The sequence below is a fragment of the Lagopus leucura genome, unplaced genomic scaffold, assembly GCF_019238085.1.
Source record: "Lagopus leucura isolate 7727_CA_CO unplaced genomic scaffold, USGS_WTPT01 Super-Scaffold_100001, whole genome shotgun sequence".
Taxonomy (NCBI): domain Eukaryota; kingdom Metazoa; phylum Chordata; class Aves; order Galliformes; family Phasianidae; genus Lagopus; species Lagopus leucura.
Genome location: NW_024962262.1, coordinates 22,892,444 through 23,180,801, shown reverse-complemented (window position 1 = coordinate 23,180,801; position 288,358 = coordinate 22,892,444). Strand labels below are relative to the sequence as shown.

The 288,358-nt window shown below is 38.4% G+C and overlaps 1 protein-coding gene across 2 annotated transcripts; it reads left to right on the top strand.

Annotated features, from left to right (window-relative positions):
* The first annotated feature begins 47,288 nt into the window (after positions 1 to 47,288).
* On the top strand, positions 47,289 to 281,239 carry KLHL1 (kelch like family member 1). 2 transcript variants are annotated; one of them, XM_042867519.1, is made up of 11 exons: positions 47,289 to 47,782; positions 112,320 to 112,502; positions 127,130 to 127,266; positions 141,931 to 142,127; positions 190,227 to 190,439; positions 230,884 to 231,070; positions 248,402 to 248,626; positions 266,024 to 266,186; positions 276,312 to 276,524; positions 280,163 to 280,334; positions 281,149 to 281,239. In XM_042867519.1, the coding sequence occupies exons 1-11, from the start codon at positions 47,289 to 47,291 to the stop codon at positions 281,206 to 281,208; spliced, it is 2,244 nt and encodes a 747-aa protein (XP_042723453.1). In that variant the 3' UTR covers positions 281,209 to 281,239. The 2 variants fall into 2 exon arrangements, with proteins under 2 accessions (XP_042723453.1, XP_042723454.1); XM_042867520.1 differs by lacking the exon at positions 112,320 to 112,502.
* Positions 281,240 to 288,358: the final 7,119 nt, after the last annotated feature.

The window sequence follows — 288,358 nt, the reverse complement described above, 5'->3', positions numbered from 1 at the left end:
TTCACCTCTCCGTCTCTTCGCTAAGAAGAACAAATAAATACACCTTTTTAGACCTTTCACTGTCTCTGTTGCTCTCCTTTGGGCAATCTCTTTTATAACATGGAACCCAAAAGTTCACACAGTACTCACAGTGAAGCCACACCAGTGGAGAGGGCACAGAGAAGGGCAACAATCACTTCCCTCAGTGAGCAAGAAAACTGGGCTTAATGCACCCTCAGGGTATAATTGGCCCTTTTGGCTATTATGGCTCACTATTGGCTCATATGCAATTTATCATCGACCAGAACTCCCCGGATCTAGATTGTTTATTGACTGCTCTCTGTAGTTAAAGAAGTCCAACTAGAGAAAAATAACTCCCCGTATTTCTGTGTTAGTGAAGTCTGAGGAATGGAAAATAAATAAATAAATAAATAAATAAAAATCAAGCAGAAAATACTGTTGCAAACCAATGATTCTAGTCCTTGCAAAAAGCAATAAGTAAAACAATTTCCAAAATCTTCAGTGTTTCATAGTGCTGCATTAAATGCACTTAAAGTTCTGGATATCAGAAATCACAGTTTAACTGCTTTCATTTCATGTATGTCTAAGTCAAGACTACAACACTGTAATTAGTATAAACTAGAAATGCTTCTGGTACTTTAAGTTCAGATCTATCAACATCTTCATAGTTTCTTTAGTGTTCTTTTGTTTGGGATTTTGTTGTTGTTGTCTGTTTATCTCTAATTTGGCTTTAATTAGCAAAGTGTGAAATAGTGATTGTCTTGAAAATTTTTTAAATAAAATTATCTTTTAAAAATTTGTTAATTAAAGCTCATGCATCTCCACACATATTTTCTGCCATAAATCGATCATTATATTTGTTCTGCAGGTAGCAGATGTTAATGTTAATACATACATTTTAATGTATGTATTTATTTACTGTTCTGGCATATAGCTCTTTGTTTTTGTGTCTCAAAGAACAGACCTTCATTTTTCTGTTTAATACATCTGAGTCCTCAAAGTTAAGTAGTTCTTATTTCTCATGTCAATGAAATTCATAAAATATTTGGTAAAGACAATTCAAATTATACTTCCATATGAACTGCTCTTCTAAATTGGGAGACTCACACAGAATTCTGTTAGGAATATGAAACAGCAGCTAAAGAATATTGATATCAATGGCAGGTGACCTTTGCAGAAGCACATATATGGTGCATTTACCACATGTAAATGGTATTGCATGGTATGCAATTTTTACTATAGTGATTTTTTCAAGAAATCTTTCTTAAGAATTAAGAACATAGAAATATTAGGTTTTACATTTTTGCATATATATCTTTACATAAATATCTTTTTGAAAATAGTAAGTTAAACTGATTGCAAAAAAAAAAGTTTGATGCTTCAAATGGATTTCATATTCCATCTCCAAGTTGATTGCATACATTTTGACTGCTAATTAGATAAGAAAGCTATTATAGAAATGTACTCAAGCTAATTTCCTTTAGGAGAGTCTTCTGAGAGATGGAATTCAGCCAACAACCTCATGAGAAACCCATTGTGAAAGTATCTACTGATTGGCTTAACAGGTCTTGATCTGACAAACTTATATAGTTCTTAAGTGGTGTCAGTAAAAACATCGCTTGATCAAAGAGTGCTTTTTTAACACAAGAAAGAACATGCTCATACTTTGAATTTCAGGAGGTTAATATCAGAAGCATAATCACTACAAGTACATTGAAATATATTTGTATTGATTCCTCAGGCCCGTAAAAATGTCCAGTAGAAGCCTTGGTTGTAAGAGAAATATGATAAATACACATTTAATTAAATTACAGACTTATGGACAAATTGTAATTCAACCCTCTTGATAATCAGTACATAATTCATAATAAAAATTATATAACTAATTGATGGAGTTTCAAGATGGCTTTAATTAAAAATTAATAGTTCAAATGAGTGATGTATATTTTTCTGTTCATATTGCACTGTTTCATCCAACTAGAACTACCATCAGAAAATATGAAATAACTTCCTTTAAATCCACTTAGCTTGACTATAGCAGTGTTCACAGGAAGCATTTAAATAATAATCTGTATATCAAAATTCATATCAAGTCTTCTACTTATAAATTAAAAGAGTTTATGAACTATAGTCCCATTTAAAACAATCTGGCATGAAAATATGCTGAGCACATATGGTACTTGGCTAATAATTTATAGTCTGCAAAATAAGAAAATAGGAATTATTATAATTATGTGAATTACAACATATGAAATTTCTATGAAAAATGTGCACCATAAACTGTATGAGAATACAAATGAAAAAGCTGACAGTAAAGAGAACGGATCAAATTCTGATACTTCATTGCAATTCCTTTGTGTTCATCCACCAGAACAACAATAACTAGAGAGATGGAAGGTCCAATTTTGACTACAGTAGATACAAACATATATGTATACATACATAAAGACTTTTTATTTCTGTAACCAAACCACACTACACTGATTAATCTGATTTTAACTCTATGAAAGTTAATAACTTCTAGAAGAAAGCAGTACCACTTACCTGTTAAGAATGATTTTCAAACAAAAATACTTTCAGAACAGCTTATTTTTCAAACAGGTGTTAGTACTATCTCCTCCTTAAAATGGAAAGGGCAACTTTGACATTATGGAAGGTGAGAGCGAAAGTTGCAAACACATAAATTGTAGGTGCTTTTTTGTTTGTTTGCATTAACAGAAAAATATTTCATTTTTATAACATTTAAGAAAATGGCCATCAGAAAAAATTTAGAATTGGATTTAGAAAATATATAAAAATTAAAATAGTTATCATACCATGTAACATGCAACAATTTTTGAAATCACTTGGGTTGTAAGGGAACCTTAAAGGTCAACTATTCCAGCTCCCCTGAAATGAACAGAGAAACCAACAGCTAGATCAGGTTGCTCAGAGCCTGGTCCTGCTTGACCTTGAATGTCTTCAAGGACAGGGCATCCACCACCTCTCTGGGCAACTTGTTTCAGTGCCTCAAAATCTTTATTGTAAGAAACTTATTTTTTTTATATCCAATCTAATCTCCCCTCTTAGTTTGAAACCATTTCCTCTTGTCAAAGTAGACTCTGATGCTCTCATACTTTCAAATTCCAGATGACGGAGGTGACAGGCACTTCCAGGTTCTGGAAGAGCAGCAAGCAGCACAGCTTTTCCTCTCTCTCCCATTTTACTTGATTTATTGTTATTATTATCTTACATTCTTTTACAATTTGTAGTAAATTTATTATCTTACCTTAACTGTTGTTTTTTTTTTTTCCTGCCCAGAAGGGGAACAGGAGGATGAAAGGGACCTTCTTTCCTCTTTTCTTGTTGTGCTTGAAACCTCAACACGATCTTAAGAATAAATGTGACACTGACTTTTCTCAAGTTACTGGGGACTTCACCTGACCACCACGGCTTTTCAAGTATCATCAAAAGTGGCTTGGCAACTACATCCCCATTCCCTCAAGAGTCTGGGATGCACCTCATTGGGACCCACAGACTTACGGATGTTCAGCTTCCTCAGGCAGTTGTGTACCTGATTTCTGCTTACCGTAAGAGAATCAGTGCTCCTGCTGTTCCCACCTTTTGAACCATCTGCTTGAGGTCTGCATGAGGAACAGTTACTAGTAAAGACTGAGGCAAAAAAAAGTTGTTGATACATTATATAACTGTATTTGTGTTGATATATTATATATCTAATGCCTGATTTTAAAAAGTAAATGATTTCACAGAAGAACGTCTTTATCTTTTCCTGGAATATTGTGTATTTTTGTTTCCATATTTTGAAATTGTTTTGAGTAAGAGAGAATCTTAGTAAGGAGAATGATGTTTTGGAACCCTTTGTATAAGTAGAAATAAAATAACTCTAGTGATAAGGATCAGTAGGGAAAAAACTAATTGAAGCTATTTCACCTCTTGCAGTTATCATTAATGGTTTTAATGGTTTTAATAGTCATTAATGATTTGATCCTTTTTTTTCTAGATATTTGGGACTAAGTATTTATTCACAGCAGAATTCTTTACAATGCTTTGGGAATGTGACACATTTATGCTGACTGTACTTCGTAAATAGTTCGTCTTTTTCTGAAGACTTATGGAAGCTGCAAAGTCGTATGATCTTTGTCAGAGTGTTAATAATGAATTCTGTTGGAGAAAAAAACAGTAGTAGACAGGAGCTACATTCAAAGTCTATGTTTTAATGTTTGTGGGAATTGCCTTTTTGCCTTTTGAGCAAAATTGTGGAAATCAATGTATTACCATGTTGGTCTTAAAATTCTGAATGAGAAGATTTGCCTTGATGAAATGCGAATGTGTTATAAAATGCTGGAAACAATTCAAAATGCTTTTTGATTGATAGTTGTAGAAATAGTGTAAGCATAATGGAAGAACTATCAACTTTATGTTTTTGCTTCTACGCACAATAAAAATGATTTATAATGATCCACAAACAATTGGATCAAGCAGTTGAACCATTTCTGGAAATCTAATAATTTATTTTCTGTAAAAACAAGCAAACAAACAAACAAACAAACAAAAAAACAAAAACAAAAAACAGTTCAATACTGTAAAAAAAAATATTTCAGAATCATTACATTATAGATTTTAAATGCAAGTAAAAGAGCAAAATTTCCCAATGGGAAATTAATAGGTAACTTGACTTGCATCCGCACGACACCTGCCTCTAAAGAAATCTTCTATGATTAAATGCCATTCATTTTTTTATATAGTCTCTCATTTAAAATCTGAATGATAAATATAATTAAGCACTCTGTACTAATATATGTATACATCTATGTAAAATATACATCACAGACTTTTCTCACATATAAAGTAAGTATTCATTCAGTGATCTTTTCTCAGCTCTTCTTCCTGCACAACACATATTCATTTGCATACTTTTTTGGTTCTTCCTGTAGTCAATTAAGCATACTTCATGACATCTACAAAAAACATGATTCTCTCCACTAACTTAATGTATTTAATCATTATGGACACTTTATACTGTACTGAAAGAGAAAATAAGAAGATTCACTCTATTCAACATTTATTCCTTAAGTAGAAAAAATCTATTTTTTATAAAATTCAACTCTGTCCAGACAATTAGTAGGCATGCTAAAAAAGCCTTTCAGCCTTTATGGGTATTTATTCGTAAGATGATCAACTCCTTAAAATCCACTGGCTTTACTAAATAGGATATCTCTAACTAATCCAGAGATTACTTCATATGTAGATACCTAGAAGGACACATTCTAAAGACAAATTCTACCTCCTCTTTGCAGATGCTTGTATTTCTACTGACCATTTAAGAAACTTAGATGATTTTCAGAGGTGTAGATTATCTGAGATGAAGACCATCCTTACAACAAGAAAATTCTACCCATAAAAACCAAAAATTTAAATGGAACACCTCTGGAGAATTTGCCAAAGCAATGGCTAATATACCTTGTTCCAACTCCTTCTTCATGCAGAAAAATTTGAAGATGTGTCTTTAATCTCTTAATGAATAACAAAACACAACACATTACATTTAAGCTTACTTCTCACTCTTTTATGTTTCAACTATTTAACTTTGCATGGCTTGCTTAATTGTAGATCAGACCAGAGAAAGACAGTACGAAGATAGAGAAGTCTAGCAGACATCACAGAAAGACAGAAAAGGTATATCTAGAGAGCGTGGAAGAAGGCAGGAAATGAATTAGATGATAAAAGAACTTACTGAAAGCGGTGACAATGAAAGACATCTTGTGAGTTTTTCTACTGTAATTATGTATTATTTAATCAATGACAAAATTACACGAGCTTCTACCTTTGATGTCTCATCACAGAAATTTTGCATATTCACAACTGCCAGAGCAATATTGCAAATAAAAAGAAATACACAGAGTAACAGAACTGACTAGTAAGACCTTTTAAATAATTGAAATGCTTCTGGTGAATTATTCAGGGAACCACTTTTACATTATAGAGAAGCAGATATAAACAGTCTGGTAAAATGCACATATATTTCGCTTAGAAAAAGGTGTGCAGAAAATTATGGAATTCAGTTGTGATCAAAAGTTTCTAGATATCTTAAAGAAGTAAACTAAAAATGCAAATCACAATGTTTGGATAGAGTAACAGTATCTAGGAATCAAGAAAATTGCCTGTGCTGAAAATGCACAAAATCTCAAAAGCAATGTGTATGATATCAAATGAACTATGACAAATTTCCTTCCATCACTGAGACCAACTCTGTGAAAGAACCTGCTATTAACTGCCTCGTGCTCCAAAGCATAGAGAATAGGTCCACAGTGCCTTCTGGGGGTCATCAGTGTTCAGTGCTAAGTCCGTCTGTCCCAATAAATGCTCTGGGAGACATTACAGGCACAAGCTGAAACATTTTCAGGGACCATTCCAACAGTCTGATAGAATTTGCAGTAGAATCTAGGAGCATTTAGAGAAAGTGTTTTATTTATTAATAAAGATAAAAGTAAGGTCTCCTTTACTGATATTTGGTTTTCTCCTTGTGTTTTAACTGTATACTTCAGGCTTAGAAAGAGATGATTTGTTACATCATATGGCATAATTGTGCTTTCTGAGTCCTGTGCCAATTATTGTTAATTGTGTTTGTGTATTCATTAACATTCATTTTGGTGTGATACCTATGTGTATATTGGAGGAGCATGTAGCTCTTACTAATCAGAGACCACTGCCTACATTATCAGCACATAATCCCAGACTTATTTGTGAAGTGTGGAGAATAAGGTGTGGTTTAAGAAGCCTTCATTCTAAAAGCCTGCTAGTCCACAATATGATTTCCATTTTATGTTGCCTAGCAACCTATCTCTGGTATCAATCCCAGCATACAGATTGGCAAAAAGTTAAACAAAGGGAAAACAGATAATGAAGGCAAGAATGGGATATCTGAAAATAAAACATGCACGTAAAGGAGTCCATATTATAAACTTGTGCATGCGTATCCTTTTGGACATCATGAGTAAAAAAACAAGGATGTCATTGAAATCTGTGTACATTTGCACTACAAGGTGATATCGGCCCAGGGCAATCCCAGGTATTTATACAGACTGGGGGAAGATCATGTGGAGAGTACCTCTGCAGAGAAGGACTTGGGGGTCCTGATAGACGAGAAGTTGGACATCAGCCAGCAGTGTGAGCTTGCAGCCCGGAAGGCCAACTGTGTTCTGGGCAGCATTAAAAAAGGGGTGGCCAGCAGGGAGAGGGAGGTTTTTGTCCCCTCTACTTGGTTCTTGTGAGGCCCCATCTGTAGTACTATGTCCAGGCCTGGGGCCCCCACTACAGGAAAGATGTGGAGCTCTTGGAGTGGATCCAGAGGAGGACAACTGACACGATTAGAGCGCTGGAGCACTTCTCCTATGAAGAAAGGTTAAGGGAACTAGGTTTGTTTAACTTGGAGAAGAGAAGACTCTGAGGAGATTTCATTGTGGCCTTCCAATATTTGAAGGGAGCATATAAACAGGAGGTAGTACGACTGTTTACATGGATGGATAGTGATAAGAAAAGGGAGAATGGTTTTAAACTGAGATGGAGATTTAGGTTAGATATTAAGAGGAAGTTTTTCACACAGAGGGTGGTGACACACTGTAACAGGTTGTCCACAGAGGTTGTGGATGCCCCAAACCTGAAGGCGTTCAAGGCCAGGCTGGATGTGGCTCTGGGCAGCCTGGTCTAGCGGTTGGTGACCCTGCACACAGCAGGGGGGGTTGAAACTAGATGATCTTTGTGGCCCTTTTCAACCCAGTCCATTCTATGATATGATTCCATGAGGAAATAATAGATTAAAAGAAATAATAAATAAATAAATAAATAAAAACTCCTTCCTTCCTTCATGAAAAGGCTGTAGACTGAAGGATCTAAATGGACAAATCCATAACTTTTCCCTAAAATATAGTTATGATAGAGTTAATATATCATGCTTATAAGAAGGAATATTTCTAACATTTAATGATGGGCCCATTTGTAAAGCTGTACAGCTCTCCTGACAATGGTACAAGTTCCATAAATTAGATATGAGTAGATTAGTGTCTGGGAACAACAGACACTGGAACTGCTTTGCAGCATGGACTCAAGCATATACTGGACTCTTGTCATTTAAAATATTTTTAACATATTCTGATTTATTTTAATTATTTCCAAGATTATTTATTGTGTTGCATCTTGATCATATAAAGATAATGTAGCATATATATCTTCTTGCAGTGTTCTACAGCTTGCATTTTGTCCTAGAATACTGAAATTATTGTGACCTCTATTTGCATTTGGAGTCTAGCAGCAGTACCAACAGAAGTACCATTTGACTGTCAGCTGCTTCCAAACAAAAGCTGAATGTGATACTTCTTTTCAACTACCTTTTATTAACAGGCCATGTGTAGCTCCTTTCTGTGTTCAGCTAGGGCCTTAACAATTTTAAATAAAATTTGCACAGATACAGGAATAGATCTAATCTGAATTAACAATTCCAAGACAGAGACCTGCCATATGGCTTCAAACACTTCCTACTCAGTACATGATTCCTCTAGCTCTTCATCTGAGTTCCATTCAATGTATTCAGTAAGTGTGCGAGGAATTTTAATCTGATTCTTTTCTCTCTACTTTTGTACAAGATTGCACTTGATAGCTGAAGACAATGGTCAGAACAAAGCACTATGCTTTTCAACAACACTCCAAAATTCAGATCAAATATGGAAAGAATTGTGAGGGGGAGGAGAAAATGTACAGAAGTATTAAGCCTCTCAGAAACCTTTTTCCTCTTTATTCCTTAGGTATTCCACATGCCATTTTTGTATATATTCAGTTGCTAATACTGCTGACAGAAAGAGTATAAATTATGATGTACTCAGAACCACTTGTCTTTCCAAGCTTTGCACATTTACTTCTCTATCTTGATAAATAAACTTATTCCTTGTATTAGTCTAAATTCTGACTTCTTTTTTTGCCACAACACTAAATGAATTCTTGTAATCTTACAATCATGGTAATGGGTTCATCCTGTTGATCACATTAAGCAAACACTTCATGCTAATAATAGAATATTTCAGCACTGGTTTCTGTGGCTCATGGGAGTCCAAATCTGGGAGCTTGCTCCGTATTTCTTGTTAGCCATGGAACTTGAGAAGTTTACTTAGTCTGAAGGATTCTGGAACTGACTACAAGAAAGGTCAACCATTGCTGCCAGATTTGCAAAAGAATTGTGTCACTGCAGCAATCTGTCAGTACTGACCTCTTGCAATAAATGTCTTGCATGAAGCATTTATTGCAAGCAGTATTCCTGGCTCCTCTATCTTAATCCTGTATAGACTTCGAAGACAAATGAAGAAAGTGGGGAACTGAGTCTATAGAACTTCCTAGATACACTCAGAATGCCCTCTACATGTCCTTTGACTACTATGCTCCTATTTAATCCTTCCTGACTCTTGTGGTTTATTCCAGCAGGTGGCTGTGCACCACACAGTCAGTTGCTCATTCCTCATCTTCCTGGTGATGGGGGAGAGAATCATAAAAAATGTAGAACTCATGGGTTGAGATATAACTATAAGACAGAAAAGGAAAAGGATAATAGATGTGACTATATATATGTATAAGAATGTATGAATGTATATAAGAAGTAATGGACAAGCAATTGCCCATCACTCCCCAATCAATGCCCAGCTAGTCCCTTGAGCTGCAGAAGAGAGAGATGAACTCCTACCCCTTTCAAAACTCCTTCTGAATGATATCATATGCTATAGAATATCCCTTTGGCCAGTTTAAGTCAGATGTCCTAATTCTGTTCCCTCCCAGTTCCTTGGGTCTTTCACTGAGAATGGTCTCGGCTCTGTACTTACGTGATAGTGCTTAGCTGCAACTACAAACATCGGTGTTGTCAACATTGCTTCTTTCCTAGAGTTAAAACACAGAATCATATCAGATGCTCTTAAGAATACAGTGTCATCTCAGATGAAACTAAGACAATATCCACTTTTCCCATATCATTTACATCATATTCAAGTCCCACAATTTGTATACATCCTAACTAATTACTATCATTTATCTTTTTTTTTTTTTTAATACATATACACACATATTATTTCCATAGTTTATGGGCCATTCATTTAAACTGTCCACCATATTAATTTAGTTAATAACTTTAAGTTCTTTCCATCATAACAGTCTTTCAATGCAGGAGGGATGATTCACAGCTTCTGCATGCAAAAGCTAGTTTTGGTTCCTTCAGATTTCATTCTTCTTTAACCTGGTAGTTCTTTCTGTAGTACTGTTAACAAGACATACAAAAACCATAATAATGAGATACAGTATTATGTAGCTATCTAATGTGCACAATTTAAATTACTGGCTGTTCTCATCCAGCTGAAACTAAGACACCTACCCATCCATTATGTCTTATCCTATATTCTTTCACCTTACAGGGTAAAATGGAAGAATACTACCGTCTGTTCCATTCAGAGAGAGGGAACATTCAAGCAACCTTCTGGAAAAAAAAAAGAAAAAAAAAAAAAAAAAAAAAAAGGAAGCATGTAAATCATAAAATACACTGTACTACAGACAGCAACTGCAATGTTTAATGACTGAATATATGTGATGATAATTAACAAGCTTTGGCTGTGAAATAGGGAAACCATGGTGCCCATGTGTGCTGGCATTTGAAAACTTTGTGTTTCTGTGAGACTAGAAGTTGTGACTTTCCCTTCAGAATAGTCTAACAGAGGCTACTTCATTTTGTCCATGAAGACGACCAAAATGGTTCATCTGAGGTAAATGGGAAAGAGGTTTTAACAGATAAGAGAAAATAAATCTTCAAGGTCTTGTTTTGCTTTTCTCTGAAAAACAGACTAATGATAGATCTGAAGAAGGAGTAAAACTGTGCAGAAATATGGAGAGAAAGAGCATGAGGAAATAATGGAGAAAATAATCATTCTGACTTACAATTAGCAACTGATGAGAAACCGATGGAAAAAGCCTCAGTGTTCTATCTAGATATTTCATATAAGAAATGTTGGAAGGCAATGCTTATTAATGCATTATAGATGCAGTACGGCCGTCACATCTCTTATTATCACAGTTCCATGTGCTCAATTTGACTAGAGTCTGGAACATTGACATTTAAAACTAATCTGTTGGGAGAGGTGTCTCCAAGACTAAAACTAAAATTGCGTGCATATTCTTCAGGAGTGATTTTGGAAGGAAGATGTTTTCTAGCACCTAAATATGTGATTAAACAAAATTTCCTTAATTATACTATACTCATTAACTCATACCTATTATAAATGGCCATTTTTAAAATTATTTGTCTGATTGAATTCATGTTGCTGAATAATGTACCTCAAATTATTCTTTTTAAAACAAAACCATTACATGCATATTGCTTTTACAAATTTAGTTCTGTGGCTATAATTCAATGGATCATAGGACTGAATTTTTAAGAAGGATCACAACAAATTATATTACTATGAAGCCAGAAGCCTTGGAAATGTAATTTCACATACATTTTTTTTTTCTTTTTAGTTGGAACAATGTATTTGTATATAAGGATTTTAATTGGATAAATAAATAAATAGAGAACTGAATACATGTATAAATACATACTGAACACATACATACATACATACATACATACATACATACATACTGACCAGCACTTGCACAAATAATGATTTTTCAAGGTCCCTTCCAATTCCTGATATTCTGTGATTCTGTGAAGTAGGATTCTTGCAGTCAGTAGAAAGTGCTAATGCAGATGAAGAAATGGTGACGTGATGGTCTTCTACAAATAGTGTTGATAGAAAGGAGATGCTTTGCATGCAGTTTATGATGATCATACATGTGCAGGAGTGATCATGTATGTCAGGGAGCAGCTTGAGCAGTGCTACTCTTTGAAGCAAGTTTAGTTGAGAGCTGAGGACAACCCCAGCATAATCACTAGGCTACACATTCATCAGCAAGGAACAGTCCCACAGCTCTTGTGCTAGGCAAGCAAAACCTCTGCCACCAACGGGTGGCAGAGTGAGTGCATTGCAGAGAGATGCAGGTAAAGCTGTTAGGACAATTAATGCATTAGCACAGTCAGGACCCAAAAAACATAGGAATACAAGCCAACCAGATTATAAAAATTTATCAGAACAGCCTGGGGAATCCTATCTCAAAACCCTGCTACAAGCACCCCTAATAATCTGAACACTGAATGATTAGCCTGGTTGAGATATTTAATTCCCCATGTCACAGTCACTCTATGTTACTTTTTCAGATCTACTTGTAGGCAAAATATATTCTTTTCTAAATATTTTAATGCAATTTTCTTCTTTTTTTTTTCCCTAGGTGTTTTTGTTTTTAATTATCATACAAATTCCCTTATCTTTATATTTGCTGATTGCTTTTTACTGTATGATATTAATACTAAGGGATACTTTTCTTACTTTGTTTCCTTCTTTCTGAGAACTAGAGATTCTTTACTTCGTCTAGACTTCAGACTTCCTTTTATCATTTTCCTAGACAATTTTTTTTTTTTTTAATTTTGGATAAAAAAGTATTATTTATCTAAATTCTTATGAAGCGCTATGTCAACAAATAAAGGATTTGTCAAGCACCACAAAAAGTTATTTCAACTTCCAAAACATAAATTTCTAGCTAATGACATTTATCATTCATATTCTGAAATAGATACACCAAGATGAGCTTGTTAAAGTTAATATTATAGGGTAGGATTTCAATTATGTCCAAATTATATAATGCTTCTTGTATGCTGTATTACTAAGTTAGTTATAAATTTATGCAAATAGAGCCCACACAAAGTAGAAAACTGAATAGTAATCACTTAGCACAACTGAATTTTCTTTCAAATACATTCTCTAAGGTTACATACTGAATTAGAATGTATACTGATTTAAAAGTCTATTAAAGTCTTCTTATTTTATCTTATGTCCGTTAGGTGCAATGTGTCCACAACTGCTTTCATTATCTCTCTTTTAATAGCAATTGTGTCTCACCATTTAGACATAGATATAAGAAAATACAGAGCAAAAATACACTGTCTGTTTTGTTTATTTGTTTACCGCCAGTGAAACAAAATATAGTGCTCTTGCTGGCAACAAATTGTTAACTGTATTTGGAGTTAGGCTTCAAAATACAGGCTAATAACATGAAGAAAAAGGAATGCATCCAAAAGTAATATAATAAAAAAAAAAACTTATAAGTAATGATAACAAAATAGCTAACATTCCAAGAAGAACAGTGCTATACCATAATTACTGTACAAGACTGAGAGGAATCTTTTCAGCCTCGAGTCCCTTCTCCTGAAAATATGGGAAAATGGGCAGTTTTCCCAAACATGGGAAATTAAATTTCATCCTGTATAATTTCATTATTCCCCTGTGATATTCAAGTCCAATTCTGTGTTAATAATGCTTTCTAATTCCATATTATGAGAAATCTTACTTAGAATATTCCCTTTTTTATATTAGAATCAAACATAAAAATGGGAAATAAGCTTGTTCTTAACAGAAATTCTTAAGAAAATCAAACAAAATTTATTTAAAAGCTTTTTCTCCTTGAATTTAATTTTCTCATTTTTTAGCAAGTACTTTATTTGCCTAGTAATTTGCAATTGCAATTGTTCAACTAACATCTTCTTAAGCTTCAACAGAAACTTAAGCAGAACAGATCTACTAAAAAGCATTTTTTATATTTTCAAGCTAACTTGACATCATCAACTTTTTTAACTGCATACTGTAGCCAAATGTGCAACATTTGCTGGTTTTCCATATAACAGAATCACAGAATCACAGAATGGCTCAATCCTCATGTGCCTTAAAATGTCTTCTAGGAGATGGATCATGGATTTGCTCCATGATCTTCGCAGACACTGAGGTGAAGCTCACCGGCCTGTAGTTCCCCAGGTCCTCTTTCATCCCTTTCTTGTAAATGCGAGTGATATTTCCTTTTTTTCAGTTCCCAGGGACTTTGCCCAACAGCCAGGACTTTTCAAATATGATGACTTGTATCAAATATATAAGATATGAGCAGTCGTGCCAGAATAAACTTCACAGAGGACTAAATTATCCATAGCTTCTAGGATTCTGAACTACGGAAGATGTTAAGAATTCACCATGAGGCTACAAAGGAGATGAAACCAACTTAGTGATACATGGTGGAGGAACTATAGAGCACGGGAATCTTGAAAGAAGAAAAGTTCAGATTCTTTTTCATTTTTCACCAATAGAAAATTAAGTAGTTTTTCTAACAACCTTTTTCACCATCAAGACAGCCAGCCAGTAGAACAGGTTACCCTAAGGGGTTATAAAACCTCCATCCTCTGAAGTTTTCAATGACCATGACTTATAGGCAGGGTAACCAAAAGAAATACTGCATCGACCTTGATTAGGAAACTGCATGTAGTCTGTTAAGTATCTACTGTTGTAAATTCCGTTTTGTGTCACTGGACCAGATTGCAGGAAAATGATGATAACCAATATTTATCAGAATCTCTCTCTGTCTCACATATTCATGCACACAGTTACACAGAGCAAAAGCTATGAGGTCAATCTCAGCTTAGGTTGCAGGTAATCAAACTGATGCTCCATTGGCTTGTAGGTAGGTGTTCTGATGATAGCTCAAGTAGTTCCCTTGTTTCGTCAGCTGTATGTAAGCAATTCTTGTTTTTCTGCAGACAGTAGCTACCAGCCTCTTAAATGCGCATAACAGCTTGCTGTTATGCTAGTGGTCTTGCATAGTATGAATTGAAACATATTTCTATAATATGCATAATATGTATGACATATTATCATATGATAATATGATTAACAATATTAGTGTTTAGTAAATGCAAAATACAAAGTCTGATGTTATTAGAAAGAGTGCATTTCATTAATATATTCTTATATCTATTTTTAACTTTCTCTTTCCATTTCTCTTCCTTTTCTCTCTAATAGAATTAGGACTGTCATAGAGCACTTCTAAGAATCATGTACCTTCCAATCACTCCATTCTGTGCTCTGTCAGAGGATATAGGATGATAATCCTTACCTGTTTCCTTCACTCCTTTTAAAATGATAAGTCACAGAGCCCAAGTTGAAAATTCACATCTGAAATAATTTCTGTTCTTACAAAGGTAGACTTGGGAGCCTCTCCAGGATATATTCTGTGTAATCCTTTACAGTGAATGTGATAAATACAACATAGAGTGTCTTAAAGGAATAACTGCTAGATAAGCAGACTACAATTTGTTTATAGCACACTGCATCTTCATTGTTGCTTAGACATCTATCTTCCTTTCCTTATGGGACAAAGTAGTCCATAATAGAGTATGGAATACGAAAGAGCAAAGAGCTAGCAAATAAATTCTGTTTTGCTAGCAGACTGCTTTAGCACACACCTGATGAATTATAGCATCCATATACATTGTTATTCAACAATGGCCTGTGTTCAACAAATATTTACAAAAGGTCAAGATTTGAAGGCTTAGAAAATATCGAAGTGGGCATATATTTACTAGCTTTCAGAATTTTTCTCCTTAAAATTCAACACTGTTAATGTTTTGTAAAGCCATGTCCCTAAAAACAGCTAAAATATTCATATGAGCTCTAAATGAATGTGAATTCTCTTTAAATAAGCTTTTCAGTAAAATCCAAGGTGGTATACATCTGATATTTTCTTTGAACAAAAACTGACAAAAATATTTATGTAGATTACTCCAAAAGGAATGCTTTCTATTTACTTCCAAGGAAACTGCAACAGATACAAACAGCACACCTTTGCTTCATACATACTTTCATGTCAGATGATATTCTGCTGCCATCTGTAACACAGCAACAACATGTAATGGAATATTGGTGAGAAGGTTCAGCCTCTACTGACATACCACCAACATCTGCCTCTGACACTATGGGCCAACATAATAAAATGGGAGGCACTTTTGGAGCAGCCCTTTGGAAATTATTTCCACTTTTACAACATGGAAAATGAGTATTTCTATAATATATGACTAATTAATTTCATTATTATTTAAAAAGAATGCTATTATTATGCGTTAATGTAAAGAAAATGAAAATGTTTCCATTTCAAGTGTTTTTGTTTCTTGTTTTTTTTTTTTTTAATTATGAAATAGAGCATACCAGTTTTACGTCCTGTCCTGTTTCTAGTAAATGCAGAGAGTAATATAAAGGTTTTGTAAAATATGTGAAATAAAAGGCTCCATAAAATCAAGTATTTAAGATACATAGGAACACCAGTAAATTAAAAAGGATATGTAACTTTTCCTTTTTTGTGGGTTTATGGTATGTTCATACTGTTTTTGTCTTTGTTATTCTAAATGTAATTTTTTGTTCAATATATATTGCATAGTAAAATAAATTTACATATTGTTATGGTTTATCAAACTTTATTTTCCCAGAGTACTTGTTATTCACTGGAACAGGCTGCCCAGGGAGTTGTGGAGTCTCCTATTCTGGAGATATTCAAGACCTGCCTGGATGCCTACCTGTGCGACCTGGTGTAGGGAACCTGCTTTGGCAGGAGGGCTGGACTCGATGATCTCTGGAGGTCCCTTCCAACCCCTACAATTCTATGATTTTGTGATATTCAACTAACATTTGACATACCACCAACATCTGCTTGTGAACATGATAAAATGGGACACATTACTTTTGGAGCAGCACACATATAAATCTGTCTTCCCAAGATGCAGTTTTAGTTTTGTTTTTATTTATTTGTAAACAGATCTGATCCTGATGTGAAAGGGAAGGACTGTGTTTTTTTTTTCCTTTTTTATCAAACAAATAACATGCCTTCACAGGACTAAATTTTCACTTTCTCAAACATTTTTAAAAAGTGCTTAAGAGCAGAGTTAAGCAGCTAGAACTGAACCAGAACAGAAGATTGTGGACTGCAAAGGCAATTAGCAGTGCTAACCATGTTGGAAATAATTGAGCCGGATGTTTGAGCACTTTTTCAGAGCTAGGAGTGACTTGGACACATGTAGTGCTAAACAACATTTTTGAATTTTCTAAGTACATAAAATACATGTACATAAGATGCTTTTTCTGGGATTTGATTGCAGCATGCTATAATTGCTCTATACATTTTTAATATAAGTGTGTCTATCTTAATCACCATGTTTATGCATTTCTTGCTTATCATTTTATGAACAAATCAAAGAAAGTAAAAATAAACCCAGCAGAATAGTATGTGAGTTTCTCAAAAAGTCCTTTCTTGGACTTGATGGGCCATGAGAAGCATGAGAAGCAGAAAAGTCCTTGACTCTGTCTATTCACTGCTCAGCCAAAAAAACAATGTATTACTAACATTATTTCATCAAAAAATCCAATACAGTATCATATGAGTTTCTGTGAGGAAAATTAACTTTATCCCATCCTAAAATCACGACAAATATAAAATGTTTTCTTAGCATTATATGCTTCCTTCTACAAAGGTTATAGACAAAGCCAATTGAATAGTGAGGAAGCTTTCTGTAGATGTGATGAATTTTAAGAAACAGTGTTAATGTCAGATGCAGTTCCACATGCAGTGCATACAGTATCTCTCTTAAAGAAGGTCTGTACTGCTCTATGTGAAGTGGTTTTGCTATCGTTATCTCTCTGTTTCCTGTCTTTCTGATGCAAAGGCAGGCTTAACAGAAGTGATAACATGGACTTTGCTTCGACTTTGTGTAAAACTTATTTATATCATGAGGATTTGAGCTGTGAATTGAAGATGTTAATTTTACACATCTAGAAGCTCACCGACCCTAAAGAAAAGAGATTTGACAAATCCTTCCTAAAGAATGACTGTGACATTCTAGTTCTGAGGTTTCATTATAAGTGAAAAAGTCAGGAAAACATTTAATTTTTAATTAGTTCTCCCCTTTTGGGAGATCATTTGATTTGACTGGCAGAATTAGCAAGTGAAATCATTTAAGAACTGCCATGTAAATGTCCCTTACCCCTAGAGCCCCAGTGTATTTCGATGAGTACAATGCTAACCTGGAAATGTTATTACTGATTTTAAATGAGAGCACTTCTGAAATTTGGAGTAAATGATTACATTAAAATAATTATTTTGATTCCTTTCTTGATCACTACTAATGGAAATTAGACGTAAATCTCTTCTTCTGCATACAAAAGGACAATTTCTGTCTTCTTTCCCATTCTACTAATTATAATAAATAATTTAAAATCATTCTAAACATATTCTATGGTGCTTTCTGACAAACAAGATGAGCAACTTGCAGGGGATATCAAAAGAGAGAACAAACAAGTCTCTAAGACTTTTCATCCTTGATTTTTGTTTTATAACTTCCTTGCTCATGTGTACACAGTAAGTTACTTCATTAAAATAATTTAGAAGAATGTTCTGAGACTGTGTGGTGAATTTTTCAAGTACCATTTAGCTACTAAAATTCAACAACATTTCTGTGGCCTAATTGTGGAACTCAATTTGATTATAAAGAAAGAAGAGCACCGTATTTACTGCAATATTGAGAGTACAGCATTATACCAATTCGATCTTTTGACTTATAATGTTTTTCCAAATTGTGAATGTTCTCTGGAATCGTACAGGGAGCTACCAGATACTTAAACTACAAAAGTTGTCGAAAAAAGGCCCCAGTCATAGAACTGTCCTTACCTGTCCTGGTTTTGGCTGGAATAGAGTTAACTGCCTTCATAGCAGCTAGTAAGGTGCCATGTTTTGTATTTACAGAATCACTGAATCACTGAATTGTAGGGGTTGGGAGGGATCTCTGGAGATCATCTAGTCCAACCCCCAGCTAAAGCACGTTCCCTTACAGTAGGCTATACAGAGAAGCATCCAGGTGGGTTTTGAATATCTCCATAGAAGAAGATTCCACTACCTCTCTGAGCAGCCTGTTCCAGTGCTTTGTCATTGTCAAAGTAAAGAAGTTCTTTCTTATGTCCAGACACAACTTCTTGTGTTCCAGTTTGTGTTCACTGCCCCTTGTCTTGTCACTGGGCACCACCAAAAAAAGCCTGTCCCTGAGGATGAGAATAATATGGATAACAAACTAACATCTTAGTTGTTACTGATCGGTGCTTATGCTAAGTCAAAGACTTTTCAGCTTCTCATAGAAGTGCACAAGAGACTGGGAAGGATCACAACTAGGACAACTCACACAACATGATGGGGATTGAGCAAGGAGCAGTGGTGGGGTCACCCCCTGCAGGAAGGGATACCATCCAGATGAAACTTTATAAACATGAAAGTGGGACTCTTGTGAACCTAATGAGGTTCAACACAACAAAATGCAAGGTTTTGCACTTGGGTCAAGGTACTTCCAGATAAGTATTCAAACAAGGAGAAGATCTCCTTGAGAGTAGCCCTGCAGAGACTAGATGGGGCACTGGGCAATGTGATCTAGTACTTGATCTAGTTTCTGGCAACCCTGCCTGTGGCAGGGGTGTTGGAACTTGATGATCCTCGAGGTCCCTTCCAACCCAAGACATTTTATTATTCTATGATTCTATGATTCTGGAAATCTAGATAGAATAGAAAACTTCATCTGGAAGAAACTCACAGGGTCAAAGATATATTCCTTACTTAGTCATTAATGATATTTAAAACAAATGTATAAGAGCAACATGGTTACAAAAACGATACAATAAAGCAAAATAAAACAAAACAAAAGGATTCAGTTAGATACTTAGCCAGCATAACTGGATATGGTCCCACAAAATTTAAGAAAGCTGCCAAATTTTCATCGCAATACATTCTAACCTACAATTAATAGAAAATTATTAATTCTATTAATATTTATAAAGTAAAACACATGGCGGCTATTCTATTAACTTTTTTTTCTTTTTTTTTTTTTTTTTTTTTTTTTTTTTTTTTTTTACTATTTTCAGTAATGCATCTGCTTGCAATGATCAAAATCAACACTCATTAAATTAAAAACACTATATACAGAAATGGAAATTCCTTTTTAAGAGCAGTCAAGAAGGATGTGAAAATTCACTAAGAGGTGAAAGTTGTTTTTTTAAACAAAAGGAGAGTACTTGACAAATGCTTAGAAATCAGTGCAACTGAATGAAGCCTGGGAAAATATGTGTATTAGATAGAAAGAGATCCAATTCTATAGTGCTCTTAATCATGCAGTTGTGCATCTGTACAGTAAGAATGTAAATGATTATTTCTAAAAACATACTATTTCTAAAAAACATTATGTATGCATACTCAAGAATAAAGTCACTGGAATCCATGAATTTTAGCTTTTGTTCTTTCTATCTTTTTATTTTTATTTTTGGAAAAAAAGAGTATGAAAGTATTCCTTTATTGTGTTGCTAGGGAATCGTGATCTGCAAATAAGGCCCACAGTTTTGCAGTATTTGCATGGCCTATGAGAAATCTATATTTTCCATATATTTCTCTGACCTTTTTGCTGGTTCTATCAGATTTATCTTTACAGTTCTGTCAGATTTGGAGTATAAATAAATAAACTGTTTGGTAAGCTACTTTACCAGTGAGCTTCTGTAAATGATACCATGGAAAAAGGCATAAAGAACTTGTATACATTACATATTCATATTGCCAATCAATCTGCTTTATTTATTGGCCAGTCAACATGGCTTTATACAGGGGTGGGCAATGATTAGATGTCATGACTTTTCCTTTTTTTTTTTTTTTAAATAAATTACTCTATTTTCAAAGTTTGCAGTTATCTTAACAAATGATTTCTACTCAAAACTTGTATTATATGTCCGTAAAATATACAAATAAGGAAGTATTACGTTAGTGTATGGAAACATTTAACCATAAAAGATCTTTTTTAATTTCCAGGCAGTAGAAACTCTCATCAAGGTATAACCACAGAAAAGTCTTGAACTTAAGTTATTTTAAATGCTTCAAATGGATAGTAGAATATGTCACAGTATGTTCTCCATCTTGCTACTTATTGGTTCATTTTCTTTTTTGGGTTGTTCTGATTTAATTATGTCAACTTGCAAGTATGCCTTATGTGTCATATGTAAGTGAACATATCATACTCAATTTAACTACAGACTATCAAATTGATAAAAAGTATGTAGCTGATCTTGCAGGTACAACTCTTATAATTCACAAACACAGCTGAGTAAATAATCTAAAATAACTAAGTGCCTCAGTAGCTCTGAATTTCCCTAGGAGTGCTTTGATGTGAACACCTGAGAACCTATTGGTAGATGCATCCTTCAGATCTTACAAAAGGTATGCTTACTTATTTATTAATTATTTTAAGGAATAATCACTAGAAGACAAACTGGTGTCTTATTTGTATTTTATATAATTTCCTTATGGCTAGAGGACTTTCCTAGGCTGCCAAAGACTTCAATGCACACCTTACACTAACAGGGTAAAATAAGCATTCTGGATTTCCCAGGACAATGCTTTACACAAAGAGATGCTGGGTTGGAGCAGATGATTTAATTTTCTTGGTTCTTCCTTTTGAAGCAGTGCTGCCATACAATATAGAAGAAAAGCAACACTGTGTTAGGGAATGTACCACAACTGCTGTATCTTCTGAAAGCTGGTAGACATGGATTTTGTCCCTCTTGGGGAGAAAGAAAGAAAAAAAAAAAAAAAAAAAAAGGGACTTTTTTCAGTTTCTCTCAGCATTTCAACTACTGCACTATTACTTTGGATTACTTAACTAATGTTTTACTGATAAAGTTTATATGACAATGACAATTATTTATAAGGACTTATATGGTGATAAAGTTTGCTTGTTGTCATTCAAGACTTCTGCACATCCTCTCAGAAGTCATAGGTAGAGGCAGTGTAATCAGAATGTGGCATCTTGGTTCAAGACCCTAGTTATGCAGACAGATCAGAATGAGACTCCCTAGAAGCATGTACATAATCCAAACACAGTGATACCAGTGATTTTTAAACTCAAAGAGGGATGAGCTTTACAGGCTTTATATATTTCCCCAAGAAGGTAACAGATGAAAACACAGCTGAAGTACCTCTTCCAATGCACATAGCATAGGAAATAAGTAGGAGGAGTTTGAAATCATGATGCAATTTGAAAACTACGATCTTGGTGCTATCACAGAAAGATGGTGGGATGTTTCACATAATTAAACACCATGATTGAGGGCCATAAGCTTTTTAGAAGGAAAAGGCAAGGTAGGAGAAATGATGAAGTTGCCCTCTGTTAAGAAGTGGCTAGACTGTAAAGAGCTGCTGCTGAGAAAGAGTGTACAGGTTGAGAGCCTGTTAAAATTAGGGACTGGACCAATAAAAAACATCTGGTGGTGAGGGCCTACTACAGGCTGCCTGATCAAGGGATGTCTGTCGACAAAGCCTTCTTGCTTCAGCTATAAAAGGCATCGTGCTTACAGCCTCTCATCCTGATGAGGGATTTCACCCACCTGGATTTCTGCTGGGAAAACAGCACGGTAAGCTACAAGCAACCCAGGAGACTCCTGGAATCCATTGATAACTTTCTGGTTCATGTATTGGACAGTCTGATCAGAGGTGAAGTGTTGCTGAACCTGGTGCTCACCAACGTTGAGGAGATAATGAAAGAAGTTAAGATTGGAGGCAGCCTGGGCTGAAGTGACTATACCCTGTTCAAGTTCACGATCTTGAGGAATGTGGGCCTGGCAAGAGCAGAGTGAGGACCCTGAACTTCAGGAGAGCAAATTTCAGGTTGTTTAAGGAATTGTTGGATGAGATTCCCTGGGAAACTGTCCTTAAGGTCAAAGGAACAGATTTGGCAGCACTTTCAGGATGCCTTTCAGAGAGCACTGGAGCTCTCCATTTCCCAGAATAAAAAATCAGGCAGACAAAGCAGGAAATCAGAATGGCTAAACAAGGACCTGCTGGTCATAGTGAGGGGAAAAAAAAGAAAAGTATAAGCAGTGAAAGTAGTGGTGGGTAGCCTAAGAAGAATACAGAGATGCTGTCTAGATGTGCAAAGAGGATCAGGAAAGCAAGGCACAGATAGAATTAAACTTGGCAAGGAATGTGAAAAACAAGAGTTTCTTTAGATATATTGGGCAGAAGAGACAGGCAAAGGACATTATACCCCCTCTGATAAATGAAAGGAGCTCGCCTAGTCAGAATGGAGAAGGCTAAGGTACTTAATGAGTTATTTGCATTGATCTTCATTGCCAGTCAGGCTTCCCATCCCTCTTGTGCCCCTGAACTTCTAAGTGGGGGCCAGAGGAGAAAAATCCCTCACAGTGTAAGAGTGGAGCAAGTCCAAGACTTTATAAGACTGAACATATACAAATCTGTGGGGTCAGCAATACACATCTCAGGGTGCTGAAGGAACTGGCTAATGTGGTTGCCAAGCAACTCTCCATTATACTGGAAAAACTGGCTGTTAGGTGAAGTCTTTGATGACTGGAAAAAGGGAAACATTACTCCCATTTTTAAGAAAAGGAAAAAAAGGGAAGACCCAGGGAACTACAGGCCCGTGAGCCCCATGTTTATGCCTGGGAAGAACATGGAACAGATCTGCCTGGGAGAGAAGTTAAGGTTTAAAAAGGATGAGCAGGTGAACCGAGACAGTCAGCACAGCTTCACTAAGGACAAACCGTGCCTGATGCACCTGGTGGCCTTCTACAATGGAGTGATGGCATTGGTAAACAAATAAAGGGAAACTGATGTTGTCTGCCTGGACTTGTCCAAGGCCTTTGATATGGTCCCACACTGTATCCTTATCTCCAAATTGAAGAGATGTGGATTTGAAGGCTGCGCTATTTTGTAGATAAAGAGTTTGTTGCGTGGCTGTAGCCAGTGTGTTGCTGTCAATAGCTCTGTGTCTAGATGGAGGCTGGTAACAAGTGATATACTGCAGGCATCTGTTTTGGGACTGGTGCTCTTCAACATCTTTATCAACAACATGGACAGTGGGACAGAGTATACCTATAGCCAGTTCATTAATGACACCAAACTGAGTAATATTCAACCTAAACCTCCATTGGCTCATCTTGAGGCCATTTCCCCTTGTCCTGTCACCAGTGAGAAAAGACCAATCCAGCTCTCATTGCAATCACTTTTCAGGTATTTGAAGAGGACAATAAGGTCTCCCCTCAGCCTCCTCATCCCCAGACTAAGCAGCCCCAGTTCTCTTATTTGCTCCTCATAGGGCATGTTTTCCAAGCCTTTCACAAGTCTCCCACAGGGGTCGGTGCTGGGTCCGGTCTTGTTCAACATCTTCATCAATGACTTTGATGAGGGAATAGTGGCCATCCTCAGCAAGTCTGCTGATGATACGAAGTTGGGAGGATTGGCTGACACGCCTGAAGGCTGTGCTGCCATTCAGCAAGACCTGGACAGGCTGGAGAGCTGGGCAGTAAGAAACCAGATGAGGTTCAACAAAAGCAAGTGTAGAGTCTTGCATCTGGGGAGGAATAATTGCATCCACCAGTACAGGCTGGGGGATGAGCTGCTGGAGAGGAGCTCTGCGGAGAGGGACCTGGGTGTCCTGGTGGATAACAGGTTGGCCATGAGCCAGCAGTGTGCCCTTGTGGCCAAGAGGGCCAATGGCATTCTGGGTTGCATTAAAAAGAGTGTGTCCAGCAGGTCGAGGGAGGTGATCCTCCCCCTCTACTCTGCCCTGGTAAGGCCTCATCTGGAGTACTGTGTTCAGTTCTGGGCTTCCCAGTAAAAAAAGACAGGGATCTCTTGGAAAGAGTCCAGCAGAGGGCCACAAAAATGGTGAAGGGCCTGGAGCATCTCCCCTATGAAGAAAGGCTAAGTGAACTGGGTCTGTTTAGAAAAGAAAAGAGTCGTCTTTTCCTTGAGAAAAGAAGACTGAGAGGGAACCTGATCCAGGTCTATAAATATCTAAGGTGTGGGGACCATAGTGGTGAGGCCAGTCTCTTTTCAGTGGTACATGGAGACAGGACAAGGGGAAAGAGACATAAGCTGCAGCATAGGTAGTTTCGCACAAATGTGCGTAAGAACAACTTTACAGTGAGGGTGACGGAGCACTGGAACAGGCTGCCCAGGGAGGTTGTGGAGTCTCTTTCTCTGGAGATATTCAAGTCTCGCCCGGACGCCTACCCGTGCAACCTGATTTAGTGAACCTGCTTTGGCAGGGGGGTTGGTCTCGATGATCTCTAGAGGCCCCTTCTAACCCCTACAATTCTGGGATTCTGTGAAGTCTTAGTGCACTTCTTTGGACCTGCTTCAGCACCTTAGTGTACAAAGGGACTTGGACAAGCTTGAAAATTGGGCACGAGAACCTAATGAGGTTCAACAAGGCCAAGTGCAAGGTGTTGCACTTGGCCAAGGCAATCCCACATAGGAGTACAGACTGGAAGAACTTTTTGAGAGCAGTCCTGAAAGGAAAGGAGAAGGACTTGAGGGTCCTGATGGATGAAAAGCTGGATATGAGCCAGCACTGTGCTCTTGTAGCTCAAAAGGCCAACAGTATCCGAGGCCGTATCGAAAGAGAAGCAGGGAGAAGCAGATGATTTTCCCTGTGTGGAATACTGTGTCCAGTTCTAGGGGCCCCCAATACAGGAAGAATCTAGAGCTGTTGGAGAAGATCCAGAGGAGGGCCACAAAGATGATCAGAGGGCTGGAGCACCTCTCTTACGAAGACAGACTGAGGGAACTTGCTTGTTTATCTTGCAGAAGAGAAGGCTCTGGGGAGACCTCATTGTAGTTTTCCAGTACTTGAAGGGAGCTTATAAGCAAGAGTGTGACTGATATTTTATGTGGTCTGATAGAAATAGGGCAAGGGAGAATGGCTTTAAACTAAAAGAGGAGAGATAACGTTAGATGTTAGGAAGAAATTTTTTATTCAGTGTGGAGAGGCATCTAAACAGGCTGCCCAGAGAAGCTGTGGATGCCCCATCCCTGCAGGCAGTCAAGGTCAGGTTGGATGGGGTACTGAGCAGCCTGGTCTAGTGGTTGGTAACCTGTCCATGGGAGCGGTTTGGAGCTAGATTACATTTAAGGTCCCCTCCAACCTAAAGCATTCTATGATTCTATGATTTGCATTGCCATTACATGAAAAACACGAATTTTAGCAAAGTCAGATTTACCAAGTCCAAACTTAGATTCAAAAGTTGTCTATTGCGTCTTGCATGCAGTTACGTTTCAGAAGTAGAGATTGTTTCAGGTTGGATAATTCAGTTATTCGTCCAATTTTTATTGTTTTGAAAAAGCCTCCGTAAAGTAATTTCCAGCTGGGATCCATGGACCTATGTATCAGCTCGGACAAGTTAAATCTATATGTTAGCAGGACATATAGTGCATACTGTAGATAATTCTCATAGAAGATTTAGAGAAGCATAATTAAATTGCATTCAGTATCACAAAATGTGAATGTGCGAGAACATAAGAATCTTACCTCTGCCATTGTAATGCAGAGAAAAGATATTTACTTATGGTGATCTAATTATAATCTGATGTGGAAACTCATTTATTAAAGATTAATTATAATAAACAAATGCTGTTTATAGCTGCAAGTACACCATTAAGCACAACACAGTATAAAATCCAATGAACATATGGCATTTGCAGAACCAGTAATGCCACCAAAAACATAGCAGTTGTCAAATTTTATTAATCTTATGATAAACTACCCATGCACTGTAATTATATGATCAAGATTGTCAGCCAGCTCCATTATCTGAGCTCCTTTTTCAATTTGAGTCCCTTGTATCTTGGAAGGCTTATTATTTATGAATACTGCACTGTTTTACTAAATGTTATTGTAGGGATAGGGAGTTGAGAAATTCTGTAGTAATACTGCAATAGAGCAACAATTTATGATGGGCATTAATTTTGTCCTGTTTCAAATTGTACTGATTTATGTATAGTTCTTAGCAAGAAAAAATAGCCCAATGCTCCTTGGGTAATGAGCTATTAAGCTCAATGTGTGAACTTACAGTGTCCTTAGAAATAAAACATTTACATTTAATTCTCATTCATGTCAGAGGTTAATAATTTCAGAAGTTAGTAGCTTCCATGTAGCACAAGTAATCAATATTATATTGTTTTGCAAGTTGAAATTAACATAAAAGTCATCTTAGAAACAGATACCAGTAGCACTCAAATTAAACAAACATATAAATACACAAGAAAGATCCACAACTTTTAAACAAACATAAAAATAAACAAGAAAGACTCACAACTTTCCAGCAATTGAGGAACAAATAAATTCATAAGAATTAAAATATCACTTAAAAAATTATGAAGTTTTAGAAGACAGTTGTAATTATTTTTATTACATAATTGTGGTCTGGAGACATAATACAAAACCTCCAAGAGAAAAGTTGTAATAGTTGCAAGAGCAATTTGCAGGTAATTCCTGGGAGGTTGAAAACAAGCAGTAATGGTCATGAAATACCGAACATACTACATCCAAGTGGGAGACGAGCACAGTTCTGAGCTTAGAAGATAGTTCTAAATGTCTTCCTTGCACTCTGATGTATCAGCACAGGCCAAAATTATATCTCATAACATTCTCCATTCAAAGTCTCCAGTCTTATGGAAATTAAATTTCTTCAAATTATTGAACTTTAAATATTTGTATCTGTTCAACTGACACAAGAAAACAGTTCTTCACACACTGGAACAGGTTGCCCAAGGAGGTTGTGGATGCCCCATCCCTGGAGGCATTCAAGGCCAGGCTAGATGAGGTTCTTGGCAGCCTGGTCTAGTGGCTGTTGACCCTGCCCATGGCAGGAGGATTGAAACTAGATGATTTTTGAGGTCTTTTTCAAACCAGGCCATTCTATGATTATACAATTCTACAATTCTATGATTCTTATAGCAAAATGCTTTCTAGAAAGGGCTCTGCAGAAGTTCTGCCTGTAATTAAGTGATTGTAGTAGGAGAAGCTATGGCATACATAAATAAACAAGAACAAATCACCTCACAGGAATTTATCAGATGAATTCCCATCAAAAGCAAGCAAACATTTTTCTGAAACTGCATGGAAACTTATACTGCAAAGGAATAAACACAAGTAATTTTTAAAGATGTTTCTGGGTGCATGCAGAAAACTACATCTCCATAACTCTTCAGTTTATACCGAACTGAAACTCTAAGGACCAAAAGAAACTCTAAAAGACTGATGTACTGCATAGGAGAACATAGATATTGATCCAGTAGCTTATGAATGCTTTTCTCTTTGAAGAAAAAACAAATATTTTAAATCCTGCTCTTCCATTGCAGCTTCATTACACAATAATCTATAGCCTGGAGACACATGGGAAAAAAAGAAGAAAATAAGTCAGTTTAAGACTGCAAAGAGATGAAGGAATCTGCATCTGTTATGTTCTAATAAACTACTGTGTGAAATAGAAGCAAAACTCTTCCTGTTCTACTCTACATATTAAGAGTGAGGACAGTTAATCATGAATGGAGAAAGCAGCCTCCCTAGAGATCAGTACTGTCTGAAGTGCAATTGCACTGAATAGATATTTCTCACTAATGCCTATCTAATTGGTTTCTCACTCTACATTCTAATCTTTGTCAATCTCAAATAAATAACCTTGTTTAGGAAGCTAGAAGTCTAACAAAATGACTGGGATTTCAGTTCACAACAAACATATCAGAAAAATAGGCTTAAAAATTAGGTACTGCAGTAAGTACAGAGTCTAAATTCTTTCCTAGATCTAATCCCATACTGATTTCAGACAGCACTTATTCTGGTTTCTTTTACATCTGTTAATGGAGTAAGTAAATCTTACTGAAAGTGTTTATTATAACAATGCTTCTTAAATGTACTCTTTATCATTTCAAAATGAGTTATTCAAAAATAAAAATATACCTGAAGCATTTATGTCATACGATAAATTTTGAAACTACAATAGATTTTACTTTTAACATAATTGCCCTAAGTTATTTCATGAAATTGGATTGGCATCTTTTTGAATACACAGTTTTAATTGCTCCTGTATAACAAGCAAGCAAAGAATAAGAACCTTCAATCTACATTTACTTCCCTTAACAAAGACCTAATAAATATGACTTATACAGATGAATTCATTAACTGTTAATAGTAGATTTTTTTTACTTTTTACTGCCACAACATTTTAAATGATACTGAATCTGGTCAAAAAATTTCTGTAGGTGTGCCCATACTTTCAAAATTTAATTAAAAATAGCATTCCATTAATCTTCATCAGTAAACTCACAATCAGCTCTAGTAAAATAAATTTTATGAAAAGGTTACTTCTCTTCCCTAAAGTCTTTTGCCACCTTTTGTTCTTCCACATTCTTCTATTGCCTTGTCAGGAAATCAGTTTTAAAAGTTCATGAGGACCAATAAAACCCTTTAGAATGACAAAAAGAACAAAACCAATTCTAGCTTCTTCACATTTTTGTATTTGTATTGTTTCTTTGTTTTTAAAGCGTTTTTTTTTTTTTCTTACCTCTTCCCCATCTCCAGAAGTTGAATACTGAGGATAAGTTGAATATTAAGAATAATCTAGAATAATCTAAAACAGTACAAATAGGTAAAATCTAATTAAATACCTCAAATTTTTAGAATAGAGCACTACATTAGACAGATGTCTATTTATATATTTCAAACAGTTGTCACTTCACTAAGACACAGATCCTGTGTCGCGTCTGTTAGATCACTTTCAATGCTGATGCAGCTGAATGGTGCCCAGGAATAGTAGTGACTGTGATTTTAGTATTTATCTTTCAAAACCACATTAAAAAAAAAAGTTAGTGCAAGTAATGTTAAGTGTGGAGGAAATTCACCCCTTGTGCAATACTATGCCTACTTAGTCTTGTGGTCTTACAAAACTAATTCTTCTGTCCACAGCAATGTAGTGAAAGATCTGTCCTCGTCAGGGGGTTATCCTTAGGTATAAGTTCGTAATGGGGGCACAGGCCCAGGGAAAAAGAAAAAAAAAAAAAGAAAAAAAAAAAAAAAAAGGAATGGAACGGATAATAATGGTTTGTCCCTACCCGGCCAGCCCCGGGCCACATGCGCTCCAGGAGAGGGGAAAGGGCAGAGAGCCAGCAGATAGTTTTAACAAAGAGAAAATACAATGGCAACGATCTGAGGAGGAGCGGTAATTTCCTTTATTTAACTAAATCAAACAAAACGAAAGAGACAAGAGTATCCAAAACACGAGTCAAACCACGACGGTGCGAGGGAAAGCACGTGCTTTTCTCCGTGGTGAGCGGTGAGAGGAGACGGCTGAGCCGGGGCCAGAGGGAGAGAGGCAGATGGTTGAGCCCTGTCCGGAGCTCCGCCCCACTTCCTCTTGCCGCCAGATCCTCCCCTTCCCATACTCGAAGTGCCCATAAAAGGCAGTAAACGGAACCAGAACATAAACTCGTTAACTCCCACTAGTTCACATGATGTTCTATTGTGGAATACTGATAACAAAAAATGGCAAAACCACAACAGTCCTGATGTCCAAAATCCAGGGATCTGAAGGACCTGATTGAAGTTCACTACTGCAGAGGAACTAGAGGCCACAGACTATGCTCCATACATGGTCAGCAAGCCCAAAAACTTTCTCTGCAATTAAAACACATTTACAGGAAGATCAAGTTTGGGGCAATGTGTGTATCAGATTCATCAATGTGTTATTTCCACATATTTTTTTAAATAAATCTTTTTTGGAGTTTAGTATAAAATTATGATAACTAAATTCTAAATTGGCAACTATACTTTAGCCATGTTTTGTTTCAGAAATAAAAGAAAAGCATTGTAAGCAGCTAAAATAGAGATATTAATTGTAAGTTCTAAGAGTAAAATTCCAAAAACTTGGTGATAGTTTCCTGTATATATAAAATGGAGAGCAAGGAAGGAACAGTCAATACCTTGGAAACTGGAATTAACTTTGAGTGCGCTTTTTAATTAACTGAATCAGAATGTCCTTTTTGTTAACACTAACAATGAAATTTGTTTTGTTCATAGAATTCAGTTCAAAAACATACTTGCTCTTATTTACCTACAATCTCTCATTCTCCTACCTATGGGAAATATTCACACAAAATATAAATACAATGGACTATAAAATTATTAGACATAGCTTTGTAACTTACTTTCTTTTCTTATGTTATTAAACTTTATAAGATCATTTAAAAAATAAATAACAAAACCTGAAAACAGGCTTGTCTTTCCTTTTTTTCATTTTGTTTTGTAACAAGAGAGATATTAAAGTATGCTTCTGATCAACCTGATCTCCTTCTATGAACGTCTGGTGTAGGAGGGAAAGGCTGTTGATGTAGCCTACCTAGACTTCAGCAAAGCCTTTGACACTGTCTCCCACAGTATTCTGTAGAAGCTGGCAGCCTATGGCTTGGACAGGTGCACTCTTGGGTAAGGAACTGGCTGGAGGGCCAGGCCCAGAGAGTGGTAGTGAATGGAAGTAAACCCAGTTGGCAACTCGTCACGAGTGATGTTCCCCAGGGGTCGGTGCTGCGGCCTATTCTCTTCAAAATCTTTACTGATGAGGGCATTGAGTGCACTCTCAGTAAGTTTGCAAATGACACTGAGTTGGCTGGAAGTGTCAATCTGCCTGGGAGTAGTAAGGCCCTACAGAGGGATCTGGACAGGCTGGATAGCTGGGCTGAAGCCAATGGGATGAGGTTCAACAAGACCAAATGCCGGGTCCTGCGCTTTGGCCAGACCAACCCCAGGCAATGCGACAGGCTTAGGGCAGAGTGGCTGGAAGATTGCATAGAGGAAATGGACCTGGGAGTATTGATTGATGCTCAGCTGAACATGAGCCAGCAGTGTGCCCGGGTGGCCAAGAAGGCCAATGGCATCCTGGCTTGCATCAGAAACAGTGCTGCCAGAACCAACAGAGAAGTGATTGTCCCCCTGTACTCAGCTCTGGTGAGGCCGCACTTCGAGTACTGTGTCCAGTTTTGGGCCCCTCACTGCAAGAAAGACACTGAGGCCCTGGAGCAGGTTCAAAGAAAGGCGGCAATGCTGGTGAGGCATCTGGTGCACAGGCCTTATGAGGAGCAGCTGAAGGAGCTGGGATTGTTCAGTCTGGAGAAGGGGAGGCTCACAAGAAACCTTACTGCTCTCTATAACTACCTGAAGGGAGGCTGTAGTGAGCTGGGGGTCAGCCTCTTCTCTCATGTAAGTGGTGACAGGACTAGAGGGAACGGTTTCACGCTCTGCCAGGGGAGATTCAGGCTGGACATTAGGAAATATTACTTCTCTGAAAGAGTGGTCAGGCACTGGAATGGGCTGCCCAGGGAGATGGTGGAGTCACTGACCCCGGAGGTGTTCAAGGAACATTTGGACATTATGATGTGGGACATGGTTTAGTGAGAACTATTGGTGATAGGTGGATGATTGGACTGGATGATCTTGAAGGTCTTTTCCAATCTTGGTGATTCTATGATACTATGATTCTACGAAGTATGGATATAGTGAAAAGATGATGTCAAACTTCATAAAGAAACAAGCAACAAGCAAAACATGACAGATCATTATACCAGTGCACCAGATACAGCAAAAAAATAGAAGTAATTTTTTTACTTACCGCATTTGATAAAAGAAATAAAAAATAGTGTAATATAATAGTTATCTAAATCTCTCAATATGAAATATTACAAGTGGTGTTACTAGAAAAGTTTGCTGACTACCGATAAAGCAGGAAGAGGTGCACAAAAGTGATGAGCACTTAATCCCTTTTTCTCATACAGTTGTTTTATCATTGACATTTCAGTCTTCCCAGTTATCTGTGTTGAAAATATAATAAAATGTCTGTATTTAAAACAAGTGCTGGTAGAATGAAGGCTGGCTATAAATAGCTCTGAAGTTATGTAAAACTCAGAATCTTAGGACTGCAAGACAATGACAAGTCTGCTGGCTAGACCATTCTCTGAGATTAGGTTAACTGAGCAGGACATGACATGACAAGACATGAGAAATTGTTGGATGTGACAAGTAACAGTGTGATGACATAAATTGAAGACAGCACCATGAGGCATTGCAAGTGTGTACAGGTAGTTAAGGCAGAGTTATCTGAGAAGGGGCTGAGTTTCACAGGTAATTGGAGAGAGTACTGAGGACCTCTGGGATGTCAGTATATAGGCCAGTAGTGAGTAGACAGCCACATCAATAATAACCTGCAAGGTTACACGGGGAATAGTAACACAAATATCCAGTTTGGTTAAAGACAAAGGAAAACTGGGACCAACAGGGAAAAAAATGTAATTAACAGTTGTTTGGAGGCGTTGAGACAGAGAAAGAGAAGTAGAGGAAGGTCAAGAAAAAAACAGTAATAAAGTATGCTAATCTATAGATCACTGCTGCCTGGCAACACCTGCTGGACCGTTTTGCCATAGACAAAGCCTATCACAATGAGGATAACACAAAAGCAGGACGGCCTGGGAAGGGTTCTCCCTGGCTAACAGGAGCATATCTGGACAGACAAATCAATAGGTCTTGCTCCTTACAGCATCTGCTTCTCCTCCCATCATTGCTAAAAACATTTAACAATTTTTTTTTTTTTTTTAAACAATAACATTTTGACACAAATCTTGCTATGTTAATTAATGCAATTCAGATTTCAGCATTTCAGTTGTTGATGTAAGTCAAAATAAGAAAAAGGAACACACTGGAAAAGTGATATGGTTCAGAGATGTCAAATTAATACTTCTCTTAAATTATCTGAAAAAAGTACTACTATTCATGATTCAGAATTCCTCCAAGCACAAGTAAAAATTTGTACATCTAGTATCAAGATACTTCTTTCTTTACTGCCAAACATGGAGATATGAAACAGGCAAAAGGTTATATAAAAAAAATACGGTGCATATATATTAGATGGAATAAAGCACTAGAAAAAAAAATGCCTGAGATCTGAGACACTTCATTTCTGATATTTAAGGAAGAACTAGGATTAGTCCTACTCAATTAATTACAATTTCTTAACTAGAAACAACTAAAAGTAGATTTAAAAAATTAAAGTTCCCATACTTCCCAGCTTCTACAATGTATTTTATGCTTTCAATATTACATTGGTCACTCTGAAAGTAATATCTCCTAATTATTTGCATGAAAAATACATCAGATACAAGGAACACAATAACAATATTGGACAGAGAAAATTCTTAGCTACAAAACACTATTTTTCATCGGTCACAACATTAGCTATGCATTTTCCCCAGAAGTGAACAGGAGCCTGTATGCTATGCTCATAAGAATCAGCACTAGCAGAGGTGACTGACTGTTGGCTGTCAACATTGCTAAAATGCACCACCACCACTACTTCACTGTGTTCACATCCATTGTTTGGTCTCCATAAATGTGAAGAAAACATCAATGAATGTAAATGGATGCTTTTTTTTTTTTTTTTTTTTTTTCCTGTATGGAGGAATTCAATGATACACCTTTGTTTCATATGCACTTCCATGTGAGACGTTTTGTCAGACTGCCCCTCTGCAGCCATCTGTCATATGGCAACAAAATGTAATGGAATATTGTTGGGAAGCCTCACTCTCTACTGTCATAGCATCAGCATTCACCTCTGATATCATGGGCGAACATAATAAAATAGGAGGCACTACTTTCAGAACATCCCTTGTGTAAAGTACTATGAAGAATTCGTTCATGTAACACTTTAACATACTCAAGAAAGAAAGAAAACAAATGAGAATGTGGTATGCAGAAGATTTCAAACTTCGTATACAGTACAGGACATACGGTAAAAGAGGACACTATCTTTAAATTACTACATAATAATTTCTATAAGATATTATAAAGGAAAATATGTAGGCAGATTAAAAAGAAAAAAAAATCCTTAGGATGTATAAACTCTCTTCAAGTGCAAGAAGGATGATATGTGTCATGGTTTTGAGATTTTTCGTTTTCGGTACTCCACATCATAACACCATGTAGTGCACTGGGAGTTAAAGTATTAATGATCCAATTCTGGGTATCTATCCCTGTATATTGTGAAAGTCATGGGGTCTGGCCCTTCCTGGTTGGGCGGTCTTCTTACTGCCTTGAAGTGAGTGCTGGACGGTGCTTTCCTAGACACACCAAACCTTTCAGGTTTGACTCGGTCTTGGGAACTCACTCTCTCTCTCCTATTTCATTTGATTTATTAGTCCGATATCATAATCAGTAAAATAAGTTTTCCTCCATAGATAGTTGCTTTTTTTTTTTTTTTTGTCTTTCTTGAGCCCAGCTCCCATCTCCCTATCCCTTTTCCTTCCCATTTTGTGGGGCCAGGGGGGCCCAGGGGCCTATGGCCACTCTGTCACGGGCATAGATTGATCTACTTAACTCCGTGACAATATGTTACAGATCTGGTATAACGAATATCTGTTTTTAATGTACATATAGAAAGCATTCACCTAGCTAACCATTGCTAGCTTCTGTTTCCTAGTAAGCATGAGTTATATTCATAAAAATTGTCACATTTCATCAATTCTGACATTGAAAAATCATTTCCAAAGGACTTTCTGAATCAATGTTACTTTTTTGCACAATGTCAGGAGATATAAGGCCTCAACAGCACCTCAGTGGTACACTGCTTGAGACATGGAAGAATGTGCAAACGGTGGTGACAACTCCAGAGCTCTTACGCATGCATTACATTTTTTTTGAAACAACAGTAACAGTGAAAAAGGAATTGTTTGAAAAAGACTAAGAGAGAACTGAAATGACCTAGACTTATCTGTAAATTTCTTTGTCTGTTTTTGAATGTATCTTTGAACATATTTTGAACATTAATAGGCTTGCATTTTTGTTTTTATCAACAGAAATACCCAAAACAACATATGATGTTAAAAAAACAACTAAAAAGTCAACACAAACTTCACTGTCATTTGATCACTATTAGATGGGCTTTCAGCTCAGAAGCTGACTTTGTGAAGATGCATAACTCATACCTGTCCTGAGTAATGTTAGCTCATGTAACTGACTCTTTCAGTTTTATCCGAGTTCTTATTTAATATTTTTATTTTATTTAGGTTTTTCAGCTATTAGGATCCTCACTCTCATGCGTGAAAGTATTTATTTTCAAGTACAATAAATTTATTTTTTTCTATAAGTGAAAGTAAGATAATTAAAAATATTGAACCTGGATAACTGTCAATGGTTTAAAAGAGAAAGCGGAATCATTTTTTTTCCTTGTCTTTACTGAAGCAAGTTAGCAGTGCTCAAAGTTTACAAATATCCCAGAATATTGGCAGTCCATCTAGACTTTCAAGGTCAAGTTTTCAGTGAGCACCTGTGAAAGAGATAAACTTTCCCAATGAAGCTCTCCGAGAGCAGAGAGGTTCGTTCTAAAAAGCTAAAAAGCAGCTTCTGCCCACATTCTCCACCAAGAACGTCAATGGTTTACAGGCTGGTTCGGCCCAGTTCTGTGACCAGCGGGGTGGAAGAACTTCGCAAAATCTGCGCCTTCATAAAAAGGGAACAGGGGACCCCAAAATAATTAAAAACAGTAGCAACTATCTGAGGAGAAACAAACTAATTTACTACATATAGTATTGGAATGCAAGATAACACACCATAACACAATATAATAAGAATTGAAGCTAATAATAAATCAAATATAATGAGAGAGAGAGTGTCCGAAAGGTGGATAGGCCTCACCATAATGCTGAGGTGAGATGTGCAATCCGGTTGAGCAGCAGGGAGATGAAAAAGAGACAACAAAGAAGAGTAGGTGAAGAAGAGCACATCAGGTGACCCTGCCAGGAGTTATATCTCCTCTCTGACCGCAAAGTCCCCTGGGGAATGTAGTTCTTCTTCTCTTCCAGGCTTGTACCCAGAACTTGAGCATTAACAGTTCAACTCCCAGTGCACTACATGCTGTTATGATGTGGAATACTGATAACTAAAAATCATAAAACCATGACAATAACTAAAATAGATGTTGCACTATTGAAGTTTGTAAAATATAACGCTTTTGATCTTCACTTCTTTGCTTATCAGTTGTTTCAAAATGGAGAACATGATGCAGATACAACATATTACTGCCCGCGCAATTTATGTGAATAAAAAAGAATTCATATTGGAATATTTTCCAAGAACTCTTTATTGCCAAATGTTAATGAACAGTAATGTACATTTAATCAAGAGAGTGTTTCATACAAATTCCAATTAATTAGAACACATTTTTTCTACTGCCAAGAGATAAGTTGTGTTCAACAAAATGTGAATTATATCTGAAAATCGTATTTGATTTTGATGCACATTTTACTAAGTATGAATAGGTATATAAGCCATTAAAGGTGACATACAGTCATACAGTCTACTTAAGTTGCTTAAACTTATGATTAATTCTTAAGTGCTTTGTGAATGAGAGCACCTGCTATTCCCACATTTGCTGGTAGCCTCTTGGTAATGCCAATGGGTAGATATATTTACAGGTACTAATGTAAATACTCGTGAATCAAAAATTTCTACTGACTACTGAGTAATTCTTTTTCTTTCATCTCTTGTTTAGTGAAACAAGATGTTTCTATCCAAAATCTAGAAATGATATCAATTTAAGAAATTAAGCTTTCAGAAATTATTGGAGATGGATTTAAGATAATACTAAGCAACAAATCCACAACTTTTATTAGCTTTGAAAATATACTAGTACACAGTAGTACACAGTAGTAATTAGAATTAATTAGGACTACTGTCATTGATAATTATTACCATTTGTAATACAGTAAAACTGATACTTCCTATGCAAATGTGTATACAACAAATTACAGTATGTTACTGCAACCCTTGACCTATGGCATCAGCTTTGTTTTCCGCAGCACAACTGTGAGACTTCAGCAGTTTCTATTAAAAAATTGTGTGAAAGTAAATGGTCTAAAGACATGCAAGGTTAAAAAAATAAAATTGGGAGACAAGAAAGAAGAGTTCAGACTGTGACAATCATCAGGTTAGAGATTCTGTATGGAAAAAAAAAAAGCTAAGAAATCTTGAGGAAAAAGAACATCAGAAGATGGTAATTCAGAAACACTAAGGATCATTACTCCAGAGAACACAGAGGCCTTTTTTTTTTGCCTACTATAAGCACAGCTGAGACTTATCAGGGATCGGTCACTAGAGATGGCAAACATACTGATGCTTAGCATGGTAGCTCATCCGTTGTAACAATCTAGCTATGTAGTTAGTCACCTAAATAACAGTTTTCAAAAAAATACCATGAAACTTACTGTAGCTTTCATACATACGAAGGTGAAAAGATGCCGTTATAAGCATTCATTTAATTGTTTAAATTGCTCAGAACACCTACATTATACTCGATACCAGTCAAAAACCTGCTACAACAGGGATATCTGAATGTAGTCTTTTTTTTGTTTGCTTTTCATTTTTACATCAATGAGTGTCAGTTATATACTGACTTCCATATAGTTGAAAAAATACATACTCATAGCATAGGTATAGTCTGCACAGTAACTCCCTCAACATTTTCAACTTCCTCATGCATGACAGGATAAGACAGAATAGAAGAATTGGAATAAATCTTCAAAAATCATCAAGTCCAATTGCATAGAAAATAGGATACATCATCCAGTTGACAGAGCACTTCAAACTGGCATAAGTTTTGGAAACTACATGAAAATTCAAGTCTTTCAAAACCAAAACAATGCAAAATAGCTGACAGTAAGTGGTAGCTAAAATGAATATGAAAGATCACTGCTGTGGTATTATAGTATTACTACTATAATATGGCACTTGGTACAAGAATACAAATTGCAAGTAGAAATTTTTATTTTTGCGCGGCAAAAACTTAACTTCCTAAACTGGAAGTATATAATTTTGCACAGTCTACAATGCCATCTACTGCAAACAGAAAATAAGTGAAGTGTAAGGTAGTACCATCTAATGCTAAATAACATCCCATGCAATGGAAGAGACCTCTGGGAGAACTATTCTTATATGACCTAAAAACAGCCAAAGGCTTCTCTTCTAAGTGCATATATTTATTAAGGACTAAAAGCAGTATGGACAGAAGCTACCTCCAATGGACAATGAGACTGTGATAAAGAGAGAAAGTGAGGAGACATCATGAACATCTCATAACGTTTGTTTTAATATATGTTTTCAAACATACATTTCAAGAGCAATATGATTTATTCCTTAAGTAATTCTGTGTGAATGAAATGTAGACACATTTCTAGATGACTTTTCTTGATACAGCTTAATAACAGAATTTTGCTTATACTTTTCAACTGAAAAGAAAAAAAAATGTAAATGTTATACATTAACAGAAGTTAACTGCTGTTCTGTACTTCAAGATTTTTCATGTTAATTGTAGGCTGTAGAAGGAACACTCAAGAGGACAGAATCTTGTTCTTCACTTTATTTCTGAACTAGTGAAACTTCAATACACTAATATAAGATTACTATATTTGTGACCAAAAGTATTGTTCTGAACAACTGTATTCTATAATCTATTTATTCCTCAAAATGAAACTATCAATATACTTATATTTTCTTCTACCAATATTCATATTTTCTACTTTTCTACTTCTTACATACCTACATTTCTATAGCCATTTAGAAGGCAAATAATATTATCAGACAAGATTCTTAAAACTAAAATAATGCTATGTTTCTTAGATCAAGAACTTTGCTTTTTAATATTATCATATACAAGTACAGTATCTATTCCTATCAAATAAAGAAGGAAATATGAGTCAGATTTATAAAAAGAAACATTCCTTTAAAAATAAAATAGGCATAGAGGAATGTAATAAAATACCTAGTATCAGTTGTGGGTAAATATAAAAAATCATGTTTGTTATTCAACTCAGCCAATCAACTTCTTTCCTTTGTATTCAGTGACTGCTGTATTCACATTACATCCCAGTGTTTTCTGACATTAAGACTGCTGCTTATTCAGATGCCAGCACCCTGAAAGCCATATCAACTTGGAAAGTTGCTCAAAAGATAACTTTCCTGATGATACAGCTTTACAAACCTGCTTTTATTCTTACTGGATTTCCTTCTTAAGAGAACTCTAGAAATCGTTCATTTTCTGTCAAATGCTGAAAGGTTTTCAAGGGTGAAAACCCCTGAAAACATATTTTTCTTCTTTACTTCAAAGAAACCTTTAAGCAGAAATATAGGTATCATAAGGTCATGTCTAAAGCAGTAAATAAAATCTCCCAGTGCCTGTTTTCTGCTCTGCTCAGGCTCTGGGACTCAGGCCAAAAGGCATGGCACAATTTACCTCCATATGGCTAACTGCTCTTATCCTCTAAAACACTGACTATCCAAAGTGCATATTGAGTGTGTTTCCTATGCTAATTCCTGCACTAGTTTCTGAGAATGACAGTCTGTACCAACCAAAACCATTTCATCGTTACAGTGCATGTGATAATGCCGTAACAGTATTGGCCATCTTATGCCACCTCCATTGACTCTGTTTAATTTAACTAATTCTAAATTAATTTACTAATACACATATAGTGGTGAACTCATTATTATTTTTTTTTTATTTCAGTCTATTTTCAAACTTCATTGTTGTTATTTTCTAATGTATAACTTTCCAAAGTTTTTACTTCAGACTGTAAATAAATGTTAAATAAAAGATCAGCAGTAACTGCACATTTTTTGAACAGAACATGAAAGCAAGCCGCTTCTTAGAGTTCAGAGTCAAAGAAAAAAATACAGCCATTTCCTGAATCTAGCAAAGAAAAAGAATCCTATTTTCTTTGCATCACCAGAATTTCAGCTGATAACTTACAGATGCATTGTCAAAGCAGTAGTATTTAAATCAAGACAATGTAATAATTTTACAAAGATACTGAAATGCTATCATATATAATTGACAGTAACAGCTTCCATGTGGATTAGCAAATGGTACAGATGAATGACTTCCAAACAGTGGAGTATGACATATAAGTGCAAAGGTGCGTGCTCTGCCAAACCTGCATTAGGTCTAGAATAGCAATTTCACTTGAACATAATTTTGGAAAGATGGCATTGACAATCTCTTCAAATAAACTTAATCTATAGATATTCTGGAAATTGTCAGAATGAATGCATGAATGAATGAACTAGGCGTCCCTTACTGAAGTGGTAATTACCACAGAGAAACTATGGGAACTGATTTTGGAATAGAAGAACCTCAATATTTTTTATTTCACTTAAAGACAATGTCTTAAAGCCACTAAGAGAAATAGGAGAAGATTAAAAAAAAAATTAAGAAAAAAGAATTCAATCATTACATCCATGATTTTAAACTACTATGTTTTCAAGACAGTTTACTTGTGATTTTTTATCCTTGACAAATCATGTAGCATTTACTCTTCCTAAATGAAATTTTTAAAAACTGCTTTTTAGGGTGTGTTCATACAACTTTAAGAAGCAATTGTTCCTCAATATAAAGTAACTGGCTGTGTTCGTCTAGGCTCATGAGATAAAAAGTAAAAATGTGTCTGTTCAAATCAGCACTTAATTAATCTATCATTCTTTTACATAGCATTACTAAGGGGGCAGTTAGGTAACAACTTCAGAGGAGTAATTCTTAGAATCACAGAATGGCTTAGAATCATAGAACCACAGGCAGACTGATCTAGTTGTTGGCAGCTCTTCCCATGGCAGGGGGGCTGGAAAGGGACCTTAAAGATTGTTTAATTCCAACCCCCCTGCCATGGGCAGAGTTGCCAGACACTAGATCAAACTGTCCAGGAGCCTCATCCAATATGGCTTTGAAAATTCTTGCTACTCTCTGAAATAATTGTGGCTGGTCATGTGACCACAGATACACACCTATCTTGTACTATCCTAACTCTTTGTTGATTTTGTGAAATAACATGATGTAACTCTTTAATTTATCTAAAAACAAACTCATTCTCTACACTGAAATCTCAGTTGAAAACTCAGTATAGATAAAACACATACAAGAGTTTATATGTAAATAAGTTCTGGCTTTACCGGTTTTTCTAGTTTTGTTCTTTCCTTCTTGTCATTAGAAAACAATCATAGTTACTAAGCTCGACTGTCTAGCCTTGGTTTAGTAATTTCTGTTGAAATATTTACAGCATTTTGAGAGAAAAATCAGATCAACACCTTCAAACTCCTGCTATTAACAACTTCAAAGCATTACAGGTATACCTTATGCAGAATTTCTTTGTTATTCATTACTGTCATCTTTATCCAGTTCTGCATCTTTATTATCTATATTGATTCAAAATTTCATAAAGCTTTATGCATGACAGAAGTTTTAAAAATAAGTCTAAGAAATTACATTTTTATCATGCATGATGCTGCCATTTTCTTCACTAAGTTTGGATCTCTCTGTGGACGTCCAATACCATGAGTTTCTTTAGCTTGAGTATTCCTGTAGGCATGTTTTCATAGCACCTTTTTACACTCTCAGATTCTTGCTTCTGAGTGCATGATTAAACACCTACAAAATCAGCATCTTTATATCTGAAGTACATGCTCATTTATTCACATGACAATTCTCACATTCAAATGAGAACTGTTTTAAAACTGCTCATTATCTAAGCACAGTGACCTCCTCTTTATGCTTTTTTTTTCAGCAAAGTTTACTATCTTCTGCATTATAACTACATGTCAAATTAAATTATAGAATTACCATTAATGCTTTTAGTTTGTTGACACATATATCCTCTCTCTTCCTAATCATCCTTTCTCTTACTATGCATGCTACTCCATAAGTAATGCCTCCTAGAGTAATGCCTCTTATTTTCATGGAAACTACAACAGATACAATAACACTGTTTGATAGAGCAAATTCTCAGCTACAAAACACAGTTTTTCAACACAGTCACAGCCATTGGTTATGCATTTTTACCAGAGATGAGCAACAGCCTGCATGTCACACTAATAAAAGTCTGCACAGCAGAGGTGACCCACTGTTGCTGTCACCACTGCAGAAACACACCACCCATGCCCTCATTGTGCCACTGTTTGGTCTCCATAAACATTCAGCAAGCATCGATGAATGTCAGTGGATGCAGTATTTTCTGTATGAAAGAACTCATTTACATGTTTTTGGTTTGTATGCAATTCGGTGTTAGACGCCATTTTGTCAGACTGCCCCTCTGCTGTCTCAGTCACAGGGTAACCAAATCAAAGAATCATAGAATGGCCTGAGTTGAAAGGGATCACAATGATCATCTAGTTTCAACCCCCCTGCTGCTTGCAGGGTCGCCAACCACTAGACCAGGCTGCCCAGAGCCACATCCAGCCTGGCCTTATGAACGCATAGAGAGATGGGGCATCCACAGCATCCTTGGGCAACACGTTCTTCTGAGTCACCACCCTCTGCATGAAAAACATCCTCCTAGCATCTAACCTAGACCTCCTCTGCCTCAGTTTAAAATCATTTTCCCTTGTCCTATCACTATCCACCCTTGCAAACAGCCGCTCCTCCTCCTGTTGATATGCTCCCTTCAGGTACTGGAAAGCCACAATTAGTCTCCCTAGAGCCTTTTCCAAACAAACAAGCCCAGCTCCCTCAACCTTTCCTTATAGGAGAGGTGTTCCAGCTCTCTGATTATCCTAGTGGCCCTCCTCTGGCCCATGAGCAATCAATAAATTAAACTACAATTTACCAGTATTTCCAATCCACCAATTCTTGTTGGGGTACAGGGCACAACATATAAATGGTTTGATGTAAAACATGTGAAAACCAACCAAAGAATTAGGCCACTATCAACAAGGTTCGCAATGGGAAGAAGGAAAAAAGGGGGTTAATCAAATTTGACCAATTTGGGTACCTACTACGAAGTCCTTTTCTCTGAACTGTTTTTTATTACTTGGGAGATTTGTTAAAAGAATATATATCTCTAGGTCATTTTTCCTAAAAAGAATGAGCAGAAATCTTTTTTTTTTTTTTTTTTTTTTTTTTTTTTGCCAAAACATAACTGTGAATTTAATTAGTTTGCAATGCATTTAAATCTTACACAACAGAGATATAAAGACTATCCTCTTTTATTTCTTAACCTAACTAAACAGATGAAGCCATGAGCACTTTCAAGCAAAGCTGCTAAAGTTATTCAAGCTCTGTGCGGTTATTAATCTGGGGAAGTTGAAAGAGGTGAAGAGTTCAGCAATATGTCATTCAATAAACAAAAATAAATGCAATACAGTATGTTCTAGTGTGTAACAGACTTGACAGTTTATCCGTATTTATTATTATCTTGGTTACACTTCATGGGTAAGGAGGGTAACTTAAGATATCAAAATGTTTCTCTTCAGTAACTAAGAGATATTTATTTTCACATATTTGTTCACATGTTCATGTCAACGACCTGTATACATAGTCTAAGACATCGCTGACTAATAAACTAATGTTTTTGTTGTAATTGTTCGTGCTGTGTATATGTGAGCAAGGTGCCTAGACCTACAAAAAAGAATCATTTTTATTTTTCCTGGGAGGAAGAGAAAGTTCACATGGTACAAGTCTACATAACCTATAGAATTAATCACATTATGTAACAGGAATCTAAACTGTAATTTAAAAGATATTTGTGTTCACTTTGTCATGCGGTAGTCTACAATACGTCCTTTACCTCACTGGCATATGTCAAAATTACTTGCAAGGAAACATGAAGATAAGAAACTCTGAAAGACTAAGAAAAACAGTTTCATCTTTTTTTCTAGGAAAAACGATTTATTCATGAAGTATATGTAGTGACAACAGATACTTCTCCAGTATAGCTTTTTTTGGTTTAGCTCTTCTTCACTGTACACTGACAAAATACTTTATAGTTGTGAATGTGCTCTGAATAAGATTAAGAGAGCTTTCTAGATTTCTTTTGATGATAGAGAACTGTTTATACATTTTCATACCCGAAATTAACTGCAAGACGCTAGTGAAAAATCAGGTATATATACTAAATTAATGTATCATTTAGTTGCAAAAAATGCTTATATACTGAAATGTGAAGGAATTAAGTAGTGTTAAAATGCATATAAAACTACACAGAATACACTGAAGAGCTGAGACTTCAACCATTAGGCAAAAATAATGTGAGACTCAGTTACAATCTGTAATAATTTTTACTTTTTTTCTTCATAATTGCTTACTAGTCTGTAGTAGAAAGCTGATAAAGGACTGAATCACTTTGTTGGATGATCTCTATATATTCACTGAGTGACATCTGAAGTACATTTAGAAAAAAAATGTTACAATATAATGACATTTATATTTATCTAAGTAACTGAAGAAAACCTATGCAAAAAAGTTAAGATGAAACCAAATAAAAAGCTATCAACTACTCACATCAAATGATTAACTGAAGTCTTAATACATTAATCAAGGATTAATCCTATCTAAGAATTACAACACGGTAAGGAAAATAGGCAAATAGGCAATTTTCCTCTCTCCTCTCCGCTCCTGTCTCTTCTGCTTTCTTTAAAGTTTTTTTTTTTTTATTATTATTTTATGTTTTTTTAAGCTCTGAATACTGAAGGCAAAACTGAGACCCTAGGGAGTTTGCAGTCCAGTTGTGAAAGAAATCAATATTTAAAATGCACAGTAGAAATTTTTCTTCCCTAGAAAGTAGGAGCTTATGTCCTGAATTTCTTGTTCTGTTCAATACTGAACTTAATCAAAGCTAAAACAGAAAGCCTAATACTGGTTTGCAACTAGAAGTACAGCCGCAGTGACAAACTAAATAAAACAATAACAAAACTGTTAATTACTGTTTGAATTCTCTGTTTCTCTGAAGGGGTTTTAAAGCTGTAGTGCTTTGTGAATGAGGAGTCAGAACATTCCAACTTGATGGAAAGAGTTTCTTCAACTTTTATTCCTGAATTCATAATATGTTAGTATAACAAATTTTTGGTAGCTCACAAGTGCGTCAGCAGTGCATGAAGCAGACTGAAGCGGAGTGCACCTCAAAGAAACTTTTTTCCCAACACTTTCCTAGCAACACATGTTTGTTTTTTTTTAAATACTACTTTCTAAAGTACTGGTGGATTTCAGGCATTCTGTACGTTGTCTTATTTCTGGCAAATTCTCACGCACTGTAATTTATAAGCTTGCAGGTGATGATATGCAGTGTAGTTTTGCAGTGTAGTATCCCTCTCCCACATTTCACCACACAGCTTTTAATTCCAGAATCCAGAATGTCCCAGATGCACAGAATATTTTGTGACATCCATCCCATGTGGGCAGATGTTCCCAAACAGATTTCTCTGTTATGAAGGAACTTCCCTTGGGTTTAGCACTGTCAGACTGCATTAAGAGCCCACATAAAAGGTAAGAAACAGATGTGCAGTACTATTTCAGTTTGACACGCTGTTTGTCTAGCCTATGTTTTCTACTGCTACAGCAACACTGAGCCAAGATGCTAATGAATGGAGCCTGCAGAATAAATCGTTAACCTGTAACCTCATCCAGTCAGCATGCAGTCTATTAAGTTTGTACTCCTGTGATTCATGCTCTTGTGTTCACTGCTACTGCTGCATTTGTTTCCATGTATCTTTCTCCCAGTATTACATAGTGTCATACAAGCCAAAATAGCAAGGCGCTGGAGAGGGAGAAGCAGGGGCTGTGAAAGACAATTAGCGACCTGCCGACTTACTTGCATGAGGATGACTGAAGCATCCCTTTCCCTGTGTCTCTTCACACTGATGGCCCCAGAGCACATCTGCGTCACATAGAAGGGAGGGGGCGGCTTGGCGAGAGGCACTGAGACACACAGAAAATTGCATAGTGAGGACCTTGACAGACTCACAGATTCTCTTCCCCCCCCTCCCCAGTCCCCCCGCCTCCTACATACAGCATATATAAAGGAACCCTGCTTTAACCCTGTGCCAGCTCTCTGGCTTTGCTATCCCAGATAACTGCAGGCATAGGACTCCCCTGAGAAATGGGATGGGAAGGCGGGAGGTGGAGAGAGGCTTCCAGGTGACTTCTCCTCCTCCAGCAACGCCCGGGCACGGAGCTCCAGGAGGCAGAGGAAGAGCCACCTGCCTCCTGCTGTGGCTGCCGCTGCCGGTCCTCTCCGGCCGCCGGCTCCGCTTGCCCCTCCGTTCATCAAATTACCGCTTCTTTACAGCCTCTCACCCGCTCTTCTCTCGCAAGTGCCTGTCTCCCCTGAGAGGTGTCTCTCATTTCTGCCTCTCTCTCCACCCCTTTCCACTGATCACCGTGCAATTCTCGTCAGCTCTGGGCATCTCTTCCTCTCCCTTCCCTGTGCTGGGTGTCTCTACCTCCTCTCGGCTCTGTGCATCGCTCCATCCATCCATCCTCCCTCTCTCTCCGCACTGGTGTGTGCGCGCATCTCCCTCCAGCCGCCGGCTGCCAGCCCTCGCCCTGCAGCGCTGCCTGGAGCAGCCGCCACCGCCGCCCGGCCCTGCCCGGCCGCCGTGAGTCCCGCCTCAGCCCGCGTCCTCCGCCCGCCTCGGCACCATGTCCGGCTCCGGCAGGAAAGACTTCGACGTGAAACATATCCTTCGCCTCCGCTGGAAACTATTCAGCCACCCCTCGCCGGCGGGCGGCCCGGCGGGGGGGGGCTGCTTGCCGCCCGACAGCAGCTTCGAGCACTGGGGGCCCAGCCAGAGCCGCCTGCTGAAGAGCCAGGAGAGAGGAAACGGCGCCTTCTGGAAGAAATCCGCCTCCTCCGCCTCCTCCTCGGCGGCCACCACCGCCAGTCCGCCCAACGGGACGCTGCTGCCCGCCGGCGGCCGGCCCCGCGGGGGGCACGGCCCGGGGCCTCCGCCGCCCCGCACCGTCTTCTACGTGGAGTCCCTGGAGGAAGAAGAGGAGGAGGCGGAGGCGGCGCCCGGCAGGATGGAGGTCGCCCGGGAACCCGAGAAGCCCCTGGCGCCGCCGGAGCAGAAGGAAGCGCCGAGGGGCTGCGCGGACGGCGGGTGTCCTGCAACAGGTGACGGAGGAGGGCACAGGTAGGAAAACCCGTTGGCTCGCCCTGCGCGGGCCGGGAGGATCGGGAGGCCGTGCCCCTGCCGCGCGGCTGGGAGGAGCTACGGGAGCGGGGCTCGGGGAGGAAAGTTTCCTGGGAGCTGGGGTACGGGGCTCATCCGTTGCAGGCGCCACTGTTTGTGGGAGAGGAGCGGGAGGGCGGCCCCGGCTTCCCGGGGGAACGTGGCCTGCTGCGCCGCCAGCTGTGGCCACCCAACTTTAGGAGAAGTTAACCGAAATGCGAGGGTGAGGCGGTGATGTTCTGCGCGCTGAGGTGTCAGGTGACCGCTGAAAAAGCGACGTCTCCTCTCTGGGAACTGCCTCTAAATGGTGTTAGAGAAAAGAATTTAAGAGTCATGAACTGAGTGATACCTAAAAAAACCCATACGAACCGGCAAGTCACAGGCAGGTTCTGATAGCTTCACATGGAATGTCTTTGAATGTTGAACCTTTTCTTTTCTTCTCAGTCCCACTCCCAACACAAACAGACATTAAAGTTATTAGGAGAGGGAAATGTAGCTCTGACAGAGCTTCCAGAAGTACTGTCTTATGAGGATGAGAAACTCTTTGTTGATTTAATTCTGACTGCCCAAACTCCCGATGGTTAAAGTAAATTTATTTCTAGCTCCCTTGTCATTTACTACTTCTTCTGTGGCAAGTAAACATACAGGTCTGTTTCTAAATAGAAAAGAGACATCTAGCATTCTTGTGGCATAACTTAGCATCTTACTGAAAGTAAAATATATCAAATACTTAGTTTAGATAAAGAGATAACTGCATTTTTTAGATTAACATAGCTGCACATATACATCAAATTCTAGCTTTTTTCTCATAGTACAAATTACAGAAGTGGAGAATACATTCTAAAGCATACATTCTCTGCTTTAAGCTCTTAATTGTGTTAGCAGTGGAGTTCTTTTCATAGTAAATGAATGTCGAATAGCTGTTGAATGTTGAATGGCAGTATATGATATTAGGTAAAAGATCAGAGATGCTATGATTTCTATAAACATAGGAAGTTATTCTAAATAAGAAACATAGAATCATAGAATGGCTTACATTGAAAGGGAACTCAAAGATCATTAGAGGATAGGATTTGATAGAAAATATTAAGATAATGGAGGTAAGACAAAAGGTTTACTCTCCAGGGTTTCTGAACACAATAGTTTAAAAACTGCTGCAAATACAATACTGTTGTATAGATGGTATATTTTGTGCACTGCTGAGCATCTTCACAGATCTTACACACTGGCTGATGCTTACAGGGTTTTGATGGCACCACTTAATTTATATGAACTTCCTCATAGAATTGTCAAGGTTGGAAAAGACCCCAAGATCATCCAGTGCAACCGTCCACCTATCACCAATAAATCATCACATCACATAAGTACTCTGTGATACATATCTAATTTACTCCTTTTGGGATTTTATGGCCTATTTCTTTCATGTTTTTCATTTATTGATAGTGAAACAACATCTAGTAATCAGTAGATACTAGGCTTGTTGAAGTCATATGCTAAAGTTTGCCAAAATTCAAAATAATTTAGATATCATTGTGTTATTAATGAAAATGCCCCTTTGAAATATGAAAATGTTTAAGATATTTTACAGTCTGAGACTTCATTTTTGTTTTTCTGTCCAAGACCTTTTGGTTTATCCATATCAATTTTGAATGTTCTGAAAAGAGATGATCAAATACTGCAAAAATGTTGGTGGTGTTATTGACTACCCAGTGCCTGATTCCATGGTCCAAAAATCTTCCTATGCCTCAACATCTGCTCTTTTTTTTTGTAGAAATTATCTCTTTGTAAATGATGCAAACTTTAATACTTCATTATGGAGATACATAGTTGTGCACATATATATAACTGCACTTCAGTCCTGAATGATAGATGCTACCAGATATGTAAACAGCCATACATTCTTAACTCTCAGCAAGCCTTAAGGCTAGTATTTTCTTGGTACAGAGAGTATAAAATTGCTAGCTCATGGCTCCCTTTGGTATTTTGTCCTGAACACAGAATCACAGAACGATATAATTGCAGAGCCACAGAATCATAGAATGACTTGGATTGGAAGGGACATTAAGGATTATCCAGTCCTACCCCACTGCTGTGGGGTAGACCAGGCCACCCAGAGCTTCATCCATCCAAGATTTGAATCCCTCTAGAGATGGGACATCCACAGCTTCTCTGAACTTGTTCCAGTGCCTTATTGCCATCTGAGAAAACAACTTCCTCCCAATATCTTAATCTTGCCTTTTAGTTTCAAACCCTGGTCATATCACTACATATTTTACAGCTATTTTAAAACATTAGAACTGTTGGGAAACATTTTTGTTTTGTGAAATCAATGAGAATTCATCATGAAACATAGCCACAATATTTCAAATGTAGAGAACAGGAGATCTCCAGGAGTGTAGCGTTGGTAGTATGTTATGTGAGAAGCAAGTCAACATGGAAGTTTTGGTTTTATGCTCCGTATTAATATATTTGTTACTACTTTTTTTTTTTTTTCTTCCCATTTTTTTTCCTTGGAACTTGTATCCCCAAACCTTTCTTTCTAGTTGTTTCCTTCCGCTCAATACCCAAATTCTGTTCTGGAATTCTTTTTCCTGATAATAATATATGTATTTACAGAACTTCTCTGTTGGGGCTATTTATGGATTTGTAGTTACAGTATTTTCACATATCTAAGTTAAATACCTTAATTTTAATATTCTGGAGTATATTATGGAATTTATGTCATAGGATAGAGAGGTTGAGTTCTGTTTTATTTATTTGCTTTGGTACATTTCTAAAGAACATCCTGTTGGGTTAATTGTACAGATATTTTTTGTGTGTAAGTAGGGTTACATGGATAATTCCACTGGCCTTAGGAAGACCTTACATCATTATTCATGATATAAAATACTGAAATAAGCGCTCTACATTCCATATTGTTTTGTAAAAATAAAATAAAATAAAATATTTTACAGTGAGTTTAGTGTTAAGACACTGTTTGTTTGAAATCTCTCAAAAGCCTACATATCAAATTGTTTTACAGCTTGCATGTCAAATTTCAAAATGACTGTGTAAGATATCACAGATTCTATTTTGATCTTAATTATATAAGAAAAAGCTGTCAGAAAAATAATCTATACAGTGGATTTGCAATTAAGATTTAAAATCAACTCAAAAAATCTTGGAAAATACCAGTTCTAAGATTTGTCCCGTGTGTTATAATGGAGTTTTTGCATGATCATGTTTGCTTTTTCTACATGACCTATCAACCAACTCACAAGACGAATAGCACTCACTTAATAAGCCATGTTTTATTCTTTCCTTGCTCACTGAATTATAGAATGCTTTACTTGTTTTAAACTATCCAAACCTTTACTTTGATGACATAATTACTCAGGAGCTTTCAGTACTGTTCCATTTATGGGACTTCCTAACTTTGAAGTCTTTGGCTTTGCTTACCTCAATTTCCACCCCACCCCCCCAGTAGATTTGTTTGTTGGTTTGGCTTTAGGAAAGGATGGAAATGGAAGAGAAATTATGTGTTGTTAATTTGTCTTCCCTGGGATGCAGGACTGAAACTTCAGGATTCAGTGTCACTTGAATGGGTAGAATAACTAATGAGAAAAGGAGGTTCACAGCTGTGTGGATAATTATAAGGATGATTATGTGTGGTCTGTGCAAAAGATCTGGAGATATGGCAGCTGAAGTGAAAGCAGTCTGTAGAACCTTCTGCTTTGTTTGAGATTCACATGGCAAGCACACACACACTTTTCTTCTTGTTCCCAAACTTAGTTCCCTTAATTCCATCCTTTCTAAACTCCTTTTGTCTTAGTATTTATTCTTCTGGATCTTATCCTAGCCATGCTCTCCTTTGCAGTCTCAATCTTTTGTGACTATATGATTTAAATCCTGGGCTTTTCACACAGAGAGTCTCACTTGATTTTCCTCACTTTTTGTGATTTCCTCTGCTATAGGACTGTCCGTTCTTTGTTGTATTTTGTCCCAGATGCTTACACAAGTCAAGTCCAGCTGTCCTGTAATTGCTTAAAAACTGTTCATACCTCTCATCTTCTTGCACTTTTTCCTACTCTGTATTTCAGTATCCTTCAGAGCTTCCTCCACCTCAATTCTAATGGAATTTTTACACAGAATTTCCATTCCTGTGTTCCTTCTCTCGTGTCCACTTTTGCCCTGTTCTTCTGATTTCTTTCCTGAATTGCTGCCAAGTTGATGGTACCATTTGCTATATCTAATGGTCAGTAAGACCCCTAAGTGTCAGTAATTCGATGACGCAGTTTTATCTTATCTCTTTCTTAGATACCCATTTTAGAATAAGATAAATTTTCATCCAGACATGCCTATTTTCCTTCACTGAGTGTAACAGTAGTCTAGAGTGACTAATTTATATTAAAGGTTTGATTTAATGTTTAATATTCAGTTAAATTTGGAAGAAAAAAAAAAAGATAATCTGAAGTCTATGTTGCAAATTCAAATTATTCTAAATTAATGATATCTTGGTAGATTTTTATAGTGTGAGTAAAGAGCATATAACTCATCCTAATGCATGCAAAGGTGCTGTTATAAAACATGGGGACAGTAAACACACAAGAAACCAACACTTAAAAGCTTTTCTTGTTATTATCCATGTAATTTAAATATTGGATGAAATGATATTTTCAACAGAGTGGTAGAATGTTCCAAGTTTGAAGGAACCCACAAGTATCACTGACTCTAGCTACTGGCTCCATGCAGGACTACCCAAAAATTAAACCATGCGTCTGAGTGCATTGTCAAAATGCTTCTCGAATGCTGTAAGTCTTTGGTGCCATGACCATTTCCTGGGCAGCCTGTTCCAATGCTCAACCACTGTCTCACTGAAGAATTTTTTCCAAATACCTAACATGAACCTCCCCTGACATAGCTCCACACAGTTTGCATGGCACATACCTCTGATCTCAGAGAGCAGATATAAGAACCTCCACTTCTTTGAGGAAGCTGTAGGCCATCATGAGATCTGTGTCTCCTCTTCTCTGGATTGAACAAACCAAAGGACCTCAGGTACTCCTCAGACATAGGTAAGAAGTGTAAATACTGTTTGCTCTTTCTGTGGTATATAAGAAAGTAGGTATGGAGAAGAGTAGCATTTTAGAATTCGTAAGTATTCGGAAACTGTGGTGGCTGATAAAAACAGTGTTTTCATTTCTAAAAGCATGACATACATGTGTGCATGTAGACATCTAAATTTGTATTATTTACATTGTTTTTAAATCACAATATGTAATAATGTAAAAAGTGGATATGTATACATGTATACATATATATGTGCATATATACATACTTTTTACATTCCTATATAGATATTAATAAATTGGTTATAGGGTTGGGGTTTTTTTAGTGCTATTTTTGTGAGCAGTAAAATTTACTTAAATAGCATAAATGGAAAAAAATTAGAAAATATCATTGGTATCTGTGTTAAATTCATAAAGATGGTGCTGCTGCATATAGGTTAACATACTTTTCACACCTGATCTTTGCTTTCTAAAACCTAGTTTTTATTCCTTTGACATATTTTATTATATATTGTTGCAAACTGCTTAAGAGATTGCTCTTCCCTTTTATATCTCAAATTTGCATTTCCTAGGTGAAAACTTTTTTTCTAAAAATTTTACTATAATCTTTTCACAGAATTTCCTAGTAGATGAATTTCTCCACTCTCAGTTACATACTGGCTGTCTTGTATGCTTTTTTTTTAGCAATTAGGATCCACAGTCCATTCTTTCACTTATGTAGGCATCTCATCTTTACACTTTTTTTTGCTACTTCGTGTGGAATTTTATGTATTCACTTGTCCCAGCTGGATTGATATGTGGGCTCTAAAGTAGAAGGTAAGTAGATTCTGGTCCTCTCATATTCAGGCTCTTAAAGAAATCAGAGAACATCTAGCCTAGCCTAGTGTCTCTACAAAGGTGCTTTTACTTGTATCAGGTACATCAGTTTGTGCTTTAAATATGTATTCTACACAAAACAGAATTTCTTGAGTTGTTGAGTAAAACAGAAAACAAAGCATGAACATGGGTATATCAGAAAATTCAAAATACACTTGGGGAAAGAATTCAGACTTAGTACAATGTTGTATGTATTGGAATACAGTTTGGAATTATTTGCTATCTAGTTTACTACATTAGAATGAACACTAGAAATGAAACATTTACCATTAGATCTCCTTGGAAATAAAGCATTTTCTCCTTCATTCTTTGGCATTGTTTCAGTGCTTGCTATTATCTGAGTTTGAAAGACAGATTTGTCTATTTTCCAAAAGTCCCTTTCAAAATTATTTCCTGAATCTAAAATAATAATCTTTATCACTTTGAATTGATTGTCAATTATGACACTTTCTTATTGCCTATTAGTGACTGGCTTTACTATGTGCAATGCATCATTCGTCATTCTTTTTTTTTTCCTCACTGCATCAGTCAGGCTTTCTGCTTTACTGTGTATAATCAACACTAGAATCATCTACCTTCGGTAATGCTTGGATTTGTCATTTATTTTTATCCTCCTTCCCACTCTAACCACATGGGAAAAACATTGCTATTACCCCATGTTTTTACCCCTTTTTTACTGCTACTGTAGTGGAGCTTAGTGCAGTGTTCAGAAAGGAGGCCAAAACACAAATAGAGGATGACATTCTTTCCAGACAGGTATAACCGAACACTTAAACCATCTTATCTGAATATAGTCCTAGGCTGAATCCGTCTTTGGATTCTAGTTGATACTACTCAGCTTTGTAAACAGGGTATAGAAGTATATAGGGAGAAGAAATGTGAATGCATACATTAAATATATGTTTGTTTTTGTTGAAGCTGTTTCATAGAATATCCTAGAGTTTAGTGATGAAGAAGTTCTTTTAGAGCATAGAAGTTCTCTCTTGGAGGATAGCCAATGTCACTCTGGTCTTCAAAAAGAGCAAGAAGGAAGATCCAGGCAATTATAGGCCAGTCAGCCTCACCTCTGTCCCTGGAAAGGTGATGGAACAGCTTGTGCTGGATGTCATCTACAGACAACTGGAAGAAAAGGAGGTTATCAAGAGTAGTCAGCATGGGTTCACCAGGGGGAGGTCGTGCTTGACCAATCTGGTAGCCTTCTATGATGTTGTCTCTGTCTGGGTGGATGGGGGGAGAGCAGTGGATGTAGTCTACCTTGATTTCAGCAAGGCATTTGATACTGTCCCCCACGACATCCTTATAACAAAGCTGAGGAAGTGTGGGATAGATGAGTGGACAGTGAGGTGGGTTGAAAACTGGCTGACTGGCAGAGCGCAGAGGATCATTGTTGGCAGTGCAGTGTGGTTGGAGGCCTGTAACCAGCGGTGTTCCTCAGGGGTTGGTGCTGGGCCCGGTCTTGTTCAACATCTTCATCAATGACCTTGATGAGGGAGTAGTGGCCACCCTCAGCAAGTTTGCTGATGATACAAAGTTGGGAGGATTGGCTGACACGCCTGAAGGTCGTGCTGCCATTCAGCGAGACCTGGACAGGCTGGAGAGCTGGGCAGTAAGAAACCGGATGAGGTTCAACAAAAGCAAGTGTAGAGTCTTGCATCTGGGGAGGAATAATTGCATGCACCGGTACAGGTTGGGGGATGACCTGCTGGAGAGGAGCTCTGCAGAGAAGGACCTGGGTGTCCTGGTGGACGACAGGTTGGCCATGAGCCAGCAGTGTGCCCTTGTGGCCAAGAGGGCCAATGGCATTCTGGGTTGCATTAAAAAGAGTGTGTCCAGCAGGTCGAGGGAGGTGATCCTCTCCCTCTACTCTGCCCTGGTAAGGCCTCATCTGGAGTACTGCATCCAGTTCTGGGCTCCCCAGTACAAAAAAGACAGGGATCTCTTGGAAAGAGTCCAGCAGAGGGCCACAAAAATGGTGAAGGGCCTGGAGCATGAAGAAAGGCTGAGTGAACTGGGTCTGTTCAGCCTTCAGGAAAGAAGGCTGAGAGGGGACCTGATCCAGGTCTATAAATATCTAAGGTGTGGGGGGCAGAATGGCGAGGCTGGACTGTTTTCAGTGGTGAGTGGAGACAGGAGAAGGGGAAACGGCCGGAAACTGCAGCATAGGAAGTTCCGCACAAATGTGCGCAAGAACTTCTTTACAGTGAGGGTGACGGAGCACTGGAACAGGCTGCCCAGGGAGGTGGTGGAGTCTCCTTCTCTGGAGATGTTCAAGACCTTCCTGGATGCTTACCTGTGCGACCTGGTGTAGGGAACCTGCTTTGGCAGGGGGGTTGGACTCGATGATCTCTGGAGGTCCCTTCCAACACCTACAATTCTGTGATTCTGTGATTAAGCTTCTTGGACAAATGTCGTAAATGTGGAGAAGATATGCAAAAAGTTCATCTGAATATACAAGAATAACTTCAGATTTGCAGCTTTCTGTTTGTAAGCTTCCTACTGAAATATAAGTTAATTTAATCTTGTAGACAAGTTAGGTGTGTCACTATTCTCTGTCTTCAGAATGATCGGGTTCACCACTTTTTCGCAAATTCCTTATTTCTCTGCTTTTAAACAGGAAATAGGAGTGATTTTAGTATACATCCATTCATTATTCATCACCACATATACTTTGGCTTCTATGCATGCAACTGAATTATGATTATTTGTGAATGATCAAAAGGTTCCTTTTACAAAAAGATTTATTACATAACTTAATAGTACTATGCATCAAGTATATCTTCCATACCTGCTCTAGTTACTTATTTGAATTTTTTTTTAATAATTACTAGTCCATTTTTTTTCTTAATCTTTGCTATTAATTAACTTCCAGTGATAGCCTGCTTTTTTTTTTAGCAATTATCTGAAGAGCAGAACAAAAATATCTCAAAAGAAATAAATAATAAAAGATTAGCAATAGCATGCACACCTACAAAATAGGATTTATAACAAGAAAGAAAGAAGGAAAGAAAATGGAATGAACCATCTAATATTTTGATAGAAATACATTTTGGATTTTTTTGTGTTCTAATGACAGATGTAAATGTAGGATGCAAAACTGCTTTTCAGAAGATGCTTTAACTGACGAGGTTTCAATAAACATTTGTTAATCAGCATATTTGTTTATTATTAAGCCTCTCAATTTGAGTTTTGCATATCTTAACTCTTGTTATTTTATCTTAGATTAATGGGTTTTGTTGAAAAATATATTATTTGGGATGATTGAGACATGGATGAAAGTGAATGCTTCATTTGGGGTGGAAATGGAATTTATCAAAACCCCTATAAAAGGGAAGGAAGTGAAACATCTTTTTCACATGCAGAAATAGAAACAATAGTTGCTTTTATGTCAGAATCGTAGGATATATCAGTTGGAATTTTTCAGATTTTTCTTCTGGGCCAAGTACTTTAATTGTAGTCACTAATGATTAAATAATGAAATAAAGCTTATACTTTAAGATATACTTCTCAAAAATGAAAAAAAAAAAAATCTTGGAAGTATTGTCAGTATGTTACTGTGCAGAATTAGAATCTAAAATAACCCTGAAAAAAAGAGACAGTCTCTTAAAAGTGAATATAGAGCAGTTCAACTTAATATTCTGCCAGAAGAATAATCAGGAAAAATACCCAATGGGATCAACTGACCATGCAGCAGTTCTGCAAAAGATTGGCAGTTAGTAAAGAACAAGTAAAATATGAGTAAACAATACCATGCTGCAGCTTAAAAAATAATCAAAGGAATATACAGACAGATGCATAGCCTTTGAAACAAGCTGATTTGGTAGAGTTTCAGCCCCGCTATTGTCAAGGATAGTCTTTGGAAAAATTCCAGATAAAAATCCTAGAATTCTAGGAAACATGGCATACAAAAAAATTGCTATAGGAAGCATATTTTCCCTTCTCATTTGATAGAAGTATTGATCTACTCGTCCTGTGAAGGGAGTATTGGAGAAGACTTAAAGGGCTTAAATTACAATCAGACATTCAGCAGGCAACAGAATGTATAGATAGTGAAGCACAGAAACAGATTTCCTGGGAGCCCTGTGGACTGGTGAATGTAAGTGATTAGAAGAAAAGCTAAACAAACATCAGCCAAACATGATGTGTCTAGGAATGATAGCCCTTTTTCTTTAAAGCCAGAAGTGTATCAAGTAATCTTTCATGAAAAATTAGCCGGTATCTTTCTATGAAAAAGTTTCTTCCAAATGCTGATAGTTTTTAAAAATCCAAACATTTTGTACGGAGAGTAAAAGTTGATCATCTTTTTATGAGCAAGACTCTGAATTCTCTTACACTAAGAGAAAACAGAAACAGCAACTTGGAGAACTGAACATCTCTTCTAATCAAGGAGACTGCTGTCTGAAGTGTCCTATTTTGTTTGTAGTGGTGATTGGGAATTGTGTCAGAAAAAAAGGAAGAGACAGGGAAGGGAGGAATTTGTGTTGCCTTCTCAAAGTCTTCCTCCTGAAAGAGGGAATCATCAGAGGATTTCCTTCCAAATCTCAGTGATTAGGAACTGATACAGATGCTTCTCAAATCTTTTCTCTGCCATTGCATTTAATTTCCTTATGCATTAAGAGGAACATTTTTAAAATATTAATGGAAAAGTTTAAGCTGCAGAAAAACTGAAAAATAACAAGATTATTTAATCACAAGTGTGAATTTTGGGAAGAATTGATTTTTACTTTTTATTTTAATTATTATTATTCACAAAGTAATTTTATATTACAACTGAAGATGGCTAGAAATATGTGAAGTCAAATATCTTCACTATTCAGAGTCTTTTTTCCTCACCTGTTCTAGTATATTAAATAGAGCCTCTTATGATTACTGTGCTGTAGGAAAAGTTCAAATATACTTCAGGGTTTTTCTTTTGGTTTGTTTTGGTTTTCATGTTAGCATATGAAAACATCAGTTGAAAACAAACAAAAAAAACAAACCAACAGATGGTTTGTGCATTCTGTTACAAGCAGATGATAAGCACTTTGACTAGTATTGTGTAGATAATATTGTTTGCTAAAAGTTTTGAAGAAAAGTATGAAAGCGGCTTAAATGAAGCAGAAAAATATTTATGTCTGTTTTTACATATGAAAAGGTGAAGAATCTACATATTTCAACATATGCACTTTTTTATGTTTCTGTCTGTGTAAATATAGATAGGATGAAAAACAAGGAACTACTAATTTTAAAGCCACAACATTGTTCTGTTCTACAGATTTCTAAATCTTTTTGGATGCAATTATTTAGCAGAATGGAATGTTTCAGTTCATTACATTATATATATATATATATATATATATATATATATATATATATATATATTTTTTTTTTCTTTTGGCAATGCCTCTCCCCTTTTGACCATCTTGAATATCAAATAGATAGCTTTTAACTGATGCTTTATTAAATGATTTTTATTTCTTTTTATTTTTGATGTTTGGTCATTACTTCATTTTTTTCATGAAAAAATGCAAATAATATTATTGCCCTTTTCCTTTTTCATAAAAATAGATTGGAGGAGATTGGTGCTTAGAGAAAGTACATTTTTCTTTTGGAGCCTGAAAAACATCAACGTATCATATCTCAGAAACAATGACTTCAGAAATATTCTTTATAGCTATTATTGATAGCTTCTGGTAATTGTATTCATGACAACTGTAAAACTAAAGTAGTTTTCTACAAGTCCTGTATTTACACGTACTTGATATACTATTGACAACAGCCTAGGATCTAATCTGCTTTACAACTTTACCATATTTCTTGTCCTTCCTACAAGTATCCTTAATTATTCTTAAATTAAAGCTTATAGATTACTATCAACATAATATTTCAAGCTTATTACCCCTTATTGCTACAGAATACTCAGTAAGATGTAGTGTCAAAGGGGAATGAGATGTATTATCTTGTACAGAAAATACCATTTTAGTTAAAAGCTTAACAGGGCCAAAAGAGCTGTATTGTTCTTCTGATAAGACTTGAGTTTCAAACTATCTATTGGCCCTGCTGTATTGACCTTTTAAAATGACATTTCTTCTTAAATCTCTACATTTCATTACAAATTAATTTAACTAAACATTGTAAGAAAAGTTTCTGGGAATAGAACAATCTGTAGGTATTATAGATACTATTATTATAACCAGAGCATTTTCGGTAAATGAGATTCATGCTAGAGAAACTACTAAATTGTTAGTTATCCTGTTTCGATCTACAAGGATTTTTCATAGTAGTATTATTGCCTGTTGGATTATGAGAACCAAAACAATTTGTCAACTGTGCCAAATTTTCTTGGATAGAACTGCAGGCAGTTAATGTCTGTGCAGCTATTTTAGGCTTGTTTTTACAATGATGTATTCATTTGTTAATAGAATTTTGACAGTCCAGTGGTGATCTAGCTAATGGATTTATCAATTTATTGACCTAACAATTGTATACAGTTCATCTGGGTAAAGAGAATGTGGGATATTATGCTCAGAAGTAGTTTTCTACCTGTACGATGAAATTATGTGCATTAGTTGAATAAGGAAAAGTAGAAATTTGTTAAGGAACAGTCCAAATAGAGCTTCAAATGGTTTTGCAAATAACAGAGGATCCAAGTAGTAACAGAGGGTTCAAGTATTTGGATGAACTTAATTCAATTTTATTCAAGTAGTACTATTGTTAACCTCCTTTAGATGCACTACAGAATTAAAGTTCACGAGATAGCTTTGTGAAGGAAAAAAAAAAAAGAAAAAAAAAAGGAGCATAATACTTTAATCACAGAACACTTATTCATTTGTTCATATTTCAGTACCATGTCAGAAAAAATTTGTTTTGTACCTCCTGCAACCCAACCTTCACTGAATATCACATTACTGAGATAAGTACACAAATTAATTGTGTTCCTGCAAGTTTTAGAAAATACTTCATTTGCACATGGCAGCTGGCGTGCCGCCACCAAAGTTCTTTTGGAAAGGTTGGTGTGTATCTGTGAACAGATAACAGAAAATCTTGTTATGCTTCAACTAAGAGAACAAAAATGTATTAGGAATCAAGCCGTATTAGTTCTGATGAAGAGTACAAGTTTTAATTGTATTACATTGTGTGTTAAGTACAATATTAACAACCAAGTCTTGGTTTAAAACCAGGGTGCCTCATTGCACTGGGCATTGTTGGAACTCTTTTTAGTATGAAATTGACTGGAAATGAGTAGAATTATTTTTTAACTGAGGAACAATGGAGCTGAGAAAGTATAGAATAAAACAATGCAAAAAATAGCTGTAAGGCAACAGTGAACTGCTGCTGTCTTCATGGCAGTTTAATTCATTTTGCTTCAAAACTACATCAATCGAGGAGCATTTGCAGGGACAGTTATCATATGTCAGTGGAGAGACAGTGATATCTTAAGATAGATCAGCTTGTTTACTTGCTACTATCTGTCCACATCCCAGTACTAAAAACTCTAAATGTTGAATTTCACTTTATTCAATAAAACAGAAAAATAAAAAATGTTAGTTGTCTTGTTTTATCCAATATTTTTGATATACATCTAGCTTAGCATTCACAGACCTGAAACCAGCTTGGAAGGTATTGGATGGTTTAGTTTAGTTTGCTCCAAACTGTGTTGCAAAGGGCTCCATGTTTGTTGCATTTGAAGAAGCCAGTATGGTATATAGGTTTTATATTTATTGTTTTGTTGCTTTGAAGAATGTGAGGTCTGAAGCAGAATATTAATTTTGGTGAGGAACTGAAAGTTCAGTTCTATCTTACAAAGGCATTATTAGGTTTTTGTATTACAAGGAAAACAGGATCACCATTCACTACAGAATACTGCATTTCACTTTGGTGACTTATTCTGTTGTGTCTTCCTACACTCTTTATAGCCAATTGAGAAATACACACTTATAAGTCAGCCACTGTCAAGCTGACATATATCAAATGATTGAATGCCTACAATGAAATGGAATGGATCATGCTTCAGAAGTGCCTGGATGTCTACAGTGCACATCCCAACTTTCCATCAAAGTATAGTGTATATATATATACATGCATACATATACATATATACTATATATGCATATATACAATACATGCATACACACACACACACACACACATATATATATATATATGAATAGACAAGGGCAAAAGAAAATCTGAATATTACCTTTCTGACGTGTTTCATGACAAGGCAGAATAAACGATCAGCTTAAGGAAATGATATTAAAATGATTAAAAATAAAATGATATGAAGAATTAAAAGAGAATACACAGCAGAAGCAAAAATAAACTTTCACAGAGTTACTTGAAATTACAGCCACTACTTCAGAGACATTAGGATGAAAATGTAACTCAGTTTGCAGAAGGATCTAATTAAAAGCTGAAACAAGAATTACACATTGTAGATCTTCATAATGAAAATTCTTATACCTATAAATTTGCAATAAAAAAATGAAAATCTCAAGTGTGAAATTTCAAGCTACTTTTTCAATTGAAAGTGATAGACATTTATTTATGTGGATGAACATTTCTGAATTTATAACAACTGCACTGAAGTTGAAACTTAGTCTTAGAGTGTCCTATAGTTATCGACAATTCAACTACTAATTGTAGCTAAAATCCATTTGACCTTTATTGAGCAGTAGTGTCTTACCAAATTTTTGGTTTGGTCAAGACAAACTAATTGTAGTTCTGAAGACATATCTGTAATAATTTCATTTTATTAAAACTTAAAGGTTATTCTCCTTTTTTCTTTCTCTGCCAAGAATATGCCAGAATTAAATATACCTGACAAAACAAACAAACAAACAAACAAACCACAACCAACTAACCAAAAACAAAACAAAACAACACAAAAGAGAAAAGCATCCCTGTAAAGCCGTAAGGAAAAGAAATGTGCATTTCTCTCCTTTTTGGTAGATACACTTTCCCTCCTTTAAGCAGAACATCTCACAAACTCAACTCTTGTCTTAATATTTTATAACCTTAAACCTTATAAAAGTTTAACTCTGATATAAAAGTTTAATACATAGCAGAAGTCAGATGCTGAATAAGAATGTTTTGGAAGGGATTCTTAAGCACAAAGAAGAAAGCACTGAAGTCATTTGTGTCTTTTTCATGTTTGAAAAACCAGCTTCAGTGTCACCCCCTCAGTTTTTTTTTTTGACAAAAGGACCATCAAAAGATTAGTTATAAGCTTTGGAAAAGGTTACGTTCATAATGTCAAGCATAGAAGTAATGGAAACATTTGCAGACTTTTACATTTTCAGTTTGCATGTTTCTAAAGTCAGTTAAAAATATCATTCAGAGATAAATGCATTTTGAAATAAGCAATGCTGAAGCTTTATCTTCCAGAAAGTATTTTAAAAGAAAATGAGTAAGAGAAAAATGATTAATTTGTATTGCAGACTGAAGTCTTTGTGAGCCCCTTTAAATGTGCATTTAAATAGCATTATTTGAATTAGTTTTCACTTAACTGCAACTGTATATACCATGTTGCTTTGCTGCAATGATTCCACTAAAATTAAGCAACAAGACTTCTAAGAAATCACAGAATCACAGAATGGCCCAGGTTGGAAGGGACCTCATGAATTTCCAACCCCCCTGCCACATGCAGGGCCATCAACCTCCCCATTTGATACTAGACCAGGCTGCCCAGAGCCCCATCCAATCTTGCCTTGAACACCTCTGGGAACAGGTCGTCCACAACCTCTCTGAGCAGCCTGTTCCAGTATCTCCCCACTCTCTCATAGCAAAGAACTTCCCCCTGATATCCAACCAAAATCTTCCCTCCCTCAAATTAAAACCATTTCCTCTTGTCCTGCTGTTATCTACCCTTTCAAAGAGTTCATTTCCGTCCTGTCTGTAGGCTCCCTTTAGGTATTGAAAGGCTGCAATGAGGTCACCCCACAGCCTTTTTTTCTCCAGGCTGAACAAGCCAAGCTCCCTCAGCCTTTCTTCGTAGGGGAGGTGCTCCAGTCCCCTGATCATCTTTGTGGCCCACCTCTGAACCCTCACCAACAGCTCCCTGTCTTCCCTGTACTTTTTTTTTTTTTTTTTTTTTTTTTATTAAGGCAGATGAAGGCTTATCTGTGTGATAAGGAGTCTTTTAGGCATGACTGGTTGGGGCTAGCCACAAGTAAGGTGCTTAAAACTGTGTTAAAACAGTTAAAACAGTTTTATGGTCCTATATTAATAAAAGCTTTCTTAACTATATGATTGATGGTGTTCGATATCTTTGTTTCCAATTCTCATAAATAGCTTCAAAGACTGAAATGAGAGACATTTTATTTTGATCTGTCTTTACTTCCTCTACATGCTTCATTTACTCTGTAGTTTGCAGCAGTGTGAAATACAGGTCACATATCCACTGACTGTGCAAGCCAAGGAGAGCGTTAATGTGAGAAAGAATTTATTCAGAACAAAGAAATCAACTTTGCCAAAGATCATTCTTTCTTTTTCTGTCTTGCTACCTATTTCCTTTTCCTTCTTATTCCACAGTATTGTGCTTTGTTGTTATTGTTTCCTCATGAAAACACTACTTTATAAACTGAAAACATAGTAAAATCTCCAGTCATGACAAATGACTCAAGTCAGTCTTGCCTATTAAGTCCAATTAGTGGTTGCAGTATATACTGATCTGTAATGAAGAACAGAGTGTAGTGTCTGCAGAAAATTATACTATTATTTTTTCCTCAAGTAAGTCAGACAACCACAAACTGTTTAAGTCTTTCAGGTTATTCATAAAGTCTCTACTTTTAGTTTTCTATGGAGGTAAAAGTTGCTTAGATTACTGAAAAGCTGCAGAGCTTTCTTTTATAATAGTCAGGTTCTAATTTGATTGCATACAAATTTTCACAGAGAATTTCAAATTTCAAAAAAATTCAGAAAATCATAAAAAATGGACTCTATTTGGAAGGGTGTAGTTAAAAGATACTACCAGCAACTGACTTCCTAAAGGAATAAGCTATTCATTACAGACAAAACTAGGAATGAGATGCAAGCCAAGGCATCATCTTAAATCTATGGCATGTAATTGAAGAGGTAATTATAAGAAATATTTCTGTTAAATCCAATCAGTGTCATGGCATGCTGTGTATTGCAGAGCACATTTACACAAAGAGATTATTTTTCTATTCTTTGCAGAAAAACAGATGCTGAAAAGCTGTTGGAAACAAACAGACAAAAAAAAAGCAACCCCACAAAACTTTGTGCCTGTATTTTGTGATTAAGTGAAAAAAAAAAAAAAAAAAAGCAAGAAAAAGCCCAACAACTTTATTATGAGAGTAAAATTAGAATGTTGAAACAAAGAATAAAAGAATAGTATTAAGGTTAAATCATTATCACAGCACCTTTTTTTATGAAGTTAAATACATGCTGGCCGTGCTGGCAGATTTTTGTCATGCACTGTAAATGTATTTAAATATAGCTGATTATTGATGTTAATCTTAACAAAATTTTGTGTTTGATTACAGGTTCCTTTCATAATAACACCTAAAACTGAATTCCTTTTTTTTTCTTTTTTTTTTTTCCTTTTGATATTTTACTGATTTTTTTTTTTTTGAGAATTAGACACAATTAATTGAGAGAGTTTTGTAAGTGATAATAGACAGCGTAGAATCTATTGCTTTTTACATGTTTGAGTTTTCCTCCCATCTCTTTGACTGTAAAATTATCTATCAATGCTGAATTTCATTTTCTTTTTTAATATTGGATATATTTTTCAATAATTAAATGATGTTATTCTCATATCTGCGTGGTCAGATAAGACTTATTCTCCTTAATATTTAAAATGAAATTTTGCATTCTTATATTTCTTAGGTAGATACTTAACAACAAACCCAGCAGTGCAGGTTCTTTAGGGGTGTCTCTTTCTGTAAATATCTTTGTTACGAAAAATGACCATTTATTCCAATCCTTTTTCTGTCTTTCAGTTAGTTATTAAGTCACAACAAGTCTTTTTTTCCTCTATAACAAGACAGATTCTTTCAGATACTTCAATGGAAGAAGTCAAAAGATCTATCAGAAAACACAGAATCATAGAATCAGAGAATGTCCTGGGTTGAAAAGGACCAAAGTGATCATCTGGTTTCAACCCCCCTGCTATGTGCAGGGTTGCCAGCCACCAGACCAAACTGCCCAGAGCCACATCCAGCCTGACCTTGAATGCCTCCAGCGATGGGGCATCCACAGCCTCCTTGGGCAACCTGATCCAGTGCATCACAACCCTCTGTGTGAAAAACTTCCTCCTAATATCTAACCTAAATCTCCCCTGTTTCCATTTAAAATCATTCCCCCTTGTCCTATCACTATCCACCCTTGTAAACAGCCATTCCCTCTCCTATTGATACGCTCCCATCAAGTACTGGAAGGCCACAAGGAGGTCTCCCTGGAGCTTCTCTTCTCCAAGTTAAACAGAATAACTATTGCTCATATCATATTCACACACTTGATAATTCCTTTAGGTAAAACTTGTAAAGCCGTTATTGCTTCTACAGAAGCTAGTTTGATACTTCCAAAGATACCTCATGTATACGTGTATATATTAATGATCATTATTTCATTTTTTATCAATTCCCTTGGAACAGAATGCATACAATGGGTAAAGTTGCTTTGAAAGTTGGTGTCACATTAATACCTCCTGTCTATTATTCTAATATCACAGCTGAATTAAATAATAGCTACAGAAAAATGCTACAGAACTAGCATTTTACTAAACAGCAGTTTCTTATGTATTTAATGGAAAATTTGAGGGTGAAATTATCCAGACAGTTTGTTATTTTCTACTGCTTGTAGTTGCTCCAACCTCTTTTTTTTTTTTTTTTAACAAATTCATTTTGTGACTGCTTGTCAAAATTTGCTTCCAGTAAAAAAAGAAGACATCTGGTCAGGGAGCATACATGTGTTCCTCTGTGACTGAAATTTGTTGCAAATAGAAAATGAAGTAGAATACTAAATTAAAAAAAAAAAAAAAAAAAAAGAAAAAAAAAAAAAAACAAACAAAGCCTGAATAATTAGATTTTCCATACTTATAAAACCTTGATAAATGCACTTTTCTGTGTAGTTTCTTTTCAAGCATGACTCATCCATTCTGTCCAACTCCTGGCAACGAGCTGCTGGAGTTCAGGAAGTGTTTGGGCAACATTCTCAGACATGTGGTTTGAATTTTGGGTGGTTCTATATAGCCAGGTGATGCAGGTGATGCATCAAAAAATACATCATAATAAGGAAACGAATGGGAAAAAAGATGCCTGTTTTGTCTATCACAGTCAGTGTACAAGGCAAATTGAGAGAGTATACAAATAAAGACTTGAGTTCTATTAAGTAAATCAAGGATTTAAGTTATTGAAAAAAAAAAGAAATAAATGATTATGGAACCAATTGCATTCTCATTAGACATTTAATAATGATTGCTGAAGTCTCTGCGAATGTCCTTAATGTACAATACTGCCATCTGTCGTACAAGGAGATATGAGTGATATCTCACTGATAAATAATTTTATGCTCAGTGAATTTTATTTGTGCCAACTTCGTAATTTTATCTTAGTCATACATAACAGCACCTTTTGTGAAGGAATAGTGGAAAGGAGGAAAACAGGAGTTATTTAAATGTCCTCAGCACTTGATTATTATTTTTATGAAAGCTGATCTCCTATATGTCAAAGATATAGAGAAGGTCCAAGTCCAGGACATGAAATCAGAAGTGTGCCTACTGCTGACTGATTGGATGTCCAAACTCTGTTTTGGTGTTGGTTTTTGTTTGTTTTTCTTTTGTTTTTTAACACTGGAGAATGTAAAACTACTAGAGCATCCAAAGGAGTGCTATGAAGATGGTGAAGGGTCTGGAGAGATGTGGATGAGGCTGAGGTCACTATGATTGTTCTACCCAGACAAGGCTGAGGGGAGAGAGGCCTCATGATGGCCTACAGCTTCTCACAGGGAGCAGAGAGGTACAGCACTGATCTTTGCTCTCTGTTGACAGCAACAGGACCAATGGGAATGACATGGAACTGCGTCAAGGGAGTGTCAGGTTGTGAATTAGGGAGAAGTTCTTCACTGAGAAGGTGATCAGGCATTAGAGCAGGCTCTCCAGGACAGTGGTAATGGCAACGAGCTGCTGGAGTTCGGGAAGTGTTTGGGCAACATTCTCAGACATGGTTTGAATTTTGGGTGGTTTTATATAGCCAGGAGTTGGACTTGATGATCCCAGTGGGTTCCTTCTAACTTGGGATAGTCTATGTAGGTCATTCCAAAAGTAATGCCTCTGATTTCTTTCTGGAGAAACTACAACAGATACGAACAGCATCATAATGTTATTTGATAGAGCAAAAAGCTACAAAACACTATTTTTCAACATAATCACCACTATTATCTGTGCATTTTAGCCACTGATGAACAAGCCTGCATGTTGCACTCATAAATATCTGCATCAGCAGAGGTGACCCACTGCTGCTGTCACCACTGCTGAAACAAACCATCCACTGCTTACTATGCTCACATCCACCCTTTGGTCTCCATAAATATTCATCAAACATTGAGAAATATCAGTGGGTGCTGTTTTCTTTGCATGGAGGAATTCAGCGACACCCCTTTGCTCTGTATACACTTCCATGTTAGAGGTCATTTTGTCAGATTGCGCCTCTGCTACCATCTGTCACACAGCATCAAAATGTAGTGGAATATAGACAGGAAGATTCATCAACTACTGCCATGACCCCCAGCATCCACCTCTGATGTCATGAGCCGGCATAAACAAATAGGATGCATTACTTTTGGAGCAGCACTTGTATGCATTTGCAATTCTGTGAATATGATGGATTTGGAATGAGCATGTATAGCATTTGTGGACTGCTCTATCAGAATGTATGGCACATGTTGTAAGGATTGTTAAAGCTGAGAATTTACTTTTATTATTTTAGTGTTTGCTATTTGTTCATCCATGGAAGGAGATCAGTTTATTCATTTTAATGTCAGCAGTGTTACTCTATTGACAGAACTGTATGAAGAAAAAATTTTAAGTATAGTCTTCTACTGTGTAGTGCTCATTGATATTCTATACATGTTTTGTTTGAAATGCAGCTGTTTGAAATTAGGAGATTCAACAGGAAATATTTTAGTTTTACTGAACTTTTCTTGGTCAGGTAGAAAATCACTGGTCACGAGCGGTGTCCTCCAGGGCTCAGTACTGGAGCTGCTTCTATTTAACATCTTTATTACTGATCTTGAGGGGATTGAGTATATCCTCCGTAAGTCTGCAAATGACACCAAGTTGGGAGGGAGTGTCGATCTGCCTGAGGGGAGAAAGGCACTACAGAGGGACCTGGATAGACTGGATTGATGGGCCAAGGTTAACTGTGTAAGTTCCAGTAAGGCCAAGTGTCGGGTCCTGCATTTTGGTCACAACAAAAGCAGGCAACCCTACAGGCTTGGGGAGGAGTGGCTGGAGAGCTGCCTGATGGAAAGGAATCTTGGTGTACTGAAGGACATTCAGCTGAATATGAGCCAGCAGTGTGCCCAGGTGGCCAAGAAGGCCGATGGCATCCTGGCTTGTATCAGGAATGGTGTGAAGAGCAGGACTAGGGAAGTCATCCTGCCCCTGTACTTGCCATTGGTGAGGCCTCACATCGAGTATTGTGTTCAGTTTTGGGCACCTCAGTACAGAAAGGACATTGAGGTGCTGGAGAAGATCCAAAGAAGGGCAAGAAGCCTTGTGAAGGCCTTGTGAGAATTTGGCCTACAAGGAGCAACTGAAGGATCTGAGGCTGTTTAGTCTGGGGAAAAGGAGGCTGAGGGGAGACCTTATTCTCTCTTCCAATACCTGAAAGGTGCTTACAGTGAGAGTGGGGTTGGTCTCTTCTCACTGGTGACAGGTGATGAGGGGAAATGGCCTTAAGTTATGCCAGGGTAAGTTCAGGTTGGATATCAGGAAACACTTCTTCACAGAAAGGGTTGTTAAGCACTGGAACAGGCTCCCCAGGGAGGTGGATGAGTCACCATCTGTGGATGTGTTTCAAACTGTTTGGATGTGGTGCTCAGGGACATGATTTAGCAGAGGGTTGTTAGAGTTAGGGTAGTATGGTTAGGTTGTGGTTGGACTCGAAGATCTTTAAGGTCTTTTCCAACCTGAGTGATTCTATGATTCTAAATATCTAGCGTGTAATTGTGTAAGTCATTCAAAAAATGCAATTCAGGTCTGAAGAAAAGCAGGTTTTTTTAGATGTAAATTACATGTTTAATGATAATGTTTTCATCATTGCAGAGGAGGTCTCTGAAGATCTGTATAGTAGTGCCTTTTGGTTATTTTGATGATTCATGGTTTTGTAGATAGGCTGCTAGTTTTTGAGGTTTTATGTCATTGTAGCTTGTGAATTGGTTATGACTTGGGATCAAAGTTATTTAACTTTGCAGGTGTGCTCAGGAAAGCAGCAGCTGCAGGTCTACTGGAAACAGTGGTTTGGCAGGTGTAAATCTCCAGTTTCAAGGACAGATTCATTCTTACCCAGTTATTCACTGATGTTTCATCCTATTGTTTATTAGTTGAAAAGCATGTGGACACTTAATGGCAACTTGAATGATATTAACTTGGGGAAATCTGCACCACACTGTTTTGCACTGCATAAACAAACATATATTGATTTGCTGAAATGGATCTAATCTTATTTTTTTCTTCGGGTTATTTAAAATAAAGGAAACCCTACTCATAATTTTACATTTCTGTAGCCTCTAGATGTTACTGTGTTTCAGGCAAACTCAAAAGCTCTGAATTCAAGTACTCTCCTCCAAGTCAGTGGGTGAGTGAGTGGTAAAAGTAAGAAAATTCATGTGTTGAGATAAAAATAGTTGAATAGGTAAAACAAAAACTGCACTTACTGTCAAAAATAGAACAAGAAATTAATTCACTACTTCCCATCAGCAAGCAGGTGTTTAGCTATTTCCAGGAAAGCAACGCTCTGTCATATGTAGTAGTTTCTTAGAAAGACAAACACCATCACTCTGAAAATCTCTCATCCCTCCAGCCCCTCATCTTTCCTCTTTCTATTGCTTTTATTGCTGTGCATGACATGATGGTATAGAATATATAGGAAGTATATATATATTCTATAATATATAAGAAAATATAATAATATATATATAGGGAACATACAACTCTGTTCATTTGGGGTCAGCTGCCTTGTCTGTGTGTCATCCTAGCTTCTTGTGCATCCCAAGACTCTTTGTTGTCATGGCAGTGTGAGAAACAGAAAAGACCTCAACTGTGTGAAACCAATGCTTAGTAACAACCAAAAAAAAAAAAGGTATATTGTCAACTGTGTTATAGTTGCAAAATCAAATTTCATCATACAAGTGACATTGAAGACAGTGAACTCCATCTTAACCAAAAGCAGTACAGAGGCTGAAAGCGGGGCTTTCTCATTCTGCTAGATGAGGTGAGAGTATGAGTTCTGTGCCTATCTGCCTCCTTCCTATTTATTCACAGTGGGGCCCATGGTGCTACCAACAACTAGTCACATCAAGCTGAGGCATGAAGATGAGGAACACAGGAACTTTCTGTAGTAGCAGTGAAAAAATATGAGTATTTATAGATCATCTTGCTTGTTTAAAATGTATTACAAAACAATAATTCAGTATGATGAGTCAAGCCTTTCCTCTCTAACTCCTTTAGTATTCTATACCCTTCAAAGGGAGATGAATAAAGAGAGAGATAGGGAAATATATGGTAGTACTATTAAAAACTGTACAATCACCATTCATTTGTGGAGAAGTTATTCCCAGCACTTCCTGCAGACATTTCTTCTAAACTCTCTGGTGTAATTTATGTCCCTTTTCTTGTGTTTTATTGCTTGTCACCTGAAAAAAGAGACTGTCAACCACCTCACTGCAATCTCCTTTCAGGCAGCTGCAGAGAGTGATGAGCTCTGTCCTCAGCCTCCCTTAGCCATACCTCTGTTCTGCCCCCAGACTGACAAGAAAATTAAAGGAAAGTGTAAATAGAATTCAATATTAGACAGATTTACTGTAAATGACATTTAGAAACAGATCAATTTTTATTACAGAAGAAAATACAAATAGGTATGGATTTTACTTTACTAGTTTAAATGAGACTGCAACTCATAGGCTTTCAAACACTTTATTTTAAAAGTCTGCAATGTTTTGGATATTCAGAAAAAACATATTTTGCAACTGATTTGACTAAACAAATCTAGTGTGTCAACCACATTTAATTGACAGTATTCTGCATGCATGTAGTTTGAATAATGAAAAGCTATATAACATTATTCTTAGTGCAATAATTGAAAAAACTGACCCTATGTGCCTAATGCCAAAGGAAAAGATATACAAAAGCAAAACAGTATCCTTATGCATGAGTGCATATAAAATATTCCAAAGAGCAGCACGCTAAAAAGGCACTTCCAGAAGTTGGAGTGAAATACAGGGTTATGTAGACTTTGCTGATTGGAAAATGTAAACTAAGTAAATCTAGAGTGCCTCATGCTGGAAATCCTTGAATAAGAGCCGTTCATTAATTTCTTAACATTTCCTGTTTATGGAGTTATGGAGGCAAATTAACTCTACATACTAGCACTACCTTGTTTACCTTAGAGACTCTTGATTGATGAATACTGCAGATACCTTCTTACAATAAAGTTTGTCACTAAGCTGACAAATCCTTGATCGTTAAGTGAGAATGTTGTGCTGTTGTATATAGTTACCTGTATGCTTCATCACAACACGCTTTGGCAGGCAGGCATTGATACATCTAAGTCACTTCAGACATGTCTACTAGGAGGCTTTAAAATCATATTACTGATATTTCATTCAGCAGAATAAAATATTTGAAAGTTTATTTTTGTATTTTGTGTTGGTTTTAAGGAAGATAAACCATTTTGTGATTCTGAGATAGAGGTTAAATTTTTAAAATATGGATTTATTTATCACTCCCACAGATTGATGCTTGGGAAATCATAATATTGTTGCTGCCTGTTACATGAAACAGCTTATGGTTTGTGGGCCACCAACTACCAAAAAAATGCAAATAACTATAGAAGATCACAGTAGTATTACTCCCACTTAGCAGTTTTGGTGGAATCCTTCTGGCTTAGCATAGGTTTAGCCTAAAGAATATTCATGAGATGTGAGCATTTTAGAGAATATTTATCCACTGATTGCACTGTACGCAGTTGTTATAAACCCGATGCTCAGCAGTTTTCATAGCTGAAAGGATAAGCGTGGAATTTGTTTTTGCAGGCAGCACCCAAATTCAAAGCTGTGAGCTTATACTGCATTATATATTATTCATATTGCGCAAATGGGTACATTTTCCAATCCTCCTCAATTGTTTTTGTTTGTTCATTTTATTAAATATATGATTAAGCAGCAACAGTTTTAACTATTAAATTCAAAGAATATACAAGCAAATTTTGCTCTGCTTTTTATTTTGCATTTTGTAGTCAAAATAATACCTACTGCAGCACCTTCTTTATCTTTAAATATTTCTGCAGGCTTTTTAGGGTTCATTGTACCTGACTTCCATGTCTGTAACTTAGCACATACTGCCATCTTAAAAGAAACATCTAAGTTAACGGTATCCAGAGAGCTGGAAATCTCATTGCTGAAGTTCCTGTAAACATCCAGATTAATAGTTCTCCAGACTACAGGAATAGCTTAATTCAGTTCCTCATGCATAGACATCTTGACAGATATTACACTGGATCTGCTTGCGATCGTACTTTCTGTTGCCATCTGAAGACCAAATCAGATGTGTGAGAACAAGTTAAATTGTTTCAGATGCCTGTATGTGGCATCTCTATGTGCAAGGTATAAAAGCATGTCAGTGAGGAGTAATTTTGGACAATAATGTTTGCACAGTGAAGAGTTCACAAATGCTCTGTAAAAAAGTTTGTTTAGTAATTCTGACTGCAGCATTATGTTTTATTTCAGAGAATCACAGAACTGTAGGGGCTGGAAAGGACCTCAGATCATCCAGTCCAGCAAAAACAAAACAAAAGCCTTCCTTTGTTAATAAACACATGCGGCAGCTTCTATTAGTAAAACAAACAAAACCCAAATTTAAAAATATATATATCAAAGAGAAGCTGGAATAAATTGTTATTATTTTTTTTGATACTGTGATTTATTTTGGAAAAAAAAAAAAGAATCGTCATATGCTGATTTTTGCTCATATGGCACAAGAGTAGCAGTAAAATTGATGGATTAGGTATGATTCAAAAGAGAAAGACAAGTTGTTATGGATGATGGTGAGAAGAAACATAATTAAAATATATATATTTTTTTTTCTTTTAACATATTTTCTTACAGTTCTACCTGAATCTTGATGTCTTTTCAGAAGTTTTGTGATGAGAGTAAAACTATTTAAAAATAAATAAGTTTTAAGTTCTTAAAATTGTCTAGTTAAATTTTGAGTTAAGCAATGTTTCAGATTTTGCTAACAGCCAAGGTTAGTAAGAACTATAGAATGGGGACCAAGGGACAGAAGCACAGGGGAAAACAACTTTTTATGTAAAAAAGGAACTGAGATGAGACATTACAATCCAAATTATAAAAATGAAACTTGTTTTCTGAGTAATTGAGAATCTATTCAGCTAAGTGCCCTACTTTGTTTGTAATGAATCTTTCCAACTAATGTTTCCTCTGGCCATGAAATGAGATTGCCTTAAAATATATGCACACTTTATAATAGAATACTTGTGTGATTTTGCTCTATAATAAATTTAATTTCCATATTGATTAAGGCTATACCAATATTTATAGTCAGTGTAGCTTTATTTATTTTGCAGGGTTAAAATACCCATATTTCTCTTCGGAATAGTAAGTAAATAATAATAAAAAAACAAACTGATCTTTTACGCAGCCTATGAATCATAAAATGCACAGATGTTAATACAATGTTTTGACCTGAATGAAAGATTTTACTTTACATTGTTTGACAAAGTGTATTGCTTATTCATTCAAGATATTCACTTCAAATGCCTTGAAATTGTAAACTTAAGAAACAAAGTTTGGTTGAATCCTTTCATGTTCAAGAGTAACTAGACTACTGAACTTTATTTAATGGAACCTTCATTGAATTTGTTTCTTGAAAGCATTTCTGTCTCTTACTATAGGTGTTTGAAAACAGTAAAGAAGTGATTTGGCAAGTAAATCCAGAAGGGATCATTACAGTGACTCAAGTCACGTGGAGCACGTACATAGAATTTCACTGTAATGGATAAATAAACACTAATCTTCTAAGATTGGAATGAAGAGAGAAAAACTTGTCACCGGTCAGTGAAGAACAGATCATGTCTAATCAATCTCTTTGTTAGATTTTACAGTCCTGATGAATTAAATCCTCGATTCTGAAGCACACTTGTAAGTGAACTAATGGAATATAATGGAAGTATAATCAGCCTCTGGTGAGTGCTCAGCTGCTAAAAATCATGCATATAATAGTTGTTATGACATTTAACACAGTCATGTCCTGAAGCCAGTTTCTCTCCCTACCTTAATTCCATGAATAATATAATAAAAAACCATATGCACAGTGCTCACAGGTGAAAACACAAAGAACATCTTCCAGAAATGTTTGAAAATGTGGTCTCACAATAACCTTAGATCATTTGAGGGAAAAAAAAAAAAAAAAAAAAAAAAGGCATCTGAAATCAATCCTTTAAGGCTTAGACACAAATGAAAATTATCCACAGGTGTTTTGTTTTTTTTTTTTTAGCAATCACAAATTAATATATCCCACAGCAAACACAAGGCAATTTGAATTAACTTCTTCCTGTTTCAACAAAGAGTAAGCTATTCTAGATTTGTAATTTCTGTGGTTGAGAATAGAAAGTTAAATAGTTTTGCAGTGCCTTTTTAGGAACAAGTTTAGCTAAATATTTCCATATTACCTGTAAATCTAATTTACTAAGAAGCTTTAAGTTCTGAGAATAGTAAGGCATTTCTGGTAATTGTCTAGGTGCAATTAATTATAACTAGGCAGACATTTAAATAGTTTTTCAAGATTCATTTCAGTTTAATACTTGGATCAATCTCCTGTTAGTTGTTCATCCAGTTCCCTTGAATTTCCCATGAACACAGGGAGTTGGAATCTTGCTGTTTGCATATGTGGCAGGTCCTACAGGTCTTGCACAGGTACATGCACAGGTCTTGAGTTTTTCACCAGGGAACAACCTCAATTTCTGGAATTAGAATAGACTAGTTTGCCTGTGCCAAGCATGGCTGGCTCCTTCTGGAGCAAACAGCTAACTCACACTGTAGAAACTATTATTTATCAGTATTTATCCTGTAAACCTTAATGTGTGCCTACATGTACAGCGTTCTCCTTGTTACCTCACAGAGAAATGTACACCTCCTATTGCATTTACCTTATATTTTATATATGTCACAATGATATTTTTAATTCTGCACTTTCAATTATTTTTAGCAGCTATTTGTTTTCTATCCTCAGGGTTATGTTTGAAACACTATGCAATTGTCCTATCCCGTTCTAACACTTGTCCATTTTTCAGTAGCCAGAAATTGGTCTCCATTTAAGGAAAAATTATGCCATGTTCACACTAGTCTCAGATTAAACATGTAAGCATTTACAGCATCCCCTACTTTTAAATTCTTAACTATAATTTTGTAGGCCTTTAACATGAAATGGAATCTGATTAGGTAAAATTTTCCCCTTCGAGAGAATCTCCTTTTGGAACCATTAAATCCTCTGTAATCCAGCCCTCTAGTTCTGTTCGTAGTTAGAAATCATTGGAACATTGCTAAAGGTGTTTGTGGAGAATCTAGAAAGTCACACCAGACTCATACTTGAATTATTGTTAACTATTTGTGGTAACTTTTAAGTTTTGTTTCTGGCACTTTGCATGTCTCAGGAGAGTAACAAGGCCCAAAGCAATACAGTGGTCAGAAAGTTGTAATAGCACCTTCTTCTGTGTTTTTATATTTGCACCATTTCTGGTACCGAGTATACAAATAATTAAGGGACAGGATGTAAGGAAATTTTTCAGCCTGGAGAAAAGAAGGCTGCGAGGTGACCTCATTGCAGACTTTCAATACTTAAAGGAAGCCTACAGACAGGAGGGAAATCAACTCTTTGAAAGGGTTGGTAACTGCAGGACAAGGGGAAATGGTTTTAAGTTGATGGAGGGAAGATTTAGGTTGAATGTCTGGGATAGTTCTTTACAAGGAAAGCGGCGAGGTGCAGGGACTGGCTGCCCAGAGAGGTTGTTGATGCCCGTATCCCTAGAGGTGTTCAAGGCCAGACTGGACGGGGCCCTGGGCAGCCTGGTCTAGTATCAAATGGGGAGGTTGATGTCCCTGCATGTGGCAGGGGGGTTGGAGATTCATGATCCTTGAGGTCCCTTCCAACACTGGCAATGCTGTGATTCTGTGAAATGGCAGGAGACGTTAGAACAGCATTTTGTTAATATTCAGTTCCGTTATCACTAAGATAGCACTGAACTTGTACTTGGCTTTTCTGTCTTGACAAGATTTTTGTCTTTATTAATAAGAAGGAATGTTCAAACAACCTTTTGATAAGCATTGAGTGTCTCCTATCTGAGTCACAATTAGAAACAGATGTATTTAGACGTAGTTTGTGTAGAAATTTTCTATCTCTCTTCCCACTACAGCTGAGATAGTGAGCATATCTCATGTCCTTTGCTTGACCAAATGCATCCCAATGATTAGCTGTTAGTCTATTCACTAGCACTCTTTTGGGTCACTCCCGAGGAATGTACAATGCTTCCTGTCACTGTCACGTGGCTCATAGTCATTGACTGCACCTGGAGCAACAGTGCTACCTCCAATATCTTGTTTTAAATTTTTTAGACTACTTAGTGTGCAGTTAAACTAATCTGCTGTATGTTCACAAATAACATCAGTGTAAAAATAGTCTGTTGTTTGAAGAATGTAAACTCCTCTACCCTTCTCTAGTAGTCAATGTCAAATCTAAGCAATCTGCAAAGTTTCATATATTTTACTCCAGAGAGATTGTGAATTGTATGCTTCTACAGTGGTACCTTCTGGAGCACAGCAAATATGAGTCTCTGTGTCTTCAACAACCTCAGCTCTAATTTGACCTGTTCTGTTTACTGATAGTGTCACTATTTACACAAAGAAATAGGCTGCAACAACAATATATATGTGTAAGAAAATGAGGGAACAGTGGGTAAAATGAGTTGTTAGCATTTTACTACATCTTGAGATTTAAAAAAAAAAAAAAAAGAAATCAGCCTTCCCTTGCTACATCTTTCCTCATTTCCACATCCCAGCTAGCATTACATGCGAATGCAGGGAGTTGATGCCCTTATATATTTGTTTATACAAAGGAAAACAAACACAGAAACAAGAAACATAACCTGGAATTTGGTTTTCTTTAGGAGTTCAGAATGCGTTGAGTAGAACCACGCTATTTTTCATAAAGTGAAAAAGCGTTTGCTGGGACGTATCTATTGGGAGTGCACTGAACTTCTGTGGTTAGTTATTTTTTTCTTATTTATTGATGTTTTCAGCTTTAGTAACATAAGAGTAAGTTTTGTTGTTTACTTCACATCTCTGAAATCCTAGCATGCAGCTATCTATTAATGAAGATATAGGTTTCTCCTGTTTAAGATAAAGTTAGATAGGTAGTTAAGTAAATAATCAATCTCTGGATCAACTGTTCTCTCAGATCAGTGTATTTTCTCAGGAATCAGCATGATTCCTGCCATAACTTCAGTTAATGAATTGATACTTCAAAGACACTTTTTAAAGCATTATTTTGGCCACTGCTAATTAGGCCGTTGCAACTTAGATTTAACTGTGGCCAAATCTATCAAATGTGAAAATAAAAAGCACCTTAATAGATTATGTAGCCCACAGTGAAGTTTCTAGAAGCTTCTTTTTTTCCTGAAAAAAAAAAAAAAAAAAAAAAAAAAAAAATCAGAGTGTAATAAATCTATAATTTTGCAGTTGTTGCATTGTTAGGTATATGCAAGATATGCATAGATATATGCAGTTGTTAGATATGTTGGTCACTGGTTGAGAACACAGATCTCAGCTGGAATTTCAGATTAATCTAGCATAAATGCAGTTTTGTTTTAAAATAAGTGACCATTTTATAACGAGATCATATTAACAACTGCAGTCATAAGTAATTTATGCTATTACTTGTACTCATCAAACTCATTACTTGCAGTCTTTCATTCTTCTCCCTAACCAGAAATATGGAAAATTCTCCCTAAAGACCATCTTCTCATCTGCTCCCTTCACAACCCCCACTACTGAAATATTCCTATAAAAAGGTATAAAAATCATATTAAAAAAATCATACTATAGCTCCAACACTGAGTACCCATTTTCTCCACACTAATGACTTCCTCACTGTCATAAAAGCATTTAAGTAAATGAAGTCCCCCATAGCACCAAAGAAAAGGGAAGAAAATAAAATTGGCCTGCACATCTTACATCTTTTACAGAAATATCTTTCAACCTGTTATGGTTTTGTGATTTTTGGTATTCCACATCATAACATCATGTAGGGCACTGGGAGTTTAACTGATAATGCTCAAGTCCTGGGTACCTGCCCAGAAGAGAAGAAGAACTACATACCCCAGGGAACTTTGCAGTCACAGAGAGGAGATACAACTCCTGGCAAGGTCACCTGATGCGCTCTTTTTTGTCTGCTCTTCTTCGTCAGCTCTCCTCTCGTCTCCCTGCTGCTTAACTGGACTGTGCATCTCACCTCAGTGTTATGGTGAGGCCTATCCACCTTTCAGACATACTCTCTCTCATTATATTTGATTTATTAGCTTCAGTTCTGATTATACTGTATTATAGTGTGTTATCTTGCATTCCGATAATATATTTCATAAATTAGTTTGTTTCTCCTCAGGTCGTTGCTGCTGTTTTTAATTATTTTGGGGTCCCCTGTTCCCTTTTTCCATAGGTGAGGATTTTGTGAAATCCCACCGCCCCGCTGGTCACAGAACTGGGCCGAACCAGCCTGCAAACTGTTGACACAACCCAAACAGAATACAACAAATGGATTATCTTAAAATTCTCACCTTACTTAACTTCAGGTGTAGATTTTCACAGAGAGTGTTACTGTTATCACATGCAGTGATGGGAAATGGCCCTACATGGTCCAAGCACAGTATGGAAAGCCAAAGGTTAGTAACCAGAGTTGTTTGACATCCACAACATAGCAAGCCATGAACTAGGGACTCAGTCCTTCCAGGTGTGTAGGAGCAAAACACTAGAAAAGTTTATGTAGTATGCACTGTAAGTGAATTAATGCAAAACAAATGTACCATGGAAACCTTATCACATCAATTCATTATCTTTTTTTAAAACAGGATAAAAACACAATTCTGTAACACTGTAATGCATTTAATACTGTAATACATTTGATACCTGTAAGGTTTTATATTAGACTTCCGTAAGATTTTAATTTAAATTTTTTTTTATACCAGATATATGAAACATGACATAGATTAACTTCATTGCTTTAAGCTACTCAAGACTTTATGCTATCAATGTACATAAATATATGACTGATCTTAAAGACCATACATAAATATTTTCTTGAGATTATCTCATTTCTTCAGAAATTATGAAAATTGAAATATTAATAGCCTAGTAATACAGATCAGTTGGGGTATGTGCTAGAAATGAAATAATTCAAAGTGAATCTTTTGAATACATACTTTTGAAATTTATCCATGTATATCTGCTAAAAAATAAAATATTTTTGTAAGACAGGAAAAAAATCCTAGAATGATTGCTTACTATTTTTGAAAGCAAAAAGAAGAAAGGGGCAAGTAGAATCACAGAATCATAAAATCACCAAGGTTGGAAAAGACTTCTAGGGTCATCCAGTCCAACTGCCCACCTATCACCAGTATATCCCACCAAAGCGTTCCTTCAGAACAACAACTAAATGTGTCTTGAACACCGCCAGGGACAGTGACTCCACCACCCACCTGGGCAGCCCATCCCAGCGTCTGATGTTCTTGAAGGAAAAGAATTTGTTAATATCCCACCTGAAAATCCTCTGGCACAACCTGAAGCCTCTGGAATTATAACTAGTTAAATGGCAGAAGAAACAGACTCTCAATTCACCACCACCTCCCTTCAGGTAGTTACAGAGAGCAATAATATACTGATCACCGGGGTTCACTGCTTCGGAGTCCCAGCCAGAACCACGGCAACTGACCGCGAGGGGCGTTTTGAACCGTTCCTTCGTCCAGGGAACCTTGAGATAACAGAGCAGCCCGGCAGCCCTCGCGAGAGCGGCTGACGGGAAGTGGGCGATGCCAGGGCAACGGCTCTGCATCCACGCCCCTCTGCCTAGAAAAAGCCTCAGGGACGGAGGGGAGCCGTCAGGGTGTGTGGAGCACGTGGGCCGTTCAAGCGCAGAGAAATGTTAAACCACCCATTGACGCGACTACGCTCGGAGCAGGGTTGTTATCTCAGTGTGAAACGAGCGATTTTCTGGACAAACCCTGAGCAGATCAGTGAGCAGACAGGGCGGGGCACCTTGCCATATATAGCAGGGGGCTTAGCACTTAGCACTTAGCAGGTCACTTAACCGGTCGTTGTTCTGTGGACACACAGAGGTGCAACCATGGTCACCGCATGCCGGCGAGCTGCTGCTAAAAGGGACGTGGAGACTCAGACTGAAAGCACAAGTGTCCATGCCGCAGTTCAGGTCTCAGGCTGCAGAGAATGCCTGGCCCTGTCACTGCTACAGGAGGGCAGCCGGGATACCAGCTGTGTGCGGTGTGAGCAGGTGGATGATCTGCTCAGCATGGTGGTAGAGCTAAAGGAGGAAGTAGGAAGGCTGAGGAGCATCCAGGATTGTGGGAAGGGGATCGATTGGTGAAGTCACACTCTGCCATTCCTACAGGAAGAGTGCAGGGGAGATGCTCCTCAAGCAGTGGGGGATCATCTGCTGTCTCACAGTCAGGTGGGAAGGGGCAACCTCCAAGACAGGGAGGGATGGAACAAATCCCTGTTTGGGCAACAAGCGGACTGCCCCTCAGCCTGTCCCACCTTCCCAGGTGCTCTTATGTAACAGGTATGAGGCTCTGGAGCTGGATGGACTGGGGGATGTTGGTGAAAGTCCATCCATGCAGGAGAGGTTGCCCAGTGGTTCGGAAAGTATGACCTAATTGCTTTCATGGAAACATGGTAGGATGAATCCCCTGATTGGAATATCCCTGATTGAGGCCTATAGGCTTTTCAGAAGGGATAGACAGGGTAGAATGGGTGGGGGAGTTGCCCTCTATGTTAGGAGGTGAATAGATTGTGAAGTGTTGTGTGTGAGGAACAGCCATGATCAGGTCAAGAGCTGGAGGCTAAAAATCAAGGATCAGTCTAGTAAAGGGCATCTAGTGGTTGGAGTCTGCTACAGATCATCTGATCAGGAGGAGCCTGTTGACAAGGCCTTCTTGCTTCAGCTGCAGGAGGTGTTGCGCTTGCAGGCTCTTGTCCTGATGGGGGATTTTAACCACCTGGATATCGGCTGGGATAGCAGCATGGTGGGTGGCAGGAAATCCGGGAGATTCCTGGAGTCTGTCGAGGACAACTTCCTGGTCCTGATAGCAGATGAACCAGCCTGAGGTGAAGCCTTACTCAGCCTGGTGCTCACCAATGCAAAGGAGAGCATTAAAGAGGTTAAGATTGGAGGCAGCATGGGCTGTAGTGACCATGCCTTGGTGGAGTTTGTGATCTTGAAGAATGTGGGCCTGGCAAAAAAGCAGAGCAAGGACCCTGTGCTTTAGGAGTGCAAACTTTCAGCTGCTCAAGGAACTGCTGGGTAGGATCCTCTGGGAAACTGTCTTGAATGGCCTGGACACAGAACAGAGCTGCCAGCTCTTTAAGGACACCCTTCTGACAGTGCAATGGCTCTCCATCCTCCAGCAGAAGTTGAGCAGGGGAGGCAGGAGACCACCATGGCTGTGCAAGGACCTGCAGCTTAAATTGAGGAAAAAGAAGGAAAGTGGTAGTAGGGTAGTGTAGCCTGGGAGGAATACAGGGCTGTTGTCCATGTATGTAGAGATAGGATTAGGAAAGCCAAGGCATGGATGGAGCTGAACTTGGTGAGAGACATGGAAGATAACAAGAAGGGGTTCTACAGGTACATAGGCAGGAAGAGACAGGCCAAGGAGAGTGTTCCCCCTCTGATGAAAGGTAATGGGGAGCTGGCTTCCTCAGACATAGAAAAAGCTGAGGTACTGGATGATACCCATCCTAAAGCTCTGAAAGAGATGGCTGATGTGGTTGCTGAGCCACTCTCCATCATATTTGAAAAATCATGGCTGTCTGGTGAAGTCCCTGGTGACTGGAAAAAGGGAAATGTGACTCCCATTTTTCAGAAAAGGAGAAAGGAAGACCTCGGGAACTACAGGCCAGTGAGCCTCACCTCTGTGCCTAGGAACTTCATGGAGCAGATCCTCCTAGAAGCTATGTTAAGGCACATACAAGATGACGAGGTGATCCGAGACAGCCAGCATGGCTTCGCCAAGGGCAGACTTTGCCTGACCAATCTGGTGGCCTTCTATGATGGAGTGACAGGTTCAGTGGATGAAGAAGGGCGATGGATGTCATCTACCTGGACTTCTGCAAAGCATTTGACATGGTTCCACACCACATTCTTCTCTAAATTGTTGAGGTGTGGATTTGAAGGATGGACTGTTTGATGGATTAGGAATTGGCTGTCTGGACACAGCCAAAGGGTTGTGATCAGTGATTCTGTATCAGGGTGGAGGCTGGTCACAAGCGATGTCCCTCAGGGGTCGGTCTTGGAACCAGTGCTCTTCAACATCTTCATCAATGACACAGACAGTGGCATTGAGTGCACTCTCAGCAAGTTTGTCGATGGCACCGAGCTGATTGCTGCAGTTGATACATTGGAAGGGAAGCCATTGAGAGGGACCTGCACTGACTGGAGAGGTGGGCCCATGAAAAGCTAATGAGGTTCATAAATGCCAAGTGCAGGGTGCTGCACTTGGGTCGGGGCAATCCCAGGTATTTATACAAACTTGGGGAAGATCTCCTTGAGAGCAGCCCTGCAGAGAAGGACTTGGGGGTCCTGCTAGTTGAGAAGACAGACATGAATCAGCAGTGTGTGCTTGTAGCCCAGAAGGCCATCTGTGTTCTGGGTTGCATCAAAAAAGGGGTGACCAGGAGAGAGAAGGAGGTGACTGTCCCCCTCTATTTGGTTCTTGTGAGGCCCCATCTGGAGTTCTGTATCTAGGCCTGGGGCCCTAGTACAGGAAGGACATGGAGCTCTTGGAGCGGGTCCAGAGGAGTGCTACTAAGATGATCAGAGGTCGGGGGCACCTCTCCTATGAAGAGAGGTTGAGGAAACAGTGTTTGTTTAACTTGGAGAAGAGAAGCTCCGGGGAGACCTCCTTGTGGCCTTCCAGTACTTGATGGGAGCGTATCAATAGGAGAGGGAATGGCTGTTTACAAGGGTGGATAGTGATAGGACAAGGGGGAATGATTTTAAATGGAGACGGGAGGTTTAGGTTAGATATTAGGAGGAAGTTTTTCACTCAGAGGGTGGTGACGCACTGGAACAGGGTGCCCAAGGAGGCTGTGGATGCCCCATCCCTGGAGGCATTCAAGGCCAGGCTGGATGTGGCTCTAGGCATCCTGGTCTAATGGCTGGCGTCCCTGCACATAGCAGGGGGGTTGAAACTAGATATTCGTGTTCCCTTTTGACCCAAAGCCATTGTATGTTTTTATGACATGGTCACTCCTGAGTCTCCTCTTCTCCAGATTGAATAATCCCAGCTCCCTCTGCTGCTTCTCATAAGGCTTCTGCTCTACACCTCGTCAGCTTTGTTGCCCTTCCTCTGTAAGCGTGCCAGGGTCTTCTTGTCTCTCTTGTAGAGAGAGGCCCAAAACTGAACACAGTATTTGAGATGCAGCCTCACCAGGGCTGAATACAGAGGGATGTTCACTTCCCTACTCCTGCTGGCAGCACTAGCCAGGATGCCATTGGTCTTCTTGGCCACCAATGTGTACTGCTGGCTCACATTCAACTGTCAACAAATAACCCCAGGTCTGTTTTTTCTACACAGTCTGCCAGCTAGTCTGCCCCAAGCCTTTAGCGTTTCCTGAGCTCGTTGTGGCTCCTGGTCTTGTTGAAATTCATCCCATTGGCCTGAGCCCAGCTATTTAGCCTGTCCAGATCCCTCTCTAGGGCCTTCCTACCCTGCAGGCAGGTTGACACTTCCTCCCAGCTTGGTATCATCTGCAAAGTAAGGAAATAGACACAAAGTATTGGAATCATCACAAGTCTTTCATATCTTGTTTCTATCCAGAAAAAAATATATCTAAATTTCCTCTCTTTTACTTAAAAACTGTTCCCTCTTGCCTTATCACTGTGTTCCTGTGTTAAAATTTTATCTCCTTCCTGTTTAAAAGCTCCTTTTAAGAACTGGAAGGCTACAATGAGGTTTTCCTGGAGCTTTCTCTTTTACCTTAACCTTTCTTGAAAGGAGAGGTGATCCAGCCTTCTCATCTTCATGACCCTACTCTGGACCTACTCCAATCGCTCTACATCTTTCTCATGCTGTGGAACCTAGACACAGTACTCCAGTTAGAGTCTCATGGGGCTCATGAGTAGAGGAGGACAATCACCTCCCTCACTTTGCTGGTCTCTCCTCAGGACCAGAATGCTGTTGGCCTTCTAAGCTACAAGTGCACACTGTTAGCTTATAACAAGCTTTTAGTCCCCACGAATGCCCAAGTCCTTTTCCACTGGACTGCTCTCACATTCTCCAAGTCTGCACATATACATGAGATTGCTATGATCCCAGTAGCAATGTGCATATAACCGTCTTGAACCTCTTTAGGTTCCAGCAGGCTCACTTCTCAATCTTGTCCGGCTTCCTCTGAATGTTGTCCCTGTCACGGAGTTGACCGGATCAATCTATGTCCGTGACAGGGGCGACAGGCCTCTGCCCTCCCCCCCCACCCCAGTCCCACAAAAATGGGAAGGAAGGAAGGGAGGAAAAGAGCAGCGGCAACAATCTATGGAGGAAAACTTATTTTACTATAATATTGGAATACAAGATAACAAAATATAATACAATTTAATTGAAATTGGGATTAATAAATCAGACAAGATGAGAGAGAGAGTTCCCGGGACCGAGTCAAACCTGAAAAGCTTGGAACGGCTAGGAAAGCACCCTCCAGCACCCACTGCAAGGCAGCAAGAAAACACCCCCACCCCCCACCCGGAAGGGCCAGATCCCGTGACTGTTGTAATGTACAGGGATAGGTACTTGGGAATTGGGCAGTGACACTCTAATGCCCCGTACACTACATGATGTTTTGATGTGGAATACTGAAACCATAAAAAAACAAGACAAAAAACAAAAATATAGAACCATGACAGTCCCTTTCTTCTATTACATCAGCTGTATCGCTCAGCTTGGTGCCTGCAAACTTGGTGAGAGTGCACTCAATTCCACTATCTTTGTCATTGATAAAGATATTGAAGAGCACTGGTATCAGGATGGGCCCCTGGGGGATCATAGAATTGCTCAGATTGGAAGAGACCTTAAAGATCAAGTTCACCTACAACATAATTGTACCACCCTAACTCTAATAATTCTCAGCTAAATCATGTCCTTGAGCACCACATTCAGTCTGCTTTTAAACGCATTCAGGGATGGTGACTCAACCACCTCCCTGGGCATCCTATTCCAGTGCTTAACAACCCTTTCTGTAAATAAGTTTTTCCTGATAGCCAACTAAATTTACCCTGGCACAACTTGTGGCCATTTCCCCTCGTCCTGTTACCAGTGAGAAGAGACCAACCCTGCTGTCACTGTAAGCACCTTTCAGGTATTTAAAGAGAGTAATAACGTCTCCCTGAAGTCTCCTCTTTCCCAGACTAAACAGCTCCAGTTCCTTCAGTCTCTCCTCATAGGGCATATTCTCCGAGTTCTTCACAGGCCTTGCTGCCCTTCTTTGGACCTGCTCCAGCACCTCTAAAACCACTCAGTATTCGTCTCTGCCTGAATGCAGATCAGTTTCTAACAACCCTCTGGCTATGACCATCCAACCAGTTATTTAGCTGCAGAATAGTTCAGCCTTCAAATCCATTTCTACCCATTGTAGAGATAAGTATGTGATGTGGGACCATACCAAAGGTCTTGCAGAAGTACAGTTAGATGATGTTAGTTTCCCTTCCTTTTTCTACCTGTTCTGTCTCCATCGTAGAAGGCCACCAGATCAGTTAGGCACAATTTGCCCTTTGTGAAGCCATACAGTCCGTCTTGGATCAACTGCTCATCCTGATATGCCTTAACCTATCTTCCAGGAGGCTACATAATCTTCCCAGGCACGAAGGTGAGGCTCATTGACCTTTAGTTCTCAAGTCTTCTTTCTCCCTTTCTTGAAAACAGGAGTGATGTTTCCCTTTATCCAGTTACTGGGGACTTCACCTGACAGCCACAACTTTTCAAATATGAGAGCATCTTGGAAACATCAGTCATTCAGGGCGCTGGGATGCATGTCATTGGCCCCATAGTCTTGTATACATTCATTTCCATCAAGTGATCTTGAAGTTTCTCTTTGAACGTGTTAAATAATTAAATAATAAATAGCAGGCTGCTCTATCTTTGAATTAATAAAAACTTTCCTCTAGAGATAAGCCAAGAGAAGTTTGAAGACATGAACACGATTGTAACGAAGGATGTTGGACTTAGCAAACTCAGAAGGTCCTGAGAAACATTCATAACTACAGAAAAGTGTGATTTAAAAATATTTTAGAGATAATAGAATTTTTATTCACTGTTTTATTTTCACAATGTAGCAACAATTGGATCATTTAGTTTTTGTATTCTGTGTTTTACCCATGACTGCTGGAAAATATTTCATGGAAAGGCTTTTTTATTCTTATTTGTCTTTAGTTATATTTGTCAAATAGAAGATACAGATGTATGGTTCTGCATTGAAGCACAGCATTCATTCACAGCTGATCTACTTTCAGATTTTTTGCTTTAGCTTTAGCTTTCAGTGTAATTTGGTGGGCAAGTCACTTAATCTGAAAGCTTTCAAACTGTCTGGAACATAGAGGTACTACTATTTTCTTTGCTTCAAAGAAGGTATTCTAATAGTAATATTTGGCTCTTTGAGAATAGTTTAGAATAGTAAAAATGTAATTCTATATTCTCCTAGTTTTATCATTTTGATAAATTGCACTGTTAAAAAAAGTAAAAAGAGAAAAGGAATAACTAGAAGCAGATAGTTTTTTTTTGTTTGTTTGTTTGTTTTTTTGTTTTGTTTAAGAAGCAAGGGTGTACAGATTGATCCTGTTTTTTATATCAGAGGATTTCCATAGGATGTTGCTATGAATACTGATGTGTATATGCTGTTAGGAATTCTTATTTATTCTCCAACTAATCTGTTAAAACTTCAGAGAGAGAGAAAATTCTATTCCATGGAATGGTGAAATCATGGTTTTTGTTAAGTACTGTTGACAGTGTCAATTATTCTGATAAAAGCCTTCCACTGAGAAAGATTAGGTCATTATGCAGTCAAAAGCAATTTCTCACCTTGAAGTTATCCGTTTAAATTTCATCCTCTACTTGTTTAAATGTGTCATTGCTCTTTATAACAGATAAATCAGCAAAATAGAGTAATTTTCAAATACAAAACAGAATGAAATTCTGGCACCACTGAAACTGTGTAATATAACTGGAGACAACTGTCATATTTTTTTAAGTGCTGTATGTTATCTGCTTTTTGTCTATATATTTTATGAATTTATTTAATTAATGTTTATCGAAATAAAAGCAAGCAAGAAAAAAAGTTAGTGCAATACAAACTGCTGCTTTGCTCGTATTGGAGAAACAAGCCAGAGCAATTCAAGACCCATCAAAAACCTCAGAAGGACATGAAGAAATTGAAAAATAATATTAAAAAAAAAAAAAAAAAAGGAGGAATAAAGCAGTCTACTTGGAAAGAGAAAGATGCTTGCAAGTATTTATAAAACCTCTATTTTTTATATTGTGGAGTTTTGTTCGTTTTCGTTTGTTTTAGTTGTAAAATAGGTTTGGTGATTCAATTTTATTGTTTTGTTTTGCAAAACTATTTTTGGTGTTTGAAAAGGCTAAGGTGGAATACTACTCAAATCCTACCACCTTCAAAGAACAATGTTTGGCTCATCCTCTTTCTTTGAACATAAGTGCATCATAAAAGCATGAAGTCAGACACAATGAGGGATGCACCCAAAAAAAGGTAAAGAGTGTTATAACTTGGAGTTACAATTGATCAAGGTAAACTATAATTGAATTAAGATGCATAGCTAATCTTAAAATTTAGCAGAAATGTATTATTCTATTACATTTCAAGATTCACTATTCCATTATCTGACGGTTAAAACTTATTGTACAAAGGTTACTGTTAATATAGCTATGTATTTATTCAAAACATCGTTAGGGTAATAAGCATCTTTCCAAACAGGACAAATTTTTTATTTTGTTTTTGCTATTGTTCTGTGCTTTAATTGGAACTAGCATAGATTTGACTCAGGTGTCTTCTCTGTTTGTTTGTTTTTCTGGATGAAAAACAACAGATTATACTTCAAAGCATGTTTTTCAGTATAAAACTCATAAACAATTGAATGCACACCAATTTTGTCAACAACTAGGTGTTTTGTGTTTTTTCATGCCAAAATCTTCAGATGTGTTAAGTAACTCCATCATTCTTAAAAAATGAAGTCAAATCCTTTTCCAAGTATAGTAAGTTATTTTTTAAAGTAAGGTGTACTTCACATTAGTACAAAACTGTACATGCCTTACAAATTACCCTGCTGGATTTACAACCCTGACACATTTGAACTGTATTTGTATGCTGGTTATAATTATGCAAAAGTATATTCTAGAGAGGTGTGAACACTGACATATCAAGTCATTTTTACTAGGACAGAATAATCTTTTAATTTGTCATGGAGTTATCTCTGGATCTGTCTGTGTTTGTGACAGGGGGACAGCAGGCCCACACCAACAGAAAAAGGGTGAATGGGGGCATGGTGTTGACAGTTTATGGGGCGATTTGTCCGGATTCTGTGACTAATGGGGCAGGGAGATCCATGGACCCACAACCCGGGAAAGGGGAAAGGGCAAAGGGAAAAAGGGCAGAGAAATGGGCCTAAAAATGGATCAGTGGCAATGATCTGAAGAAGAAAGTTAGTTTACTAAATGAGATATCGGAATGCAAGATAACGCAATTTAACACAATAAATAACTGGAATTGAGTCTGATAAATAGAATGAGAGAGAATGTGTCCAAAACCAATGGCCTTACCCTAAAGCTGAAAGTGAAATGGTTGAGGAACACACGCTCTGAGACAAACAGAAAAAAAAGAGAGAGCAGTCTTGTGACTTGCAAGCCATTTTACCTTTCCCTCTAAACTCGAAGTCCTCTGTGGTATGTAGTTCTTCTCTTCTAAGAACCATGTACCCAGAAAATTGTCAGTCCATGGAACCGAAGCATTAACTCCTAAACTCCCAGTGCTTTATATGATGTTACAATGTGGATTACCGATAACAAAAAGCATAAAACCATGACATGCTTCCAATGAAATATGCTGATTTTTGTAAACGTTATTTTCCGTAAGTTGTTGCTATTTCTCTTTAAATTAGGTCATCAGCTTAATGTAGTTAAACTTTTAAAAGCTTGCTTGTGGCCCTTGCAACGAGTTTGTAACTCAGAATAATCTGCCAGTATGCTTGAACACATGGGCTTCCAAGAATACACAACGTGACAGTAGAAATCCATTTTCTTTCAGTAAAATGCTTTCAAGGAATTTCCAAAATACAACCCATCTTGCTGTCAAAAAAACATGAATTCTACTGCATCTCATGTCAAGCCATACTGAAATATGAAGCAGAAATCTATGTTTTTATTATTGCAAGGCACTGCAAGTCAGAACAAATATGTTGTTCCCAATACAATTAAGGCATATAAAACTTTCATACTACGATCATTAAACTTGTTTATCGAAATTATGGAAAGAAAACAGTAAGATGATATTGTTAAGAAAAATACCACTCAATTATTTTCTTAAAATCTGCTTTCAAATCCATCACATGCTAATTTAATTTCTTCAAGGCTCTTTCACTCAATATGTTATATCAAAATTATTTTAAAAAATAAAGTTCAATAGATGTCTTTTTTTCTTTTTGTATGATCTATTATGAAATTAGAATTCAGTGGGGTGTAATAGCAATCTGGCTAGGTGTATTGGTAAATAAGCTCAAGCAGCCTCTTCTCATGTGTTGTTTTCTGAATAGCAAGTTTTGTGATGTAAATTTGTCCTGGGATCTGAGCATAATAGAAGAAACTGCATAGTCCAGGGATACTTCCTTAAGAGGGAAAAGCACCGTGTTTTGGAGCAAGATTGTTTTACCACATTTTAGCAGGACTAAGAACTGCACAATGAGAATGCTTTGCCAAAAATGGTTGTGACATACCATATTTACTACTACAGATTAAGATATCGTTGTTTGTTATATTTGATTACCTGCATGAGATTGTTTGCAGGGAAAAGTGCACTACCAGCTGGTTGCTTCTGGACTTCATTGTTTCATCTTTTACTGACCAGTCGATTCTTGAATTTATCACTTCATATGCTGATGCCTCAGTTTCTCCACTACTAAAATGTAGTTAATAATGACAGCATCCTTTTAAGAGCAGTGATGCTGAATGCATAAAATATGTTGAAACATTATTTGAGTTTAACGGGAAAATTAGATTGATGAACTCCTTATAAAATTTGGAAAAGTAGGAAGATATAAAATGGAAAAGTGAATTAGTAAAAAGGATTCTATGTGCTCCAGTGGTGTAAGTTTCACTATTTTGGTTTCAAGTTTAAGAAACTCAAACACTTTTATGATTTCTTCTAAATGATTCACATATTAAAATGCATTATTTGAAATTATATGGTCTTTTTATTTTTTTATTTTGAGGTGAGCAAAAATGTCTGGTTGAGAACAGCTTGACTAATGTCAACCCCATCTAGATATTGCTGTGATTAGTTTCTTAGCTGATCTTGGCAGAAATGACATACAGTGTATTACATATATATTGTGAGAACCAACCATACAATCTTTGAGGTTGATAACAACATTTTGGATTGTACCAATATAGGCAGCTAATGCAGTTCACAGAACAATTAGCTCAGAATGTTCTGTGCATCCTTGAAAGTTTTTGCTTTCCTTTCAAAGTATCCTTAGGAATAAATATACAACATAGAGATCACAAAGATAATTATCTTATCTGACAGTTGTGGTCATAATTGTTGGAAATATCCAAATAATTTTGTCAGGATGGTATCTCCGATAAACACAGATTTTATTTGCAATTGCAATGGCGGGCGTCCTGCAAGCAGGAGCACCCCTAAGGACACAATGACAGCTTTTGTACCTTGTTTCCCCCTTTGCCTGTCCCCCTTCCCTGTTTCTCCATTGGCTGGATACTCCAGGTTCACACTCTTATCAAAGTTTACATTTGTTAATTGGTGTGTTATCTGGTGTCAGTCAGTAGCCATCCTGTTGTTTCCAAGATATCTCAGTGCTCTTCTTGTTGTGTTGATATGGTGACTTTCTTCGAAGTCCTTGTTAAACAAAGCGCACCGCAGGGCGGGGTGATGCCAGGCTTTCCCGATGTCTCTTCAGGCACTTCCTTGGGCGTGCCATGATTTGTTCTCTGGTTTGATCAATCTCGTGCAGGATTTTCTTGCAATGTGTATGATAAAATATACATATATACACCTATATACCAAGCGTGCATTCCTGGGGAAGGTTCATCCAGAGGATAAGTGATGCAAACTATCAGAGGTCTTCCCCAAATAAAGTAGAAAGACTCCCAAAAAGAACTATGACAGCGGTGACCATGAAAATAAAAAAAATTATCCAATTCTAATGCAGAAACAACATTTGATTCCCACAATAATTATTTTGTGAAATGCACATAAAACAGGTGAACTTGCCAATTAATCATTGGAAACTTCACAGATAATCACCAGCCTTACAGAATTCCTCCTGAATCTGTAATGCAGCACTACTCCGCAATAGGTCTTTTAACAGCACTAGACAAAATTTTACTTTCTTTCCTTCTTTTTAATTATCTTTCCTTTTGATAATCTTTTTGTCTAAATTTTAAATTTCCATTTAACAGAATTGTGTTCAACATTAATGACAGTGGAAAAAAAAAAAAAAACAAAAATCTGATACATAAAAACTTTGGTTAAGTAAGTTGTACAAATGGTTCATACATCAAAACTTTGGGTAAGTGAACTGTATAAATGACCTAACATCTGAGTGTATCTTTGTGTGTGCGTATATATGCATACGTGCACATATGTACATGTAAATGATGGCACGTATATCAAATATATGATACATGTTATATATACCCACATGATGCTAATGATAAATTGGTAACACTTTTCTTCATTAAGAAGAAACTTAATTGTGAAGAAATCTGTTTTGGCCTAGTGATTAATTCACTTGTTCTTGAGGGAGAAGCATTCTAATTTGGTCCTTTTCCCACTAATAGCTGTTGATATATTTTTGCAGTAATATTTTGATACTTACTACATTTATAGTCTGTGGAATGAGGATAGAAATGAAGTTTGACAATTCACTCTTCCTTTTTTTTTTTTTTTCCTTTTTTTTTTTTCTTTCTCCATCTACAGCAAAGGCAAGCAGCTTTATTAATCAGTAAGCAACATATTTTATTTTACAGGATAGTCAATAACCTGATAATTAAAGCCTCTCTGTGGTGTGTATAATAAGATCTTTATCTCAGCATATAGAGATACTGTGAAGCATATGTGCACATATTTTACTGATTTTTTTCACCATTGAGTAACTAAGTGTTAGGTTATGTGATGAAAACTCATTTTTCCAGCTAGGAAAGAACACAAACAGTGAAGCAGGCAAAGACCAAATAATACTCTACGCTAACAGTTCCCAGGCCCAACAGAGGAGCTGTTCCAAATCAAAATCCCATCTACACAAGCCTCACACTTTGAAGTTATAGTCACCTATTTGTTCAGAGTTAGGATATATTTTTGTTTAATAATTCTCAGATTCTAAATTTTGAAGAGTCTTTAAGGTAAATGATATGGACACAAAGAACTGTGGAATTTTCATGCTGCACTTTTTATTTTGACTTAGATCATATTGCAAAGCTAATGTAATATGCAAACAATAGCAAAATAATCATTCTGCTTTGGTTCACTAATCTAGAAAATTCATGTATAAAATTTACCTATAGATAAACTGAAAATTAATAATAGAGTGAAAAGATACTTATTTAATAGCAGTGATTGAATCCCGAATTAAAAGAATTATTCATAAGTTTTCTTTATCGCAAATTTGACTGTTTTGGTTACAGTTTGTTTTACTTGTTATATATATAATTCCTTGTTATGTTAAAAATTAACACTTTTAGCAGCAGTTTAAAAAATATACTTGTTATTTTTATTAGTTTTCAAGAAATGTAATAATTAAAGTAGAGTACTTCCAAAAATATAGCGTACATTGATAGCTTCCCATCTAATTTTCATGTTGATCCATTTACTAGGCTTGCATTACAACACAGTCAAAACATTTTCCCAATTTTTTTTTTTAAGAGTTTCTTTCAACTAGGTTATCATTATCTTACCTTTAATTAGCTGTCTTTTTGTAGACAGACGACCTTTTACTGATTTTAATTGGTCAGGATTTTTTTTTTCTGTGAAAGCTACATTATTAATTCAAGTCCTTTTAAACACTGGGATTTCTTGTAACACAGCTTGCCAGTTGTTTAATCAAGGCTTGCAGATAAAAATCATGAAATAATACTTCAGTCATGTGTGCAATACCCACATTAATCTTATAGTGAAAAAATAATCTCTTTGCCTTCCTGTCAACAACAAAAGCTCCACTTGTTTTCTATATTTGCTTTCTTTGTGGTAAGAATTATTACCTTTAGTCTAAAATTTTAAACATGATTTAGTACTGTAATGAGACTATTTTCAGATACTGCAATTATATTATAAATGGAACAATATTGAGTTAGAATATGCATATGAAAAGCAGTTAACTAAAAGTGTTTAAAGCTTCAAAATAGATCTGTGGCATGTGATTTGTAACATAAGAATAACAAGAAAGATTTACACAATTGAGTTGACTGTTTAAACTTGATCTGCTTTTCAGCAACATTGCAGTTACAGTAGCATATTTTATTTAATGTTTAAAGTAGAGTTCTTGCTAAATATGCTAATAAATGATCTCCCGAATACTTTTATTGTCTGAAATGCTTCTGAAAATAGGCACTAAATTCACTTAATTTCTATTTTTCATCTGTTTTCTAAATGCCATCAGTAAAGGAGGAAAAGACAAAATAAAACAAAAGGAATATCAAAAAGAATATCTTTTAGTCTTTTTATTTTATACAGTATGATGCTATGCATGCAGTTTTTTGTTAAGTACTTGTGCATAGTCATAACTGTGTATGATGTAATAGTAAAAATACATTAAACACATGATGGTAAAGATATTAGTATTTCTTTAAGCATGTTAACTCAATTGCTGTTGAAAACTAAGGAACATACTAATAAAGTGTTCTTTTAAGAAAATGAAATTTTACATTGCGACAGAATATACCAAGTTCAAGTATAACCATTGGAAGTTAGGATTTTTTTAGATGTCAGGCATCCCAATTGTGTTATAGGGATGAAACTCCTGTAGACAAGTTGACTTACAAACTGGATTGCTATTTATACCTTTGAAATAAACTCTGATGATGTCTTATCAGTGGTATTATTTTAAATAGACAAAATGTTTTGCTAGGGGGACTAAGTAGGATTTTGCAACACATCGCAGTTGAATGTTATGACTGAGAGATTTCGTATCATTGAAAAATGCATAAATCTCTCTGACAGTGAGAATGTGATCACGTCAAGCAGAATGGAGATGATTCAATGAAATATTGAAATCTGTCTGTGGACTGTCAATATTATAATACATATCTGACAAATGTCCAAATAAAACAGCTGAAAACCTGTCTCGCTCCAATTTATAGGAAGGAGATGAGGTTCTGTATACCCAGCGTGAGATGAAGAAACAATGGTTCATGTGTTTATTATTAATAAATTTATGAACCAGTTTATTACAAATCCTAATCAGGGAGACAAGGAAGAGAAGGAGGGCGATAGAAAAGAAATAAATAGATAGAAATAGAAGCAAGAATCACGTAAAACGGGGACAGTCACCACCAGGATCCAGCAGCAGTCCCCTTGCATGATGTTTGAAGGTCCGAGGCAGAAGCAGCGAGGGTGGGGAGCAGCAGCATGGCGGGCCTTGAGCAGCAGGAGGCAGTTGCCAATACGGGAGGAAGCAGCAGCACTCGGGCAGCAGGCCCAGGGAGAGTCCATCAGCACGGAGGTATTCCCTAGTGAGGAATCTGATGGCAGACACTTTTTCTTCTACTTCAGCATGCAGGCATCACTTCGTGAGGAATCTGTTGTCAGAAAACCTATGCTCATGGTTTTCGGTTCCTCTTTTATCCTCCTTTTCTTCTTGCCTACATGACATTCTTTGGAGCTTGTGCAAGAGTCATGTGAGTACCCCCTGAGATGGCCATCATCCTGAGGTAAGTCCACACAAAAGACCACAGCTATTCAGCTGCAGCTCATCTCTCTCTCCTTGCCCCTGGCCTTGTCCATCTGTGTCCCTCAAAGGATTTCACAACCCTTGCCCAGGACTTGTCCATCAAAGTTCTCCAGAGAAAGGATTTCACTATCTTTGCCCAGGACTTGCCTGGACTTGTTCATCTGTGTCCTTCAGACAAAGGATTTCACAACCCTTGCCCAGGACTTGTCCACCGAAGTTCTCCAGGCAAAGGATTTCTCAACCCCTGCCCAGGACTTGCCTGGACTTGAACAAGACCATCTGCGTCCCCAGCAAGCTTTGAGACACTGATGTTAACAAAATAATATCTTACAAAACCTCAGAAATTATCATACGTGCACATGTTAATATCGTTAATTGAATACTCCATCACAACAAAGCTTAACAGAAAGCAGATGTAGTTCATTAATAAAAGTCACATATATGAATAGTAATTTCATGCTATATTAAAATATATATGTATACATATGGTTATCCAACACACACTTATCAGTTATTTTGTTATGGCCACAGATAGTTCTACTGGAAAGACATACAGATTCACTGGATTCACTGATTCGTTTACTAATATTTCCTACTTTAGTTCCTATGTATGAAAATGTGGTAGAAACTAATATAAGGTTTGTCATAATACACTAATCTGGAAATGAATTATAATCTAGGATAAATCAAAAGATATAGGTGTGCTGCCTTAATATTTTATCAATAAAAAGAGTCTCATTAGTGTCAATCAGAGTTTACTGATGTGGAATTAATTAAGATTCTTGAATTTTCTCTGAAAGTGGCAATCTTTTATTAAGAAGCCATAAAGTAAATTCTTAATCAAGCAATTACCCCTAAAGTGGTCTAAAAAAAAAAAAAAAAAAAGACACTTGGTGTAAAGTGGCACAAAATCTATTTGCACTTTGGAATAAGAAGATTGAAGTAAACCTTTGTGTTCATTTTGCAACACACTTAATGAAACCCAAGGCATGCTTGTAGTTATGAGTTTATCTGTTGCATGCAAAAGTTGCTCAGGTTTGGAAAAAAATGCTAATGATAAACCTCTCTCAGCCTGTGTAAGATATTATTCTGTTAACGTCTGTGTCTCAAAGCTTGCTGGGGACACAGATGGACTTGTTCAAGTCCCGAGCAAGGATTGTGAAATCCTTTGCCTGAAGGACACAGATGAACAAGTCCAGGCAAGTCCTGGCCAAAGGTTGTGAGATCCTTTGTCTGGGGGGCGCAGATGGGTAAGGCCAGGGGCAAGGAGAGAGAGATGAGCTGCAGCTGAATAGCTGTGAAGTGCTCCTTTGTGTGGACTTATCTCAGGATGATGGGCCATCTTAGAGGGTGTTCAATGACTCTTGCTCGAGGCCCATCCTTGTCACATAGGCAGGAGAACAAGGAGGATAAAAGAGGAACTGAAAACCATGAGGATAGGTTTCTGACAACAGATTCCTCATGAAGAACGGAGGATTTCTGGCAGCAGATTCCTCCTGAAGAAGAAGAGGGATTCCTGAAGATCAGATTCCTCGTGAGGTGATTCCTTCATGCTGCCGAACTCTCCTGAGCCTGCTGCCTGATCGCTGTTGCTGCTTCAAGAATTGGCTCCTCGACTTCTTCGTCTACCTGCCTGATGCTCAAGGCCGGCCACACTGCTGCTCCCCGTCTTCTGCTGCGTTCTGCCCGGGACCTTCAAATGCCGTGCAACGGGACCGCTGCTGGATCCCGCTGGCGACTATCCCCGCTTTACGCAACTCCTGCTTCTTTTCCACCTTTTCTATCGCCCTCCTTCCCTTCCCCGTCTCCCTGATTAGGGTTAGTAATAAACTGGATGCAACAACATATGAACCGTTGTTTCTTAATCTCACACCGGGTATACAGATATTAAAGAACCTCATCTCCCTCCTATAAATTGGAGCGAGACAGCCTGCCAACATCTAGGGACCAGAGACAAATCTATAATATTGCCTGTTTGTCACACTGCCCTGAAGAATGTGTACAACAGTTTGAAGTATTCAAGTTTTGAAACCTCTTGGTATAAACTGCATTTTTAAGTGGCAAGTAAATGAAATTAATTCCACAATTAAGGTCTCTGAAACTAAGCACTGTATAAACTACTACTCTCAGTCAGCAATTACACTGGTGAAAAATTGTCACATCTGTGTCATTCTGGAAGGTAGGCTATTAATCAAGGCATTAATGCTTTCTCTGTGTCTTAGAGCTGCCAAAAATATGGAAGCATTCAATCATGATGGAAATGTCTTCTCAGCAAGACAATCTCAAACAAATAATTATACAAAATGGCAGATGATGCATGCAGTAGATAAGAACATCAGCTGGTGAGTTGCTGGTAGGCTGTGTAGGGATGGGGACAGGAAGGCCAAGGCCCAACTGAAACTGGATTTCACAGCGGGTGCAAAAGAGAATAACAAAAGCTTTTATAGGTACATCAACTGGAAAAGTAAAGCCTGGGAGGGCATAGTCTCCCTAGTGAGAAACACCGGCAGGGTAGAAACAGTGGAGAAAAAGAAGGCTGAGATATTTAAGAAATTTTTGCATCAGTCTTCACTAACGATTGCTCAACATAGCCCTTGAGCGGATGGTTGGGAAGTGGGAACTAGGGGAGCACTGGCTCTCCTGCTGTAAGCAAAGATCAGGCTCATGACAATGTGAGGAACTTGAACATCCGTAAGTCTATGGGTCCTGATGAGAAGCATCCCAGATTCCTGAGGAAATGGGCTGATGTGGTTCCCAAGCCACCCTCAGTGGTATTTGAAAATCATCGTCCTGCCTGACCAACCCTTTCACTTTTTATGAAGGCATAACTGCATTAGTGGACAAGGGCAGAGACTGATGGCATCTATGTAGACTTCATTAAGGCCTTTGACACAGTCCCCCAAAACATCATTTTTTCCAAACTGGAAAGATGCAGATTTGACATGTAGACTTCTTGACATGTGAATGAGGAGCTGGTTAGAAGAATATACCAAGAGAATGGTGGTCAGTGTCCAGATGGAGATCAGTGATGAGTGTTGTCTCTGAGGGGTCAATACTGGGAAGAGCGATCTTTAACATCTTCATCAGTGTCACAGTGAGTCAGATTGAGTGGACCCTCAGCAAATTTGTGGATGACAGCAAGCTGTGTGGTATGGTCAACATGTCTGAGGGACCGGATACCATCCAGAGAGACCTAGACAGGCTCGAGCAGTGGGTCTAGGTGAACCTCATGAAGTTCAGCAAAACCAAGTGCAACTTCTTGAACCTGGGTCGTGGCAGCCCCTGCTATCAGGAAAAGCTGGGGGATGTAAGGATAGAGAACAGCGCTGCCAAAAAGCACTTAGGGGATCCTAGTGCAGGAGCTAGCAGGGCTTATTGAAAGAGCTTTAAACTAGCTATGACAAAACAGGGCTAACCGGAAATGACCCTAAAGGAACAATGCTGGAGCTGGGGGTGAGGCAGATGACTCAGCTGAAGTGCATCTACACCAACACATGCAGCATAGGCGACAAGCAGGAGGAGCTGGAAGCGATTGTGTGTCACGCTAACTATGACTGAGTTGCTATTACTGAAACATGGTGGGACCACTCCCATGACTGGAGTGCTGTGATGGATGGCTACAAGCTCTTCAGAAGAGATAGACAAGGAAGGAAGGGTGATGGTGTGGCCTTTTATATTCAAGAGTGTTTTGAAGAGCTTGGGCTGGAAATGATAAAATTGAGTGCCTATGGATAAGGGGAAAGCCTGTAGGGGTGACATCTTGGTGGGGGTCTGTTATAGACCGCCTAATCAAGATGAAGAGAAGGACAAGGCATTCTATGAGCAGCTTGTGGAAGTTGCGTGATTGCCAGCACTCGTTCTTATGGGAGACTTCAACTTCTCTGATATTTGTTGGAAATATAATACAGTGCAGAAGAAGCAGTCCAGGAGGTTTCTAGAGTGTGTGGAAGATAGCTTCCTTACACAACTAGTACAAGAGCCTACCAGTGCCCTGTTACACCTGCTCTTCACTAACAGAGAAGGACTGGTGGGAAATGTGATTGTCTTGGGCAGAGTGACCACAAAACTGTAGAATGCTTTATGCTTGGAGATGTCAGAAGGGTGACTAGCAAAACTGCTATCTTGAATTTCGAGAGGACAGACTTTGATCCATTCAGGATGCTTGTTGCAGGGGTCCCTTGGGAGTCACTCCTTCAGGGTAAAGGGGTCCAGGAAGCCTGGACGCTGTTCAAGATGGAAATCTTAAAGGCACAAGAACAGGCTGTTTCTGAATGCTGTAAGGTGAGTTGTAGGGGAAGAAGACCATTATGGATGAGCCGGGAATTACTGTTGAGACTCCAGAAGAAAAAGAGAGTCTATCTCCTCTGGAAGAAGGGACAGGCTACTTGGGGAGATTACAAGGAAGTTGCTAAAGTATGCAGAGAGGAAGTTAGGAATGCAAAAGCCCAACTTGAACTCAGATTGGCCACTGCAGTAAAAGAGAAATCCTTTTACTAATATATCAACGGTAAAAGAAGAACCAGGGAGAATTTCCATCCTTTACTTGACGCAGCAGAAAATGGGACCACTGAGGATAAGGAGAAAGCTGAGGTCCTCAATGCCTTCTTTACGTCTGCCTTCAATAGGCAGATCAGTTATCCACAGGGCACTTTATGCCCTAATCTCGAAGTCTGGAATGCTATGCAGAATACACCCCCAATGATTCAGGTGGAGACAGCTAGAGAGCTCCTCCTCCATCTGGACTGTCACAAGTCCATGGGACTGGATGGGCTACACCCTCAGCATTCCCCCTTTCTCAAGGCTGCATCCCAAACCATAGTACCCAAAGCCCTGAGTAGGACACCATTCATTCAGTGTGTCCACCCTCCTCCTTCTTTTTGTGCAGATCCCAGTCACCAACTGAGAAGACAGAGGAGAACACAGCTTGCACTCCCGATCCCTTCAGCAGTCTTCCCAGAGTCCTGAAGTCCCTTTTGATCACCTGAGAATTTATTTTGCCCACCTCTTCATTTCCAGTATGGAAAGCCAGTAATGGATAATAATCAGAAGGCTAAACCAGTTGAGTGCTGTTCCTAGTAATATCTCTCTCCCCGGCACCAGGCAGGCAACACACCTCCCTGTCAGATGGGTCCGAGCAGGATACTGGGCCCACAGTTCCCCTCAGAAGAGAGTCCCCTACAGTGACAGCCCTTCATTTTTTTTTTTCCTGACTGATGCCGTAGCAAAATGGGGATCAGACTGACTAGCCTTGGGCAACCTCTCCTGCATGGATGGACTTTCACCAACATCCACACCCCCCAGTCCATCCAGCTCCAGAGCCTCATACCTGTTACGTAAGAGCACCTGGGAAGGTGGGACAGGCTGAGGGGCAGTCCGCTTGTTGCCCCAAACAGGGATTTGTTCCATCCCTCCCTGTCTTGGAGGTCGCCCCTTCCCACCTAACTGTGAGACGGCAGATAATCCCCCACTGCTTGAGGAGCATCTCCCCCGCACCCTTCCTGCAGGGATGGCAGTGTATGACTCCACCAATCGATCCCCTTCCCACAATCCCAGATGCTCCTCAGCCTTCCTACTTCCTCCTTTAGCTCTACCACCATGCTGAGCAGATCATCCACCTGCTCACACTGCACACAGCTGGTATCCCGGCTGCCCTCCTGTAGCAGTGACAGGGCCAGGCATTCTCTGCAGCCTGAGACCTGAACTGCGGCATGGACACTCGTGCTTTCAGTCTGAGTCTCCACATCCCTTTTAGCAGCAGCTCGCTGCCGTACGGTGACCATCGCTGCACCTCAGTGTGTCCACAGAGCAACGACTGGTTAAGTGACCTGCTAAGTGCTAAGTGCTAAGCCCCCTGCTATATATGGCAAGGTGCTGTGTTCTGCCCTGCCTGCTCGCTGATCAGGTTTGCCCTGAAAATCACTCGTTTCACACTGAGATAACAACCCTCCTCCCTGTGTCGTCCCGCCAATGAGTGTGCTACGCTTACAGTTTCCCTGGCTTTGAACGGCCCACGTGCTCCACACACCCTGACGGCTCCTCCCCGTCCCTGAGGCTTTTTCTAGGCAGGGGGGCGTGGATGCAGAGCCGTTGCCCTGGCAACGCCCACTTCATGTCAGCCGCTCTCACGAGAGCTGCCGGGCTGCTCTGTTATCTCGGCGTTCCTGGATAAGGGAGCTGACTGAAACCCCCCTGTACATCGTGGTCTGTCGCTTAGTTCTGGGTGGGACAGCTCTGAAACAGCAAACCTCAGCGATCAAGGTATAAGGAGGGTTTTGGCCTCTTCTCCCAGGTAACAAACAGGACCTGAGGAAATTTAGATCAGTCATAAGGAAAAGCTTTCTCTCTCAGAGAGTGGCCAGGCACTGGAATGCCCAGGGAGGTGGTGGTGTTGCCATTCCTGGCAGTGTTCAAGAGGCATCTGGATGAGGAGCTACAAGATGGTTTAGAGGCTTGTGGTAGCAGTAGTGATGGGAGTACGGTTGGACTGGTTGAACTTGTAGGTCCTTTCCAACTTTGTGATTCTATGATTCTGTGAAGTTTAATACATTATGGAGAGTATTGCTTGAGCATGTACAGGGCTATAACTGTTAGTTGTTAAAGAATATGAAATCCTAAACTGCTTGACAGTCCAGTTTCCAAAGTTGAAGTGGTCCCGTAGTGTAGAAGCTGAATTAGTCAAATTAGTTTTGGAGAGACTCCACCAAATTGTCAGTCATGTGTTCAAGACTATCAAATAAATGTATTGAGGCTTCAAAACAGGGTAGCAGAATAGACTTTATTTCAGATAAATCTTTCCCAATGCTTTGCACGTGCAGACATGCATGTTGGAGCCATGAAGTTTGTGAGCATTAGTGAAAGACATGAGACTGTACAGGTCTGTAGTGATTAGCAGGAAGAGAATGCTTGCTTATTTGCTACCTTATGCAGTACAACCTCCCTGCTTTGAAGCAGCATTTGTTCAACTTGCTTAGTAGTGGTGGGCTGGTTGTGTGTATGTGCATGTGAGTGGATTTCTCTTTATACCAAGAGCTGGATTAGAGTTTAGAATTGGGATTTTTTGAGGATTAAGCTTCCCATGGTCTTTGACATGATGACCATGGCAGTAATAGGGTTATTAAATTTTCCAACTGTCCATAATACAGTTGCACTTTGAAATTTTTTCTGAAATATATGCTAAATGCACTAGTAATACAATTCTTGCTTATTCTTTTGTATGCCACTTCCATCATTCACATCTATAATTTCTATTTGCATTGAGCACCTATTTTATTATTATATCTAATTATAAATTAGATACTAGAAGAAAATGTCTTACTAAAATAAAAAGAAATCCACATCCCTGTATTTCTGCATCCTTGTGTGGGTTAATTTATTTAGTTTATTTGATTAGATACAATCATTTGTCATAACAAAGTAAGTAATACATGACACGAACGTAATGTCATAAATTCTATTAAATTTTGCATGATTTAAGTGATCCGTTCAGAAAATATAGCACTTCTGAAAGGAAGGAAGCAAAAGCAATTTTAAAGGAATCAGCTGGAGTGTGCTCTGCACTTCTTTTTATTTCTATCTGTTTATTTATTTATTTATTCCACCTGCTCACCCTAGACTATTTCACTAGGAAACTTGGGGCTGATTTTTTTTAAGAATCTGAAGCTTAATTATTCCTAAAACAGTTATGGGACTAACATAGAAGAGTGATACTCTATTGGTGGTACTGTATCAGTTTTATTAAGTTGCAACTGTTTGAGAATTACACGCCACTAACAAATTTACAGGCTGAGCTGCCTGAAAGATATGGGAGCTTTCTCTGCATAGAGTATTAGAGGAGTCTTGTGGGTATTTTTTGCTTTAGCAGATTCTGAATGTACAGTCTTAAGTGCCTTTATTTGTAAGATTTTAATTTTATGGTGAAATATGTGTATAAATAATGGATGCACATAAAACTACAAGTTGTTTTATGTGCATAGCTTCTGAATTAAAATATTACCTGATACCATTTCCTTGTAATACTTGTCAGAAACTATCTTGTTTATTTGCTGTGGCTTTGACAGCACATAAGTTAAACTCAAAATTCTAATGTTGTATCCTTGTATTTCATGTACATGCATAGTATTAATGAATTATATTACAATATTAACATTTAATATTCATTATTTTAATGACAAAAATTATAAACTCATGTTTATAATTTATACAATACAGTATATAATACAGTACAGTTGCTCTGAATTTTGTTTTGTCCAGACAACAAAAGTTGGTAAGGCTCTGTTATCAGTTTGTCACTTTCAATTACTAGCTTTTCACATTGTTTATATTTTCTGCATTCACTTTCTTGACTGAAAATCATGCTTAGTAAAACTCTGATTATTACTCCTAACTATGTGATTCTGAATAATGACAAAAAAATCCATAAGTGGAATTAATGCATAATGATTATTTTTTTAAGAACTGTTCGGAGAAATGCTAGCAGAATTTCTTATTTATTAAATGAACATTAATTTTAATATAACTGTTTTATCTGTAAACCAACAGTCCATCCATCCAATTTACCATTTATTAAAAAAATGTAATTTCAGTTGCAAACAGCCTTACTGACAGTTTATCTTTTATTCTGAGAAGCAGATCCGGCACCAGGGACATGACCTGAATCTTTTTGTAGACTTGGAAGCAATCTTGTTCAGACTTTTGTCCTCTACAAGGGATACTAAGACTCTGCATTCGTCTTCAGGCTTTGACTGAGTCCATTTTTTAAAAAGCTGAATAATAAAGTGCTAACACATTGGACACTTACTACCATAAAAGGTAGCATTGGAGAATAAGAGACATAATTTAACAGGAGAACTGTTTGGGTATACGTATGAGCAATCTAAGAAAATAAAAAAGATTCACTGCAGATCATCATTGTGATAAGCCATCGTAATTACCTGACTCCAAGGAAAGTGTGTCAGTCTGTTATTGTGTCTTCCTGAGTTTGTGTCTTTGCTGGTGCTGCTCAGCTGATGTGCAGTGATTAAAAAATAAAACGCCATAAATTTGTTGAGCTGTTAAGAAATCACCCGTCTCTCATTTCCATTATTGCATCTGTTTTTTGGTTTTCCTCCTGCACCTGTCTGCTCATTGGTACTTTTAAGCCAGAGGAATGAGTGTTTCATATTTGGAAGAAGACGGGACAATGCATCTCCATCCTGTCATGTTTAACTGCTCAAGGCAGCAGTATTAGGCTCCTTTCCAACATTCTTTACCATTTGTCCCAGATTTCCCAGTTAATAATTTCTACAGCTGAGACAAAATTCTTCCTCAGACAGATTTAAATCTGTCTGATGGCTTCATCTGCCATAAACAGCCACCTCATGAATTCCTATTATTTACTACTTTCATTACTGATTTGGATCAATGAAAGTAGAAAATTTATTTTTAAAGACTTCAAGTAATTTATTATAATGAAACAAACAAACAAAGCAAGAAAATAACATGTGTCTTAAGAACAATAATGTATTATTTTAGAAGTGTGAGAACTTCAACTTTTCAAGTCGTTTAATTTGAAGTTGGAGTTTTGAATTTCTGGGTCCTAATAATCTTTTAAATTAAACTTTCCCTTCATAGAAATGTGGAATCAAATGTTCTAAAAAATATTTAATCAAAGCATTAAAAAAGCTTTATGATGATAATCCTGTAATCACAATGAAAATGGTGTCTCTCTATCATATTACCAGTTGGGTAGTTACAGTATAACTGCACTATGAATGCATTATGAACACTAGATTCATATATTAGGTTTTTTTGTTTTATGTGTTTGTCATAAAAGGATTAGAAGACCATAAATCAACAAATAACAAATCTTTTGTTCTTATTTATTTACTTGCTTGCTTTCTTGCTTACTTATTTGGTGTATTGTGAAGCAAAGAGTCTGGCAAACAGAAGGAATTTCATCTGCACAGTAGTACAGATTTCTTTATCATTCTTCCTTTGAGTCAAAATCTTCCATAACTGAAAAAGTATGGTGAAAGATTGCAATGATTTTTGGTGGGATTGGGAGAATTATATCTGAAGAAGCAGTCGCCCTACTCTTAGTGTGAGGCTGATTCCTTGCAGTAGGAATTCTGTCTGCTTCTCTTATATTAAAAGGAGAAAGAGAAGAGAAGCCTGGGGTGTGCAGGAGGTCTGAAGGAGCTGCTGCCATTGCGCCCTGTCCTGGAACAGTCTGCCTCTGAAGGTTTGCCCCGGTCGTGCTTAGCCTCCCGGTGGTGCTTAGGTGTTGGAGCAGTGCTTGGAGAATTGCAGCCTGTAGGAAGCCCATGTGGGATCAGTTTGGGAAGGACAGTCTCCCATGGCAGGGATGTCATGTGGAGCAGAGGCAGAGAGTGACTGGGAAAGAGTGACAGAGACAAAGCGCAATGAGCTGATCAGAGCCCACATTCCTTGTTTTGCTGCACTACTTGGGGAAAGAAAGTAGAAGAGGGTGGATGGAGAAAAGGTGTTTGGTTTGCTTTAGTCTCTTAGTAATTGACAATAAATTACATTAATATCACTATTTGGAGTCTGTTTGTGCCCATAAAAGTAGTAAGTAAGCAATCTCTCTCTTATTTATTTTATTTTATTTTATTTTATTTTATTTTATTTTATTTTATTTTATTTTATGTCATTTTATGTCATTTTATTTTATGTCATTTTATGTCATTTTATTTTATGTCTTTTATTTTATTTTTTGTCTTCCTTTCTCTTCCTGTTCTTCTGAAGAAGGGGAGTGAGACAGAGATGTGGTGGAATTGAGCTACCTACCAGAGCGGAACTGCCACAACTAGTAACCTGGTAAAATTACAGTCTGAACAAACTCTTATAAGCTTACTTCTAATTTTTTTTTTCTTTTTCTGCCATGTACTAAACAAAAATGCATATATTTTTTCTCAGTAGAAACTGTTTCAGTGTAGCTCTTTATTGTCCTTGTTCTTAAAAAGTGCTGCTCAGACAACTTGTTTGAGATCATAACAACAAACTGGTAACTAGAGGCTTGTAATACTCTTAAGATCAACCCACCAGCAGTAGGTTAATACGTATTTTTGCTATTCACAGATGCCCAGGTGTCTGATTTTTTTTCTTCTGGTGTCCAAAGAATAATTTGCATTACCAATAGTTTGATCTTCAAATTACATTTACAAGGAAACAATGTTATCTCCAGAATGACAAATCTGTCATCTGCAATGACTGTCTAAAAATATTTTTTTGCATAGACAGGGAATGCAGTAATGCATCTCTGAGCTGAAATGGTACAAATAGTCCTATTTGATGTTCTGATTATCTTTTTTAAATTTTATAACATTAATTTTTACTAATCTCCTGAAACTCTAAGTAGAACCCTGTTGCAGATATAATTCCGGTCAGTGGAGTGAAAAGCATGCTTTTTTGATGGGGGGGGGGGGGGAGGGGGAAAGACTTTAAAACTTTCTGTTGCAATAAGAAAATAGTTTAAAAGACTTAAAAAATATAAAACTTTATCTTCTGCATTTTTTCAAGTAATAGCTAATTGGAGTCACGACTTTTGACAGTCCATCTCACTTCGTTAAGTGCAATTCCACAATTTATATGGGGCTGCTCCAAAAGTAATGCCTCCTATTTTATTTTATTGGTCCACAATGTTAGAGGCAGATGGTGGTGGTATGGCAGTAGAGACTGAACTTCAGATTATGGATCATTTACAGTGTTGATAATTTTTTTGGCCCCTTTTTTTTTTTTTTTTTTTCATCCTGTCACACTCAGTAGCATGGTTGTAAATGCATGGAAGGTTTTGTTCTCTTAATTCTGTATCATTCACTAAATTGTTTAAAAATAAAAAGTGCTCTAGGCTAGGCATGTTTTGTGTTCTGAAATTTCAGACTGAAAGTTTGAAATTCCCACAGTAAGTTCAGGTTTTGCTCTTATGTACTAAGAAAGATTACAGGAAAAGGCCATCTGGAGTCTTTCATGTTCTTGTACCACAGAATAGGCCCTCCCATCCATACTGAGGTACAAAAATGCTAAAAAGTGTTTTGAAAAACCAGGGGCTCTTCAGATGAGTTTATGCTGGGTTTCCTGCAGAATAATCAACAAACTTCTCACTAAATTGCTCAGAGTGCCTGAACAAATACAATATAGACAAACAGAAAATGTTACTTTTATATCACTAATTGGTCATGAGTTCATATTTTTCATGAACTGATACAAAACAAGCATTCTTTGATCTCTGAAGGTCTTTAACAATTCTTATATTGACTAACTTCTGATTAAATTTGAAGTCTTGATTATGCAGACAGAGCATTTATAATGAATAAGAGATAGTTTTTCAAAGAGGATCAGTAGCAGATTTTTCATCTAGGCTTTCTTAGAAAATAAAAGATTAACTTACTGCCATCTACTAAGTTTGTTAATTTCCAAGATAGTAATTTAAAATGTGCTGTGTCTTTGGAGCTTGTTTTTGAGTAGCCATTTAATGACTTGTTAAGTGGCATAGACTGATGTGTTTGAGGGTGGAAAATGTTCTTTATAATTAGCAAGCAGAAAAGAGAGCAAAATTTGTGGCAAATTCACTGTAGCTAAACAAACACAAAAAAATTCATTTTAGCCCAATCTAGCATTATAGCACTATCATTATAAACAGAAGGCTGCACCTGTTTTTCTGGCCTTAAAAGTGCAGTGTGTTTTGGAAAGCCAGGAAGAGGCAGGATTAGTATTTTTTCTGTTCAAATGTAAGCTGACTTACACCAAGTTCTGATTTAATAAACAATATGAAACAATTCAGGCCTGCTCATTCCTGTTACTGTCATTTCTCAGAATTGTTGGTGTTGTAATTTCTGTTTTTCCTGGAGAAAGGGTAGAAGCATGTCTATTTAACCCTACCAAACTCATTTATTAGACACTGATTTCTTTCCTGTGAATTACTTGTCATTCTGATTACTCAGCAATAAAACTGAAGAAGTGTACACAGGGCCACAATAAACCTCAGGGAAAATAATTGTTTTTCCACTTCAATTTCTTCTGTACTCTCAGTTTGTATCTAATATAAACCACTCAATCGTCACATATATGGTAACCTTACCAAAATACAAATTGTAATATTGATTAATTAAAAACAGATGATGATTTTTCAGAGTCCAGTTTAATTCTACGTAGGTGACATTAATGTGCGTAGTAATTTCAAAAGGTAACATTCTAGTACATGCATATGGCACAAATCAGAAGATGAGATAGAAATCGGGGTGAATTGGGTCTGTGTAAGATCATATACCGGACACCTTGGCAGGCTTCTAACTATTTTAAAGGAATGTTGTGAAGCGTAGCTATTTCCTATGACAGAAGGATGGACCAATCTTTCCTCATCTCCCCCGTGTTTCCATGTACAGGAGAGTGCACAGGACACCTCTGGACAAAAATAATGCAAAAATAAATCACTTGTATATGTCAAAAGGAAATACTCTATTTCTAAATTATATTATAGTCTATCAAAAGTCAATAATATGTTAAAATACATATTTTTTAAAAATAACTGTGTATCATATTAACAACTATTTTTTTAATTATTGTTTCCAGCACCAGAAGTGTGGGTTGCCTTATATTAAGGTCTGTTAATATTATTCCTTAGAACATGGTACCCAATTAATGCAAAGTTTATGTAACAAAACTTATGTCATTAGTGTAAATTATCAAAATTACTTACTCTTTTGAGTATTTTCCTTTCAATAGAGTATGTAGATAATGAGATTGGTTTGAATTAAAATTGGTAATATAATTTAATTTGATGGACTGAAGTATGTCAATGGTTTATGTGCTAGTTTGGCCCGGTTTCGTGACCAGTGGGGCAGAGGGATCCATGGACCCACTCCCTGGGAAAAGGGGGAAGAGGGGAAAAGAGAAGGGAGATGGGCCTAAAAGCAAAACTGAGAAGGAAAGTTAATAAGATCGGAATGCAAGGTAACACAATACAACTGGAAGTGTGGCTAATAAATCAAATAAAATGAGAGAGAGAGTGCCCCTAACCCAAAGCCTTACTCTAATGCTGAAGGCGAGATGTCTACGGAGCACACACATTGCTGAGACAAGCAGAAAAAGGGGCATCTTGTGATCTGCTAACAGGTTTATCTTTCCCTCTGAATGGAAAACAGAAATGCAAAGTCTACTGGGGTATGTAGTTCTTTTCTGAGAACCAGGTACCTGGAAAATCGACAGTCCATGGAATTGGAACATTAACTCTTTAACTCCCAGTGCTTTTATGTTATGATGTTATGATGTGGAATACTATCATGGTTTTATTATTTTTGGTTATCAGTATTCCACACCATAACATCATGTAATGCACTAGGGATTTGACTTCTGATGCTCAAGTTCCGGGTGCCTGTCCAACAGAGAAGAACTACATTTCCCCAAGAGGCTTTGCAGTCAGTGAGGCGATACAACTCTGTGCAAGGTCACCTGATGCTCTCTTCCTCGCCTGCTCTTCTTTGCCTGCGCTTCTCCGTATGCTCTTCTCCATCTGCTTTTCTTCATCGGCTCAACTGGACTGCACTTCTCACCTCAGCATTGTGGTGAGGCCTATCCACCATTCAGACACACTCTCTCTCATTATATTTTGCTGATACCATATTTAATAAATTAGTTTGTTCCACCTCAGATCATTGCCGCTGTTTTCAATTATTTTGGGGTCCCCTGTTTCCCTTTTCCGGAAGCATGGATCCACAGATCCCTCTGCCCCGCTGACCATGGAACCGGGCCAAACCAGCCTGTAAACTGTTGACAAATACCGATAAAAAAAATCATAAAACAGTGACATTTTCTTTTCAGTGGAATTGTAGGTAATGAGATTGATTTGAATTAAAATGGGTAATATAATTTAATTTCATGGACTGAAGTATGTTCTTTAATACTGATGGTCTTCTATTGAATATGTATCTTGTTTTATATGTACCTGGTTGAAGAAAATGATGTAATCAGCATCATCTGTGAAGCCCTCCATTTTCAGCTCATAATATTTTTTGTAAAGAATGTCTGTTTCATTAATTGTTTTGAAGTGCATATTTCCTCAAAGGCTAGTACTGGTGGACAGATTTTCTTATTTTCAGTAAAGGTCTGAATCAGAAGTCCTGAACTAAATGAAATAAAACTAGTAAAATTGAACTATACCTTGAAGAAAAAAAATGCATTTTTTTTCCTATTTCTATTTTATTTTTCAGTTTACAGATTGTAGACATCATCATCTTTGCAGGCTATATTTACTTTGCATTAGTGAGCCTTTTGGTTAAAAAACATCCCTGCAATTTATCAATGTGGAAATACTCCCAATTTACTATAAAATAAGTAAACTAGAGTTTCAATTTTCTTCCCAAGTTGGTGTAAAATGAATGTGAATTTGAAGAAATGAGTTAGTGCAGGTGCTCTTAGTGTCGGTGGAAAAATAGAGTTGCTTTTTCCATTCTTTTGTTTTGTGAAGTCATGTTAAAAATTAAACAGAAAAACAGGTAATTTGTTTAATTCTGTAGAATAATTTTGTTCTAACGTGCTACAAATAAGAAAGTAATAATATTTTGGCATTGAAGACCTAGCTGTACTGTCATCTTTATCAATAATGTACTGCACTTCTATTTGTTGTCTTTGTTTATGTTTTAATAACTTTATCAGAGGAAAGAAACGCACTATTCCTGTGCCCATGCTTTTTTTTTTTTTTTTGTTTAAAGGCAAAAAAACCTCACATATTTCAGTGTTAGAAGCCTTATACCTTGTCCCTTCTTGTATTTCTGGTGATGAGAGTTTTGAAGGATGCAATAATTGCATTTATTAGCTTCCAGAGGTTTGACATGGTGTCTAGGCAACTGGTCACGCCTTGCCAACATGGAACTTCTTTTGTGATTTACAGGCTGTCAGCAGCCAGCCATCCTTTATCACCTCACTGCGACATAGATTCAAGTACCTCTGAGGAATTCTACCAGGCTGTTCACCACGCTGAACAAACCTTCAGAAAAATGGAGAGCTACCTGAAGCAACAGCAGCTCTGTGATGTTATCCTGATTGCTGGGGATCGCAAGATACCTGCTCACAGGTAGGATGTAAACATTTTACATCAAATGTTTGTGATCTACTTATTTCATAGAACAGGATTTTCTGTGGCTCCTTATGCCTGCTTCCTTCTTGCCTCCCATCACAAGTGTAAATGACTGTAGAAGGTGCTATCTGAAAGTTCAGTCTTCGAAGGTATTATGCAGGATCTCTCTGACACGTACAGTAGAATAATAATACTGAGCAACAACTTCTCATGTTTCCTTTCAATGTACTGAAAAATGGCTTAATAACTTAGAATAAGTATAAAAATTAATTTCAGTAAATATAAAGACTATATGTCATTATCATTTTCAAAATGGCTTAAGAGTATTAAAATAGCTAGTATGTAAGAAACTGTGCTTGATTTTGGAACGTAATTAGAGCTTAAAATGGTTATAGTCATCTAAGATTTTGGTCTTTGCCATATCCTTTGACTTTGTACATGCAAATGAAAATCCACTCCAAGAGTTCATATTGAAATACACAAAATGCTTTTAAATTTCCAGTTAGCGAGTATTTTTGCATTTAAACTCTGTGTAAGGCTACAGTCTAAGGGTGACCTCTTCCTTGCCTGTGCCCTAGTTTATCTCCTGAAATAGTAAACGTTCATTAAAGTATTTAAATAATCCAAATATTTAAAATAAATAAGAAAAATCATCAATAACAGATTGATCTAGGTAGCTTGCAGCACATGTGAAGTAGAGTCCTCGTAGATTCAGATCAGCAGATGTAATAATAAACATAGAAATCTGTCTCCTTTTGGCATTTATCATTCTGGAGAATTTGTTTCTGTTCTCCTGTCTTGCCCTGATATGCTCGGATTTCTAGATGCCAAAAAAGTTCCCAGTAATTTCTACCCACTGAGCTAGCAACTAGCTTTGCTCTTGTGTTCCAGGCTTTTAGCCACTGTTGAACCTATTATGCATCTGATGCTTTATGCACCCCTGACAGTTGTCACCTAATGCTGTTTTTATCTAGAACACTAAGGTCTTTCCCTTAGTAAAGTAGACAGACAATTAAACTAAATTTCAATCTTTCCGTCAATTGGCATTTATGGTGTTCCAAGACGAAGAAAACACAAGCGATGAAGACCTTCTAATCTGTGTCCAATGTTATGAGAGCAGCTCTAAAAGTAATGTATCCTTTTTTATGATGTAGGCCCATAACATCAGACGTGGATGGTGGTGACATGGTAGTGGGGGTTGAACCTTCCCACTAATATTCCATTATGTTTTGTTGGCGTGTGACAGATGGCAGCTGAGGGGCAGTCTGACAAAATGTCACCTGACATGGAAGTGCTATAAATCAAAGATGTGTCACTGAATTCCTCCATGCAGAAAAAAATGGCACCCACTGATGTGCACTGATGCCTGCTGAACACTGAAGAAGACCAAACAGCATATGTGAGCACACTGAGGTGGTAGGAGGCACATTTCAGCATTTGCTAACAGTGACTGTGGGTCACTTTCACTGGTGCAGATATTTATGGGTGTGGCATGCAGGCTCTTGTTCATCACTGGCAAAAATGCATAGTTAATGGTGGTGATTGTGTTGAAAACTAGTGTTTTGTAGCTGAGAACATGCTCTGTCCAATAGTGTTACTGTGTTCTTTGTACCTGTTGTAGTTTCCATGGAAACAAATAGGAATTGCATACATTCCTGAATGAACAAAAATTGGTAGAAATAATGATAAATTGGTTGTTCCTCTCTGACAGCTTCTTGGTCTACTTTTGCATTTCATATTTTCCAGCACAGATGAGAAAAAAAAATGTAAAACAAATGCAATGCCTGAATCTACACTCTTAAACTGTTAAGAAAACATACTCACTAGATACACATAAATATTGTTAATGCTTTGCCTTGTTGAATATAGATTACTTAAAATACTATTTTAAAATAGTATATAGAAATGCTATTTTTAGCAGTATATTTTTTGCCATTTTTATTTATTTTGGTAGAGTGCATAGTTTGTAGAAAAGGATACGGAGGAAACTGCAGTATGTATATTTTTAATTAATCTGGTTCACTCTTCCCACTGTTTTTAAGACAGCTGTGCATGTTTGTATTCCTGACTGTCAGTAGTAAATTTAATTTCACCTTTGTCATTTCAGTTCTACAGCATATCTAAGTCCTTCTGGTGTTGAGCAAATACTTCAATAAGGATAGGACTGATAATGAAATAATAAGCAAAATCATATATATTTTTTTTCTTCTAATAAACCTTCAGACAACTTTCCATTGATCTACTCCTCTCCAGTCAAAAGACTGGCTGTTAAAAAATTGGTCAAATAACTTTTGAATTGTGTATAATTGAAAATACTGTGTTTTGAATAAATTGTAATTTTGTCCAACAAGAAAAAAATGAAGAGAAGGGTTTTCTGAATTTTATTTTTGTTTTCTACTATTTGTTTTGATTTAGATAGTTGTGACTGGACAAGCACAGAAAAATGGCTTTCTGCTTGCTTTTAGCTTGGCTATTACAATCCTATAATATAATTTAATTTGGAAGAGACCTTCTAGAGTCAGATTCAACAGCCTCTGTTGAAAGCAGGCCCAAGTCCAAAGTTAGATTAGCCTGTTGAGGCTCATTAAATATTGGCATTTACAAAGGTTCCTCTCTTGGCAGCCTCTTCCAGTCTATGATTATCCTCACTGCCTTTAGTGATCCAGCATGTATGTAGTTTTTATGAAGATTTGCTTTGTGATTTCTTTGATCAGAAGAACAAAACTGGGATACATCTTGGGAGGGAAGTTACATTCTTTTCCAGTCTCTGGAAACATCTTACAGTTGTCATGGTCTGACAAAGATAAGAGAGAGCGTTTTCTCTGTGACATTGTTGAGCTAACTTAAGCCACTCCTCTTTGAATATATTCTCTCTGGTCCCATGGACTCTTCCGATTTACTTGTACTGCTCCCTAAGTACTTTTTCCTCTGCTGTAAGGGATACTTTGTACCCCATAGATCTTGCCACTAGGCACTGGAACATAGAGGTCCTGAAAGTATGAAGAAAACAGCAGCAACAACAACCACAACAAAAAGACTGAGCCTAAGAAAGTTTTAAGTAGTGCAGCCTTTTCTGAGTCCTTTGCTGCTGCTCTGTTGAGCAGTGGTAAAAAAAAAAATTACCTAGTCTTATTGGCAATAAAATTAAAGAAATTCTTTCTCCCTTCATATCCTTTGTTAACTTTCATCTGCACCTAATCTTTTTTCTTGATTAATTCAATTTCTGCATCCTGGGGCAGTGCCTCTGCATTTCCCCCAGGTTGTGCATCCTTGCTGAGAACTTCTGTGTACTTCTTCCTTTTGAGTTCAACCAGGAATCACGTCTGACAACTGGGGTTGTAATTTCCCATTTTACTGACTGCTATCAGGATTTGTTGTCCTAAACTGTTGTCTTATGGTCACTGCAGCTATGTTTGACACCAGTATCACAGTTCCGGCACTATTTTCCCCCAGATTATTCAGAAATAGAATCAACAAAGTGCCTCCTCTAGTTAATGTTTTACACAAAGCAGGATAGACATTATTGATATTGTATTCTGTAATCCTGCTTGTAGGATAATCAGTATTTGTGGAATTTATATATTCAGCAGTATATATTAAGTGGAACATTTCCTGTGCAAAGTTTATAAAATCTTATCCTGGATAAAACAAAATCTTATCAATAAAAATCCACCTAAAACTATTTTATTTGAGGTAAATAAAAACATATTACAAACCATAGTGCATAATAAAGATTGTGATCTGCAATCTGTAATCTCTGTTATTTCCAGTCTCATTTAGTCTTTTTTTCTCTCTTCTCCAATCACTTACAGAGGAATAATATCAGATAAGCTCTGGCCTTAATGCTGCCAGGTTACTTTTTGTCACTTGTATTTATCTAATTTTCATTATTTTCTATATTTTCATTTCTCATAAGTAAAGGTATAATGTTTCACTGGAAGGCAGATCATAAAACATTATCATGGAGGTCTAGTTTTCCACTTGAAGGCATCACGCCAAACTCTTAGTCTTATAGCTGCTCTTCATTGTTCTGGTGACTCAAACAGCTTTAAAGTGTCCTGAGCTGTTTTGCCGGCTCATGAATTGCAATGATGAGAAGGCAATCACAAGAGATTCTGAGAAAATATGTGAACTTCTGTAACAGAAAGGAGTTGAAATTTAAATAAAGATGGGGAAAAAAAAAAAAAAAAAAAAAAAAAAAAAGTAAAACCTAGTTCCATTGCTGCTTCGCTATAGCATGTAGAGACAATAATCAAATGTAAATACGTAATATATTTTAAAAAAGGGAAATGCTGAAATAATATTTTCACTTTTTTTCAGTTATACTATTGCACTGATAACAGTCCACCTTCATTTTAAAACTTTATTAAGATGGAATTTGTAATTTCTCCATTAATTCTGTAGATACACAGTGTTGTGTGTTTTTTTGTTTTGCTTTTTCTGTATTTGCTATTTGGACTAAAACTTCTTAAAGACAAGAAATTTGTCATAACTTCAGTATGGAATAAAAAGAACTCAGGCACTGCTATTACAAAACAAACAAATTAAAAAAAATCTTTGTAGTTGGCACTTTCTTCCTATACACTGTTTGCAATCAACCAAATGCAATGTAAAAGAAGATTTGTAATCAAGCAATAATTCCATGGGTCAACATGAAAATAAAAATGGAGATTTGCCTAAAATAATTCAGATGTGCTGAGTGAAAACAGCTCACTTGAATTGCAGTGCCCTCCAGTACTCCAGTTTCAATGCTATACAGCTTCTGAATCAAGTTTGAAAAAATACCGCCAAGAAAGCAGGTAAAGTCAATGCAAATAGTAGATAAAACTTTATGATTTGTATTGGAGACTTTCTTAAAAATTCCAGCCATGATTGCCTGATGCTACAGGCAGATATAACTCAGGACAACGTTTAAGCTATTAGTTAGATGTTGTGTAGGAATGGTGCACAAATAATTTACGGAGACTCAAAGGAGGAAAAAGAGTAAGTGCTATAAGCCGGGAATTTATCAATCCCTATTCATTTAAAACAAAAACTTTCACATAACAGGGAGTGAATTACGATATAAACAGAAAATCCAATTAAAAAAAAAAAATTGAAGATTTACATTCTCAACTTGTAATTCTGACTTTGGTCACATGAGGTTAAGCAGATAAAACCAAATTTTGAATGGAATAGACTAAGAAATGAAACACAAAACAAAACAAAACCAGAAACTGAGCTTTGTTACAGATATATTTTTATATTTTTATTTATAGATCAGTTTATCATGGGAAAACTGAGTTCTATATTTGCTTTTCCATATTTGTTTAATATTTGTTTTTCCATACTATCAAGTAAATTTAAATTAAAATTAAATTTAGGACTAAAGGGAATGACTTCCAGCTGTGCCAGGGGAGATTTAGGCTAGACTTTAGGAAATACTACTTTTCTGAAAGAGTAGTCAGGCACTGGAATGGGCTGCCCAGGAAGGTGGTAGAATCACCAACCCTGGAGGTGTTTGAGGATGTTTGGATGTTGTGTTGAGGGACATGGTTTAGTGAGAACTATTGGTGATGAGTGGATGGTGGGACTGGATGATCTTGTAGGTCTTTTCCAATCTTCGTGATTCTGTGATTCTGTGAAATGTAGGCATTGGAGTAGGCATCTTCCTGATTTTCAATATAAAGAGCATATATAATATAAATTGTGGTAGCAATGGTGGTGTTCCTCATCATTCCCTATAGCTGGAGAGGTAGAGTAGAACACAATTTATGCTCCCAAATCTCTGACCAGTCGCCCCAAGGCTCTGAAGTCCTTCTTCATAGACCTTAGGAAGTTCTTCCTATTTCATCACTGCTTACCTGAAACAAAAACAGATAATAATCTGAGGGCCGTACTAGGGAAGGAACTTTCTTCCTTACATCTTTAACCGAGGACCCTGGAAGGAAGCAGACCTCCCTGTGTAGAGGGTCTGGTCTACATATTGGGCCTTTGTACCTGTCAGGGGCAAGTCACCAATGACAATAACACTTTTTTTTTAACACTTTTTTTTTTTTTTTTTCCTTGCTGAGGAGGTTTCAGTACTAAGGGTAGTCTGACTCACCTTTGGTGGCACTTCTAAGTGGGAAGAACCATCATCCCCACTGGTTCAGTGTCTCGCTCCAATTTATAGGAGGGAGAAGAGGTTCTTTTAGTATCTGTATATCCAGCTTGAGATTAAGAAATAATGGTTCAAATGTTGGTCTGATCAGTTTATTACAAATTTTAATTAGGGAGATGGGGAAGGGGAGGACGGACACTATTATGAATTAGGGTAATGGGGAAGGGAAGGAGGGCAACAGAAAAGATAGGAAATAGAAGCAAGGGGTCTTTATAGGAAGCAAGAAGGAGATAGTCACCACCATGGATCCAACGTAGTTCATAGTTCAGTCATTGATCTTCAGTAGTGGTGGGTTGTTGGGCATCGTTGCTCTGTTGATGACGATGGTGACCATGGTGATGATGGCCCCTTTTCAATGGTAGTACCAACTTATTTATAAGTCCAAAGTGGTCGAGTCAGCTCTCTTTGGACTTGCTCTGGGATCTCAGCAGAAACTCCTTTGTTCCTATCTTCCTTGCCTTACCAGCAGATGAGAGAGAGCAGGGAGGCACCAACTTGTATCTTGCCTTCAAAGGATACAGTGCTATCATCTCCCAGTCTTCCATAGCAAACTGGAGTTACTTGGTCACATGCTATATCTTCCACCAGTAAATAGTCCTGAGCACTGTCTTCTGAAGGTACACAGCTCCAAAGAAACACTTTCAAATGTAAAATTCTCCACACAGTGATGTTGATTGTAACACAGCAACACCCATATCTCATCTCCTAGTGTCTTATCACAAGAAATACCTCAGAAAGCAAGCTTTGAGTCAGAAAGAAGGATTCATACATCCAGTTGTCCCTGCAGAGCACTGTGCCTATTCTGCAAGGGCAGCTGGGGAGGTAGGAAAACTGCTGGGCAGGTGTGCCTGCTCCTCCTCCCCCCCCAGGCAGGGACCTTTTGCCATTGCCCCCTGTCCCTCGATTCATCACCATTCTCATTAGGGGTAAGAGAGGACAGGGTTCACTGTAGCAGGAACAGTGTCTGCCTGCTGGTTCCCCTGTTAGCAAAGCGTTAGGGGGTGAAGTGCTTCATGTGGATCCTCAACTGGCTGCCAAGATCTCAGGGACTGGAACCACCAATCAGTCTCTCTCTCACATTCCCCAGTGCTCCTCAGCCTCTCCACCTCCTCCTTCAGGTCAGCCACTGAGCAAACTAAATCATTCAGCTGGTTGCATCTTATACAAGTGCTGTCTCCGACACCCTGCACTGCAAAGACCAGGTTCTGGCACTCACTACAGCCGTAGACCTGTGCACTAGCATCTTGTTGTCTATCTCTGTCTGGGTCTCTACATTTTCTTGGCAGCAGCCTTTTTTTATGTGTGCGCATGGGATAATTTTCCTAGCAGTAGCCTTCTGCTGGGGTGCAGCCACAGCAAACCAGCACTATTAGGGTAGCCGTAATGGGGTGTGACTGATCTGCTCTGCCCTGTACCGGCAGTGCTGGCTCTGCTCATGCTGTGTTACCAGCCCGTTAACAGCTGCCCCTGCATTCTATGCTGTACAGTGATACAACAAGTCTCCTCACTATGTAGTCACATGAATGAGTGGCAAACGGTTGCTCTGTGTCTCAATAGATCACAGTACCTCTGGAACACACACCCCCACTTGTGGAGGAGAAACTCAGCCTTGCCCACTGCCACCGATGCCTCCTCTCTGTGCAGTCACGTGTGGTAACTTTTAAATTGTCCTGAACCACTGATTGAGCACTGGGGAAAGGAGTCACGGCCTGAACTACTGATTGAGCACCTGGAGAAAGGACCCGACAGCCCTGGGAGCACAGATGAAAGTGATTCAGCTGTGTGACTGGAAGGGGTGGAGCCTGGCTGCATCTCTCTTAAACCTCATTTAGGGGCTGACTGGTACTGGGGAAGGATCTCTGGTTGGAGATTTCACTATTGATAGTACAGGCTGGCAGTGAAGAAGTTAGTGAAAAAGCCGGAAGATGACTTCAGGGGACTGGGGAGGGTAGTTGAAGGAACAGGTGTGCAGGTGGTTATTACATCTGTACCTTCAATGGCAGGGAAGGATACTGGGATGAGCTTAAAAACCCAGCTCTTGAACAAATGGCTTAGGAGTTGGTGCAAACACAGGAGTTTTGGTTTTTTTTGATCATGGGGCAATTTACTCAGCACCTGGCATGATGGCTGCAAATGGAAGCAGCCTGTCTCCATGGGGAAGGAGGGTTCTAGCCGAGGAACTGGCGGGACTTATTGACAAGTATTTAAACTAGGTATGATGGGGGAAGGGGACAAAATGAGGACCACTGGGACTGAGGGGGCAGTTTGAGGCTCAAAACAGAACTTGATAGGTGGAGATGATGGAGTTCAAAGGCTTGGAGAGGGGTGGGGAGATGCTGCTTCTCTTAAGTGCCTGTATACTAATGTGCATAGCATGGAAAATAAACAGCAAGGTCATGATCTCATTGCGATCATGGAGATGTGGTGGGACAGCTCGCATGACTGGAATGTTGTCATGGAGGGCTATGTGCTTTTTAGGAAAGATTGGCTGGCTAGGCGGGCTGGTGGAGTTGCTTTTTATGTGAGAGAGCAGCTAGAATGTATTGAACTCCACTTGGGGGAGAGTGATGTAGCAGTCGAGAGCTTGTGGGTGAGAATCAAGGGGCAGACTGGTAAGGGTGACACTGTTGTGGGTGTGTGCTACAGGCCCCCTGATCAGGATGAGGAGGTTGATGAGGCCTTCCATAAGCAACTGGATGTAGCATCATGTTCCCAGGCACTGGTGCTTATGGGGGATTTCAATTATCCAGATATTTGCTGGACGACCAACATGGCCAGGCACACACGGTCCAGACGGTTCTTGCAGTGCGTTGAAGACAACTTTCTGTTGCAGGTGGTGGAGGAACTGACACGGAGAGGGGTGTTACTGGACCTTATTCTCACCAACAAGGAAGGACTTGTTAAGGAAGTAAAGGTTGGGGGCAGCTTGGGTTGTAGATGGTGGAGTTCGTGATCCTGTGTGGAAGAAACAAAGCAAAAAATAGTATTGCTACCCTGGACTTCAGGAGAGCCAACTTTGATCTCTTCCGGGACCTACTTGGAGCTATCCCGTGGGTGTTGGGTGTTAGAAGGTAAGGGGGCCTCTGAGAGCTGATCAGCATTTAAACAGCTATTCTTCCAAGCTCAGGATCAGTGCGTCCCTGTGAGCAAGAAATCGTGAAAAGGAGGCAGGAGACCTGTGTGGATGAGCAAGGAGCTCATGCGCAAGCTCAAAGGAAAGAAGAAGGTCCATGAAATGTGGGAAAAGGGTCTGACCACTTGGGAAGAATATAGGAATGTAGTCAAGGCCTGCAGGGATGCGATGAGGAAGGCTAAAGCCCACCTGGAATTGAATCTGGCTAAAGTGATAAAGGATAATAAAAAAGGCTTTTTTAAGTATGTTAACAGCAAAAGGAAAACTAGAGAGAATGTGGGCCCCTTACTAATTGAGGGGATGTTATGGTAACGGGGGATGCTGAGAAGGTAGAGATACTGAATGCCTTCTTTACTTCCATCTTCAGTGAAAAGGCTCTCCCTCAGGTTTCCCACACCCCGGAGGTTAGTAAGAGGGTCTGGGGAATGGGAGACTTCCCTTTAGTCAGGAAAGAGGTGGTGTGTGAGCGCCTAGGCAGTACTAAGGTCCACAAGTCCATGGGACCTGATGGAGTGCATCCATGTGTGCTGAGGGAGCTGGCGGAGGTCATTGCTGAACCTCTCTCCATCATCTTTGAGAGATCTTGGATAATGGGGGAGGTCCCTGAAGACTGGAGGATAGCCAGTGTCACTCTGGTCTTCAAAAAGGGCAAGAAGGAAGACCCGGGTAATTATAGGCCTGTCAGCCTCACCTCTGTCCCTGGAAAGGTGATGGAACAGCTTGTGCTGGATGCCATCTCCAGACAACTGGAAGAGAAGGGGGTTATCAGGAGTAGTCAGCATAGATTCACCAAGGGGAGGTCGTGCTCGACCAACCTGGTGGCCTTCTATGATGTCGTCACATGCTGGGTGGATGGGGGAAGAGCGGTAGATGTAGTCTACCTTGATTTTAGAAAGGCATTTGATACTGTCTCCCACGACATCCTTATAACAAAGCTGAGGAAGTGTGGGATAGATGAGTGGACAATGAGGTGGGTTGAGAACTGGCTGACTGGCAGAGTGCAGAGGATCGTCGTTGGCAGTGCAGAGTCTGGCTGGAAACCTGTAACCAGCGGTGTCCCCCAGGGGTCGGTGCTGGGTCCGGTCTTGTTCAACATCTTCATCAATGACCTTGATGAGGGAATAGTGGCCACCCTCAGCAAGTTTGCTGATGATACGAAGTTGAGAGGATTGGCTGACACACCTGAAGGCCGTGCTGCCATTCAGTGAGACCTGGACAGGCTGGAGAGCTGGGCAGTAAGAAACCGGATGAGGTTCAACAAAAGCAAATGTAGAGTCTTACACCTAGGGAGGAATAATTGCATGCACCGGTACAGGTTGGGGGATGAGCTGCTGGAGAGGAGCTCTGCAGAGAGGGACCTGGGTGTCCTGGTGGACAACAGGTTGGCCACAGGTTGGCCATGAGCCAGCAGTGTGCCCTTGTGGCCAAGAGGGCCAATGGCATTCTGGGATGCATTAAAAAGAGCGTGGCCAGCAGGTCGAGGGAGGTGATCCTCCCCCTCTACTCTGCCCTGGTAAGGCCTCATCTGGAGTACTGTGTCCAGTTCTGGGCTCCCCAGTACAAAAAAAGACAGGGACCTCTGGGAAAGAGTCCAGTGGAGGGCCACAAAGATGGTGAAGGGCCTGGAGCATCTCCCCTGTGAAGAAAGACTGAGTGAACTGGGTCTATTTAGCCTTGAGTAAAGATGACTGAGAGGGGACCTGATCCAGGTTTATAAATATCTGAGGTGTGGGGGCCATAGTGGTGAGGCCAGACTCTTTTCAGTGGTGAGTGGAGACAGAACAAGGGGAAACAGACATAAGCTGCAGCATAGGAAGTTCCGCATGAATGTGCGCAAGAACTTCTTTACAGTGAGGTGACGGAGTACTGGAACAGGCTGCCCAAGGAGGTCGTGGAGTCTCCTTCTCTGGAGATATTCAAGTATCGCCTGGATGCCTACCTGTGCGACCTGATTTGGGGAACCTGTTTTGGCAGGGGGGTTGGACTCGATGACCTCTAGAGGTTCCTTCCAACCCCTACAATTCTGTGATTCTGATGTGGGCGTCTGAGGGCTTCTTCAAGAATTACAGTGCACCACTATCAGCGAAGGGTAACCCATGTTAGCTGGTATCCTGCGTAGAGCAACAAATGATACTGTAAGTCATTGCTTCATCAACTACTGTATGATCTCGTGTTATACATGTTAGAGAAATCTCTGCTTATGAGTTTTTGACGTACTCTCTGAGGTACTACTCAGTTGGCATTAAAGTATCATTTGAGCTTACTTAAATAATGTAAGTGACCTGGTGGGTTCGTTTTTCTTTTAGTTAATAAATATGCCGTGAATTTGAAGGGATTCTGTCTTAGAGGGTGACCTGAAAACTTGTGAATATTGAAATTAAATATCATTTATTAAAACTGAAATAGAATCTGTTATGGTAGGAAAAATTGCAACCGCACATATCAATGATATATTTGAAAACAAATAAGGAAAAAAAAAAAAAAAAGAAAAAGAAAAAAAAGATTAATTTAGGGATTTTGAGACCTTTACTGCAACTTAGCATGGAGAAAATCTTTCTTGGTCTACCAATTTTTTTTGTAGCCAGGAGTTACCTACTGTTATTCACTAAGATGAAAGCGCATATTATGTATTCTGACTGACAGACCATCAGTTGAAAACAGACAACGTCCTCAGACATCTGATGGATGGGTAAAAATCCCTTTAAGCCAAGATTTAGGAGTATTATAGAACCTTTTGAGATACAGAAAGTGGCAGATCACTACAAATTAATTGTAAGTGCTTTGATTTTTTTTTATTTTTTTTTTTTAATTTTTATTTATTTTTTACTTTTTCCCACTCAGCACTAGATATTCTTGGAGCATGGGATTTACAAAAGCTGTCAACTTTTCTGAATTAGATGTAGTTAGCAAGTTTCAAAGGCTAAACGGAAGTGAAAGAAACAATTGCCAAGGAAAAACATTATGTCTAGAAATCAATTCACTCTTTGATTTTCATCTATTGATGGAATAGCTGTTTTATTATTTATATGGAGTAGTGAGTAATAGACAATTAAAATAATAATAATAATAATAGTAATAACTGTTCAAAAATGTGTCTTGCTTGTTTAGGTGAGCAGTTATCTCACAGGTTATTTCTGTTCATCTAAAGTGTTTTCCTTAATAAATAAGGTACCAAAGACTTGACATTTGTGTATATATTTTTTAGGATTTTTCAGTTTAGACTGAATCTTGTCTGGTTATGTGTTCATCTGAATTGAATATTCTTTTGCTGTGGCAGTCCATTAAGATAATTTAGAATGTATTTACCCAGATGTCGTAGGTGCATAGGTGATACTGCAGTAGAGATTGAGCCTTCCTGCTAACATCTCATTGCTGTGTGACGGATGGCAGCAGAGGGGCAATCTGAAAAAAGAGCATGGAAATGGATGTGTGTCTGAAGCAAAGGTGCATTGTTGAATTCTGCCATGTGGAAATGATGACACCCACTGAGTTTGATTGAACATTTTTTGAGGCAAAACTGTGTATGTGAGCACAGTGAGGCAGCGGATGGTGCATTTTAGCAATAGCAGCAGCAATAAGAAAAATGAGTTACAATCCAGATGGCCACGTACAGCTGGCACACCATGAGATGAAGAGTATCTTCATCAGTGCATCCGTATGAATTGGCTAATTGTGATTACTGTGCTAAAAATAGTGTTCTGCAGTAGTGTTATTGTGCTCCTCATATCTGTTGTAGTTTCTATGGAAATATTATGTAAATAGGAGGCATTATTTTCAGAGTAACCTATGTAAACATGAGCTTTTTATGCATTAGAAGCTTCTAAATTTCATGATTGCCAGAGTTGAGTATACCATCAGGAGAGATTAAACTATCACAATTAGTCATTTCCCATAATTTGAGCCAAAGTAAAAATTATATATATGATATCAAGGTGCTCTACTTGCAGGTAAAATATAGTAGCTTAAAGCACTGAAGTTAATTAAAACTGTCATATTTTACTTTTCTAGTGAGTTGAGCTAAGAGAGCCAAAGCAATCAGTTATTACACTGGTTGATGAGTGATAAGTTGTTATTTTGTTGTTGTTTTTTACTTTCTCTTTTTTTTTTTTTTTTTTTTAGCTCATACAAAATCATTAACTGTATAAAATGATGGTAAATATAATCACTGCCTACAAGTTTTTTGGTTGTGATTCCTGTGTTGCTAATCAGTGTTTTATATATTATAATTTCAAATAAAGTCAGAAAGCATGCAGTACACTATATATAGCTGTAGTTTGCTTCTAATAATCTGTGGATGTTTATTCCTAACAAATTCATACTATTACTGTTTGAGCTTGTTTAGCTTGGAGAATTGAAGGCTCTGGGGGGACATCACTGCAGCCTTCCAGTACTTGAAGGGAACATATAAGCAGGATCATCTTTTTAGACAGTCTAATAGTTACAGGACAAGGGGGAATGATTTGGGGAAATCTTTTAAAGAGGGAAGACTTAGATTAGATGTTAGAAAAGAACATCTTTGCTCATGGGTGATGAGCTGTTGACAGACTGCCCAGAGAAGTTGTGGATGCCTTTCCCCAGGAGCCATTTAAGACCAGGTTGATTGGAGCCCTGGGCAGACAGATTTTGTGGGTTGCAGCTTTGCCCATGGCAGGAGAGTTGGAGCTCAATAATTTCTAAGGTCCTTCTAGTCTAAGCCATTCTGTGATTCTACAAATGTTATTTAAAAGAATGTATGAACTTATGACGTTAAAATGGTAAACGTACGTATTGCTTGTCATGATTCTGACAGATTTTCAAACAAAGTACGCACATTTTGCAGGTATTGTGAAATTAGTTTCCTTTTTATGTTTATTAACTTGAACAAAAAAGCAACATCCTTGCGTTATCATGGTTGGTTTTTTGTTTGTTTGTTTTTTAAATTTATTCAATAGCTGTTTACAGTCTTCGTGAAGATCGAAAGCTCTTGTGAAGTTACATACTGTTTCTAAAGTTTATCAAAACTAAGCCCAATATAGGGTACTTCTGATATAAGACATTTGTTTCTCTTTTTTCTTTGATACGGGGAGGTTATCTTACTAACAATAAGGTCATTTGCATGACAGGAGACATCATAAAAATTGAAAGCTAATGTCTATGTCATTTTTATATGCTTATGTTAACGTGCCTCTTGGTTCATATCACAGGAAGCAGAATCAAACTGGAATTAAATGTCATGCTGTATTTTATTGCTTATGTGTTTGTTATGTATTGATCCTGCTAATTTATAATAAAAATTTTAATAATTAAGAGTTTGAAAATCTGGAATTTTTAAGACATGTATGAACACTAGCTTTTAACTTTTTTTTTCAGACTTGTTCTTAGTTCTGTCTCTGACTACTTTGCTGCCATGTTTACAAGTGATGTTTGTGAAGCCAAGCAAGAAGAGATCAAAATGGAAGGCATTGACCCTAATGCATTATGGGATCTTGTTCAGTTTGCGTATACAGGTACTGTAATGCATGCGTTGTGCTTCCTGCATTCAAAGATGCTGATAGGTTTATGCTGATGGTTTTATGTGCTGCATGCAAATGAATTATATTTATATTCTAAACTTTTTTTTTTTTTAACAAACATCAGTCACTGAAAACAATTACCAATTCTAGGGCTAAATTCTAACATTCTGTTATACCTAACCTATTAAATATGTTGGGCATATAAGCACATGAGAACAGTCTAGAAAATGATATCTGTCTCTTAATTTAGAAATACATGTAGAAGAGTGCCTCGTTATGTGTAGGATTCAGATTTCATGTTGTCATTGAAGGAATGCCTATATTTTTGAATATTACATTATATTGCTATTTTGGTCTAATTCCCGTTTACATACTCATATGGATCTTTTGAAAGTTTCTCATTAAGATCTGGGTGTTGTGATTCACTTTCAATATTATAAGCTGATACTTGATTGTATAATGTTTCTGAATAGCTTGTAACTGAGAGTTAATAACTCAGAACTTTCTTCTGAATAGATGTTATGCTTTAATGCATAATAAACTTTTCTTTATCTTTCTTAAACAAGCTTTTATGCACAATGTATCTGAAGTGAATTAATATTGAAGAATACTAAGGTCACAAAATAATTTAAAGATAAGAGGTACCAACAAGATTTGTAGTCTGAATTTGTCTCGCGTTGCATATAAATCATGCTATTATAAAACACAAGGTACTTTCTGTTTCCTCAAAGACATCCTTATATTGTTTAAATTAAGCATTTGATTTTAACTTGAATTTTAAATGGGTGGTGCATAACCTTTAGTTTTAATCCTGTCTAAATAAGAATTTAATCATAAGATGCTCTTGGCTTTGAAATATTTGATCAGGATATGTGCTGTTTATTTTATTACATATTAAGTGTTTTTTACTTTCTTAATAGGAACAAAGAACAAGAAACAAACAATCTAAGTTTAAAAAATGTTCTTTTTTGGGAATCATGTTTCAGAAGCTCAGATAATAGGAATGTCAGACCTTCAAAGGACAGTGTCTACTGCATTTAATTTTAGATTTGCTGTTCAGAACAGTGTGTCATCCACGAGATTTCAAGCTAGGGACCCATGAAATGAACAAAATGTAAGCACTTGTCATCAAGCATGAGAAAGATGCAATCACATTACTAGGTGTGAGTGTAAAATGAATAGAACAGGAATACTGAGGTAATATCACGAATACCTTTGGACAGAATAGCAAAAAAAAAAAAAAAAAAAAAAAAAAAAAATTACAGGTAACAGTATATCATTCTGTAAGTGCATTAGAGGTGGAGGAAGATGAATGACAGTGTTGCTCCAGTGGGAGCAAAACTCTAGAAATAGTGAAGTACAGTGTGGCTCTCTTGCCTCAGATTTCACTGAAAAGATCTCAAATAAACTCAAAGCATAGTTCAGAAACAGCAAATCATAAAAATTAGGCATAGGTTAAGATTATTTTAAGAAAAGAATGAGGAAAAGGAAGGAAACAAAACTTAACTTTTCAAAATTAATGAGGCTGTCTTAGAACTTTATTGGTTACCTTTGGAACTGTGAAGAATAGATGTGGTAACAAAAAAGTAGAAAAGAGCTAAGTTATTCTACTTCCCGCATAAGGTTTTCAGTTGCTTCATTCACCTTGACTTCTCTCTGCAAAATGTTGTATTCTGTTTTTCACATGAGCTGTGTAACATGGAGCTTTCATATTGTGGCCAGGTGGTTAAGGACCAGCTTTCACAAATGGGTGAAAAAAGATATTCACAGTAAGTTTAATGTTTTCCAATTTCCCTTGTGTGAATTTGCATCCTTAATAATAAGGCCCAAACTACCTTAAAAATAGCAGCATTATGTGACATGTAACATCACCTTGAAGAACTGGCGATTAAGATGGTCACAGAGATCTCTAACTTCTAACACCTGCACTGGTAACACACCATCATCCTTTTAGCTCTAACCCATTCTGGAGACAAAATAAGACTTTGAAGGTGTCTGCTGAAGTGTACGCTTTAAAAATAAATTTCACAAATAATTGATGATCAAAAGGAGTGATGACATTTATATTGCATGCTAGAAGAGAACATGTTTTTGATTCCATAGAATCTTCAGATTTTGGTTACTCTGTCATCCATTCCTGCTCCATCAGGTTCTTTGTTCTGACTTATTCTCAGCTTTTGCACTTATTTTTTGAAATGCTTGTTAGACTCTTTGTTTCTCTGCTTTATTTCTCTTCATCGGGCATCTTGACCAACTTCAAAACTTCCTTGCTATTTTTCTTCTTTCTTAAAATTTGGTATTTTTTTTTGTGCTAATGGATATATGTGGGAGTACTTGAACTCCTAGTGGGTCTGGACAAGAGAGTCCATAAACGGTTCATTAAATTTTGATTTTTCAACAAGTCTCACATCTATATATATATTTCTGTTGGGTGCATATAGAATTTGTTAGTTGTATTAAATATTATTAATTCTACAGATTGCCCAAGGAGCAAGTTACAATTGTCTTGAAAATATGCATTCTGAAACATTTCATTTCATGTATAGTTGCTGCTGTTTTAGGAAGACTTTCCCCAAGGATGACTGAACACTTCACTAAAATAGACGTGAACATGGGCTTGTTTGCAAAACTTTAGAAGCAAAGAGTATTATTACATTGCAAATATTTTTTAACTGTGATTTTTAAAAGTGAACCATTTTATATTATATTAGCTAACTATTTTTAGCAAGTCTCTGAATTTATGATCTGGCCCAAAACAGAGGCTTCTACATACTGCATTTAGAGAGGGAGAAAACAAGAGTTTTCAAATCCAAAAACAAAGCAGTGTTAATAAAAATGTCAGAGAAAGTGAATAGATTGTATGTGTTTTGAAATCAAGGTTATTTTCCTGTACTTATCCAAAACTTACATTGGAATTTAATTATATTTATGTAAACAAAATTCTGATCAGTTCAGAAATTTTTCACACTATTAAAGATAATATTTTGCTAAGATAATACTAGCTTCTATAAGTATTTCTATCATCTTGGCAGCTTGTTTCTTAAATACTTTGAGCAAACTATATTTTAAGTTTTTATTTTGAAGGAAAATTTTCACTTTTCATCCTATTAAAAAACTAGAGTAACAAAATACTGTGCTTTTTTCTTATTTAATAATCTAAAAAGTTTTCCAGTAGATCCTAACAATTTTCACTTTTACTTCTATTTAGATAAGTACATAAGGTATGCATTTATACAATTATACGTGTATTTATATATGAATATCTTATGTATATATGCTTCAAATATTTTTGCAGTTAAAAAAAAAAAAAGAGACCATGACAGGGAAAAAACAAACAAAAAACCTTCTCTGCTAGCCTACGAAATAAAAGCTATATTAATTTTCAGAGTGTTTATTTCTCTTTTTCATGGTGAAGTTGTGTTCCTTTAATTATTATATACAATGTCTTGAATGTATACATAGAATAAAAACAAATGTGTTCTCTTTGTCAATTGTGTGAAGTCAGGATTATATCTAATTTGCAAAGGAAAGTGAATATTTTAAACTCTAATCAAATTCTGGAAGGGGTTGCCATCTGTGAGGAATTGGCATATTAAATAAAGCTAATGTTTCAAATTCAATCATGTTTTTGAGACTGTACATGAGTAAAGTTGGGCAAATGCTTAAGGTACATTGTTCATTTAATTTTATTTGTTTTGTTTATAGCTGTGTTGTTTATCTTTTAAAATAGGCAGCATTTGCAGACTTTTTTCTTCTTAAACAGGTACTATTCTATTAAAGAAATTGCCTATAATAACATGAAATACTTCATACATTATGTTGCTCTTTCTCTACCCCTGAATAAGTAGAAGACCGAGTCCTGACACACTGTGAAACTGGACTGTGTTCACTCGTGTATGCAAATAGACTTGTAAATAATTTGCAAGGTGAAATTACATGGTGGCCAGCAGAGTATTAAGTCCTGTACAGTCTTGATAAGAGCTGCTCCTAAATAAAGGCACATGTCCATCTAGAAGTAGTAAAAGGAAAACAAGAAAATTAGTCTTCCAAAGTTGTATGGTAAAGAGTATTAAAGTTTCTATGAAGAAGCAACATTACTAATTTAAAAAAAATGGTATGTTAGATGCATCAGTAAAACACAATTTGATTAAAACTGAAAACTTGGGATATCCTAAAACACGTTATAAAGGCTGTTAGAGGGCTTTGAGTTTCTTTTTACACTGTTTTTTGTTTGTTTGTTTTACATAAACGAGTTATAACTGAAGAATTTGATTTTATAAAAAGATCAGTTACTGTATTGTTTTATCTGAAATAAGTCTTTGAAGTCTATAGTCTTCAAAGATATTTCTTCACATGATCCAAAAGTTGTCACAGACACAGGATCATTCTTCAACATCCAATTTGAATGCTTCTGCCATGGTTTGGAGGACAGCAGAGTTCAATGTGAAACACAGGCCACTTCAATCCACTTATCCTTAGTGTCTGGAATTTCCCTCTAACAAGTTTAACTTAATAGGCATTATTGAAGACTCAAATAAATAATTACAGATTTCTAGGTGATAATAATAGCTTGCTTGCAGTGTTATAAACTAATCCACTCTAGGAGATACTCATTGTAATGAGATCTGGATTTATCCCTGATACTGTACATATCCTGAAGATCACTGCCTCTGGTTATATGTCATACAGGGTGGTATAAATCTCCAATAAACATTTGTATATAGATCACCTGTGAAGTTATCTTTGAGAAGCTAAAACTTGTTGTTAACTAATTTTTAGGAGTCATTGACAGAAAAGAGAATTGCAAATATCCAGAGCAGAATTGTTCATCAGAATTTCTCCAATTCAGAAAGTGGAGTTCTGGTAGTAACTTGCAATGTCATGTTTGAGATTGTCTGTCTGTGAATGTTTTGCATTGGCTACATCCAAGATCCTTTGTTCCAGCTACATTTCTTCCCAGTTCTGGAACAAATGACAGTGTTCACATTTCCATATAGTATTCCTTATTATGTTCTTACTTAAGCATCACTAAAGCCTAAGTGCAACACCAAGGAGCATTTCTGGATGGCATAGTTAGCTATACTTTTTATACGTATAATGACAGAATCTTCCAGAGTCCCTCACTATAGTTGTAGGACTTAATTGTCATCCTCCTCTGTCTCTGGATGTGACTCTGCTTGTAATTCAGTACTGTCCCACACTTAATGTCATTCAAGTTATGGACTTTCACTTTGTTCATGTCTGTGAGAAAGATCGTCATAGAATTAATGAGAGAATGATTTTCTCCTTTATCTTTTTTTTCCTGCTCTAGGGGTCCTGTGTCCAGCTGGACCAGAAATCTTCCATTCCTGTAAATGAAAAATTAAGTCCTTGCTCTATACATACACAATAAAACAAATAGAATATTCCATTAAGAAACAATATTTGCAACTGTGTATAAGGAACCAGTTGTATTCTCATTCTTTTGGCACAGCTCTTGCTTGGAAGAGAGCTCTGAACTGGATATTCATAAATCTTGAGATTCAGAATGATTGAGCTTGTTATAGGCAGCTATAGCTAGTGACCGTGTCTCTTTGTGTTGTGGTACAGCCTGCTACTCGTAAGATGTCAGAAAAAATTCAGACCGTCCTTAGAGTAGCAATGAGCAGACTGCACAGAAGAGTTTGAGTGCGTTGCAGTGTCATTGTTTTACAAACCTACCCTTGTTCTGTTCACAGTTAATCATTTGTGAAGAGAAAGTGAACCAAGTATTGCACATTAAAACTGACTGAATAGTGAGATAGTTCCTTTCAGTCAAGTGCCACACCTCTTCTTTGTCACCTGTTGCCTGCCATGCTTCTTCCTAAGCAGACTATTAAGTGATCAGTCAAGCTGATGTTATGTGGGCTGCCTCTTTCAAATGCTTCTTTCTGAAGTTCTTACAGTGGTGATGTGAGCTCAAGTCCACCCTCTTAAGATTACCTGACTAGCTATGAATCCAGAGTTCTGAAGGAAAGGAAAAACTGCAGGAAAATCACAATGGTATTTTGTGAAAGATCTCTCACCTTTCGTGTATTTATCTGCACCTGTCCCTGAGCTGTAAAATATACCTTCATTCCCTTTCCATTCTGTGTCCATCGCACAATTATTGTTCTAAAATGTACCTACAGAATGTAATGATACTATAAAATTCACTTCTCCCAGCAATGGAATCCAGCTCAAAGCAAAGCAGGCCATATGAAGTACTCAAGCAAAAATCTTCTGTTGACAGCTGATGCTACCATCTCTGTTAGCTTTTGTTCTTTAAACGTGTATTTGAATTGCTTTGTGTTGCTATGGCAGAAGCTGCCAAATCATTGCCTGAAAAGCTGAAAATCTTACTCTGGTAGAGGTGAGTATTCCTGCGTCTGAGCCATCTTGAGACAGGTGGAGGATAAAATACTGCACCTTCAAATCAAATCTGCTAGCTGAACCTTGTTGCCCTTGATACCTTTCTTCTTTTTTTTGCTTTTTTTATTTTTTTTTTTTTTTTTTTTTTTTTTTTTTTCCTTTCCAGAGCTCAGTGCTTGATTATGATTAGTGTAACAGAGAGTTTATATCTCATGGAGATATAGATATGAAAAGATATTAACTGTGTATTGTGTGGTTTTGTTTGTAGGAAAATGAACAGTAGACCATTTGGGATACTTCTGGAAAGGTGTGCAATAGACTGGAAGCCAGGTGTTGTGCAGTTCTGTTCATACCTCTTCCAGGAAGTGACTCATGGAATGAAATATACCTGCTGTATATAGGAAGAATATATATAGGAACAATTTTATTTTTTTTTCTTCCTTCCTTTCCCCCCTTTTTGTGTGACACAATGAGCAGGATTTACAGCCTTAAAACAAACTTAAGTACTGAAGTTCACTGCCTAAAGAGAGATGAAATAAACTAAGTCTATCTGAAGTTAGCTTTTGGGAATAATTCTTGAAATACCCTAACAGGGGACTAACATCCCTGGTTACGCCATAAATTGTGCTACGGCTATGTGTCCTACCTCTGGTGGCTCAAGCATTGTGGCCTGAGTCACCTGAGGAGTCTTCTTTTTTCTACAAGGAACTATAAAATCTTCCAAGTTCCATGTTGTCATTGGTAATCTGTCAATAACTCTTACCCTTTTTTGTTTTTTTTGGGGTAATTTTGAAATTTTTGATTGTCCTTCAACTGTTTCCATAGCTGAATGAGGACATGATTGGGCTGGCAATCAATTTTCACAAATTGAACCCCAGCCCAGATTAAGTAATTAAACATTTTTTTAGGGGAGGATACCCATATGGATCCCTATTATGGAGTTTGTACAGTTGGTCTTCTAGTTTTATGTACTGGAAGAACTTCTGCCTCTTCCAATGTTCAAATATTGCACCTGGTCCGCAGGCACTCTGTCTTCCCCAGATCAGCTACCAGCTGGGCAGCCTGCTGGACCACTGACTCTGAGGTTACTACAGGGTTCAATACAGACACTAGAGTCCCATACAGATGGGAAGGGACCCGCTGCAGGATCAGGTCTCCCATACTTGCTGAGAATCTTACTATACCTGGGCTTTCAAATGTATCCTCATATATCTCCTCTTTTTATACCCAGTTCACAAATGTAATTGGAGGACCCTGTTGTAACGGCATATCTGATTTATTAGGCCAGACCATACGGCATGCTGCCATCAACCAATCTATTATGGAATGGTTTTCATTGATGTGTTGGACACCAGTGTATAGCCTTTGCCTAAGGGCAGGGTGCACAGTCATAGTTGCCAATTTAGAGATTTCTGGCCCACTGACCACAACACTTTCCACCCCTGAATCCCATAATCTTAATAGCCAAGTTGGCACACCTTCTCTAGGCTTTTTCTTGGAACTGTTGTACTAGGTCCATTAATTCTGTTGTCATATATGGATGGGCAGTCACACGTAAATGAGTTTGGGCCAGAGGACACTGATCAGGGGCACCCCTGCTGGTCTATCTTGATTTTTCTGTTTTTTTTTTTTTTTTTTTTTGACTTCTTATAGGACGGATCTCCAAGGGATCCATTGCAAGCAGAGCATCAATATCTGATTTAGAAGTTTCGTGTTCTGGATCAACCAGGTCCATTGATTCAGGAACCTGGTTATTATCTATTAAAATGTTATGGACCTGCCCTACTGGAAAATTGAGGATTGTTTTCTTTCCCCGTCAGAATTTGGAGTTCTTGCTCTGATTTTTCTATGTAGTCTTACAATAACCAATTTTGATTTTCTAAGGTAATGGCTCTCATGTTGCCCTGATTTAAAGCATTTAGCAGTGGCTATGCCACCGTAGAAGCAGCTAGCTGTCATTCTTTTGTAACCATATCTTTGCTTAATCCATGAAAATAGTCTTCCATGCAGAATAAGGAAATACTTCCCATAACACACAAGGGACGCCATTTTTCAATTATGGGTGCCAATTCATAATAAGGGGATCCCAGAAATCCTGAGATCTGTCCAGGGATTGTTTTGTCTAGGAGGGTAAAGCCAGGCTCCACCCCTTCCAGTCACACAGGTGAATTACCTTCACCTGTGCTTCCATGGCTGACTCAGTGCTTGCCTCAGGTGATCAATCAGAGGTTCAGGCCATGATTCAACAGTTCCCATACATAAAAGAAACAAAACCAAAAACAACAACAAAAAAAGAGTTGACTCTGAATTTTCACTGATGCAAAACGCAGAACTGTAAGGAAGTAAACACAAATTAACATAGAATGCCCGTCTTCCTCCCTTGCAGCTGATGACTGTGGTCTGCAAATAATAGTTAATAGAAATAGAAAAGTTAGATCAGGAAAAGCCTCTGCAAAAACAAAATACTGTCTCTCATTATTTCTATTCTGGAAACAACCTCACCTTTATAAAAGATATAGGAGATGATACAGTGTAGAATGTACATTTTAAGACATGGGCCAAAATCAAAATGTTATTATACACTTCAGAAAACAGTGGAGATTAATGTTCTACTAGAGGGAGATTACTTCTTATTGCATACTCCCTTGACTGCTCTTCATGGATGCATATAAGTGATTACTGCACATTATATCAATGCCAAGAATTGACAGTGACAGAGCATATGAAAATCAGAATTGGACCCAAAGAGTGTTGAAAAAGGTGCAAAGCATTTCCAGGCATTTTATAATCTTATCCCTAATGATTCCATGACTCCATCATTGTGTACTTGGGAGCAGGTGGACTGAATTTATATCATCCAACATAAATAACAACAGTGACTCAGCAAGTCAAATGAAGGTGATTGATAGCACGAAATAGCCACTCCTAAGGATCAAGTAATCTCCTTGCAAAGTGGATGACTAAAACAGAGCAGATGAATACTGGTCTAAAACCTCATGTTTCTCTCAATTGACTATAAAATTAAATCTAAAAAGTTTAGCTCTGACAGCTACTGGGCTAATGAGATTTAGTAAAATTAATTCTAAGAAATGTCAAAAAGGTCCATAATAGCAATGTGAAGTGTAGCATATTTTTCATAACCTCTTTTTTCACTGGAATTTGATCCTGTTGCAAAAAAAGCACCTTCCTTTTGTAACTATAATTGAAAGCAATTTATCTACTGTTTGAAATCTCAGTAAGTACTATCTTTATGCCATTTTCTGATTTTGCGTAAAAAAAATCTATGGACCTAATAATATAGGCCTTACCAAGACTGGACATCACGGTTAACTGATGGAAATAATGATATTCATAAACTTCAAAAATGCAACAAAACTGACGAAGTCACATGAAAGTGAAAGGTTAAAATAAAAACACTTAGAAGAATTAGTTCTACCCTTTGTTTCATATTCCTTGACGTTTCCCATGTCTTCTTCTTCTGTATATCTTCACTCACAGGGTGTCTGAATTCATGAATGGATCAATGTACAGATTCATTATTGCAGAATCATAGAATCATAAAATGGATTGGGTTGGAAGGGATCTTTAAGATCACCTAGTTCCAACCCCCTGCTGTAGGCAGGGACACCTCCCACTAGACCGATTGATCAAAGTCCCATCCTGGTTTGCAGCGTCTGAGGCACAGACTCAGATGTGAACGGTCCGTTTTGTTTATTACAGGTTCTCACATCCACTATATACAATCTCAAGTTTTCCCTTCCAACTTCCTCTCCCCTCTTCCCCTCCCCCCCGGTTTACATGTCAACAAAACATTCCACAAACAAACACTACTTAACTGTACCTGCGAGCAATTATCCAATCAGTCATGAGTCACTCCTTGCCAGTGTGCCAGAATGCTTCCAGGGAAGGGACATCCATGACCTGACTGGGTAACCTGTTCCAGTGTCTCACCACTCTCACAGTAAATAATTTCTCCCTAATATCCAATCTAAATCTACCCTCCCTCTTAAAAACATTTCTCCTTGTCCTGTTGCTATCTGCCCTTATAAAAAGTCCTTCCCCAGCTTTCCTGAAAACTAAATTACTGTGTACATGAAATAAAATGATATTACCATATGTTATGGATCTAGAGTAGAATTTTTTGCTCATATACAGAGCAAGTGAGCAGTACATACAGCTTGATTCCACCATATTCCTATTGGCACATATTCATCACTAGCTCTGGAAGTCTGAATCTGTGGCTAACACACTACCCTTATTGGCAGCTTTATCAAGTATAGCTGTTGATGGATCCTTCTTCCTTTATCTAAAGAAGGTGTCACGATCACAGGATTTGATCATCCTGCTTTGAGACTTCAAGTACCCGCTGCTCTACAATGCAAGCAAGCTGATTGGTGACATCAGGATTGGAGGCTTCCTGGGCAATGGACTTGATGGTTGGACTGTTTCATAGATGAGGAACTGGTGGCAAGGTAGTTAAAGGGTGGTGATGGCAGTGTCTGTGTGGAATCTGCTGACAAGTCCCTCAGGAGTCAGTATTGGGACTGATGCTTTTTATTATCTCTTACCAATGATATGGACAGTATGGATCAAGTGCACCCTCAGCAAGGTCGTGGATTACATTAAGCTGTGTGGTATGGTCAACATGTCTGAGGGACAGGATGCCATCCAGAGAGACCTAGACAGGCTTGAGCAGTGGGTCCAGGTAAACTTCATGAGGTTCATCAAATCCAAGTACAGAATCTCGCACCTGAGTTGTGGCAACCCCTGCTATTAGGACAAGCTGAAGGATATAAGGTCAGAGAACAGCCCTGCCAAAAAGGTCTTGAGGGTACTGGTGGATAACAAGCTGGGCACAAGCCAGCAATGCGCCCTCTTAGCCCAGAAAGCCAAGCTTGGGCTGCATCAAAAGAAGCGTGATCAGCAGGTTAACAGAAGTGATCTTGCCCCTCTGCTCTGTGCTGGTGAGACTTAACCTGGAGTGATGTCCAAATGTGGAGTCCTCAGAATAGGAAAGACATAGACTTGTTGGATGTTTTCCAACATCCAGAGGTGGATAACAAAAATGATCCATGGAATGGAACACCTCTCCTGCGAGGACAGGCTGGAAGAGCTGGGGCTGTTTAGCCTGGAGAGGAGAAGGGAAGGCTCAGGGAGACCTAATAGTAGCCTTTCAGTATCTAAACAGAGACTATAAAAAAGAAAGGGACAGACTCTTTAGGGGGGGGTGGGAGGGGTCCTGTGGTGATAGTACAAGGTGAAATGATTTCAAACTATAATAGGGGAGATTTAGACTGGATGGAAGGAAGTTTTTTTTTTTATTATTTTATTTTTTTAACAGTAAGGGTGGTGAGGCATGGGATCATGTTGTCTAGAGAGGTGGTAGATGCTCTGTCCTTGGAGATATTCAAGATCAGGCTGGACCATGCTCTGAGCAACCTGATGTAGCTGTGGAAGCTCATTGCAGGGGAGTTGCACTAGATGACCTTTAAGGCTTCCTGTCAACTCAAGAAATTTTATGATTCTGTGGTTCTCTGATTCATATTAACAAGATGTTCAAAATTTCCCTATACATGAAATTAGTTGTGAAAATATAGCCTAAGGAGTAGAAGAAAAAAAAAAAAGATTTAGCCAAAGATTAAAAACATCAGGGAAAATTATATGGTATCTTCGCTTCAAATTTAATAGTGCGGTAAAATTATATTCTAAATATAAGCATTTTAATTTCTGCATAAACAAATGCAGATAAAATTTGTCACAAGTTGAACTTCAATATGGAATAATTATAATGCATTAAAGTTCTTATGATTGTTTTTTCTTCTTATTTTCATACTAATTAAAGTAACACAAAATGGGATTTTAAGCTAATTTGTTCTGCTCATGCTCAAGTAGTAGTAGCTACTTATTCCATAGAAGTATGAGGGGGAGGTGAACTGATGTAGCAGTAATACTAATACACCCTTGTATAGCCTATTTTTTTTTATTAGTTGCTTGAATATTCTGTCAATATGAAACTGTCTGAAGAGTTCATGTACTAAGACACTTAACTGCTGGTTTTCTTTTTTTTTTTCCTCCAAACTCTGACCATGCTAAACCACTTAATACTACATGAGACCTCACGTAGAAACATCATACTGTCCTTCTAAGAAAGTGAATACATTTGTTACCAAACTTGTGAAGGTGCCTTAATGCTTAAAGGCAAAGATAAGCAAGACATAGTGAAAATCATAATGGATTTGGTACATGCTGCATGTCATTGAAGTTAATGCTTTGTACAGTAGGATCCTGGAGAGATCTGTCTTTCTTCTTACCATGTTTACTTTTTCTTTAGCTGAGTGTGATTTTCTAGCTTTTGTTCAAGAAATATTAAGTGGTACATTGGTGTTTCAGAATTTGGTTTACAATTTATCAACTTACAATATATTCATATACCTGTGTATCCCAGAAAACATTATATATTTCCTCTCTCAATATGCAAGGCAGGAACTTTTGCACATCCTTCCACAAAATATCCTTCAAAATAGCTATGTTGATTACATATAGAAACATGTATTTTATGAAATAAATTATGATTACTATTAACAACCTTATTTTAATCCTGTTAGTACTGAAGTTTTCTTTACACTTAACAGAAAATATTTTCAATTTGAAAGTAAAGAGACTGACAGAGCTTCAGCTTTGAAACAGCTTCAGCTGTTTTGTTTAAGTTCTTCTCTTAATGCTACGTTTAGTGATAAGAAACCTAAATGTGATAGAATTACCTTTCTTTAAAAGGGTGATGATTCTTTCAATCCTTATTTCTTTCTGTAAATTGTGTGTTGGTCCAGTGAATACCTGCAGTCATGCAACAAATTTGGGAGGGTCACTGATAAATATATGGGTTATCAGAATGTCAGCTGCTTACTGTGTCTTCTGACCATCTTGTATAAATCTGGGGGAACAGGACAGCAGTGGTAAGAAAAAGTCAGATAACAAAGAAAAACTTGCATGACGCTACTAGACAGCTTTACAGTTTCCATCTTATATTGAAAGCTTCATGTGACACAGAAGATGGAAAAAAGGTAAAATATTCATTATTACGGTTATTGTATTGTTTTGGTATTACAATATAAAGCGGCTTTTCTGTGGCATTGTGTGGTGAAGTAGAGGACTTTTTGAGTCTTCAATCCCATGTGATAAACTATTAAGATGTGTAGATTCCTCTTCATGCGACAACAAACATTTATATGAAGAAAAGTGTGAGTTTATCTAACAGCTGATCTATATTACTTTCAACAGAAAGACCAATCTAATCTCAATCCTTATACAGTCTAAAATGATATTCCAAGCACAGCAAAATGAAACCAGAAGTGGTAGTTTCTTAAAATTTATATTACACTTTCACATTTTTTGTATCGTTTTATTTTCCTGTACTCCAACTTATCCCTGTGATACATAATTTATAGATACTAAATTATTTGGAGTCAATGGTGATATTAGTGTAAGATATTATAAAAGAGATTTTGTTAAAAAATAGCAGGTTTGTGGGCTCTCTTATTGAAAAGGATGGTTCTTTGAATTCGTATCATTTTATTTCACCTTTTATTAAAAAGCTTATCAGCAGGAGTTTTTTTTTTAAAAAAAACTTTGTATAATGTAACAATTAAATGAAGATTGCTGCTATTGTGTATTCGTAGGTGCTCTTTTAGCAAGCATGAACTCTTGTAGGAGAACTATAGGCTATGAGAGGAGTGATGCGTATTATTTAGATAAAATTTACCCATAAGTCACATTACAAATAAAACCAGGAAGTCTGAAAACTCTAAGAACCACTGAATATACTTATATTTTTGTAGTGATGCTTTTGATAGTCAACTGTTTAGTGCTTTGCAAGGAGGTAAATGGCTCTGAGTTTTGCTCTGTACCAAAGACAATGCAAGTTTAATTGCCAACTTTAATGCAAATAAATAAATGAATAAATAAAACACAGTCTAGTTGATAGTTACATATGTACTTAGATTTTAATCTCATTATAGAAACCAAAGCAATGTTGCCAAGCCTTCTCTTATGTTCCAGCCTTCATCTGTAAGACTCCTATATAGCTGAATTAATGTTTACACATCTGAAATACTCAGTTAATTAAGATGTCCAGTCAGAGAATAATCCTCTCTGCTTGTTTTTTTTTCTGAAGAATTATATATATGGAGCTAGAATTATTTATAAAAAGATCTTTCAATGTTTCATGGAGTTTTGCTTTAAAAAAAAAAAAAACAAAACAAGAATGCATATGTTATCAATTCTTTTTCTCAGGCTGCCTAGAATTGAAAGAGGACACTATTGAAAATCTTCTAGCAGCTGCCTGCCTCCTCCAGCTCACACAAGTAGTAGAGGTTTGCTGCCATTTTCTAATGAAGCTTTTGCACCCGTCCAACTGTTTGGGAATACGAGCTTTTGCTGATGCGCAGGGATGCACAGAGCTTATGAAGGTGGCTCACAACTACACTATGGTAAGGCAGTATTAGAATATCTAAATTGTGATCATGTAAATCTTTTTATCTTCTGTAAGTAAAAATATCTTGCTAATTTTGGGCTTGAAGTTCTTCTGTACTTGCCTCATACTTTGTTTTACAAGCGGCCCTTTTGAAACCCCTCTCAACTGTCTTTTAATTATGAGAACTTGCTTTCTGTAATGAGTGCATTATATATCGAGACAGAAAAGCATATGACTTAATTTTGTATTCATATACAGTTGATAACAGTAAGTAGTGTCTGTAAGTCACTTTTTAAAAAAAAAAAAAAAAACACTGTTCCTTTTGTTTTAGTTTAGGGAAGATTTGCAATATCAAGTTACTTTTTTTTCCTCACCCAGTCTGCCTCCTTTTATTATTTTTTGCAGTAGCTTAAGATAGACTTGAACACAGAATTGTACAAACAGAAGTTCAGTATTAGTTTTGTCTGACAATATTTTAATTTTTTTTTCAGTTACACCTAGTAGAACTTGTAAGACATAAAAATTAATCAGAATCAATGGAGCAAAAAATGTTACTTATTCAGCAAGTAAATTATATCCGTAGCCATTTAATTCTGCATCGTTTGTCAAAATTAAAAAAACATCTGACTCATGAATTAAGCTTACATAAAGAATAGATTACCTATCATTTCTGAAAAATAATGGCCCCTTAAGGTCTATACTGAAATTACTATTAAAGTAATGCAGCAGATTTTAGCAAGTCTTCTTCACTTGCCCAGCAGTTACATCTTTATTTTGCTTAACTAATATCACGTTGTAGGTCATGGGTGTACAATCAATGAGTATACAGATGATATAGTACATCCAAAAAACTTCACTTGTGTAGTTATTATACTAGAGCAGAAAAGAAAGACACTCACCCTATCCTAGGCTCACTTACAAAATCCCAGCACAGCAGACCTCCAGAAGAGATCCATTCCTACTGGTAGTCAGCACTTAAATGGGTCTAGGAGAGGTGGAGCCAGGCTCCACCCCTTCCAGCAGCACAGGTGGATTGCCTTCACCTGTGCTCCTGTGGCTGACTCATTGCTCACCTCAGGTGATCAATCAGAGGTTCAGGCTGTGATTCAGCAGTTTCCATACTATGGGTTTAATTGTCTTTTTTTTCTCAGTACATTTGTGTATTATATTGGTGTTTTATTATTATTATTGTAGAATGAAAACAATGTGATGAGCAATAAAAAAAATAAAATCAATTTAAAAAATAGGGGAAGATTTTGGTTTTTAAAATGTTTTCATGATTCTTTACAATCATTTTTAAATTTTCTGGGGTTGAATAACAGTTTGAAATTAAACACTGTAGTATGCTTGAAGACTGGCAACTGAAACGTAGCTGATAAATAACAAAGATCTGTGCCAATGTCCAAAATATTAGGTATATTCTAAAGTATAGCTTTAATGCTCAGATTTAAATTCTGAATTATGTGCAATGGGAAAATTGCTAACAAAAGATGATAGATAAGAAAGGAAGTCAGTTGTAATTTATATATAAACTCAAAGGTAACTGCAATTACACTTTCAAGCATGCATGACAGTCATACTTCATCTTTTCAAGAATGACAAAAATGCGCAACTGTTCAGTTATGATATAGCAATATTTATTCTGTTATGTCACTGAACTTGCAACTCACTAAAATGATTGTCATAAAAGTCTATCCTAACGGCATGATATTTGCATAGGCATGGTGTTATTACATTTAGTGAGTTCACATGGGAACAGACTCTTTAACAGGCTCTGTTGAGATAGGATAAGGGGAAATAATGTCAAACTAAAAGAGGAAAAAATTAGATTGTAAGGAAGATTTTTTACATTAAGGATGATGAGGCACTGGAACAAGTTGCCCAGAGAGGTGGTGGGTGCCCTGTCATTGAAGATATTCAAGGACAGGCTGGAAGGGGCTCTGACCAACCTGTTGTAGCTGTATATGTCCGTGTTCATTACGGGGTAACTGATCTTTAAGAATCTCTTTCAACTCAAACAATTCTGTGGTTCTATGATATCTGTTTTAATTAATCTTTTCTTTTAAAGCATGTGAATGAGGAATTTGGTGTGGGGTATTACTGCCTGCTTTGACCGCAGCACTCTAAATCAGATTGACTCTACATAAGTGAAAAAAGATTATTTTACACTCACACATAACCAGGAAGAATTTCCAGAGTGCTGAGTAGATACACTGGGACAGGTGGATAGAAGTTCAGAAAACAGTGTCAACATTTTACAGGCTGGCCCAGTTCTGTGACTAGTGGGGTGGAGGGATTTTGCAAAATCTGCGCCTCTGGAGAAAGGGAACAGGGGACCCCAAAATAATTAAAAACGGCGGCAACGATCTGAGGAGAAACAAACTAATTCACTAAATATAGAATTGGAATGCAAGATAACACACTATAATACAATATAATCAGAATTGAAGCTAATAAATCAAATATAATGAGAGAGAGAGAATGTCCAAAAGGAGGATAGGCCTCACCATGTCGCTGAAGTGAGATGCGCAGTCCAGTTGAGCAGCAGGGAGACGAGGAGAGCTGATGAAGAAGAGCAGACGAAAAAAGAGAGCATCAGGTGACCTTGCCAGGAGTTATATCTCCTCTCTGTGACCGCAAAGTCCCCTGGGGAATGTAGTTCTCTTCTGTACAGGTACCCAGAACTTGAGCATTAACAGTTAAACTCCCAGTGCCCCACATGATGTTGTGATGTGGAATACCGAAAACCAAGAATCACAAAACCATGACAAACAGAAACTTTCTGATGTGAATAAGGAGCAAGGAAGTGGCGAGCAAAGAGTGGGTGCATAGTCACTGAGGTGACAAAAAAACACATTTTTCCTGCAGACTCCAAGGAAATAGTATGGACTTTAATGAGAACAGTTCTGAGAGTATGGTAAGGGTAGAGTTGTCAATAAACTCGTTCTGTCTTATGCAGTGCATTTTAGGAGAAGCTCTCTTTTAAAAAAAGTATGAGTAAATGCTTGTTTGTTTGTTTGTTTTTAAAAAAGGCTGTTGTGCTCTCATGAGAACTTAAAAGCCCTGTCTTTGCAGTCTCTTCAAGGTGTTTTCCTTAAGTTTGCACATTGTGGCTTTATAGTAACATATCCTGCCAGTTGGCATGTAGAAATTTACATTTCTCTGAAAGCTATATAAAGTAAACAGATTAAGAAGCTTCTGGAATGAAGGCTGAATGAATGATGGATTAATGAGTGAAGATTTCATATTTTGTGTTTCTGCTTTGTAAGGAAAAACAATTTTTCTCGACAAAAACACGAGATAAAGTGAATTTTTCTTAGCAAATTGTCTAAAATATTTACTTAAATTATTTCTCATATAAATAGTGGAAGTGTTAGAACATCAATGTCTCTGATAGATTTATAAGGAGAAAATTTGTGAACAAAAGGGAGGAAAACATTGAATAGCATTTCAATTCTAAAGGCTTTAAAAAGTTAAATAATATATCTTTTTACTTTTTCTTCAGTTTTTAGAAATAGTGAGTTCCTTTCTGGATATTCAACATTAAAAGCTATTGTTAAAACATTTTAATACTATTTTGATGAATAGGAAATAATTTCAGTGAATAGGGAATTATAACTGACAGTCTGAGTTGACAGTTTTATGAGGCTAATTTTCAAAACAAAAGATTTTTATTTTTTAATGCGGTAGAAATTACTAAGTGAAGAAAAGTAGGTATTTGTGTGCCCAAAGTAAAGAAAAAATGACTGAGATGATACACCTTTTGCCTTCTTTACATTTAGAAAGATATTTACGCTACAAGCAGGAAATTATTTTTTAGCTCATCATTTCTGTCTTTTATATAGCCAATAGTAATCAAATCAAATATTTTTTTTACTGAGCTTGTGATATTTCTATACAAAAAATGCAGTTAGACATGACTAGAAATAGGGATAGAAAAAAGTTCATCTCTTTAGCTCTCAACATCTAACTGAGATAATTTAAGGTACTTGAACCTTAGCATTACTCCCTTAGACTGTATCATTCCTTACAAACATCATAAAGCTTTCATCCACCAATCAGATTTGTTTATGAAGTCATTCTTTATCATAGTTTTCTTCACAATAGCATTTTAATGGAACTCAGTATATTTTCATGAAAATGATCTGCTTGATTTAATCTCCATAAATTCTTTAATCTTACTTATTCAAAGGCAATTTACTTGACTAGTATTAGGCTTGATTATTTAATAAGTTCTAAATTACACTGTAATTTTCAATTTACATATATATAATATATCAGGACTACTGCAAAAGTAATGCCTCCTATTTCAAGGCAAAGCTGGATGTGGCTCTGGGCAGAAAGGCCTGGTCTAGTGGTTGATGACCCTGCCCATGGCATAGGGGGATGAAACTAGATGATCTCTGAGGTCCTTTTCAACCCAGGCCTTTCTATGATTCTATGCTATGATTCTATGTTAGTATGTTGGCACATAACATCAACACAGTGTGGTGGCAGTCGAGGCTGAACCTTCCTGTGAATATTCCCTTATACTTTGTTGCTGTGCAACAGATGGCAGCAGAGAGGCAGTCTGACAAAATGGTGTCTGCAATGAAAGTAGATATGAAGCAAAGGGTGGATGGAACTCAACTCCTCTATGTGAAAAAATTTGTACCCTTTGACATTCATCCACACTTTCTGAACATTTACAGAGATCAAGCAGCGAATGTGAGCACAGTGAGCTGGTGGGTGGTATGCTTCAGCAGTGGTGACAGTGACATGAAATCCAGGCCATCTTCCAAATGGCGTTGCAGATTTTTATGAACATGGAATGCAGGTTCTTTTTAATCACTAGGAAAAATGCGTAGCTAATGGTGGTGACTACACTGAAAAATAGTGTTTTGTAGCTGAGAATTGGCTGTATTGATTAGCACTGTTGTGCTCTTTGCATTTCTTTTTCTATTCCATGGGAATAGATAGAAGGCATTACTTTCAGAGGTATGTACTCATGCTTGCTCTATGCTTTTACATAACACCCTATCAGGACAAGATGGAGCTTTGGAAATTTCTTTACATTGAAGAAGAGCTGCTAAAGAGCTAACCACTAGTGTTTATATATTCTTTTATCTTCAGGAGATAAGTAATTTCAATTATGTTTTTTAATAATTTAGTTTGCTTCAGCCATGAAATCTACAGAATTCCTGAACAGTATTTTTTATTTGCATAGTTGACACAGTACTTCAGATTTAATTCAGTGCTGACAAACTTCTTTCAAAATGCAAAGATACATTTCTTAGCATGGAATAAAAAGTTTGTGAACAATGAAATTTGTAGACTTCTCTTTGCACTCCCTGTTTTATTTGTAAATGGATCTGGATTAGCCACATTTTAAATTAAAGCTTTTGAACATGTTAAAAATAAGGGCAAAAAATTGCACAGTCTCATTGATCAGATTTACTGTGGGCTGTTTTATTTCTGAGGTGTGAAATTGCTTTGTCTTTTTTTTCTTTTCTTAATTGAATTTGTTAGCTTATTTTGCAGCACAGACACCCATGTCTGTCTTGATTTAAGACTTCTGCACTTCTAAATAACAATCTGGGTTTTTACTGGCACATCAGTAAGTTTTCAATCTGTAAAGCCATATGTCTTAAAACTATAGTTTCCTAATTTGTTATTGAGTTACATGATAGTACAGTGACCTTCACATGTGATGCCTATTTAAAGAAACAAACCAGCAAAATGGAAAGTATCAATGAGCTAAACTGCATTTTTTCACCAAACATTTTTAATGACAGTTCTGTATTATTGTAGTTTCTTCTGTTTTTAGCATGTGAAGGAATGATAACTTCTAAAGTTAGCAGTTTACCAGCTTGTCAAATTTGTCAAACTTGTCAGAAATTAGGGCTGTAGTATATTATCTGTCTTTTTATAAAACAAATTACAATGGCAACCTTATTGAAATGCAATTTTTCTTAGAATGTCTGACTTGATATAGTTTATTTTATTTGAACCATTGTATATTTACTTTTGAAATGCTGTAATAGACCAGGCTAGTTTAATAAACTCTGTGGCCGTAAAGTACTACTGGCTGTTTTCACGACAACTACTTTTCTACATTAATAAATCTAGGGAGAGGAAAATATTTGAACAATCCTTGTTAATTTCATAAACTGTGACCTGGCAATAGTTCTTCTTATAACAACTACTTTTCTGTGCTAGAAAATGTTAAGAATTTTTATATTAAGTTTTAAACAGAGAATTGCCTTTTGGTTTTAAAACATAGGAAATTCTTAAAAACAGTAATTATATTATATATATATATTATATATTATATAATATATATATATTATATATTATATTATATTATATTATAATATATATATATATTATTACAGTAATTATATTTATAATTAAATAGGGGTAATAAAAATAACTTCTACTTTATTATTTGTACTGTAGCTTGCTTTATCTCACAGTGAACAACATGGATCTGTCTGTGCTAAGACATGCAGACAATGCTCAGATATTTAGAATTTGATATTCCAAGCAGTGCTACCAGTTTCTGAATCTCAATATTATGTCATTTAACTAAAGTCCATGGAAAATTGAAATACCTTGTAGTTACAGTTTTTCTATCTGTCAGTGCCCTATTTATGAAGAAAGTTTACTGAAAGCCAAGTAATCATATTGCATCGGGCAAAAACCCAAAAGTAGCCCTTGAGGTTCGCTGCTTCAGAGCTGTCCCAGCCAGAATCACAGTGACTGACCATGAGATACAAGAGGGCTTCAGTCAGTTCCTTTATCAAGGGAACTGAGATAACAGAGCAGTCTGGCAGCTCTCACGAGAGCAGCTGATGTGGTGTGGGCATTGCCAGGGCGACAAATCCTGCAAACATGCATACCCCTTGCCTTGGAAAAAGCTTCTGGGAGTGAAGTGAGAAGGCAGTGAGTGTGCAGCACCCACAGCATACTGCAATAGCAGGTGTGGTAGCTTGTGCAGCAGGCCACAGAAAAAAGATGGGAACAGTTGAAAGGCAGTCCCAGCTCAGCATCATAGGCCTGCCAACCCTCTCTGACCACCTCACTTCCCCAGGTGCTGCTAAGTAACACATTTGAGGCACTGGCAATTGAAGGGGAGGTAAGTGAGGAGGCACAGGAAGGTTTGCCTAAGGCATTGCCAAGGACAAGGCAATTGACTATGTCTCCCAACTACTGACTGCCCTGCCACTGCTAAGAAAGACAAAAGGATTATTGTTATGGGTGATTCCCTCCTGGTGGGAACAGAGGGCCCTGTATGCAGACCACACCCAACTCACTGAGAGGTGTGCTGCCTCCCTTGGGCCCGGGTCAAGAGCATAACTAGAAAACTCCCAGACCTGGTTTACTCCTCTGATTACACTCCATTACTGGTAGTTCAGGCAGGAAACGATGCAGTATCTCAGAAGCCTGCGAACTATCAAGAAAGGCTTCAGGGTTTTAGGACAGTTGGTTGAGAGAGAGCAGCACAACTGATACTTTCTGCTATCCCTTCTGAAGCAGCAAGGGACACAGAGTGGGCTAGGAAAACCCAGGTAATGAATAAGTGTCTGAGAGGCTGGTGCCAACACAGGAACTCTGGGTTTTTCAATCATGGGATGATTTACTTTTCTCCTGGTCTAATGGCTGCAGATGGGTGTTACTTTTCTCTAAGAGTAAGATGGATCGTAGCCAAGAGCTAACAGGGCTCATTGAGAGGGCTTTAAACTAAGTAGGAAGGGGGAAGGATATGCAATGAGGCTTGCTAGGACAGAGCAAGTAGTCTGGGATTTTATTCTAGATCCAATCAGGGAAGAGAGTCGAGTGTGGTGGAACAGAGAGTGTGGTGTGACAGCTGGGGGATGCTGTCACACCAGGAGACAGTGGGGAAAAAAACCTCTGAACTGTCTTGTAGGATCTTCTGGGAACTCCTCAGAGGAGGTAGTGTTGCTGACCTCCTGTCTGAAACCTTCTCATCTCCCTCTAGGAAGCAGTGGGGGAGAACTTCAGATTTCTTTTGGAGATTCGAAGGAGGGCTCTTCTAGAAGGGTAGTGTGCCAGAAAGCCCAGCTGAAGTGCCTTTACATGAATGCACCCCTCTACTTGGCTCTTGTGAGGCCCCGTCTGGAGTACTGCATCCAGGCCTGGGGCCCCCAGTACAGGAAGGATGTGGAGCTCTTGGAGCGGGTCCAGAGGAGGGCCACTAAGATGATCAGAGGGCTGAAGCACCTCCACCAGTTGAGGGAACTGTGATTGTTTGGCTTGGAGAAAAGAAGAGAAAAGAAGGCTCCAGAGAGACCTCATTGTGGCCCTCAAGTACTTCAAGAGATTGTATAAAAAGGAGGGGGAACGACTATTTATGAGGGTGGATAGTGATAGGACAAGGGGGGATGGTTTTAGACTGAGATAAGGGAGATTTAGGTTAGATATTAGGAGGAAGTTTTTCACTCAGAGGGTGGTGACACACTGGAACAGGTTGCCCAAGGAGGTTGTGGATGCCCCATCTCAGGAGGCATTCAAGGCCAGGCTGGACGTGGCTCTGGGCACCTGGCCTAGTGGTTGGCAATGCTGCATGTAGCAGGGAGGTTGAAACTAGATGGTCATTGTGGTCCTTTTCAACCCAGGCCATTGTATGATTCTATGATGTTGAAACTGCAGTTTGAATAGTGAGGTGACAGAACTTTATTCCATGTTTTTAGTTTGCCATACTCTAAGGTGTATTGCTAAGCATAAACTTGGAGAAGTTACTTTGACACTCTGAGTAGGAGGACAACCAAACAGTAAAAATTCCATGAGTAGAAGAATGTATGTGAATAAAATGATTGATGTATCTGTTAGCCTGTCAAAATATTAGATTTATAAAGGATCTTAGCGTATGTTACAGTTCTGAGCCTACGAAATGGAGAATGTTTGCAAGTGCCTTTGAATGAACTGAACACAGGAGGTGTTTAGTATTCCTTAGCTACAGTTCTTTGCTTCGCAGTGCAAGGGTCATTATTCTCAATGCAGGAAAACATCATTCAAACTTAATTATAAGCATGTAAGTAATCTCAGTGACATATATCGACTCTGTAAAGAACCTTTAATGTATGAATAATTTTGATTATACTGCAGATGGAGCAATAATTTCATTTATGCTAAATGGTATTTTGTGGTGAAGAACTTCAGTGGTGATGTTATTAGTTATATTTGTTTTGTAAGCTGCAGAATTTCAGAGCTAAAACTTACTGATGCGGTGAGGGGAAGGACTGATATGCAAAGCCTTTCCTATCTAGTTCCACTTACAGTAGCTTATCCTGAGGCATTCAACCAGTGACATTCCACATAAATCAATCACTTTTGTGTTTAATACTGTTTGTTGTTTTCACTAATGGCCTAGAGTGTAGGATGGGTCTCTAAAATACAGAGCAAAGATGATCAGTGTGTTTGAGAGTGGGACTGCTATTCACAGAGATGTGGACAGGCTAGAGAAATAAGCTAATAGGAACCACCTGAAGTCCTGCAAGCTGTAGACAAATAATCCTGTGCACCAGTACAGGCTGTTGAGCAACTGTCTAGGAAGCAACTCTGCAGAAAAGGAGCTGAGGATTCTGGTGAACCATGGTTTGAACATGAACCAGGAATATAACCTGATGGCAAGAAACACCACAAGTCCGGGGATGTATTAGAAGAACGAGTTGAAAGAGGGGTGATCATTTTCTTGCATTTGGAATTTCTGAGACCACACATGATGGGCTGTGTGCAGTTTGGAGTTCCTCCATACAAGAAAGGAACTAATGCATTTGAGTGAATCCAGCAGAAGTCATAACCAAACTGGCTGGGCTCTGGAATACAGAACATACTAGTAAAGTCTGAGGGAGATGAGTCTCTTGAGCCTAGATAAAAGAGAGGTAAAGAAAACCTTTCTGCTGTCTACATCTACCCGGTTGGAGAATAGAGAGATTATGTTGGAGGTACAGCATTATAGAGTGGGAGGCATACTCAAATACTAGAAGAACAAATTCAATTGAGTTTGTACAGCCATATGTTGGAAATGTTCAGGTCTACGATTCTATGATTCCATGACTTGACTGAAAATGTTGCAGGGTAGTCTGACCTAGTTAAACATGCACTGAGCAGGGTTGCTTCCCGTCTGAATTATTCTGAGTTCATCAAAAGTATCACCTGTATACTTCCAGTGGTCCAGAGTTGAATATCAAGGGCAACGTGGAGCAAAATTTCAGATTTTTTTTTTGTTTAATTTCTTTTTTATTTGTTAAGCGATATGCAGCAGATGGGATGATCAGAGCTCACATTTAGTTGACTTTTATTAGGAACAGGCTATTGATAACATGCCAGCAACAAGTTAGCAGTGACACACTGAAATTTCAAATCATTCTGTTTTTCTTCTTATGCTGTCAGGCAGACATTTCCAAAATATATTATTGTACAAAATGTCCTATTTGCACCATAAATAGCAAATATGGATCTGCCAGAAGACTTGTGGAGTCTGTGTTCAAACGTTAAGGAGCTTGATCCGTAAGGTGTGTTTTGTTTTTAAGGATAGATAGTGTTTATAAAAAAACATAGGGACTCCAGACAACAACATACATTTTATTACATTTGTTTTATCTGTTTTCTGTTGTTACCTTTTTAAAATTCCTATTTAAATATTTGTCCAGCCACCTAAGAGGATATTGTGTTAGATTACAGTACTGAAGAAATTATGGAAAAAAATATCACTAATAAGTATTTGTCAAATAATGCAGGATGTTATGATCTTAACACTCAGAGGAAACATAGAAAAAGCTTTGAGGAGAATACTCAGGAAAAAAAAAAAGCTTTAAAAATATAACATTTCAATACATTGCAGTACATTGCAGTATTTATTTATGGTTGGTTTTAGAGGGATGGTTTAATGTTTACTCAACTGGAAACGTAATAAGAACATTGTACATACTGCATGGAGTTTTAAGTGACATATACTATAAAAAGGTCTTGGGACTTACTTGGAATGTAAAATCAGTGCCGTTTACTTGGAATATGGGATGACTATATAGCTATGACTAAAACAGATGCCAGTCCATTAATTGTATTTTTTTCCAATTGTTTGGAAAGATGTAATTGTTTTATGCTTTTTACATTGTGGATTATCATTAAAAAAAAAAAAAAAAAATGGAATATTCAGTATGAAAATACAATATAGTGCATACATACGTAAAAATATCTGTATTCCCAAGCCACTGATAACAGAAGTGAGAAGATGTCTGACAACCTTGCTGAAAAGTCACTGATCATTGAGAGTCTCTGTGACTGTTTCTAAATTATAATTCTCACATTTTCTTATCATATCAGGGCATCTCTGTAAAAAAAAAAAAATAGTGTGCATCTTTTACATTTCGAAATATAGACAGAGAGCATATTTTGTGATGTTTACAATTTTCTCTTGTTTTTTTTACTTTACCTCTTTAAGCCATTCTAGCAACAGCCAAAAGTGAGAAAGACTGAAACACAATACAAACACAAATGAGAGTCCCCACATGATCTTTCTTTCAAGCAGAATGGAAAATCTGATCTTTATGTACAAGACCAATCTGCAACTAATATATTTTTGTTGAAAATGTCACAGAGCCTCTTTTTTTTTTTTTTTTTTTTTTTTTTCTTTTTTTTTCTCTTTTTTTCTTTCCCCTCAGGACATTTAGCTGTTATTATGACTCACGCTTTCCGTTTCTTTTTTCATCTTTTCAGTGATTTATGACAAAATTCATAGATCACTTTTCACCTTTCTGGTATTTTTAAGATGCTTTTTTGAGTGTAATAATCAGCACCTAGCACAGTATGCTGCTTTTTTATAAGTTCTCCTTAATACAGCTGTGACAGGGCAAGTTACAGTACTACTCCATCAAGAAACAGTAGGAGAACAGGAGAGTAAGAGCATTTCAAGAACTAGCATATGGGCAACAGAATAATTAAAAGGAAATAGAGAAGACAACTGCTGGTAGTAAAATGCTGTGAAATCTACAGGAAAATAGTTAAGCAAGTAGTTTACTGTGCATTAATCACAATCTGATGACTCCTTTATCATCTGGAACTTTCATCTTTCTTCTTAAATGCCACTTAAAAAGGTTAATATGGCAGAATTCCGTATAGTTCCCAGAGAATGCTACTTTCCATTCTCACCTGAATGATCTTTCTTACATTACATGAGATGCATATATTTTTAATATGTCTTTAAAGTTTATTCTAGCTCCAGAGACCTTAATATTCAGTAGCAACAGTAGCATCACATCATGTTAATAGTTAGTATGTTTCAAAATGCTACCCAACTACTGTGATATGACTTTTTCTTCAGTGGATTGGTGATGGTTTGTCTGTCAGGTCAGCAGATCTACATCTCAGTTTGCCAAGTGAAGAATATATCAGTTAGTAATCCCACCTTATCTCACTGATCTGTAGGCAATGCCTACAGAGGTAGTTTGGAGCAAATAGACTTTTAACATAAAAAGGATTGGTGGAAACCTAAAATCAGTTAGGTTAAATCTGTGACAGTGCATTATGTAATTGCAATGCAACTACAAATATCACACTAACAAAGTATTATAAAGTGAGTGAATTTTAGAGTATTATCTTGGCATTCAAAAAAAATAAAAATAAAAAAAAAATCACAAGATAGGTTAATTTTGTAGCATTAAGGTCAAAGCCTTTGAATCTGCAAAGTAGCATAAAATTGAATACCTGACCTTTGTGCATGTCTTGGGCAAGACTAGAGGTATATGTCCCTGCATTTGGGAATAAACATTGTTTATTTTCACAAAAAGCTGTTCAAGAGTGGTTAAATGCACAGTACAAACAAACAAAAACTACACAACAAGAAACCACAGCAGAATGCATAGGTTTCATGCACAGTAAAGTATTAAAAGTTGAGGGCTAAACTCATTGTATTGAAGTTCTACTTCAGGGGTAATGAGAAAGTATGGCATGACATAACCTGCAATTGCATTATCTTCTTTTCCCAGTACTTTAGAATTTAGCAGAGGTCTTTTAGAGTAGAAAGAAGATCCACTAGTCCTTTTCTGGGGACATTTCTGGGAACAGGGAATAGTATGTTAAAACAACTGAAGTGTAGCATGATTGAAGTACATAGACCATGGTGGAGTACAAGGAAATAACACTGGAGAGAGTGACAGAGTTGAAACTAAAGCGGGGAGCTCTAGTAGGAAAAACAGAGGAAGAGAAAATAAAGAAAAATAAAATGACAGACAAATCATTCTTAGGCATTAGGCTATGACTGAGAAAGCAAGCAGAAATCCTACTCTCTAGAAACTCAGTGAACAAGACTCTTGAACCCACTCATTGCTATGTTTTCTGGAATAGACAGTGACTAGTATTCTTAAAATGGCCCGTCCTGAGAAATTATGCATTTATATTTATTATTTTCATTCTTCTTTGATATACAATGCACATCATTTACAATAGGGTTGTGGTCAATGGCTCTGTATTCTGGTGGAGAACAGAGACAAGTGATGTCTTTCAGTGGCTTATCTTGGGACAGGTGCTCTTTAATATCTTTAACAACAATATGGACAGTGAGATAGGGTGTCCCCTCAACAACGTTGCTGATGACACAAAGCTGCATGATGCAGCTGATATAACAACGGATGTCATCTAAAGGCTTAAGAAGTTGACCTATGTGAACATAATGAGGTTCAGCAAGGCCAAGTGCAAGGTGTTTCCCCTTGATTGGATTGATCCCAGATATGTGTGTGCACTGCCTCATGAGACTGAATGTGTACAAGTCTGTGGGGCTGGATGGCGTGCATTCTGAAGGAGCTGGCTGAGGTAGTTGCGGAGCCACTCTCCATCATATTTGAAAAGTCGTGGCTGTTAGCTGAGGTCCCAGATGACTGGAGGAAGGGTCACGTCACTCCCATTTATAAGAAAGGGAGCAAGGAGGACCGGGGGAACTGCAGGCCGGTGAGTCTCATCTCTATGCCTGGGAAGATCATGGAACAGATCCTCCTGGACAACGTGCCTGATCACATGAGGAATGAGCGTGTGATCTGAGACTGCCATCATGGTTTCACCAGGGGAAAGTCATGCTTAACCAATCTGGTGGCCTTCTCTGATAGAGTGACAGCATTGGTGGACAAGGGAAAGGCGACCAATGTCATTTACCTGGATTTGAGCAAGGCCTTTGACATGGACCCCCCCACATCATTATCTTCAAATTGGAGGGATGCGGCTTTGATGGGTGGACCACTCAATGGATAAGAAACTGGTTGAAAGGCCACAGACAGAGGGTGGTCATCAGAGGTTCTATGTCCAAGTGGAGGCCAGTAACATGTGGCTTCCCCCAGGAGTCTGTCTTGGGACCAGTGCTCTTTAAGATCTTTATCAATGACATCGATGATGAAATCAAGTGCACCCTCAGCAAGTTTGCTGATGACACCAAGCTGAGTGGTGCGGTTGATGTGGTGGAAGGAAGGGATGCCATTCAGAGGGACCTCAATAGACTTGAAAGGTGGGCCTGAGTGAACCTAATGAGGTTCAACACAGCAAAGTGAAAGGTTTTGCACTTGGGCCAGAGGAATCCCAGGCATCTAGACAGACTGGAAGGAGTGGTCCTTGAGAGCAGCCCTGTGGAGAAGGACCACGGGGTTCTGATGGATGAAAAGCTTAACATGAGCCAGCAGTGTGCCCTCGCAGCTCCAAAGGCAAATGGTATCCTGGGCTCCATCAGAAGAGGAGTGGCCATCAGGGATAGGGAGGTGATTGTCCCCCCCTACTCTGCTCTTGTGAGGCCCCATCTGGAGTGCTGTATCCAGGTCTGGAGCCCCCAGTACAAGAAAGACAGGGAACTGCTGGAGAGGTTCCAGAGGAGGGCCACCAAGATGATCAGGGGACTGGAGCTCCTCCCCTGCAAAGACAGGCTGAGGGAGCTGGACTTTTCAGCCTGGAGAAAAGAAGGCTGTGTGGTGACCTCATTGCAGCCTTTCAGTATCTGAAGGGAGCCTACAAACAGGAGGTGAAATCAACTCTTTGAAAGGGTAGATAACAGCAGGACAAAGGGTTTTAAGTTTAGGGAAGGAAGATTTAGCTTGGATGTCAGGGGGAAATTCTTCACAGAGAGAGTGGTAAGGTGCTGGAAGAGGCTGCCCAGAGAGGTTGTGGATGCCCCATCGCTAGAGGTGTTCGAGGCCAGATTGGATGGGGCCCTGGGCAGCCTCATCTAATATTAAATGGGGAGGATGGTGTCCCTGCATGTGGCAGGGGGGTTGGAGATTCATGATCCTTGAGGTCCTTTCCAACCCTGGCCATTCTGTGATTCTGTGAACTCATTGAGAGCAGCCCTGCAGAGAAGCACTTGGGGGTTGTGGTGGGCAAAAAGTTTTACCTGCAATCTGGAAGCAGTATACACTTTCAGCCCAGAAAGTGAGATGAATCGTGAGTTGCATCAAAAGACAGGTAGCCAACAGAACATACATATGGATGTGATTTTTTTGTCCCCCAACTCTGAGGGCCCATCTGAATTACTGACTGCAGATCTGAGTCTGTCAGCAAAAGGAAGACATGGAACTGATGGAGTGGGTCCAGAGGAGGGCCACAAAGGTGACCAGACGGCTGGAGAACTTCTCCTATAAAGAAAGGTTGAGGGTACTTTGTGTGGGCTCCAGGGAGAACTCATTCCAACCTTTCAGTACATAAGTAGAGCTTATAAACAGGAGGGAGGCCAACTTTTTACATGGTCTAATAGTAACAGGACAAGGGGGAATGGTTTTAATGTTAAAAAAAAAGAAAAAAAAAGAAAAAAAAAAGGAGATTTTGGTTAGATATTTGGAGGAAATTCTTTACTCAGAGGGTAAAGAATTACTTGTGTTGGAACAGGCAGCCCAGAGAAATTGTGGATGCCCCATCCTCAGGTGTATTCAAGGCCAGGATGGATGGGCCCTAAGCAGTCTCATCCAGTGGGAGGCGTCCTTGCCAATAGCAGGGAGGTTGGAACTCACGATCTTTCTAAGACTCCCGTTCTGTGATTACCTGTTAAGTACTCAATAGTATGCTTTGGTCAGTCAAGATAAGATTGTTTCTGGACGGATTTGCTTTTCAAAAGCTGGAGGACATCCTGAGTTACTGAGATGCCACTCCTCATATCTGCTGGTTAATTTTTGTCTAATCATAGTGAAGAATAGAGGGTGTTGGAGTATTCACTCTATTGTTTTCTGGCAATAATGTGTTCAGTATAACACAGGGCCTACAGCTCATTTCTCTGTTGGCTAAGATGGGAAGAAGGTACAGTCACACATGAATAAAGATAATAAATTCTCAAATATATATCTTGTTATGCATTCAGTGCTAGTAAGAATAATAATTTAAAGGTTTGCATACTTAAGCAGTTTCAGAAACTAACACTGTACAGTACTCTGGCATTGTACAGGTGCCTTTCAGTACAGTAGAGACAGGTATTAGAGAAGGAGATACTGGGGAAAAAAAAAAAAAAAAAAAGGCAACACATCATCTGCAAATATTTGTTGTGGGGCCAGAGAAACAGATTCCTCCATGTTTTCATTTTCTCAACCTATATTTAAAAAGCTCATGCTCAGAAGACAAGACTTAGGTCTTTTGATCTCGTTGGCATGCTACTCTATCCTAAGCCTTAGAGTTACCATGACTTCTGGTTCATTAAAAGTTTTATTTTATTCATATTTGGAACATTTCTTATGATATTGCAATCTTTCAGAGTTTGAAGCATTGTCATGGGAGCATCGTGACCTTGCCTGGATCAGGGGTGAACAACTGAATATAATGAGCCATGGCTGACAATATGGTGCAAATAAAGGCAGTGTGATAGGACTTGGTATGGGCTGCGGGACAGCAAGTGAGAGGAGGGGAAAAAAAAAAACAAAACCTGAAATTGCTGGAGCTGGTTCATGAGTGATTTGATTGGTGGCCTAAGTGGCATCACTCCAGTAAAAGATATTGGCGCCAGAAGAGCCATGGGAGGAGGATATTGTTGAGCAGGCATTTAACATTGGGCTGGAGCAAGTGTTGCATTTCCCCAAGGCTTAACTATGCTAACGCACAGTTGGGGACAGCCTCGGTAACTGTAACTGTATGTGGGTGTGTATGTGTAGGAGTGTGAAGTTTTTCCTAACACAGCTTATCCATAGCTTCGGTTCAGTTATTATATTGAACTTTGCAGAGTCACTGCGTCTGGTGCTCTTTATCCCACACCCATCCCCTCAACAGCCGTACCTAATATTCTTTTTCTTGCTGCTAAGAAATACCACAGCGTCTTATTTTGACTGATTGCCGAGCTTCTCTGTTAAAAGAACTGTTCCAGCCAGAACCGCAGCGAGTGATCGCGAGGCACAGCGCCATTCCGGTCGGTTCCTTTATCCAGTGAAACCCGAGATAACAGAGCAGCCTGGCAGCTCTCGCGAGAGCGGCTGACGAGAAGTGGGTGTTGCCAGGGCAACGGCTCTGCATCCACGCCCCCTGCCTAGAAAAAGCCTCAGGGGAGCCGTCAGGGTGTGTGAATTGCGTGGGCCGTTCAAAGCTAGAGAAACCGTGGTAGAGCTAAAAGAGGAAGTAGGAAGGCTGAGGAGCATCTGGGATTGCGAAAAGGGGATCGATTGGTGGAGTCATACACTGCCATCCCTGCAGGAAGAGTGCAGGGGAGATGCTCCTCAAGCAGTGGGGGATCATCTGCTGTCTCACAGTCAGGTAGGAAGGGGCGACCTCCAAGACAGGGAGGGATGGAACAAATCCCTGTTTGGGGCAACAAGCGGACTGCCCCTCAGCCTGTCCCACCTTCCCAGGTGCTCTTACGTAACAGGTATGAGGCTCTGGAGCTGGATGGACTGGGGGGTGTGGATGTTGGTGAAAGTCCATCCATGCAGGAGAGGTTGCCCAAGGCTAGTCAGTCTGATCCCCATTTTGCTACGGCATCAGTCAGGAAAAAAAAAATGAAGGGCTGTCACTGTAGGGGACTCTCTTCTGAGGGGAACCAAGGGCCCAGTATCCTGCTCGGACCCATCTGACAGGGAGGTGTGTTGCCTGCCTGGTGCTGGAGTAAGAGATGTTGCTAGGAACAGCACTCAACTGGTTAAGCCTTCTGATTATTATCCATTACTGGTTTTCCATACTGGAAATGAAGAGGTAGGCAAAATAAGTTCTCAGGTGATCAAAAGGGACTTCAGGGCTCTGGGAAGACTGCTGAAGGGATCGGGAGTGCAAGCTGTGTTCTCCTCTGTCTTCTCAGTTGGTGATTGGGATCTGCACAAAAGGCGGAGGAGGGTGGACACTGAATGAAGGGCTTTGCGAATGGTGTCATACTCAGGGCTTTGGGTACTATGGTTTGGGACGCAGCCTTGAGAAAGGGGCAGTGCTGATAGCAGATGGGAGCTGATTGACTAGAAGGGCCAGAAATCTTGGGAGCAAGCTGGCTGGGCTGGTTAGCTGGGTCTTAAACTTGATATAATGGGGGAAGGGGATGTGCTGCATGACAGAGGAGTGGGAATGCTGTCACCTTGGGAGGCAGTAAGGGAAAACTCCAGACTTGTCCTGGAGGTATTGAGGGCTCTTTCAAGAAGACAGCAAGGCCAATAGCTAAGCTGAAGTGCTTCTGTACCAGTGCAGGCAGCATAGGAAGGACCTAGAAACCGTGGCACAATTGGGGAAGTATGACCTAATTGATTTCACAGAAACATGATGGGATAAATCCCATGATTGGAATATCCTGATTGAGGACTACAGGCTTTTCAGAAGGGATAGACAGGGTAGAAGGGGTGGGGGAGTTGCCCTCTATGTTAGGAAGTGGATAGATTGTGGAAAAAAAAGAGCTGTGTCTGAGGAACAATGATCAGGTCAAGAGCTTGTGGGTAAAAATCAAGGATTGGTCCAGTAAAGAGCATCTAGTGTTTGGGGTCTGCTACAGGCCACCTGATCAGGAGGAGCCTGTTGACAAGGCCTTCTTGCTTCAGCTGCAGGAGGCGTCGTGCTCACGGACTCTTGTCCTCATGGGGGATTTCAACCACCTGGATATCTGCTGGAATAGTGGCATGGCAGGTAGCAGAAAATCCATGAGATTCCTGGATTCTGTCAAGGACAACTTCCTGGTCTAGGAAGTAGATGGACCAACCTGAAGTGAAGCCTTATGACCTGGTGCTCACTAATGCAAAGAAGAGTGTTAGAGAGGTTAAGATTGGAGGCAGCCTGGGCTGCAGTGACCATGCCTTGTTGGAATTTGTGATCTTGAACAATGTGGGCCTGGCAAAAAGCAGAGCAAGGACCCTGTGATTCAGGAGAGTGAACTTACAGCTGCTCAAAGAACTGCTGAGTGGGATCCCCTGGGAAACTGTCCTTGGAGGCATGGGTGCAGAACAGAGCTGGCAGCTCTTGAAGGACGCCCTTCTGAGAGCACAATGCTTTCCATTCCCCAGCAGAAGAAGTCAAGCAGGGGAGGCAGGTGACCGCTGTGGTTGTGCAAGGACCTGCAGCTTAAACTGAGGAAAAAGAGGGGAATGTACAGGAAGTGGAAACAGGTTTGTGTAGCCTAGGAGGAAAACACGGCTGTTGTCTGTGTGTGTAGACACAAGATTATGAAAGTCAAGGCGCAGATGTAGCTGAACTTGGTGAGGGATGTGAAAGGTAACAAGAAGGGGTTCTATAGGTACGTAGTCAGGAGGAGACAGGCCAAGGAGAGTGTTCCCCCTCTGATGAAAGGTAATGGGGAGCTGGCTTCTTCAGACAAAGAAAAAGCTGAGGTACTCAATGAGTGCTTTGCCTCAGTCTTCATGAGTGGTCAGGCTTCCCATGTCTGCCAGGACCATGAGCGTCTTGGTGAGGGCGTGGGAATGATTTCTGTCCCACTGCAATGGTGGAACAAGTCCAAGACCTCATGATACTGAATGCATATATGTCCAAGGGGCTGGATGATATCCATCCTAGGGTTCTGAGGGAGATGGCTGATGTGGTTGCCGAGTGAGTGATGGAGACATCATATTTGAAAAAATCATGGCTGGCTGGTGATGTCCCTGGTGATGGAAAAATGGAAACATTCCTCCCATTTTCAAGAAAGGGGGAAAGAAAGACCCAGGGAACTACAGGCCGGTAAGCCTCATCTCTGTATCTGGTAATATCAAGGAATAGATCCTCCTAGAAGCTATGTTAAGGCACGAGACAAAGGGTTGTGATTAATGGTTCTGTGTCAGGATGAAGGCCGGTCACAAGCAGTGTCCCTCAGGGGTCGGTCTTGGGGCCTGTGCTCTTCAACATCTTCATCAGTGACACAGATGATGACATTGAGTGCACCCTCAGCAAGCTTGCAGATGACACCAGAGTCCTGAGTGGTGCAGTTGATACACTGGAAAGAATGGAAGCCATCCAGAGGGTGGCTGCAGAAGCAGTATGGCGTTATTACAGGAAAGAAGAGAGAAATACTGAGAGAATAAGAGAATATTGAGAAATAAGAGAGAAAGTGGTAAATGGGGTAAATAGGGAAATAAGAAGAGATAACACAGATAAAACAGATATTTATCTGTGTTAAATAGATAAATGGAAAATAGAATACTAAAATTGAGAGGTGCCTTTTAGAGATTCTCAGGACTAGATTTGTAAGTGGACACATTTTTATGTAAAGTTGTATGAGTTGGAATTATTACTAGGAACTGTCATGAAAGATCTCAACTTCACAGATTCATGAAATATGGGAAATTGCTAATTTCTGATATTTTCTGAATTTCTGATAATTTCTAATTTTGCTCTAAATTTTATTGCTAATAAAAACAGAGGCAGTCGTTTCTTGACGTAGCAACTTAGCACTAAATAGTTACTGAGCTGAAAAAAAATCATGACTATGAAATGTGAGAGCGTCACTGAAACACCGGTAGCTGAAGACAGAATTGATTCATGTGATTAACACAAGCTGTACATAAAATGAAGGATAAATAAATATGAATGGTTTCATTCTTGATAGGAAAAGGGAAAACTGTCATAGTGTGCTAGTCTACTGGACTCAACAGGTTGATGTTTAAGATATTGAGGAGATTTAGATCTTGAAACCAGAGATATGAAATAAACGTAGATGTCAAACTACCTAGAATTTTTATTCCCAGAAATAATAAAGTGGCTTTGAGAGAAGAGTTCTAACTGCCTCCAAAACAAGCCTTCAAAAACAAGCCCACAAAATCAACTTAGAAATGTGCTGTGAGTATACAAGTATACAAATAATGTAGAAAAAAAATCAGTTGAGAAAAATTAAGAATGCAGAGATAAAATAGGAAGTAACAAATACAGAGTTACATTGCTTCCTAATGGATTAAAAAAATAAAAATAAAAGTTTTAATTGTTTGATGTAGGAAGAATCACAGTACTGCTTGCATTGAAGTAAAGATTAACAATAAGTATCTGTTATGAGTCATAAAAGAAACCTCTAATTCCTTTCAATAATTATATTAATTTCGAACATATGGACCAAGGCAGGATGTGCATCAGTGAAAACTGAACTTCTTGAAAATAAAATTATCACAGTGAAGATGAATGTATATCATGATTTTTACAGGGGTAGAGTTAATTTTCTTTGTGGAGGCTCATATGATGGCATGGTTTGGACTTTACTTGTATTTTTATTTTTAAATGAAAATAGTTACAACAATTTTTTTACAGTTGTTGAAGAGCAGTGCTTACTCCCCCCACAGAGCCAGGGACTTTTCAGCTTCTCATGCTATTGTGTCAGTGATCAATCTGAGGGTGCATGAGGAGCTGGAAGGGGACAGAACCAGGACAGCTGACTGAAACAGACAAAAGGATACCCCATACCATGTGGCATCATGCTGAGGAAAGAAAGAAACCAAAAAACTGGGGGAAAGAAGAAGAAAGGGGGGATGTTTGGAGTGATGGCATTTGTCTTCCCAATAAACTGTTACGTGTCATGAGCCCTTCTTTCCTGCAAGTGGCTGAACACCTGCCTGCTGATGGCACATACTGAATTATTTCATTGGTTTGCTTTTCTTTTGTGTGTGGCTTTTGCTTTACTTAGTAAACTGCCTTCATTACAAGCCACAAGTTCTGCTTTTATCATTGGGTTCTGCTACATGGGTTTAAACTAGAACAAGGTAAAACTCAGAGTTCAGCATAAATGCAAGTGATACCTGTGTATGAGTCTTTGTGTGTGCATATACGTATAGGTGTACGTATATGTATTTAGATACATGTGTATACTTCTATACATATCTACATGTATATATATAGATCATGTCCCAATCACACAGAAAATTTACCAAATGCGGTCATGTCAGACTTAACCAACATCTTTTATTTTAATAAGATTATTGAGGTTTCTTAGGAAAAAAAAAAAAAGCCTAATACATTTGGACTTCAGTAAAATGTGGTATGTGTCTGGGCATTTTAGCTGCAGAAAATCTGTACAGGAATAGATAGAGAACTCCCTTGTGTCTCAATATGGTGCTATGGCAAAAAAAAGCAGCTTATGTCTGGATGTACTGGTGGATTTGTGAATAATTGGCACAGTTCTCATGTTACTACTTTTAAATAGAACTTCATGTTTGGGGAGCATGAAGTTCTGAGACACACTGTTTTACAAGAAAATACAATACGATTTCCAATGAATGTCAGAGAGTGCTTGGGCTATTTCAGCATATTAAAAATAAGAGAAGACAGTATACTTGATTACAGTGGGAAACTACTGTGAACTAAATAGCTCTTTAACCATAGCAAGAGCCAATTCAGTTTAAACAGTGTGAAATTAAGGTTCACTTTTCTATCAACAGAAGTGCTTAAATGCTGGAACAGACTGGAATAGCTGTAGAGGAAATGGTGAATTCTTAATCTCTAGATATTGTCATCTCAGGACTGAATAAATGCATTTTAGTAAAATCTTGGCAAAGCAGAAACTATTCTCATTACCAGGGTAATTGGTGAGCTGTGTGTGCAGAATGTACTTGATATTTAAGAAATTAGATTAATGATCTAAACAGTCTTCTTGGCTTTAATTCTAAATGTCAGTGACATAATAATCTATATATTTCCTTATTAGTGTTGGTATATGTTATTTTCTGTTATAAAGACACAAGAGAAAAGAAGGCTCCTGTTTGTTCATCTTGAATACTGAGTACAGTGGAACTGAATGAGAGGAAAGCCAAATTCTCATTAACAGACAGATCAGGAAAGGAAATATTTTTGAGTTTAGAATGACATTAGAGAGGTTGTGCCAAACAAGGAATCCACAGTACCAGAGAGAGCAGAAGATTCTCAACTTATTAGGAGGCATACGGTCCCCTGAAATTGGGGATAATGAATAAAAGACATTTTTCTCACAGGAGATATGTAGAATTTGTTGCAGGACAGGAGTATGACGCAGTTAGTCAACAGCACGTTAGTTGATTTTCGGTGTGTTTACAAAGGGAAACTTAATTTATTGCTCAGGTGATTCTGTATCCTTTCCTGGTAGCTAACCATTCTTTTGAAGATCCAGTGGTTCATATTTCAGTACCATGAATGTACAATATTCCTTCGTATTTAGCATACATACATATGTAGCCTTGTGACTACACAGTTCAGCAGAATACAGATGGCAAGTCTAGTTTACTATGAAGCTAAAACAATTTTTTGTTTGTTTGTTTTTGCGACTGTCTTATTAATGGCTTTAGAATAGTTTATCTGGAGCTGAAAACCACTGTGTAAGGTGATATAACATCAAATCAACAGCATTTACTGCATCTTCTAATATGTTAATATAAGTGAATTAAAATAAAAGATATCTATGCAGCCCACATTTAATTTTCAGTTTTCATTTAAAAAATAATTGTCAGTAATTAACAACTTTCTCCCACTAAAATATTAGACATCTTTTCAATTCATACAGTGCAGTCTTCATATGCACCTTTTAAAATTCAGAATGCCTGCTGTCTTGCATAACTCAGTCATAGTGATGTTAGCTGCTTAGTCTAAGCTTGCTGTCCAAACTTCCTCTGTCATCACTAGAGAAACAGAAGCTTCTCCAGTGGTCATTTAAATTCCATTTTTCTTCATCTTCAATTTCAGGACAGCAGTTAGTACTCAGGGGTTAAATATGATTTTTTTATGTTTAAAAAATAAGTTGAAAGTTCTCACTCACTGATTCCCATTTTTAATTTAAATTAACCCATATTAATCTGGTTGTTTCCATTCTTACATACTAAATTTTTGGAACATTCAACTAGTCATAAAATCTTCCAAGCCATGTATCTGTCCCATGCTCTTTTTCTTATTCCTTTGATTTTTTTTTTTCTCCTGTAAAAAATAATAATAATAATCTCAATAAAAAAACAGTTCTCATATTTCTAAGAAAAATACAAGTAATTTTTATTGCTTTTTTTCTTTTTAGGAAAAATATAAGAACAGCTATATGTGAAACAATATATTCAAAAGTACTAGTTTACAGAAACAACTATTCAGATGTTAGTATCAGAGCTGCATGTTCAGCCTTAATTTGGAATCCTTGCACAGGTGCACTGTGACTCAAAATCTAATTGCATTGTATTTTCTGTGGAATCTTTTTTTTTTAAATGCACAAAATAGAGAAAAAAAATTGTAGCAAGTCTTGTTCTTCATAATTAATAATATTTCTCGCTGTATCTTGACTGTGCATGAGACTCTGGAAGAGAAGCCATTCTGTGGGAAATCTAAGAGCTTATGTTTTGTCATATTTGAAGTGTTTGTAGTGCCCTAAGCAATGTTTAAACAACTGAAACTGTATTATTTTTGAAAATATTAGCCTTTATTATTATTATTATTATTTAAACCTTAAATTCTGTTTCTTTTTCTGATTTGTATAGTAGAGGTAATAAAAAAAATCTCTGAGATAAAGTCTGAAAGTAACTAAAAATTGGGGAGTCATACATGTCTGAAAGCTATACTGCACAACAGGAAATTTATTAGATAAATGATTTATTTTGTTTCTAATACTTTATTAGGTTTCAAAAAATGTTGTTGGGATAAAAGTGATTCCCAATAGATCAAATAATATTAAATAAAAGTTAAGGTTGATCTAGAATATTAGGCATTTGTTGTTTAAAATGTTACATTATATTAAAATATTAGGTGATTGTTTACTGATCTTTATCTACAGGTAGCATCAAATGTAGTTTTTTTGTTGTTGTTGTTGTTGTTTGTTTGTTTTCTTTTTTGCTGGTGAGTTTTTAAATTAAATTTAATAGGAATACGTAGCTGTAGTGCCACAAAGTATGCATACATGACACATGAGAAAAAGATTGAGTTTTGCAGTTCATTTAATTAAATAAAATGTAGTGCTGTTTTATTTGTGTGTGTGTGTTATTTAAGCATGCAAGTAAGAGCTTTAAATACCAAGGTGCGTACAGTATGTCTGGAGTACTGCTAAGTTTCTTCAGATGATGTTGGTGCAGTCCTACAGTTTGATAGAAGCTTATGTGAAAGCACAACTAATGTCAGTCTCCAAGACATCTCAACACTCTTAATGAATCCTGAATGGCTTCCTCATTTATAGAGAAATGTGAGCACTGTTTTTTTCTTTCAAAGAGTATAATAAATGAAAGTCTCAGGAAAGACTCAAGCAGCAGCAATATATCAGACACAACCCGTACTTAGCAAGTTCCAGGTATGTCTCCACTGTTTAGATTGCTTCGTACATGCAGAGATTCTAAGCATTACACATCGGCTTCTGGACTACGTTCCAGAAACCATATATTTTAGAAGTTGCCAAAAAATAAAAGTTCTTTTCAAAGTTTACAGTGTTGAGTGGAGAAGGTCATTCTTCAAAACAAAGACATCCGGTGGTACATATAGACAGGCAGTTCTGTATAAACAGACAGTTACTCCATTTTCATTAGTTGGGTAAGCAGTGATTTCTTATTTGCTGTTGTGATTTAGTATTTATTCAGCACATGTTTTTTTGGTTGTTTTTTTTTTTTTATGAGAGAACAGGTCATTGCTTCATTCCTTTCTTTTATAAAAGAAAAGCTTTTGTAGATTGATTTAAAAAAGGGAAAAAAAAATGTAAGCAGTCATGTATTTTAGGTTGTCATTAGCTATATATATTCATTTTGCTTAGAACAAAAAATGTCCTTTTCCTTTATGTGACTTTATAGAGTAGATTCTAAATAAATACAAGTATTAGCCAGTACTTAGGATGCAGTAAGTCTGAAAAATGTACAGCTTTGCATGTTTCTTTTATTGCTAAGTCTTCTTTCTTCGGCATGACAATGCAAACTACTTAATTATGCAAATTATATCTAACTCCTATCATGCTGTGATCAGAAATGCCTACAATGAAAAAGAGTATTATACATTCATTTAACTAATACATGCAAGAAACTAGTACCATTTTGGGGGTGAGAAGAGAACATTTTTTGTCTTTTCATTTTATTTCAATTCACCCATTATTTAATTATGTAACTCTGTGTTTTTTTGTAAAGGTAATAATGAAAATGTGAATGAAAGTGAACCTACCTTACTGAGCCTTCTCTGAGTTGTTTCCATCAGTGCTTATGGTATCTGATTTTCTTACATCCTACAGTATCTTTGTACTTACAGTGAATTGTCTAGACAAGGCTGCTTAAGAACTTATTCTGTTACAAAATGCAGTTTGTTTGTTTGTTTGTTTGTTTTTCAATAAAAAGACTACTGCAAAGACAAATTAACAGTGAAAAGGTTTTTCATACATTTAATTATATTAAATTGAGGTCCTGTTAATTCTGGCACACTATTTTCTAATTCTGATAATATAAATTGATCTTCACAAATGCAGGTTTCACAGGCAAAATTCTGGCATAAGAAATGATGTTTCTATACACTGATGTACAAAACTGCATTTATGGGGAATATCTTTTACTCTTTCTTGGAGAGTATGGCAAGACAGGGCCATATTCAGAAATAATCCTGCAACTAGATATATTAATAGAAATGCAGGCACTCTTCTTGGGAGACTAAGGCATATCTGGCTCATTATGTTTCAAAACCTCTTACATTCAGGTTTTTCTTTTAAAATCTTTGGTGTTTCTTTTCTTACATGAATGTAAAGATTGACAATATTAAGAAAAAAGCAAACAAAAAATTAAACACTTAGAAAAATCAAAAATTTTTCTAATTCTTTTTTGCTGTTATATTTAAAAGATACAAATTCAAGTTTTATTTTTACGATAGCTGCTTTCACTTGGATAGGAGAAAAGCAAAAATATGGTAGAGTGACGCTGTTACTGAAATAGAACAAAAGGGTAAATAAGGCAAAAAATACTGTAAAGGATACAGTATAAATAATAATTGTAATGTCTTCATCATGGGTTGGATTAATCCCTTTCCACATGCACGCATTCATTTATATGTCTGTAGACAACCTGAATGAAATGTAGCTTTAGTCAGCATTACTGGTTTTTAACTGTTCAAGCCAACCACTGAAGCTATTCAGAATATTTCCTCTGATGAAATTTTGTGCTGCGTCTGTATGAAAACCAACAATACATTGAGTTGTATTAACCAGTAGGTTTAAAGAAACAATTATTTCCTTCTACCTACGACTCATGATGCTGTAACTGAGAATATCTCTTCCAGCTGGTCGCAATTCAGTTCAACAAAAGGAAGCTGAACTTTGCTTACCCAGCTCAAGCAGGAAGCATATATGAAGAGAGCTTGGGGGGGTCTGAGGAGATGTGGATAGAAGTCCACCAGGAGTGGCCTAATCAATATTTTGAGCTACCTTTTCAAAGGGATTGTAAAAAAGATTAAAAATCAGTCTCTTCTTGAAGATGAGCAATGAGACGACACTGGGCAACAGTCAAAGTTGTGGGAATCAATTTTCCAATTGGAAAACATTTATTCACAGCGGTGAAGGTAATCATTGTATCAGGTTTCTTATAACAACCACTATTCTTGGAAACATTCAAAACCAGTTTCAACAAGGCCCTGACCTACATTTGAAATGAGCCTTGATTTGGTTGGGGTTTGGATTGAATAGCCACCAGGGACCATCTCCCTCTTTCTTCCAAAAATTATGTTTCTATTTTACAATTATTAATTTTAAGCTTGTTGCATTTCATCATTGTCCAATCAAGGGTAAACATAGTACTCACAAAATAATCAGCTGTGATTCTATCTGACATCTTGTGATTTTCAATTTTCAGTAGAATTTCATAGAATCATAGAATCACTAAGGTTGGAAAAGACCTAAAAGATCACCCAGTCCAACCGTTCACCTATTCCCAATAGCTCCTACTAAACCATGTCCCTCAACACAACATCCAGTCTTTCCTTGAACACCCCCAGGGTCGGTGATTCCACCACCTCCCTGGGCAGTCCATTCCAGTGCCTGACCACCCTTTCTGAAAAGTAATACTTCCTCATGTCCAGCCTGAATCTCCCCTGCCGTAGCTTGAAACCATTCCCCCTGGTCCTATCACTAATGACACGAGAGAAGAGGCCGACCCCCAGCTCACTACAACCTCCCTTCAGGAAGTTATAGAGAGCAATAAGGTCTCCCCTGAGCCTCCTCTTCTCCAGGCTGAACATTCCCAGCTCCTTCAGCCTCTCCTCATATGGCCTGTGTTCCAGACCCCTCACCAGCTTTGTTGCCCTTCTTTGAACACGTTCCAGGGCCTCAATATCTTTCTTGCAGTGAGGGGCCCAAAACTGGACACAGTACTCGAGGTGCGGCCTCACGAGTGCTGAATATAGGGGAACAATCACCTCTTTGCTCCTGCTTGCAACACTGTTTCTGATGCAAGCCAGGATGCCATTGGCCTTCTTGGCCACCTGGGCACACTGTTGGCTCATGTTCAGCCGAGCATCAATCAATACCCCCAGGTCCATTTCCTCTACGCAGTCCTCCAGCCACACCGCCCCAAGCCTGTAGCGTCGCCTGGGGTTGTTGTGGCTGAAGTGCAGGACCCGGCGTTTGGCCTTCTTGAAACTCATCCCATTGGCTCCAGCCCAGCTCTCCAGCCTGTCCAGATCCCTCTGTAGGGCCTCGCCACCCCCAGGCAGATCCACACTTCCAGCCAATTTGGTGTCATCTGCGAATTTACTGAGAGTGCAGTCGATGCCCTCATCCAGGTCATCAATAAAGATATTGAAGAGGACAGGCCCCAGCACCGACCCCTGGGGAACACCACTCACGACTGGTCACCAGCTGGATTTGACTCCATTCACCACCACTCTCTGTGCCCGGCCCTCCAGCCAGCTCCTTACCCAGCCAAGAGTGTACCCATCCAATCCTCTGGCTGCCAGCTTCTGCAGGAGAATGCTGTGGGAGACAGTGTCAAAGGCTTTGCTGAAGTCTAGGTAGACCACATCAACAGCCTTTCCTTCATCCACCAGATGGGTCACTAGATCATAGAAGGAGATCAGGTTGGTCAAACAGTACCTGCCCTTCATGAACCCATGCTGGCTAGGCCTGATCCCCCGGTCACCCTACACATGCCGCATGATCTCCCTCAAGACGATCTGCTCCATAACCTTCCCTGGCACCGAGGTCAGGCTGACAGGCCTGTAGTTCCCCGGATCCTCCTTACGACCTTTCTTATAAATGGGAGTCACGTTGGCAAGTCTCCAGTCTTCTGGGACCTCACCAGTCAACAAGGAGCGCTGATAGATGATGGAAAGCGGCTCGGCTATCACCTCCGCCAGTTCCCTCAGCACTCTCGGGTGGATCTCATCTGGCCCCATCGACTTGTGACAGTCCAGCTGGAGCAGTAGGTCTCTGACTGTTTCTTTCAGAATCACAGGGGGGTTAGTGTGCTCCCCAGCCGAGATTACCAGGTCAGAGAGAGGGGTATCCTGAGGATAACTGGTCTGACTTTTAAAGACAGACGTAAAGAAGGCATTCAGAACCTCCGCCTTTTCCTTATCCTCAGTGGTCACATTCCCAGCCTCATCCAGCAAAGAGTGGATATTCTCCTTTGTCCTCCTCTTACTGTTAACGTATTTATAAAAGAGTTTCTTATTCCTTTTCACACCAGCGGCTAGGTTAAATTCAAGCTGGGCTTTTGCCTTTCTGATTTCACCTCTACACATCCTAACAACTTCCCTGTATTCATTTTGAGTGGCCTGTCCCTCTTTCCACAGGCGGTAGATTCTCTTTTTCTCCCGGAGCCTCAGGAATAGCTCCCTATTCATCCACGCCGGTCTTCTTCCCCGCCGGCTCATTTTGCAGCTCAGGGGGACTGCCTGCTCCTGCGCCCTTAAGACTTCCTTCTTGAAGAGCAACCAGCTCTCTTGGACCCCTTTGCTCGCTAAGACTGAATGCCAGGGGACTCCCCCTATTAGTCCCCTGAACAATTCAAAGTCCGCCCTCCTGAAGTCCAAGGTAGCAGTATTACTATTCCCCCTCCAGGCTCCACCATGAATCACGAAGTCTATCATTTCATGATCACTCTGTCCAAGACAGCCTCCAACCTCCACATCTCCCACCAAACCTTCCCTGTTTGTGAACAGCAGGTCTAGTGGGGCAGTTCCTCTTGTGGGCTCTCTGACCAGCTGTATCAGGAAGTTGTCCTCTACGCATTCCAGAAACCTCCTAGACTGCTTCCTCTGTGCTGTGCTGTACTCCCAGCATATGTCAGGGAAGTTAAAGTCCCCCATGAGGACAAGGGCAGGCGACTGTGCAGCTTGTGCCAGCTGCTTATAGAATACCTCGTCTGTTTCTTCATCTTGATTTGGGGGTCTATAACAGATGCCCACCAGGGTGCCTGTCTTGTCAGCCCTTCCTCTGATCTTTACCCATAGGGATTCAACGTTATCGTCCCCAGTCATAATCTCAGTAGCGTAAAAGCATTCCCTAACGTAGAGAGCTACACCGCCACCCCACCTTCCTTGCCTATCTTTCCTGAAGAATTTATAGCCATCCATTGCAGCACTCCAATCGTGGGAATAATCCCACCACGTTTCCGTTATGGCAACTAGGTCATAGTTTGCCTGCTGCACAATGGCTTTTGCCTGCTGCACAATGGCAGGAATGGCAATGAAGGAATTTATTCCTTCAGTAGTGATTTTTTTTTTTTTAATTGTTTTAATTGTAGTCTGCTCATGAGATAAGTGTTGTGATTTAGAATACATTAAAAACCCTGCAGTGAAATATCTTTGTGGGTTTATATGTTTGTGTATGCATATCTGTGCATATATGCATACTTGCTATCCAGTCTCCCATTATCACAGAATCACAGAATAGCAGGGGTTGGAATGGACCTGAAGAGACTACTGATTCCAACTCCGCTGCCAAAGCAGGTACCTACAATAGGTCTCACAGGTAGGTGTCCAGATAAGTCTTGAACATCTCCATAGAAGGAGACTCCACAATCTCTCTGTGCAACCTGTCCCAGTGCTCTGTCGTCCTTACCATATGGAAGTTCTTCTGCATATCAGTATGGAATTTCCTACGATCAAGTTGCAGGCCATTACTCTTTGTCCTATCGCAGCACACCACCAAGAAGAGCCTGGCCTCATCCATTAGCGTCCCATTTCCCTTTAGATATTTATAAACATTGATCAGATCCCCTCTCAGTCTTCTCCCCATGCTGAATAGATTCAGATTGCTCAGCCTTTCCTCATATGGGTGACATGTCAGGCCCTTTATCATAGACTAGACTCCACAGCATCCTGTTCCAGTGCTCCATCACACTTACTGTGAAGATGTTCCTATGCACATTTGTATGGAACTTCCTTTGCTTCAGTTTATGGTCATTTCCCCTTGACCTATTGACACACACCACTAAAAAGAGTCTGGCATTGTCCCTTTGCTTCCTTTGGTATTTATAAACATTGATCAGATCCTCTCTGAGTCTTTTTTTCTCAGGGCTGAACAGACCCAGATCGCTTAGCCTTTCTTCATAAGAGAGGTGCTCCAAACCCTTTATCATCTTTGTGGCCCTCCCCTGGATTCTTTCCAAGAGACCCCTGTCTTTTTTGAACTGAGAAGCCTAGAACTGAATACAGTAGTCTAAATGTGGTCTCACCAAGACAGAGTACAGGGAAAGGATAATCTCCCTCAATCTGCTGGCCATGTTTTTTTTAATGCATTCCAGGATACCATTGGTCTTCTTGGCCACCAGGGTACACTTCTGGCTCGTGGCCAACCTGTTGTCCACCAAGACACCCAGGTCTTTCTTCACAGAGCTCCTCTCTAGCAGGTCATCCACTAACCTATACTGATGCATGTGGTTATTCTTCCCCTGGTGCAAGGCTCTACACTGCTCTCCTCCCATCTATCCAGCCAGTGATGACATCATAGAAGGCTATGAGGTTGGTCAAGCATGATTTCTCCTTGGTGAATCCATGTTGACTGCTCCTGATGACCTTCTTCTCTTCCAATTGCTTGGAGATAGCATCCAGAACAAGTTGTTCTGCCACTTTTCCAGGGACAGAGGTGAAGCTGACTGGCCTGTAGTTTTCCAGGTGCTCCTGCTTGCCCTTTTTGAAGACTGGATTGACGCTGGATATCGTCCAGTCTTCAGGCACCTTTCTTATGAAAGATAAAATTTAATCAATAGTATCCATAATAGTTAAATATTACTCATGTCATTCTGATTTAAAATAATTTCACAGAAATACAGTAATTATTGCAAGTTACGAAGAAATAGCAGCTGCTAACTAGAATAATAGAATCACCAAGGTTGGAAAAGACCTACAAGATCATCCAGTCCAACCATCCACTTATCACCAATAGTTCTCACAAAATTATGTCCCTCAACACAACGTTTAAACGTAAATAGCTGATTGTAAACTAAGTACATTCTGCTGGTAAACTTATGTTAGGGAAGTAAGTAAGAGAACTTGTATTTTTTTAATGTGCTGATTCAAAAGCCAAAACTCTCAAGGGTGTAGCTGTGAATTTTACTGAATTACTGCAGTGCAGTTCTACAGTGGTCAAACTGACGAGTTAGTAAGTAGTTTAGCACACACAAATTAAAAAATATATTTAGAACATAACATCTTGTACATCTTTCTACGTAAGTAAAAACTGTCAAAACTGAAGAAATCAGCAGCTGTTATGAAACATTTATTTTGTGAATTGGACCTCTGACAAGACTGTATCCAAAACAAAATCAATCTTCTGTAAGTCTAGAACTTTCATAAATGCCAAACACACTGCATATTTTTGTTTTAGACTAGTCATATACTGACTAATGGAACAAGCATTAAAAATTATAATAAATACCTCTGATCTGATCTCAGGATCTCAAGAGGAGCAATATTTAAAAGGCATCCAACTATTTTTCTTTAATCCAAGATAATTCAGCTGTAAAACTTACCAAATTTTATACAGATGGTTGTTTTTGCTTTGATCAAGTTTACACAGAAATTGAGATTTTTGAAATTCCTAGGAATTGTTAAAACTTTAAGATTTCACTAAGAGTACAACTTATTGAAAGATATTAAGTTATTCAGAAATAATTAATCGTCATGACTTCCTCACAAAAGTCTGTTTCTACAGAAAATATTTTGCAGGCTTGTTTTTAAGGACTTACGTTTTTCTTACTACAAAATTTCAAACATATCAGCATAGATTAATGAATAAAAAAATACTGAATGAAAGTTAAATTGCATTTGGAAAACATCTTAAAATAAACTTCATGAAGTTCTTAGTCTGTTATATTCATCTGAGCTGTATTGCAGATGAATTATTTATCCTAAAATTGATAAAAATCTCTTCCTTCTTAGTTGTGATTTGACTTGCCTGGAACACATTATGGAAATGAATTACCTAACTCAGTACCTCATAAATGCTGCTTTTTTAAAGCAACTACAGGGAAAACTAAACTAAACTAAACAAAAAAAACCAACATTTATTCAGTTTGATTCTGGATGTCCCTGTGCAGTGAAAAAGAGTGTAGAATGGTATCTACTAAAGAGTGTAGAATGGTATCTACTGCTGCCTGGTTATTTAACCTAATGTCTGAATTGTATGGTAAGAGAAAAAAAATGGAAATTGATAAATGTGATGCCAGTGAGACAACAAAGAGAAAAAAAGAAAGAGGAGAAAGAAACCAATTAGCTTGACATCTGTAAAAGATTATTTGGTTTAATCATAATAAGGAAGAGTGGGAAGAAAAATAGATTGAAAACATGGAGAATATGGAAATTTTGCTAAGAAAAACATCCTTCACTGCTCTATGAACTATGTGAGCAATTCGTGTAGTGTACATTTGCCTTCTTAAAAGTCCTTTAATAAATCAGTTACTGTGAAAGCATAAAAAAAGAATCCTAAATAAAAGAATCTTATGAAATACTTGGTTAACAATTATGAAGCAAAAGATGAGAATGAGGATACAGATGTTACTATGTGAAAAGTTACCAGTAAAGACTACAAGAAAAGTATGTTAAAAACGATTCAGTTGAACATTGTCGTAAATCATATGGAAAAGGAATTGATAATGAAATAAAATTACTTTATAGACAGTACGTACTTACTGAACATAGTAAAAACACAAACTTACTCTAAGAAGTTGCTAAAGAATCTTAGGATGCTAAGCATATAATGCTAAGTAAAATTAAATACAAGTTAAAATTACTGCAGATGGAGGAACAATTTATATATGTTTAATGAGAAGGTCCTGAATAACTTTCTCTTGTCAGGTAGCAGAAAAATCTACAACTTTTGTTCACTGAGATCAATTATTTGCTGTGAAAATATTAGCTGAGCAGTTAGGCTAGTTAAAAGGAAGTAAAGTGTTGGGGACTATTAGGAAAGAAACATAAGACAAAATAGGAAATGTCAGATCCTACTGTTAGACTCTATGGTTTGTTTGCACCCTTAATACTGTTTGTAACTCTAGTCATCTAACTTCACAAAGATTACATGAAAACTAAAAAGCAGTAATAAAAAAGCATCAGTGTTTGTGCTACATACTCTGAAGACTAAATCTTATGCTGTTTTACTCAAGACTAAATCCTGTGGCTTGGGTTTCTTCTTCATGGGAAAGAAGAATATGGAGTGTTTGCTATCCTGAATCACCTTAAGAAAAGTAATCCTGGGAATCCATTACAAGGGAATTGCCAGGGCACTACTTAGATATATCTAGGGATAATAACTGAAAATAACTGAAGATAGGAAGAAAGCCCCATATTCCATGTGAACAAATTTCTTTTATTATTTTTTTGTTTTGTTTTGTTTTGTTTTGGCGATGGTGTAGATATGGCTGCTGGAGAGGTTGTAGTAGACATGTAAGACACAAATGTCATGGAAAGGGAGAATGAGATATTAATCCCTTTAATGTGACAATCTTCATTAAAAACATTTGAGCAATAAATTAAAAAGCAGCCAAAAAGAAATACTTCCCTATTTACGTGTTTAATTATGTAATTGACTGTGAAGGATTCTGTGGCGACAAAACCTACATAAAGTACTACTAAATAAATTGAAGTCCTGTTCACAAAGGTCTTCTAAACATGAACATTGCATGGAGAATCCCTAAAATTGCAACTTTACAAAATCTGTGATGCACAGAGAAGATACCCCAATTAACCTTGTTGCTATCGATGGTTTTATGGCAGCATAGCTTCGGAAGCTGAGTTTGGAGGCCGATTCAGATCATTCTTTAAAAATTAGGGATGTTTTTTTAAATAGTGAATTTTAAAAAGTGTCGAAGCTCTTCTTTCCAAATAAAGAACTGGCAATAAGAATTGTTGTACATTGTAGCAGAAAGCAGGAGATTATTTTATGATATTATGAAGAATTTTGGAGAAACTGAAACATAAGGTCTGTTCCTTCCAAATTGGTTAATTTACTAAGCACCAGTATCTGTCAGTAAAATCAGTGTAATGTGCAGTATGACAAAGATTTTACAATTTCACTTTTGAATGAAATTTGTCCTTTGGGATTCCACAGTAAGTTAATATATTTCAGCATTTACTTATCAGCTTATTAAGTGTTCAATCAAAAAGAGCAAACTGATGTGACTAATTTTCTGAAGATTTGTATCTTGACAGATTACTCATGATGTAAATACAATGGTTATTTTACATTGTAATATATAAAATTATTTTATTGGAAAATATATGGAGATTACCATTGTACCATCAGTAAGTTTGCAGATGACACCGTTGGGAGCTATCACAGAACCACTGAACAGTAATCACAGAATCACAAGGTTGGAAACGACCCGTAAGATCATCTAGTTCAACCATCTTCTCATTACCATTGCTACCACAAACTAAATTGTATCTATTAGCTCCTCATCCAGATGCCTCTTGAACACTGCCAGGCACGGCGACTCCACCACTTCCCCGGGCAGCCATTCCAGTGCCTGACCACTCTCTGAGGGAAAAAGTTTTTCCTCGTGTCTAACCTAAACCTCCTCTGATACAACTTGTGTCCATTTCCCTGGGTCCTGTTTTTTGCCTAGGAGAAGAGGCCAAATACCACCTCATCACAACCTCCCTTCAGGAAGTTGTAGAGTGCAATGAGGTCTCCCCTGAGCCTCCTCTTCTACAGACTAAACAATTCCTCAGCCAGTCCTCATAGGATTTGTGCTCCAGACCCCTCACCAGTTTCGTTGCCCTTCTCTGGACATGTTCCAGGGCCTCAATGTCTTTTATGTATGAGGGACCCAAAACTGAACACAAAACTCGAGGTGCGGCCTCACCAGTGCTGAGTACAGGGCGATGATCACCTCCCTGCTCCTGCTGGCCACACTATTTCTAATGCAGGCCAGGATGCTGCTGGCCTTTTTGGCCACCTGGGCGCACTGTCGGCTCATGTTCAGCCGAGCATCAACCAGCACCCCCAGGTCCCTTTCCTCTTCACAATCATCCAGCCACTCAGCCCCAAGCCTATAGCACTGCATGGGATTATTGTGGCCAAAGTGCAGGACCTGACACTTGACCTTGTTGAACCTCTTCCCATTCACCTCAGCCCAGCGATCCAGCTTATCCAGATCCCTCTGAAGGGCCTCCCTACCCTCAGGCAGATCAACACCACCTCCCAACTTGGTGTCATCTGCAAACGTACTGAGGGTACACTCAATCCACTCATCTAGGTCATCAATAAAGATATTAAACAGGATGGGCCCCAGTACCACCCCCTGGGGGACAACACTCAAAATGGGTCACCAGCTGGACCATTCACCACTACCCGCTGGGCATACCCTCTAGCCAGTTTCTTACCCAAAGGAGTGTATATCTGTCCAGGCCACAGGCAGCCAGTTTCCCCAGAAGAAGCCTGTGAGAGACCATGTCAAAGACTTGGCTGAAGTCTAGGAAAACTACATCAACAGCCCTTCCCTCATCTACCAGTCTGGTCACCCAGTCATAGAAGGAGATGAGGTTGGTCAAGCATGACCTGCCTTTTGTGAACCCGTGCTGGCTGGGCCTGATCCCCTGGATACCACACACGTGCCGTGTGATCTCCTCAAGATGATTTGCTCCATGACTTCCCCCGGTACCGAGGTCAGGCCTGCAGTTCCCCGTACCCTCCTTACGGCCCTTCTTGAAAATGGGAATCACATTGGCAAGCCTCCAATCCTCAAGGACCTCTCCAGTTAATCTGAAGCTCTGATAGATGGCCGAGAGCGGCTTGGTAATCACCCCCACCAGCTCCCTCAGCACCCAAGGATGTAGCCCATCCGATCCCAATTGACTTGTGACAGTCCATATGGAGAAGGAGCTCTCTAACTGCCTTCACCTGAATCGCTGGGAGTATATTCTGAGTAGCATCCCAGACTTCCAGATCAGGGCGTAAAATGCCCAGAGGATAACTGGTCTGGCTATTAAAGGCAGATGTAAAGAAGGCATTGAGGACCTCAGCCTTCTCCTTATCCTCAGTGATCCCATTTCCTGCTGCATGAAGTATAGGATGAAAATTCTCCTCGGTTATTCTTTTACCATTGATGTATTTATAAAAGGATTTTTTATTCTCTTATACTGCAGTGACCAATCTGAGTTCAAGTTGGGCTTTTGCCTTCCTAACTTCCTCCCTGCATACCTTAGCTAATTCCTTGTAATCTCCCCAAGTAGTCTGTCCCCTCTTCCAAAAGACATAGACTCTCTTTTTCTTCCAGACTTTCAACAGTAATTCCTGGTTCATCCACACCGGTCGTCTTCCCCTACGGCTCGCCTTACGGCACTCAGGGACAGCCTGTTCTTGTGCCTTTAAGACTTCCATCTTGAAGAGCGTCCAGGCTTCCTGGACCCCTTTACCCTTAAGAAGTGACTCCCAAGGGACCCGCTCTACAAGCATCCTGAACAGATCAAAGTCCACCCTCTGGAAGTTCAAGAAAGTAGTTTTGCTGGTCATTCTTTTGACTTCTCCAAGAATAGAGGATTCTACAATTCCATGGTTGCTCTGCCCAAGACAGTCCCCAACCTTCACTTCTCCCAGCAGTCGTTCTCTGTTAGTGAAGACCAGGTCTAGCAGGGCACCACCCCTGGTAGGCTTTCCTACCAGTTGCATAAGGAAGCTATCTTCCACGCAGTCTAGAAACCTACTGGACTGCTTCCTCTGTGCTGTGTTATATTTCCAACATATATCAGGAAGTTGAAGTCTCCCACGAGAACAAGTGCTGGCGATTGCGCGACCTCCACGAGCTGCTCATAGAATGCCTCATCCAACTCTTCGTCCTGATTAGGCGGTCTATAACAGACCCCCACCAAGATGTCACCCTTACAGGCCTTCCCCCTGATCCTTACCCATAGACACTCAACTCTGTCATTCCCAATCCCAAGCTCTTCAACATCAAAGCAGTCTTTAATATAAAGGGCCACAACACCACCCTTCTTTCCTCGTCTATCCCTTCTGAAGACCTTGTAGCCGTCTATCACAGCACTCCAGTGCTGCCAGTCAGGGGAGTGGTCCCACCATGTTTCAGTAATAGCAACAAGGTCATAATTAGCCTGACTCACAATCGCTTCCAACTCTTCTTGCTTGTTGCTCATGCTGCATGCATTGGTATAGATGCACTTCAGTAGTCATCTGCCTCACCCCCAGCTTAAGCATCTCTTGTGTCGATCTGCTTGAGGCCCTTCAGAGGGATCTAGATAAGCTGGATTGCTAGGTTGAGGAGAATGGGATGAGGTTGAACAAGGCCAAGTGCTGGGTCCTGCACTTCAGCCACAATAACCCCATGCAGCACTATAGACTTGGGGCTGAGTGGCTGGATGACGGTGAAGAATTCTTCTTGTGCTCCAGTGTTTTTCTAATTAGGAATACACCCTCTTGTTTCATACTAAATTAGACTTCCAGAAATGTTGGATGTTCCTGAAAAGATAAATTAGCAACTGGCAAAGGAAAAGAAAAAATGTGGGAGAATAACTCAGGCAAATAACTCAGGCATTTCCAGAACATTATATTTTTCCTATAATGAGCTACTTGTTTTCAAGAATGCTTTTGGAAGATATTTACTGTTTTCAATATGAAAATTTTGTATAAATTAATCCAATTTTTTTTTCAAGTTTTCATGTTTTTGTTGTGTGAAGTTTATTGAGGTGGGTTTTTATTTCTTGTTTTTATTTTTTATTTAGTAGTTGATTTCAGTTAAAATGATTACTAAATGTGAAATACTAACATAAAAGCACTTTTATTTTTCTTTTTTTAATTCACTCCTCAAACAAAACTGTAACTAAAACATTCTCTAGCAGCAGGTTATATGACATGATACAGCACACATATGCTTTGAGATAGCTAATGAAGACCGAAAAAAACCTCATAGTTTTTGCAAATGGTTATAGTGTGGAGAGTAAGAGAATAATACATTTTTTGTCTATGATCATTCATTTCTCCATGATTCATTAAAGGCATTTTTATTGTTAATGACTACTATACTTATTTTTAATTCAAGTTTGAAGTACAGGAATATGAGAAAAAAATAATAATAATGCTTTGGCTGAAGTTTCAATTCATTCAAAATGTTATCTTAATTACAATATTTATTAACCATTTATGAATCTAAAAGCTTTAAAAAAAAAAAAAAAATCAGATACGCCTGTATATTTATGCAGCCTTTGCTCTGTGCTTTATTCCATCACATTTCACAGGCTAAGTCGCATTAGGCTAGGTCAGTGAATGATTATGAGATTACTAGTGAATTTGTAGGTGCTACCACAAAAAAAAAAAAAACTCTCAAACAATATTAAGGATTAAGTATCCTGTTTGATTCCTGAACATTTTGATGGTGTACTATAGGATACAGTATTGTGAATGAACTGTAAAAGCAAGGTCAGAACCACTCAAATTCTTAGAGCTATTATAGACCCAAGAGATTATTTAAAGTGGCTTGTTTGTTTTTTTTTTTCTTTTTCTTTTTTGTGCTAATGGACTTGTTAATCAGAGAAAAATTCATAATGAGTATGTATGAGTGGAAGGCAGATGAGTTTAAATGGTAAATTCGACACACATTTTAACACTGAGGATGATTACTTCTGAAAACTACTGCAGAAGTGGCAAATTATCCATCTCCAGATGTCTTTGAGATGATGCCTTTGTAAGGAAGCAATCTTCAGTAAAACAAATGTTATTAGGTTCAACAGAAGGGTAACTGAGTTAAAACTGAGAAGGAAACAAAGGCAGTTTCCTTCTGTAATAGGAAACTATCTCACATAATCCCTTTTGCATCCTGTATTCTTGTACTGGCTGTAATAGAACTGTTCCTGCCTTCCGCATTACAATCTGTTCTAGAGCTTCATCCTTTAAAAGCAAAGAATATTTTATTTTATGTTTTCTGAAGAGTCTGTAGTCCTCAATCACAGTTTGTCATGATTTGTCCCTCCATCTTTGAGGAGTTCCCAGAAGATCCTACAGGAGAGTTTGGAGGTTTTTTCCCTCATCTCTTGGTGTGACAGCAACCCCAAGCTTTTTCTCTGTCCTGCCTCACTTGACTCTCTTCCCCCATCGGGTCTAGTATAAAATCCCAGACTATTTGCTCTGTCCTAGCAAGCCTCAACGTATATCCTTCCTAACTAGTCTAAAACCCTCTCAGTGAGCCCCGCTAGCTCTTGGGCTAGGATCCATCCTCTTGTTAGAGGAGAAGTAACACCAATCTGCAGCCATTAGACCAGGTGTGAAGTAAATCATCCCATGGTTGAAAAACCAAAAGTTTCTGTGGCAGCACCAGCCTTTCAGCGACTTATTCATTACCTGGGTTTTCCTAGCCCACTCTGTGTCCTTTGCCACCCCAGAAGAAATAGAAGAAAATACCATTTGTGCTCTCACTCACTCAACCAATTGCCCTGAAGCCTTTTTTTGATAGTTTGCAGGCTTCTCTGAGCTACCTTATCGCTGCCTGCCTGAACTATCAGTAATGGGTAGTAATCAGAGCAGTGAAGAAGATCTGGGAGTTTTCTAGTTATGCTCTTGACACAGGCCCCAGGGAGGCAGCACACCTCCCTGTGAGTCAGGTCCAGTCTGCATACAAGGCTTTCTGTTCCCATGAGGAAGGAACTCAGAGACTGCCATTAGGTAAGCTGGTATCCTGAGCAAGGAGAGGGAACTGTACTTCTATGGCCTGCTGCACAAGCTACTGCATCTAATTCTGCAGTACACTGTGGATGCTCCACACACTACTTTCTCCTTACTGCACCTTGACATGCCATGGCCCTCCTGAAAGCTTTTTCTAAGGCAAGGGGTGTGGATGCAGTTATCTTGTCCTTGCAGTATGCACACTGCATCAGCTGCTCTTATGAGAGCTGCCAGGCTGCCAGGGTTCCCCTGGTAAAGGAACTGGCCAAAACCCCCTGTACCTCATGATCGGTTTTGCAATTCTAGCTGGGATAGCTCCAAAGCAGCTAACCTGGGCAATCAAGGATCTTACGAATATGCAGCTGAGAGGCTGGTGTAGATGAAAGAATTTATTATTATTATTATTATTATTGGTTGTTTTTGTTTTGTTTTGTTTTTTGTTTTTTTTTTTTACTTTGGGGTAGTTTACTTGGCACCTGGCCTGATGGCTACTGATGAGTCTCACCGTCTCAAAGAAGGAAATAGATCCCAGCCCTGGAGCTGGCAGGGTTTGTTGAGAGGCCTTTAGCCTAGATATGAAGGAGAAGGGGATAAAACCAGGCCTCCTGGAGATGAGCCTAGGGGGACTGGGTGTGAGGCAAGGGACTCAGCTGAAGTACGTTTATGCCAATACATACAGCATGGGCAATAAACAGAAGGAGCTGGAAGCCTCTGTGTGATGGACAAACTGTGACTTAGCTGTCATTACAGAAGTGTGGTGGGATTACTCCCAGAACTGGAGTGCTGCATTGTATTGCTGTAAGTTCCTCAAAAGGGACAGGCAAGGACAGAGGGCTGGTGGCATGGCTTTCTATTTGAGAATGTTTTGATGTTGTTGAGCTTGACGCTGGGAATTATAAAGTTGAGTCTCTGTGGGTAAGAATCGTGGGGAGAGCCAATAAGGTGGACATCCCTGTAGGGGTCTGTTATAGATAGTCTTACCAGGATGAAGAGACAGATGAAGCATTCTACAAACAGCTGGCAGAAGTTGTGCAATTGCCAGGCCTTGTTCTCATGGGCTGTCATCTGTGGATCTGCACCTCTGGAAAAGGGAAACAGGGGACCCCAAAATAATTGAAAACAGCTGCAACGATCTGAGGTGGAACAAACTAATTTACTAAATATAGTATCAGCAAAATATAATGAGAGAGAGAGAGTGTGTCTGAATGGTGGATAGGCCTCACCACAATGCTGAGGTGAGAAGTGCAGTCCAGTTGAGCAGATGAAGAAAAGCAGACAGAGAAGCGCAGGCGAAGAAGAGCAGGCGAAGAAGAGACAATCAGGTGACCTTGCCAGGAGTTATATCTCCTCGCTGACTGCAAAGCCTTCCTGATGTAGCTGGTAAGAAAGCATACCAGGGGAAGTGCCCTGCTAGACCTGCTGTTTACAAACAGAGAAGGAGTGGTAGAGAAGTGAAGGTCAGGAGCTGTCTTAGACAGAATGGTCATGAAATGGTAGAGTTCTCAATCTTTGTTGAAGTCAGGAGTGGGCCAGCAAAACTGTTACCCTGGACTTCCAGAGGGTGGACTTTGAACTGTTTAGGATGCTGGTGTGAGAGTTCCTTGGGATTCAGTCCTGAATGGAAAGGGGGTCCAGGAAAGCTGATTGCTCCTCAAGAAAAAGGTGCAAGAGCTGGCTGTCTCCCTGGAAGATGAGCAAGTGGGGAAGAAAACCAGCGTGGATAAACAGGGAGCTTTTCCTGAGGTTCCAGGAGAAAAATAGAATCTTCTTCCTGTGAAAGAAGGGACAAGAAACTTGAGGAAAGTACAAAGAAGTTAGGATGTACAGGGAGAAAATTAGAAAGGCAGAAGCCCAGCTTGAACTCGACTTGGCTGTTGGGGATAAAAGAGAATAAAAAGTTTTTTTTTCAAATATGTTAATAGTAAAGAGAGTAAGACTAAGAAGAATTTCTATCCTTTACTGGATGCAGCAGGGAATGTGATCACTGAGGATAAGGAAAAGGTTGAGGTTCTCAATGCTTTCTTTAAGTTAGACCAGTTATCCCTGGGGTACCCTAACTCCTGACGTGGAGTTCTTGCATAGAGAGGAAAATAAACCTCCCATGATTCAGATGGAAACTGTTAGAGACCTACTAGTCCACCTAGACTGCCACAAGTCCATGGAGCTGGATGGGATCCACCCAAGGGTGCTGAGGGAGCTGGTGGAGGCAATAGCCAAGCCACTTCCCATCATCTATCAACATTCCTGGTCAACCAGAGAGGACCCAGAGGATTGGAGGCTTGCAAAGGTGTCTCCATCTATAAGATGTGTCGTAAAGAGGATCTGGAGAACTATTGGTCTGTCAGTCTGACCTTGGTGCCAGGAAAGGTTACGGAGCAGGTAACCTTGAGGAAAGTCACACAGCAAGTGCAGAACAACTGGGGAATCGGGCCCAGCCAGCATGGGTTCGTGAAAGGCAGTTCCTGCTTGACCTATGATTGACTGACTTGCCTGGTGGATGAGGGGAAGGCTGTTGATGTAGTCTGCCTAGACTTCAGCAAAGCCTTTGACACTGTCTCCCAAAGTATTCTTCCAGTATTCTCCTGGAGAAGCTGGCAGCCCGTGGCTTGAACAAATAAGCTCTTTGCTAGGTAAAGAACTGGCTGGACAGCTGGGCCGAGAGTGGTGCTGAATGGAGTCTCATATACCTGTTGATAGGTCACAAGTGGTGTTCCCCAGTGGGGCACTATTGGAGTCTGTCCTGTCTAATGTCTTTATTGATGACCTGAATGATGGGATTGAGTGCACTGCCAGTATGTCTGCAGATAATACAAAGTTGGCAGGAAGTGTCCATCTTCCTGGAGCCCTACAGAAGGATCTGGACAGGCTGGGTAGCTGAGCTGAGGCCATTGGGATGAAGTTCAACAAGACCAAGTGCCAGGTCCTGCACTTTGACCACAACCCAGGCTTGGGACAGAGTAGCTGGAAGACTGTGTAGAGGAAATGGACCTGGCAGTGTTGATTGATGTTAGGCTAAACGTGAGCAAGCAGTGTGCCTAGGTGGCCAAGAAGGCCAATGGTATCCTGTCTTGTATCAGAAATAGTATAGCAGGAGCAGGGAGGTGATCATTCCTCTGTACTCAGCCCTAGTGAGACCAAACCTTGAGTACTGTGTCCAGTTTTGGGTCCCTCACTACAAGAAAAACAATGAGGCCCTGGAGCACGTTAAGAGAGGAGCAATGAAGCTGGTGAGGGGTCTGGAGCACAAGTCTTACGGGGAGCGGCTGAGGGACCTGGGGTTGTTTAGTCTGGTGAAGAGGAGGTCCAGAGGAAACCTTATTGTTCTCTATAACTTCCTGAAGGGAGGTTGTGGTGAGGTGGGAGTCAGACTCTTCTCCCATGCAACTAGCGATAAGACTGGAGAGAGTGGCCTAAAGTTGTGCCAGGGGAGATTAAGGTTGGACGTTAGGAAATACTTCTCTAGGAGAGTAGTCAGATGCTAGAATGGGCTGCCCAAGGAGGTGGTGGAGTCACTGTCCCTGGAAGTGTTCAAGAAACATTTAGATATTGCACTGAGGGACATGGTTTAGTGGGAAATATTGGTGATAAGAGGACGGTTGGACTGGATCATCTTGGAGGTCTTTTCCAACCTTGGTGATTCTATGATTTTACTGGAAGAAATATGGCTTGTTGGATTACACAGGGAAGGTAGTGTTCTCTCTTAGTTGAGATCCATCATTTAGCTAGTGAACCAGACCATAGCGATATTGAGAGTACTACTTCTTAATAAGAGTTCAGGAACTTTAAAAGGACATTCACCTTAGTAAAGAATATACATGATAGTACAGTCTTAGGAAAAGAAGATAGTTCCTGGGAAGAGAAAACCCCAGACTTGTACTGGAGGTATTAGGCAGGGCTCCTCCAAAAAGGCAACGAGGCCACTAGCTAAGTTGAAGTGCCTCTATACCAATGCGTGCAGCACTGGTAAGCATGGGAAATAAACAGAAGGAGTGTCGTGGTTTTGTTTTTCAGTATTCCACATCATAACATCATGTAGTGCACTGGGAGTTAAAGTGTTAATGCTCCAATTCCGGGTACCTATACCCCTGTACATTAACGGAAGTCATGGGATCTAGGCCTTCCAGGTGGGGTGGTCTCTTACTGCCTTGCAGTGGATGCTGCAGGGTTCCAAGCCTTTTCAGGTTTGACTCGGTCTCAGAAACATTCTCCTATATTATTTGATTTATTAGTCTCAATTTCAATTAGATTGTATTATATTGTCTTATCTTGCATTCTGATATCATAGTTAGTAAAATAAGTTTTCCTTGAAAGATCGTTGCTGCTAGTTTGTTTTTTGTTGTTGTTGTTGTTGTTGTTTTGTTTTGTTTTTTCCTTCATTGAACCCAGCTCCCATCTCCCCACTCCTTTTCTCTTTCCCTTCTCATTTTTGGGTTTGGGGGGAGGGAGGCAGGGGGCTACTGCCCCCCCTGCCATGGGCATAGATTGATCTAGTTAACTCTGTGACAAGGAGCTAGAAACTGTGGTGCAATAGGGAAAGTATGACTTAATTGCTATCACGGAAACATGATGGGATAAATCCCACAATTGGAATACCCTGATTGAGGACTACAGGCTTTTCAGAAGGGATAGACAGGGTAGAAGGGGTGGGGGAGTTGCCCTCTATGTTAGGAAGTGGATAGACTGCAAAGAGCTGTGTGTGAGGAACAGTCAACGATCAGGTCAAGAGCTTGTGGGTAAAAATCAAGGATTGGTCCAGTGAAAGGCATCTAGTGTTTGGGGTCTGCTACAGGCCACCTGATCAGGAGAAGTCTGTTGACAAGGCCTTCTTGCTTCAGCTGCAGGAGGTGTCCTGCTCACGGACTCTTGTCCTCATGGGGGATTTCAACCACCCAGATATAATAGTGGCATGGCAGGTAGCAGAAAATCCAGGAGATTCCTGGATTCTGTCAAGAACAACTTCCTGGTCCAGATAATAGATGGACCATCCCAAGGTGAAGCCTTACTGGACCTGGTGCTCACTAATGCAGAGGAGAGTATTAGAGAGGTTAAGATTGGAGGCAGCCTGGGCTGCAGTGACCATGCCTTGGTGATTTGTGATTCTTGAGTTTGTGATCTTGAACAATGTGGGCCTGGCAAAAAGCAGAGCAAGGACCCTGTGATTCAGGAGAGCAAACTTCTGGCTGCTCAAGGAACTGCTGAGTGGGAACCCCTGGGAGACTGTCCTTAAGGGCATGGGCACAGAACAGAGCTGGTAGCTCCTTAAGGACAGCCTTCTGAGAGCACAATGCTCTCCATCCCGCAGCAGAAGAAGTTGAGCTGGGGACATAGGTGACCATAATGGCTGTGCAATGACATGCAGCATAAACTGAGGGAAAAATGGAAATGGAAGCAGGGTTGTATAGCCTGGAAAGAATACAGGGACATTGTTTTGATAGAACAGCAACCCACTGAAATATACTTTTCCACTCAAAATAAAATGGTATTAGAGAAATTAAAATGTGATGTAGAAGTTTTTCACAGTCAAAAGTCAATTTAAGGAATGCTAAATACTTAAAGGAGGGAGGTTGTTTGTTGTTGTTTAACTCTGAAGATCAAGAAATCAGTTTTATATATGTAAAATATGCATAAATATAATATATAATATAAGTGCACATATATTTATACACACACATACGACTGCTCATTAAAACTTTTAAAGGCAACAGTTTACTTAGCCATGACTCACATGAAACTACTGGAAATTCAAATGTTCAGAAGAAAAGATTTGGGCCTAGCAAGCTCATGTTTTGTCTGGAAACTGTTGGATGTTGCTTTTGTTCAATGGTGAATCAGTACAGAGGCTGGAATAAGATCTTCTTAAATATATCTCCAAAAGAAAACACAATTTAAAATTATAAGAAATCTTAATCAAAATAATAATATAATTATTCAATATCCCTGCTCTGAAAGTTATTCAAAATTAATTAAGTTCTGTGGGTTCATAAAATGTATTCTACCATTATAATGCATTTCAATAATATTGGGACTTTGGATTAATATGCCATTGCAAAGTTTCATGTTGGTTTCTAATAATATGTTGAGTTATATTTTCTTTATAATGGGATTTAATGTCAGTTTAACCAGCCTTAATTAAATTTTGCTTTATAAATCATTTTATTGAGAAGCGCAGTGAAATTTTCTAAGTTTTATGGCTTTTTAATTAAAATGAATTAAGCAACTTATAGGAAGTGCCTATAAACTGTTTCCCTTACATTTCTAGGCTACTGTACAAGATTCTAAGCACACAATTTAAACTTACTTTGTTCGGAGTCAGTGGACAAAAACAAAGGCCAGAAAAATATAAATTACCTTTTGGCATTTACTCAAGCAATTTAAAAATAGGTCCTGACAAAACTACATTCAATTATTTTTCTGTTTCTATGTGAGCATCTGTGGGATCTACCTGCAAAGGACCAATAGAAAGCACCTTCTTTTAAATATATAGATCTCCTCTATCCATTATAACTAAATTCTGATATTTTTATTACAATTTTACCATACAATCTTACTTTCATTTTATATGTTTATATATTAATTACAAATACAGTTGTTAATAATCTCTGGGTTTTTTTTCTTATCATCTGTAAGAAAGATGGATATTAACTAATCCTATGTATATATTAACTTTAACAACTACTTTTATTTTCTTCCAGTGTTGTTATTAAATCTGTGATGCTTTCCTCTTCTCAGGAGAATATAATTGAAGTTATAAGAAATCAAGAATTTTTACTTCTACCAGCTGAAGAACTCCATAAACTTCTTGCTAGCGATGATGTGAATGTTCCTGATGAAGAAACCATTTTCCATGCTTTAATGATGTGGGTGAAGTATGATATGCAGAGGCGGTGCAGTGACCTAAGTATGCTGCTCGCATATATAAGACTACCACTTCTTCCACCTCAGGTAATTTTATTTTAATAAGAATACAATAACTGTTATCGTGAAAACTGCAGCAAGAAAAAGATAAAAAGATTTTTAAAAAGGATAAAAAAGAGGGGGTCATCTCTGGTGTTTTCCTGTCCAGCTGCTATGCATGCTGTGGTCTTACTTTCTAGAAAGCATCTGGACATCTGCTTGCTGATGAGAATCTTTGAATGAATTCCTCTTTCTGCTTAACCAACACACACAGCTTTTTCCTATGAGACTGTCATATCAATATAATGAGCCTTCTCACCTTCCTTCTATTTTATCTCCATCCCATGAGAGTAATGAGAAAAAGTGTATTTGTTTGGCTACTGACTAGAGTCCCATCACAGCCCTTCTTGGAAACCTACAGTAGGAATAAAAATAATAATAATAAAAAAACCTTCTGCTGGCTAATCTTAGTTTGCAGCATGGCAATGCTGAGCAATGGGGCTGTTCTGAGCCTTTCTCCATATCTATCAAAATAATAATAATAATAATAATAATAATAATAATAATAAAATGCTGTAAGCATTAAACTGCTGCAAGAGGTTGTGCAGAGATACTGTAAAAGCTTTTGAAATTCATATTTTTGAAATTCATAGACAAAGAAGTATATGGATTCTGAGATCTTCTGATTGCACTGAGTGGACCCCCATAGAACAATCAGTACTAAAGTTTTGATGCCCTTTCTGTGGATGTTGGCAATACAGCATGTAATAACCAACTTGAAATAGAGAATTAGGAGTGTGGGATGTATTTCCTCAGATATACTAAAATGGATTTCCTTTCATATAATTATATTTCTATTAATAGGGAATATGTTTGGTTAGATGTTTTAATCAACCATATCTTTCTGGACTCTCTGTAGACATAGGATGCATCTCACTTGCTCAGATTAGTGTAGAATTAAGAGAGAATGTTTAAATACAGTGCAGTGATAGCCTCCAGGTTCCCATGCAATTCCACTGATGCTTCTTAATGTTTTCTCTACAGCTGTCCTGGTATTTGATACGCATCAATGGAAAGCTTAGGCACAGCATATGATTCTCTGACATGCCCAAGTATTTATTCTGTTTCAGTTAATGTTTGAAGAATATGGGAAGAAAGATGAATATATATTGGAGTAGCCCTTCATAACGTAACTAAATATTGTTCAGTGTAAACAAAAACATTCATAGACACCCTGAGAAATATAAGGGAAAGAGCAGAAAAGAATGCTAGGAAGGAGATGACTAAAACAAGAACTGTTGTAATTCATGATGCTAAGATTTACAGGCAGTGTTTCAGAGAGAGTTTATGAATTTTTCTTTGTTCTGTTTTTGTTTGTTTTACATTTTTCAACCTAAAATTTGTTAGATAAAATATCAGTAAAGGTATCAGCAAGATATCAAAATAATTCTACGTTTAGAAGCTCAGAAGTTATCTAGACATCACATGCTTTGCTTACCTCTGTGCTGCTAATTGCACATAAACAAGTTCTCCCTGAATTACCAAGCTGAGTGTTTTTCCATAGAAACAAACCCCTGTACAGTTAACTGGATATTTTCAGATTTGCTTTTAGGTTTCCTTTAGTGTCTCTATGGCCCAAAAATGTAAGGACACCATGAGACATGTCTAATAGCACTAGCGTCCCTTGTTCATGTAATCAAACTGTGTTCACTTGAGTTTATGGTGTCCTCATGGGAATATCCTGGATACCTTAAATAATCTGAAGCGTAACTATATCTTACGCTTAGCAATTTAATTAAATCCTAGATTTCCTCTGCTTATCATGGATGCCTCGCAAATATAAACATGTTGGCATCACACATCAATGGCATGCACCTATAAACTTCTAATACAGTTGTATTAACCTCAAACTGAATTTTATTATGAATCTTTGAGAAAACGTCATAAAACTTCTTTGTTCAGACTCAAGTCAAATTTTTGGAGATAACATGTTTTTTTCTGAACAACCAGAAGGTGGGTGACCAGCGATAAGAGTATGAAAAAATTAGCAGCCTCAAAACTGTTTAAAAAGTTATTTTTGAATTATATAGTTTTTCAATGGTTTTTTTTCCTATTATATCTAAAAACTAAACTTCATGCTTGTGTATCATTGAGTATTGCATCATATAAATCTTTGCAGTTACACTGAAAAAGTGTTTTAAAAAAAAATATTTCCAGATTGAAGTTAAGTTTTAATAGAAATTATTGAGAACAAGGTGGAAATTTATTACCACAAGGTTAATTTTCCCCCATAGTGGTTTACAGTTAAGTATAAATCAAACAAAACATTCTGTCAAATTAATTGCACTGAAAATTAACTGATAAGCTCTTTGGAGGAAAGTAGGGTCAAAACTCTAAACTAATCATTAGACAGCTGAGAAAACGGATTCGTGTTCCTTACTTCTAAATTCACTAAAAGAAGACGAAGTCATAGACTGCAAAGATTACAAACAGTTTGAAAGGACTGCCTAAGGTCCTCCTAAAATAAAGGCTTAAATTTGTAGCCTGTGTTTTTATCATAGCTCATTTCACTATTGGCAGTGTGGTCAGACTTCAGTAATAGGGTATCACAATAATTCAGAATTCAGACAGAGTTCTCATCTTTTTCTGTTCCTTTCCCAAAAGAGAATGACTTATTCTGTGTTTATGTCTCTTACTCTCTGACTGAAACTGCATCAGAAAACATCCTTCAATAATTCAGCAGCACGTATGAGCTTCCACCTAGCCCTATATGTTCTGCTAGTGATGATGTAACCCCATTTATAAATGTAAAAGGCTCAATAGTTTTTGCTCATTGTCTGTACACATTATAACAAAACTGTTAATTTTGAGGCTCCAGCACCAACCAAGAGTGTGAGTAGCTTCTACTGGGAAAAACATTGTTTCTATGTTTTTTTTCCCCAAGAATAAGAAGAAGTGCTAATGGTGTTGGGTTTCCAGAGGAATTTACAATCAAGAGTTAGGAATCAACATGACAGTAGCTGTCGAGACTAGCATGACTAGTGAAAAATGAAGATGTTAAGCATATGTTTTAATGGTTCTCAGAAAGAAATGTGTGATTAAAAGAGTATAAACATTTACATGCATAAATAGTTAAGATAACTTACACTCCACCAGCATACTGTGTTCATAATGGATGTTTTTGCAGTGGCTTGTAAATGATGGGTTAACTAAAAAGTGGTATGCTAAAAAGTAGCATAAATATTATTGCCTTTATCTCTGTGAAACTTTAAGTAATACCATCTTCACAGGCTTGCAGATCACCTGAGTAGGATAATACATGATCTTGCTATATTAATTACAATGTGTCTCAGACCTGGTTAAACTGATCACAGAGTGGCCAGGATTGGAAGGGACCTCAAGGATCATGAATCTCCAACCCCCCTCTGCCACATGCAGGGCCACCAACCTCCCCGTTTAATACTAGACCAGATTGCCCAGGGCCCCATTCAATCTGGCCTTGAACATCTCCAGGGACGGGGCATCCACAACCTCTCTGGGCAGCCTGTTCCAGCACCTTACCACTCTCTGTAAAGAACTTCCCCCTGACATCCAACCTAAATCTTCTCTTCCTCTACTTAAAACCATTTCCCCTTGTCCTGCAGTTATCTACCCTTTCAAAGAGTTGATTCCCCTCCTGTTTGTAGGCTCCCTTTATGTACTGAAAGGCTGCAATGAGGTCACCCCACAGCCTTTTTTTCTCCAGGCTGAACAAGCCCAGCTCCCTCAGCCTGTCTTTGTAGCGGAGGTGCTGCAGTCCCTTGATCGTCTCTTTGTGGCCCTCCTTTGGACCCTCTCCAACAGCTCTCTGTCTTTCTTGTACTGGGGGCTCCAGACCTGGACACGGTACTACAGATGGGGCCTCACAAGAGCAAAGTAAAGGGGTACAATCACCTCCCTGTCCCTGCTGGCCACTCCTCTTCTGATGGAGCCCAGGATACCATTTGCCTTCGGAGCTGCAAGAGCACACTGCTTGCTTATGCTAAGCTTTTCATCCATCAAGACCCCCAGGTCCTCTGCGGGGCTGCTCTCAAGAACCGTTCCTTCTAGTCTGTCTCGATGCCTGGGATTCCTCTGGCCCAAGTGCAAAACCTTTCACTTTGCTGTGTTGAACCTCTTTAGGTTCACCCGGGCTGATCTTTCAGCCTGTTGAGGTCCCTCTGAATGGCATCCCTTCCTTCCACTGTGTTGACTGCACCACTCAGCTTGGTGTCGTCAGCAAACCTGCTGAGGGTGCATTCGATTCCATCACCGATGTCATTGATAAAGATGTTAAACAGCACTGATCCCAAGACGGACCCCTGGGGGAAGCCACATGTTACTGGCCTCCACCTGGACACAGAACCATTGATGACCACTGTTGCTATCGGCTGGCTAGGCACAACACAACACAAGGCTCTAGACCCTTCCGTTCTGGACATCCCCAGCCCAGGGACAAATGGGTCGAACACACGGTGTCAAGCGCCAAATGCCAATTTAATGCTGCACAACGAAGTTCTTTATACCCGTACACCCGACCACCCCGGAAACCCATGACACCCGATTGCACCCACGACCCACCTCCCATGAGCCCCATACCTGTCCCTCTACAACTCCCCCCTCTTTATGATAATTCATACGACCCTGCAGTAGCACCCCACGTAAACCCTGTTTCCCCACCTCCCGGAATTATAAAGCAGCTGGTTATATCTCGCTGGGCAGCACATCAGGTAGCAATAAGTAATGGGCACTGATCAGGTTTCATCTGATTGGATCGTTTAGCATCTGGAATAACATTGGGGCGAAACAAATAAGCAGCAAGACGATTATGACCCATGTGAGCACGGTCCCTAGGATACCCCCCAGCCAGGACCAATCCCATGACCCCCAGTCCTCCACCATGGTGATCCTCTTTGAGGTGTCTTGGAGTTCCCGACCCAGCTGTTGCACTCATTGCAACAGATTCTCCACAGAGCCGTTGCTCTGAATAGCAATATCATGCAATCTCCTTCTGTTCCGGCCAGGAGCAGCCTGATCCCAAGGCTGTGAGAGCATAGTCAATGGCCTCCTCTTGAGCGACCTTTAAGGCATGAAGCGCTTGGGCCAGGGAATCAATTTGCGTTTTTTGCAACGATATACGCCAATTTTTGCACGTTGGATGTTGTCCAGGCTGTGAGCACAGGTTTAGCAAAAATGCCAAGGAAAAGCCTTAGGGATAGATTAGGCAAATAGAGTTGCTCATGGAAGACTCAGAGATATAGCTTGCAGTCAGTGCCCTTTTTTCTCTATGTCCAGCTCCCTGGGCAGTCATCTTAGGCCAGAGCAGTACCCCGAATGTACACAGTCCAAGGGTTGTGTTGCCTGTAACGGTCTTCCATGCTTTGCCATTGGCACAAATCACCCACCCGGTTCCCGGCAGATGAATGGGGTTCTTCATCTTGACCTCAGTAACTCTTACCAACGTTTTCACCTGGACCAAGTGGGAGGTGGAATCAGCGCCCTATGCCCTGGTCAAATCGGCTACAAACCATGCATCTCCAGGCAGGAAGTCTACCGGTGTTGCTGCAGAGCCTGTTGGGCCAACCCACAACCAGGGGACTGTGGAATTGCGGATGGTCACACTGACGACCCATGGCGGGCGCAGTTGCAAAGCAGTGATTGGTGTGCTGTTCTGCCATAACTTCAACGTGCCACACAGCCTCTCCTCCCCTAGCACAAAGTTATTGTGTCTGTCTTGGGCTGCAGACGAGGTAGTCCCAACCACATAGTTGATCGTAGCATCCAGGTGACTCCAAAGGGTTGTTAAATTCCAGTTTCGTGGTGACATTGATTCTGACCGTGGTGAAATTGGCTACAGAGCACACCCACATCTGGGTATACAGACTGTCCCAACTGGGAGGGCCCACCAGGCGAAGGCTCTACAGAAGCAATGCTTTGCGTAGGATGCCCCGTGGCACCACGCAGTGAGCCACAGCACAAGTTTGTACTGGGTCATTCAGGCCAGTAAGCAAGATGCACACATCAGCATCCTGGGAGGCCACATAGTCAGCCCAAAATCCAGCATGTGTCAGAGGGCAGAGCAGAAGCAGCATCACCTGCAAATAAAGGTGGCATCATTTCCCTGAAGGGACCAGGTGGACCCATAGTGCAAGCAACCATAAGGGGCCTTGAGGAGTACTCACACATGCATACCCACAACCTAACACGAGCAATGGGAGGTGCTCCTCAGACCAAGGCCCTCCCTGGCTCCGGATCTGCACCTCCCCGATAGCGGGCAGGTCCCCGAGTTGATGGTCACCTCTCCTGCCCTCCAGGTATAGGGCAACTATATAGGGCTCAAAGGAGTAAGGCCAGAGGGCAGAGCTTGGGTTCTTCCAAGCTTCCTCCCTCTTTAAAGACACGCAGTCACTCCTTCAGTGTTCAGTGGGCAAGTTCTACGATCGCCTGACCCTGACTATGCGCCAAAGACATGGCTGCAGTACCCGGGGGCGTTATCTGTCTTAAGCGTTTCTGGGGCACCCAATATTGCGACAGCCATGCAGAGAGCTTGGACACACTGGCGGGCTCATTGATCTGTCATGGCCATGGCCCACAGCATGCCACTGCAGGTGTCCACCGCAACATGGACATGGTGAAGTCGGCCAAACTCGGGCACATCAGTGACATCCATCTGCCATAGTTCGTTTGGCCGGAGTCCTCAAGGGTTAACTCCTGCCAGGAATGGGGGCTGTGCCCACAAGTGGGACAGGCGAGAATAACGTCCCTTGCCACCACCAGGGGAATCTGGAAGAGTCTGTGCAAGGCTAACGCAGACTGATGGAATTGAGCATGTGAATGCTTGTGACGCTGTTTAGGTCAAGCGAGACATGATAGCATGCGGCATCTGCTTTTCTGTTGCCCTCAATGATGTACCCTGGCAGCTCCTCATGACTGCTAACGTGCAACAGGAAAACTGGATGAACTCGCAATGATAGGGCGTTGTACAGGGCTGCTGCTGTCAGCATGCGAGTTTCACAGCAGTCCTTGCAGAGTTGTGCCATCCGGAAACAGTACTGGCTGTCGGTGACAGTATTGACAGGAGTATGGGCAAATTGTTGGAGTGCCAGTAATATCGCTTTAAGCTCCAACTGCTGTACCAAGAGGATCAGGTCTGTGCATGTTATGGTCGCCCAGGGCCCTTTTCACTCACACCAAGTGATAGCATATCAGTGTGTCCTTCCTGCCGCATCTGTGAACACAGTAGGTCCTTCACAGGCTGTGCAGCCAGCGGCACAAAGGGAATAAGGGTCACAAGCTGGAACAACTGTGAATAAGGGGTATGTTGTTTGGTTTTAACTGCCCCTGGGAACCCGCTGAGTGCAACTTGAACCGGTTGTGAGTTTTTACATAGATAGCCGATGGTTGGTGGCTCAACTTCTACTGTGATTTCCCCAGTTCAGAACCAGAGAGGGAAAGATTTTTCTCCCGAGCCCATTGGAGGGCGCCTCCTAAAAGAGTGCCCCACTGAGGTAGAGCAACTCTAGGGGTCGCTACATAACCAAACAGCAATGGTTGATGCAGTTCCCCCTGGTGGAGAATCACAGTAGCCCCCGCTTTTTTGCAATAGGATGTGCGCCTGCACCGGTAGTTGGATATCCCACCTCAACAGCCCCCCCCCCCCGCTGCGCGTTCAGAAAACTTAGACAAGAGATGATGGTGTTGCACTGTTAATTCTTGTGGAGCTGTCAAGTTGGTGCCCCCCTTCAAAAGGTCTGTGAAATGCCGGATTTCCTCAGGCACTATGGGAACAAATTGATGCAACCATTGGAGGACGCAATGGTGTTTGAAGTGGTGCACAAGTGTTTGAAGCTGGTGCAGCATCGTGACAGTTGCCTCAGGTGCCAGCATCTTTTGTGGCTGGACTAGCTGTTCGGCGAGAACTGTACTCAAGTAGCTATAAGGAGTGGCTACTTGGGTTTTATTGCAGCCAATCTGCAAGGCAAATTGTTGTAAAGCGTATTGCAGTTGTGACTGCAGACCATCCGGGAGTCAGGGAGCAGCAATGAGGAGATCATCCACATAATGAATGATCAACAGAGAGGGCCAGCGATCCCGAATGGGCTGCAGCGTCACCCATCTGGCAAATTGTGGGGGAATTTTTCATGCCCTGTGGAAGAACCACCCACTCGAACTGCTTTGCTGGCTCCACATTGTTCAGGGCTGGCACCGTGAGAGCAAAACGTTTGCAGTCATCAGGGTGAAGGGGAATGCTGAAAAAACAGTCTGAGGTCTACAATGATGCACTGCCAATCTCGAGGGACCACAGGAGGGAGAGGCAATCCAGGTTGTAGTGCCCCCATCGCTTCCATAGAGTCATTTACGTTGCGTAAGTCGTGCAGGAAACACCATTTCCCTGACTTCTTTTTTTATAACGAACACAGGGCTATTCCATGGACTAACTGAAGGTACTAAATGCCCTTCTTGCACCTGTTGAGTTACTAGTTCGTGTAAAGCCTGTAATTTCTCCTGAGAAAGGGGCCACTGGGGCACCCATATTGGGTCATTCAAAAGCCAATTAAGATGTCAACATGGAACTTCCGCAGTGGCCCTCATCAAAAACCCTGCGGATTGCCAAGGTGGATTGTTGCTCCCGCGCTGGCGAGAATACCCCGGCCCAGCAGGGCAATAGGCACATCCAGCACGAATGGGCAGAGAGGACCAGATCAGCGAGGTCCTCAGTCGTCAAGCCACTCCACCACTACTGGGTACTGGCTCCTCCATCCATATGCTGAGCCACACACTCCACCTACCCTATGAGTGCTGGTCTCTAAAGGCCATTTATGGGGCCACTGGTTTTCTGGTATCGTGGTTATGTCCGCCCCGGTGTCCACCAAACATGTCAATTTGAATTTTTCGGGGCGGGGCTGTAGTAGACCTTAGACATATAGCACTACCTGTAATTGTGAGCCATCTTCTAGGGACAGCAATAGGGCGATTAGCAGCTGGGACTCCATGGGCTTGACAGCGTCGGAACAGGCATGTGCTGTAACAGAGGACTGCACTACCTGTTGAGGTGGGACAGTGAACCTGTGCTCTGAAGCGCCAGAGCCCACCACCCATGTCCCTTGTGGGACAGGGCATGGCAGCGTCAGCACCATGGTCATCCCTGCCATTTGGACCGGATAGTCCACATTAGCCCCTATTCCTTTCAGCATACTCACCACCTGCTTCAAAGAAGCCATAATGAGCAGCTACCTCGTACACCACGGGTGCGCACCCAACACTGAATCACGTCGGGGTCACCAGATGTTGCTAACGGTTGGCCAGGCACAACACAACACAGGGCTCCAGACCCTTCCCTTCTGGACATCCCCAGCCCAGGGACACATGGGTCGGTCACACAGTGTCAAGTGCCGAATGCCAATTTAATGCTGCGCAACAAAGCTCTTTATACCCATACACCCGACCGCCCCGGAAACCTGTGACATCGTTCACACTCACGACCCACCTCCCACGAGCCCCATACCTGTACCCCTATAACCACCCTCTGTCTGCAGCCTTTCAACCAGTTTCTTATCCATCCAGTGGTTCACCCATCAAATCCACATCCCTCCAATTTGGAGATAAGGATGTGGTGGGGGACCATGTCAAAGGCCTTTCTCAAGTCCAGGTAAATCACATCAGTCACCTTTCCCTTGTCCACCAATGCCGTCACTCCATCATAGAAGGCCACCAGACTGGTTAAGCATGACCTTCCCCTGGTGAAGCCGTCCTGGCTGTCTCAGATCACAAGCTCATTCCACATGTGATCAAAAATGTCATTCAGGAGGATCTGTTCCATGATCTTCCCAGGCACAGAGGTGAGACTCACCAGCCTGTAGTTCCCCGGGTCCTCCTTGCTCCCTTTCTTGTAAATGGGAGTGACGTGACCCTTCCTCCAGTCATCCAGGACCTCACCTGACAGCCACGATTTTTCAAATGTGATGGAGAGTGCCTCAGCAACCACCACAGCCAGCTTCTTCAGAACCCTGGGATGCACGTTATCTGGCCCCACACACTTGTAACATTCAGTCTCATGAGGCGGTCTCGAACTTGCTCTGCCCTTACAGTATTACAGGGAGACTTACCATCCCTGTCCCCACCTGGAGGTTTAGGGATGCCGGCTCAGGGATGTGCAAAATCTGAAAAATACTAGGATTCTGGCCGCCAGTGCAGACTGAGGCAAAGAACTCATTCAGTACCTCAGCCTTCTTTTTGTCCTTTGAAGCCAGTTCTCCTTTTACATTTACCAAAGGAGGTACACTCGCTTTGGCCTACCTCTTCTGGCCAATGCACCTGTACAATGTCTTCCTATTGTTTTTCACGTCTCTCACCAAGTTCAGTTCCGCCTGCGCCTTGGCTTTCCTGACCCCATGTCCGCAAGTCCAGATGGCATCCCTGTATTCTTCTCAGGTGACACGCCCTTGTTTCCAGAGCTTGTATGCACCTTTCTTTGCCCTCAGCATGCCCATTAGGTCCTTTCTGAGCCATTCCGGTTTCCTACCTCCTCTGCCCGCTTTCTTGTTCAGAGGGATGGAGAGCTCTTGTGCTTTCAGGAAGGCATCCTTGAAGAGTAGCCAGCTCTCCCCAACATCTTTGTTTTTAAAGACAGCATCCCAGGGGATCTTAGCCAACAGTCCACTGAACTGCTTTAAGTTCGCTCTTCCAAAGTTCAGGGTCCTGACGCCACTCTTTGCCAGGCCCACATCCTTGGGCTTGGTCACTGCAGCCCAGGCTGCCTCCAACCTTAATGCCTTTAATGATCTCCAACCTGGTGAGCAGCAGATTCAGCAGCACTGCACCGCTGATTGGTCAGTCCAACACCTGGACCGGAAAGTCATCATCAGTACATTCCAGAAGCTTCCTGGACCTCTTGCAGCTCACTGTGTGGTATTTCCAACAGATATCCGGATGGTTGAAGTCCCCCTCCAGGACGCCTCCCGCATCTGAAGCAAGAAAGCCTCATCCACAGTCTCCCCTTGATCAGGTGGCCTATAGTATCCCCCTATCACCAGCTGGCCTTTGTTAGTCCAATCTCTAATTCTAGAGGCTCTCAACCTGTTCCTGACTGTTTCTCACAGGGAGCTCCTCACGGCCTATCCACTCTGACACAGAGTACAACTCCCCCACCCTTCCTATCTCGCCTATCTGTTCTAAAGAGCCAGTATCCCTCAATGGTGGCATTCTAGTTATGGGAGTCATCCCACCATGTTTCCGTGATAGCAACAAGGTCATAACTTTCCAAGCACATTACGGTTTCCGTCTCACCGCCTTCATAGAGGATCTAGGATCCCCTAGTACAGCAGCATCCCCAGCATCCCCCTGCCCCAGTCCATCCCTTTGTACTCCACCATCTTCGCCCATCAAGTTTGGTACAAGCCCTTGAACGACCCTGTCAACCCTAGTGGCCCTGTTTTGTCTCCTTCTGCCTTCGTACTTAGTCTAAAGACCTTTCAATGAGTCCCACCAGTTCCTTGGCTAAGATCCTCATACCCCTCAGAGACAGGCTACTTCTGTCTGGGTCTCCACAATTTTTGTGGCAGTAGCCTTCTGCTGGGGCGCAGCCATTGCAAACCAGCAGGCACACTAACACTACTAGATAGCTGTCACGGAGTTAACTAGATCAATCTATGCCCATGACAGGGGGGCAGTAGGCCCCTGACCTCCACCCCCCACCCCAGCCCCACAAAACAGGAAGGAAGGAAGGGAGGAAAAAAACAGCAGCAACAACCTATGGAGGAAAACTTATTTTACTAACTATGATATCGGAATGCAAGATAACACAATATAATACAATCTAATTGAAATTGAGACTAATAAATAAGATAGAAGAGAGAGAGAGTTCCTGAGACCGAGTCAAACCTGAAAAGCTTGGAACAGCTAGGAAACACCCTCCAGCACCCACTGCCAGGCAGTAAGAGACCGCCCCCACCCAGAAGGGCCAGATCCCATGACTTCTGTTAATACATAGGGATAGGTACTTGGAACTGGAGCATTAACACTTTAAATCCCAGTGCACTTCATGATGTTATGATGCAGAATACTGAAAACAAAAAAAAAAAAAAAACAAACATAAAACCATGACATTCCACCCCTTATTCTACATCACTACATCATGCTTAATACATAAACACAAACAAATAAAAAATTATTAAAATGCATTACACACATACATCTCTATACATATACATAGCATTACGGACTGCACTCCCCCAGCATCGTTTCCTTGTGGTACACATTGAACATCCCCATTTTTCTGCATTACCCACCACCAAGTGGACCCGGGTCCCTGAGCAAAAACAGTACCACAGAGAGGTCTGCCCTTTCCAGCAGCTGGAAGAACCCAAACTGCCTTTCCCAACATGCCCTTTACATGTACAACAGGGACTTTATCTCCCTCTACGGTATGTAGGGAGCTGGATTGGGTAGGACCATCATGATTGATAGATCCTCTGGTATTGACTAACCAGGTGGCTTCTGCCAAATGCTTCTCCCAGTGCTTAAATGTTCTGCCACACCTTGCTTTCAGCATAGTTTTTAACAATCCATTGTATCATTCAATTTTACCAGAGGCTGGTGCATGGTAGGGAGTATGGTAAATCCACTCAATGCCATAATCTTTGGCCCAAGTATTTACAAGAGAATTTTTGAAATGAGTCCCATTATCTGACTCAATCCTTTCTGGGGTGCCGTGTCGCCACAGGACTTGTTTCTCGAGACCCAGTATGGTGTTTCGGGCGGTAGCATGGGGTACTGCATATGTTTCAAGCCACCCAGTGGTTGCCTCCACCATAGTAAGCACATAATGCTTACCATTGCGAGATCGTGGCAAGGTGATATAATCAACCTGCCATGCCTTCCCATATTTATACTTTTGCCATCACCTTCCTCACAGAGAGGTTTCATCTATTTGGCTTGTTTGATGATGGCACATGTTTCACTGTCATGTGTAACCTGTGCAGTTGCATCCATAGTTAAATCCACCCCCCGGTCTCTAGCCCATTTGTATGTTGCATCTCTCCCTTGATGACCGGAGGTCTCATGGGCCCACTGAGCTAAAAATAATTCACCCTTGTTCTGCCAGTCCAGGTCTATTTAAGCCACCTCAATTTTGATAGCTCGGTCTACCTGATGGTTATTTTGCTGTTCTTCAATAGCCTGACTCTTGGGCACATGAGCATCTACATGGCGCACCTTTATAACCATATTCTTTGTTCGGGCAGCAATGTCTTTCCACAGTTCAGCAGCCCAAATAGGTTTACCCCTTCTTTGCCAGTTATTTTGTTCCCACTGCTATAACCACCCCCATAAGGCATTTGCCACCATCCATGAGTCAGTGTAAAGATAGAGCATTGGCCACCTCTCCCGTTCAGCGACATCTAAGGCCAGTTGGACAGCCTTTACCTCTGCAAATTGGCTTGATTCGCCTTTCCCTTCAGTGGCCTCTGCAACTTGTCGTGTGGGGCTCCACACAGCAGCTTTCCATCTGTGATGCTTTCCCACAATACGACACGATCCATCTGTGAACAGGGCATATTTCTTTTCATGTTCTGGTAGTTCATTGTATGGCGGGGCCTCTTTAGCATGTGATACCTCTTCTGCTGGCAGTGTTCCAAACTTTTTACTTTCAGGCCAGTCCATGATGACCTCTAGGATTCCTGGATGGCTGACATTCCCCATCCGTGCTTGTTGTGTAATCAGTGCAATCCACTTGCTCCAAGTGGCATCAGTAGCATGATGGGTGGAGGGAACCTTTCCTTTAAACATCCAGTTCAGCACTGGCAGTCGAGGTGCCAGAAGAAGCTGTGTTTCAGTACCGACTACTTCAGAAGCAGCCCGAACCCCCTCATACGAGGCTAAGATCTCCTTCTCAGTTGGAGTGTAGCCCTCTTCCGGCTCCCTGTAGGCTCGACTCCAGAATCCCAGGGGTCAGCCTCAGGTCTCTCCTGAGGCTCTTTGCCACAAACTCCAAGTGGGACCGTTCTCTCCAGCAGCAGTATAGAGGATGTTCTTTATACCCTGTCCCGTCCGTACTGGCCCTAGGGCCACGGCACGGGCTATCTCCTGTTTAATCTGTTCAAAAGCCTGCTGCTGCTCAGGGCCCCATGTAAACTCATTTCTCATTCGCGTCACATGATAAAAGGGACTTACAGTGAGGCTGTAGTTTGGAACACGCATTCTCCAAAAGCCCACTGCTCCCAGAAAAGACTATGTCTCTCTCTTGCTAGTGGGCAGAGACACGGCAGTGATTTTGTCGATCACATCTGTAGGGATGTGATGATGTCCATCTTGCCACTTTATACCTAGGAACTGAATCTCCTGGGCAGGTCCTTTCACTTTGCTTCACTTAATTGCAAAACCAGCACACAGAAGAATTTGGATTATTTGCTCTCCTTTCGTGAAGACTTCTTCTGCTGTATCACCCCACACAGTGATATCATCAATGTACTGCAGGTGCTCAGGTGCACTGCCCTGTTCCATGCAGTTCAACCCACGGCAAATGGTCAGGCTGTGTTTCCACCCCTGGGGCAAACAGTTCCAAGTATACTGAATGCCCCTCCATGTGAAAGCAAAATGTGGCTTAGATTCTTTGGCCAAAGGAATGGAAAAGAAGGCATTAGCAATGTCAGTGGTGGCATACCATTTGGCTGCTTTTAACTCCAGTTCATACTGGAGTTCTAACATGTCCGGCACAGCAGCGCTCAGTGGGGGTGTGACTTCATTCAGGCCACGGTAGTCCACCGTCAGCCTCCATTCTCCACTGGCTCTACACACTTGCCATACGGGGCTGTTAAAAGGCAAGTGAGTTTTGCTGATCACTCCCTGATTCTCTAGTTGATGAATCAACTTACGAATGGGGAGCAAGGAATCCCTGTTGGTGCCGTACTGCCATCTGTGCACCGTTTTTGTAGCAATCGGTACCTGTTGCTCTTTTACTGGTAGCAGCCCCACAGCAGATGGATCTTCTGACAGGCCAGGCAAAACAGACAGCTGCTTAATGTTGTCTGTGTCCACAGCAGCTATTTCAAAAGCCCATGGATACTCTTTAGGATCCTTGAAATGCCCCCTTCTGAGGTAATCGATACCTACTGTACATGGAACCCCTGCGTCAGTCAGCAATGTTTTTGCCAGTCCTTACCAGTGAGACTTATCTCAGCCTCCAACACAGTCAATTCTTGAGAGCCCCTGGTCACTCCAGAAGTATAGATTGATTCTGTCCCTTCATGACTCAAGGGCATCAGAGTGCACTGTGCACCGGTGTCCACCAGTGCCTTATATTTCAGTGGTTCTCATGTGCCAGGCCATCGAATCCACACAGTCCAATATACTCTCTTCCCCCGGGGGGGGGGGGGGGGGGCCCGGTGACTGAAGGCAGGGCCCCTTTATTCATTACCCTGTGTTAACTGGAGCAACTGCACTGGTGGTTGATCTGCTTTGTAATTCTCTCACCCATGATTGTAGTACAGGATTAGCTTGGTCATGCCACTTCCTCATGTCTTCTCCATGGTTACGTAAGTAACACCACAAGGCAATTTGCGATGTAGTATTCCTTACTGGAGCTGGAAAGCGTTTGCCTTTAACAGCTGAGATTTTGGATGGTGCACATGAGAAGGATGGTTCATCATCTTTAATTAGTTGGGTTTGCATTAGTTTGATCAGCTCACTCATTAGACTCTTTTGATTATCCTGATCTTCACCAAGCATTTCTGGTACTACTACAGGTTTGTCACGATTAATCAGGAGAGACACTTGCTCTTGCATTTCATTCAGTTGGTCCGCTATTTGTGAGATGGCAGAAATGGAAGCGTGAGTTGGGGGTAGCTGTTGTTCATAGTTTTGAAGCGTAAGGATCAATTCAAAAACTAAGGGTCTTCTCTGTTGGTCCTGATATCTGTCAAACATTGTCATTACTGTACCGGCATATCTGTCTGGTGCTTTGTTGTGAGTTTCTGTCCTATCTCAGATGTCGTCCTCACTCACTCAGGGTCATGGTCTTGGCGTGCGTGGTTAGGAACAAAGTTAGGGTCATACAACATTTCCAACACTGCTATTTCCCTCAAATATTGGATACCCTTTTCAACTGTATCCCACCTTTTCATCACAGGCTTCAAGCCATCTTTGCAAGGACACTTCTCCTTCATGGCTATTAACACTTGTTCCCAGAGGGTGGCAGCTCCATCCAAACATGAACTAGTTCTTCTGTCAATAGCTGGATCTCTGCCAACAGCTCCTAGTTGGCGAGCTTCGTTACCATCTAGAGACAAGTTACTGGCTCCACCATCCCAACAGTGAAGCAACCAGGAAACGAGAGTTTCATTTGGGTGCCATGTAAACTCCTTTTTTGAGCCTTGGATTTCAGTCATCTTCAGAGGCCGACGAGTACTAATAGAGAGTTCCTCTTCATCACTCTCTTCCACATGTCTCTTAGTTTTTCCTTTTGCCTTTAGCAACGCTGGTGGAGGGCCCCTCACCTGGATCTTCCTCCACCTCCTCTCTTCTGTTTCTTCTTTTTTCTGTTCCAGACGCGAGGACACTTGTTTCTATTTCTTGCCTTCCACAGGAACAACTGATATTGTTACTGGTGCCTCCTGTGACTGATTAGATTTGACTTGGAGATTTTCCCCTTTGCCTTGAACCTCAGCTGGGAAACTCTCTCTCTCTCCAGAATAGTATTATATAGGGCACAAGTATTATATGGTAAGCACAAGCCAAACCCCAAATAAGTTGTACCTCCTTAGATTTATGTAAGCCGCATCGTCCCTGACTCAAATACTGGCTTAGGTTCTCAGGATCTGACAGGTATTCAGGAGTGAAATCCCATGGCATTGCAGGTCCCCATGCTTCTAAGATTTTTTCCTAAACCTCTCCTTATTCAGCATTCTCTGGTTTTGGATGAGACTCCTTACACTTACCATGAGTGTATAGGAATGCATTCAGGGAGATTGATAAGATGAACAGGACTACGCCCATAAACTTGAAAAATACGTGACAAACTGAAAAGAAAGTCTGGAGACTTGTCTGAACATCGTGTTGTTTGTAAGATTAGCTATTCCATTTGGGATGTAGTTGTTTGTAAAATTAGCCATTTCATCTGGGATGTAAATGCCAAAATCCAAAACATACCACATTCCATATAGGTACCATGCAGGGGTCTCCATCAGTGCCCTTATTTGGTTATATATGAACACAATTCCACAACAAGTGATTATGACATTGATAATTGGCCAGTGAGTTGTGAGTAACATCGTAGCCTTTAATCTCTTACACAGTCCCCCATGATAAACAGTGGGTTCATCGCTTGTATCTGCTAAGAAGGGGTTAATGAATTGAAGCTAACAAGAAGAGGAAAAAAAAAAAAAAGAAAAAGGCACTACCCAGACTAAGTGCTCAAAGTTTACAAATATCCCAGAATACTGGCAGTACGCCTGGTCTTTCAAGGTCGAGTTTTCCAGCATAGAAACCTGAACTACTGATAATGTTCCCTAACAGAGCTCTCTAAGAGCAGAAAGAGAGATTTGTTCTAAAAGCTAAAAAGCAGCTATGCCTGTATTCTCCACCACAAAGTGTCACAGAGTTAACTAGATCAATCTATGCCCATGACAGGGGGGCAGTAGGCCCCTGACCTCCACCCCCCACCCCAGCCCCACAAAACAGGAAGGAAGGAAAAAAACAGCGGCAACAACCTATGGAGGAAAACTTATTTTACTAACTATGATATCGGAATGCAAGATAACACAGTATAATACAATCTAATTGAAATTGAAACTAATAAATCAAATAAGATAGAAGAGAGAAAGAGTTCCTGAAATCAAGTCAAAACTGAAAAGCTTGGAACGACTGGGTAAGCACCCTCCAGCACCCACTGCCAGGCAGTGAGAGACTGCCCCACCCAGAAGGGCCAGATCCCATGACTTCCGTTAATGTATAGGGATAGGTACCTGGAATTGGAGCATTAACACTTTAAGTCCCAGTGCACTACATGATGTTATGATACGGAATACTGAAAACCAAAAATAAATAAACAAACAAACAAATAAATAAAACTGCGGGGGCGGGAATGTGGAATCTTACAAATAACTCCACGCGAGATAGCAACTGAGTCCAACGTTTAATGGTAAAGCAACAGATTATATAGCTTTTAAGTGCACTTCTTGCGTTCTCATTGGCTATTGCTCATCTCCGTCAACCTGTAACCATGACAACGCGAAGTTCCCCACCAGGCCTACTTCCCACAACGGCTTTCTCATACAGCACAACTTGCAACTAGTTGTTTACTGAAATTCTTTTACAACGTTATCGTGCCCTTAATACTCTGAACATGGCCTTGTTTTTCAGGCCAGTCCTCAACAGAAAACCATGACAATAGCCTTAACGAGGTGTGACTGATCAGCCCCGCCCTGCTGCCGGCAGTGCTGGCTCGGCCCTCGCCCTGTTGCCGGGTCGTTAACAGGAGCCCTCGCACTTACTACTCACCTGAGAGTGATAACAACCGTCCTTGCTGTGTGGTCCCATGTATGACTGGCTTACAGTTTCTCCTCGTTTAAACAGCCCAGGTGATTCTCACACCCCGATTCCTTCTCTTTGCTCGTGAGGCTTTTTCTAGGCGAGGGGGTAGATGCAGAGCCGTTGCCCTGGCAACGCCCCCGCCGCGTCAGCTGCTCTCGCGAGAACTGCCCGGCTGAGAGCTGCCTGGCCGCTCTGTTGTCTTGCGGATCCCTGAGGGAACCGACTGAAACCCCTCCGTACCTCGCGGTCAGTCGCTGCGGTTCAGGCTGGAGCAGCTCCGAAGCAGCGAACCTCGGCGATCAAGGGCTTCTTCCAGGTTTGCACCCGTTTAAATCTCCCGCCGTTGCCCTGGCAACGCCCTGCCGCGTCAGCCGCTCTGGCGAGAGCTTCCAGGATCTGATGTGGGCATCTTAATTAGATTTCTTGCCCAGAAACAAAAAAAAAAATCCTCATCTTCTAATATGAAGTACTTAAATATCCTGTAAATTTGCTGGAGAGAAGGTTAACTGATCCACCTTCCATAAATCTGTGATTCACAGAATCACACAGAATCACAGAATCACCCGGGTTGGAAGGGACCTCAAGGATCATGTAGTTCCAACCCCCCTGCCTGGCAGGGCCACCAAACATACACATTTAGATCAGGTTGCCCAGGACCCCGTCCAACCTGGCCTTGAACACGTCCAAGGACGGGGCATCCACAACCTCCCTGGGCAGCCCGTTCCAGGGCCTAACCACTCTCCTTGTAAAGAACTTCCCCCTAACATCCAACCTAAATTCTGTCCTTATTTATAGAGATACTTTATGGGAACCTGTAGAAAACGCTAAACATTTGAATTACCTCTGATGCTTATATGACATCTGATTATATATGATTTTTAGTGTATCTTAATTTGCATATTACGCTCAAGTAGAAGGCTTGTAAATCCTTGAAGAAGCCTTTTTAATTCCTTGTGCAGCTCAGTTGTCGCGTGACAAAAAAGTATTTCTGTCTCCTGATAAAAAGCACAGTTAACAGTTAGCCATCAGTATGTTGAGATTCATCTGGTTCAAAACTTTTCAACCCCTTTTGGGATTGATAAAGAAATTGCAGGAGTCTTTACTTAACAAAAATGGAGGGTATCACTGTGTATCAATCATTACTCCTTTTTTCATTTCCTTAAACACCTCTAGCATTGCCAAAGTTCAGCTGACACACGTTCACATAAGACTAGTAGTGGCTTTTTTTTTATGGTTTTTTTTTTTTTTTAGAGTGGTTTTCATCTACTGGTCTGTTGTGAATGCTGGATATTAGTGTATATTCTGTTGTTCTCTACAGAATTCTGTGAATTCTTTCAATCGTTTCTAAATAAAATTGATGTCAGGAGATTATAACTTCTATCTGAACGGACTTAATGTGTTATTTAGTTTTATATTCAATTATACCAGTAGGTTTCTCCACATCATCTAGTTTCCTAACCTCCCACTTTAAGCAATCAAGACTAAGTGCAGCTCCCAGCACACAGAAATAAACTTATGTGTAAATTTGAGATATGCTGTTATCGTGTTGCCCAGTTCCCTGCAGATTTTCTGGAAGGATTCCTTCATAAATTCAGTGCTATATTTAATGGCCATGTGTTGATTCCTAGACACCATGTGGCATCTCAAATGGTGCTAAATACTTGATTTTTTTTTCTTTTTTTTTTTTTTCTGTGAGTGAGTAATTCATTTACCCTTTTTATGAGATAGGGATTTCAATGCTGAGTTGTATCAGGAAAATATAAACTTGAGAATGTGAGAAAGATTGAGAATAATTTTAAGTCATTTTTATGTAACTTAAGTAAAAATAAATTAAGTATATTTAAAAATGAGTAACTTCTCAGACCACAAAAGAGGAAGTTTCAGACAAGCTGTATGGATAATCTCCATATTCCTCTATTAGCTTAGCACTGTAGGAGCGATTGTCAACTTTATAACACCCAGTACAGGGATAACATGTCCTAATTTATCTATGTTTTGTTTATAGATCTTGATATTTTGTTGTAAAAGTAACTTTTTTTTTTTTTTAAATTAAGAGTACGTGATCCCAAGGGATCCCATTTGTTCTTTTTGTGTGTGTATGTTTAGTCATCCTCTTTGGAATCATTTTTATATTTCCTTTTGATAAATTTAAACTAATTTGGATGCTAGGAAATTATGATTTACATTTGAAAATATTAATATGTGCAGTGAAAGCTGTACAAGTAAGTACAAGAGCAGTGGATCAAATAGTAGTGGTGTACCTCATCCCATTGTCCAGTTCAGACTCAGATTTACAGCTTTTTTTTTGTTAGGTTGGTTGGTTTGTTTGTTTGGTTTTTTTTGCTTTTTTGTTTTATTGTACAAATAGACTGCATTAGAATAGCTTGCATGGATCTCAGCAATGAAAAGCAGGCACAGCTTCCAGCAAAGATTCACTGTCAATTTAGGCATCTACTTAATCTGCCAAGACTTGCCAAAGTACTTAACACCCATCTGTGTAGTAATTTTAAAGAAAATGAATGGCAGCTAAGTACTTTTAAAAATCTATTAGTGTGTTTTATGTTTCCAAGCGGAGTTGCATATTTATGACCATTTCTTTGAAATCTCATTTTGAGTACATTCTTAGACATTTATTTCTCTTAGACCATCCTCTATTTTCATCTAGGAGCATGCATGTAATGATTACAGTGCTATTCAACCCTTGCTGTGTATAATGATCACTGTTATTTTACTCTCTACTAGTTTTTTTTCCCCATGAGTGGCAATAGCAGCAAAAATCCAGTAGCACTATATTTTTTAATGATTTTATGGAGTTTATAATGTGCCAGGCTCTATTTTGTCCTAATGAAGGCATCAAAGAAATTGGAGTTTTATCACAAAATTAAAAAAAAAAAAAAAAAGTTTATGCAGACTTCAAGTCTTATTTTCTAGTCACTTCACCATCTCTGTTGACCATCTCTGCACGTTGTGGAGCAACTCAATATTCCTTCTTATAGTGAGGGGACCAAAACTGAACACAGTACTCCAGTTGTGGCCAGACCATTATAACAGTATATTGCCTTCTTTGTGGTAAGTGCATACTGTTAGCCCATCTTCAACTTAGTGTTCACAAGGGCTGCCAGGGGCCCTTCTGCCAGGTTGTTTTCCAGCTGGATTGCCTCCAGCAGGAGCTAGTGTCTGAGGTTGTTTCTTTCCAAGTGCAGGACTCGGCTCTTCTTGATGAACTTCACAAGACTCTAAGAGGCCATGTTTCCAACCAGTCACTATCTCTCTGGTTGGCAACATCGATGTCTGGTATGTGATCCACTTCCCCAGTTTTGTATCATCAACAAACTTGCTGAGGGTATACTGTGCCAAATCATCTATATCAGAAATAATTTCTGTGAATTAGTGTAGAGGTACCTAAGCTAGCTTATCAGGACAGTAGCAGTGTGAGAGTGTACTCTAAGAAAAACTAAATTATTCCTCCCTAAGTCAATTTCTGCCTTTAGCTAATGTTGTAGATCATATCTTTAAAGATGGTGCAGACATAATTCTTTGAAAGCAATGAAATCAAGAATCAATCATTATTTTCAGCAATAGGTAACAGCTAGTAGTTTTCAAAGCAGAAATCAATGTTATTCTTGATGTCAGTTGAAAACCATTACTTACAGAATCATAGAATCATAGAATTGGTCAGGTTGGAAAAGATTTCAAAGATCCATCGAGTCCAACCACGACCTAACCATACAATGCTAACAGCCCTCTGCTAATTTATGTCCCTGAGCACCACATCCAAATGGTTTTTAAACACGTTCAGGGATGGTGACTCAACCACCACCCTGGGGAGCCTATTCCAGTGCTTAACAACCCTTTCTGTAAAGAAGTTTTTCCTGATATACAACCAAAACTTACCCTGGTACAACTTAAGGCCATTTCCCCTCATCCTGTCACCTCTCACCAGTGAGAAGAGACCAACCCCACTCTCGCTGTAAGCACCTTTCAGGTATTGGAAGAAAGCATTAAGGTCTCCCCTCAGCCTCCTTTTCTTCAGATTAAACAGCCCCAGTTCCTTCAGTTGCTCCTCGTAGGGCATATTCTCCAAGCCCTTCACAAGCCTTGTTGCCCTTCTTTGGATCTGCTCCAGCACCTCAATGTCCTTTCTGTACGCAGGTGCCCAAAACTGAATACAGTACTAGATGTGAGGCCTCACCAATGGCGAGTACAGGGGCAGGATGACTTCCCTAGTCCTGCTCTCCACACCATTCCTGATACAAGCCAGGATGCCATCGGCCTTCTTGGCCACCTGGGCACACTGCTGGCTCATATTGAGCCGAATGTCCTTCAGTACACCAAGGTTCCTTTCCATTCAGGCAGCTTTTCAGCCACTCCTCCCCAAGACTGTTGGGTTGCCTGGCATTGCTGTGACCAAAATGCAGGACCCGACACTTGGCCCTATTGAAACTCATACAGTTAACTTGGCCCATTGATCCAGTCCCTCCAGGTCCCCTCTGTACTGCCTTTCTCTCCTCAGGCAGATCAACACTCCCTCCCAACTTGATGTCATCTGCACACCTCCTGAGGGTGCACTCAATCCCCTCATCAAGATCATTAATAAAGATTTTAAATAGAAGCGGTCCCAGTACTAAGCCCTGGGAGACACCACATGTGACCAGCCACCAACTGGATTTAACTCCACTGAACACAACTCTTTGGGCCTGACCATCCAGCTAGTGTTTTACCCAGCAGAGCATACGCTCATCCAAACTGTGGGCAGCTGCTTCTCCATGAGGATGTTGTAGGGGACAATATCAAAGGCTTTACTGAAGTCCAGGTAGACCACATCAACAGCCTTACCTTCATCCACTAAGCAGGTCACCTTGTCATAGAATAAAACCAGGTTTGTCAGACAGGATCTGCCATTTGTAAACCCATGCTAACTGGTTGTGATCCCCTCATTGACCTTTTACTGGTCCATGATGGCTCCCAAGATTATCTGTTTCAAGTTCCATCTGTTCCATTTCCCCAGCACCGAGGTGAGACTGATAGGTCTGCAGTTACCAGGATCATCTTTCTGGCCCTTTTTGAAGATGGGCATCACATTTGCCAGTCTCCAGTCTGCTGGGACATTTTTAGTTAGCCAGGACTGCTGAAGAATGATGGGCTGGCTTGGCAACCATACCCGCTAACTCTCAGCACTCTAGGGTGCAGTTCATCCAGCTCCATGAACTTATGAGCATCCAGCTTTCGGAGCAGGTCCAAAGCCATCTCATTGTGGATTATGCAAGGCCTATTCTAATCCCCATCCCAATCTACCAGCACAGGGGGCTGTGTTCCCAGGGAGTTACAAGTCTTACTATTGAAGACTGAGGCAAAGAAGGCATTAAGTCCCTCAGCCTTTTCCTGTTCCTTGGTCTCCAAGTTGCCCTTGGCATCCAGCAAGGGATCGAGATTCTCCCTAGAACCTCCTCTTGCTGTTGATGTATTTATAGAAATATTTATTCCTTTACCTTAGTGGCCAAGTTCAATTCTAGCTGGAGTTTAGCTTTTCTGAAGGGCTTTTTCTCCCTTCATAGCTTCACCTGTAATCATCATAAGTAGCTTTCCCACTCTTCCAGAGACCATAAACTTTCCTTTTGCTCTTGAGGTCCAGTCAGAGATCTCTGTTCAGCTAGTCCAGCCTCCTTGCCCATCAGCTCATTTTCCGTGACTTGGGGATGGTCAGCTCCTGTACCTTTAAAATTACTTCCTTAAAGTATTCCAGCCATCCTGGGCTTCCATGCTCTCCAAAACTACCTCCCAAGGGACCTTCTCAACCATGGTCCTAAAGAGGTTAAAGTCTGCCCTTCCAAAGTCCAAGGTGGTCTCTGGTTCAGCAAGCATTGAGAAATATAGCATCTCGTGATCACTGTGCCCTAGACCGCCTCCAACCTTTACATCCCCTATAAGACCTTCTCTGTTAGCAAACAGCAGATCCAGGGTTTTGATTCCCTCGTTGGCTCCCTCACCAGCTGTGTCAGGAAGTTATCTCCTACACATTCTAAGAACCACTTGGAGTGTTCACTATCTGGTGTATTATAAATCCAGCAGATGTCTGTAAAGTTCAAGTCCCCCACAAGAACAGTGGGGAGAGACTTCGAGATCTCCTTCATCTGTCTCTAAAGTGTCTTGTCCACCTCTTTATACTGGTTAGGTGGCCTGTGGCAAACTCCCATGATAATATCAGTTTTATTGGCCTTCACTTTTATTCTGACCCATAAGCTCTCAATCCTGTCATCACCATCATTAATTTCCATACATTCACAGTCTTTCTTAACATAGAGGGCTACACCACCATCCTTCCTGCCTTGCCCATTTCTTTTGAAAAGTTGGTAGCCATCCATCACAGGACTCCAGCTGTGCAAGTCATTCCACCATGTTTCCATGATGGCAACTATATCATAACTTTCCGACTGCACAATGGCCTCCAACTCCTCCTGTTTATTACCCATGCTGCGTGCATTAGTGTAAAAGCACCCAAACTGGGCCTCCTTTTGAGTGGCAGTAGTCCTAACACCCTCATGACCATACTCAGGTGTTTCCACAGACACCAACCTCAAATGAACCTTTGTGTTCTTCCTTCACGAGAAGGGTGAGCTGTCCTCCTCCTTCACCAAGAGGACTGTGGGATATTACTAGGACAGCCCTCTTCTATAGGAACTGGGATGTTACATACAGACTCCATTCTAGTGACCCCAGTTACATCTCACCCCCCTTCGTACCTAGTTTAAAGCTCTGTCAATGAATCTTCCCAACTCCCACCTCAAGACTACTTTCCACCAGTGGGAGAAGCTACTCCTGTCAGTTGCCATCAGGTCTGGTCTCGTGCAAACAAAGCAGAGGTCAAAAAACCCAAACTCCTGCTTGGCACACCACACTAATAGACAGGTGTTAATCAGTTGGCCCATCATATTTAGTGATCATTCCCTATAACTAGAGGGATAGAGGAGAACATAGCTTGTGCTCCCAAAACCTTTACCTGTAGCCCCAAGGCTCTGAAGTCCTTTTTCATAGTCTTTAGGGAAGTTCTTCCTATATCATTGCTGTCTACCTGAAACAACAATAGGAGATAGTAATCCATGGGCTGAACTAGGGAAAGAAGTTTCTTCCTTACGTCTTTAACCTGGGGCTTCTGGGAGGCAATAGACCTCCCTGTGAAGAGGGTCTGGTCTACATATTGGCCCTTCTGCTTCCTTCAGCAGAGTCACCAATGACACTGACACATTGTTTTTCTTTGGCCGATAAGGTTTTAATGCTGAGTGAGGTCTGGTTAGACTTTGGTAACACCACCAACAGGGGAGAACCATCATCACCACCATTGTCCAATTGTCCCTGCAGAGCACTGTACCTGTTCTCCAGGAGAAGCTGGGGAGGCAGAGGAACCTCTGGAAGGATGTACCTTCATTGCTGAGCAGGGACCTTTTACCACTGCCCCATACCCCCCAGTTCTTCACTGTTGTTGATATGGGGAGGAGAGGCTCACTACAGCAGGAACACCTGCATGCTGTTTCCCCTCTGTCACCTGTTTGCAAGGCGGCAGGGGGGACATATTCCACGTGGAGCCTCAGCTGTGTGCCAAGATCTTGGGGCCAGTAGGGTTTGGCACCGCCAATCAACCTCCCTCTCACATTCCTTTATGCTCCTCAGCCTCTCCACCTCCGTCTTCAGGTCAACCACAAGGCTGAGTAAGTCATTTAGCTGCCCATATCTTACACAAGTGTCATCTCCCTCATCTAGCTCTGCAAAGGCCAGGCTCTGGCACTCACTGCAGTCAGAGACCTTTGCTACAGCATCTTGTTTCAGGACCTCAGTTTGGCTCTCCACATTTTTCTTAGCAGCAGCCTTCCTTTCATGTGTGCATGGGACCTCTCTGTGGGTCTCCACATTTTTCCTGGCAGTAGCCTTCCGCTGGGGTGCAGCCATGACAAATCAGCAGACTCACCAGCACTATTCGGGTAGCCTTAATGGGGTGTGACTGACCAGCCCTGCCCTGCTGCCGGTAGTGCTGGCACCGCCCTCATCCTGTTCCCAGCCCGTTAACGGGTGCCCCCGCACTTATCACTCTCTTCACAGAGATAATGGTCCTCCTCACTTTGTAGTACCGTGAAGCCGCCCATTCACGGTACTCTTTCTCTGTACTTGAACAGCCCACGTGCTCCACACACCCTGACGGCTCCTCTCCGTCCCTGACGCTTTTTCTAGGCAGGGGGCGTGGATGCAGAGCGATTGCCCTGGCAACGCCCACTTCCCGTCAGCCGCTCTCGCGAGAGCTGCCGGGCTGCTCTGTTATCTCGGGGTTCCCTGGATGGAGGAGCCTCTCAAAGCCGCCCTGTATCTCGCGGTCACTCGCTGCGGTTCTGGCCGGGACAGCTCTGAAACCTTGGCCATCAAGAAAGTAAAAGAGAAGAAAAGGGATTGCATTCATGGGAAAAAGAAACTAAAACAGCCAACGTTTTCCTAAATTGAATAGCATTTGAATCATTAACAAATCAGGTTGATAAGTAAATTGTTCAAATTACTGTCCATTTCAAAGACGTACTCAATTGTGGCATTTAGTCTGTCAAGAGTCAGTGTGTGTGTGCCAAAAGCCGTGAACATATTTAAGAATTAAGATAAAAATAAAGTTTGAAGAGTGTGTTAAGAGATAATAAGGAACCACTTACACAAAATAATGTGGAGATTTCAATAAATGGGCTCATTAAATCATAAGCATTGAGGAAGTACTAATGTTGAGAAAGTAGTTTTAACACCATATTTTAATTACTTATCACAAATGCTATCAATGAATATTCCCATTACTCAATTCATTCAAGAGATGGGAGAAAATAATAAGTTTTTTCATTTGTATATGATATGCAAAGCCTCAGAGAATGTGTGTTTGTTTATCTAATATATTCATTTTGGTAACACAATCTTAGTTTAAGGAAAACAAGCTTCAGTTTTGAAGTGGGTGGAGGACTGGAAGGACGTGTGATTGCAATTGTATGGTAGAAAGACAGCTTAGACATTCTTCTGAGTATGAAACTATTTTTAAATGTGTGAGGAAGAGGTTGGAAGTAAGAGTCAAACACTGAACATATTTTCAGGGAGTTCATTGCCAAAAATACCAGCTTAGTAGGTGTTAGAGTTTAGTTAGAGATTAAACAAAATCGTTTATTTCAAAATTCAGTCCAATAGCGTTCACTGTTATCACTATGCAACAGATCTCTTCGCAATATGTTATCACTTACAGACATATGAATATGTGCTGTGTCTAGGCAGTAGATTACAGTTAGATTACTTGTAATAGAAATGGTTAGAATTATATTTCAAGAGTGATCAGCTCTAGACATTCTTAAAATCCTCAAATGTGCAGTAAAATAGGCCCTTTGAGAAAACATACAAACTTGAGGAATTTCTTACTATTATTGAATACTGAACACATTATGAATAGTTTAGTACACAAGCAACACAAATTCCTGATTTTGTTTACTGAGTATTTGTATTACCATAGAAAAATGCTTAGAAATAATCCCTGGCCCAAACCTGATTTACTTTATCAGTAACTAAACATGAATAAGATGGATAGAATTCCAATAAGATCCAGAGTGTTCAATGAACTTAAAGAAAATTGTCAAAGACAAAACAAAATGGAACATGCTAAATTACTGATAATAATAATTCCAAATACTTTTTTTCCTTCAAAAAAATGTTGTTCTTGGGACTGTTAAATAATAAAAAAGGATAAGTGTAAGCTTCCTTTAAAATTTCAATACAAGGCCTCTTTAAAAAAAAAAATAAAAAAAAAATCCAAAACTACAGTCAAATTAGTAAAGCAGATGATTATGTAGGATTTAGCTCAATTTATTCAAATTCATGCAAAACAGAAAGGTTATGAAGTAATGCTACTAAAGTTCAGTTGGATAAAATGGGATTTAGAGATGAACTTTAAGTTTTAGCTGCATATATGATCAGTTTGTAAGCTTGTGACCTCTATATTTAGGAGTCCAGAAAAGATAACAATTTTTGTGGGTTTTTTTTGTTGTTGTTTTTGTTTTGTTTTGTTTTTAAGTTAAAGGAGAGAATGGGAGAAAGTTTCTGTTTCAGTCTGTATTAGTGAAGAGCTAACTGCAAATCAAGTTTTGAATGAAGAAAATATATCTTAGAAATAATTTGTAGTAAAGGAAGATGTGTTCATTCCATTTTTTAAGCACACAAACACTTTCATGCTAGAACTATGCGATAAGGGTTTTTAAGTTTGGTAAGAAATGACAAAAAAAAAAAAGATTTTAAAAAAATACTAGAGGCAAGAAAACTAGGCTGTAGTTTTCTGTAGGAAAAGAAACAAAAATTGATCTACAAAACATAAGGCAAAAATAAAGCCAAAATATCACATTGATATGTAGGGAGTCTTTGATTTTGATTACTTCAGTCTGAAAGACAAATTAACTTGTAAGCTATTTTCGTTTCTAATATTGTTTTTCTTTTTTGTCGTTTGTGTAGTATTATTTAAGATAAGCATTGTTTTCAGATTTTGAGTTAGAGATTGTAAAAAAGCAATTTGATTTGTCACCAAAAACTCGTTTATGGATCTTATTGAGCCTTACAAAGAATTTTATATGTTGACTTCTGTTACTGTGTATGTCAGAGAGATAGATTGTATCTTCTTATAATGCCTGTTAAAGAGTCAGCAAAAATGTGAAAAATATAAATGACTTCAAAAATTCCTCTATGTAAAGATTAATATATAAATAATTATAAATATATAATAATAGATACATTTTTTTCATTCTAGTAATAAGTGCTAAGTCAGGATTTTTGCTGTTTTATATTCATTTTTTGAATTTTCAGTAAAGTTTCCATACTATACATTGCAGCGCTAAGTAGGTACAGTGATTTGGGATAACACTATAGTGAGATTTGAGAACCATCTGGAATGTGTTAGTCTATATTAAAAATTAGGACTCTGCAAAAGAAAATCAAATTGATTTGAACAAAGCATTCAGAACTTTCAGAAAAAAAGTAAAACCTTTGGTTATGCTGTTTTATCTCTCAATTTTATTGGACTTTTGTTAAGCATAAACTCAGACTACCATCACTTCTGTCAGAAAATTAGTTTAAGTGGTTTATTTCCTAGATCAAGAAAAGTAGCATTCATTACTCAATATATATTTTTTAAGAGGATTTATAATAATATAGAGTCACAATACATTTGAAACCATGCCTTTTTTCACTGATTTAAACCTTCTTAGTGAGATTAACATTCAAATTATTTACCGTCAATTTTATTTAAGTTTTTAACTATGGGTGATAGGTATTCAATAATTGTAGACTAAGCCAAAGATCTTGTTCATATCATCAATCATTTTAATTCCAGAGAAGACATGGATGTATTCATTCAGGCAGAATCCCAAATTAAATGAAGCATAACAAAAGGTAGTCATACAGAAATAGATCTATTCAGTATGCTGTTAATGATATTAGCTCAGTATACTGTTGTTTCTAGCTGTAAGATCAAGTTTAACTGGAAATAATTAAGGTTGACCTCAGGCTGTTCTCGGAAAAAGAAATAGCAAAATAATTTAAAATCATTTCAGAGTTGTCCTGAAAAACATCCTATCTCCAAGATCAATTAACCTATATTAAAAATGAAATAAAAACTGCTAATCAGTTGCCAGGTGTGGAACCAATGTTCAGATCAGTCAAGGAAATGTGCATAAATATTAGGAAAACTGAGCATTTCTTCAAACTGTTAAGATGAATCAAACAAATAAAAGTAATTAATTCATTGTTTTGTTCATCTGATATGTTCATAAGTTTCTAAAGAAGAATAAGGAGCTTAAACGTTATTAAAAATTACTCTTTATAACCAGAGATTATGTATTGAAGTAGCTCAGAGATGTTTCCTTTTATAGAAAAAGCCAGTATTTTCACAGAATCACAGAATTGTAGGGGTTGGAAGGGAGCTCCAGAGAGCATCGAGTCCAACCCCCCTGCCAAAGCAGGTTCCCTACTCCAGGTCGCACAGGTAGGCATCCAGGCAGGTCTTGAACATCTCCAGAGAAGGAGACTCCACCACCTCCCTGGGCAGCCTGTTCCAGTGCTCCGTCACCCTCACCGTAAAGAAGTTCTTGTGCACATTTGTGCAGAACTTCCTATGCTGCAGTTTCCAGCTGTTCCCCCTTGTCCTGTCTCCACACACTGCTGAAAAGTCCGGCCTCGCCATTCTGCCCCCCACACCTTAGATATTTGTAGACCTGGATCAGGTCCCCTCTCAGTCTTCTTTTCTCAAGGCTGAACAGACCCAGTTCACTCAGCCTTTCCTCATAGGGGAGATGCTCCAGGCCCTTCACCATCTTTGTGGCCCTCCGCTGCACTCTTTCCAAGAGATCCCTGTCTTTTTTGTACTGGGGAGCCCAGAACTGGACACAGTACTCCAGATGAGGCCTTACCAGGGCAGAGTAGAGGGGGAGGATCACCTCCCTTGACCTGCTGGCCACGCTCTTTTTAATGCATCCCAGAATGCCATTGGCCTTTTTGGCCACGAGGGCACACTGCTGTCTCATGGCCAACCTGTCATTCACCAGGACACCCAGGTCCCTCTCTGCAGAGCTCCTCTCCAGCAGGTCATCCCCCAACCTGTACCAGTGAAGGTACATATGGAATTTAATTCTTTAATGCTTACAGTTGAGCATAAACTACCTAACTGACATTTCTGAAAATAGGTAAAAGGTACAGTTTTAATCAGGATTTTAAATTTAATTAAGTTGATTTAAAGTTTAATTAATTTTAATTAAGTTGAAATCTGCAGTTACAACAATTTACAGGCATTTCTATCATTTGCCTAAAATACTTTCATGTAAACTTTCATATCAACTGAAATACTTTCATATATAAACCAATACAATGACATAGGAATAATTACTTATTTTTCTTCTAGTTTCAGACAGATAAAAAAGTATTGTAATAAGCATTACTGTCTAGAGCTGCATATTCTTATCGGTTAAAGCAGCATAAATGTAGTAAGGCTTTGAAAAGAGGCTGACAATTTTGTTTAAGAAAAGTTCTAAATTAATATTTCTATACTTTCCAAGAATTCATGCAAATCATTTATTTGTTTTTCCTTATAATCTGTGCAACGAACAATTGTGATGTTTCCTTCAGAAACCTCAGTTTGTTCCCAATGGCTCCATTATTATGATCATCAATAATGATCAGCCATATCTAATCTGCATATGGAAGAAAGCATATAAAAGAGTGATGCTGGCTGATCAAATATCTGTTTAGAAGATCATTCAGTATATAAACTTATCATGCCTGCTTCAGATTTTTGTTTCATATGGTAATGTATTTCTGTGATTCAAGGATGTTAAGTGACTTCAGAAACATTTTGGCTCAAGAAAGAGAATTGTGAGCTTTGTTAAAATTTTGTCATATAAATCTGCATTTCATTTACTCTCAGTTGATTTAAAGGATTTAAACTTTTGTTCTTATGTTACAATTCTTAATACTATTAAGATAAGGCTAATCCTGTGTTCTGTATGACACTGGAATGTGTATTACTGAAAGCACAAGACTTTTTTACAGGGAAGATAAATCTAGACACTGGAAGAATTTTTACAGAATAGACAGTAATGTTTTGCCTACAATAAAATGAACGTATTTGAGTACTGAATTTACTTCTTCTCAGAGTATAGCAAAGTTATGTGTTGTTAAGGACAATTTAAAGTGATGGATCAAACTAAACAGATATAGACATATGCAGAGAATCACCTTGAATGATGCTTTGCCCTTTTGGCAGCAATTATCACTTGGAAATAGAAGATAACATCTTACAAGTGGCAAAAGAAAAGAATTTGTTAGATTTGAGGTTGGAGAGAGTGAGGTGTGGAGTGGGAAACATGAAATGGAAGTAAGAACTTTTCATTGACCAGACTTTGAGATGTATTATGGAAGTAAAATGATCAAGTAAGGTACTACTGCCAAGTAATGGACAATTGGATAGTGTAACATTCAAAAACTTCTTTGTTATTGTCATATTCATTGCCTCAAGAAAAGAACTTTAAAACAAGGAAATTTAATGAAGACCAAAATGTAATTAAGAAAATACTCAACAGCCTGTTAAAATGTCTCTGATAGGATGAACAGTTGAACTGTGTTATCTTAAAGACTGACAACATAAATCAATAGAATCATAATTTATACTGTCCAGAAAACAATGTTCTATCTAAGTGGGAGTTGACCCACTGTTTCACAGCCTCTAAATGGCATTGTTGCTAGGAATGTGTTGCCCATGTAGTCCATCTTTCATCATCCGAACAGCTGGAAGTCAGAAGGTGCCAAATCTGGACTACATGGTGGCTGTGGTAGAATGGCATAGCCAAGATTGTCAGTGTGTTCCATGTTCTTCAAACTGGTGTAGGGCATAGCATAAAATTGCTGGGATTGGAAGCGACCTGAAGGACCCCTGAGTACTTCTCAGCAGGTTGTTCTCGAGGAGATCTTCTCCCAGTCTGCATACATATCTGGGAATACACCAACTCAAATGCAAAACCTTGCACTTTGCTTTGTTGAACCTAATTAAGTTCACATGGCCCGAGCTTTCAAATTTGTCATGGTCCCTCTGGATGGCATTCCTTCCTTTTGCTGTATCAACAGCATTGTCGTGTTGCAAGAGAAAGGTTGTCATCTTCTGTGGCCTAATTCTGGAAGCTTGAGCCTCCAGCTTAGTCAGCTTTATGATGTAGTAGTCAGAATTGATGATTCATTCTAGTTCCAGGAAATCCAGAAAGATCTCCCATTTTTCTATCCCAAAAGACAGTGCACATCACATTACTAGCTGAGGGCTGCTTTTTGAACTTTTTCATTGATGGGGAATTCATGCATTGTAACTCCAGAGACTCCTGATTGACTCCAGCTCACCATGATGATACCATGTCTCACTGCCTGTAATGATGCCAGGAAACTTTTATCTTCATCTTTTATTGGTTCAGTAGGTCCTGACAAACTTGGATGCAGTGTTCTTTCTGTTCTAGTATGAGAATTCATGGTACCCACCTGACACAAACTTTGCAATGTTCTGACATTGCCATCGTTTCCAATGCACTGAAGCTGATATTCAGCTCCATATATAGTTCCCTGATCGTAATCCATTGATATGTGTGAATGACCTGATCGCCATAATCCTCATTTTGTGGTGTGACATTTTGGATGGTCATTCAAAATGAAGCTTATCTTTCATTTGTGACATTGGTGTTCCCACCAACCTCACCACCTCATTGTTCTCACATCCACTGTTTGGTCTCCATACACATTTAGCAAGCATAAATGAATGTAACTGAATGCCATTTTCTCCACATGAAGAATTACAGACCTTTGTTTCATATGTACTTCAGTGTCAGACTGCCCCTTTGATGCCACCTGTTTCATGTTAGCAAAATTCAATGGCATATTTGTGGGAAGATTCAACTTCCACTTTTCAACACCTGCCTCTGACATAGTGGGCCAACATCATAAAATATAAGGCATTACTTTTGGATCAGCACTTGCATACTTATTACAGGAAGAAGAAAAAATTATGATTACATAGCTTATTAAGAATATGAAAAAGTGTTGCTCATATACAGGAAGAGATAAGAAAATGTTTTTTGTTTTGTTTTGTTTTGTTTTAATGAATGAAAAGAAAAAAGCAATGGCTACTTTTTATCAACTTCTGCAATTATTTTACATTCATATCTCTGCAATCTATGTGTGAATTAGTGATAAGGATTTACTGATACCTTGATGATGCTGCAGATCTGTGTTTTTAGATAGTGCTATGAGTTTTAGTTCCTATTTCTTCCATATTATTACAGTATTCCTGCTATAAATATTGTTGTCTTTCCCAGTTCTTCAATGTCTTGGATGCTAATAGACCCATTTCACCCTCAAGGTGGGACAGATTTGTATTCTCTTCATGTTCCTCTCCAAAACCTTGTAGACTCTTCCAAGAGTAGGGCACAGGGAAAGGAACAGTGAATATTTCTTTCCCAGGTGGATGGCATCTTCATTTTCCCTAGGAGCTACAGAATTTCATTCTAGATATCAACGGTTCTATGGAAGAGGATAGGACCAATCCTTTCTCTTAGATGGTGATTTCTGTAGAATATGTGAGTTTTCCCTTGACATTATTCAAGGGAACTATCAAATCACCTGGATAATAATTGAAAGTCAGTGGCATAAAAGATGGGTTAAGAGAATTTTTTCAGGGACAGGAGAAGTAGAACTGCTTCTCCAGGAAAGAAGCCGGTATCCAAAGATGATAGCAAGCCAGGTAGGGCAAAGCCCAGAGCATTACAAGTGCAGTTCCACAGCATGCCTACTGTCAGTCCCAGTGTCAGTCACTGAACCAATATAAAACTCCTGCTTCTGTACACATTAGACTTACCTTTCATTTTGGAGGGACTTGGTTACTTTTCACTCCAGATCTCAAAATGAATTTGATTTACTGAAATGAAGCAAGCCAGCTCTCTTAGCATTGTTTTGAAGATAAATTAGAAATACAGCTGAGAAGGGACTTTTTTTTTTTTTTTTAAACTGGGAAAAATAAGTACAGTGAAAGTTATTAAAATTTCTCAGAATACCATCAGTTTGAAAAATTCTAGCCATGTTCCAAAGCATTGTAATTTAACACTGCTGGAGTATCACCAACATGGTTGTTGTAAGAAGAGCTCTGTGAATTTCAGTGTTAGTAAAACCAGATCTTCACTTGATATTAGATATAAGTCCCTCTTAATTAAGAATGTCATAGCTATGAAATAGTAAGCTCAACGTAGTATGGTTTCCAGGGAAACAGCCTTATTAATAGAATTTGCTGATCACGTGCATCCTGATTACATAACTATATATTGATTATTTTGTTGTAATATGGAAAGATAACTATGGAGTAGAAAAACAGAGAAGAATATTGAAAGAGACAAGATAAACCAGTAGGCTTTATAGGATTCCTTTATTTTTTCTAAGCAGTAGCTTTAATTTCAACTTTATTTTTTTTAATTTTATATTAAATTAACAGGATTTTACTCAGAAATCCGGTGATTATCACAAATTAGCCAATGTGGCAGATTGAGTGCATTGAAGGAAAGGAATTAGAATTTTTCTGAAACTTGGTTTTCTCATATCTGCACTGTTGAAAAGAGAGCACAAGATATATTATCCCATCATCACAAGACTTATTTTTTCTTTATTTTTAACAAAAAATGATTTTTATAATTTTATGAATTGAGTGAAAGCTTTTTTTTTTAATGTAATTTTATTTTGAGGCAAATAAACACAGGTTTCTGTCTGTTTTTTTTTAAGTTTTACTTAGAAATGGCTTCTCATTTCTAGGATGAATTTCTTTACGAGAAAGCAAAAGAGGCACAGCCTTTGTTTGTGTCTGGTGCATGAGACCTCAGTCTTTTGTGACCAAACAGTGGCAACTGATTATCACTCCTATGAAACACCTGTAATTCAATTGGAAGATCTCATAGGGATAAATATTTATTTTAAGAGCTTGAGCACAGACTGAGATGACAAACTATAGAAATAGCTGTCTGTCAGGAAGTCACCAAATAGAATTGTTGATCTTTCATCTTTACTAATACAATAGACTTGCCTTTAAAAAAAAAAAAAAAAAAAAAAAAATTGTTGTCAGCATTAATTCCCTTAAGCATTAGAAAGGTATAGGCATAGGTAACAACATACTATCTCAAATTTCTTCTGGGGAAATTAATAATTTGATTTCTTAGCTTTGTTGTGCCTGTATTGTGATGAAGTAAATGTTGACAGAATGTAGTATTTGCTTGAATAGTGGTACACGCATGTTAAAACATTGCAAGAGAAGACTTCATCCTATTTAGAACTTTGAACGTGACTTGTCTTCAGATCTTTTATTTTTCATCTACTGAGTACTGTGCTGAGGACTTCCAAAGGAAAAGAATCACAAAAATAATGTATTAAGAATCTTAATATTATGAATTGTAAATTAATGTTATGAAATATAGCTACTAACAGTGTTAACTAGCATACTTCAATATTCTTAGTTAGCATCATGAGCTACATACTGTCATAGTTTAACTCTGGTAGGGAGCTCAGCCCTACAAAGCCTTTTGCATACACCCCTCTCAGTGGGATGGAAGACAGAGTCAGAAAGCTAAAAGTGCAAGGTACTAGGCAAAGAAAAAGCTGCACATGCTGGCAAATCAAAAGAAGGAATTCATTCAGTATGTTCCATCAGCAGACAGGTGTTCAGCCACTTCCAGGAAAACAGAGCTTGTGACACATAACAGTTTATTGGGAAGACAAATGCCATAATACTAAGCATCCCTCTTCCGCCTTTTTTTCCCCAGTGTTATTTTCCTGAGCATGATGTCATATGGAATTGAATATCTTTTCCACTTTCTTGTGTGCTCCCATCCTCCTCACTGGCAGGGCAGGAGAAGCAGAAAAGTCTTGACGCTGCATAAGCACTGCTCAGCAGTAGCTAAAACACTGGAACATACTTTTCATCCTAAACCAAAAAGGCAGCACCGTACCAGCTACTACAAAAAACAAAAACAACCAAAAAAGCCAGATACAATTACATAATTTATATAATAAAATAATGTCTAAAACACCTTTGTGATAATTGATTTTTTGACATAGTAAGAAAATTAAGTTATCTCAAAAATGAAAGTGTAATTTAGAATCAATTTTCTCGTAGTATAACTTTGATTAAGAAATACAGTAAAAAATCCAGTTATTACTATTTTTGACCTAGCCATAGATCAAGAATATTAAATGTAAAAATATACAGCACTGCATAAATATATAAACTGTATTTTATCTAAACCCATTACAGTAATATGAAAACACTTATCTGCTGTGAGGGAAGAGAATAAAATATTGATATTTAAGCTAATGAGGTTAAATGTGAACATATGATATGTTCAATAATACAAGTTCAAGAAATATCTCAGACTGGTACACATTTTAATGCACTTCCTGATAAAATTTTAATGACTGCCATTTTTATCAAAAGCAGCAGAATTTGGGACATGGTCATTTTCTTGTGGAAAAAGAAAATAAATGTTAAGAATGTTTTTATGTGCAATTTATTCGTGTGCAATTTCTTTGCAAGCATTTGTATCAAGCTGTTGACTTTGGTCACCTACAGTTGCCTTATTTAAATATGCTGCCCTCAAGGAACAAAAATATCTTCTGTTTTCTGCATACATCTATTTCTCTTTTGTCTATGCCTTGTATTATTTTAATAAGAAAGAGGACAACCTAGCACCTCGAATCTCCATCCACTCATATTACAGATATATGCATACATTGCTTTAGCCTGACTATAGTATTAGTATTTATTTAGTGACTTTTTTTTTTCCAAAAGGATTTTTTTTTCTCATCTGAAATCCAGACACATGCAAGGAGTTTTCCTTCTTTGTAACTGAAGTTCAGTTCATGATTGGCACCTAAAATCGGAAGCAGCGGTCTGCTGTTTACATGTACCAGCTAGTAATGTTTTAGGTATCACAGAACATATTACCTGCCAAAAGCTGACAGACTGATAAAGGAAAATCACACTTTATTCATCAGCAATTGAAGTCCAGATGAAGCAGCTGACAGTCCTTAAAATAAATCTAGCTGCCTGTGTTTAGATAATGGCATTGTAATTTGCACATGTTTGTATATTTGTGGAGGGGACTAAATATTCCTGCTTCTCAGCCATCAGCTGCACTCCAAAAACATTGGGAGTCCTAAATAAATGTTGTACAAGATCTTCCAGACGGTACAGGTGTGGTGCCATATGTAATTAAAACCTGCTTTAATTTGTTATAAGCAGGAGATTATAGGGATCATCATCTAGAAGTAGAACTCAATTGCTTAAATATGGTCATTGAGAGTTTGATCCAATTCTGGATGCCTTGGGGTATCTGATATAAGGATCTGGTGGTTGTGATGCAGAATCTGCGTAACAGAGTTTTCTGGACTGCTATCAGTAAGATCCTGAAATTATTCAGAAAGGTGCAGACCTCAGGAGATCTCTAGTCAAAATGCTAGCTCAAGCAGGGTCAGCTACGAGGTTAGTCCAGGCTGCTTAATCCAGTGGTATCTTGAAAGTCTCAAGGGTGTTTTATAACATCTCAGATGCCACTGGATATGTCTGTACAGGCAATTGATTTGAATACTTAACACAATTTGTAGCCTTATTTCATATAAATATAATTTTTTTCAGCTGTATTCACGGACCATCTGTATGTAGTAACCTGTTATAGCTTTTATGCCAATGAAGAAGATAGACACATTATGGAAACACAGAATCATAGAAACACCATGGTTGGAAAAGAAGATCCAACTATCCACCTATCACCAATATTTCCCACTAAACCACATCCCTCAGTACAACAACTAAACGTTTGTTGAACACCTCCAAGGGCAGTGACTCCACCACCTTCCTGGGCAGCTTGGTCCAGCATCTGACCACTGTCTTGGAGAATTATTTCTAATGTCCAACCTTAATCTCTCCTGGCACAACTTGAGGCCGTTCCCTCTAGTCTTACTGCTAGAGATGTGGGAGAAGAGGCTGACTCACACTTCACCACAACCTCCCTTCAGGAAGTTGTAGAGAGTGATAACGTCACACTTGGGCCTCCTCATCTCCAGACTGAACAATCCCAGCTCCCTCAGCCATTCCCTATAAGATTTGTGCTCCAGACCCCTCACCAGCTTTGCTGTCCCTCTCTTAACATGCTCCAGGGCCTCATTGTCTTTCTTGTAGTGAGGGGCCCAAAACTGAACACAGTACTCAAGATGTGCACTCACCAGGGCTGAGTACAGAGGAATGAATCATCTCCCTGCTCCTGCTGGCTACACTTCTGATACAAGACATTTCTGATACCACTGGCCTTCTTGGCCACCTGGACACACTGCTTGTTCATGTTCAGCCAAGCATTGATCAACACCCCCAGGTCTGCTTTTTCTACATAGTCTTCCAGCCACTCAGCCCCAAGCCTGTAGCACTGCCCGAGGTTGTCGTGGCCAAAGTACAGCATCTGGCACTTGGTCTTGTTGAACTTCATCCCATTGGCCTCAGCTCATCTATCCAGCCTGTCCAGATACCTCTGTAAGGCCTTTCTACCCTCAAGTAGATCAACATTTCCTGTAATGAGGGTGCACTCAATTCCTTCATTCAGGTCATTGGTAAAGGTATTGAATAGGACAGGCCCCAGTACCAACCCACAGGGACCACCACTCATGAGCCATCGTCAGCTGGATTGAACTCCATTCAGCACCACTCTCTGGGCCCAGCTATCCAGCCAGTTCTTTACCCAGGAAAGAGTGTACCTGTCCAAGCCATAGACTGCCAGCTTCTCTGGGAGAATACTGTAGGAGTATTCATGCTGTCTAGGCCTGATCTCTTACTTGTTCCACACATGCTGTTTGATTTCCCTCAAGATGATCTGCTCCATCATCTAGATTATTAATCCTTAATTTTGCCAGTAATGCAGGAAATCAATAAATTCAAAACTTGTAGAATAAAGTTTTGTTTCTTTGTTTGTAGGTGTTTTTATTATTATTATTAGTTATACATGTTATATATGTTATTATTTTGTAAAGGATGTATTACGAAATACTGCACAATGTTTTTATATGGAAATGTTGTGTAACTGCATGTTCAGGATAATTTTTCAATGTTACTTTGGGAACCTACAGCTCCTGGAGGCTGAAGCATACAAGAAAATATTTTATTTCCTTCGGTGTTTTCAGTTAAGCAGTCTTAAGGGATGTTAGGATAACCTCAGTTAAATATTGATTTTTTTTCATGTCCTTTAAACAAACAAACAAACAAATAATCAATCCCACAAAAGACTATGTTCTGTATTAAAACGATAAACACATTACATCAGTTTTGTGATCTAGGCATTTTTTATTATCTTGTCATCCACAGATCCTGGCTGACCTAGAAAACCACGCACTTTTTAAGGATGACCTAGAATGCCAGAAACTTATTCTGGAAGCCATGAAATATCACCTTTTACCAGAGAGAAGAACTCTCATGCAAAGTCCAAGAACTAAACCTAGAAAATCTACAGTTGGGACACTTTATGCTGTTGGAGGAATGGATAACAACAAAGGTATTAAATGATATTTGTTACCTTATAAAAGTTATATTTTGTGTTTACTTTATTAGAAAATAGTGAAATAACTTTCTATTATTTGTTTAGGGTGGAGAAGGAGCATATGTAAGTCAGTGTAGAATTGCTGCCAAAATCCAAGTCAGGAAAACTGTCAATAGTTTTGGTCCAATTAAGATCTACTTACACTTAAAGAAAAATGTAATGTTGTTAGAGAACTGAAACTGAGTTTTGAGTTCATTCTCTGCTCAAAATTACTGTGATTTCCAAGAATTTAAATGAAGTATCTGTAGCAACGTTCACTTACCTTACTTTTAGTTTTATAAAAATTCTCTTTCATTTCTGTTTTGTGGGAGAGATAATAAATAAATAAATAAATAAAAAGAATCAATAAACTAGAACTCATATGTTGACATAAAACTATTTGCAAAGAAAATGAAAAGGATAATAATTACAACAAATGAACATGTATCTCAATGTAAATAACAAGTGATGTGAAAGCAATTTCTCATTTCCCCCCCATTGATGCCAAGTAGTCTCCTTAACAGCTGAAGAGAGTGAAATGAATTGTCACCTCCTTCAAAACTCCTGCATGATCTAATATGGTACAAAATACCCCCATAGCCCAGCTTAATTTAGCTGTCCTAATTCTGTTCCATCACATCTCCTTGGGCATGTAGAGGAACTCTTGTGTCATTGCCTGGAATAACAATTGAGCACCTGGTGAAGGGGATGGCTGACCTAGGAAGTATAGGTTCAAACAATTTAGCTGTGCTGCTCACCTGACCAGAACGAGTGGACCTTGGGTCTTCTCCTCCCACTCCTCACCCGCCCTTGCTGGGCTCATTCTTGGGTTAACCTCATTAAAGGCTGGTCCTGGGAAAGAAGGTATGTTCTACAGACAGAGATTCTGTCAACAGTTGGATGAGTCAGCTTTTTTTTTTTATTTTATTTTATTTTAATTGGTTCCCAGTTATACTTTGCTTGGCATTGCAAACAACTTGTCAGAAATAGTTTTGATGCTCTGCAGGGTAAACAGGGCTAGAAAAGGGCTTTGTTGAGAATGGCCTTGGCTCTATACAACGCCACAATTATAAATGTTGGTGTGTTATCAGCATTGTTTTCTCCTAGAACCAAAACATACCACCATGCCAGATGTTCTGAAGAAAACAATTTTATCCCAATTGAAATTAAGGCAAATCTTATGCATGAATAATACTTTTCAGGTGCAAAAAGTTATTAGTCAGTCAGAGGAAAAGACTGGACAAAAAGCTTTAACTGGGTTCTCACTTTCTCAGCATCTGAAGAGGGGTTGAATTATGCTATTAACTGCTTTTAAAAAAGTAAGAAGTGATATGATAGAAATGTTATCAAATATTTTTTGTGGGCAGTTATGATTAAGAAGGCTAGTCCACTGATTTTTTTTGACTGAAGTAAGATATTTGAGGTAAAAGCTGCCTGTCTAGTAAGCCTATATTTTTGGGGAGGTTTTCATTATTAATTTGTCTTGAAATTCAGTAACAATTCCACAGTATCCTACAGTTCCTATGAATATTCAGACTGAAGAATATGCCTTCAGAAGCCAGAGTTCTACTGTAAAAGAATGTTCTCTAATAAATAAATAAATAAATAAATAAAATGCATGCAATGAAATTAAATCTTCATACAGATCTGTGTTTAGGGTTAGTTCTTGAAGTTGTTTTGCTGCATAGTCAGGGTAATATCTTTTTCAAAAGAAATTTTTCCCACATAACTACAGCATCAGGAGAGCTGTATGTGCCTGTGTAGCATCTGCAAAGGAGGGTGTTACAGCTTATGTAACATGTTCCTAATAACTCTGCAGCCATTTTGCACTGGCTTGCATCTGTTCAGTTCATCCCATGTGATGCTGCCATATCCAGGGCTATTTGGGCACTATGAGGCTTGATTCTCAAATCAGTTCAGCAAATCTGAGTGCTGGTTGCATGTTTTGAAGAATTACTGTGAATTAGTACAGTACACCTCAGTCTTCAGGTCATGAGATGATGCAGATGTTGCATTATCTTTCCTCATTAATTAGTATTTTCTCCACAACTTTCTCCAAAGAAATGCTGACATGGATTACTGTTACTTGCAATGGTGTATTTTTAATGCTTTTTGATGTTTGTTACCAGATATAAAATGTTACATGTAAGATGGAGGTGAGCTAAGCAAATTATCAGTTTAAGAGCTTGTATATAAAGCAGTGGGTAACTGCTGGTATTGTGAAAGTATTTCAAGGTTATGTGACCCACTTCATAAAAGTAGCCTACCATGCTAAAGCAACTTTGTTTTGCAATCTCTCCTATAATTATTCTCCTTTCCATAGAAGAAGTGATAATTAAACTCCAGCAGACAGTGACTGGAATTATGCCTGACATGAAAAGTTAATGTAGCATAGTACTAACTGGATAGAATGAAATGGAGCAAGGTTAGATCATTCAATAATTTTAATTCCCAACTTGTGAAAACCTCATTTAAATGTCTTTTCACCCATTTTTGTTTACTTATTCATTTGATTTAAAAGACACATATAATCTGTTTCTTTGTTTCTTATACGGGCTGTATTGGTAGAACGAGAGGAAGGTGTAAGGAAGGTGTGATTCCAAATACATGCTTCTGATAATACTCTGTTCCCCTTACCCATTCATTTAGTCACATTAACTTCTGTAACTTAAATTAGCAGGATTTATTCACCTAGTAGTAGACAAAAGATGTCCAGATGCACATAAAAAGGAGAGTGTTAGGCTGTAATAAATGAGTAAATGCATGAAGTGATATTTGTCAATTTCTGAGAATGCAAAAACACTGACATTGGTCTTGCAATCCCAAACAGAACAAAGCTGTGTGGTAGAACATAGTCTTTACAGTCTATCCTAGGAAATGCATTTTAAAATTACAATAGGAGAAATATATTTAGACAGCTAGAGGAGATTTGTATAAGCAATTAGACAGTGTTATGTTGATGACAGAATATGAATGATCTCTACTGAAATATTTCAACCTGTCAATACTAAGGAAAAGGAGTATCCTTTGAAAAACAAAGCAGAAAAAAAAAGATCCCAGAAGACTGGTATATAATATTTTTGGGAATCGAAGTCCTAGATTATTGTATGATTTGTTGAATCATAGTCTTTAAGTAAATAAGTAAATGAAGGAGAAAATACAAGGAAATAATGAAAAATTACATAAGCAAAAAACCTCTTCCAGGAAGATGACATCTCATTAACAGAGGACAGAGTTCATTTACTGATTATTAAATATGTATTTATGCTTTAGTCTTGTGATTAAACATAAAATATATCTGGAACATTACTTTGATACTATGTGAAGCGCATCATCGGTCTATCAAACCTTAGAGATTTTGTCATGATTATTTCGGGCTGCCTAGAAAGATCATTACTTTCACTACAACAATAAGAAAAAGTGAAGCTTTTAAAATGTGAAATTTTGAGGTCTTCAGTCACTTCTGCTTAACTTCCTATGTTGTATATTTTTCCTTTTTTTTGTATTAGTTCTCAGTCTCTTGTAATAATCTTTTTTCTTTAAAAATGTTTTATCAAATGTGCTTTATTTCTTATGTAATATTTATTATAACTACATGAAATTGCTCTTTTCTCTAGTGAACTTCTAAAATGCTCTTTTCTCTCTTTTGTTGTGTTTTTGTTATGTTTTTTGTTTTTTGTCATCATTTTTTATAAAGACTTCTTGCAGAACGCTTTCCTTGAACCTCATTTATTTTAATTGTAAATTTTTCATTCTCATATAGGCATGTTTTAAATACTGAAAGAGGTATTGTCCAACCTACTGACATTCTTAATCTTTTAGGAGTCTGCTGGAAGTACTGAAAATTGAGGCAGAAATAATGAAAGCATCTAGGTTTTCCTCTTAGTTAATTATTCTTGGTCTCTCTAAGAAGTGTGCCTGAGATGCTGAGATGGTTTTGTAGCATTTTGTACGCAGCTTATAGCATTTTTCAGGTTTGGAATTTACTACAAACCATGTTGCCATCACATATATAAACAATATTCATGAGAAATTTTGTGTACATAGCGATATGGAGAAAGCATTTTAGATTTGATATTAGGTAGGAAATATTTCTTCACTTAAAGGATTGTGAAGGGTTGAAACAGGCTCCCCAGGGAACTTAGCCAACATCCCTGGAAATATTTAAAAGATGTCAAGATTTGGTCCTTAAGAACATGGTTTAGTGGTAGACAGTGCTAGGTTGTCTCGCTCCAATTTATAGGAGGGAGAGGAGGTTCTTTTATTATCTATATACCCGGCGTGAGATTAAGAAGCAACGGTTCAAATGTTGGTCCGACCAGTTTATTACAAATCTTAATCAGGGGAAATGGGGAAGGGGAGAACGGACACTATTATGAATTAGGGTAATGGGGAAGGGAAGGAGGGCGATAGAAAAGATAGAAAAGAAGAAGCAAGGGATCTTTATAGGCAGCAAGAGGGAGATGGTCACCACCATGGATCCAGCCTGGTTCGTAGTTCAGTCTTTGATCTTCAGTAGCGGTGGGTCGTCAGGCAGAGTTGTTCTGTTGACAACGACGACGACGACACGGAATGACGACCATGGTGATGATGGCCCCTTTTCAATAGTTTCAGAGTGGTCAAGTCAGCTGTCTTTAGAGTGACAGCTCAAATCCAAAGTGGTTGAGTCAGCTCTCCTTTGAGTGGCAGCTTCTGGCTCTGGGATCTCAGCAGAAACTCCTTTGTTCCCATCTTCCGGGCCTTGCCAGCAGATAAGAGGGAGCAGGGGTGCCCATCTGCATCCTGTTTCTCACAGAACACGATGGTATCGTTCCCCAATTTTCCCACAACTAGCTGGAGCTGTTTAGTCACCGGCCAGATCTTCCACCAGTAAACACTCCTGAGCACTCTCATCCACTCTTCTACAGAGCAAGCAGCTCTGGAGGAAGGGGCTTTCAAATGTTCCCAAAGCGATATCGATTGTCACACGGTTAGCACCCATTAGTTGCCTCCTCAACAAATCATTCAGAGTCTTATCGCAAGAAATACCTCAGGAAGCAAGCTTTGAGCCAAAAAACAAAGAAGGATTCTCACATAGGTTAATGGTTGGACCTGATGATCTTAGAGCTCTTTTCCAACTAAATGATTCTATGTATCTAAATACTCCAGGAGTTGATGCTGAAACCCCACTAGCCCCTGCAGCTGCCACCACGAGCCATGTCACCCGCACCCAACCTGGCTTCAGCAGGTAGTAGTACTCTGTTCCCTCTCCAAGGTCTCACCAAGAGTTGGTACTGAGCCCTTGGGATAGGGATGGGAAACAAAATTATTGAAGCATTTTTATTTTTTTTTAATTATTATTATTATGCCCCTAAGTGCTATATCCACATATTTTTAAGTATCTTTACACTGGTCTTTTAACAGTTGCATTAAGTTGCCTATTCAAAAGTATGCTCTGGAAGAGTAAAAACCTTATATTTTGTAATTGTAGCTTATGTAAGGGTGCATAGGAACACTAAATTTAAGATTAGTATTCCCTGCTGAAAACTGGAAGATGTTAGCAACATAGTGCAGAAAATGAATCTGAAATATTAATTACCCTGCTGAAGCAGTATTTCAGATATTACCTTTATTTCGCTTTTGCCTTACATGAAAATACGTAGACCATGGAAGAATACACTTAGATATATTAGTGTCTGTATCCAATATACTCCCACATAACTCTCATGCTTCTGTTGATGAGCAAAGGTAGTCTAGCATACTTGCATTTCAGAGTCCAGAGGGAATGGCTGATGTAGTCACTGAGCCACACTCAATAATCTTTGAAAAGTTGTGGCAGTCAGGTGAAGTCCCTAGTGACAATATAGCATCCATCTTTAAGAAGAGTAGAAAGGATGACTCTGGAAGTTATCAACTTGTCAGCCTCTGTGCTGGGGAAAGTCATGGAGCAGATACTTCTGAAAGCTGTGCTAAGGTACATGGAAGACAGGGAGGTGATATGGGACAACTAGCATGGTTTAATCAGTGGCAAGTTCTGTCTGACCAACCTGTTGGCTTTCTATGATAGCATGACTGCATCTATGGACAAGGGAAGAGCCACTGATGTCATCTATGTGGATTTCAGTGAGGCTTTTGTAACATCCTCTCCAAACTGGAAATATGTGAATTTTTTTTGAGTTTTCAGTGGATGGAGTACTGGTAACAGAGTACACAGTGGTCAGTGACTCAGTGTCCGAATGGAGATCAGTGATGAATGATGTCATTTGGGGGTCAGGACTGGGACTGGTGGCCTTTAATATCTTTTTTAACAATATTAACAGATATCATTTTAAATAATTGAATGTTCCCAAAGGTTTTCTGATATTTGGTCATGTAACTTTCTGGCAAATCCTTATACACACGCATTCATTCATTCATTCATTTAAAAAAAAAAAAAAAAGAAAAAAAAAATAGGACTATTATACACAAGTTATTTATTTAAGTGCTTAAAGGCATTTCTTACAGTGAAAATAATGAGAGCAACAGTGACGGTTGCTCTGTTTCTGTATAATTCTTCCTTTACTGACGTATTCTCCTTGATGCCTGCATTAGTAACCTGCTTAGGTCATATTCATTCCACTTGAGTAACTATCTTTTAAGTTCACGATGTAATGTTGCAGATCATTAGATCAAGGTCATCAGTTTTTCACCTAATCATAGCAGCATCTTTAAATCTTGGGCCAAACGGATGACTATGCATCAGCAACAGTTTTAATAATAGCAAAAGCAGCAGAAAGTGTGTGTGGGGGGGAAGAATCCTTGTAATGATAAATATAGTATTCCTGCCTTTCTTCATGGTTTTAAATACTGGTATTATTCTAACTGTGAGGAACAAATCCTTCTTAAGAAAATACCTGTATTGAACACAGAGCTACTATTTTATTGTTTGGTTTTCTTGCAAGGTTTGTTTTTTGTTTGTTTGTTTGTTTTAGTTGATTGGTTAGGCATCCATTTCAGTGTCTGAGGTAATTTTCAATTTGTATATGCCATCATTCTTACATTTATATGTAGCTGAAATTGCAGAGGTTTCAGCAAAGCTACATTCTAATTTTACAAGCTTACAAATGATAACTAAAGGAAAAAATATAGAATTTTGGAGTGTGCAGTGGTGTACTTAGCTAATTTTATCCACTAACCATCTGGATCATAAGAATTTATGTAAAAAAATAAATTGAAATGAATATCAAGAATATTAATCAAAATCCTTAACTTCTTATCATTTGTCTTGCCACATGCATGGTACAGCCATAGTATGTTTCTCATATATACAGATATTAATAAAGTTCTGTTTCACCTGTCTTTTCCATATAATTTGTCTTCATTACTAATTAAAATAACTCATGCTTTTTTAGAGGTCTAGCCATCTGAAAAATCACAGAATCACAGAAGAGTTTGAGTTAGAATGGATCTTTAAAGGTCATCTAGTTCAACTGCCCTGCAATGAACAGAGACACCTACAGCTACACTGCTTGCTCATCCTGACCTTGAATGTCCTCAAGGATGGAGTTTCTGCCATTTCTCTGGGCAGAAACTCCTCCAGTGCTTCACTACCCTTATTGTAAAACAAAACCAAAAAAACTCTTTCTTATACCCAATACCTAAATCTCCCCTTTTTTCATTAGAAACCATTTCCCCTTGGTCTATCACCACACACCCTAAAAAAGAGTCTGTTCACTTCTTTCTTATAGCCCCCTTTAAGATAGTGACAGGCCACTTTCACATCTTTACAGTGCCTTCTCTTCTCCAGGCTTAACAACCCCAGCTCTCTCAGCCCATCCTCATGGGGGAGGTGTTCTATCCCTTGGAAGTTGTGCCTGCATATGTTTGTGCAAGAGAAATTACTGTAAATTACTATGAAATTACTATGAATTACTATGTGCATTGTAAGATCCTTGATTTTTCTATGTATGAAGGCTGCCCTGAAAGTAACGCCTCTTATTTTATTGTGTTGGCCCATGATTAAAGGGGCAAATGGTGGTGGTATCTCATTAGAGGTTGAACCTTCCCGACAATATTCTGTTACACTTTGTTGCTTGTGACAGATAGCAACTGAGGGGTAGTCTAACAAATTGGTGGCTGACACTGAAGTGCAAATGAAGCAAAGGTGTGTTACTGAATTCCTCTATGGGACAAATGGCACTCACTGACATTCATCAACACTTGTTAAATGTTTAGTTGTAGTTTCCAAGGAAATAGATCTGGCATTACTTTTGGAATGATGTATGTATTTGTTTTTGTTCTGCTACTGCAGACCTTCATGTCCAGTATCTTAAGGCAGTCTAATAAACCACAACTGAAAGAATAAGCTGCAATTGAATACAGATTAGATGTAATTTCATGCATTCTTTTTATACAGTTAAGATTATTTTAATTTGTGTCTTTGAATATTTTACTTGTATCAGGGTATTCCATTTGTTTTGTTTTACTGGAAAATGTCTATCTCTGGATAATTAATACATAATGTTGCTAAAAAAAGAATGGTTTTTGCTGTATTTCATCATTTCATCATGATTTCATCATTTATATGTAATGTACCAAGTGCATCATTCTTTAATATCTTCTCTTTTCATATATGAAAATATTGTTATCTCTTAGTTATATTAGGTACCCAAGCACAGACAGTAAGAACAAAATGTATTTAGATACTGAAATGTTAAGAGCTGAAATACTCTGCCAGTGAGTGGCTACTTCTTGGAATGGATCGATCTGAAAAATGTCATGTTCTATTTACAGGACACAAGGTTCCTCAGTTCTGGGTTCCTCAGTTCAAGAAAGACAGGCAGCTGTCTCTTGAGACAGGCAAATGTGATGCCCATCTTCAAAAAGGGCTGGAAAAATGATCCTGGATGCTACAGACCTATCAGTCTCACCTCAGTGCCAGGGAAGTTTATGGAAAGGATAATCTTGGGAGCCATCGTGGATCAATTAAAAGTCAGCCAGGGGATCAGACCCAGTCAGCATGGGTTCATGAATGGTAGATACTGTTTGACAAACAGGGGAAGTTTAGGTTAGATATTAGGTGGAAGTTTTTCACTCAGAGGGTGGTGACGCACTGGAAGAGGTTGCCCAAGAAGGTTTGGATGCCCCATCCCTGGAGGCATTCAAGGCCAGGCTGGATGTGGCTCTGGGCAGCCTGGTCTAGTGGTTGGCAACCTGCATATAGCAGGGGAGTTGAAACTCAATGATCTTTGAGGTCCTTTTCAACCCAGGCCATTCTATGATTCTATGACTTCTTTCTATGACAACGTGACCTGCTTAGTGGATGAAGGTAAGGCTGTCAGTAAGGGTGGTTGAGAACATAGACTGAAATCAGCAGCCTGTTTCTATCCTGAATGTATTTGTTTTTCTTTAATTACGAGTAGTAAGTTTATGACATTCACTGCATCAGCGGACAAGGGATGTCATCTATCTGGACTTCAGTAAGGCCTTTCATAGGGTGGTCCACAACATCCTTCTCTCTACATTGGAAAGGTGTGGATTTGGTAGGTGGACTGTTCAGTGGATGAAGAACTGGCTGCAGGATTGAGTCCAGAGAGTGGTGATCAATGGCTCAATGTCTGGAGATTGATGATGAGTGGTGTCCCCCAGGGGTTGGTACTGGGGCCGATACTCTTCAATATCTTCATCAGTGATATTGACAGTGTGGTCGAGTGCACCCTCAGCAAGTTTGCTGACACAAAGCTATGGGGTGTGGTCAACACACCAGAAGGATGGGATACCATCCAGAGAGACCTAGACAGGCTTGAGCAGTGGGCCCAGGTAAATGTCATGAGGTTCAATAAATCCAAGTGCAAGGTCTTGAACCTGGGTCAAGGCAACTACAAATTCAAGCTGGGTGATGAAAGGATTGTGCACAACCCTGTCAAAAAGAACTTGAGGGTCCTGGTGGATGGCAAGCTGGGCATGAACCAGCAATGTGCCCTCTTAGCCCAGAAACCCAGCCATGTCTTGGGCTGCACCAAAAGAAGTGTGATCTGCAGGTTGAGAGAAGCGATCCTATCCCTCTACTCTGTGTTGGTGATACCTCACCTGGACTACTGTGTCCAGATGTGGACTCCTTGGTACAGAAATGACACAGACCTGTTGGAGCACATCCAGAGGTGGACCACAAAAATGATCCGCGGAATGGAACACCTCTCCTATGAGGACAGCTGAGACCTGGGGCTGTTCAGCTTGGAGAAGAGAAGGCTATGAGGTGACATGATAGCAGCCTTTCAGTATCTAAAGGGGAACTACAGGAAAGAGGGGGATAAACTCTTTATTAAGGTCTGTGTTGATAGAACAAGGGGAATTGGATTCAAGCTCAAAGAAAGTAGATTTACATTAGATATGAGGAAAAAATCTTTTACAGTATGGGTGGTAAGGTATAGGAACTGGTTGCACTGAGATCTGGTCAATGCCCCATTCCTGGAGTCTTTCAAGGAGAGAATCATAGAATCATAGAACTGCTCAGGTTGGAAAAGACCTTGAAGATCAAGTCCAACTGCAACCTAACCATACTATACTAACTCTTAACAGCCCTCCACTAATTCATGTACCTGAGCACCACATCTAAATGGATTTTAGAAATACTCAGGAATGGTGACTCAGCCAGCACCCTGGAGCTTACTCCGGTGCTTAACAACCCTTTCAGTAGAGAAGTGTTTCTTGATATCCAACCTAAACTTACTCTGGCACAACTTTAGGCCATTTTCCCTCATCCTGTCACCTCTCACCAGTGAGAAGAGACCAACCCCACTCTCAATGTAAGCACCTTTCAGATATTTGAAGAGAGCAATAAGGTCTCCCCTCAGCCTCCTTTTCTCCAGATTAAACAGCCCCAGTTCCTTCAGTCTCTCCTCGTAAGACATATTCTCCAATCCCTTCACAAGCCTTGTTGCCCTTCTTTGGATCTGCTCCAGCACCTCAATGTCCTTTCTGTACGCAGGTGCCCAAAACTGAATACAGTACTAGATGTGAGGCCTCACCAATGGCGAGTACAGGGGCAGGATGACTTCCCTAGTCCTGCTCTCCACACCATTCCTGATACAAGCCAGGATGCCATCGGCCTTCTTGGCCACCTGGGCACACTGCTGGCTCATGTTGAGCCAAATGTTCTTCGGTACACCAAGGTTCCTTTCCATCAGGCAGTTTTTCAGCCACTTCTCCCCAAGACTGTAGGGTTGCCTGTGGTTGCTGTGACCAAAATGCAGGACCCAACACTTGGCCCTATTGAAAATCATACAGTTAATCCAGTTTATCCAGGTTTGTAGTGCCTTTCTCCTGTCAGCCAGATCAACACTCCCTCCCAGTTTAGTGTTGTTGCTGGATAAGGTCCTGGTCTTGGCTGTGGATATCCCTGTTCATTGTAGGGCAATTGGACTAGGTGGTCTTCAGAGGTCTCTTCCAACTCTAAGGATTCTATGTTTGTTTGATATGTCACAGTTCTAAATGTGCTACCACATCATTGTTAATATAGCAAAATCCTATCTGAGTAAATTCAACAAGAAGCTCTTCATTAATCATTTTGGTTTCATTATGTCACAGTTCTTCTGCTGTACCAATAGATTCTTATGAATACATCAGTTACTCTGAAAAGCCTACCAAAAATAAAATATACTGTTACATATATTCTATTATGTCTATATATTTGTATATATAGACCCCCTTTTTGACACTTCCGTTTCTGCAGTTTCCAGTTTTCTGTTTTCCTTCTGCTATCATACTATTATTATATAGGACTTGCTAATTTCTTCTTTTATATAAAGTCATATAAATATTGGTCAGTGTATAGAGAGTAAATATTGTTGCTGATATTGTAACTGAGGAAAGGACATAATTTCTACTAAAAAAAGAGTAGCATTTAAAGATGAATGTGAGATGAAAGTTATGTCAGCTTTCTACTGACAAGTAGAGAGATGAAACTTCAAGGAAAAATTGAAGTATATACAAAGTATATATATTATATAGTATATATAGTATATATAGTATAAACTATATTAACTTTAACGTGACTCATAATTTACTCTTAATTACTTACTGATTACCTTCTGTAAAAACAGACATTAATCATAGTCACTTTGACCTACCATAATGCATACAATACTACTGACCCGCTAAACCCTGTGGATGTTCCTTGTTCAGAATAAACATGGAAAAAGCTCCCTCGCATTTAAAATAAACAAACAAACAAATAAATAAATAAATAAAAGTGTTAATACCTTTCTAGAGGCACTACATTGTTTTTACTCACATATGTAGACTTGCAATCTCTAGTTACTATCTCATTATTCTTTTAAATTAAAGCCTAGTATTTTATAAACATGATAATTTATTGTTACCAAAACTTAAGGTTTAGTTGTCTTTTTTTATGTTTTAACTTCGGGGGCTTTTTTTGTTTTCTTGGGGTTTTTTTTGTTTGTTTTTTATTTCTACCAGTTATACTTTTATCCATGATGACAAAAACTTCAATTATACATAATATAATATATAATACATTGTCAACGGTTTATGGGCTGGTTCGGCCTGGTTCTGTGACTAGTGGGGCAGAGGGATTTGAGGGATTTGTATGATGACATCATACATATTATTATATGTGTAAGGTTGCCTTCATGATTACTACACCTTCATAGAGCTTCTTGCAAGTGAGCTTTTTCTCAGTGCTGTGCTGCATTATGATAATCAGTCCATCAGCTTGATGAAGCACTCCTTTTCTGTCTATTCACCTTGTTTTGGTAGCACTAGTCGCACTAGTGTCTCAGGCACTAGACATCAACACCCACTACCAGTTTTGGAAGAATAAATGTGCAAGCAGAATCAGGAATTGCCCTTATGACTTTCTCTTTTAGAAACTCTTAAGTTCTCTGTTACTATATTATATTTATCTCTGAAACAGAGATATACACAAATACTCTGTTACACAATTTTCCTTGTTTTATGCAAAATGACATGTATATTTAATATATATATGTGCTTCTAGGTAAAATATATGCATTGGATATAGACATGAGTATGTGAATGTGTATTGAATATTAACTTGAATTCATTCTTGCTTCCAAGTTTTCAGCAACCTACATAGCAATGCTTGTCAGTAATACTGATTTAAGGATGGAAATGAATTGAAACCTCTAGTTTTTGACATCACATTTCACCTCATATCCACTTTCCTGCTTTCAGGCTCTACCCTGACAAAATTCTGGTGTCCTACTGAGTGGAGTGTACACTAAGTTCACAGAGTAGCTCTTATTTCTCTGAAACCTTTTCTGACAATGTGACAGGACTGTGTAGTCCTGTCAGGCACAGGCACATCTTTACAGCAGCTGGTGGATGCTATGGCCACAGTAGTTTGTATTACAGTCTTATCTAGACACACTCTTGTCTTCCAATCTATAAAATAGATTTTTTTTTTTTTTCCCCCATTAGAAATAAAGGTTTGAGGAGAAGGAAGTATCTTGGCATTCATCTAATTCTTGTCCAAGTGGAGGACTGGATCATGAAGTGAGATTTATCAATATGAATGTTACTAGCTAATCAGCATCATCAAAAAAAGATCTGCAGGACAAAGAGCTCAGGATTATGCAGAAAATGAATGCTGGAAATTCCTGGCAATTCCCCAAAAGTCAACATTAATCTAGTATGAGAATAAGAATAGAACTAGCTTATTCTAAATCTTCCACGTTAATCAGGCAAAGTCCTTTGCATTAGGATTCTCTGAAGCACATGCCTCTGGAAAATCTCTGGTGACTGTCACAGTGTAATGCAAAAAACCTCACAGCTTTTCACACTGAAGCAGCCTAATGCATAACTTTGGATTTCAATCCGGCACTTAGCTCGTGGAGCCTTTTGTACGCTAAAGTGTTGTCTGCAGTAGGGAAGGCCAGTGGCAGGAATCAAAATGTGAACATGCTTCTTGATGAACTTTTTGTACATCCATCAGAGGACATGCACTGTAAAGAGAAACATTATTCACCACTGATCTCAGCATAAGCCTCCAAACATTTGTCCATAAATTGTGCCTTTCATTTTCTGCTTTCTGAGGGACTATGCAGTGTTATGTTCAACTGAGACTGACATGCAGAAGAAAATATAAAATGGAGCTCAAGATCTTCTACAAATGCGCAGTATCACAGAATGCTGAAATCTGGGAGCAACCTCTGGAGCTGATCAGGCCCAATTCTCCTGCTGAAGAAGGGCACCATAGAGGAGGTTGCCCAGTACCAGCATCATTTGTCCAGGCATTTTTTTAAGATCCTCAAGGAGTCCACAAGCTCTTTGGGGAATGTGCGCCAGTGCTCAGTGAACCGCACAGTAAAGAAATATTTTGTGATGTTCAGCTGGAACCTCCCGTGTTCCATTTTGTGCCTAATAGTCTATTTCTGGCAGTGGGCACCACTGAAAAAAATCTTGCTCTGTCCTTTTTGTATATTCCTTTCAGATATTTACAGACATTGATGAGATTCTCCCTGAGCTTTCTCCTCTCCAGGCTAAACAGTCCTAGAGGTCTCATCCTTTCATCATAGGATACATGCTGCATTACTGTCCTCATCTTTGTGGCCCTTTGTTGGACTTTCCAGCAGCTCCATGTTTCTCCTGTACTGGGGAGCCCAAAACTGGTTGCAGTATTCCAGGTGCATCCTCATCAGTGCTATGTATAGGTGACCTATTCTGTCTTGCTGGCAACCTAGTGAAAGTAAGAAGACCATTGGGCTTTTTAGCATCAAGAGCTCATGCTAAGTCACGTTCAACTTGGTGTCGACTACGATCCCCAACACTGGAAATCTTTGATGAAAAGTCTTTAAAGTAAGATTTTCATAGTCAGCTAATGCCTGTTGTCCTGACCATTCCACTACCATTCACTTAGCAGTCAAGATCTGTAAGTTCTCATGAGCTTCTACTATTGTTTTTGTCAAGTAGTGCTCTGTAGTGCTTAGCATTTTTGTGATGTTAACATTCAGCAATGTAACAATGCTTTCCTTTTGAAATATAAGGAAACTGTAGAATATATGATGAATGAAATACCAATATTCCACTCTGTTATTGATTTTATATACCCAGAGGATGTAGCATTTAAGTAGCTAAGCACTTTTGAAAGGACTTAGTCAAGGTTTTGTCTCTTCTTTTTTCTTAGGTGCAAAAAATCAATTTACTTTCACGATCAAATAATAACATGTCCTTGAACTTATGACTTTGTTAGAAATAATAGCCACTTTTCTTCCTAGGTAAAAGTAGAAGTTTGTTCTGTTTTTTGACTGAGCATTTCCAGTACTTCTCAGTTTGTGTTGGAATGAAGAACAGTGTAAACATTATAAAAAGAACTAGGTTCAAAATGTGAACAGTGTAATTCTTAACTGCTTCTATCAAGAGTAAAGTTAATGAGTGGCTTTAGGGCTGTAAGCAAATAGTAAATTCATGTAGTCAGATCCCCTATGTTGTAGTTCAGTATATTCAAAATTTGCATCTTGTCAATAGTCTCCAATTAAAGACATCCTAAAATCTCCACTGATTGTATCTTCCAGTGGTTTCACCACCTTCCCATTGGAGGATTTTTTCAAGTTAAATATTACACCTTCAGATTCATAGCAACCAAAACAATTTAGATTAGAACACCACTAGGACAAGACATTCTTTCAATGCCAGGTATCTAATCTGACACAACTGTCTGTTTTTAAACCAAGTGTAATCTCATTACTTCAACAGGGAATTGCTTAGTACTTACTGAAACCATTCATCTTGTGTTCCTGTGCTCTATTAAGTTTAAGAAAGTAGTTGCAAAACAAAAAAAAAATTGATATAAAGGGAAGGCTTTCCTCTGTTTTCAAGTTTTAAAGAATACTTTTATTTTTTTAGATCTGCTCAAAGTGAAAGAATTGCTAAGGTTTTAGTTCATGGCTATGTATATTTTTCATGAATAGCTGAAATAGGTTTTGATAATTTTATTTTTTTATTTTTTTTCCCAGATAGGCAAAATGCCGTACTGCATAAACTGAGTTCACATATCTAGGAACTCTTCTGGATTAGGAGTCAAATATGGAACTTAATAATGCATTATGCCAAACTCAGACTTAACCAATACGATAAAATATATAGCTGAGCATAAATCAAAGATTGTATTTGTTGTACTAGTAATACTTTGTGAAATCAGAATAACAAATCTTTTAAATGGCAATCTTTAGCATTAAGGTAGACTACATTATAGCATACATTTGTTACAGTTTCAGATTAAATATTAATACATTCAGCATATAAAAACTTAAAGCATTATCAAATAGCTATATTAATGTATCACTATAATATGCCCTTCAGCACTGTAGAGAAAGCGTGCGATTTTGCTACTTCAGAACAAAAAATTAATACATTTGCACAAATCAATTTTAAATTAGAGGCAAATAGATAAATAAACCTGTCTTTGTTAATCAAATGTGAAAATTTGTTTATATAATGTATGGTATCATAAAACTAGAGAGGGATTTAATATATCTGGTTGAATTGCACATAAGTTGCTCCAGAAGTAATGCGTCCTATTTACTTCCATGGAAACTACAATAGATGCAAAGAACATAATAACACTCTTAGATAGATCAAATTCTCAGTTACAAAACACCATTTTTCAACAGCCACCACCATTAGTTATGTATTTTGCTAAAATAAGAGAGAATTAGGTTAGGAGCAAAGTCATTACTCAGGGACTGGTGAGAGAGTACAACAGGCTGCCCAGAGAAGCTCTGGGTGCCCTGTCCCTGATGGTGTTCAAGGCCAGGTTGCAAGGGGTCCTGGGCAGCCTGATCTGGTAGCTGGCAACTCAGCCCATTGCAGGGGGTTGGGACACAGTGATATTTGAGTTTCCTTCCATCCCAAGCCAGTCTATGATTCTGTGATTCCCATAATTGTATTCAGATAATAGGATGTGTTACTTATTCACTTTCTGAGATCTGTACAAGCTCTTTAATGTCTCTGGTTTTCTTAATAAACTTAATTTTGTATCTAATATTTAACATTAAAAGTTACTTTTGTGATTAAATGATATCTTTTGAACTCAACTGTGGACCTGGATCAAATTACTAAGTTCAGAAGAAAATGTTCTTTAAATATTTTGCTAAAATTTACTTTGTAACAAAATCAGTTATCTCAGACAGTTACACTGCTGAAATGTAGAAGATCATAAGGGTAATGCATTCTGTTATTCAGGCTTACAATATTTTGATACTGGAGAGATGCTTTAGTTTGTTTTTTTCAATTTCATAACTAACATTGTAATAGATAAAAAAAGGTAGCCAATTTTATATACATTATCTTATTATTGTGTCTCATCAGGTGCTACAACTATTGAAAAGTATGATCTCAGAACAAATATATGGATCCAGGCTGGAGTGATGAATGGCAGGAGGCTTCAATTCGGTGTTGCTGTCATCGATGACAAGCTGTTTGTCATTGGAGGCCGTGATGGTTTAAAGACATTGAACACTGTTGAATGTTACAATCCAAAGACAAAAGCTTGGACTGTGTTACCACCAATGTCAACACATAGGCATGGTTTAGGTAAGGAAAAAAAAAGTTCTAAAAATCTAACACAGTTTTTCAGATAAGTAAATGATAATGCAAAATTTAAGTTTCTATAGCTATCATATCACATTCATCAGTATCAATAAAGATTTATATTGTGCTTGTTAGATCACTAAGAATGTAAAGAATAAGACACTTTTTTGTGATTTAATGATGTATGAAAACTTAAGAAAAGACAAGACAGCAAAAGAAACAGAAACTTTAAAAGATTGGTGGCAGAATGGCAAGGGTTGGAAGGGACCTCAAGGATCATGAATCTCCAACCCTCCTGCCACATGCAGGGCCACCAACCTCCACATTCAATACGAGACCAGGCTGCCCTGGGCCCCATCCAGTCTGGCCTTCAACACCTCCAGGGACAGGGCATCCACAACTTCTCTGGGCAGTCTGTTCCAGCACCGTGCCACTTTCTTTGTAAAGAGCTTCCCCCTGACATTGAACCTAAATCTCCCCTCCCTCAACTTCAAACCATTTCCCCTTGTCCTGCAGTTATCGACCCTTACAAAGAGTTGATTCCCCTCCTGTTTGTAGGCTACCCTTAGGTACTGAAAGGCTCCAATGAGGTCACCCCACAGCCTTCTTTTTCCAGGCTGAACAAGCCCAGCTCCCTTAGCCTGTCTTCGTAGGGGAGGTGCTCCAGTCCCCTGATCACCTTTGTGGCTCTCATCCCCCTCTCCAATAGATTTCTGTCTTTCTTGTACTGGGGGCTCCAGACCTCGACACAGTACTCCAAATAGGGCCTCACAAGAGCAGAGTAGAGGGGGACAATCACCTCCATGTCCCTGCTGGCCACATCTCTTCAGATGGAGCCCAGGATACCATTTGCTTTCCGAGCTGCAAGGGCACACTGCTGGCTCATGTTAAGCTTTTCATCTGTCAGGACCCCCAGATCCTTCTCTGTGGGTCTGCTCTCAAGAACCACTCCTTCCAGTCTGTCTAGATGCCTGGGATTCCTCCGGACCAAGTGCAAAACCTTGCACTTTGCTGTGTTCAACCTCATCAGGTTCACCCAGGCCCACCTTTCTAGCCTGTCAAGGCCCCTCTGAATGGCATCCCTTCCTTTCACTGTGTCAAGTGCACCACTCAGCTTGGTGTCATCAGCAAACTTGCTGAGGGTGCACTTGATTCCATCATTGATGTCATTGATAAAGATGTTAAAGAGCACTGGTCCCAAGACAGACTCCTGGGGGACGCCACTCATTACTGGCCTCCACCTGGACATACAGCCATTGATGACCACCCTCAGTCTGCAGCCTTTCAACCAGTTTCTTAGCCGTCGAGTGGTTCACCCATCAAATCCACATCCCTCCAATTTGGAGATAAGGATGTGGTGGGGGATCATGTCAAAGGCCTTTCTCAAGTCCAGGTAAATCACATCAGTCACCTTTCCCTTGTCCACCAATGCCGTCACTCCATCATAGAAGGCCACCAGACTGGTTAAGCATGACCTTCCCCTGGTGAAGCCGTCCTGGCTGTCTCAGATCACAAGCTCATTCCACATGTGATCAAAAATGTCATTCAGGAGGATCTGTTCCATGATCTTCCCAGGCACAGAGGTGAGACTCACCAGCCTGTAGTTCCCCGGGTCCTCCTTGCTCCCTTTCTTGTAAATGGGAGTGACGTGACCCTTCCTCCAGTCATCCAGGACCTCACCTGACAGCCACGATTTTTCAGATACGGCGGAGAGGGTCTCAGCAACCAACTCAGCCAGCTCTTTCAGAAGCCTTGGATGCACGTCATCTTGCCCCACACACTTGTACACATTCAGTCTCATGAGGCATTCTTGAACTTGCTCTGCCTTTACAGCTGGGGGGAACTTACCATCCCAGTCCCCACCTAGAGGTTTAGGGATGCCAGGCTCAGAGACGTGAGAAATACTAGAATTCTGGCTGCCAGTGAAGACTGAGGCAAAGAACTCATTCAGTACCTCAGCCTTCTTTTTGTCCTTTGAAGCCAGTTCTCCTTTTACATTTACCAAAGGAGGTACACTCGCTTTGGCCTATCTCTTCTGGCCAATGCACCTGTACAATGTCTTCCTATTGTTTTTCACGTCTCTCACCAAGTTCAGTTCCGCCTGCGCCTTGGCTTTCCTGACCCCATGTCCGCAAGTCCAGATGGCATCCCTGTATTCTTCTCAGGTGACACGCCCTTGTTTCCAGAGCTTGTATGCACCTTTCTTTGCCCTCAGCATGCCCATTAGGTCCTTTCTGAGCCATTCCGGTTTCCTACCTCCTCTGCCCGCTTTCTTGTTCAGAGGGATGGAGAGCTCTTGTGCTTTCAGGAAGGCATCCTTGAAGAGTAGCCAGCTCTTCTCAACATCTTTGTTTTTAAAGACAGCATCTGAGGGGATCTTGGCCAACAGTCCATTGAACTGTTTTAAGTTCACTCTTTCAAAGTTCAGGGTCCTGACATCATTTTTTTTCCAGGCTCACATCCCTCAAGATCACAAACTCAACCAGGGCATGGTCACTGCAGTCCAGGCTGCCTCCAACCTTAATGCCTTTAATGATATCTTCAGCATTGGTGAGCTTCAACTCTGGTCAGTCTGTCCGATACCTGGACCAGAAAGTTATCATCAGTGGATTCCAGGAGCCTCCTGGACCTCTTGCAGCTCGCTGTGTGGTCTTTCCAGGAGATATCAAATGGTTGAAGTCCCCCATCAGGACGAGAGCCTGTGAGCACGAAGCCTTTCACATCTGAAGCAAGAAAGCCTCATCCACAGTCTCCCCTCGATCAGGTGGCATGTAGTATACCCCTATCACCAGCTGGCCTTTGCTAGACCCATCCCTAATTCTAACCCACAGGCTCTCAACCTGTTCCTGACTGTTTCTCAGAGGGAGCTCCTCACGGCCTATCCACTCTTTGACAGAGTGCAACTCCCCCACCCTTCCTACCTCACCTATCTCTTCTAAAGAGCCAGTATCCCTCAATGACAGCATTTCAGTTATAGCAGTCATCCCACCATGTTTCTGTGATAGCAACAAGGTCATAACTTTCCAAGTGCCCCATGGTTTCCAACCCATCCTGCTTATTTCCCCAGCTATGTGCCTCGGTATAAAGGCACTTCAGCTGGGCTTTCTGTCTCACTGCTTTCATAGAGGATCTAGGATCCCATAGAACAGCAGCATCCCCAGCATCCCCATGCTGCAGTCCATCCCTTTGTATTCCACCATCTCCGCCCATCAAGTTTGGTATGAGCCCTTGAACGACCCACTCCACCCTAGTGGCACTCTTTTTGTCTCCTTCCCCTGAGGCTTTTCTTAGCAACTTGCAGTCACTGCAGCCTGAACTGTCAATAAGGGATAATAATCAGAAGCGCGAATCAGTCCAGCAAGTTTCCTAGAAATGTCCCTGGTCTGTGCCCCAGGGAGGCAGCACACCTCCCCACGGGTAAGGTCAGGCCAACGTATAGGGCCTTCCATTCCTCTCAGCAGGGAGTTGCCTATGACAACCACCCTTCCGTCCTGCTGGGTGGAGGTAGTCTTGAGGCTTAGGGTTGACGACTTCACCAGAGGTAACCTCATGGATGGATCTCCCTCCACACCCTCACTCACCTCTCCCTCGACTTCCAGGGACTCAAACCTATTGCGCAGAGGCACATGGGGAGCCAAGTATGGTCGGGATGAGGGATGTCCACTTCGCCAAGCTGGTATCTGTTTCCACTCCTCCTCCTTTCTCAAACTGTTGCTAGGAGGAGGAGAAGACAGAAGGCTCACTGCAGCACTGTCTGCCTGCCGGTTCCCCTCTCCCACCTGTTTGCAAGGCAGCAGGGGGTGACATGCTCCATGCGGAGCCTCAGCTGTGTGCCAAAATCTCAGGGCCAATAGGGACTGGCAAATCAGTCTGTCTCTCACACTCTGTTACGGTCCTCAGACTTTCCACCTCCTCCTTCAGGTCGACCACAAGGCTGAGTAAGTCATTTACTGATCACATCTTATACAAGTGCTGCCTCCATCGCCCTGCACTGCAAAGGCCGGGCTCTGGCACTCATGACAGCCAGTGACCTGCGTACTAGCATCTTGTGTTGAGGCCTCAGTCTGAGTCTCCACACTTGTCTTAGCAATCCTTAGCAATCAGCAATCCTTTCAAGCATGCACAGGACCTCAGTCTCCATGCTCTTTTTGGCTGCAGTCTTCTTTGTGCATGAGCATGGGACTTCCATCTGGGTCTCCACAATATTTGTGGCGGTAGCCTTCCACTGGGGTGCAGCCATTGCAAACCAGCAGGCACACTAGCAGCACTAGATGGCCTTAGGTGTGACTGATCAGCCCCGCCCTGCTGCCGGCAGCGCTGGCTCGGCCCTCTCGCCGTTGCCGGCTCGTTAACAGGAGCCCTCGCACTCATTACTCACCTGAGAGCGATAACAACCATCCTCGCTGTGTAGTCCCGTGTATGGCTGGCTTACAGTTTCTCCTCATTAAAATAGCCCAGGCGATTCTCACACCTCAATTCCTCCTCTGTCCTTGAGGCTTTTTGTAGGCGAGGGGAGTGAGCTCAGAGCCATTGCCCTGGCAACGCCCCCGCCGCGTCAGCTGCTCTCGCGAGAACTGCCCGGCTGAGAGCTGTCCAGCCGCTCTGTTGTGTCGCCGATCCCTGAGTGAGGGAGCCGACCGAAACCCCGTGTAGCTCGCGGTCGGTCGCTGCGGTTCTGGCTGGAACAGCTCTGAAGCAGCGAACCTCGGCGATGAAGCTGTTTCAAAGTATTATATTTTTTCTGTTACACAACATGATAGGAAATATGCTCATGAGTATACACATTATGTCAGTAATGAACATAATGCTTTACGTAATGCTTTATATGTTTCACAATATAATAATTATAAATATAATAATGTATTAATAATATAATATAATAATATAATAATAATATAATAATATAAATTATATTAATAAATAAATAATAAATTAAAATAAAAATAAATAAAATAAATAATGATAATAAAATAATAAAAATAAATAAATAATATAATAATATATAATAATATATAATTTTAAATATAATAATGCTTCACAAAGTTTAATAGTCTAATCGTGGTTGGTAGAGCATACGTTTCTGTTGTAAACATATATTCCATAGCTTTTCAAGGATCGTTCATACCACTATCAGCATTAAGCAAGATATGTTGTATTCCTGTTTTCCCTAACTAGTTATTCCTAAATTGCCTATAGTGATCATATAGAAGCTGAATGTGATATCTGAACTCTCATTTCCATTTGTTGTCTTGATTTACAAAATCCAAAATGCAAATAGAAACTCAATTATTGTCTTTAAATTTAATTTAGGTTTACTTAATATGCCTACATCTAAGCTAGTTATCTTTATTTATTTTCAGTGCAGAAAAAAAATATTTCTAAACTGCAAAGTGTTGTATATGTCTTAAATATCTTCCCTGCAATGAAATGTGTCACATCTTAGAATAAAATTTGCCTATACATATTCATGCACAGACTTTTGATATACTGACCTGATTTTGACTTCTCAATAGTACTACAAGGTAAAATGGTTTTCCTAGGGTATGTAATGATATGAGGTTTAAATTAATAGAACTTTAAGTCCAGTGAAGACAATAGACTTATGTGATGAGCTACACATATGGAGTTAAAATTAATGCACTCCATACACAAATTTTATTCCAGTTCTGACACAATTTTTGTCCATGATTTTATCGTGAATTGTTAATCATTTTATTGATTTTTTAAAAATTATTATTGTTATTATTATTTTTTTTCCTGACCATACCAGGAAATGTGCTATTAGCTAATTCTGGTGTCTTTGATACTAATATTTAATATCAAATAGGGCATAAAACATTATGGAATAAAAAAGAGTAATGTGAAGCCAGAAAACAATGAATGAAAATTGGTATCAGAAAGAGAAAGACCAAATTAATACTTTTATAGCTACAGTAGAAAGTAACTGAAAGAACAAAAAAGGGAGAGGGAGTATAAAAATATATTTTGAATGATAAATTCAGAAAATAAAAAGGAAAAAGGAAGAAGCTGCACAGAGGAAGAAGAGGGAAGGAAGAAGTAAGGAATTAGTGGTAGGCTGAATGCAAATGTTATATACAAAAACAAAAAAAAAAAAAAGAAAGAAAAGAAAATATGGTTAATAGAAGAAACAAAAAGAAAAAAAAAAAAAAGAAATGAAGGAACTGAACAAACAAATGACACTGAGCTTATTGTTTCAAAGCAAACAATATAAATGCTTCTATGGGAAAATTAGGCTACCTGTCTTTTCAGGGAAGTATCCTGAACTGGCTTGTGCTTTCCATTAACTGTGTAAAAACTGTCTAAGCTTCTGTTGTGGGCAAGATTTAGATTGTTAGGCATACACTTCAACTTCATTTTTTGGCTTTGTGAACATCTGGATTGCACAGTCCATAACTAAATGTGTATTTTCAAGTTGGTCTGAATGGAAAGAAGGATAATGGCACACAGTAGTAGCTACTCAACTTCTGTTCAGCTTAGATTGCAGGAAGGTTATGGGATCATACTATTCCTCTTTCATTCTTGGAAGCAGGAATCATCTGAGTGAAGTTGCTATAAAAATTTCTTCCCTTTATTGCTGGTGAGAAAGCTTTGGATTTCTTTTTATAACCTGTAGCTTAAGGTGTAATTCACTCTATCCAGATGACCCCAGAGGACATAAAGATTTCAGAGTCTTGGTTTATGTAGTAGGTTATGGCTTCAACCCATTGTTTTTATCCAGCTAAATATATGTAAATGTATTCTTAAGTACCTAGAAAGTATTCTTAAGGTTACAGAGTACTTGTTAATCTAATTGTCATGAAACTCGTGTGTGCGAGTATGAATCTTAAGAGAGTACGTTCAGAAGGCGGAGGAAAGAAAATATGGGAAGTTAGAGAATTGTTGGATAAAAAGCTCAGAATATATTTGCTCATGATAAAACTATAAGATGTCATGATTTGGCATGAAGTATATAAAACAACGAAAGAGGATGACCCTTCTTACTACTTCTTAGACACAGTGTAATTTTCCATTTCCACACTTATTGCTCTAATATCCAACACGGTAGTTAAAGGGAAGAAAAAAAGAGAATGTGCAGTGAAGAAAATACAGATAACTCTGTACTTTGTAAATAGTAGTAGTGAAAACTGTTAGTCAAGGAAAAGACTATGAAGAAGCTGAAGCATCTGTTGAAAAGCTGTTAATATATACAGTAAAGAAAACAGGTAAAATCAGGTAAAGTTCAGACTCTATTTTGACCAAAATGAAAGACATTATTACCTTCATTTTCATCTACAAATACTATTAATTGTAGTAATATAAATATATAACAAATAATTCTATACATTCATAACAACAAATTGAAATATATATGAAAAATTATATATGTGTACATATGCATCACATATACCTGTAGATATATACTATATATATCATGATGTATGTGTGTGCATACATATGTATGTTTAGTTTGTCTAAACATTCTAGTCGTTTTCCATGTTTTCCCTTTGGACATTCCAGTTCATATCAGTGCTTTGGTCCATAAGGCAGAACAAGTAGCACTTTTCACCTTATAAGTTATGACAAGTCAACTTCAGTGCAAAATAAATTGAAGCACTTTGTAGAAAAAGTCATTCATTTGTGTGCCTCTAGAAAAGCTGTGAGTTCTTTCCATGTGTTGTCTGCAGGTGTAGTGTATACAATCACAGAACCACAGAATATCAGGGATTGGAAGGGACCTTGAAATATTGTCTGGTTCAGTCCCCCTGCCGGTGGGAGCAGCTAGATCATGTCACACAGGAATGCATCCAGGCAGGTTTTGAATGTCTCCAGAGAAGGAGACCCTACAACCTCTCTGGACAGCCTGTTCCAATGTTCTGTCACCCTCAACATGAAGCTTTTTTTTTATATTTATGTGGAACCTTCTGTGTTCCAGCTTGCATGCATTGCCCCTTGTCCTATCATTGGATATCATTGAGAGGAGCCTAGCTCCATTCTCATGATACTCACCTTTACATATTTATAAATATTAATGAGGTCACCCCTCAGTCTCCTCCAAGCTAAAAAGACCCAGCTCCCTCAGCCTTTCCTTGTAACGGACATGCTCCACTCCCTTAACCATCTTTGTGGCTCTGTGCTGGGCGCTCCCAAGCAGTTCCTTTTCCTGCCTGAACTGAGGAGCCCAGAACTGGACACAGTACTCCAGATGCCGTCTCACCAGGGCAGAGTAGAAGGGGAGGAGAACCTCTCTCGACCTACTAACCACTCCCGGTCGCCACTGGCCTTCTTGGCACAAGCGCACAGTGCTGGGCTAATGATCATCCTGCTGTCCACCAGAACCCCCGGGTCCCCTTCCCCAATAGTGTTCAAATGTGATGGATTTTAACTGACATCTGAATTCCAAATGCAGCTGTGTACTTAACACGTCACATTCCTAAAACTTATAATACTAGGGAGGTCCAAATGTTTATCAAATACTTTATTTTTCTTAGTAATTTTAATTCGTAAAGAAGACCATTCTCTAAATAATATAAAACCTTGAAGTCAATGCTTTCATTTATCTAAATCTTCTCCACTACATTTTAAGTACAAGACAGAATAAAGCCTCATTTCCTAAATTATGGAGTGCAATTAAGTTTTAATTGTTTTAAATTGCATAAAATATGAATGAAAACAAAATGATAATTCAAAAATAGTGGCATCAGGTTTTCATCTTTTATTCAGATCACAAATCATTGTGAGATTTATATGCAGCCTTTCACATGGCAGACTCATGAAATCACAGTGCAGTGGCAATTATTTACAGCATTTTTTTTTTTTTATTAAAACTTATTAGTATCACAGAATCACAGAATCACAGAATTGTAGGGGTTGGAAGGGACCTCCAGAGATCATCGAGTCCAACCCCCCTGCCAAAGCAGGTTCCCTACCGTAGTAGATATAATACTTAAGAGTATTAAAACCAGGATAAATATATGATGTTTATTGCTAGTGGGCTTGAGACCTTACTGACTGATGATCTAGACTTTGGCTTAATTCTTAGATCATTATAAAATTCAGGAGGAAAATACATATTAAAATATAAATGTGTTGACTAATCTAAGCCCATATTTTTTCAGTCATAAAGTGATGTTTCATAATATATATTATTTTTGTTGGCTTCGAAGACTTGAAGTTCATAAAATGTTTTCCAAATAGTTTTTGAATTTTCAAAAAGCAGTTATTGTTTATCAAATATTTTTAGGCATATTTGCAAGCTCTACCTACAGTATTAGAAAATTGAAAATGTAGAGCAGGATTTATCCTCCTGGAGGCAGATGAACATCTGAATAGGGCATTTGAAGTGGCACGTTTCCATTTCCATTCATGACAAGAACTCAGCACAATTAGAACGATTTATGACCTGGGAGAGGTTCCTGCGTTTCAAGATACAACAAAGATCACTGAGGAGACTGTGAATTAAAAATCTGTTCCCTAAACCTCATTTCTGTATGTATGTATGAATTTATTTATTCATTAATCCATTTATTAAGTAAGGCCCATATCAGCTCTGTCTCTACTGGAAATTGATTGCAAATCTATTGGCATGCTTTCTTATTTTATATTTCTTTTGATATAGTTACAAATGAAAAGCACTGTTATATTGGAAAGTACTTACTGTGTGATTATCAGAGAGCATCTTGACTTGGCTCAATAGTTCATTTATTTCAGTAATGGTCTGTCATCTCTCATGTTTGCCATTTATATGTGATTGCTGTTGACTAATTGAAAGATGTTTTCATAATTTCCAACATGTCCATGAACTCCTTGTTGGGTTAGATTAAATCTGTTACTATTCATTACTTTTTGATTGATTGTAAGGTAACATTGTTTTTAGCAATCATAGTTCAGTCACTCTCTTCACAAAAAGATGAGAAGGCAGCAAATAGGAGTTATTAAGAAATGTTAACTTATAGATAGAATGTTTTCCAGAAGTTAATATCTTTTATTTTTTCTTCAAATCTCAGCGTTCTGAAAATAGACAGTAATTGTGTAAAATGTCAGCAGATTTTTAAAATGTGCTTTCAATGCAAATATCAGAAAAAAAGTTTCAGATACTAGATAGCTTGATGGATCCATAACAGCAAAGCAATATCTGATTCACATTGAAACAGGTGTTGATTATAGCAGAAATTACGCTGATTAAAGATGCAGATTATCAAGTGAATATGGAGTCTGATTAACTTTCTCCATGGGAAATAAACTTTGCTTGGAAACCTAGCTGCTGAAGGGTGGGTGTTGTCAGGTATTTTTTAAACACTTTAGCTAGGAAAACAGAGCTTGTCAGAATGTAGCATGTGGGATAGGCATTTAGACAGACTGTCTAGAGGTTTAGCATTTTCATAAAACATTTAGCAGGCAATTATTGCTGTTCAACAATGGAAATATAAAGATGTATGGCACCGGTCTTTAAACCTAAATTGAAGGATAACTTCGAGTCAGAGTTCAACTCTCATCTTCTATATGAAAAAAAACTTCTGTTGTGGCAATGATGTTATTTTAGATGGTATTGAAGCACCAGTAAATACGTGTTTCACAGAGCCACACGATTGCAGGGGTTGTAAGGGACCTCTAGAAATCAAGACCAACCGCCTTGCCAAAGCAGGTTCCCTAAACCAGGTCACACAGGTAGGTGCCCAGGCGAGACTTGAATATCTCCAGAGAAGGAGACTCCACAACCTCCCTGGGCAGCCTGTTCCAGTGCTCCGTCACCCTCACTGTAAAGAAGTTCTTGCGCACATTCATGCGGAACTTCCTATGCTGCAGCTTATGTCTGTTTCCCCTTGTCCTGTCTCCACTCACCACTGAAAAGAGACTGGCCCCACCACTATGGTCCCCACACCTCAGATATTTATAAACCTGGATTAGATCCCCTCTCAGCCTTCTTTTCTCAAGGCTGAACAGACCCAGTTCACTTAGCTTTCTTCAAAGGGGAGATGCTCCAGGCCCTTCACCATCTTTGTGGCCATCCGCTGGACTCTTTCCAAGGGATCCCTGTCTTTTTTGTACTGAGGAGCCCAGAACTGGACCCAGTACTCCAGATGAGGCCTTACCAGTGCAGAGTAGAGGGGGAGGATCACCTCCCTCGACCTGCTGGCCACACTCTTTTTAATGCACTTCAGAATGCCATTGGCCTTTTTGGCCACGAGGGCACACTGCTGGCTCATGGCCAACCTGTTGTCCACCAGGACACCCAGGTCCCTCTCTGCAGAGCTCCTCTCCAGCAGCTCATCCCCCAACCTGTACTGGTGCATGCAATTATTCCTCCCTAGGTGTAAGACTCTACACTTGCTTTTGTTGAACCTCACCCGGTTTCTTACTGCCCAGCTCTCCAGCCTGTCCAATTTGTTGAATTTGTACAAAAAGGCATTCAAGGCAAAGGAAAAGGATGTGAAGTAGAATAGGAATGTAAATAAAAGCTTGATAGAGCCTTAACAGTTACACCTATTTTAACTGTAAAACATGTTGAAACTGTTTTTTTTACAGTTTTCCTCTGCTAGCTTGGAGGTTTGCATCTTCTTTCTGTATACTACAATTACTGGATTACAGAAGAAGACAATAAAAATTGCAAATTCACATATTTCATTAAAAGACAAAAAAAAAAAAAAAAAGTATGTTATTAAAAAAAAAAGTTTTACAGCAAAATAATTCCAATTTTTCAGTATGCTGTGTGTCTATGGAACAAACCATTATGAGGAGAAAACAAAGCACAGAGATCAGCAGACAGGTGGATGAAAATTTGAGATTCCATTATGGACACAGAGACAGATATGAACCTCCAGTGTCCTAATGGGCAGCAGGTGAGAGATAAAAGTCAAGAAGAAAACAATGTTGGTAAAATACAGAAAATTATTTTAGCATTAAGGACAAAAAAAATGATGTTATCATACCTTGTTGGTATGCTAAAATTGTAATTATTTATGATCAGTGTTAAAAAAGTACTATAAGCACACCAACTACTAACAATTTTTGAAAATCATGAAAAGTATAAGTTGTTTTTTTGTTTGTTTGTTTGTTTTGCTTTTCAGAATATTTGCTATACTGACAAAAGCAAGATCACTGGATAGAGGAAACTTTTCTAGATCTTTCTTGTAGAATATTCTGATAATCATCAATTGCTCATTTCACAGACATGTATTTGTTTATTTTTAATCATTCAACCCCAGTAATCAAGCTGAAAATACTGCAGCCCTCATACAACCATACGTGTATGCTGTTGACCAAGTCCTACTGGTTTAGGTAATGACATTTAATATTTCCAGATTTATACAACACAATTGCTGGATTTTTAGATATTCTGAAAAAGTGACCACAATGTCTGTTCAAATCAAGTTTAAATCAACAGAGCTGTGAGTCTGGTACATGTCAAATCTACAGTATATCTCTTTCTTGAAAGGAGCCTAAAGTACTTTTAGACCTTTATAAATTGGCAGTCATAAAAACTTAATGCTTTCAGTTGGGAAGAGCATATTCATCTATAAAAGATGTTGTTCATGAGAATAAAAAAAAATGTCCACTGCTTTGTTATTTATGTAACAGGAAGGAACAGTTTCAAAAAAGATTATTCACTAGGATTCATTTTAAACAGTATGACTGGAATTAAAATGAAATAACTCAAGCAAAGAGTCATGCCATGTATCCCCCCAAAAGATCTTTGAGTCAGTGTCTTGTTGGAAGCATCTCACTTTTCTGCACTGGTAAGTCTCTTCAGGTACATTTGCATCTCACAAAGCAGTACTATGATCAATATGTGTAATCTTGCTCAGTGTGTGCTGATACGCTGAAATTGTGCAAAATCACAGATAGAAAATAAAGTAAAATATATAAAATCAAAATAAAAGAACTTGAGTTCTCAGAAGAAATTAAAACTTCCTAAGCATTAAATAGAGATGAATATTTTTGCAACAGACTTGCTTAGTACAATGCTCTGACATACCTATATTATTTGCCATTCAAGAAGCAGCTAGCTAAATGTTAGTTTGAAAATCTTTCTTTTATGCATTATAAAATAGAAACATGTACCTCTATGTCATTAAATTATTGTTTCCTTAATGTTGAAATATCAAGGGAAATATGTAATTCCAGCTTTCTTGAAAGAAGACCTGAGCACTTAAAGTATTTTCTTCACAATAATTATTTGCATGTATATTAGATTTGCATGTATATTAGATTTTGCTTTGGACTTTTTTCTCCCAATTATGAGGAGCATACAGAGATATTATTTTTCTGAATTATAAAATTATTTGTCATTGTACTTTGCACCCATGCATCACAACCCGATTCACTGAGGAGCTACAAATCATAATGGCAACTCTTCTAATGATTTCTGAGTCAAGTTCTCCAGATAATACTGTAGCAGAGTTGAGAATCTGGTATCTCATCTACAATACTAAATGTAAATAAGCTGCAGGCAGATTTTACGTCTATAAATCTGCATTATATAAACATGCCAGTGTAATATTGTTGGGCCCTAGAGTGCAAGGGTATTTTCATAACTCTTTCAGTCAGCTTTGATACCAGCCTCTGAATAAGAGCAGGTATTTTCTGCAGTATGTCACTAAATATTCACTGAGGAAGGTAGGTCAGGCCTAATTCTCCATTTCATCACATCCTAAATTCCAAGTTTAAGCTAAGGCTGTCCTATATGCAATATCCCAAGAATTATAATGGTATTTCAAACTCAGTTAAAATTATGGTTGCAAAAATGAAATTTCACATTTAATTATCCAGTGTATAAGATAAAACAAGTTAGATTTTACCATCAAAACCATTTTTTTTGTTTGTTTGTTTTGTTTTGTGTAGAAGAAACTACTTGATTTGTTCTAGTATACCTCTGCCTTAATTCTTTGGAAAGATGTACAGGTGACCAAAAAAGAATATTCAACTAATCTGTGGTTATTTGACAGGTAAAATTGCCAGAAGTTGTCTGATATGTGTAAATACTAATGAGTTGGTGACATTTTGTGCTCCCTACACCAAATTGCTTCTGCTTTTCAGTCTGTGTTAAGTAAATAGATGGAGAATGGATAGAAGATAAGGAGAATTATTAGTTTATAAGCCCACTGGAGTGGAAAGGAGAGTGAATGTTTGAATGGTAGTAGAGAAACACTGTATTTATTATTGAAGTGCAAGAAAGAAGAATATTATGCAATTAGATTTACACAAAGGTCTAGGTTTTTTGTGTTTTTTTGTTTTTTTTTTTCCCCATAGAGATGCTTGTCCTGCAAAGTATCTCACTTTCTTTGTCATTATATATTAGATTATGTGTTATATCTTACATTTTGTTCATCCATTGGCCTCCTGCAATTAGTGATTCAACAAGTTTGTCTGAATCAGACTTCAGAGTTGTTCATTATTCCCCATCACGTGATATAGTCTGTACCACAGTTGGACTTTGATATTTAATGTCCAAATTTAGCAAGTTTATACTGAATCATAAATTTTATGACCTGTAGCTACTTCTGTGATCATGTAGGTGAATTTTTTTGCAAGAGCACTGCTAAATTTCATGCAATCATTTCTACCTTGAGGATGTGACTTCACAATGATTTTCAGTATCTTTCTAAAATACAAAAATTTCAAGCAATGGGGAAACTAGCACATTCCTGATTTCACAATTCTAATATTCAGTTATCTTCTTTGGTTAAAATTTGGACTATTGTCCTTATCCTGAATTTGACAGATTGCTGTTTCCATATCTTACACTGGTAGTAATAAGACTCTAAATCATTTTTTTTTTAATGCAAATACTTACATTCTGATTACTTCTTGGAAAACAAAAACAAAAACAAAAAAAAAAAAAAAAAAAACTGATAAACCCTGTATCTCATGGAATTTCCAGGTTTTCTAGATTTTTGATGTTTTATGTCTAATTCTTTAAGAGTCTCTCCATATGGTTTACATTCTTTACATACACATCTTCATCCATTAATTCTCAGGGATGTACCATTAGAGTAAGTACTACCAGCTGCAACTCCAGGCTTCTATAGCTGTTCCACTTTGCAATTTCACTTCCAAATATCTTCAGATATAAAAGCAAAATTTAAAAGTGCACAAGACATTGAAGATGGATGTTATGAGACTTTCATGGAATGCAGCAGTTTTGTTATTTTTTATTTGCTTATTAGTGATCTGTACTTTGAACATGAATGTATTCCAATGTGATTATTTGTTCTCACAGATAGTACAGACATAACTGTACCAAAACAGAATGAAATCTGACCTTGAAGAACCTATTTGTCTAATATTTTAAAATATAGTAAGCTTGAACAAGTTGTTAAGGAGCAAATGTGAGGATATCACTGCTTTTGATGTTCTGTAAAGAAGAGACTTAAAATGGGAAAACTCATATCAAGTTCATGAATGCTATAAAACAAAAACAGAGAAGATTTTGTTCAGAAGCTTTATTATCTTTATTTGTGTGAGAAGAATGAATTGCCTATAGTTTTGCAAGTAATTTCTCCTATTATGGAAGCAATGAAAACTGGCAAAACCGAATAGACAGTCTCTTATTGCATCACATATAGTTTCCCAAGGAAAATAAACTTTCAGATTTCTCAGTCATGTGACATTAACTATATTCACACTTTTTTTGCAGAGAAGCAGGACATGGATCTCACATTAAAATAGCATTTTTATTTTGTCAGTTTTCTAACTACAACACCGCCCTCTGTCAGTATAAAGTTAGCCTTCAGGGAAATGAAATTGAATATAATGATAGAAAAATATATATTAGTTATTCAGTAAGACTGAGTGAATTAAAAGAATACTTTAATGAAATAATAATAACAAAAAAATGAATTGATTACATAAGAGCAAGTGAAAAATGCAAAGTAATAGACATTGGGAACGAAATCTCGAGGAATGATGCCTCTCACAGGTCTTTACATGCATTTTACAAACCCAGCAAAGTTCTCATCGTAGAAGTCAGTGAACACTTTTACATACAATGTCTGGAGTGGTGTCATTATAATACATTGTAGCAAATATGTTTTGGATGACAATAAATTTCACCGTCCAGCCTTTGGGAATATGTATAACTGTCAGGCAAAACTAAATGATCAGAAGCAGACAGCATGGGCAGATCCGGCCTGGCTAACCTGATTTCCTTCTGTGACAAGTTAACCCACTTAGTAGATGATGGAAAGGCTGTGGATGTTGTTTACCTGGATTTTAGTAGTGTTTGACACCATCTCCCACAGTATTCTCCTGGAAAAACTGTTTTTTTGTGGCTTCACTTGGTGAAGAACAGGCTGAATGGCCAGGCTCAAATAGTTACGGTGAATGCAGCTCAATCCAGTTGAAAACCAGTCACCAGAGGCATCCTGCAGGTTTCAGTCTTAGGGCCAATTTTGTTTAACATTTTTTTCAGTGATCTGGTTGAGAAGCTTGAATGAACTGCGAGTTTGCAGATGAAACAAGTTAGTCAGGACCGTTTATCTGTTTGAGCGTAAGAAGGCTTTGCAGAGGGTTCTGGATAGGCTAGATCAATGGGTCATGTGCAGTCACATTGGCTAATGGGTGGTTTGGATTTAGCCTGAGATTTCCAGAATAATAGTTATCTGGGACCATCTACCATGGGGTAGCCCTTCTTTGCTAGATAAAGAAAGAATCCTTACATATCCAACATTATTTTCTTCTGAAGGCATTCATTCTCTGTCATTGTCACTTGTCACTTCTTTTCTAAAGGCAACTTTTCATGAAGAAAACTGATGATGCCGTTTAAATAGTTTAAGTTCCTCACTGTAAGTCACTTCCTCCAGTCTTTGAAAATATTGCTTTTTTTTCTTGATGCTATGCGAGTCCACCAAACTTTTGCTAGTAAAAAAAACTTCTATTTTCATCTACATAATTGACAGAAATTCTGAAGGTGTCAGACATTCTTTCACTCTGCTATGAAACACTTGAAGAAAATTCTATTCAACAGATATCTCTTTGGCTGACAATACTTGAGATATACCATGTAGCTAGTCTACATACTGTGTGATTTGCTTATATTCTAAAAGCTAATTAATGATAAGAATGTTACATGCCACAGGTTAAAAAGCTTACAGAAATCTTAAGATGCTTACATCATTGACAGATAATTCTGTGAAGCAAACAACTTTCTCAAAGAATGAAATTAGGTTTGTTTGACAAGACCTTGAGTCTGTTTGACAAGAACTTCATAAAGCCATGCTCATTGGCATTAATTTTATTCCTATATGTTAACTTTTAATTTATCAAATTTCAAATCAGTGTTTCCATTTTCACCTTGAGTATGCAAGTTTAGGCATCGCTTTATGGAAAACATTTTAATTATTATTATTATTATTTCCAGAGAAATAATATTTTTACATTCTCTCACTCTCTCCTTCATTTTAGGAGTTACAGTGCTTGAAGGGCCTATTTATGCAGTGGGAGGCCATGATGGTTGGAGCTATTTGAATACAGTTGAGAGATGGGACCCTCAAAGTCAGCAGTGGACATTTGTGGCAAGTATGTCAATTGCCAGAAGCACTGTTGGAGTAGCAGCATTAAATGGCAAGTGAGTAGGGTATTCTTTTACAGTTCAAATGCGTTTCTTAGGAGGATGAAATAACTGTGACATACAGTAGTAAATAACTTCTGTCCTATTGTACTTGCGGTAACTTTTAAAGTACAGACACATTGTGCACACCCTAAAATCTTGTAGCTCTTACACTCATGTCAGATGTCGTTTTTCTGTGTATATATATGCTTATATATATACTTGTTCCTTTTGTTTAATATTCATATCAAATGCATAAAAAAATAGACATGACATTTCCGTGTGTATGTTCAGTATGAAAAATTGTCAGTTGACTCATCTTTCTTGTCTATGCCAGTTCTAGTTAACCGAGTTTGTCAGTCTAAAATATCCAATGATGAGGTTTGTTGCATGCTCTTTCAACTTGCTTCAGCCAGACATTGAGCCAGGAAACCTGCTTTGACTGAAGGCAACTACATTCATACAGGAAATAAACAGAAATTTGATTCTGACATTAATCTGCATTAAATCTGCAATTCTAAGTGTGTTTAGATTCTAAGTTTCTCTCTTAGAACTTTTTATTTTTTTAAAGTGATCCTTAAAACTCATTTTACAATAACACGATATTGTGCTGACACTTTTTATTAAGGAGCCGCATGCACTAAAGCTAGAAACCCGGGCCAAACTGCATCCCAGTAATACAATTATGCAAAATTCTGAGTATCTAATTTTCTGAAATGAAATTAGAGACATGAGGTTTGTAAAAGGTTCTCTTTGTTTGATAGTATAAGATGCTGTTTGCAATGTACCTACACTACTTATTACTTTTGTTTATCAATTGAAAGTATTTGCTTTTAGTTGCCTGTCAAAAAATAATACGATGTGAACTGTAAAATTTAGAGGTGGGAGAGGGATTCATCACACATAACTTCAGATACTTCTGGATAGACATCTACAACTGAGTCAGTTGTCCTCATAAGCTCACCTTATGATCAACTGAAGAAATAATTTTAAATTATCATACATCTTACTTATTCTAGACACTTATGCTAGGACAGCATGAATTATATCCTGTAAGTTCCTGTTTTGCTTCCTCAGTTATAAAGGAAACCAGGGAACTCTGTCTCAGTTTGTGATTTCTATTTTTTTTTTTTTTTTTTTTTTTTCATCTTAAATGAAGAAGATTGATACTTCTATGGGCTTCTATTCTTCTATTTTCTATGAAAATAAATGAAGATGCACGAGTAGGACTTGGGGGTCCTGGCAGACAAGAAGCTGGACGTGAGCCAGCAGTGTGCACTTGAAGCCTGTAAAGCCAACTATATACTAAGCTGCATTAAAAAACGGGTGGCCAGCAGAGAGAGGGAGATAATTGTCCCCCTCTAGTCAGCTCTTTTGAGGTCCCATCTGGAGTATTGCATCCAGTCCTAGGGCCCCCAGAACAAAAAGGACGTGGAGCTCTTGGAGCAGGTCCGGGGGAGGGCCACTAAGATGATCAGAAGGCTGGAGCACCTCTCTTATGAGGAAAGGTTGAAGGAACTGGACTTATTTAGCTTGGAGAAGAGAAGGCTCTGTGGAGACCTTCCAGTATTTGAAGGAAGAGTATAAATAGGAGGGGGAATGACTGTTTATACATGGGTGGGTAGTGATAGGACAAGGGAGAACAATTTTAAACTGAGATGGAAGATTTGGATTAGATAGTAGGAGGATGTTTTTCATACAGAGGGTGGTAATGCACTGGAACAGGTTGTCTGGAAAGGTTGTGGATGCCCCATCCCTGGAGGCATTCAGGGCAAGGCTGGATGTGGCTCTGGGCAGCCTGGTTTAGTGGTTGCCAACCCTGCTCATGTTGAGGTCCTTCTCAACCCAGGCCATTTTATGGTTCTGTGATTCTGTGATAAATACAGATAATCTTAAACCAGTAAAATAGTTTTAACATCATGTTTTTCATTCTCCTATTTACGTTAATGACGATATTTAAGTGTATTCCCCTTTCGCGTTTTTTTAATTGAAAGACATAAAAATATGAGGTTCTTTTCTTTATGAGATAATTTATAGTAAATTGCCAATAACAGATTTACTGTGTTGCTTGATTATACAGATAGAATTTAAAATGGCTTAAGCATGATAGAAATTCTACTTCAGCATTCACAGAAATAAAGCACGTTAAAATTTTTTTGAAGACTGCATATACTATTTTGTCCTTTCACACACGTGCAAATTTATGTTTCAGATTTTCAGATAAATTGGTGTTTTGTGGAAAGGCTTTGATGAAATCAAGTGTAATGTTTAAAAATATTTGTTATAATGTATATTCATTCAGTTATATTGAGTTCCACTGGTTTTACAGTAATTGAATTCATTTGGTGATGTATTCTCACAAATTGGATTTTTTTTCATAGCAATATTTTTCCAGCTCTATGCTTTTTAATTTTATATAAGAAACAGGCCAATTCAGATATCAGTTTATGTGCAGAGTAATATTTTGTTTTCATGTCCTATAATGAAACAAACCTAGAATAAGTCTTGTGTTATTTAAATTAAAATTGTGCTTGTTGCAAGTAGCAGTTGTTTTTGTTTAGTATTTAGTGTTAACTATTATGCATTACTGCAAATTGAATATGAGAAAGGTTAGCTTACTGAACCTTCATTTTCAAGAAAATAGCAAAATCCAAACCAAATCAGTATGTGCATATGAAAGGTTATCAAAATTGTTCTGTAGCCATACATATGGGATATATTTATTGTGTAATGACCTCAGAGAGGCTTAGGTTAATAATTCCACTAAGTCCTTAATAGCAGTTCAATGTTTTGCACAAGAGAATTTGTAATGTATTGCATTCATATAACCACCTACAAAATGTGATTGCATGGCTGATTATAGTCTCCTCCAGGAGTTCTGCTTCTTTGCCTTTCATGCATCATATAGTAAACTATCTGTGGCATTTTATCGTAGCAGAATCATTAAGGCTTGTTACTAATTCAGTGCCCTGCTCTTTTCTTTTGTACTTCTCTACACACAAATTCTTATTTCCTATCTGAGGATCCCAACAGTTCAGTGAATGTCTGTTTCAATTCAATGTGCATCATAGTCTTCTCAGTTTTTCAAGAAAGATTTAACTTGCCATTTTACATTCAGGCTGTTAAAAAGGAATCTCTGCAAAAGTCTGCTTCTTTTCATGTTCCTAGGTTAGTAAATCTGTGACTCTTAGAAGAGGACAATGAAATATGAAAATTCACAGTGAAAAGGAAGATTCATTTTGTCAGTTGTTTATGGACTGGTTCACCCCAGTTCCATGACAAACATGGCAGGGGGACTCACAGATCCACGTCCTGGGAAAGGGGAAAAGGGGAAAGGGTAGGGAGATAGGCCTAAAAACAAAACAGCAGCAACAATCTGAGGAGAAACAAACTAATTTTCTAAGTAAGATATTGGAATGCAAGATAACACAATATAATACAATATAATTGGAGTTGAAGATAATAAATCAAATAAAATCAGAGAGAGTCTCCAAAAACCAAAGGCTTTACTCTAAGTAAGCTGAGGCAATATGGCACTCAAAACAGAGACTAACTGGAAGATTGAAAAAAGTGGTCCCGTGATCTATGAATAGTTTTTATCTTTCCCTGAGTGGAAAACAGTAACAGAACAGCTAACAGTCCTCTGGGAGATGTTCTTCTCTTCTGGGACAGGCACCCGGAACTGGAGTATTCAGCTCTCACTGTACTACGTGATGTTATGACATGGAAAACTGATGACCAACACATAAAAGCATGACACATTTACAATCAGTATGCATTGCCTTGATTGTTAGAAAACATGGCAGATGCTAAAAACACTGCTAAATTACAGAGTGGGAACTTACTGAGGCTATCAGCTATTTAGTTACCAGGCTACCAGCTGCTTAGGCTGTGTTCGTATTTTGTGTGTTTTCTGTGCATCTACATCTTTTCAGTGAATATAAAGCACCATATACATTTGTTTGTCATTTTAACTGCATGAGCAAGATTTTTTTCTACTAGGTGATCGTTGACCAGCATAAAGTTAGCATTACAGTCATTTGCAAGGACTGCCATTCAGGTTTTGTAATAGTAAACACTGTCTTTTCTACTCACATTTCTTTTTCTCCTAATTTTACAGTGGATAAAAGATTTTGTGTAGATAATATAACATAGCATGTTATGTTTTAGTTTGTGTGTTAAGAATACTTCAGAGCAAGCAGACAGAATGAATAAAATTTAGAATCACAGAATGGCTAAGGTTGAAGGGACCTATGGAAATCATCTGTTCTACTGCCTCTGCTCAAGCAGAGATACCTAGAACAAGTTGCCCAGGACCATATACAGGCATATTCATCTTTTGAACATCTTTAAGATCATTTCACACTGGTCAACCTATTCCAGTGTTCAGTCACTCACACAGTAAAGTGTGAGTAAAGTTTTTTGATGTTTAGACTGGCCCCTTCTGTGTTTTAGTCTGTGTTCATTGGCTCTTGGCACTGGGCACTACTGGTACGAACCTGTTCTCTTTGCATGCTCCCTTCAGGTGTTCCTATACATTGATATTTCCCCTGAGCACTTCTACTTGTTGAACATCTTGAGATTCTTGTCAGTCCACCTCTCCAGCCTAATACATGGCAGAAGAAGGCAATCTGCTCACACTGCCTAGTCTAAATTTTTGAATGTAATGTGAGTCCCATTGTAATTATATAGATATTATATGTGGATGTCATATTCATATGTGTACATATAAATGTATGTCCAATAGGATATGTAAACATTTAAATCTTAATAATTTTTTTACAAAGCTAATATAATTTGATAAGTATCTTTATGAACTTTGACAACTCTTACAGAAGCTATCAAGTATCTACTACTTTCAACAACAAAATCTCATGTCATATCCACTGTTAACTATTTTTTTCTAATTTGAAACTAAATCAACTTCTCAGTAACTTCTATTGAGATAAAATGAAATTTCTTTTGAATCAGTAGAGCAGCTTTAGCTGAGCATTTCATTATTGATTGAATTCAGTGAATTGAGAACGATTTGTTCATTGTGAAGGTCACAGACTAAACGATCTAAGACTTTTTTTAGTCATCCATATAATTGCAGTGCACTGATGATTTTCTTACTTCAGTAAAAAAACTGTGCAATAAATGAATATAGAGAAAGAAAGTATGGAACAATATTTTGATCTAAAATGATTGAACTGACAAAGCAAATGAATATCCTAAGTATACTATACCAGCTCAATCTAGCACAAAGTCATTCTGTGAACTCAAAAACATTTTCTTATTTAATGACAGATGCACTCCATTTATGTTTTAATAAACAAGACAGAGAATAAGGGGCCTTGACCTTATACTGTAGTAAAACAATAATTTACAGACTACTTTATCTTATTTCTCGTGTAGTCTGATACAGTCAATGACGTTTTCAACTGGAGGAACTTGCAGTCAGTCTTGCAAAGATAAAGTAGCCCAAAATGTAACTTTGATTACAATTAAATTTACTTGATACAGGTTCTTTCTTTCAGAAAAGTTTACCTCCTAGTGTAGGAAGTAGAGTTTTGCCATAATGATATTGTTCATATAAAGGTGTTACTCTCAGAGTCTTTTCAAATTCCGATAGTTAGTAGCTCTTTAATTGTTGGCACTTATTCTATGACTTTTTTTCATTTTTTCTTAAACAAGCTGTATTTATTCCTAATGTATCCCACTCCTGTGTTACCAAATACATGAAGTACCATTACAAATTTACAGATAGAAATGTATTCATTAATGCTTTCCATTCAGAAAATTGTCATATTCAACTTTTGCCAGTGAACAGCTGACCTAACCAAGGCAGTGCGGATAGAGAGATTTCATCTGCACAGTCTCCTTGGTCAAATGTGGATTGCTAGCACTGATGAAAATTCCAACCTTCCCCTTCTTTCCACCTGTCAGACTTCCTTTCTGACAAAGTATTCCTCTGTTGCTCTTTCAGGCATACTGAAAGGTAGAAAAGGGCACAAAGGGGCCTAAACAAAAGACCAGACAAGGTCTTTGATATTTTTGGTGAAAGAATTTTGAAAGGCGAACCTCATTAAGAAATGCCGGAAAGACATGATTCAACTGTTTTCACAAGCTATAGCAACTCACATCAAAGGCACTCTGTTCTTTTGAGGTTGGTTTGTCAAACTGAATTTAAAAATGTCTTTTCTGATTAGGTATCAAAGGTTTGTAATCATAGCACTGAGATAAATGCTTTTGATCCAACTAGTCATGATTTCTCCTTTCTCCTACTTTGCTGAAAAAAGGTTTTTTGTAGCTGAGAGTTTGCTCTCTCAAATAGTGTTCTTGTATTCTTTGTGTATGTTGTTTCCATAGAAATAAATAGGAGGCATTACTTTTGGTGTGACCTAAGTGTGTGTATGGTGTATGTATATATATATATATACGTTTAGGAATCTATGCCCATCTTAATGTAAAAAGAACTCACCAAATCCTGAAAAAAAAAAAAAAAAAAAGAAAAAGAAAAAAAAGAAAAAAAACCAACAAACTTCCAGTTCAGTGGAGGCTAAATTCATATCCACTCACAGTATCTGAATAAATTGAAATTTAGGCTGTTGAGGAATAGAAATCTGTAACATCTCCAGAGGCAAAACTTTCATTGTGAACCATGGAGATAAAGTACTCAGTAATTAATCCTTTTTTTTTTTTTTTTTTCCCTTGCTGACCTTTCCTTGTAAACAGAGATGATTATAAAAGAAATTCAGTTTTAATAGGATTCACCTCCATAGAATGAGATACAGTTCAGTAAACAGAATATTCCCAACTCAAAAGTGAAATGAAGATATGCTTACTATGTGATTATTATCCCTCTGCTTACTTCTGAAACGTTCTTAATCATGCAATGTTGAAAATAAAGTCTTAAAATATTGTAGGCACTCAGAAGTTATCATGTGCAAAAGTTAGACATCTGCAAGAAGTCTACAGATACCAGTTATCTGGGAGAAATAGGAAAGATGCCTTTATTGTGAATTTAGACTTATTGTGAATTTAGACTTTTTGTGGATTGTACACATTGTATCCCAGTGGTATATGTACAGTAAAAGAGCAGGTAGAAGTAGTACAGAGCACTTAGGTAAGGTAAAGTTACTAAGATAGTATTGCGAATTAACAGTGTAAAATAAAAAATGAATAATAAAAAAAAAAAGACAAACACTAATTTGTTAAATTCAGTCACTTAATTGTCTTCAGTGTCTGAATTCTAAAGGCATATGCACATGAAAATGAAAATCTACTTACAAGTGTATTCAACAAATCAGTCAAATCGGATGTGGTATCTGTTAACTGAGAGACATAAGAGTAGCCCTTGCAGTTGCAGGGCTTAAATCTTATCACAGTAATGACAGATTATCACACATTTTTAGAGAAATCAATTATACTTTTCCATGCAGAAATTTTTATGTCTGAACTGTTACCAAGAAGGGTAAAATTACAAAAAAATTATTCATTCAAAGTCATCTAATTAAATATGACTGAGCAATAAAGAGAGTTCTAAATTTCTTGAGATATGAGTATCTCAAAAACTTCAGTTAGTTGTGCAGTATCCTGGACATTCAGCACTGTTTGCAGTGCTGTTGTTACCTAGTTACTTTGGGCTAGAGTGAATAACTGTGGATTACAGAATTTAGCAGAAGAGTGGAAATGTTTCCTTACTGAAGCATCCAGGCTCAGCTACAGTGTTTTAAAACAATTCAGTTTCAAATTGTATTTGTCTGAAATTGACCCTTATGAAATAAAATTGTACTGCTAATCTAATGAATCATAGAATTGTTCAGGTTGGAAAAGACCTTCAAGATCACCAAGTCCAACCACAATCTAACCATACTACCCTAACTCAAGCAACCCTCTGCTAAATCATGTCCTTGAGCACCACATCCAAAAGGTTTTTAAACACATGGATTTCAGTGCTTAATAACTTCTTTCTGTAAAGATGTTTTTCCTGATATCCAACCTAGAACTTCGCTGGTGTAGCATGAGGCCATTTCCCTTTGTCCTGTCACCTGTTGGATGTAGAAATGGGTAAGACATGTTATAGGCAGTTGTGTGAAGTCTTGAGATCTCTCCCCCTTGTTCTTGTGGGGGACTTCAACTTCCCAGATATCTGCTGGAATTATAATACAGCAGGAAAGAACAGGCCCAGAGGTTCCTAGAGTGTATGGGTGATAACTTCCTGATACAGGTGGTGAAGGAGCCAACATGGGGAAGCAAAATCCTGGTCTATTACTTACTTAGATATAAACACAATCGAAACCTAGAATGGTAGCCCCAAAATCTTATTTTATATATATAATAAAAATATAAATAAATTTTATTCTGCTCTGAACAGTTGTTTTAACAGAAATTAGATAGATAGCTGACTGAAACTGTTATCAGTTTTTATGAACAATATATGTTTCCCTATTGGCAACTCAGAGATGCTTTTAGATACATTTCACTAGCTGTCTTAACTGAAGTAGGCAAATGAGAAACAGTGCTTCACAGTGAACTTTCATGCCAGAAGTGATAGTTATTCCTTCTGCCAGTTAGGTTAGGGGAACACATGATGGTTCTCACTGAGCCCTGCAGAAGTTTTAGTACTTTGCATTTTTTAAAACCATGTGAAGTGTTTATTTGTCCAAACATTTACTTAGAATTCTATCTCAGGCCTGTATACCACTGTCTCCATATTTAAGAATTAATTCACATATTTACATTAAACTATCTACTGCCATTTGAACTGACTTGTGAACTCCAGCAGTCTTCTCTTGTAGGGATGTTTTTTTCTTCTGCATACAGTAAACAGCGTTTGATCACTGTCTGCGTGCGACTGAACCAAGTCCCAGATCTTCTCTGCAAATAACAGTAACATCCTTGCAGACAGTTAAATTTATTTTCATGTAAATGGATTTGGATCAAGTGCTAACATGTCCTTTTAGTGCTGTTCTTAAGCTCTTTATCTCTGATAAAGAGGAACAATACAGTCGTGGCTGGCCAACTGAACTTTAGGCTCTGCTTGCCACCTTGAACATAAAGCAATTTAAAAAATGCAGACATCGACAGATTAACCCTAATATGTAGCAGTCTTAATTGTGGATTTGTCCCACATGTGGATACATGATAATTGTATACAAAGGTAAATATCTCTGGATATCCAGTAAGTCTGGATACTCAGAAGCTTAAATATCTTTTCCCTTATATTTCTCTCTACTTGAAACTTTAGCAAATAGGAGTATATCTGTCAGGCAGTACCAAAATATCTCACAACTTCTGTGACATATTTAGTGGTGGTATTACGTTTTCTTTATCCATCAGAATCCAGGCCAAGGAAATATAATGGTGAATGCACATTTAAGTAACTCTGAATTCATGGACTGTTTAGGACAGTAAAAGCTTCCAAATGAATAACTACATCCCACAGACAGCTTTTGCATCCTGAATTACTCAGTGGTTGGACTTTCAAATAGCTGATTAGTAATTCTTCAAGCACTGTATGAAAGACAGTAGACTGCAGAAGGATTCATATAAAACACGGATGCAGCATGACTATAGATAGTTATCAGAACTGTTTTCTCCTGGGAAGCATTACAAAAAATGGGAGGAAACAAGAATCTTGCCTGCAGGTAGTAACAAACAAACTGTTTTTTTAAGCCACATTTTGCCATTTCATATTTAAAATGTTTTCTGAGATTTTCCAAGATTTCCATACAGAGCTGAATCCTCATAGTATATTCTGGTGAACAATTGAGTACCAGCCCTGCTCATGTGATTTATAAATTTATAGAGAAAAATCTATGTATCACAGTGGCTTTTGGCAGTATGTGCTATAGTCAAAGAACAAAGATAACCATTTCCAGAATGAAAATATCTTAATTCCTATGGATCTGTGCAAAACACAAGTAGAATTTGGATTTAGTAATAATATTAAAATTATTTATGTTTACTGATCAGGTGAAATTCATATGATTTTGAGAAAGTATATTTTGTTTTTCTCCCATTTGTTAAAGTCAGCTTAAAGTACACTAACAAAGAAACAAAAAAACCCACAACCAAACAGCAACAAAAAAAAAATCCTTTATTTCTACAGTTCTAAACTGTTTTTTTTAATTAATATTTTATTGTGCATTTTCTTAGATTATATTCAGTTGGAGGTCGAGATGGAAGCTCATGTTTGAGTTCAATGGAATATTATGATCCTCATACAAATAAATGGAATATGTGTGCTCCAATGTGTAAGAGAAGAGGAGGTGTAGGAGTGGCTACATGTGATGGCTTTCTTTATGCAGTTGGAGGTCATGATGCTCCTGCTTCTAACCACTGCTCACGACTACTGGACTATGTAGAAAGGTATCTACTACATACATTTTTTAAATATATTGTCTGGAAGCATCATTTTCTTACTTATATAATGGTGAAATTTACAGCAGACTTTTTTTTTCTTTCCCTAAGACAAACTGACTTCCTTTTTCCTGTAAGAAAATTCTTAGAAGCTTCCAACAGAATAGTTTTGGAGATTATTTTCTTTTCCTTTTTTTCTCTCACAGCGCTGTTAAATTTTAAATTCGACACAAAACTTACCTCTTTTCACTTAACATTTAATAAATCTTTGTTTCTGAATCAAGACATTACACATTGCAGAGTCATTAAGTAAACTTTGAGGAGATAAAAACTCTGGCCTGAAATAACTGTATAACATAATAATGTAACTAAAGATGTAGCAGGGAAGGAAGATATAATAGATATTTAACAGCACTATCACTTCCCCTACATGGGTATCAGCTTTACACATTATATTTGCAGTACCCTGTATTTCACAAGCTGGTATTCTGCAAATTCAAGATTATCCAGTAGGGCAGTGCCACTCATTTTGAAGGTACTCTTCAGATGTTCCACTCGGGTTTGACTTTTTTTTTTTTTTTTTAATTTCTGTTTTTGAATGTTTTGAAGAAGAATACAGTAAAATACATTTACCATACATATACAGGTAGCAAAGTTTAAAGCAGATATATTTGATCAGTTGTTTAATTTAAGCATGGAATAGGTATAGACAGGTACCAGGAAAGAGACTTTTTTTCCATTAAGTGTTTAAAAATGTATTAAATGTCATTTTTTGTCTTTTTTTTTTTTTTATATATTTGAGTTTATTAGTTATTCAACAAGTAATCCTGAATCCTGAATTTCTAATTTGAAACTTATTCCATATGATTTTCCTCATGCTTAGACTTTATCCCATGTGCAAAATACTTATGTTTTCCTTATCTCCAATGGATGGAAAGTTGATCAGAGAAATCCCAGGTCTATATCATCTTAATCTCGATGGTTATCTATCTATAAATAACAATACCCAGTTTTTTTCATGAAATAAATTTATATTAGTACTAAAATCATAATCATAAAGAAGTGACCCACAAGGATCACGGAGTCCAACTTCTAACAGCAACTGGTGACAATATCTTTACTACTTCCTCTCCTTATTCGTACTTATAAGGAAGCTTTTTTTTTTTTTTTTCCTTCCGATTTTGACAAGAAAATTCTTCAAAAATAAATCCTTTCCCATTACATGTGATTTTTTCAGAGAGTGTAATAGCAATGAGTTAACCACATATACTTTACCTATTTGGTATCTGAATTGCATTATACAGTGTTCTTTGTCTAGGTATTTTTGCACTGATATGAATAATGTGCTTTATGGGCAGCTATCTTCCAGTGTAAAAATTAAAACTAAGAAGTCAGAACTTGGAAGAATATTAGTTTGCATTGAGTAGATGTGAGCTGAATGAAAGTCTCCATGAGAAAATGGGCAGTATCTCAAAGCACTGCCAATAACTGACAGGTGTATAATATGGCTTCAATGCATCTACTTTTACATTTGAAAATTCACTCTCCTTCCAAAAAATATTTCCAATGACTTAGGATGCCAAAGTCTAATAAGTGTTTATTATATGATTTATTATATTATCTCATATATCCCTGAAAGTTTTACCTTCTGTAAAAATATTTTCGACATTACTTAAATCTAGTGACAACATATTCGTGTTTTTTGAATGCTGCTGTTAAATCCTGCTCGATACCAGTTAAGACATCTAGTTTGTTTCCCAGTTTTTTATGTTGATGCAATTTTAAAGGATTTCTTATGACACTGAGTAATCTCTTCTTAAGAATTATAAAATTTGGAGATATTTTGGCAGTGAAGCAATACTTGAAAAAGAATGCTGCTTGCTCTAGGTGCAATATCTATTGACAAGTTAAACAAGTTATTTATAGATTTTTTTTCCTTTCTCACCTTGATTTCAAATTCATTTTTTTCCCACATTAATGAACTTTACTGTAAACCTTCTCAGTCTAGGGTATATACAATTATTGTGAAACCAAAAGGTACAGTTGTATTTAGCAAAAGAAAAAATATTAGAAAACTCAGACTTTTTTGGACAATTACAAAATGAACAAACAAAAACACCTTGACCAAATTATTTTGCAATTTTATCCCGCTGATAGAATTAAGTTTTAAGCATTTTGTTTAGCTTTTGGGTGTCCAATCTTTTGGCTTGCCTGGGCCACATTTTGTGAAGAGGAATTGTCTTGGGCTGCAGATAAAATATATAATATAGTCAATGTATGTAACTAACAAAATTTATTTTATTTTAAAATACTTTTTATTGAAACATTAAAAAAAAGAGAACAAAAAAACCCAAACATATAACTAGTGGGATCTAGTGGGACCTGGTTTTTGTGAAAGTAATGCATTGGTCTGGTTCAGTGGAAGTGGTTGTAATTCTTCATGAATCCTGAAGGTGTTTGTCAAGAGATTTTTTTATGAAATTTTATTCTTCTTGGGATTCATCCTTGAAAACAGTTGTTCACAAATGTACCTGTTGCCAAAAAGCAATGGCATCAGTAAGATGTGAATGTGAAGCGAGGGATATTTTTCTTTGGTAAGATAGTGTCACATTCTATCCATAAGGGGAGGATCTCAGTAGCAATAATAATGTAATGATATTATATAATGATGGAAAACTTTAGCCATCACAGAGTTCCTTTTTAGTTAATTTAGACTGTCATTTCCAAAGTCTGAGCTACCTTACACATCAAATGACTGAAGTCTGCCCAAGACATTTCATCATTAAACTGTTCATTTCTCTCAACTGATTGAAAAGTGATTCTACTACATATTATAGATGCAGAAAAAAAAAGTATTTCTATCATACTCTGATGTAAAAATCTACTACTTTGTTATCTGAATGAAATATCCATCACCTAAAAATGAGTTTAACCTAATACTCCAGGCTGCCTTAGTAACTCACTGAGAGGCAATATCAATGGATTGATTTCAGCTTTATAGTAGATGCTAAATATACTGAAATGGCCTCTGGTATTAACTGATGTTACACTGTTAATGAATATCTAAGTTAATAGCATAAATTAAATATTTAATTTTTGAATGTCTATTATTATGTAATTCTGCTCTCAGTTTTAGAAATTCTGTGATGGTTGTCGTTAAAACTGTACTATTTTCTTCACTTGTAGAGAGATTCTAACTGAAATGAAGTTAAAAACATGAATTCCTGGGGAGGTTTTCTGGCTATGAACATTTTATATTAGCACAGTAGAATATAATTATTGCAAAAATACTTTAATATTCTACAAAAATATAATGATTTATTTCAAATTTACACATAAATATATACATTAAGATATTGCTCTTCTACTCAGAGCTATGTTATGACACCTTACACCATAAATAGTTTAGGATTCTTTATTAATTTTCTTTTTTTTTTTCAAATAGTTAACTGGAAGTTTCAAATCAACATTAAAATACATGAATTGGGAATACAGTAATCTTTTCTTTCTGCTGTTACAGAAATATTTTTGATAAGGTGCTCATGGATTTTTGTTTTTATGCAAAATGGCTGTATTTCCCATGAAGATCAGCATGAAACAACACTTTGCTTCTCACTGTGCATTCAATTTCCCTTGTCCTTCATTAGGTATGATCCAAAAACTGACACATGGACAATGGTGGCTCCACTGAGTATGCCTCGAGATGCTGTTGGTGTCTGTCTCCTTGGTGACAGGTTGTATGCAGTAGGTGGATACGATGGGCAAACATACTTGAACACTATGGAAGCCTATGACCCTCAAACTAATGAATGGACACAGGTACTTTTTATAGTCTGTATTTTTTCTCATGCATTTTGATATTTTCTCAAAAACAAAACAAAATAAAAAAAAAAAAACCAAACCACTTCTTTTATGAAAAAATATTTTGGTATCTTAGATTGCTATGGCTGTGAAAGTATTCTTAATTTTTTTTTTTTCAGTTATTATGTTAAAAGATTCCTCTTCAGGTAGGAAAAAGAACTAAGAAACCAGTAGAAGAGAGAATAAACACTCATTAGAAATGTAATCTTTTACCATTCAGGTGAAACTAGCTAATATCTATTCCACCTGCTTTTTGCGCAGAAGTAATGTTACAAAAATTGTTAAAATGAATCCAGAATTTTAATTGCTGACAGGCATGTTTTGAAGATGTTTCATGTGAAAATACTGTGTTTACTGTATGTAGGAAGCTAAGTTTTCATTTCATTTTTCAATTTCATTTGCCTTTTTTTGATGGATATTTTGAAATGTTGAAATATATGTATGCACCTAGTACTGAACTGTATAAGAATAGAAGCATTTTCATAGTGCAAAGTGGTTGCAATTGGTGATTTTGTTGTAAAGAAAATGTCATAATAGTTTTTTTTTTTTTTTCCCCACATTTTCAAGCAAAAGATACAATATACGATTAAGTAATTTAAAACTACAGTACTAGCACATTGTGGGTATTTAATCCCATTTGTTTAAAATATTTTATATTAATACTGACAAAAAACTTTGGCTCACTCTTGCATGACTAGACTATTCAGTTTTGTTGTTGTTTTTTTGTTGTTTTTTTTTATTTTATTTTTTGTTTTGTTTTGTTTTAATGCAGATGGCTTCCTTAAATATTGGAAGAGCTGGTGCCTGTGTTGTAGTCATCAAGCAACCATGACTTTGTCAGCACTGCTTAGGACTTTACTGACTGTGAAATGATTATTTTTCTATCAAGACAAGAACAACTTCACATGACATGGATTTACGCAATGAATACTGCGTTGATCACAAATTTGAAGAAGCATGAGTGAGAAATATAGAGGATTTATACCAAATAAAATCATAAAAATTATTCATTCCGTGAAGAAGAAAAAAATTAGATTGCTGTAGGCATAAATATGTAAGCATACAATAATATATTCTGTACTGTTCTCTCAAATGTGTTCTAGAGAACTGGATAATTAAAAGCATCAAGGGACAGCTCTACATAAGAATCAGAAAGGAATTCAAGAGTGGCTTTCACAGCTTTAAGAGTTTTAACAGTGGAAACATAAAAGTATATTTAATGACTTTCAAACTCTTGTTTGCTTGTTTGTTTGTTTTTTGAGAGAAAAGTAGATAATACAATTTTTCTATTGAGGTCTTTTCTTCAAATTGGTTATGGCTTTACCGTCTAGACAGGTAGTTATTTTAAGGAAGACAATTAGAACTTACTGAAGTGCAGAAAAGGAAAAGTCTGGATATTCAATTTTAATTTGTAATGATTAATCTCTTGTTGTACAGTAGGAAGAAAAAACCCAAACTAACTAAACATCCAAGATTATATTTTTGTTTAGATTGTACCTCCTTGCATCTTAGAATCTATGAGGGAAAAACCTGAGTATTCAATCTAATAATACGCAGAGCAAGCCTTTGGCTACGATGGGGTCTTGTTGCAAATATGGGAGTCAAAAGGACAATGTCCTAATTCTTTCTTAATTTTATATTCACTTTATGCACGCGAGCTCTAATCATGTTGTTCAATGCACCTTCTCTATATCAAAAGCTCATAAATGGATGGAAAATAGATACCATTTCTTCATTACCTCAGGTAAAAGGTAAACCGTTACCAGAAGAGACTATAGCGCCTCTTCTCATTTGAATTGACAGATCCAATGACATTTCAAAAGAGATTAAAAAAAAAAAAAAAGCCCCTATATTTTATTTCTTTCTGGCATTCATACCTACACAGTGCTGCCTGATTAGTTTGACCAATTTATTACTTTCCACTTCTACAAGTAGGGAACTGAGAATATATGCAAGTGGAATTAGGCAAAATTAGACTATTTTATCAAATAATTTCTACACTAATATAATATATGCTTCCTGTTAAGCACATATTATATTAGATCATCTCTAGCAGCAGTGGTACACTCCACTTTTGACTTGACGGTATATTCAACATTGAAATTTTCTACAGAATCATAGAATCATAGAATCACTCAGGTTGGAAAAGACCTTAAGATCATCGAGTCCAACCATAACCTAACCATACCACCGTAATTCTAACAACCCTCCGCTAAATCATGTGAAACCTGAGCACCACATCCAAACGGTTTTTAAACACATCCAGGGATGTTGACTCAATCAACTCCCTATTCCAGTGCTTAACAACCATTTCTGTAAAGAAGTGTTTCCTAATATGCAGCCAAAGCTTACTTTGGTGCAACATAAGGCCATTTCTGCTTGTCTTGTCACCTGTCACCAGTGAGAAGAGACCAACCCCACTCTTGATGTAAGCACCTTTCAGATATTGGAAGAGAGCATTAAGGTCTCCCCTCAGTCTCCTTTTCCCCAGACTTAAGAGCCCCAGTTCCTTCTTGGTCAAAGCACTGTAATGCTACTGTACTCTGTCACTAGTAATTTTGATAAGGAATTCTCGTGACAGTTAGAAGAGCTTTCCTAGTACAAACCAGCTGAGCTGGAAAAAGATATAGTGTCTCCAGCTTTATACAGAAATGAAGATGTATCTAATCTTTTTAAGAGCATTAGCATGCATGGAGATCTTCGCTTCCTGACACAAAGTGAACATCAGTTATGAAGCCTAAGTATGCCATTTTAATTCTTTTGTCTACTAATAAGAAATCATCTGCAAAACATTTAATATTGTTTTTTTCTTTTTTTTTGAAATCTGTGTTTGAACTGCAATTACAGTATTTCTTCTGCAAACAAACATTTATTTTTCTATCACTGTAACACCTTGTTTAGTAACAGATGTTACGAGTCAACAAATTTTGCTTCACAAAATAAGCTTTTAAGACCAAACCATGAATTAGAAATTTAATTGCAATTAAATCTGACATTAATATGCAGTTCTCCTATACAGATACCTAATAAATTTTAAAAAATAATTTTAATTCTATTTCCACAAATTCCTTTTGATTATATTCATACACAATATAAATATACTTGCTCTAATACTAACCTTCAAAAACTAATTTTTATAATTGAAGTCTGGCAGGTATTATTTTTTTCTCTCTCTGCTTTGATCATTTTTATCTTTCGTTTATCCTCAATCTTATTTTTATTTTCAATTTAATTTTATTCTCCAAATTTGGCTCTTAGATTTTTTTTTGTTTTGTTTTGCTTTTATGTCTATATCTTTTCTTCTGGACTTTTTCCTAAGAAGAATGTATGGAGATGCTTTTGATGAGAGTTTAAGTTTTCCTTGCCATTGTGTTTACTCTTTTTAAAACAACGATGTTTCTATCTGTGAATTGGCAGGGAATACATTTAAAGTCAAAATTATATTTAACTTAAATCCTTGGTCCTATGTTCATTTCAAATCACTTCCTTATATGCAAGTGTTAAAATTGCTTGTAGTAGTCTGCCATGTGCTAAATGGTATTGCAGGTGCAGGAAAAAGCCAGGCAGTCTCATTGTCTAAGCATGATACTTGGCTCTCAGGTAATCCCTCTGATTTTACAGTGTGAAAAGTAAAGCAGAATAAAATTTTCAACTATTAACTTCACTGAAAATATAATTAAATTCCTCAAAATGCTCCTTACAAATTTTAGTTTCAGAGTTTATTACAATAAATATCTCTTCCTGTTTTCTTACTCTTCTCCTCTCCCCACATCCAGATCATTTTGATGTTTCAGAGATTTTCTGCTATTGAGAATATTTTCCCACTGAATTATTTCTGATGAAAGCATCAAGTGCAATAGTACAGCATACTGGTAGCCAATTCCTTACTCTCTATGAAAAGAATCATAGAATCATAGAATCACAAGGTTGGAAACGACCTATAAGATCATCTAGTCCAACGGTCTCCTCATCACCATTGCCACCACAAACTAAACCATATCATGCAACACGTCATCCAGACGCCTCTTGAACACTGCCAGGGACAGCGACTCCACCACCTCTCTGGGCAGGCCATTCCAGTGCCTGACCACTCTCTGTGAGAAATAGTTCTTCCTTATGTCTACAGAAGTAGACATACAGGGCATAATGAATAACGGCTTATTTTTGTTCTTCAAAATGAATCTTCTTTGATACATCTTCAGCATTTTAAAATTGGGTATATTTAAGAATCAATATAAACTTTCTAAAAATATAAACATTTTTAATAGAGAGCTTTCAAGTATTCACAAATTACTCCAACTTTACAGAGCTGTATTTTTAGTCATGCGTAATTCATCATTCTCCCATTGCTGGCATCCAGATTTCTTACAGGTGTTCTTAGTTCCCAGTTTTGTTTTGTTTTTTTCCCAGTCCAAGGGACATGTAAAGCTGGTTGAATAAAATATCAAAGGCAATATTTGCGACTCATTTTGAAACTTCTGTATGGTGTACACAAATGAGAAATTAGGGTCACAGAGTGTTCATAGAGCACATTTCCAACTTTGATAGAAGGTTTGATTCAAGGTTAGCTTTTCTACCATTTATAGCATCCTGTGTAATCTGGATAATATTTATCAAAATATTAGAAGAGATAATACTGTGAGAAGGATAATAAAATAGAAAAAAACAGTAAAATAGTATCTAAAAATGTGAAAAGAATATTAGGAGAATAGATTTTTGTTTCTTGAGAGAAAACAATTCTATTGTTCCCAATAGAAGCCGTTTGATTTTAGGAAAATAACTGAAACCAATCTACTGGCTCGTAAATTGAAGCATTTGAAAGAAGTATTTATTTATTTATTTATTTATTTTTAATATAACATGGGAACTTTGTACATTCAATAGAAAAGAAGAAAAAATATTAGTTATCCAAAAGTGATTCTTAAAATTTCAATTTTGAAAACAGGATATTTTTGAATTTGCTATACCAAGCAGGTGTACATATGCTAGGTAATGTGGACTCAGTGCCAACTCAAAAGAGAATCTAAATATATAAAAGTAAATTACAAAATATCTCTGTTTAAAAATGGACTATCCATGCAATGTATTTGTTTTAACTGGAATTAGAACGTATAAAATATTCAGCAAAATGATTATTCTTCAGCCTTATTCTCAATCTGCTGTAAAGCTTTTCAAATTGGCACAACCTTATATTTCTAGTCTAACTACCCTGCAATGAATAGGACACCTACAACTCAATCAGGCTGGACAGAACCTGGTCTAGCCTAACCATGAATAGTCTCCAAAAATGGACCTTCCACCACATCTATGGGAAACCTGTTCCCATACTTCACTACTCTTATCGTAAAAGCTTCTTCTTTATATCCAAACAAAATCTCCCCTCTTTTAGTTTGAGACCATTTCCCCTTGTCCTATCACCACAGACCCCATTAAAGAGTCTGTCCTCTTCTTTCTTACAGTCCCCCTTTAGATACTGAAAGGCTGCTATCAGGTCTCCCAATGAGCCTTGCCTTGTCTTCTCCAGGCTGAACAGCCTCAGCTCTTTCAGCCTGTCCTCTTCAGGGCAGTTCCAACCATTGGATCATTTTTGTGGCCTTTCTCTGAACAAACTCAAAAAGATCTGTGTCTCTCTTATACCGAGGACTCCCCATCTGGACACATCACTTGATGTGAGGTCTCACCAATGCAGAGCAGAGGGGCAGGATCACCTTCCTTGACCAGAATTGAAGTTTAATTGCTCAAATTTGAAAATATTAGCTTGATTTTTGAATAAATGTCACATATAGTGAGCATAAGTGTGAGAGCACAGTCAATTAATATCCATGAATACTGGCATGATGTGGATAAGTATGGAAAATGCTAACTTTCAGAGATCTCTTTTACCGTGAAAATTAGCTTTTGTTCTTTACGTCTGTTAAAAGTTGTTCTGTAAGCAAGTCATGAGTAAATCTCTCTTACTTTGCAGAGATATTTATAAAAATAATTTACTGTAGTTGCTACAACATAATATAGTGTTCTTGGTTTTATTTTTCTTTCTGACTGTAAGAATATAGAATCATAGAATCATAGAATGGCCTGGATTGAAAAAGGATAATAATAATCATCTAGTTTCAAACTCCTTGCAATATGCAAGTTTGTCAACTACTAGAACCACATCTGGCCCAGCCTTGAATGCATATGGGGATGGGGCATACACAACCTCCTTGGGCAACCTTAAGCTGTGAGTTCTATTTAGAATGTAAGTACAAAAATCAACTGTATATGAACAAGTATATCTCTTAATTAATCAACAAGAAGTTTATTCTTAATTAATCATTTATTAAGTTGCATCTGCAGCTCCTGGTTACCTAAGATTATAGCTTAACGTAAGTGAGGGCTAAGTCTTCCCTACAAGTTGATGAGTTTAAGTAGGCACAATGTGGTTAGCAGAATATCATAAATATTAACTAAATATTAACTTCCAGTGCTGACCCTGAGAGTGCAACTGCTTGCAGATGTATTATACAAATTTTCCATTAAATTGATCCAGTTAGAAGTCTGAACCTGAAATCGAAATCAGTATCATGGAATGCTACAGTATAAGTGTGTTTAGTGTGGTAAGGAACTACAGTGCAAAATAAGGGTACAATGATTAGGAATGTATGAGAATATGTTATAAAATGTACAAATACAGTTGTAAATACATTAAATTAAGCTGTGCTGAGTTTTGCAACATTTGCAAGAAATTTACTGAATGTTATGCTTTCACTGTGGTTCTATCATATCTTGAAAGTGTGTGTACAGAATGCAATTGAAAATATAGAGCACAATGTTAAATTGTGGTAGCCCAGCTTTGTTTGACACTTGTTTTTAAGGAATTTGAATTCTGAAATTGTCACTGTGCAAAAATAAACATGCTTGTTTTTATGTGTTGCAGAGGTGATTCTGTTAAGTTTACATGGGAACAAAATTAGGGTTTTTTCTTGCATGTTTTGAGCTTCTCTGTACCTTATTTCTTTTATGCAAATTCAACTGACAAGATTCTCATTAGCGCTAGTATTGATATAATTTCTCCTTAAGTCAGACTATCAGGGCCATAATTTAATGACACATAATATCATCAAAAATTCAGCCATTTTTTCTTTTGTTTTTCATCTTTTCTGATGCCGTATTGGAAACATAATCAAAAACTCAACCGCTTAAAAGAAATTTTTAAAAAGTCTCCATGTGCAACTCTGTGCTCAAGGACCTAATCACTGTAAGAGAAATACACTACAAGTGAATGATTGCTACTTGAGATACTGATCAATAAGAAAAAAATACTCAGTGGCAAAACAGCTAGCTTATATCACATTTGGAATGTTTACCAGGATAAAAGAATGTATTATTTAGGATAACTTTGTGTTTTTTAAGCCTACTTATGAACTTCAGGTTTATTCTAACTTCATCCTACAGATCCAGATGCATGCTTTGCTGTATAGGTAGATAGTTCAGATGGATGGATAGATTAGACTGACCAAGATTCAGTACCTTTGTTTTCCCCCAGCTTTAAATGTGCAACCTGGAAGAATTACATATTCTTTAATTCCACAGCTGGGAAATGTGGATCAATATGTACCTTATACAGCATTTATGAGAAGACATACTAACACATTTTGATGACAATAAACGAGGGGTGCATGACAGATAGAAGTCCTGCCAAAATCAAATTTGAATTGAGAGTCTTGAAGCATGAAGAATGCGTATACTAGAATTTGAATTAAGTGATTTAAAACTCCTTGGAGAGACAAATAGTCCAGACATGACTGCTCCAATAAGCATGAATTTTGAAAAGCTGATATGAGAGTTTCTAAGGTGGACAGTTAAACTGTAGAACTTCTGCTGAGAACATACTTCTCTTAAGTATGTTCTCTTAATCTTTTCCTTCTCTTAATCTATTTAAGTGTTCTATTGTAAAAAATATTTTTAATGAAAGCCATTACAAAATAAGCAAGAACTCAGTA

What these genes read in the sequence shown, in the direction of transcription:
- KLHL1 (XM_042867519.1), top strand. Translation starts at nt 47,289, where the DNA reads ATGTCCGGCTCCGGCAGGAAAGACTTCGACGTGAAACATATCCTTCGC. An exon ending in GGTGACGGAGGAGGGCACAG is followed by an intron (nt 47,783 to 112,319) that starts GTAGGAAAACCC and finishes TGTGATTTACAG; the next exon opens with GCTGTCAGCAGCCAGCCATC. An exon ending in AGGAATGGATAACAACAAAG is followed by an intron (nt 231,071 to 248,401) that starts GTATTAAATGAT and finishes GTGTCTCATCAG; the next exon opens with GTGCTACAACTATTGAAAAG.